We start from the raw sequence: 288,358 nt of genomic DNA, 5'->3' as shown, positions 1-288,358 counted from the left end.
GGGAGAGATGCATGACTGGAGGAAGGCTAATGTTAGTCCAGTCTTCAAAAAGGGCAAGAAGGAGGACCCAGAAAACTACTGGCCAGCCTCACCGCCATCCCTGGAAAGGTGATAGAACAGATAATTCTGGAGGTCATCACCAAGCATGCAGAAGAAAAGAAGGTCATCAGGAGTTGTCAGCATGAATACATCAAGGGGAAATCATGCTTGACCATTCTGATAGCCTCCTGTGATGGCGTGGCAGGACGGGTTGATGAGGGGAGACCAGTGGCTGTTGTCTACCTTGACTTCAGCAAGGCTTTTGACAACACTGTCCTACAACATCCTCGTAGATAAGCTCAGGAAATGCGGGTTAGATGAATAGACAGACCTCTACTTTACATGCCTTTGGAAACTTCAAATAAATTTCTGAGTCCATGAGGCAAGGCTGAAAACACACTCAGCAACTCAACATGCAAGAAGCTACAAGATACACACAGTATCTACTTCTATGTGTATAAACTTTTGTTTCTACCACTGCTTCCTATCTGATGAGTTAGGAGGGAATTTCTTACTCTTAATCTTCCTCAGCTGATGTCCATGAGGAAGCACAGCCTCTGAAGCTGCTGTGCTAGAAACAGATATGCTGTACTGTCAGCAGATTACAGGACGGGAGTTTTTTTGTTTGTCAGTTCCAAGTCCCTTCCGGCTACAAGAGGAGGTGACAGCAATAACTAGGAAAGGAAGGAAGATTAATGGTGCGTATAGCACAGTAGAAATAAGAAATAATCATACTCTGCAGAAAGGAGCTTTCCAGAGGGAATGGCTCAAGACAGGAGGATGTAGGAGCCAGTAACATCTGTAACCAGTCATTTAGCCAGCCCATGCAACTGCCTGATAAACTTCATGCAAACCCCTGATAATAGTTATCTTCTGACTCAAATGCCACACAGAGCATGGGGTTCATGATCAACGTCTGGCAGGCACAGGGTCCATGTTACCAAGCAACACAACTTCTTTTGCAGACCCATATTTCTACTTTGATTCATTTCCATTTATTTTCTACAATTTATACATTAGCAATTGAAAGGAACAGGTACAATATACATCAATAAAGCATCTGTTAACTCTCCAATGTTCATTAAGATTCAGATGAGTCCTGGACACAGAGAAATTAATATTTAATTCACATTAACTCTTTCACAAATAAAACCTTTCACAAAGAAACTTTGTTGCCTAGGGTAAGATTCAGTTCACTAGTTCTTGTGGACTGTGTAGATGCTTTGTAGAATTTTATTGTCTACATAGCATCCTACCCTTTGCTCACAGAGATACACATAACATGGAGACAAGGACATTAGGAAGGGAGGTCAGATGCCGAAGGCAATAAAGGAGCTATGATAAATGAAAATACTGTCACTTCATTGTACCAGGTGCTAACAGGAGAACAACTTTATCAATGGGATTTGATGAAAGATGATGAAACTTACAGGAGAGCTTCTAATTCAGTAGACAACTGCATTAAGCGTTACTTATCTTCCCAAGTAACCTTCTGTGAAAAAGCATAAGCTTCAGAAAGACTATATGTGGTTGCTTAGTTAGTTAAATAATGTTCTGGACACCTGAGTCCAAGATGGTGAATTACATGTCTGTGCCAATGAGTTCTTAGGTGCTGCTCAGCAACTTTCCTAACAAAGATTTGTGTGAGTACTCACAGTTGTTTTAACATTTTCTGGTCATTCAGCATGATATTTGGTGATTAAGTTTCTAGACATTCCAACATCTTCTGTCTGCAGCTAAGAACAATGAATCTGTGTCCTGAAACAACAAATTTCTATAAAATAAAAGGGGGAAAACTGAAAGCAAATTGTCCCAGAAGTTAAGAAATGCCTGTAACAACTAATTGTCACTGCCATAACTCATGCCTTGAAGGGTAAAAGGAGAATAATGGAGGATGGCAATGTGGATTGGATGTGGGGCAAATAGTCATGGCACCTAGTGGGAGCTGAAGGTTAGGTCCTTTTCTATACTTTTCACCTCCTACCCCTCTCTTTGGTAAAATCTAGTGATGCATCGTGTAAGGTAGAAGACAACAGAGCTCCAGAAGGGAGAGAAAAGTGTGCCCTAAATACACCTTTACTGGGCTATGTGGATAGATGGTGAAGATGTAGTCCTGATGTTTGAGAGATCAGGAAGCACACTTGCAACAGCTTTTCAGCTCTGATCACAGGCCTAATGTCCAGAATGTGAAGAGGGACAACCATGTGACCTCACTTCCTGTGAAAACACAGCCACTCACGTAGGGTGTTGCCTCTATAACTCTAGATAAAATTTGGTTTGTGGAGGAGATCTTAATGGATGGAAATTGATGATTTTTTTTTTCCTGTAGCTGTAAAATCAACACTAAGGTTTGAAATACCCAGGGTCTGTGAAATTTTTACTGTTTATTTCAAAGAGCCCACTAGTTTTCCCCTCATTTCTGACTTTGAAACAAGATGTTTGACAATTTAAAAAAAAAAAGCAATCTGAAAATGTGCTAAAAATTTCCAAACAAAGTATATAACATTGCATATGTATGTAGGGGAAATATGCACCTGTGTGCTTTACATTTGCTTACAATAAACCTTCTTGAAAATGAACTCTCAGTGCAAAAATTTTTTTTTGCTCTGAGTTAAATACTTATCATCTCAACACCTCATTCTCTTATTTTGCTTCTGGTGGTATCTTTGATTAAATTCTTAGATTAATTTATAGTAATGACACAGAAAACCTGGCAGCCATAATCCCTTTAGTATTTCAATATGTTTATGAGGGCTGAAGGATGTTAAATGTGGCAGTTTAAATGCTAAGCTAAGTAATCAGTTCATTAGGAATTTGCTCAGTGTGTTTGTCATGTGCAGCTGAAGAATGCAAAACCATGATAATTCACCAGGCAGTTTAATGTATGAACAAGATAAACTCCCCAAAGATTGATTGACAACCCCTGGAATTTTGTTAGCAGAGATAAGCACATTCACACCTACCACCCATGGATAACTTATCCACTTACAAATGTGTTTGGCAGTCAGGTCTGATATGCACAACTCCATCTGCAAGATCCTGACCCAGGACAGCCTCAGCCAGCAAAGCCAGGCTTCAGGGAGTTGAGAAGGAATATGGAGAGCTGCATCCCACCCATGGAAATCTTTCTGTTGAGTGCTAATGTTAAAAAACAGCCATGACCATCGATAATTTAACAAAGCTAAGAGACAAATGAATCAAATTTCACTAAAGCCCCCATGCCAGTATTTTTTCTGACTGAATTTATACCTCTAAATATTTCTAACTCCTAAGATGTATGGAATATAGCAATTTAGGCATAGTTCAAATCCTTGGTTATGTGTCTGATCTGATAGTCTCCAGATGCACCATACACCCCCAATATGACAAATGTCCTTGCCTAGACAGCCAGCGAAATTTGCTTAGATCAGTTACAGTTTGAAGAAAATGGCTAAAAAAGGCTGAACCACCCCAGATTCGATCGCTTCCTGAGCATCTACCTCTTTCTTTCAGTAAAGGAACATACCTCTATCACAGTAATGAATTACAGACTTTTCCTGTCAGCGCCTGAGATATCTGTGAGGATAAACCTGAAGCAGGACCTCATCCTCCAGCACTCCATTAGCATTCACTCAGTTCCTTGCTAGCATCCCATTAAATGCAGATGCAAGTCATGAAACCCTGAGTCTTTCACTGATCAAAAATCTCTCGAGGCTCTGCTTCTGCAACAAAAATTAATGTAAGGAGAGAAAGGGGGGCAGAGGAGAAACAGCACAGCAAAACCCTGCATCATGGCTCGGCATGATAACCAAACCTGTGAAGGAAGGGTGCACTGTGGGGAGAGGGAGGGGAGAAGTGATTATGTGGCAGAGAATAATCTTCCTCCCCAGTATACCTCTGGGAAGGAGGAAGCAAGAAAACATGAGAATCCCGCCAGTACACACAATGACCCTTCAGAGCACCATGGGGAACCTACTGATGAAGAGCTGCTCTCTAATGCCTCCTGCCAACTCGGTATTTGCCAAATCCTATTTGCTTCTAATCACTTACAGACAGTTGCTTGGCCTGAGTCTGCTCACTCTTTTTCTGGTGCAAAGTTGGAAATAGGCTGCAGAAGCACTCTTGGTGCTGGTGTATGTTAAAGTAGGACTGTAACTATTCTTCATGATCCACAGAGAAATAAAAATGCTGAATGACCTGCCAGGCTTGGACAAGTCCTGGAGAAGAAAGCGGGTGGCAGGGTGGGCATGCGGACCTGCATGTTATTATAGGTGTTATCCTTACAGGAAGAGAGAGTGCACACTTAGGATATTCCCAGTAGGTGCTCTGGGAAAAAATGGTTAATCAGAGACACAATTACTTTTCTGACAGCTCAGGGAAGAGAAACTGCTTACTGAAGGCTATATTGACATTCATCTTGCTCCAGTTTCTTCCATAATTCTGCCCCATGAACAGTTACCCTTTGTTATTTATTCACTGACTTTTGCAGTATACTACAGACAAGGTCTGGCTGCCTGTCGGAGGCAACCCCAGTTTTCTGAAAGATACATTAGGACACAGCAAGCACAGAGAAGGAAGTCCTTTGCAGGTGCTAGTCACACAGACAAAGCACCAAGGAAAACTTAGCCTGGATCTGAGCAAAGTGTGCCAATCTCTGTAAGACCAGCTATTCATCATGTCCACCTTTCTTCAACTCTTAAGTTATGGCAATAAATAACGACAGGGAATTACTTTCTGACCCTCCCCTGCACACCTTCAGCAGCAGAAGACATCAGCTGAAGCACAGCAGCTGATTGCATTTCACATGCATAATGGTGGCTGTTATTATTGGCAAGAACAACAGTTGTTACAGTTCAACAAATGTGTCTTAATCATTTTCTGCTTATGTAACACACCATATACAAGTACTAATGCAATCAAGTGCACTCTAAATACTGACTGCAGAAATACTGCCTGCAGTCTCCTTTCACTCAATAAACTGTTACTGAATCTAAAGATCTGGATAAAAAGCACTCTGCAGAAAATGGGTGATTTGAGGGTACTGGTCTGATGTTTACATGTTTCATGGGTAAAGTGATCCTCAGTAACTATGGATTTAGACTCTAGTTTAAGAAAAGTGAAACAAAATTCCTCCTATGTCTCTGATCTCTTTTGCCACTGGGCCATCAGGATTACTTGCACTTATTACTGTCTTATTATTCTGAATTTAGAATCTCGTATGTAAGAGCAAATAAAGCCTGTATGCAGCAATAATCTCATTACTCTGGAGAAAAACAGAGAGGAAAAAACCAGCAGCTATGTCTGTAGATACAAAGATTTTGCTTCTCATGTTCGTAAATTAATTATGCCAGTACTCTCATTAGCACTGAAGAGAACAGCTACAGAGTGGTGTACAGCTGTACTGCTGAATTCCCTCATCCTTTCAAAAGGGTAGATTCATCTTGGCTACCTACTGAGAGAATCTTGTGGCCCCTGCTAACACCTGAGTGATCATCTGGGAGACTGTACAAGCCAAAGCCCCTCCAGGGCCCTTTCTAGCAATTCAACAGTATGAACAATTAGATCTGGGTGCCCAGGAACCTTTCCTGGCACTCTTTAAAATCCTGAACTATAGTAACCTCAGCGTTGCTGAACCAAATTTGCTTCATCTATAATGTTTTGGATTAGGGATTGCTAGCAAACTGAAAATAAAGGTTACTTTAAAGATAGATATTAGTATATAGCCATACATGTGCATCCAGTTTCCAGCTGGAATTAGATTGCTTCCTGAGAAACCATTCTTCTGCAGACCTAGAAGTAGCACTAAAAGATACACTCTTTCATCAGTGAACGTGTCATTTCCTTTTTCCTTAATGTGAAGCAGGAGAACAACAAACTCCCACAGATGGGAAAACAAGTAGTTCCTAAAGTGTCCCTGGAAAGTCATTTCTAACTTGGAACTATCTGGGGGGCTTAACAGTCCTTACTACAGCATTTTTCACGTTTACAAATTTTTGCCAGAAAAGCCTTGAAATGAAAATATCATTCATTCCTGACAAAAGGAAATATCACCTTGGCTTTTTGGTAGAAAATGGGGCACAGTTCAGGTAAAGTTTATAGAAGTGTTCCTATTGCCTGGTTCTCCTAATCAGGCTTTGGAGTAGAAGAGTTTTGTTTTTCTCTATTCTTGGTTCTGACTCTTCTCTGCATGAAGCCACTTAATTGAAAAACAAGGTATTTTTCTGTGAATTCTTTGGTGACTTGGACTGAGAAAATACCACACATCCATGTGTCAGGGGGCACTTCAAGTGATTTGCAACCAAGATTTTAGATTGAAAAAACCACTGTGCATGTCCCTACTGCTACCTTGAGCACAATAAAGAACTTTTTAACCTCTGAGACTACACAAGGCAAGTCTGGTTGGTTCCCTGCCAGCAACATGAGAGGCTTGCTCAGCTCCTCTAGCTAAGCTTTGGGACAATCACTGTCTTGCCATTGGTGAGCAAGTTTCTGCAGCTGCTGTTTCAAAGGTAGAAAAGAATAAGCTGCCCTGCATTGAACACTACAGAAAACTGAGCAAATGGGAGCAGGATCAGAACTGAGAACAGCAGGTATACCTTCTTGTCTTCTCCTTGCTCAAAGAAATGTTTAATGACATAGACAACCCCAGGGGCTGAGCCATACTTCTCCCTAAGCTCAGGTAGGTACTGTAAGGACAGTCCAGACATCCACTGTGCTCTTGACAAGTTGTTTTTTCTACATATTATAATGAATATTCCCAAGATTTTAGACTATTTTTTATGACAGGAAAATGAACAATTTTATTTCCTTGCTGCTGGGATCAAACAGCCAAATAACCTGTGGTTTTATGATACAAATACACCTAAATAAATTACTGTAGGATAAGGAAGACATTCAATACAAAGAAGGTCCTCAGAGGCACTCAGCACCATGACCTTGCCACATTAGAATTTGATAGTCAGAATTGCATTACACTCATGCCCTCTCAGCTTCTAGGGCTATTTTTACCCCTGTGCTGGGGTCTCATGGCTTTCTGTAACAGCATGTTATTGACAGATACCAGAAATAAGAAAAACAAAGATATCTTGCAATGAGGGATGTGGAGGTCCAAGAAGTGGATTATGTACAAATAAGTCTTTTTCAAAGTCTTGGGGGAGTCAGGATGTGTGTGACTGGCTTTATTTCCCTAAGAGGAAAGAAAGGTTTGGCTTTCACAAGTTTGGGAATTATGAATATAGATGTTTCTATAGCAGGAAACGCAGCACAGAAAATAGCAACATCCACAGAAATGCAGAGCAGTCCCTCGACGTTTAATCATGCATAGCAACAACACATACCATTATGACAGCCAATAAAGAATATAGTACCCAGATGAATGGGGGTATTTTAGAATTTGTATGTTAAATGTATTAACAGTACAGCCTGGACCACAGCCAGCATGTTAAGGGTCATAAAAGGGGAATTACTCTGCAGCTGATAATCACGAGGATGAACAACTTGGTGCATGGGGAATCAGATCTGGTTAGTGTCCTGATCATAAGCATTCTGGATCAAAAAAATTAACATTTGTAAAGAAGAAAATAGAGCCTTCTGAGCTGCCAGAACCTGAATTCTCCTATTTAATAAATGCTCTTAGACCTGTTTTGGTTACAAAACTGCGAGGGTACAACAGAAAAATAAAGAAGAATTGCATAAGTGACAGCTTAGCTGAATGAATCTAAACCTTTTGACTGAAGAGATGTCTGGTTTGTGAAAGGGAAACTTTATCTTGCATTGTCTTCAGCTAGCAGAAGGAAAAAGAAGCAGATGCAAGAATAGAAGAACTGTGAGAAGGGAGAAATAGTGGAAGTAACAGTAATTTAACAAAGTACTGGACAAATGAGCTGGAAAACATCCCATGTTCAAACACTGTAAGGAATAGTGTCCTGCATTCTCCTGCAGGAGTGGGCAGAGTGAAGGGCCAGAACCATTTTCTCTGCAAAACCCATCCTGAAGATGTGTGCTATGTGGCACCTCACTGTTTCAGGTGGCCAATGCCAACCAAGTGTGTTGGGCTGTATGCAGTGCTGCAGGCTAGAAATCCCTCTGAGTGATGATCCTGGTTTTTCTGGTGACTGAATCTGTGACAAACCATCTGCACATCATAGGCCTCATTTTCCCCACCTGTGAAAATTAGCAAACTCTTTCAGTTGTCAAATTGTCAGTGTTAAAATCAGTCAGCAAGAGTCAGAGCATAAAACCTTAGTCCTTGGATGAATAGTTTTTCACCTAGCTAATCTGTCCAATTTATCTGGAATTAGATATTTAATTATTAACTAAGATTGTAATATTTACACATTATTTTGGAAGACATCTTAATGACACCATCTTATAAGACTCAACACTGGTCTTTTTTTTTCCTAAGAAGCATGACTTTTATAAACCAGAAGACAGATAAAAGTTAATCATGGTGCTAGAAGGGATTCTGCATCCCTACCTTGTGAGCAGTATTCACAAGAGAATATGAAGATGGAAGAGAGTTCTGCCATCTGAGGTTTTGCCTGACATGGTTTGAAAATAGAGTTCAATTTTGAGATGACAATCTGGTATTCTGTATGTTTCTTTACAACCCAAACGTTGCAAAGAAGCTGAAATATTAAAAGTATTTACAGAGTTAAAATAAAAGCAGTCATAATAACTAGAAATATTGAAATACAAGCAAACTTGATCATCTAGAAATTTTGGTCTTTTGATATCTTTAAAGATTAATCTGAAATGCCTATTTCCATATTACCTGAAACTTGATTTTTCCATCATTTAAAAAAAGAGACAAAACACTAACTATTGGGATAACGTCTGCAGTTCTTTTTCTGCTTGACTATGAGTGCTGTACATGGCTGAGGTAGCAATTCAATTAGGAATCCAGAAAACAATGGTTTTTTACTATAGTTGCTCTTATTATGGCTCAACTTAAAAACTTCCAGGAAGATTGTGATGTCAGCATTAGGGTCCATCCAAACATCCCAAACATCTAATACATTCCTCTACATTAGATGCTTCTAATCTAAATAATCAAAATACTGTGAGGAAAACAGAAATATTTAGCTCACATTTTGAATGTGAAGAGCATGAAACATCAAGAGGAAACAACATGCCAAGGCTACTCAAGAACCCAGTGGCAGACTCAGGGATCAGATTTTGACTTTCTGAGAGCCTATTCAGTGCAGAAGCATCCTTGGCCTCTGTAGAGTTATGATATAAAGAACTTATTCTGTGTGATGGAAAAGGGAAAACAGAGGCTGTGTCTGTATGCTACTCCAGATCCAGGATTAGTTTCTTACAGTAATGAGATGGCTGAGTAATTCCACAGGATTTCACCAAGGTAATCAAGTCCAGACACTCAGCATCTTACATCCTTAAGACAGTGATGGAGCCAAAGCCTTTCCTGTTATCAATGCACATAGATAAACAGCAAGAAAGTAATTTGGAAAGTACCTTCTGCTTAGAGCTGCCACAATTCTTTCCTAAAGCATGCCCTGGCCAGAAGTGCATTTCAGACAGCAGGGGTATTAAAATCCTTCCTGGTAGGAAGTTGCCAATGATGCTGGTGTGTATATGCCCTTGGAGTGCCCAGGCTGTCAGCTGCACCAGCTGCTGCTTCATTCATTATACATGAGGAGTCACAGGCAGCGTGAAGCGCTGAAATTAATCCTGACAGAGTCATGAATAAAATGTAAATATATCTTGAGAAGGAAACATTTGCTAGAGAATTTTAAAAAAAGAGCAAGAAGGAGAGAGAGAAGACAAGAAAGAAAGAAAGAAAGAAAGAAAGAAAGAAAGAAAGAAAGAAAGAAAGAAAGAAAGAAAGAAAGAAAGAAAGAGAAACAGCAAAAAGAAAAAAAGACAAAAAAAAAAAAAGAGGAGAAAAGGGGGAAACGGATCAATTGTAGGAATGTAGAAGAATGAAGCAATACAGTCTGCAGGGTGAACACCTGGGTCTTGCCTCGGTTCATGCCAAGAGGAAGCAGGCTCCAGGACTGCTAGCACATCACGGTGTAGCAGTTGCCTGGGAATATAAACATAGCAGCTCAAAAAGCAAAGCAAACAAACAAACAAAAAAAACCAACCAATCAAAAAACCTTCAAACAAAATAGTGTCCACCCCGCCCTTAAAAAAAATGCAAAAACCAAAACAACAAACCCCAAACCAACAAAAAAGGGACTAGGGAGTTTTAAACCCAAATAAATTGTGGAACTTGCATTAAAGGCCACAGAATAAGGCTTGCTCTGTGTGTGATTTGGCAGAAGAGGGAAAAGCTGGCATCCACTTGGCTTTTAGCCATGTCTTCCTATTGTCTCAGTGCCTAGCTAAAAAGTGTTGCCAGCTTGGTTTGGAGCTTTAAGACAAGCTATCCCCTGTCTGTTTCTGGCTGCTACCTCCTTCAAGAGGCAGTGACTGCATGAGCTAGGTTGCAACCTCCTAGGTTGTTTGCCCAGTAAAACAGACCAATTAAATCACCTTTGGTAGAGCCATGTAATCCATGTGGGAGGCTGTTAGCTTCCTGAGAAGCCCAGACTACATTGCAAGCATTCACATGACTGTTCACGTTGCCTGGTAGCCATCAAGTTGCTTCACCTCACCTGGCCCCAGATTATCTGGTCTCACAATGCATCAAATGATATTAATCTGCTTTACTGGGGAATGAAGAATTATATGATTCTGGATACTTGATGAAACATTATTCTCCAGATGCAAAGACTGACTATAGCACTGATTTTTCCCAGCCTCCTTCTTCCCCTATGGTTGGAAAACTGCAGGTCAGATATTGCTCTCAGCTACACCCAGGCAATTCCAACCAATTTCAGGCGCAGGCAGGACAAAAGTCTGCATATGCAGGGCTCATTCTAACATCACCACAATTTGTATATGTATGTTCATGGAGGGCACAGGGGTGGCACACAGCAGCCACTCTGGCAGCAATAGTACCTACCCAGCAGGGTGCAAGAGGGAGAAATGAAGAATCATTTTCCCAGTGGAAACTACAGTGAGAATTTTAAGCAGGGAGAATGTAATTACCTGAAATGGAATCGTACATTATACCCATCACACCATTCCACATAAAAATTTAAAGCATGATTTGCAACTGAGGAAGCTGAGGTGAATTTCTGAGTTTCATTAATTTGGTTCCTCCTTTTTAGCACAGTGCTGCTGATGAGAGGCAGATTCACCTCCATGGAGAGACAGTGCCACTTTCTCTGTTCTCTTATCTGGAGGAAGAATTTGGGAGTTGTGTTGTGCCTTTGTCTGAAAGGACCTCAGCTACAGATCTTCCACCATAGTCTTTGTACTGCTTTCACTCCACACAGCAATTTTATCTATACCTTAATGGATGCATACATGTAACTAAACCACAGTTCCTAGCTCTACATGGCACTGGATACCTCAAAATCCCTAAGGCTCTTATCCTTTCAGTTAATCCCTCCTGAGGCACAGTGACAAGTTTAAAGCCAAGAACTGAGGCTCAGAAAAACTCAGAGTAGAATTCATCTCACCTAACTTGAGAAGTCAGAAATGTAGGTGTGTGCACCTAAGCTAGGAAACAAGGTTCTTCTGTAAGAGATATTAGACAAAAAGAAGGACTTACAGGGCTGAACTGTTCTCAGTGCCTGGTTTAGGATGGAATTGATCATTCCCTGGAAATGCCTGCTTGCTTTCTTTGTCTATAAGGAAAGATTAGATAAAAGCCCTGTTTTTTATACCTATGCAGTCTAAAAAGAAATCCATGGTAGAATAGGGAACTGAAAGCATATATCCTAACTCACATATAGATTTCTTGAGTGGAGAGCCAAGACCTTATTCCTGAAATAATTATAACAAAATCTTCAAAAATATAGTCCTGCTAGTAAAATTGGCTTCAGACCTTTACAGATGTTGTGTCCCAGGAGTGAATGGGTAATTCTGTGTCATTTCCCACCACATTTTCAAAGAAACAGTGGGACTTACAGTGTGCCTCTGAGGCAGAGGAACATCGCCTCTGAAGCTTCAGTCAACAAAGTTTGCATATTAAAAAGATAAGACTGAATCACAGAGAGCTTCCATCTGACTAAACATGGGAATTGAGCTAGATTGATGAGTGCCTACAGACTTTTGTGTCACTCTAGTAGTGCCCTCATATGGCAGAGGGAATTATTTTATCTGCAATACATATCTAATTATGAAATAAACAGACACAATAACATAACAGTAACCAAAACCTTGGCATTATTTGACTGTGGCACCAATGACTAAAGAAGGAAAACTGCCTACACACATCTTCAGTATTGTCCTTGTTTGAGACAGTTTAAAGGAGAATACTTGGCAACATTTTGGAATACCCATGACAAGCATGGAGAAGGAAAACTTAGGGGGAACAAACCTTCTAATACGCACAAGAAGGTAACTGGGAAGACACCGCCAGGCTCTTTATTGAGGAGCAGGATGGGACAACAAAAAAAAAAGAAGATTTTCATAAATAAATCAGGAGATGTTCAAGTCAGATACAACAGAAGACTTTTTCACAATGAGTACAGTCAAGCACTGAAGCAAGGTCCATCTTTGGAATTTTTCAAGACCTGACTAGATAAAGCTCTGATTAAGCTGATGCAAACTCACAGATGACTCCATTTTAAGCAGGAGGTTGGTCTAAAGACCTCCTGAGTTCCAAGTTCCCTTCCAAACCATATTATTCTGTGATAAAAATATTGTTTATGGATTGCTTCCCATCTGCTAACGAAGCACGTAAAGAGTAAATAAATGTAGTTCTTATTGAAACTTCACGTGGAATAGAGATCTACCAGAGTGGCCTTCTCAGTTCTCTATGAAAGGACAATGGAGAGTAGAAATTCACGTTATGTTTTGCAGTTTCTAGATCCTTAAGCCGTCCAAAGTTTTTCAACCAGAGTAATGAAGACTAGCTTGAGAAATCTCTGCAGCACATGAGAGACCAAAGAGGTGGCTGCTGTGATGATGAGGGTAATGGCTGTGAGTTTTTGTCCCTAGCGCCTCAAGCTGCAGACAGCACAGTTTATAGCAGAGGCATCTGCCCCTAACTTTCCACACAGAAAGCTAGCAGTTTACTGTGAAACAGCTTAGTCACCTTTACAAAGTGCTTTCAATAAAAGCACTTTATTTTCCCCCTACGAAACAATGCCCTATCTTGCAGTAAATACTAAAAGTCCACCAAAACAAAATAGTAATGAATTCCCTGAACATCCAGAATTTTAATTATTTTGGACCTACCCAGATATTGTGGGCTCCAAAAGTCACACAAGGTTTTCTTTGGTGACTTTTCCTCTAGTTCACAAAGGTCCCTGAAGGAAAGGAAATAATCTTTAATTATTCTTATGTGTATCACTTTGCTGTCATGGGAAATTACAGGAATCACTTGGCTGAAACAAGTTATGCCAGCATTTGATAGGGAGCTGGATTCCTCAACCCCAGTGTCACTGAGCCTGAGACCATGGGGTCTTTCACTCTTGCCAAGCCCAAACAAGCACAGACCTATCTTGTACCTGCAAAACAGCTACAAAAAGCTTTGAATCCATTACTCTCTAGAGATGGCTCTGCCTTCCTACTCCTTCCAGTTTCATTAAGCCTTTTTATACTGAGGTTTAAATCACCTGACTGGCCAGCAGGACTTCTGCAGGAAGTACAGAAGGCCCACTCACACTTCTTGGGTTTTTTTTTTTTGCCTGTTATAATTGGAAAAAAAGAGATCTACATTGTACTCTTTCTCAAGTTGTTCTTCTCTGCTTAAAAGAGGAGGAAAATTCCTATAGCAGAGAAAACACTGCAAACCCGAAGGACAAGTCATAAAGCCATTGAAATGGAAAATTAGAAAGCAGTATAAACAGCCTCTTTGGAGGAAAATAGGTCTTCCCTGCTATAGTGAGCATGAATAAACAATAAATGATCATGTCAATAAGGAAAACACTTGCTAGGGAAGGTCTTCCCTCTTCAATTACAAAGCTTCCATTCAGAGGCAGTGGTGCACAGACAGAGAATTAACCTTGATAGGCTCTCTGGATGCATTAATCTCCTATGAGATATATTGCTACCTTCTTTCCACCCCCAAAATTATGGGTAAGGTATCTTGTGTAATGATAAATATTTGATCCTGAGAGGTACAATAGTAGGAAAATTGATTTTACCTTTTCAAGACCACATAAAAGAGACTTGGAAGAGCAGGAGCTCTGTCTTGTCAACTTCTGTCTAAGATGCAGGGTGTCAACCAAGTTTGAAAACATGTCAACTCTTCAAACCACATTTCTTAGGAGCACCTGAAGTTCTTAAATTATTCAACTTTGGATAAGTGATCTGCCCATCTTAGAAGAGGTTTGAGAGTTCATACTTAAGCAATGCCCAACTGAACAAGATCAGCACATTAAAAAAATGGTTTAGCCTCTGTCACATTTCTTCATATTCCCAAATGGTACAAACTGGCAGAATTACTCTGGAGTTATGCTTGTTACACTTGAAATGACTGCAACTTTCAGCTTTTGGGAAAAAAATCTTAATTTTTTTTCTTCCTTGATTTTTGATTGTCAAGAATTAATATTTTTTTCAGAAAAAAATTACACAGAAAAGAAATTATTTCATTGGCTAAAAAGATTGCATTTTGAATCTCCTTTTTCTGACCAAAAAAAAAAAAAAAAAGAAAGTGGGAAAACTGAAATGTTTTAAAAGTCAGTGAATACTATCCATACAAGGGAATATTGTGAACAAATATCTCCAAAATAAAACAAAAGCACTAGGACTAAGTTTCACAAAAACCAAGCTAGATGTCAAGAACCTGGAAACTGTCTATTGTAAGGGGAGACTGAGAAGAAAAGAATGAAGAAATAATATTCAAGAAATCCTATGGATGATGATGGAATGAGCCAATAATATAATGCCATATATAATCTTAATTTGTTTATTTTAGAAACTCTTTCAGCCCAGCCAAATGCACAGCAGTATGCTCAGCAATGTGGGCCATGCATCCACAGGAAAACAAAGAAACAAAAACCTCCCACATCCTGGGAAACATCAGCTCATAAATAAGCCTCTGGACTATGTTGGATAAGAAACTCAGATTGGATCTCCTAAAATGGTTCATGTTGTTGAAGAATTGTGGGTAGTGCTGTTTGACCCCTGTTTATTAAAGGAAAATGATGGAATTTAGAAATTTAAAAAAATTAAATTTGTTTCTTCTCATTCAGACTCATTTCAATCTGCATTTCTGGGCAATTAGGCATTCTAGATCTCCTTACCGGGATATAGCATTATGTCATTAATTTTTTAGCTACATCAGTGAGTTTCATTTTTCAAAATGGCCCTGCTTTTAGTGAAGTCTAATGCTGTACTTAGGATTGATTCTATTTAACTTTGTGAAGGAAGTATTAATACTTTTGGCATTCTTCCCCATCAGCTTCTACCATCTCAGTAAATACTGAGAGAATTAGACACAATGCTCTTGTCAAGATTTAAGCTTAATGTGAAACAATTGTAGCTGGTGATTAATACAAGATTGACACTTTCTCTTTAGGCCATCTGCAACCTATGCTAGGGTAGACTCCTACTTCCTTTATCTAGCCATAAAATATATTCTCTTTTTTTTTTTTCAATGAAAGAAATCTGGGGTTCATGTATCTGACAGTTCCACTTGAGCAATGATAGATACAATTTACTCAGTCTGAAATATTATCAGCTGAGGGTGAAAAGTGTTAATTAACTATAAATTCTGGGAGAGAAATCCTTTTGGATTCTTTAGAAGCCTTGAGTGGATGGCCACAGGTTAGCTCCCATAAAACAGAGTTCCTCATCACCATCATCACCATCATTGTCTGAATTTCTTCAAAAGGAAGAATAAGTACATGGAATATAAGATATTTCTGAAGATAATAATGAAAAATACAGCTTGTGAGACAGAGCATGAGGTCAGGCTTAAGGCTGTAATGAAAAGAGGCAATTTTCTCTGCTCATTACATGTCTTTCATGAAAGGGGCTTTATTCTCTGTTCCCATTTTTCTATTTATTTTTTCTCTCCACTTAGAATGATTCTTAGTGTGGAAAGTGAAAATGCAAAACTTAATAATCCACAGCATTTTCTGGATCAGTGCAATGGCCTTTTCCACTGAATTTTTCCAGGGCTGAAATAGCTTGACTAGTCCCCCAGCTATTAATTTCCCTCCCCCACCCACAGAGCTTTACTGGGGTCTCAGAATTCCACCTATCTCCTTCTACTCTGCTCTTAGAAAGCAAATTTTCCTCAGAGAACTTAACTAGGTTACTGCAATGCCTCATCTGTCTTCTAATCTTTCAGGAGACCAGCTCAGTAGTCAGCAAAAATGAAGTACCATGCAATTAAATAAGGCTGTAACCACTCTATAGCTCAAAGAGATATGGCTATTCTCATGCAATTATATAAACTGGGTTTAATTGAGCCAGACTGATTTATAGTCACAGAAAGAATGGGAAAAAAGGTGTCCAGTTTCCCTTCCACCTCATGAGCACTGTCTGGAGTAGCTGGGATACTTGTCTGACTGAAAAAAGGACATGGGGTTTTATGTAGTTGTAGGTCTGACAAAACCTATAAACATCCAGAAATCCTGGACTAACAGTGACTGCATACTCAGGTTGATCAGCAAAGTCATCATAACAGATGCACAGCTCCTAAACTCTACAAGAAATCTCATACTTGAAATATACCATATTTCAATGATACTACCCTCATCCTGATGCATTTTGAAGAACTGAATAACTGATGAGTTGGACATTGCCTTCGGCCACAAAGAATGGTCCTCTGACCTGCCTTAGCAGCCCTAGAATGTAGTTTCACTCACCATGGAGGTAAGAACATAACTTTGGGGTAACTTCTGCAATTTCAGGACTTATTTTTCCACTCGAATTGGGATCAGATGTGAGAGCTTGTTCACACTTGAACACTACTTGGGGAACATACACCCATTCCTAAACACAGCAGCTTGGATCATAAATGACATCATAAACTTGACAAAGACAGCCAAATATTGCACTTTTTTACTTTCCAGAAGATGGTGAGAATTTGAAGGCAGAAGAATTACTTCAGTGGTTACATATCATTCCTTAGGTTCTCTGTGTAAGGAGAGAACTGCTTGTTAAATCTGTATATTTATTTATTAATAAAGAAACTTACATGAGCCTGAAATTGCTTCAGAGAAGTAGAGCTTAACAGATACATTATTTTCTTTGATGTAATCAGAATTTTGCTTTACATATTTATCAGAGACATTTTGCTGGAGCTGAAGTTCAGTATCTTTTTCTTCCTTCACTGCAACTCAGTAGATACCACAACCTCAACTATAACTGAGACACATCTAGAGCAGCATTTTTCCTGCACTAAAACATACTTATTACTAAATATTCAAAGATAAGGGACAGAAATCCTGGGTTGAGTGTGTTTTCTCTCATTAAGTGGGTTGGTTGCCTCAGCCTCCACACAATCTGTCCCCTAGAAGGACCAAGCAGATGAAATTGTGGTTGTCTTGCCTTTGAGAGGGCTTGGACATAGCTGCCAGGGGGAGAGCTGTGCAGTATCATTGGTGCCTCTCTCATGCTCCAAGGCTTCCAAGTTGGAGTGTTAGTTAAGTGAGATTCAGAACTCAAAGTCCTCCCCCTGCATGAAGTTTGGGGGGAGTGGAGCAATGAGGGAAGGAAGTGCAGGGATGCTAGTAAAACACAAATCCTTGACCCAGCCCAGGCTGTTCTTAGCAAGACAGCTATCAGCAGGTCCAGCTCTCTGGTACAAGGCAGGTTACTGGTCTGAGGTACTGCTGAGAGCTGCTGCTCCTTCCCATTAGTGCATGTAACCCTGTCAGGTCAGCCCCTCAGGGGGAGGCTGTGTGGGTTTGCCGCTGAATCATGAACTGGGTTCAAACCTGCTGCAGGTGGGGCAGTAGGAGGTTGGTCCCTCAAGGCAGGGAGCCATTGGGCTCTGCTGATCACCTTCGTATTGTTCACATGGGAAGCATGAAGAACAGAGTTCAAAAGTCCCTAAATTACTTGGCTTGTTGCAAGACATGGTATTTTCACTACTGCAGATGCTTCGACGCTCTCCTTTCACAGCCTGGAATAGCTCCTGCCTTGAGTCCAGCAGAGGCTGACATGAAGATGTCCATAGTACTGATCTCATTATGTACTTTAACTTTAAGGGAAATGGAGATAAGGCAGAAATAAATCTTAATCCATGTTGTGTCTACCTAACTGCAGGTCTTACAGAACATTTACATGTTGCTGCTTTCTCGGTGTGTGGAACCATGCACATTTACTCAGAGAGCACAGCAACTCTGTCTGTTTTGAGCACTAGTCCTTAACTAATAGTTTATCACTAGGGAGTTCTCTGTGCAATGAGAACACAGATGAGATGACGCTGGCAGTGACGCTGCTGTCACTCTATAAATGTGTATCTCTGTGACTTAGCTCAGGATGTAGCCCACTGTACTCAAAGACACATAAATAAAGATGCATATGCACAAATTAGTAAGTGATCCAGGCATTCCTTGGGGAATTTAATCTAAGTCTTACACATCATATAACTGAGATGGGAAGCAGATGCGTAATAATAGATCTGTATTGTAATACCATCTGCTCAGACCAAATCCCCATAACAAACTGTGTCTGTCCGCATGTCATGCATTTCTGCAGTTTCAGCCTTTCCGAGGCTCCTTCTCCAGGTTGAAAGAATAAACCCCTGTCATGTACAGCCAAATCAAAGCATTAGGCCATCGGCCATCTGTTGTTTATTTGTGAGGTTATCTTATTTCTGCTGAGCCTCAGCATCCTGGCAGACAGTGTAAACTCAACTTCTCTCTGTTCTCATAGCAAGACATTAAAGATGTCCTGTTACATCAATTCAGCCAAAATATCTAAATGAAGAAGGGAAATCTCAACGGTGCTTTTGTAATACAGACTTTTTATTTCAGTCAGACTAAAACAATTGATTAATTTTTAAATATCCTTATTGAGTCATAATGACTGTGAAAGGCACGATCCCCTCAGTTCTCAAAACAGCAGACAGGCTCTTTCATATCCTGCACAAACACACAGTACTTCAAACTGCTTAGAAATGTGTTTTCCTTTCTCCTGCTAATAAGAAAGGTTTAATGACAGAGGGTTTGATCACAGCATTTCACCCTTACCTGTTTGGGAGAGGGTAAGCAGCTGTACAGATCAAGGGGTTGTGGAGGTCTGTAGGTACTCATAATGTACACTGGGGAGCAAATACTCCTGAGAGCTGGTTCTGAACAACACATTGTACCCAACACCCACAACTGGCCAGCTAAGCTTAACCATTAACACCATCCTCTGTACAGTCATGAAGTTGATGGCCCCACATTTGCATTAGAAAATGATGCACTGCAGGCATTCAAGCTGGTCCTTCTGTTAGCTGAAGAAGGTAGGATGCTCCTTGGTTTCTGTGAAGTCATTTAATGGCAAGAATCTCCATAGCCCTAGGTTAGTTTGCTGATCAACAACTAGGAAGCAATTGGGATTAATAAGAATCAGGTTTTTATAGGTATCTTGTATATTATCACTGCAGGGATTAAAAATGTTTATAGTAGAAGAGATTTTTTTTCTTTTTTTTTAATTTCCCACAGATCAAAACAAGTAAATGTCTTGTTGTTTCTTTCTACTCATGCACCTAAATAAGCAGTATCACTCTAGCCACTATTAATAAAGCACTAGAAAATTTTCAGTGACAATAACTCAAGGCGGATGCTAAGGCTTGGCAAATTGCTACTCCTGAGCATTTCTTTGCTGGCACTACTCTTTGTGGAAGGGACTCCTCTGTGTTGTACATAGACCAGTTGCTCCAGTCAGCCCCACAGAATTCAGTGTAATGGGGCTGATTTATAACACTGCCAGACTTAGGCCATCTCCATTTCCTCTGTTTTCACTCCTCCCCTGCCCTCCACCGTTAGCAAGTTCGAAGCATGGGGATGCGGAGAGTGCAAGCATAGGGCCAGGTGTGCTGAGCAGCACTGCTGCAGCCCCAGGGTAAGCAGCTAATGCCAGCAACTCCTGACTGCTTAAACAAGATCGTCAGTACCAAAAAGAGTTTTCCCCATCAAACAGCTTCTGCTGCTACAAAATGCTAACTACCCACTAAGAAATCACTTCAACTGCTCTCCAGAGCTCTTAGTGCAAGGTCTAGCTTGTCAGGCACAGACCTGGTCTGCATATCTCCATCAAGCCCTTTGAGGCATGCATCCCTTTCTTGGGTCCACTGCAAAACCATCCCCATCCCTCTCTCTCTGAATCCATTGGAAAAGAAGTGCAAAGCACCATTTTCAAACACTTTTGACAGCATAGTTATTCAGCATGTGTCTGACTGTCTAGGGTGAAGGTTTTCTTGATGATTGGCAGATAATTCACAGACATGTCTGTGGCCCATGGCCGTTGTTCTTAACTGAGGTGAGCCTGTTTTGCAGTGCTAACCTGGTAAGCTAACACTTTCCTCATGTTAGCAGAAGAATGGAGCTGTCCTATCAGGAGGACAGGCTGTATGGTCAGTTGTGGTTGTTATGAAAAGCAAAGCTGGAGTCTGGGGATGGGAAAGGAGCTCACATCCATTCTTGACCTGGAGCCTTTAATGGGTTCTAAAGCTAGCAGCTTCCTTAGCAATGTGTGGCTATGAAATGAAAGTCCATGGTTAACCCACAAATCACAACGTGGCAGTCACCATAACCCTGGATCTTGGTTCTTGCTGTTCAGCAGCTCACTGGATTGTCCTCCCTGCCTCTGTCTGTTGCAGAGCTGTCATTCCCAGACACTGAAAGTGGATTTGACCATATCATAAATATCCAATAACTACTATCCAAAAAGTAAATTGTTCATCGTGAAAATTAAGCCCTAGAAAGAACACTACTTTGGGCGTTGTAACTAAGAGTAGAAAATCCTCTACGACACAGGAAATTTTTCTCAAAAACCTGCAGAAAAGCTATCTCACCCATTCCCTCTTGCCTTTTACTGCCCTGTATTCTAATAGTGTTGCACAATGAGGATTGGAGGTTTCTGTAACTTTTGCAGCAGGGAACAAGGCAAATCAGGAGCAGTTCTGACACGTTGCCAGGAGTGGCTGCATGGCATGCCCTTTGCTTGGGAGCACAGTGTTTGCATCTCGTGATGTGATAGCAGTGTCACAATGTTGTGGCACTACAAATTGCTCTGCTCTCCTTACACATATTTTTATTATAGAGATGCCTTCACCTTTGCTGCCTGGTAAAATTGGATAGGAATCCCTCAAGTTGCCGAGAAAATAAAGGAAACGAAAGTAAAAGTGCTTCACTAAGGTTAGAGAAACTACACAAAAATGAGTAAGTGCAAGAAAGCCTGACATGGAGTCAAAAGTCACTTCTGTAGAAGACTGCTGAACATTTAGCATAGTGACTGTATAGAGAAAGTTGATTGCAGGAGGTAAATCACAGTAAACATAAAACAATATACTCTAAGTCAAGGTTATTTTAATTTTGTGTCCAGGTGACCAAAATTTTTTGACTTATTTGTAGTTAGATTTTATCTGAAAAAGGTTAATAATAAATCCAGTAACAAAAGCATCTGTGAAGATTTGGTAGTCAAGCAGCAATAAATAAAACAATTTTTTTAAGACCTAATGTTATTGTTTTGCATCCAAGAACAGAATAGAGTAAATATGGCTTTTGTTGAAACAATAGCAGAAGCAAAGCTGTGAAAACAGGAAATCATCTCTAAACTGCATGCCTCTCATTTCAGCTCTTTTGATTATGTGAAGCACAAAGCTTTTCTCATTCACAAATATCACAGCAACTGTATTTTGTAACTGCACTGCTCTTTTTTTTTTTTTTTTAAAGAAAACCATCTGACTTCTAAAGGATGATATGAGACTCAATAATACAGCAGGAATGCACCTATTTTCTTTGCCCATTTACTCGAGTATCTTCTTGTTGAAATTATGCCACTTCCTGATTTTTTTTTCTCTAGCAGAAGCAAACCATGTATGTAGTAAATACAAAGAAGATCATTTTTCTGCACATTAAAGCACTAATGTCCTAATTCTGAGTGGGTTTTGTCAGCGACTGAAGCATGGACCCAGACCGACAGGGAACCTGAACCATTTATTCAAAGGAGTGGGTTGGTTTTCTACACTTTTCTAAGGGACAGCATTTCCTTATATGGTGTGACCTAGCCCGTGTTGCCACATCAGCAGCACGCTTTCTCAATGTCCTTCTATGGGGTGGTCACTCGCTGTTCACCCGTCCGACAGCTCCCGGCAGGCTCCTCTCCATAGGCGGCTGCCCGGTGACACCTCCTGCCCCCAGGGCCCAGTGGAGGCAAGCCTCTCTGTGCCACCATGTGCTCCTTTGTGCTGCCATGTGCCTCTGCAGGCAGGTTTTACAGCTCACAACCCAATTATACCGTATAATTCCCCATAATTCCCCCTTTTTTGTTTTATACAAATAAGAATTATGACAGTGATTGAACAGATAGAACTTTGAGGAACAATCTGAAGTTGTCTAATTACCATCACTCAAGAGTCTGCAGTGGCTCGGAGGTCCTGTTTCACAGTGAGAATTTGGAAAGTTTCCTAGGCAAGACTTTCAAGTTTACTTTGAAAGAGGGTCCAGCTTTTTTAAGATGAAATTACCAAGTCAAAATGACTTGATTGTATTTTTAGAGCAGAAACACCTGGGTCTCATGGTATAACCTCCAGTCAGCCAGGGCTAGGGCTTGGCCAGAGCCTTAAGCCTTGACTGAGAGGGTTTCCCTAAAATACTTATACAGTTGCTTAAAAACTTTATTAATATCATTCTGAATGCGATTGAAAAATTAAAAAACATATAAACTTCTTTCCAGTCTTTTGCGGGGGGCACACTCCATTCCTGCACTCCCCCTTTTCTGTTCTAACAATATGTAACACAAACATCTTTCAACTTACTAAATTCAGGAAAATGTGTAACATAACATGCCATTTTCTTACTATGAACAGTAAAATAATACATCTGATACAACAATAAAGGTGCACCAAGTAAAGACAAGCAAGGTAATATTATTAACTGCTTAAATACTTTGTTGTTTCACAGAATATATATAAATCTAGGTCTTGGAAAATTACAGTTATATTTATGTGAACTCTCTAAGAGGTTTTAAAAGGTAACAAGCTTAATTCTTGCTTAAAAAAATAGCTTACAAATTTTAATTATTATCTATCACAAAAAGCAATTAGAACAATGCAGGGGGGTCACAAGGTGGTGTGGTAAAAAAGCAGTCTTTGAGATTCTATGGACTAGCTGCAGGAATGACATACTTAGCTTGCAGCCATTCTCGCACAAGCTGGTGCAAAATGCTGAATGCTGCAGCCCCCTCTCCCCACATCCCTGAGGAAGGGGCCATGGGTCCACTTAGTCCTTTTTTCTAGCACAGTATCAGCTCCCGAGAGTCTGCAAGGAACGGGAGCCTTGGCTGGAAGAGCATGGCCCCTGCCGGCTCGCATGAGCCCCTGCCATGTGCCTCTGCAGGCAGGTTTTAGAGCTCACAACCCAATTCTATCTTATAATCCCCCATAGGGTCTTAAACCTTTCAACCATGTTGTCTCCTTAGTTATCCATATGCATACTAGACTTTGAGAGTTTTTCTAGTTTTTCAGGATCAGGGTACATACCAAGAGTTATAGTAGTACTTGCCTAAATTGGAGTCCAAAGCTTTGATGTTAAAATGCTAGTGAAAATGCTTGAAATTTTCATCATAATTAACTCACTCTGACGTGAAATGTGAGTTGGTTTTGTAGGCTTAAATTATCCATGAATTTCAGAAACAGGTTAGCAATAATTAAGATGCCAGACCATTCTCCCAGCAGTCAGAGGAGCAATATGAGATTTGTGACATGTCAACTGAGGTTCTAAGATGGGCTATCATTTGAGTTAAAAATTAAGGCAACTTTCCATTACTGCTGTGACTGTAGATGAAAAAGATGAGATAGACCATCTGGTAAGAGAACATTTTAGAATGGAAGGAACTTGGGAAAGAAAAAACAGGTGGTGAACCTGCATGGTCATCTTGTGTAACAGACTCCCATTCTCTTTTTAAAACCTTCAAAGATCTGTCAATCACCTGTACCACAGATATTTTTAGAAGAATTTATGAGTGCAGTTGAAACACCCTGCCATTCATCAAGAAAAAAACACTGCTGACCATAGACTCTCATTTGAGTTAATAATAACGCTAATAAGTCTGAACAGCTTCTTTCATTCTCCAGCCCTTTGATCTTATCAAATGCATAAACCCTGTAAACTGCTTCAGCCTCCCGGGAGTAAATGAATGAAAAGCCATTTTGTGCTGTAAATTGTACCACAGATGCAGCCCCAGGTCTTCAGTAACAAAGCCAAAAAGACTGGAGCTAAGTGAACCATTCTGCCATCCTTCAGTTAAACACAAGCTCCAGTAATTGTTATGGCAGACAGCTACTAGGGAGAGAGTGTCTTGGCAGAGATTACTGGTAAAGGCAAGTTTTATCAAAACAGATGTCAAGTGTATTTGTAAGGCACCGGTTCCCAGGTGTGCTACTCATCTTTTGAAAGGATATCTGAGTAAAAGTGCAGGAAGAGAATCCCAGTTCAATAGGAGAGACTGGCTACCTTGGATAACTTTGAAGCAGGAATGGGGAAAACAGGATGTTTCCACAGTGCAGACAGACACATAAGCCTCAAAACCTCAGAAAGGCACTACATGCTTTTGGGGATTGATTTCCTTTCTTCTGATTGCAAGGATGTGGTTTTTTTCCTAAAAGTCAAACGTTGTCTCAAATAATAGCTTTCTTGGGCTCTTTGTCATTTAGAATTGTATAAAAATAAATAGAATGTGTCTCCAAAATTTTTACACTATGGAATATGCAAAGCAAAATATTTTTCTGGACAAAAAATCTAATCATTATGTAGCTATGTAACAATCTTGCCCATAGTCTTAACCGTCCACATACCATAATTCCCATTGGGAATGGGATAAACCAGAAAACAAAAATCAAAAAACCTAGGTGCATTATTCATTCACAAATACTGCAAATTAGGTCTGTTGTTTGCAGCAACTTGTTAATCATTCACATAGTTTTTTCACTCCTAATGAAAGTTTCCCCAATGTTAACAGCAGCTAAGTATTTGTTAAGGCTAACCTCTCACTATTCCTCTCACTATTCAGTGATCAAAAGAGGAAATCAGGTGACCATTTGCACAAATAAACCTTTGCAAATACCTAGAGGAACCTCAGACAAAAGAGAAGATGAAAGTTGTTACTTGATATTTTTTCAAGGAACACTTCTGGGGAGCAGACATCTCAAATACTGTCAGGATTTTATGATGAACATGCCAATGATGAAGTTTGGCTGTGAATAAGGACACAGAAAGAGGCACTCTCTCTGCCATGTTAAAACACAAGATTCTGCTGTCCTTATGCAACCCACTTCATAGGGCTAAATGTAACTAAATTAATTTTTAAAAGCCTAAATTTACAGCAAATATGGCTCAGAATATGTATATAAGCAAACTGGTCAATGATAATATTATTTGGGGGAAATCTTCCATATCTTACTAACAGAGTGTGAATGACCTAAAATAATCTAGCTTTGCACCTCTATCTTCTACACAGTTCTGTGTTATAACATTAAAAGTGCAGATCTATACTGCTCTTTTGCAATTCTGTGCAGCAGAGAAGGATGCTATGCTCTATATAAGTTATTTATATTGAGCCAATAAAGCTGATTTCATATTCTGGGCTCAATCAAAATATCAAAATATCCCTTAACAAAATACTGCTGGGACATTGGCATTTTCTGATAAGAAAACTTATAAAGACAAATCAGTGGTCAGAGCGAAAATAACATCCTCACTGATTTCCCTCTCTTAGTTTGGTGTCACATCTCTTAACAGTCAGATAGAAACCTTCATGGATTTCTTAGTGCCACAAAGACCATTAGGTATAAACAAAATATACATACTTATCTGTCCATAATCATGTTCAGAGATGTCTCTTTATGCATGGCAAAATCACTAGTGAAAGAAATGATACGTGATTTGCTTTTAAAGTCCATACCTGTCTGTTTAACAGCAAGGTGTCATCATCTTTCAGAGCTCAGAATAGAAAGCCTTTATTCAATCATGAGAACAAAATGTGAGCAGGTGAGGAAGGAGAAAGGAAGAAATTAATTTAATTAATTAATAAAAAAGGTAGCATTTGATATAGAGAAAAACCTAGTAGATACAGTCCTGTCCAGTGGTTGTTGTCTATGAGTTTGTTGTTTTTTTCCACCAAAGAACAAGAGCAACAAGGGTCAAGAGGGCTTTGGAAAGGGGCTTCTTCTACATGAGCAAAGCATTGGAAATACAAGAACTCCCTCACAGATTCCTCCTCAACACAGTTCCTCCTCTCATCCCATCTTTTCACTCTGTTTGCCTTCCTCAGCCTTCTTTTTGAGCTCTGAGCACGTTTCCCAGCCTGTTTCTGTCAATCACCATTGTCAGAACAGCAGCTGCACGGAAGTGTCCACAGAATTATTTTACACTGAAAAACCACCAGCTTAATGTATCTGAAATCTGCAGGAATGTTATTGGCAAGGAAATGCTGCCCAACTGCCTGCCTGCCTGCCTGCCTGCTATCCCATCTCCTAAGGCAGGTGGTTTGGTGGGACACTGATGAGCTTGCTACCTGGCTGCTGGTACAGTGAGAGCCAGCAGACCCAGAAGTCTTCCCCTCAGTTGAAATGAAAGTCATTTTAGGTTGGGTTTAATATTTGGGATATTTATATTTTGGCATGGTATTTGACCTGCAAGTATGACTGTCTTCTAGTTCTTTTTCTGGTTAAGGAAATGATGAAGAATGTGTGACTAAAAGGAGGGAATAGAGCACGTTACAATGTTGGGACAACTGCCAATTGAACCTACTCTGTGAGCCAATGGCACTGCTCAAGAGATGCTTTCCCCAAGCAACACACCCTATTGGAAGTTCTCCCTCTGACTACAGACCCGTGATCCACCTTACTAGATCCACTTTACCCTGTGAAACTGGAGTGTCCCATGGGAAGCATTAGTAGAGAAGGAGAACAAAACAGGAAACATCTCTCTGCCTGGAGAGTTTAACTGCAATCAGATTCAGTGACTACTGAGGAGCAGAACCGATGAAGGGAAGAGCTAATGAGCACATACAGCTTTAGTTACAGGTTAAATGGAGCATAACCTTTCCTGAATTATTTCTGGCTGCAGACTCCTGACAGCAAAATACTTTTCCTGGAGCAACTCCTTATATGTCTTTTACATTAGGGAAAAACCCCAAACCTACAAACTAGGAGTGGATAAATATCTCACACTTGGCATCTTTAGCCATGCTATGAAAGCATTCAAAAATCATGTAACAGAAAACCTCAGCTGCCCACCTCAGATCTCACTTCATGTCTTAGTGACACATTATTGGAACAGAGGTTTCCTCCTTCAGTGTTTTGTCATTAGAAAAATGTAAGTGTCCTGGGCAATTTTAAGTCTTCCATCCCAGACAGTTTCAGGGGAAATACCAAGCCTTTCAAACAACACTGATGAGGTTGAACATGAGCCCAAAGCTCTAATTCTTGTTTACATACTGAAACAGATCAACTCAACTCAAAAGTACAATATGTGGTTTGAGAAACAGTGCTCAAGACTGACCTTTGGCACATAAAGGTGTAAGCCTAGGGGAAAAAAACATCAGTTTTTGAAAAACAACAAGGATTAATACTTCGCATTCTGAATTAGAAAGAGGTTAATTTAAATTAAGTAAGTCCTGATTGGTTTCTAGGATTTTTTCTTTATTTTTTTTTTAATATTGATAAAAATCGTGAATGGATTTGGCTGGAAGGAAACAGCTGTACAAAAAAGGATTATAAGTTATATCTCATTTCTGAGAAAAGCTGGTTGGCTGGACATTTGGATGCATTTCTTTACTGAGAGGATGGTCAAACACGTGGAACAGGCATCCTAAAAATGTGGTCGATGCCCCAAGCCTGTCAGTGGTTAAGAGGTATTTGAACAATGCCCTTAACAATGTGTTTTAGTTTTTGGTCAGCCCTGAATTGGTCAGGTAGTTGGACCAGAAGATCGTTGTAAATCCCTTTTAAATGAAACAGCCTAGTCTGTTCTAACTTTTCTACTATCAGAGTGCTCACACATCAACTGCAGTGTCTTTTTCCCACTTCTGATTTCTCTAATGAGCAATGAAATAAAAGACAAAATCATTCTGAACACTTAGCTGAGAAAAAAAAAAGATGTGATTTAACCTCACAAAATGACACCACATGTGTAACTACTAACCATAAGAGTGCTGATCACTGGCATTAGAATTCATGTTGCTCTTTTCCTAAATAGACATTTACAGGCATTGTGCTAGCAGCTGAAGGGCGATCATTAGCAGCTCCTGAGACATGATTCACAGTCTTTTAAGTTTTCCCTTTTTGCACTTTTTTTTTTCTTGGCAGCTTACTGAGAAACACTGAATGTCAGAGCCAGAAAATGGATATCTGTAAAATGAGAACACAGGTCTGGGTCCACTTTGCCCACAGCCTGGCACAAAGCCCTGCACATAGTCATGGGGCCCTATTACTGTTCTTACTGATATAATGCTATACAGCTCAAAATAAAAGAATAATCTCTGCCTTAAATCATTCACAAGTTCTTGGTACTGGTCAATATCAACCCATGGAATTTCCAGCCATCATCAGCAAGTACTGAAAAAACAACCTAATGACATGAATATCTGGAGAAATGAAATACAGTAACTTAGTCTAAAAGGTGAATAAGTGGAAGTCTTTGTACTGCTTTTACTTCCTGCCTGCTTTTGGACAGAAGGCAGCACAAATTCACCCAATCCACCTCTGTTTCTACAAGCACACTCACAGCGCAGCAGAAGCCTGCAGCACTACTAACTTCATTACAGTGGTGCCAATTAAACCCACTTAAGCACTTCTGGAAACAAATAAATATTTCCAGTAAGTTTGCATAAGGGTACCATTTTACTGCTGGCAAAATAGATGTTCAAGCAGAAGAGATTCTTATTAGACAACAGCTTTATTTACAAGAAATGAAAAAGGACAGGGGGACTTTATTCACACAGACGAGACTGAAGGTAAAGAGTAATCCTTTCACCTCCAGATCCCCTTTGAAGGTGCCCCAAGAGAGAAAGGGTCACCTTGCTGGTGGATCAGAGTCTGTTTCTACTTCTCAGTTCCCAGGGGTGTGAAAATTTCCTGGGCACTTCCTGTTGCTTTCTTGAGTGTAAGAACATTACAGGTCAATGCTGAGAAATGCCTGAGATCAGGAGAGAGCTGCTACTCAGATGGACATCTTCACCTCTGCTGGCTTTCTTGATGAATTCTCCTCAAAATGCTCAAGTTCAACAATTTCCTTCTCCTTCTGGATTTTACCAAAAGTCCAACAATCAAATGTGAGAGACACACTGAAACCACTTATTGAAAAGAAATAAAATAAACCAACAATTTTGCAGAATTTCTATCTATTTTCTCCTCCATTGGTACTCCATCTAGTGCTTGGTGTAGTTGCTCTGAGTATCAATGTCAAGATGCCTTTGACGCAGTTGAGAGCTGAAATAAACTTATCTGAACTCCCTTTGCCCCTTTGAATTAGAAAAATTGGACAATTCCTGTCTACATAACACTAGAGTAATTTTTTGACACCCACATTTACCACTGATGTTAAAAACTGAGAAAGATGATGGGCAGAGATAAACAAATACTCTTTCATTAAAACACTGGAGTTATAGATTAATTTCAGGGTCTGATTTTTTTAGATGCTTTAGGAAGGTCAAGCCAGAAAGTTTTCACACTGTGAGACAATCAGAAAACATGATACCATCCCAGTTACAGCACCAGACTTTTTGACATAGATAAAAAGCTTCCACAAGCCTTTCAGAAGGCAATACCACTAAAAACACTATTTAGCTGGTCAGGGAAATTCCTGTTCCTAAAGTTTTGTGACCTGCCAGGACTTTGCAGTTAATCATTTATTTTTTGGAAACTTTCATGACCTAAAAGTGGGTAAGTTTATAGGAAAGTTTAGCAAGGGACAGCTGCAATCATAAAACCACTAATGTACACTAAGTTCTCATTCAAAAGTTATTACTCTGCGTTATTAATTATATAGTAACTTCTAAAACAATGTCTTAGTGAGAGAAAATGTAAGAGTATGTCAACTGCAGACATGTCTAGGTAGAAGGATGTGGGGGACGCAGGATGATGGACCAGATGGTGGAGCACCTTCTTGGTGTAAGAATTGCCACTTGAAACACATGGGCATTGACTGTGCAAAACTTGGGTAATGCAGCATAAATTTTAGAATTTAGGAAACTTCTGAAGAAGTCTAGGACTATTAAGTTTCCAAAATAGAGCACTCCAGAACATAAAAAGAAAGAAAAAAAAAAACCCCAAACCAAACCAAACAAAATCCCACCTCTATCTCAGCCAAAACCAGGACACCAAATAAGTAAAGGTGTAAAAGTTAGGATTTTTTTCCCCCTCAGAACTTTGCCAGCTCTCCTATCAAATCAGGAAAATGTCTCAAAGATTCAAATAATCAGCGTAGGTCCTTGTTTATTCAAAAAGATGGCACCACCTGACACTTCTGATACCATTTGCAGTGTAGTTCTCTACATGACACACCTGTCAATTTGATTTCTCCAGTTAAGGCATGGGAGGAATTCCTTAGAAGCATCTGACCTTTCTGATATTTATCTAAATTGAAAATCAAAATGCTTTGAGATTCACAAGCTGCTCACCCTAATCAGTTTTTCCTCTGCCAAGCCACATGAAACAGCCCCTGAGCCAGAAGGAGAGAGCACACAGACACACCACAGTGCTCCTATGATTTGAACAAATTCTCCTCTCTAGTTTGGACTCTGAGATGCTTTTTCCACTGCTACGTATAGAAGTGAAAACTGGTTTAAATAGCTTTTTAGGAGCTAGAGTCAGGATTCCTGGCTTCTTTCATGAGGGCCACATGACCTACAACAAAACACAAGCATCATTTTTCACTAAGATTTTGGTTGGATTCAGATGCTGATCTTGACCCGTACTGAAGTGTTTAAGTTCTCAAAAATGCGGAGGTTTTTCAACTCACTGAAATCAGTGACCAGTATCCTGATATTTGTAACTCAAAAACACAGATCCTTTCTATCTCACCTGAACTTCACAAAAATAAAAATACTGAAATTCCTTCCATTTAAGAAATATATATACCTATGCCTTTATGGTATTACATCTTTTTTGCCTGATGAGCAAAAATCAGTAAATTCTCCTTTCTCTGCTCAAAATATGTTGTGAACTGACTCAAATATTCCAGAATTGGTGCACAGATGGAAGAAGCTAGAGGACATGCAAGGCTTCTCCACTGCTTTTCTTGTTTTCCAAGAGCCAAGGGTCCACCACAGCCCTGCTTCTGGCACCACGCAGTTCCTGCTGTCTGGATCCAGTCAGAAGCTGCTGAAAGTGCCTCTGCAAAGTGAGAAAACTGTTTTTATACTGACACTGGATTAGTCCAAGACGAACCACTGAGGACAGTGCAGCAGCGGGATAAAGCTCTTACGCCTACAACTGTGGATTAGGTCTGGTAGGATAGTGCAAACCAGGGAAAGGAAAGGGACATGCATCAGAAAATGTGAGCATAAATCCCCATGCTTCGTGGAGAGCACTCTGCCACCCCCGCAGGCAAATGCAAGCATAGGTGACACTGCAGATGCTGCCTGGGTGAGGGAACTGGCTGGATGAACAGTTGCTTTGTGTGTGGGTGTAGTAGTAAAACCAGCAACAATAAGGCATTTTCAAAAATCACAATCTGTAACTGAGGGAAAAAAAAATCTAGTGGGTGATCCCATCCGAACTTCACTGGTGGCATAACTTTATCCATGGTACATATGGAAAGGTACCACTGCTACACTGGCTGGCCTGACAGAATCCTTTCCCCACTCCTGAACACAAGTACATATACAGATTTTTAGCCTGAATGGCTAGAGACTGAATGCCAGCTGTTGCTGAGTCCCTGTTGCCATTCTTTTTGTTCTTAGAGACAACTCAGTTTATTTACCTGTGAGTAACGCAATCGTTCCAAGCCCACACTGGCAAATCCTTACTATCCTATCTGTAGCTTACAGAAGGCTCTGATCCACAATGTCAATGCATAGATTTATAAGATTATGGTGATCTAGTTTGATCTGCTTTATCAATTGACTCTATAGGTCTGAATTTATCTATTTCAGCTCAGGAAACCATGGGTCACACTGTGTATGCATGCGTGAAGACACAAGCATGTGAAAGCATACACAGAGATCTGCTGTGATGCTGCATAGTGCTAGGATGTGAAATATCCCTGAAAAAAGAATGGAACCAGAGAGAAGATGAAGAGGAAATGAATAGGCAAAACATCTGTGTTCTGATGGCACAACAATAGCTACCTTAAGATGGGACCCTATTAGTCTGGTAAGAGTTAGGGCTCTTCAACCATGTAGCACCTCCTGATGGCATTCACCTTCTCTCAGTGCTATAACATCAGGGTTTCAGTCATAAACTATTTTCTACATTAACATGCTTGTGTCTTTGACTTGTTTCCAATCTTTCACTCTCCTTTTTTTCAATCAGTTCCTCCAATGCACCTTCAGAGGTACAAAGAAACAAAGAAAATACAAAACTATCTGTGGGAATTGTATTAATATTTTCATGTTTGGATCCCATCTGCTGTGCACAATTAGAACAGAAGTAGTTGTTGTATTTGCTCACATGTGTATGGAAAACTGATGTATGCATTCCATCATATGCAGAGGTTGAAGTGAATATTGTAACAGAGGGCCAGGGGATTTTAATAGCAACTGGGAGCTTCTTAGGGCATATTTGTGACTGGTATCTCAGCATACATGAGGAGAAATTAAAACCTGGTCTGTCAGAAGAAGGTGAGAATTCCCAAAACAAAGGCATCCAGACCTCTAATCAGGTTCAAGATTCTTGGTCCGCAGGCCAATATACATTTGGTCAACACTTGGCATGTTTCAGAAATTGGCATATAGTATGGTGTTTGGGGAGGGGGGAGCTTTGGGGAGTAAAGTTGTTTATTGATGAAATTTCTTATGGATTTTGTCATGTTGTTTTGTTTGCTTTTTGTTGATTTGGGGGTTGGTTTTGTTTTATTTGTGTGTTCTTGCTATTTCTTCCCCTCTGTCCCCCCCAAAACACCCCAGTTAGGTATGTCTTGCAAGCACTCTGAGGCTGGTTCTGTATACAGTGGTCTCTCATTTCCAGACCTTCCTTTGCCACAGAGCAGGAAGAACAGGTGTCTATATTTTCAGTGGGTGTTATTTCTGAAAACATCCATGACTGGCTTGCCTTCTTGCTCATCCAGATGTTTCTCTCTCACTTGCTATTAAGGGGTATATTAGTGTTAGGCAATGATTTCAGACTATATCCCCTTTGAAGAGATTATTTAAGTACCAGCACTCCTTATATGGATCCTTTTATCATTGCAGAGAGCTGTGAAAATTTAGAGCTTTAGCTTTTGGGATGGTATCAATTCTTCTGTCCAACCTGGTTGACCCAGTCAACATAGTGAGGAATGTCACCTTTCAGTTCCTGTTCCCTGATAACAGAGGGCCACCACTGCCTAAATACTTTCAGGGTGTATTTCATCCATATTTCCAGCTGGAGATCTTAGATCCTGCAAGGGGCATGATACTAGCTTTAATGAGAGATTGACCTGATCTAATCTATTATATAATTTTTAAAAATCTATATTCCTCATCATATTAAATGTCTTAATATAAATATAATTAATAAAAATAATTATATAATTTATATTTACTATATAACATGAAATACAAAATAATTTAAAGTATAAAAATTCCATATAGTTAGATACAATGAAATACAATATACTGATGTATAGTATGTAAATGATTATATAAATTATATTAGTATTTAAATATTAATAATTTTCTGCCATCTATGCAGCCATTTGTTCCAAATTATTTAACTTAGTTATCTGCTTTGAATGACAAGGCCCAATCCAGAATCACTCTTCTGGACACAAATCTTTATTTGTGCCTGAGTTTTCATTGAGTTTTTGTTTTCTTTTTGTGTTACTTCATAATTATAACTGCTTCATAATTGGTACTAGTTATAATTGCTTTAAAATTCTGTGTTCCTTAATTTTCTGATGAATTTGCAGAATATCCACCATTCATGCCAATTGTAAAAGCTGCATATTAGTGTTGTCACAGGGAAATAAAACCAGATTCTCTCAGAGAAAAATCGTGTCCACAGCTTATGTACCAGTCTACCCAAAACACAGCTGCATTGTATAAACAGCAATCCATTCACACCCCTGGGAAAATCAGATCACAAATAAAACTACCACAACAGACCAAAATCTACATCTGAATGACATACATCCCAGTGAAACAAACAATAACAATCATCATCATCATTATTATTAATAGGCATTGCCTGGCAAATTCTTTGCAAACTGAGTCGAATGTTTCTCTGTTAGCTCACTCCTTCTGCAAATGATCCTGACAAAATCCCCTTGACAATCCTAATGTGCATAAGACATTGATGGAAAATACTGAGTTATGAGCTCTTACATGCTGAACCAGCTGTCTGGAAAATGTATCTTGGGGACAGTAACAATTTGAAATGCACTGTGAGATCCTTTATCATAAATTGCCTGCCTGCAGAATCATTCTGCATGTCAAAGAAGGACATAAAAGTGAAGTACAGGAATGGACAACAGAATGGCCAGTAGCTGAGCCAAAGAAAGAAGACCAATTTCTTTAGCCTGACCACAGGGATCAGTGGGAAAAAATGGCAAGCTAGCTCCTTGTACCCCAAATATTCTTCTGATCATGGGTAATGGAGGTGAATGCTTTTATTTTGGAACAGTAAACTTTTTCTTCACAAGGATGTGGAAAAGTCTAATATTCAGATGGGATCACTACGGGTAAAAACAGGGCAGATCCATGTATTGAATTTGGACCAAGTACAAACCAGGAACACAGAGAAGGCAAAATCCACAGCAAACCACCACATTTGGCATAAAGCATGGTTAGTAGGCAGGGTCTGGAAGCAGGGATGGAAAATCCAGTTCAAAAATTAAGACGGAAAGAGGGTGAAAAAGCAAGAAGTATGGGAATCCCCGTAAAAGTGAGGAAAATAAATTTTGAAGAGCTGGAGCAAGGCCAGTGTATGATTTCAAAAACAGGGATTCAAAAAGCAGGGATTTGGCGATAAGGACCAGGAGTAAAGTTGTGCAGGACAGGGTGGACACAGGGCAGCCATAAATACGCATAATATGTCTATACTGTAAAAACTGTGCAATGATAAAGCACTCAGAGAGGGAGTCGGGGCTAGAATGTAGCAAATAAGATCTGTGTCAGAGGCTGTACAACAAAAGACATAATGTGAGGTTCCCTTCCCTTCTGCTCAGACCCAGAGGCCAGCCCTGCCACAGGACTAATCAGAGGCACAGCCTCCTGGGAGACTGACTGCAGTCAAGGCATTCACAAACACTTGATTGCCAAGGTAGAGCTGTGTTAAAATGAAGGCAATCAAATCGTGACTTTCCAAATTATTAAGCCTGGTAATACCATGGTGATACTTCATCATGCAAACAAAAAACCAAGGTTTGGATAATCAGTGTTCAGCCCATCTGTAATTTGATGAGATTGTGAGTAGGAGTGCCTCTAAAAGGCGTGGGTGTTCTATTCATGAAAGCAAGCAAACTTCAGGTATTTTTCTCCCAAAATCTTCAAAATACAAAATGCAAATCAGAATCCTGCAAGACCAGAAAAGGCTTCTTAATATTTTTTAACTTTTTGTGTTTTTACCCAGGTTGTGAAAATTGCAAAGTCTTTTGTTTCTCCTAATATGGCATCAGACATGCAAATAAAAGGACGGCGACTTAAAAAAAAACCCCAAACCATATCAAGTAAACATGTCAATAAAATGCCTGAGTCCAGATTTAAATTACCTAGAAGTTCATGAGTGCTTCAGTTTGGGTCCCTTGTTTATACAACTCTAACTTTCAGAGGAATTGCTTGGCAGGGATCTAACTCAAGTAACTCTAATTTGAATTAATCTAGTGCCCAATATGTTTTGGATGCTTTGAACATTGCCTTTCAACATTTATACTACTGTAAACTTATATCAAGGCAGAAGAGAGGAGACAGTACACTTGTTCCCAAAAACTAAAAAAAAAAAAAAACATTGTAAAAGAGTCTAAAACTGCTCTGGTGGGGCATGAAATCTGAACTTGTACTTGGGGCCAGAGAAATAAAGCCTTTCCTCTGCTACTTCTTCTGTCACCCGCTTGCAGCACAATTGTTTTTGTCACTGAATCATGTGAAACCTCAGACTGAAGGGAAGTGGAAAATTAATGGATCAGACAATCATTTGGATTTATCCTTTGTAATTTCAAGTAATGTTAACATGTTTTGCTTTTAAAACGGATGCTTCAGAAGCCTCTTGCAAAGGCTTTCTGCAGTTCGCTCTTTACATGTTCATGCTGGATGGTGGAACACATTGGAAAGAAGGGGAATAGATAGACTGTGAGCGGTAAGAGGGGAATGGTCTCAGTCACTGCACATGACACACTGCAATGATGATTGTAATCCCATTATTCTTGACCAGAGGGTATCAGGTTCATTGGTGCCTTTTCTCCTACAATCCATTTCTTCTGAAGAAGAAAGGGAAATAGGGTCTTCAATCAAGGAGAATGTGTTTGGGGGATTTTTTTTTTCTTCTCCCAAAATATCCTTTCCATGTGAATTTTTTTTTTTTATTGAGAACAAGAACCCTTTTTTGTTTTTTTAAAGTTATGAATAGCAAATAGCTTTCCTCTCTCATTTTTCACCTGTAAGTACTTCTATGTCTTTTCAGGTAATAGAAGTCCTCCCTTATGAGCTGCATTCACCACCTGGCTCCTCTGCCCTTTGCCAAGGACATCAGTGATGAACTATAACATGCCTGCAAGACAAGGACTTGAAGCTGGAAGGTGAGTTTCACAGAGGGTGTTCGGAGCACACAGCAGATTGGCAACATAATCTAAGCATCTCTGAAGAGACAAAGAGGAAGAATTCAAAAACTAAATGTCTGCGTTTCAGATAAAGGTTTTTAAGCTCAAAAGGATTTTATACTTTCCAAAAAGAGAAAACTCTGACTTTTTTTTTTCCAACAAGATCTCACAATTACCTTCTGCTTGCTCTGGGAAAACTTAGGCAAGTACAATGCTGTGCCTACTGGCACATTACCCTGATTCGCTCTCAGGGTAGAAAGGGAGCTGGTGACCCTGACTGCCAGTGAAGTACTACAATAAAAGCCCTAGTGCAGATATAGTCGGAAAAACATAAGGTGATTTATGGGTGTGTAAATTATTTCTCCTGATGAAATGGAATAATGCATACTGATATGACCACTTTTGTTCTAGCAATAACTGTATTCACACTGCAGGGGTTTTGCCAATTTAATGATCTCAGCATAGTTAAAAAGCAACACTTCCCCCTGTCAACAAGACAAAGTCCACATATATAAGGCAACATTTTCTACAGAAAATGGGAGGGAAAAAAAAGAAAATATGTGCAATTTTTTTTTGTGAAAAACTCAGTAATTAATATAGGTAGTTCACTCAGTCTTTCTCCTCCATTTCCCCAATGACTTAATTCCTGGACTGCAAGTTCAAGTAACATCAGACCAAACTTTTATTGCCAATGCTGAAGCTAAATCTAATACTACGAAATTTACCTAGACTGCGGGTGCAGTTTTAAACGAAGTAATTGTTATTTAAGGTATGCACTTGAAATGTGCTTGAAATCCCATTCTTTTTGGCTATCACTCAAAAATTGAGATAGTTTGGCGCAAATTTATACACATATGACAGATTAATTTTGCAAGTAGCATCATGACAATGGAGTTGTACAGTCCCCAATGTATTGGTCACCTCTACACTAGGAGAGATAACAAATTGGATCATCTTCAAAGCAAGGATTTGTCTCTGTTGACAACACTTCTTTACCAAGGTGTAATTTTCCATGTGCCAGGGTATTCATGTGAACGTTTTTCGTGATATCTATTACATCACAGATTGATACTGCATTTGAGAATGAGGGTTTTCTAGGACTTGTGAATACCATGCTTCCATCAAGGGCAGGATGACACGTCACAAGACAGCTTGGACTTTTACAACAGATGGGCCTGAGCAGACTGCAAATTCTGTAGGTTACCAAGACTCGTAAAGACTGCAGAGTACAAGGACTATGTTGGGTCATAACCCCTTTTTATACATTTTCCAGATTTATTATAACCCTGCTGTAAACATATCTCAAACCTTCTAGCAAATCTCCACTCTGCCTTAGGCTGAAGACATTCTACAGCCTCTGACCTGTAGGAAGTCATGCTTGATAAAACCACCCAGAGTTGGTTTAGGGGGATTTGTTTGGTTGGCTGTTACCTTCAGTAAATTTGATAAGCTTCCACAAGTTTAGTGAGATGGAACCACTTCTGTGGTAGCCTGTTAACCCCTTGATCCTGTGATGTTCCCCCTGTTCCCTCCCTAGCCTTGGCCACTCCCTTGGTTTCTCCCTATTTGCTCCTGCACCCCAACCCCACCCAGGGACCGCCTTTGGGCTCCTGACAAAACCACCCCACACCCAGACCACGAGTTCTCTCTACCTCCGAACATTGTGGGGATGAGATGTGATTAAAGCCATCTCAAACCCTCAGGAGATCCTTCTCTACCTCCTTTACCACCACTGCGTTGTAACGCTGCTGGCTGCCGGAGCCAGATCGTGGGGCTGTCCCAAATGGACTCCGGGATGTGACTGGGCACACGGCCCTAGGAAACCCCCACTGTGCTCACAGGGAGCTGCAGACTGCTAGGCAGAGTCCAGCGCTTACAACACATTTCCTTTTTGGCATAACGTTCACCATACCTTTTCCTTTCTTCCTCTTTAACCCAGTATGAACTGATGGGAAGAAAGGTCAAGGCAAGCTGAAATATTTCAGCATTATTGCAAAAGGCCCAAAATAGAGCAGGCATATGTAAGCTCCTGAGCAGTCCAGGGTTCAGCAACAGAGAATCATTCCCCACTATATATATATTTTCATGTTTACCAAGTTTTCACATGATAAAGTCTTTCTCTCATTTGCATCAGGATGACACTGAACTGGTAGGATCTGGTGTTGTGAAATACTAAGGACACACTGATTTGTTGTGGAACTTCGAAATATCTGGCAAAGTCTGAGTGCTGAATGACAACTACTGTGTGGAGGTACAGCACTATTGGCAGCATAATGTTTTAGAGGCAACAGTAATTCAAAATTCACAGTGTCTGCTCTTGTGGAACGTACTAGTCCCAAGGTACTACTGTATAACCATGGTGCCTTGGCCAACAGCCCCCTTGCCGATAAAACAGCTTTTATACATCCTCTGTATATATGCATGAACCACTGTAGAGTACATCAGAGCACTTTTGCCTGCACAGTCCCTGCAGGATTCTGCTTTCTCCTACCCTGCTTCAAAGCAAAAGCAGTCTCAGAGAAGATGATAGAGACACACTAGAGAAAATCTTGGCATACGCTGCAAAAAGGTGAGCCTTCATCCTGTCCTTCCCTGGGATGGAACATGCTGATTTGAAAAGGGCTTTGGGGAATCCTTTCTGAAAGAAGATTGTGGGGTAAAAACCTAATCTATTTCCTTCTATAATTTAGTTATTAAATTCTCTTCTTTTAAATGCCAAGGACTTTCTTCTTGAGACACATACTCGTGCACAGTTACTTAAATATGGTAAAAAAAAAATGTAGAACTTAAGAAAGCTGTAACAATTTAGGCTCAAACAGTTCAGGTTCAAAACCTTAGGTGTTGTGTGAAGGACAAAACAGCTTTTGTGGTGCTTGTTGACTCCTACAGATGAAAAACTAGTCCTACCAGTTTCAAACTTCTCCTTTCACCAGCATTTGTTGCCCTCACGTAAGACTTCTCATCTAGATTTTTAATTCAGAGTTCAACACAGTGCCATATTCAATTGGCCTGTTTACTGCAGTGCTAGGAATACTGATTTACCTGGCTTAAGTGCCTTTGGATACTTAGCAGGTCAAGTGCAAACAGTGGACAACCAAGAGGAAAGCAAAGCATCTGTCTAAATCAAGGAAGAACCTTCCAGCCGCATGCTGGAGTAAAACCAAATAATTTATAACTCTAATGGCTCCCAGAGCCCTTCTCTCCTTCTGGTGGTCTATATTCACTGGCCTCTTTTATGTCGTTTAGGTTCAAAAACAGTCCACAAAAGCTTGTCTGGGCTGATAAATCTCCTTGAGAGAAACCAAATTTCTTTAACTGACTAATTTAAAATATATTATCAGAGTTATTCACTGCACTAACACAGGACTGTGAGCTGTGTTTAATGTTATTTTTCTGTATTCTCTGCAGCAATCAGCTTTTTGTGTAACTTGGACACAAAGATTTTCCTCCGCACAATTTCATTTGGGGAATACCAAGCATCAAGTTTGTGTCAGCCCTGACTTGTTAAAAGAAGTCCATCACATTGCAGATATGACACACCTGAACTGGAAAAATACTTGGATACTGCTGTCAAGAACAGTGGTTTTTTTCAGCCTGGTTATCATATCACATGAGTGTAAATCTTGGATAATGTTTGGAGAACTCTTTCCAGGCAGAGTTATAAACAAACCAAACTCCTAAATTTGAGGCTTGGCAAGAGCCAGTCATCCCTCTCCCCTGAGAAACATTAATTCATCATCCCTGCAGACAGTCTACCCATGAAGTGATCTATAATAAATATCATCCATTGCTGTTTCCATCACAGTCATCAAGGTCCCACTCTGCTATACATTGTGCAAAGGATGACACCAGTGGTGCCCCTATTTTCAGGTAAATGTTGATCTACTCACACAGCTAAATCCCACTAGGAGTCACACTGCTAGCTTAGCAGCCTGCTCATCAAGGCTGTTCACTGAAGTTTGATAAAGACAGACAGCCTGGAGAAATCCAGCATCAAGCCTTTGTACTTAGGTAACCCTACCAAGGCCAGCCCAATCCAATGGGGGTTTTTTTATTATTTTTAAGAAATCCTAGGGACCACATTAGTGAGCTGTAATAGGAGTGGAAAACCCTAAGGCAGAGGACCCTCAATATCTGTAATGCCAGCTCTCATGCTCCGTCTCCCTTTGCAGTGTTGCCATGTTCAAAGTGCTTGCCACCAGCGTTTGAGCAGAAGAGACTGCAGCAGTATTTTTCATACGTGCAATAATGCGTTTGTTATATCCACAACACTTGCCCTGGCACTGCCAAAGAAATTCTCAAATGATTCAATTTGGACATCTGAAAGAAAGAAAGAAAGGCCTTTTTTTTTTTTTAAGCTAAGTAGTTCTCTAAGTAGTATGAATGTACCTGTGGTGGGACAATCCATGTGATAAAAGGTTTAATCACAGAGACCAGGCATTCACAGTTGGATTTCAATTAAAGTGTGTGTTATTTATACCTTTTAATTCCTTGCCTCCAGCCGTATGCACTGACTACTTGATCATTGATGTAATAAAAGAAGATGCACATGAAAAGGGATATGGATGAGAACAAGCTAGTTATTACCCATGGTGTTATTCATTGCTTAGTGTGTCGCAAAAGTCTCCATTAACTCAAGGTCACTCCTCCCTCTTCAACCAGTCCATTCTACCTCACTTCTGTAAGTAACTGACAACCTCATTTGTAAACACTGACAACCATATGGTGTTAAGACTTCACTAAGCTTGAGAAACATGTGTTTTATGGCTGTTATTACGTGTATGAAGCTGGCAGCTGGGGCTTGCAGCCAGGCACAAAGGCCTGCTTGGTGATGGCAGGAATGAATGTGAGCCACCCGTGGTGAAGGTTTTTTGGTCAAAGAGGAATCAGACAAAAAGAAGAATTAGGAGTTCCTGGGAATGCTGGAGAAGCCAAAAGTGAAGTTCACCTGATATTAGGTTATCGCAGCTTGGATCCTTATGCTTGTTATGCTCCTGATCATCATCAATATATCAGCATTTCCTGGCTTCAAAGAAGATTTGAGTAGTTGCAGAATAAAGTAGCATTGATCTTTAGAGGCCAGAAGCTAATTACACTGAGGGTCCGTATTTCCTACTACACTCAGATCCTCATGTCCTCACTCAGACAGAGAATGGGCATCTTACTTAGTTTAGGAGAAAGTAAATTAATCTCTGCTCAAAGAGGTGGTGCAATGCTGGGACTATAATTTTAACAAAAGGACTCCTGAATTTTTACTCAACCAAAAACCTCTGAAAGTTGTTGTGGAGTTTTATTTCAGGAAGTCTAAAATAAGGGCTTCAGGGGCTTGAATGGCAAAACCACACAAACAGAGAATAATAAATTGAGCTAACAGAAAAACAGAAAATTGTTATCATTCCAAGATGCTTTATTATTAGCTTTTTGGTTTGGTTTTGTTGTTTCTTGGGTTTTTTTCTGAGCTGTGGAGAAAGGGAACAGATTCCTAAGCATTCACTCAAAACTATAAAGGCTGAAATGTATTTTTTTTTAGTGGCAAATGAGATTTGTAACATAGTCTATTTTCTCCTGGGGCTGGGAGAAGAATAAGTAGTTTGATATATATTTGTAAGAATGGAATACAGTCCAGAAAGAGTCCAGGTTTTAGATGGAAGCATTCCAGCAAACAGTCTGAACAGACAACAGTAAAAATTAAAAGATGCATATTATGGTGGGGTTCAGCACACCTGCTTTCCAATCTGACTACAACATGTATGTGCAAAGCAGTGTGTGTTAAAAGGGAAAAACAGCAAGAAGGTGACAATACTAAGCTGATAATCACAGTTTTGGAAGTAGTAGTTAAGACACCGTTCTCAAGCTCATCCTTTCTTGACGTAACACGACATGAGAAGTAGTGGGTATGCTCAGGTGAAGAGGTTATCCAGGGAAACACAGCATCTTAAACAGATTCCCTAGTAATCCAGTGATTTTTCAGCTAAACCCGTGTCTATGTAACAGACATGAGCCACTACAGCTCAGAGCCCCAAGGAAGATTTGGGCTCACATGTGTAAGACCAAGTACAAGGTAATAAAGTGTCTGTAGGGCTTTCTGCATGGAACTGCAGATAGGCATAAACCATGGTAAGACTTCTGGTCAAACTGATTTTGGAAAAAGATACAAAAGCAAATACTTTCTTAATCCCAAGCAGGAAAAGAACTTTATACATCCTCTGAATTGAGGGGGGTTTTCATTACAAAAACCCCTCATTTAAAACCTAAAAGGAAAATATCTGTGGAAAATGAATATTTTCCCTGTTTTGAATTTTGCAAGGAAAGCACCGATCTAACTTGGTATTTGATTTTCAAATTTGATAAACATTTTATCTACATTGAGACTTCCCCTGGAAACCAGTATATTGTGAAAAGTCTTAAGGATCAGTCCAGCTATTCCAGTATTTGATATTCGGCTTGAAAGCTGTTTCTTCCAGGAGTTGTAATATATGCTATATATATAATAAATATATAAAATAGTATATTATAAGGCCCTTGGACAAGGAGACCATGGTATAGTCCCCAAAGGTTTATTACTGTCTTAGTCTGTCCTGCAAAGTATTATTGAGTATTCCTGAGGAAACATGTGTCTGGTGGCCTCTGACTAGATATTTCTATTCTCTATATTTCACCAATTTCTTGGTGAAATTGCTTCTATTTGCACCTCAGAGAGTGGAATGATCCTTGATCTTGAATGGGTTCATGCATCCCAGGAAGTGAGATAGTGATCCACAGTGCAAATACAACTTGGGATTTTAATTCAAGTCCACTCCCATGTGGCAGCAGGACACATATTCCTGTCTGAGAGCTTTCTCAACTGACACTGAAGTTTCAGGTTCTGGTTCTCCTTTCCTTAACACCGCCAGTGCAAGTTAGTGTGAAAAGGCTGTTGCCAAATCAATGTGTGATAGCATTATAGCATTGTAAATTCTGATTTGCAGATTGATAAATGATGAGAAGTAGAAGAGTAGAGAAATAAAGCCTGATTCCGTAGAGAGAAATGTGCAAATTTTTACTGACTTTTAACCTGAGCATACATATACATATATATATATATATATATATATATATGCAATTACTTTTGTTTCTATGCAAAAATATTTAATTGGCTCAGGCATGTTTTCCTTTCTCTAACATACCACAAAAAACATGCAGTGAGAAACCCTCATGAACTTTTGGAGACTTTAGATAATGAGAAATTAAAGAATACATGTTTGTCTTCAGTAAGTTTGATGATACCCCACCCCACAGATAGTTGTCCGTTTCTTAACACTCATTAAAATAAAAATCTATTTTTCATTTTTAAAAATCTAATTTAAGCTTAGAAAACTCAGCTTTTGTTTTTCTAATAGTCAAACTCTCTGTTCTCGATGCCTTTCTTCAAATTCTTCAAATTAGCAATTATGTTCTTTGCCCTTTAATACTATTCACATTTATTTTGTCATAAATCCTTATGGAGGTGTCTTTAGCTAAAAAAATAAGACAGGAACACAAAAAAGATGCAGTCTCTTTTTGCATTTTTTGTTCATATTCATCCCCAAGAAAGTGGGAACCCAGAATTCAACAAAGATTACCCTAAAGCTTGGGGAGTAATAGGACCATCTACATTCAGAAAAGGAGCTTGGGGCTTTGAATCATCATCCTTTGCTCAATTTGTTTTTCAAAGCAACTCATCACACCTCTCATGGCAGAAGCAGTCCTACAGGAGTCCCCAGTTTCCAGCTCTTGGCTGCCCAAACAATGTTCATGGTGTAACTACAATAGGACTGCAGACTAGTTTTGTTCCCTACATTAACAAGTGTGTGCTGCTTTTACACCTTTCTTTTCATGCAGCTTGACCTATCCACAATTGCAGTTTTAGCCCCCAGTATACCTCTGTTTTCCACAATCCACCCATGGTCTCAGGTCAGTGTCAAGGTTCTTGACAGAAAATTCTACACAAGATTTGTAACACTTATAGCCTGTAGCAAAGAATCATATTTTGGCTTTTGACAAAGGATGTTCCTTTTACTCAGGATCAACTCCTTTTGACCCCATGACTTATTCTGTGTTAGGACACTAGAATAGATTAGTTAGAATATGCAAGCTCAAGAACCTTCTATCCAGGTCGTAGACTTCTGCCAGAGACAATACATCATAGATATTTATCTTTAATGTGCCTGACATGTCACTGCATGTCACTTTGGATGGACTTCATCTTTAATAAATGTAGAATACAACATCTCGGTGAGAGAAAAAAGCCATCAAGCTTTGATAGGCACAAGTGATCTACTACTTGCTTATTTCAGAGAGAACATCCTTTATCAAGATACACACCATGAACAAGTACATCTCATAGGAGGGAGTCCAAAACAGTCTTTTGTGTCAGCTTGGTCATACAGGTTTCCAGTTTCCCTGAACTGGTTGTTTCTATTTAGGGCAGATCAGGCAAGTATGGTGACATGCTAAGCCCCCTTTGCCTGGGAGCAGTGATAGTATAAGTGGATTTCCTTCTCTGTGGTTTTCAGGAGCATATAGGTAGAGAAAATTTTAATTTTAACTTTTCTGTATGACACTCCTAGAGTTTTATTCTAAGGTGACTTGGAAGAAGAAGAATGCAACATGCAGAAGTGTTTCCCAAGGTTGTGAGTCTCCCATTCTTTTCTCACACAGTAAAAGAGAACTGTTGTCACAATTCACCTGCCTGTTGTGCTCATTTCCGACATATTTATGGACTATGACTCTGCCAGGGGGAAAGAGAAGCTAAAACCATTCTTGCTTAAATTCTATTTTCCTATCATGGCATCATGTTAAACAACCTCAGCTCAATAGTCTCTGTTTTTTCCTAATGAAGTTCCTGATTTCTTTATACTTCAAGCTGATAAGAGAACCAGCAGAGGTGAGGAATAACAACATTTCTTCGCCCTGTTCTTGCATGTAGAGATTTCTGCTTCCCCCCTCTCTCCACCCCTCCCCCCCCCAAAAAAAAAAAAAAAAAAAAAAGACAAAAATCACCCATATTTCCCTTATTCAAAAATGAGCTCATTACCAACCATGCCAGCCTGAGTAAGGGAACACTTGAGGTAAGGGAATGCCACATACACCATATGGTACACGTCTTGCTGCAGCAGTTTCCAAGCGTACGGTACAGATTGTACAGTTGTCCTCATAAAGCTTAGCCAGAAAAGCACATTTTTTCTATTTAACAGCAAATGCTATTTCCTCCAAGAAGAAACTGTTTCCTTGGCTTTGGAAACTAAAAACATTCCTGAAATCATTATGAGGTGAGATGAAAACAGGATCAAAGGAAAATAAGTGGCACATACTGCCAGGAGCAATTTCCAATAAAATTTGTACCAACTTCCCTGGGAAGGAGAGGGCTGGGGACAGAAATCTTGTTCTCTCTACATCTGCCTTACACGTTCATTTAGGAACTTCTGTGAGCAGAAACTGGGCAAAGCTTGTTGAATGTATAGAGGTAGAACAGTCAACTAGATCTTAATGTTGGAAGGAAAAGTCCATGGATTTATGGATCCTTTGAAAAACAGGCATGAGAGAACAGTCCTGTGAAAATAATGGACTTTGTTGCTCACTGAACAGCATTCAATTAATCACCTGAGGAATGGAGAGAAATACAATCATCCCTAACTATTTTGTTAGGATGTTTGTGCATTGCATAATTAGAGTGGTATGTTTGGCACCTTTCCTAAAAAATCTGTGTCCTTTACTGTCAACAGCGGGCATGAGAATGTGTTTCTTTATGTAGGGTTAGTTTATCTACTATCACACTCCTCTAAAAAAAAACTGGAGGGTACATTGGACTGAAACCTTTAATGCTTTTTTCGAAGTACTGAATTCCCCCAGCCACCAACACGTCCTATTACCACTGATAACAGTGCCAATTACCCCAAAACAGATTAAATTATGCTGTATGTTTTTTGTTCCTGAAAATAAAATTTGAAAAAACAAATTGATCTCTCTTACAGATTGATGAAACCACCAGGTCATTATCAAGTACTTGCACATTCATGCTAAGAGAGTTCTGCTGGTAATGTACAACTTCATAATCACATGGAATATGCAGCGGCTCAGAGCTGAATGTTCAGTCTGAGAATCAAACAGGTGCCCTTGTCCTCCCCCTCACTGAAGTAGCCAGAAATTCACTTTTGTTCCATTTCTATTGTTGGTTTATATTTCAGAACTTCAAAAAAGGAACTACGATCTGTAGTGGAGGGCTGGATCTTAGATCACAGACATAAAAGACAGAAGAAACCATCTTTTTGACAAGTGCAAATAAAGTGTCCTAATAAGAGATTAGTCAGATATTAAGCTTCTCTCACTTGATGTCAGTGAAAATACCGTGGGTTAACACTTGACAAGAAAGCAAGAATTTTATGGTTGGTAAATAGTCAGCACATCCACTGTTTTTACATAAAATTGGGACTGATCAGTATTTTCTGAATTCAAGTCTCAGGTATATTATTTTTGTCTCATACTTTTAGTGTATCCCTGCTTTGGCTTTCCTTCTCCTCTACAGGTTGATTACTTTTTGTTTATAAATATATTTACATAATATTTTTAACCAGATCATAGTCATCTGTGCAAACAGCAAGTAGGAAGGTTATAAAATGATAAAGCTCCAATTTCTGCAACTTTCAATTACTGAAACAAGATTATGTGAATACCACGGTGAAAACACAATGCAACATTTGAGAAATGCTGTGTAGAACATTTGAGCATCTCTACGGAACACATCAACTTTCTCTGGATATTCCAGAGCCCTGACAACCTTCTGTGACCTTAGAAATATCAGTGGACACTCCGAGGTTACTTCAGAGGACAATTTCCCTGGAAAAAGAAGGCAGATCCTATGGAATATTTCAGGTTTACACTAAGGCATACTAACAAATTTAAAATTAGAAACACAGTGGAGACATGGAGAATCAGTTAGGGAAGACCATTTCATTTCAAGAACTTGTGATGTAATGGAATGAACAAGAGTAGGCTACCAAAAGGGGGAAGTTCAAAGTGTTACTGCAGTGTCAGCAGGATGTGCAGTACAGATTCTAGGAGGATGGGGAGAAGAGAGCGGTTGGGATTGGGGATCAGGACTGGGGTACTTTAGGCCTATATTTAGACACAACTATCATCAAAAGATCAAAACATGCACTAGAAAGACAACAGCAAAAGAGGACAGGATTTACTGTCAGATCTCTTTGCGTTCCCAGTCTACTTAGGCATTCATGCTGGGCATCTCAGTGGTTTTTTCCACCAGATACTCATATTCTGAAAAGTCCCTCAATAGGAGAAACCAAATCAAAGAAAATCCTTTTCAATCTGTGCATTGAGCCTGATACCCTCCCCTGCTGACAGCAACAATAGTTTTGATGTGGGAACTTCTGAAACATTCCCTCCCAGTAGCCAGGATATGCCAGCCCCTAACATTAGCTTCCCCATACACACACATATCAGCAGACTCTCAAGGAACTTCTCTTACCTTGAATGGTAAGAGCTCCTCTGATGCATCTAATTTGCACCAAAAATTCTCTTATTTCAGAGCAGGTTAAAAAAAAAAACCCCAAACAACAATACAAAAATAGGACAAGAAAATGGCTAAACCACCCCACCCCCCCAAAAAAAAAACAAACAAAAAAACCCCAAACCAAAAACCAATCAACAAAACCCCACAGAGTAAACAGAAAATTATTCCTGTTCATTATAAAGAGATGACGTCTCTTCTTTTAAAGAAAGTAGTTTCAGGAACTATGCTCTCGAAACCAAGAAGGTTATTGCTAGTAAGGACAGATAAATAACACAGTAAGAGTTCTGATTAAACTGCATGTGGCCATAGCAACATCACTGTTTCATATTTTTATTCAATGAAGATTTTAAAAAAAAGTAAAAGTGGAGAATTAAGCATTAACACAGCTAGTTATCATTAACATAAAAGCCTGCTAAAAGGACTATTGTCACACTTCAATGTAATCTCTTTCCAGAGGAGTGGCACCTGTCACTTACCACTGGGCAGGATGACTGAACAAACAGAACTCAACTAAAAAAATATTGAATAGGCACAGCCTCAATCTGTTCTGTGGTGTGGAGGGGTCTTTTCCATAATGAAAGCATCAGTGACTACCCCCAGGTCACACACAGAAAAGACATAATGACATTAGCGTGGGGAGAAGCTGGGCTGATATTCTCTGCAGCCCCCAGGATGATGACAGTGGAGTCCCCCAGGAGCAACAAGGGACCACATTGCCAAATGATCCATTCCTGGGCCCGACGCAAAAGTCACTTCAATGCCAAGAACTGTCCGGGAGCCTGGGTTCTTGATGTTTAGCATTACAGCTTTGCTCTGTACAACAGCTGCATTGCATAAAAAGGAAGAGGACTCAACATCCAAGAAGTTTCTTATGGACCTATGTGCAAATAATGGTGTTCACACCCAGAGCAATGAAGGCTTATTGACTTTTCTGGACTTATCTTCCTGCATCTGGGGCAGTCCCTGGCATTCTGCCACACTGCATTTCCAGGGGTTTTTTTGTGACAGCCTCTTGTTTCCTAACATTTCAGGGGGTCGATCATGTCTGCCTATCCCATTCCTAAAGGTTTCCTTTATCATTCTGTGTCACTCCTTTCTTTCCCTTTCATCACCTACTCTGTCTTGGAAGAAATAATGTAAAGGTGAAGAGGGACAAGAACTATGATCACAGAATCACAGAGCAGTTGAAAGTGGAAGGGAGCTCTTGTGGTCAGCCTGTCCAACCCCCTGCTCAAGCAGGACCACCCAAGCCAGCTACTCAGGATCATTTCCAGGTGAGTTTTCAACATCTCCAAGGATGGAGACACCACAGCCTCTCTGGGTAGCTTGTTTCTGTGCTTGGTTACGCTCAGAGTGAAAAAGTGTTTCCAGATGTTCTGAAGTAGCCTCCTCTGTTTTTGTTTGTGTCTGTTACCTCGTATCTTGTCCCTGGCACCACTGAAAAGAGCCTGGCCTTGCATTAAAGGAAGCCAGAACCAGGTATAAATGTCTTTCCATTTAGTTGATAAACATGATTGAAGTTGGATCATACTAAACAGAGGTATGAGACCATGTTCTCTGCCCTTTTCTTGTTTCACTTGTTTTTTTTAAATTCAGGAGGGTTCTACTGCTTGGTACAGTCTTAGCAGGATGGGAGTATTCATGAGCTTGGATATTTAATGCAAAGTAAAACTGTCCTGTTTTAAATAGAACCCTTGTAACTAAAACTGTGGCATTGTTTGTGGGCTACCAACTTTAACTCAGGAAAGAAATCTGAGCTAGTAAACTTATTGTTTCAGTCCACTTAAACTTTTAGGAAAACTACCTCCAGTAATGTTGATGATCACCACTATTTTGGATAAAGCAGCTGTGCATACGTCTATGTGTGTACACACAGCAGCAGTAACTGTGAGAGTGAGGCATGCTATCACACTCCTGGGACTTGCTTCTTAGCAATTTACTTAGGGTTTTTGCCAGCAATGAAAAAAGAAATAATATTCCACCAACACCAAACTCAGGAGTTTCAAATAAGTAAATAAAAGTGGAGCATTGAAATTGCTCTAAAAGAAATCCCCAAAGTACCCAATGTTGGAGACCGCAGGGTTAGCTTCAGAGAATACCTAAGGAAAGCCATTTGACCTCTGCCCTCATGCTGAGAAATGACCGTCTAGCAGGTGTGGGGAAAGCCTGCATCATGCAGAAATCTGCTTGTTTGGGACCTAGCACATCCCACTCCTTTAACAAATGCTGATGGTCATGCACTGTACAGCTCATTTCGGGTACATTAACAGCGTTTAAAAGCAGGAGACTTTTTGCCCAGCAACATCCACATGGAGCTGTTTTGAAGAGATTCCCCCACGATAACATCACAGAAGAAATACCAGTCAGAGGCATGTCAGGATGCAAAACTGACATACCCCTCAACTAGAAGGAAAACCACCCACTGAAATCCATCCCCAGCAGCCAGGGCCCAGATGGCCCGTGGGTGGCAGGCAGCCAGGCTGGCCTGAGAGCTGGCTGGCTCAGCAGCTGCACATCACCTGCAGGATCCACGCCACTTTCTTTGGCAGCAGACAGAGAACCAACAAAACAATCACGTGTGTCACTTACAGCTCTTTGTTAAGAGCCACAGCATTACCTGCTGAAAGCTGGCCAAACTTTTCCCAAGTTTTCCATGAGACTGGCACATCCTCTGATTAGTCTACGGCTGTTTGGACACTGTGAAACACCTGTTCTGGTCCAGAATGGAGGTGCTCCCACACCACTCTAAAATCCAGACAGTCCCTGTGCAGGGACTTGCCTGCTGTCATCATTCCCTTCATGCTGCTCAGGCATGCTGTGCTCCTGAAGAGCGGGAGTTGTGGTATGGAGTCACCTGTATCTATTTCTGCACTCCATTTAACACAGTGGTAGGTCCTCCCTCATTATTTTTGGCTGAAAAACTCCACTGTGTGTGCAATTGGCAGTGTTCATGAAGCATGTGCAAAACCCATGTCTTCCCCACACGCAGAGCTTTCTGTGCTGTCCATTCAGAAAGGGCACAGAGAAGAAAGGTGAGGTAGAGCAAGGTAAAGACACAATCAGTCCTTGGATGTTATGGGAACATAGAAATATGGTTGCTTTCACAGGGACTCAGTGCTACACGAGGAAAAAAACACTCCTTCTGTGAAGGGATGTGAGAAAGCAAATTGTTTGCTACAGTGCACCCATAACTCTCAGAAACTGCAGAGCTATGTAAGTAGGGTAGAGGAATCCAGATATACAGTGACAGATGAGGCCACCTCAAAGCTTTTGAGAAATGCAGTGAGAATTTCACTTTTCCAAGGATGAAAACCTAAGCCACTAACAGGGATACATAACTCCAGCTATGGAAAGAAATAAGATAAAGATAACAGACAGAAAAAGAGGAGAGATCAAGAGAGTCGAATTTGTTGTTTGCAAGGGAGAAGAATGGTGGCTGTATTTCTGTAGCACAAGCCCTTTCTGAGGCTCAGTTTTTCAGGCTCCTAAGCACAGTCAAAACAGCACAGAGAATCACAAGCTGGTCTCTTGCCCCCAGTTGCTTTGCTGGCAAATGCCCACTTTGCCTGATCCTAACGTCAGCCTTGAGAATTTTGCTGGCTAGCACCACCAAAACCCGCAGCACAAAATAATAGCATGTGGGCATAAACAGGTGCCACATTACTAAGCAGAGAAACAATGTCCAGAAACCTGGGATTAGTCTGTTCTCTGCAAAAAGCAAACAAATTAACTTACGGCTAAGCAGGTGGCAGTGACAAGTAGGAAGGACCCATTAGTGACCGAGGCTGGCACTCAACCTTCATACAGCCTCACACTGTGTGTCCCTAGGAGGATGTTAGGAGCAAGGAGCTCCTGTCTTGCTAAGATGCTTCCCGTAGAAACTAGTAAGTTCACAGAGCTCAGAAAGCAATTCTGTGCTTCAATCAAGTCACAAAAAACTATGCTAACTCCAGATGCAGCATTAGTGTTTGTAAGCATATTCCTACCGACAGGTAGTCTGCATTGAAATGTGCCAACAAATTCCTTGTGCTCAGCCAGAAGTGACGTGATGCAGATAATCAAGGCAAAAGAGGACCATTAAAGACAAGCACATGCATCTGTCAAATAACAATAAAAGCCCTAGTAGCTAGAAGTTTGTGCAGCATTTGCTTTACTTAGTAGCAAAATGGTTTTCCAAGACAGGAGCAGAATAAGATAATGTTTTTTGTGAGGTTTTTTTTGTTTAGATTTTTTCTTCTTCTTTCTCCCTCTCCACCTAGAGATGGTCTAAATAGTCAAAATTGATTACCCCCAATCCACACCTTCATTTCCACAAACATACATACATATTCAGGCTAATGAGGCTAAGTTGTGTGCTTTGGACTTGGAAAAAAAAAAATAAATTCCAATACATTCCTCATCCATCTCCCGCTGCTCACTGGACAGGAGATGTGTGTGTAGAAATTTCATGCTGTCTTATAAGTTGGCTAAACAAGCCCAAAAAAGCTTCTAATGTTAAAGAAACAGAACCCGTGAAGAAGGTTCCAAAATTAATTAATACCATTCATGGTGAACAAAACTTTATGCCACAGAATTTTGTTTGTTCTAAGTAGTACTGCAATGCAACAGAAAGCCACACTGATATGGTTATTACTCCCAGACAAACACTTCCCCTTTTTAAGGACGTATCACTTCAGATCTTGTCTGCACTGCTATTCTGCTAGAGAACATTAGACTCCAGATTTGTCAAATACAGAACTTTTGATAACATTAGTTTCAGTTTTAGTTATGGAAAGAAAAGACTCAATCTTCCTACAGAGACATGGATGTGACAATCAATCATCTGAAGTGTGATTACACAGCTACAGATGTGTAGATAATAGGTTCTAGCTAGTTAATTTCGTTCCCCCAAAGTGTTTCTGATTTGGAATGAGATTTTTCAAGCTGAAATAGGTTTTTTTGGGGGCAGGGATTTCAACGAAAAAAAAAAAAGAAAGGAGACAGCCTTGAATATTCCATTAAATGCAATACGATTTTTTTTCCTCATAAAGTATGGGTTTCAAGGTCTTTGCAAACATGCCAGTTTTTAAAGGGACAGGTGTCACTTCAAGTAGAACATACTGAAACCTTCTCTAACATTTCAATGTGACAGCTTCCAGCCAATTCCATGCTATCCACCAGATAAGGTAAATTTTCCTCCACAGCTGGACAGGCTGTTTGTTCCTTTGGGGAGAGGCTAGTCATAAAACAGAGCAGCAAATCTCTCCACTTATTCTGTTGAAAGACACAGAGAGGGGGAAAAAAACCCAACCCAGAGCCCTTTAGTTACCTGCCAGTTCAGACTGTCATTTACCCAAGGCAGGAGACCTGGTCTCTTGCTCTTCCTGACTCAGACACCTTACTAGAAAAGGGGCTCTTGCTGGTAATGCTCACTCACTTGCTCTTTTCCAGCCTGGACATCTGTCCATTTTTAATGGTGCATATGCAGTAAAAACAACCATAAGCAAACATCAGAGCAGCCAGGAGATTACAGTGAATTGCCTGAAGATGGGAAACAGGAGTCCATGTTCCTGCTCTACGTCAGAGGGAACAAGGCTTTGAAGGTTGTCTATATTACTCCAACTGAACACTCAAGTCTGGTTGTCTCACTTCTCCTCATGGGAGCAAGAGGAAAATTTCTGAAACTGCAAAATTTCTCTGCAGGGCAAGAAGGTATCTAGCCCAGTAATAGTGCTGCTGCCTTTTGCCCTGGCCCTTACCTCTGAAGGCCACCTTTAAAGTTAATACAGTTTCTCCTTTCTGACAGAAGTCACTCTGACCTGCAGTGAAATCACACTGTAGAGGTTTATCTAGCAGAAAACTCCTTTTCTGTAGACTCTGACTCACTTCTGTAATCAGTGTTCACAACCTCAGGGAAACACACATATCAGAAAAACCTCAGAAAACACTTATCACCTCCTCGCCTTTTGAACGCAAGATGAGGGGACAATGTATGATTTAGCTCAAATTATCTGCTCTAGTGAGATTTGGGAATTGCTGTCAGCAAGTAGGATACCTGCTGGGACTTGGGGAAAGGAAAGACTTATTTAACGATTGTTGAGCCATAATCGAAGGTTTAGGTTTACTCGAATGAGGTTTAACAGGAGGCTTAGGACATTTTATCTATCCTTTAAGCCTGTACTCCTTTCCTTGTTCCTTTGTGAAATGAAACCAATCTGTTACATGATTTACCAAGCTAAAAAAACAAATGCATCATTACCAAATTAGGAGGGAATTAATTATCTTCCTCAAAGCAGAAACTGGAGGAACGATTTATATTCCAGATCTGCAGTGCTAAGCTTCCCAAAACAGTGCATGTTTAACATGCATGTTAAACTAAGTTTAGTTTAACATGCATGTTAAACTAAGTACTTGTCATAGCACCTTTTTAATACTGTTGCTAATGGGAAAGTGCAATGCACGAGAAGGACTTATAATTCACAGCCATGACCATTTAAAATAATAAACATTCTCTAGGACATGTTTGTTTCTTCACATTAAGTAGTTTTCAAAAAAAATTACTGACTTAAGGTATTTTTATAGAGATAATTCTAAACCTATACTGCCTCCGCTGCAATCCATTTGTCAGAAAAAAAACCAACAAAAACCCAAAAAAATTCCACCCAAAACCCCAAAAAACTTCCCACCATAATGAAAAATATAAAGATATTTCACTGCAATTCTCTGTTGCTTTATCACAATTCCCGAATTCAGATGAAGGTCTCTGTTTATAGATTAATACTATAAAAGGATGACATATAAGACTATTGCCTTTAGACTGACTCTTTTTTTCTTCTTGGTCTTTGTCACAAAACATGAATCCAGGTGACAAAAACAGATGGAGAATTTAACTGTCTTAGTCACAGTTATTTCTGGCTACAAATAATGCAACCACAGTATGAAATCTTTTGCGGCACATTTTACAGAGCTTAAATCCCTTCTCAGCCAGAAGAATAGAGCAGATAGTGTCTCTTGTGTCTGTCTTGTGCTTGTCATGTAGTCACTTAAAAAGGATTTACTCTTTGCTTACCATGGTATAGGCAGGGTAGCATAAGACAATGTAAAGGAAACACCTGCTGCAGGAAACAAAAGCACCTGCTGGAATGCAATGCTTCAAGGAAGGCTCAGGTCCCAACAAACTGCAGGCAACTGAAAGAACAAGGCAACCATTGCAAGGGAGGCAGCAGCACATTGCATTGGTGATGGCATCTCCCTAGGGCTTTCCTGCCCTGTGAGTTAGTGGTTACAATGGTCATCTGTGCTCGTGTTTCTGAGGAGCAAAGTGAGGGAGAAATCCTGGCCGTGTGCTCACCTTGCTTTCCTTCTCTCCTGTGGTTGTGGAGACATAGACCTCCTGCAATGTGAGAGCTCTTATTTTCCTGACTTGGTGTTTTGGGAAAGCCCTGCTTCCCTGGTTCTGCAGCCAGTAAGTGACATGGGGTATTCACCTGCAACATGGCTCGAATCTTCTCCAGATTCAATGGTCCCATAGGTAATAAGCTTTTCTTTTCACTGTGAACTGACTTGTAACTGCAGGTTTCTTGTTTAAGAGAAAGTCAGAAACATAAAAATTACCTATAATTTCAGGGAAAACATGACTTTTGATTCCTTGCACTACAGTTTGTAACAATGCTACACAGATCTGCTATCCAATGTATGGATCTCGGCTCAGTTTCAAAGCCATGGTGACTTTGTGTGCCACAATTCTGTAAAAAAATTGCAGTTGCCTATTCATCAGGCTTTGCAGTTTCATATCACAGCAGTGAAAGCTCTACACTCAGGTCACCTTGTCTCTTTTGGGTAGAGAAAATCATACCCAGAGTCTATAGTCTGTGAAAGAAAGTTCCACGTTTCTAAATTTTTGTTGTGCACAGAAAAAAAACCAACCAAACAAACCAAGGGTTTTGATGTTTTAAAGTTTCTGCAGCTGCTTCCTATGGCTAGACTTCTTGCTACCCACATTAACATCTCCCTTTCTGGTCCCTCTACAAACATTTCACGGAAGTGGTGAGAAATTACTTTTTCTCATTTCCATTAGGAACAGAAGCAGATTTCAAACTTGAAAATTATCTTGCTGGTCAAGTATCCAATGTTCCAACTGATATGTGGAAAACTGTCCAATTCACTTGGTTGGCTTACAACAAGCCTTCATCCCTTCTTCCAAATGATACGGTCACAGCTGGATTTCCTACTTCTTTATCTTGGAAACTTTGTTGAACTGAATGAGATTCCCTTCAAACAGCAGAAAATACTGATAGAAATAGAGGAAGAAATCTAGGTAATATGCAGTTATTGCCACAACAAAAGAAGTTGACTAAAATGCTACCAGAGCACAGTGTTTCTTTCAGAAACAATAAATCAAGACTCATAAGTGAAAGTGATTACTTTTTCAGTATAGCTTAGAAGACTGCCTAGCACAATAATTTAAGAATTTTTACTGCTCGTTTGGTTTACCGCTTGGCTATAAATCCTGTTTAGACAGCCCTAGAAGGATTGCTGCAAACCTCAGAAGCACAGGGAGTTCAGAACTAAATACCTTCAAACACAGGAAGGTTGGAAACTTCAGTGTCTGCCACCCCTGGAAGCTTAATCCACAAGGGGCATTTCAGATGTGTTCTTTATGTCTTAACCTATTAGTTTCCCAGAGGTTTATTAAAAAGGTACAAGGTCAGCCAGGGCCTAAATATCCATTAATTACCAACGTTGGATTTATAGAATTTCAGGAGCTGTGTAGCATGTAAGTCTGGCATGTGTCATTATTGAAATTCAGTTGAGGTCTAGGTTGAAATCTAAACCAAGAGAGTTAAATGCATAAATTGAAAAATCAATCAATCTCAGTTGGATAATTTGCAACTGATGCTTTACACTGATCCTTTGCTACGGGTGGCATCCTCAGCATATGGTCTAAGAAAATAGGAGGTTAAAAGAGGTGGAAAAAACCACAGATTTGTATTAGCTTGTGGTAAGTCAAGGAATTTTGTATTCATTTACCATAACAGTACCAGAAAGCAGTGATGTGCTAGGATCTGGTTTCTTTTATCCTAAATTCATCTGTTAAAAATAAAAATATTTTCATAAATTGAGAAAAAAATCCCAAATCCAAATATCTCTATACACTCATTGTCTCTATAAATAATAGTGATAACAACACAAAAGCTTAAAAAAAGCCAAGCAAATAATTTCCTAAATTATCATCTAGAGAGTTCAAGGAACATAATCAAATAAAGAAGGGTATCATCATAGCACAGATAGATACAATGGGAAATACATGATGTCTTAGAGAGGGAATCAGTTAGTCACTGGTCCATTTCTGTGTCTGTGGTACTAAAACAGTCCCAGGGACAAATTGTTTCACAGTGAAAAAACTACGTAATTTAAAGGGAAATGGCCATAGTGTAGAGCTACACGGTGCCTGAGCTGTAGGTAAAGGTTTCAGAAGAAATTCATATGGAATTGCTTTTCCCAAGTGAAACCAGTGGGGCAAAAATAAGGTAAGGATGCAAAGTTAAAATAGAGATGAAGAGCTTTTGCACACTGAATGACCCCCGTGTTTTCCATCCACAGTGACAGTCATGGCCAGCAGTACCTTTGATCTCATTTTTGAGGCCTGTAATTTAGACATTCACATATTATCTTGTCATCTGGCGACCTGTGTGGATGAATGAAAAGACTTAGACAGTTCTGAGACGTAATTCATCATGCTTACCATTGATATCTACCTTACTAAGTGGTTCATCTACTGTAGCTGAGCACAGCTGCACCATGAAAGTGTATTTCTCCTCACCAGTCCTAAAGGATTGCGCATGGAACACGCCTATACAGGCCTCTAACCCCCAGATATTTGTCTAGGTTTAAGGACAAGCCACAATTAGTACATGTGTTGGCAGGTGTGAGTCACTGGGCATCGCATGTGCCTGATGCACCCACAGCACAGGAGCAAAGAGCTGAGACCTATGCTGATGCTCTGTGAGCTCAGATGAAGTTTATTCCTAAAATTATACCTGTGGACAAAGGGGAAAGAATACAAGCAGGACCAAAAAATCCACATCAGATGACATCGATTTAAGATAAAATTATTTTCACCGATTTCAGTGAGGGCAGAATTTGGCATTTGGGAGAATGTCTGAAAATCCCACAGCCAAAGTACTTTTTCCAAAATGAAAAAAGGTTGTTAAGAACCAGCTATTGCAGACCTGAGGCATTTACATAGCAGATGAATTTTCAAAGTAATTTTATACCAATAAATCCTACTGTGGGATCATTAAAAAAAAAAAAAAAGCAAACAAAAAACAACCTACAAAACACCAGAGCACTCAGCACTGCATCTGCACTCAATATGCTGAGCATATTTGAAAAAATCTGACCTTAACTTATTACCTCTAGTAGGCTCAATATGTATTTTTTGAAGGAAATGTGCTTGGTGTCATGTTAGAGAGAAAAGTAACAGGGGAGAAAAGTGTAATCACAGTAATTTGAAACTGGGTATCTAGTATGCCAAAATACACTGATTATTCTTCCGTGTTATTCCCTACTTGGTCTCAGGCTGTGCTTGTGCCAGAAACAGGCATCAAAACTGTGATTTTTGTTTTGATAGAATCTGTATTAGAGACAGAACAGAATTAAAAATAAATTGTTAAAATACATATGACACTCCTCATGAAGGGCTATGAAAGACCTTAGAGCCTCAAATTAGCAGGGGAGGATGGAAGAAGAAAAAAATATTTTTAGATTTGGAAAGTGATGTACAGGTTAGAAAGATATGACTTTTGTGGTTGAGAAAAATCTGTTCAGGTATGTCTTTTAAATTGAGAAGAGCCCAATGCAAAAAAAATCCTGTTCAAAATTTTCTCCTATATTTCTTACACTACTCCTTTTGCTTAGGGAAGAATTAAAGTATTTTAATTTGTTTTTCTACCTGTTATGTTTCAGGCTTTTATTTCATCTTTCTTGTCTTGATCAACAGGGCTAGGCAAATGAGTCCCTCTCTCTGCAGAAATCCATTTCGTGTTATGGGTTTCCTGAACAAACAGGTAAACTGATGCTCAATTCTAGCTCTCAGAATACTTAAATAACAATTTTTAAAAGTATATTTTAAATACCTAGAGAAAAAAAACCTAAACAACAAAACACCCCACAAAAACCAAGAGGTTAAAAAAAAACAACAACAAACTCCACAAAATCCTGCACAATCTTGTTTTGAGAAACTGTCTTAATTAATTTTGACATGCACAAACAGTAAATAGTATCAAATAGTCCTTTATCCAGCTGCCCAGGGACCATGGACACATGAACACACGGGAGCACAAGGATTCTGGAATCATGTGGTTAGGAAAGAATTATTATTATTTTTTTTTTTTAAATGGTCCACAGTACTTCAGAAACTGGAGAAGGGACCCTAAAAACAGGTAGTGCTACAAAAGGTAGTTTCTGCCACATTAAGCTCTCTCATCTGATGTCCAGAGTGATAATTTCTGAATGCTTATGGTGAACAAGACTTAGTATTACCTACTGTTTCTTCACAGCCACCTAACAGACTCCTCAGCTCTACAAAAGAGAGGTGGTTTTATTTGAAACCTTTCCCCATATGAGATGTGCAAGAAAGAGCAGAGAATTCAGACATTTGTTTGTTCTCCCACAGAGGGGAAGCAGGGTCCATCCGCCACAGAGCTTTTCTGATGTGTCTTTCTGGCCCGAATGCAGCCCTGCCAGGTGGGACCACAGAGCCCACTGCAACTGGGTGGACAAAACTCCACCATGCCAGGATTTGCAAAATCTACTACCAGAAAAAATTACAGCAAATCTCTACATATATATATAATTTATATCTGTGTGTGTATATAGATATACATATATATATGTAAAATCTTTGCTAGGAAGTATCAGCACAAAGGCTGATATGGCACAGTTGCCCTTCTTTCAGTCTCCTGGTCATGCATAATGGACAGATATGGTGAATAACAGCCAAAAAAAAAAAAATAGAAATGGTATAAATTAAACTATATAGATTCAGGTGATACAAAATGAGACTGTTAATGGCATCCCTCTGAAGGAAGCTATCATTTGAAGGAGAGGCCCTGCTTGGCCATGGATGTCATTATCTTGACAAATGGGGTGGATGATTTTACTTGAAGAGAAATGAGGGCAGATACTTTTAAAATTACAGCAGTAATTCTAAAGCTGAATGGCAGTTTAAGGCTTCTTCCTCACTTGCAGCATATAATTGAGGCACTATCGTTACCTCATTACCCGAACATACTGTTGTAAGCTTTGAAAATGGCCTCTAAAGGGCCACTGACACCGCTTGAAGAGTTTCAAGAAAACATTGTATTTAGGGACAAATATAATTATTCATCACATGTTTTCTTACTCAAATGAAAGGGCCACATTGCAAGCCACAGGCAGCAGACAGCAAGAGCAGCCTGAACGAAAATGCACAAAGTGAGAGCTGTGAAAACACTATGAAAATTTGGTCCTGGTTATTTAATAATGCAGGGAGCCTTCCCAAGCATTCTAACGGCAAATTTAAAAACTATTTCTGGATGTATATCCAGGGTGGAAGATAAATTCTGAAATGAGGGCCCTTGAATTGTACACCAGGAGACAGGCAAGCAACCCAAAGTTTGGAAGAAGTCTTGTAGATTCCGTGGTAGACACAGTCACTACTGGCACTCTCTCAGGTAGCTGGGCTGGCAACCTGAATACATGATTCCTGCTGGAGAAGCCCAGGACTCCCCAGGACCATGTACCAAGCAGAACCAAGACACAATATCATATACCTATGCTGCAGCACCACTAACCCTAGCCCTATTCCAGGCTTTGGGTCTCACTTGATAGCACGAGTTATATTATCTCTTCCTCATCTCCAGTATTACTCGTGCCATTTGTTGAGTTTTGGTCAGCTCTTGCAATTTTCCACAGTCTACAATCATACAAAATTGAGGACAGGAACCTTAGTAGTCTGAAGAAAACCACACAGCTCTTGCACCGATACTGGAAGCACATGCATGAGTTTTGTGTGCTCCTATCAGTGCCACTCCAGAACAGGTGGGTTTTTTTGCTTTATATGAACGGGCTTACAACAACTTGCAACTGCCTATTGAAGAGAGAGCCTCCTCCCCTTCCTCTTCTAGGTGTCTCCTGCTTCCCATGCTGTCCATCTGGAATAGCTCCTCCTGGCCAGGTGCAGTCATGAAATGATGCTTCTCAGCCCACTTAATTGTCCTCAAGTGACAGATGGGATTTGACTATAGCTGGTAAGCCATAAGTACATGAAGCAGATGAGCAGTTAATTAGCAATGCTAGTGTTTCTGTGCAAATACCTATAGAAACTACACATCAAAAGATAGCCTTATCAAGCCAGTTAGACCATCCTCTCTCTTCTAACACATTTCTTATCTCATGCAGCACATTAAAAGGTTTGAGTTCCCCTGCGCCCAATAAGTTACTTTTAAAAGCTGAAAGTTTCTATCAACTTTCCTTAGGAGACTGTTTCATAGTCTGATGAATCTTGCTGTCAATAAATCTTTTCTTTCTATTCAGCCTAAAGATAGTTCTTGAAATATTGAGCAGGAAATAAAAAAAAAAGACAGAAAAAAATCTGATAACTCCGTAGAGTTTCTAAAAAGAGTACTGTGCCTTCATGTTTCCTAGGACACATTGGCACTTCTGTAAATGGTTGTATTAGAAAAAGAATCAGTGTAGTTTTCTCTTGGGGGCAAGTTTCATTTAATTCTACCACATTACAAAAATCTAGATATTCTGGTCATTAAAATAAAAAAAATAAAAGAAAAAAGATAAAAATAGGGTATAGGGTAGTATTGAATGGGGTGATCCAAGGAAGAAAGGCAATGCAGTCAGCATTTCTTATATTGCAGGTCAAAATGCAATGGTCAATGTCTATGAGTCTATCCAAGCATGGAGTCTCACAACTTAAATTCATTTATTTACTATTCGAAACACTCTGAACAAACTGGAGAATTTGTCTAAACAATTCCCTCCTGCACTCAGCTATTTCATAAAATAACTCAGGATTTCCTTAGGTTTTCAGAGTACCTTGGCAACACCTGAATAAATGTTTTAAAAATTTAGCCTGAGAAAAATTACTCCAAGAAGTTACTGGGAATAAAGACATAATATATAATTTATAGCACATTTAATATATTTTTTCTGTATGCCTGTACCAGCCTTCTGATGTTCTTATGTGCTGAATCTTGAGAAGTCTGTCTGTGGTTTATCACAAAGGAAATTTAACAAAACAATGGCACACCAGCCGAGAAAGAAATAAACTCTTCTGACAACAGTTATCTTTTTGCTAGTTCTTTAGTCTCCCCTATCCTTTTTTTTTTTCTTGGTTTAGAGCCTTCCCTCTATTCTTGTCCGTCCAAAAGCTCTCCTCTGAAGGATCTTCCACCAGCATAAGCAAAAGCTTCCTTGGTAATGCAAGGCAGGTACCAGTGAATAATTCAGCCCATATGAAACTCAGGTCAGCCAGATGCTAAATGCACACCAAAAATCCTGAATTAAATCAACAAAAGTTATAGAAAACATACCTGTTTATTGGTCAGATGTTTACTTGAAAGAGTTTCCCCCTATTTGCCACACCCTCTAACTTGTTACAGGGATTGAGCACTGTATGCAAGAGCTCAGACTCCTGCACAGTCAGAAAGTACAGCCTTCCAAGAGACCTCTTGTCTATACACTCAGATGTTGTCATTATTAAACGTCTAGAAGAAGTTTCACAAGAGAGAAAGAATACTCCTTCTCCTCTTTCCATTTTGAGATCCACAACACAATTTAAACCTTTTTTTTCAAGAAGTAGATTAATGCCTACCTCTTCCAGCTGCTAGAGCTCAGCAGCAGCTTCCTCATGCTCACACCAGCACAGCCAGCCACTGCAACTATTGAAGAAGCCCAAGTGTAGAGAGAACAATTTTCACCTAACTAGGAGTGAAACACTATAAAAGCTATCTGAATTATTTGAGCCAGAGACCATGATTATATCAGCATCATTTCAGAATCCAGAGTGCTAATAACTTAGTCATCTCAGCAGTGAAACTTTGCATCCTGGTAGAAGATCACTGCTTCTGCCCACATGTGCAAGCACTGAGTAATTTGCACGTCTTTGCATGCTGCTGAAATACAGCTGTGGACTCAGCCAAATATGGACTGTGGACTTAGCCATCCTTCTGTGCCATGAGGACTGTAGGAATCAGTATCCTGAATCAAATCAGTCAGAACAAGTCTGAATTGTGTCACATCTATGGTATATCCAGCCCACTATCTTGTCTCTGCTAGTAGTTAATAGGGAAAACAATCAAAAAAATTAGAAGCAATGCAAGCCTTTGGTGATAATTTCCCAGAATACTCTCTTTCAGCTTCTTAGCTGCTTGTGGCCCACCTAACATTGTTAGTTGAAGATAATGTCTTTGCATGTAAAAAACCACCATGTTTTTCACTTGTTTAGATCTCCAAATGGTCTATAGACCAAAGCAAGCTATTAGAAAACCCTGAATCCTGCAGAAAAGGGTTTCACAGCTTTTCATAATCCCAAAATAAGAAATTCTTCATTATTTTTTGTTCTGGACCAGTGACTTGCCTATTTAATTTGTTGTCCTCTAAGACTTGTATTGGAAGAGATAAGGAACAAAAATATTTTTCATGGCCTTAGATATCTTTATCATATCAAGCTAGAGTAAATTCCTTCCAAGCTGCAGTACTCAATCATTCTTTGTTTAAAAGCTTATCCATCCATCCATCCATCCATCCGTTCATCCTGCCCTTCCCTGCACTTTTTTCAATTCCTCTTCCAGGGCCAGAACTGTGTAACATCACTGATGAGAGCACTGAAGTCTCTTAACAGCTGAAGCTGCACCCAAATGTGCTGCTGTAGGCAGCCAATTGTGCTGGTGGATCTCTGTTAGTATCTATCACTACAGGCAATGGCAAATTTACTGTCTGCTGTACCTACAGAGCAGTACCACTTTGTACCAAACAGAAAATCTCACACAGCACTTTCCAGGGATGCTCAGTAGTCTTACAGGGACTAGACCCGTAAACTTTAATTTCTCGAGCTAAAATGTACAGGAAGACATCTCACCAAATAAGGAGATGTTTGCGGCATCAGCTAAAATCTCTTCCTTCTGCTATTCTGCTTCATTATACAGTAAAATAAATAAAATCATGAATGAATCATCACCTAAAAAGTCTCAGGAAATCACAAATCACATGTTTATTGATGACATAGTGAGTAAACCATCTATATTTAATAACTACTGCTCTTCTTACTTCTCTTATGGATTATGTGTGCTAATCACACTGGGGGTTCTTGAATATTTATTATTGTTTTTGTCTCTGCTGTAGTCATATATTAGAAGCTTCCACATCAAGAAGAACAAGTAAACATGCTGCTGCTGCCTGTATTATGAGGGGAGTTAGAGTGGGACATTAAAATGAAGTTTTTCACAGGCAGTGCATCTTCATTCAACTGAATGTCATGGGAGATGAGGCATGTCCAAATAATTATGGGAATTATCAGCACAGCTAACAGACACGGAAGACCGTCATCCTGTTTTGGGTAATTGAGGTTTGGATAGCTGAGACTGGACTGTAGTCTATAGTAGGAGGGACTAGTAGCAATTCAGGCAAACTGCACCAAATGTGAAATGGGTGATCAGCAGCTGCAGTGCAGAACTTTATTGGGTTTGATGGCAGATTTTTTGTTTGTTTGTCAGTGTAGGCTTAAAGGTTGTCCTGTGAAAGCGATAAGAAAAACTTTGATCAAAAGACTTAAGATTTTTTTTTCTGAGTTTACGTAAGTAACTATAAATCTTGTAAAGTATAAATTCTACTTTTTGGGTTTTTTTTCATATGAACCATTTATGAGCAGTTTGCATTTTTCCTCTGTGAATAACTAGATCAATGATCTTAGGTCAGCTGAGCTTTCTGATTGTGCTAAATTGACCATTTTCACTACCAGAGGCTGAGGTTATGTTTACCTGCACAATGAGGGCAGAGAGGTGAGAAGTTCTCTGGTTCTTCATCTGAAAACTAAAGGAATAAGTCAGTCATGAGCTGACGTAAATTACATCCTCCAGAACTTCAGCTGAAATAAGAAGTCCTAAAAATCAGGAGGCCAAATAAATCTTAGGTGTAGCATAATAAAAGCAGAAATTTTGTATATGTAACATGAATAAAAGGTTTCAATCCATCACTGGAGTAAAATAATTATATCTTTTGAATTTCTCCTAGTGTGGATTTCATCAGTAATTCAGTATGCTTATTCATGATAATAAGTAAAATAAACATGAGGAAGAGTGGGTTTGCCTGGATGTATGTTTGGATGGCTTCTAGCATCCCAAGCAAGATAGAAAGCTTAATATAGCCTTTTTTTTTTTTTTTTTTTTTTTTGCAATTCCAGTCACTGGTATATCCATATCCCTCCCAAATGACTATTAAATAAACATAGCAAAAATAAGAGGGAAGATAATGCATGTGATGACAATTTTGTTCAACTCTGTTAAAGCATGTAAAAATTGCACAAAAGGGTTCAGTGGCTCCTACTTTAGCTAAGGCTTGCTATTTGAGTACTGTTTTCATAATAGTCTTGCTGAAATGAAAAGCCTAAATTAAGTTCTCCAGTGGGCTTACTCGTGTAGGCACAGCTCACTCTTGCTGCACAGCTCTGGGATTTGATCTGTTTTCCACTCCACTGGTGTAGCACTACCTCACCGTTGCCTCAGCCTCAGCAGGATGAGGAAACGCAACCAACAACTCTGCTATAGACACTGTGCGTGATCTCAGACCAGTTAAACCAAAATCCACGTGCCAATTTTCTCACTTATGGAATAGTAACACTACCCCAATTTACATGGAAAGCACCAAGGATCAGTTCATTACTATTTGCTCAGAGTCCTGAGTGGAAGATGGGCTAAAAGTAAAGGGAGTGTTTACTGCAGTGTCAGCATGCCAACATACAGTCTCCAAAAGCTCTGCACTCTAGGAAGATTTTGATATAAACTATCAGGAGCCCCTCATTCCCCTTTGCCGTGGCTGAGAGTGATGAATCACGTGTTAATGATAGTACCTGACACATTTAAAAGTGGAGTAGTTGCAGGTTCACTTTTACACATAAGAGAATATGAACCACGAACCACCCACACCACTTTCAGTATGAAGGACATCGAGCTGCTGCACATGACCCCTCTATCACAGGAAACTTTCTTACATTTCTCAGCTGCTTCTTTTACTTTTCATCTATCACAGAGCATTGACAGTGAACTCCTTCTTAATTCATTGATGATCACTTGTGTCCCCTCTCACCCACCATTGCTTCTGTACAGATAATATTTCAGAGGTTAATTTGGAATTGTGATGGTCTGTTTTGCCTTGGTACAAGCCTCCCACTCAAATACCATGTGTTCCTTGCCATTTTACATTCATATTAACTGTCTTGTGAACCTTAAAGTAAATTCAGCATTTTTACAGCCTGTTTTATTCGGAGAAGCCATTGTACTATCTGCTCCCTTTGTGAATAACCATCCACAAATAACAGACCTACCCGGGCAAGAAGACAAAAAAATGAGAAAGGAGAAAAAAAAATTCTACAAAGAGAAGTGGTGTTATTGCTGTATAGCTATCAGCAATCCTAAAAATGTTAAGAAGGCATAATTTTATCAGAAATTGAGTGAAAATTTTGACTTATTTAGATTACACTGTCTCATTATAATTTAAAGAATATCTGCTTTCCAGAAAATATAAGAAGATATTTTCTGTAAAAATAGCACAAAATGCCACATTAAAGCTTTAAACATGATATAAAGTTCAATTTCATTTAGAAACAAAACTCATAAACATTCCAGCCAAAAATATTTTAAAAGACAGAAAAAATTAAGACGTTGAATAATACACACACCCCCTCCCACAACATACTCGGGAAGCTAATTTGTATAAAACCTATTCCCTAATGAGAAGAAGTTTGTAAAATCGTGGAATGGTTTGGGTTGGAAGGGACCTTAGAGATCACCTAGTTCCAAGACCCCTGCCATGGACAAGACCGTTCCACTAGACCAGGTTGTTCAAAGCCCCATCCAAACTGGTCTTGAACACTTCCAGAGATGAGGCATCCACTACTTCTCTGGATAACCTGTTACACTGCCTTACCACGCTAACAGGGAAGAATTTTTTCTTGATATCGAATCTAAACCTGTCCCCTGTCAGTTTGAAGCCATTCCCCCTTGTCCTGTCACTACATGGCCTAGTAAAAAGTCCCTCTCCATCTTTCTTGTAGACTCCCTTAAGGTATTGAAAGACCACAGCCATGTCATCATGAAACTCTCTTTCCAGGCTGAACAATCCCAGTTCTCTCAACCTTTCCCTATAGGAGATGTGATCCATCCTCTAATCAACTTGATGGCCTTCCTGTGGAGGCTCTCCAACAGGTCCACGTCCTTCATGTGCTGGAGACCCTAGAGCTGGATGCAGCACTGTAGGTGGGGTCTCAGCAGAGGGGAGCAGAGGGGCAGGATGCAGCCCAGGACACATTTGACTTTCTGGGCTATGAGTGAACATGGCTGGATCATATCCAGCCTCTCATCCACCAGCACCCCCAAGTCCTTCTCAGCAGGGCTGCCTTTAATTTGTTCATCCCCCAGCCTGGATTGATACTGGTGGTTGATCCAATCCACGTGCAGCACCTTGCATTTGATCCTGTTAAACCTCATGAGATCCCATGGGCCCACTTCTCGAGCTTGTCCAGATCCCAGGCTGACTGCGAATTCTTCACCAGCTCTCATTAAATTCTGTGTCTCCTTTTGTCAACACAGGTACTCCCCTGAGTGTTTTCTTCATCTTCACTAGTCTATAAACACTTCGTAACTGTCAGTACTGTTAGGCTTAAGTCAGGTCTCTGACATCTGTTACCATTATCTCCTGTTACAAAGGCAGAAGTGAAAAGCAAAGTTTATGCCTATGACCAAGAATGCATATATGTATAATGTGCATGTACACGTTATACATATATGTTTAATTACTTGAAAAATGGAATTAAAAGGGATCAAAAAGAATTAAAAATACATTTTCTGAGCTGACTTGCCATTTTTTAGTTAAACAGGAAGAAGGTCCTTTGTTTCAGTTGGACTCATTTCACCTTTCCAAAAACATTTATTGAATCTGAAGCAGAAATATAATTATCCGAGGATTTAACTGCAAATCACCATTTCCATTTTAGAAGTGACCTAATGTATAATGTACAAAACTGGAAAACCTTTCCAAAATTAAGCAAACTGAAAGTTATTTTCCCTTTTTTCTTTGCAGTCAACTGTGGGCTTTTTCAAACCTCAGTAAGTCCTGCACAGACTGTTTCTTGCAGGCTTACTTTGTCTTTAAGACCAAAGCCTTATTTGCAAGGTTATGCTTCCTTCCTCATTTTTTTCCCGAATATAAATGAAAATATTTTAATACACATATATGTCAAAAGGGCTGGTACTGCCATTTCTTTCCCCTGTGAGATGCCAGGATTTAGTGGATATCAATATTAAAATGCACTTACTGTGATACAGTTTATATTTTATTTTTATTAATTTTTAATGGTGGTTAGAAGTATAAATTCTAAAAAAAAATGTTTCTTATGATTTAATTCTTTATTTTTTTATCTTATCTCAGGGCACTGCTGCCTCTCTGAATGACTAATACACCTGAAAGCATGGACATTGGAATATCACACTAGTCAAACAGTGTCAGAAAATTAATGGAAATCCCAGTGAACAACGTCAGTTAATGTCACCCAAAGCTCAGCATTTATCAACAAAATTATAAGGAATCAACTTTCACCTGAGTATCAATTTACAAAGGCCTACCAGTAAGCTCAAATATCCTTTTCTTGTGTGAGGTAAATGTGATTTTACTTGGTGCCATATAAGCAACAATATCTGTTCCAAATTCAACAATATCTGTTCTATGACATGATCAAACAAAAAGACCTGTGTTGGCAAGGTAAATGTTTTTTTCTTGTTCCTGGTAAGACTACAGAAACAAAAACAGAAACCAAATTTTTTTAAGAAAAGGATGCTACAATAGAAGGACCACAAAATACGTTACAAAATAAATTTCTAGCTACAGGAAAGATTGTTTTGAAACAAAGTGGAAATTATTCTGAGAATGACAGTCTAAGATCCCATATTCTTTCCAAACAGCTCTCAGATAATGTTTTGTTTAAATGTTGGAAAGGTTTTGAAAATATAATGAGTGGAAGGAATGGAAGCAAAGGTCCAAAACTGTGTTCTTTTGTTCTTAAATGTGTTTCCCACCCTATGACTAAAGTCTCTGCAAACATAGCATAATCCACTTGGGGCAGGAACACACCCCGGCTTCCCTTCTTGAAATACTGTGGCTGAAGAAACAGCTTTCTGAAAATAGACCTGATTTGCTGCAGAAATGAAGTCTCAAAGTGCAATTTGCCTTTTACCTGGGCTAGCAAGATGAGACATATTTAGGATGAACAGCTGGCTGCAGAGTTCATTTTTGCTCTTCCCGTACTTGTCAATGTAAAGAAAAGAGGAATGATTGTGAGAAATGTGAGTGCAACTACATCATGCACTAAACTTGGGAGGCTTTTTATTTCAGATTTCCTAAAACATACTTGATTTCTATAACAGGGCTTTTGTGGAATACTGTACTTTTAACATATGCATTGAGCTCACCAGCATTTCAGGATAAAACAACACCTGCTATTAAAAAAAAAAAACAAACTGAAAGCAATTCCTTAAGATGAACATGATTAGACTAACATAAAATAAGCAAAAAACCTCGGTAAGAAATAGAGAGAGCACAGCCTAACAAAGACCTTGTTCTCAGGTCTTTCTCCACTGTGTGGTAAGATGGTGGTGTATGGACTGCTATATCTGTGCATGCAAAGTCTACCCCAACTAGGTCTCAGTTTCAGTTCGGTCACTACATGATCTCTCTGGGATTTAATGCTAACTACAGCACCATGGGAGTAGCAGGATATGTCAAATGAGAGGACAAGATCAATGAGCTGTGCTGGAAAGAACTGCAGCAGCTGTTACTTGGCCTGAGGGCATTATTTATTTTTAAATGTCAATCCTATAGTTGAGATAAAATGTGGCATAACTTTGATTTTTCTATTATGCGGTAGGACATTGACGTCAGATAGAAGTCACCAGTGCACAGAAATTCACCATGTCCTATCTCAGCCTTCTTGCAGGAGGATGGATTTCTTCCTTTTCTTGGCACAGTAGTGAGGTTTCCCAAGACACAGACCCACAAGGTCATCACAGACCTTTGTTTTGCTGCTCATAGCATTAGGCAAGTAAAAAGTTGTAAAAGAGTTAAATAAAAAACACTAAGATGGGCATGAAATACAGCCATTAGACATCCAGCACAGAAGGGAAAGAGCTCAGCCCATCAGTTGCCCTCTCTCTGGAAAAGAGATCATAAGAAGATGGACCTGGCACATTTTAGAGACTCTCGCACATTGACTTGAAAGCTTGTTGCTAGGTTCTACTAAGAATGGAGTAGTTATAAGTATTAGCTGATGATAAGAAACTCTTTGTGTTCAGTCCTGAAGAAAAATAAAAGAAATAGCTTCTTCACTCAGCTCACTGATCCAGGGAGGTGAAAGAAAGATGGAAACAACAGAAACAAATGCACAAAGGGCTTGAGCACATTTTCTAATGTTCACCAAAAGGCTAAAACAGGTTAGATGTGAAAAAGAAAACAACCTGAAGTGGCTGAGAGAGGTATCAGCCATGTACAGTGTGACCAAAGACACACACCATAAGTCTGTCTTTAGCCTAGCCTGGTACTCTGGCTCGGTGGCAAAAAGAGTTGTACAAATAACTAAATAGACAGAAATACCTTCTTAGCTGTAACACAGCTGATCTTTCTTTCTCTCTTCCCCCTCATCCTACCCAAATTTCTCAAATTTTTCTCCAAATGTTTGTCTCTTCGCCCTCAGGGTATTTGCCCTCATGCATCCATCAAGCTGGTCTTCAGCTGCTCTGCTCTGACTCTGTCAGTAGGACCAGTTCTCCTCAGTTCCCATGAAACTACTGTCACCCAATCCTGGATCAGAAGGAAACAATTATTAATTAATGCCCCTGAAACTTCTCCAGTCAGGGTAGGGTGATGGGAGACCATGGACAGGAGAAAGCTCATTCTCTGTGACACTCCAGGCCACACAGTATAACCGTGAAGTCCATGAACAACCTTCCCCCTCATCTCAAGAAGGTATCACTGTCAAAATGCGTCTGTGAAGCGGTGAACAGAAGATGTAGCTGTGCTAATAAGGAAAGGTCACACTGTCCTTCCAAAGTGGGTGTCAACTGAAGCATTCATAGCTCAGTGGCCTACTTGGCCATGTGAAATGGGACTAGAAAATACTCGCATATCTAACAGAGGAATTTTTCAATTGTCAGGGATAAATACAGGCTATTTTGATTATAGGTAGCTTTCAAAAAAAAAAAAAAAAAAAAAAAACCCAAGCCAGAAAAAAAAAACAAAAACCCTTATCCTCTTCTCCATGAGAGTTTCTGGGAGCAAACTCATTTTCCCATTTTTCTACTGAACATTTACAGAGGAGATAAGTTATCTGACCTGACAACAGGGAGAAAGTGCAGTCAATAGTTTGGAGAGCAAGTAATCAATGTTGTACCCTTATTTAAAAACCAATATACACTAAATATCTGCCAGCAGCAATGATAACATTCACTTACACTGAAGATAACTCATACAAAATGCCAACTAGTTCTCCATTTCGGAAATCAACAAAATGGTCTCAGTCCAGATAATTTATTTTCTATCAATACAGTTTGGCCTTATTCTTTCTTGGTTTAGTATACTTGTTTCACATGCAGAGCTTTCTGAGTATCACATGTGTTTCCCTATTCACAGGAATATTCACAAAGGGAAGGAGATAAAATGTCTACTGAAATGATTGGGAAGGAGACAGACATTTGTTGTCGGCTACTTTTAAACCAGACAGGGAATGCTGAACAAGCCATGACAGGCACTTTTTTGCTCTTGACTTTTCCTTTTGCCATTTGACTGCTCATTGTTTCCATTCTTTACTGGAAGGGCAGATACGTTTTTTTAACGGCTGTTAACAGAGACATCTAATATAAATCCTGGTACAGTCAGTTCTTCCTTTCTAGCACCCATACAGGTGCTTCTCTCTCACTGATATCACAGCCTATCCATCCTGCCACTGGAGCAGAGGATGTGGCATGCTTAACATATCCTCTTTTCCTTTCCAGTTCTTAGTTTTTATCTTTAGGCTGTAACAAAAGGAGGATTACTCATTCTGACTGACATGTATACTGAAGCTTTTCTGAGGAGCTTAGACATGACAAAAGAATGGCTAAGGGCTCTTGGTAACTGGTGCCATTTTGAGCCCCCTTGCTCCTCAGCCTGTTAAAGCAAATTGATCCTCTAAAGGCAGAAGATGAAGAATTCCTTACTTCTTCACCGTTACATTTATTTCCTCCAATATCAAAGGTGCCTGATCACCACAATCCATGTGACTCGATTACATTTAGGTTTTCCATAGTCTTTCATTCTCCCAACTAGATCAGCTCAAACTCTACAGTACTAACTGGACAACTGCAGCAATTTGTTTCAGTCCTGCACATAAAGGCCTATGTACCACCCTGACCTACGTCTTCTGGCTCCAGGCAGAGAGTCGCACTGGTGATTTTCTGCACCAGTGCCACACACGTGTTTTCCAGGGATTTTCAGTGCAACATTAGCTCTATTAAAATAGACAAGATGCCTTCAGCCATCATGTACTTTCTGCTGATATTATCCTTAATCCAGCTTCTGTTCAGCTCAGAACCTGCCTTGCTATGCACTGAGATGAACCAGCCCTACCTCTTACCTTCTGACCAACCATTGTCCAGGACCCTGGATTTACTGCTATTCCAGCACCTTCTCCTTATCTCACCTCATTCCATTACCCCACAGTGGCAGCAGATCTGCCGAAGGATTAGAGACCTGTTCCTTCCTAAAGTGTGATTAGCAGAAGCCTCCTAAATGCTCCATTGTACTGCTTGTACTATTGCTGCAACCATCCCCTCCTAACTGCTGTTATTTAGCTGCCATATCCTCTCAGCACGTAAGTTTTTCATAGCTGGAGAAATTATTTCAAGGGCAGGCTCTCAGAGGCCTTGATATCTCACAGCACTTGTTGCCAAGATACCCCTAGAATAATCCCATTTGGTCAAATAAATTGACTTCCCAGTTAAGGCTTGGCAGACAAAAGTTTTCTGGTCCCTTGAGTCAAAATGGAAATGTACAGTTTCCGTGTCCCAAACCAAAGGTATGCAAGCCTTTTAATGGGCCAGGAATGTTTAATTCCAGTGCAACTCACAGATTTGCTTGTCATTTAGCAAAAGGGGATTTTACAATCAAGTTCCATATGAATTATTTTCAGTTTTCATAGAAAATGCATGAACTGGAAAGAAATAATAAAATTTATCTTCCAGAAGGAATGTAAGATGAGGTGTACTGGAAATTTTGTCCCTAAAGTTTTATAGTCAGGAAATTGTAAGACCGACTATTTCCTAATCAAGTGTCTGTCTGTTTAAAATATTTTTTCCTGCGAAAAACAAAAACGTTTATACTGGAAAACTCCCACTCAAATCTGCCTTCTATGTAGGTCAGTAGTGATTCTGCATGGGACCAGACCCTGACAGCACATCTTTTCCCTTTCTCCCATGTTTTCAAATCAGCAATTTTTTAACTGAAGAGATGTTTTCTGACTTTTACTGCTGCTGCTCATTTTATATGCTGAAGTTGCTATCCTGGATTTGTCACCAATGTTTTTCCATAAAGATGAGAATGTCATCAGACACCCATATCATGGGTAAGACAAAGAAAATGACATGAAGACAGAAAAATTGGAAACAATATCATGTAAATATTCTGAAGCAAAGTGACAATCACTGAACCAAGGGATGCAGAAATACTTCTAAATGAGGTGATCTTTTCCCAATTTTCCATGTAACATCACTGCGGGCCTTCTGATGACATATTTATGTATGTTAATTTCATGGCAAGGTTTGTCAGTCACCCACGCAGGAGGTAGTTTGAGTTCCTAGAACCAGAAGTATCACTTACAGGCTTTCCTCTCTCTGTGCATCCTGGGTGGAGCTGGGCTGGGCACAGAGTAACAGCTGGCCCTTCACTGCAACACTGCATCACGCTGATTTGTGATTTGTGAGGTTTGTTGTTATTTCGGTGCACTCAGATGAAACCCTGTCTTTTGTCACAAGTTTCAGTTGATAAGTGGAAGCTGTTCAGCCCCTTGCAAGCACATGCAGCCTCTGGACACTGACAGAGTAAATCCCAGCCCCTTGGTGAGATCCTTAGGTACTACAGTCAAATTCTAAACGGTAAAAACAAAGAGGAAAAAGGCAATACAGCAATGGCCTTTTTGGTGTTGGGCAGTATATTCCAGAGTCATCTGGACTGGTTTGAAGGAGCCACAGATGTCTTCCTTCAAAAAGAGCGTTAATGCTTTTCAGTCCAGCACCTAGAGGGCAATTAGCCTCTCCATGAAAACAAACCCGTGACAGCACACTTGGACAAACACAAAGAAAGTAAGGCTGAGTGCTCAAGCCAGAAAAAAAAGACTGAGTACACACTTGGAACAAATTACTCCTCTTCTCCCACAGGTGATCTTTGTAGGTCAAGGCAGAAATGCATTAGCAATGCAAAATGGGATTTGGGAGTGAACAAGCACTGTCATCCTCCCCTCCCTCCCCTCTGTGAGGGTGGGTAGCAAATTCAGCCTTAAGAGTTTTCAGTCCACAACCCCTCAGCAGGGAGTTAAGTCACTTGAAGAATATTCCCGCCTACTACCAGTTAAACCTTGATAATTTTGAATCAGCCTCCCATTTTGTATTTATGCCCCCAAGTACAAAAAAAAAAAAAAAAAAAAGTGGGGGGAGGGGGCGGATCAGATGGGTCTCTAATCATTACATTGCAAACTTGAGCCAGTGGTCAGATTCCTCTGCAAAGAGGGGGAGCAGAAGCACTCTGACTAGGATTGCCAGGGAGCTGTCAGCTCAGGTCCACCTTAGCAGCAGGCAGAGAAGAGGCTACTGGGCAAGGCTACACGTGCCATTTGTACCTCCCATTGGGAAAAAATGGGCAGTAATGGCCCTATTGTAAATTTAAACAAGAAGCACTAAAGCTGTGAAGTGCAGCATAGGGCAGAGAGGACAGCAGTGAACAGGGGCTCTGAGGCTGGGTCACATTTCTCAACCTTTATGGTGCACCAAGGGGTGCCAGCCTGCCTGCCTGCCAGTGCCCTGTACAGTCAGACACTGGGGCACACCCGGTCCAGATTCACCCTAAAGAAACCAGAGCTGTGCTGGGGAGAGCAGGACAGACACTGCCTCTGATCCAAGAGGTGATACAGATCTTTGCTGGGTATCATGGGTTAAAATAGCTTGGTTCAGCATTAATTTTTTGCTACCTGTCTCCTGGCATTGCTTATTTTTTGCACCCCCTCTCTCCCCAAGAATTTCAGGGAAGCTCTGGAGCTCTTCTTCTTGCTGCTGCAACCCGGCAGCTCCGAGCAGAACGCACACGAGAAGCACTCTGTTATGCTCAAGTGGTGATCTGTGGGCAATGCAAACTCACCACAGACACAGAGTAAGCTGTAAACAAGGAGACTGCAACCAGCCTGAAATACGGCAAGAGTGAAAGTAATTATTTGTCTGTCTTTCTTCTCACCACAAGCCAAAACTTCCCTTAGTACAGTGGCTGTATACAGCAAGTTCCAATAGGAAATTGATCCCCTGTATGGCAATGTTTCCACTTTCTGGAGGAACAGAAAATCCACATGACAACTGTGTTGCATCTGCTGGACATACCCATGATGAACATTATATTATAAAGTTAAGAGGTGTCAATTTAATTAGCTGTGACTTTATAGACTGAAGTGATGCTTACTGTTTCCCTGCCTCCTCATAATAAGAGTTTTTCTGTCATAGTAATTCCAAAGATGGAGTAGGTAAAATAAACCTTATTCTTCTTAATATCTCTATGGCACTGCCCCAAAAATACTAGATCAGGTAGTCTGAAAAGACAAAAAATTTTCTTGCTTTAAATCAATATTATTTGGCTCTTTTGTGGATGTAGGAGTTACCCAGTTTAAGAACCCTACCTTGCATACACTACCACAGCTGACCATTTTACATTTCCAGTTACTAATCTACCATACTGGGACTTGTTGACTTCACTGCCAATTTCTTTTACTGCATTAGTTCCTTTCTTTTATTCAGTCATGCACCTGCTTTGTCTCCCAAACGTGTGCATATGTCCATTCAAATCAGAGACTCAGTTTCCATTTTGATATATCTTGTGCTGTGCTGCCACTTAGATGCTTCCCCCACCCCAATCTCAGCACATTTAATCTTGCTGAGAGCATATATGTCTGCTGACGTCAGACAGACATGACATAGCATATACCTGTTTGTGTACCCCATCCCCCACATGCCCACCTTACCACTTCTGGATGTCCATCACCAGTGGCATTGCCTTACCAAGAACAACAGCCTCTGTGGCAGCAGACACTGAAGTGGGTGCCCACTGCCCCTCCACACCCCTCACTCCCTTCCCTTCTCTAGCTGTTCCTATGCCTTCCATTTCTTCACATGACATTTTCCAAGATCCTCACACTTTTCCTCTCTGGTTTTACATACAGCAGAGTTGATCTGTCCAGCGAAGTTCTTCCTTAGCTTTGCAGGATTTACTAATTCCTCAGAAAGCTGAAATTAGTTTCACAGCTTTACTCTATTCCTCAAGTCTTCCTTTATTAGAAACCAAATTATTATCCTTTCTTTTAAACAACTTTCCATCACTGTTTAAAAACTATCATAAAAAATTCCTATTGACTCTTAAAAAAATATTCTCTTTGAAGTGCCTTTTCATACCATGAGAAGCAGAAACCAGACTGAGATCCATTACTCTACATGAACAATCTTATCTAAGCTAGAATGAAAAGGGAGATAAAGTTATACATTTCTCCAATGCTTTAGGATGTACAACTGAGATATTTTTTGCCATCAGAGGTAACTGTCTATAAAATGTTTTGGGTACATACTATATATAGTTTATAACTATATAGTTTATACATACATATGAAAAAATCTTGCACTTACCTTAGAGAAGTAACATTTATCCCAGGTTTGGTAAAATAGACTCAGACAGGCACTTAGACCTTCTTTCTATTCCATGCATCCTTTTTTCAAAAGAAGATAGAATCAGAAAAATCCCAGTTGATCTCTAGCAAACCAAAATGCAGACAAGATTTTTTTGTCAGATGCAGCCTGATTCAGTGAAGTCCAAGTGTGTGAATCCCTGAGACTCTTTGTTCAGTAATATCCAAAGCACAAAAAAAGCAAAGGAAAAAAAAAAGAAAAAGGAAAAGAATAAAAAAAAGTGAACAACTTGTTCTTTTCCTGTGTCGTTTAAAAAACCCAGTCTTGGAGGACTAAGCAGCCTGCAGGCTTTTTGAGCATTCTCATCCTAGTGCATCCCAAGGTAACACATGCATTTCAGTATTGCAAGTCTTCAAGTTCATACAAGCAAGCCCAGCTCCTGTGTATGTGAGTGTGTGTTGGGGTAGGGGGCTGAGTTGTACCGCGGGGGGAAGAGAGGCAGGGTGATACACACACTCACAGTCACGCAGAGATGGAAGAAGGAAAAACAGCAAAGTGGAGTGATCTCACAAAGTGCTCTAGATGGCAGAGCCTGCACAGCTTGTAAGACAAGCAATGTGCACACACACCAAAAAAAAAAAAAAAAAAAAAAAAAAGGGAGAGAGGGAAAAAAAAAGATAGAGAGTGAAAAACCCGAGAGAACTAGCAGGCAGCTTCAGGAATTTCTTCTTACCTCTTCTGACGATGCAACATACAGCAAGTGCTTTGTGCTGCATAGGAATCCGTGCAGGCACGACTCAGTCAGACCCCTCACTTCTGAAATAAACAAATATGTAGCAAAGGAAAGGGAAGAAAACCAGAAACCAGATGAAACGGGTACAAAAAGAAGCTAATAATAAACAAGTAAGAGTATCAGGGAGGAGTCTTAAGTGGGCAGGAGGCAAATAGTTGGTATAGAAAGAGGCATCCAAACTCCTGGTCCTAACAGATTGGCTCTGTAATTATGTGGCAAAGCACTGCCCTCTAAGCCATTGCGTAATAATAGAAACCTAAGCTGTGTAGACACAGCCTGAAATGCTAAATCCTCAGGAGCAACACTCAACATTTGTCAGTAGAAAGCCTGTCGGTTCTCTGGGGGCGGAGGAAGAGGAGGGAAAAGAGAAGGGGAGAGAAATTTTACTGCAAAATGCATAAGCTGCAGTTGCAAAGAGCTCTCAGGTGGTGCCGATGCTTGAAATGTTACAGTGGAAGTCATATATATCTGTATCTATATAGGAAAAGATAGATAAAAACAATATGTGGTGCTTAGGGACACAGTTTAGTGGTGCATTTGGCAGTGCTGTGTTAACGATTGGGTTTGATGATCTCAAAAATCTTTTCTGACTTAAACCATTCTATGATTCTAATAGCACTGTCAGCTCCATTCATGCTATTTAATACTGGAAACAATTTTCCCTTGCTGTGTTTTAGAAACTTAAATGACAAGGAGAAGAACATGTGCAGAGGTTGTCCATGTTAAATATTATTATTTCTAATGCTGATGGCAAGACAATAGTAGTAGTTGTCCCTTTGCACTGAACAGTATTGCAATGTCTAAATAAAACCTGAGCTGAGCTAAAAGAACTCAGAAGGATTGATCAGCCTTTGTCATTTATCAGTGGGTTCCTCTCTCCAGCCCTCCTGACACAGAGACACTAATTTTCTTCTGTGTCTCTTGGCCGAAGAGGCTCCTAGACAGAGCCAGGGAAAAGATGAGCACTGGCTACAAAAGAGGAGGTAAAAATCCAGCTTCTTCCACTTACTACACACCAGTATCAATACATCAACAGAATGAACAACTAATTATGCACATGGAAGGAGTAGAAAAAAAAAACCAACACCAAAAAACTCACAAAAACAAACCAAGAAAGTAATATCATTTTGCAATGGAAATTTACCTGAAAACTGTGGCCCTGGGTCACACCTACGGTCCGTCTAATCCAGTGTCCTGTGTCTGGACAGTGATCAGCACTACACACCTCTGAGGAATCTGAATGAATTTTTGAAGCCTGGGCTAGACAGCCTGGACTAACCTGTTCATGGGCAGAGCTTCTCCTTAATCCCTGTTCTTTAAAGATTAGTTAATGCACTGAGGCATGAGCAGTGGAACAGTCTGCTTCTGCACATCCAGATTAAACATGTAAGGTCTGATTCTGAGGGCCTTTGTAGCTGGCGTAAAGTACACCTCTTTTAAGGCACTCAAGATCTAAAGAGTAAAAATCTTCTGATGCTTTGTAAACATCCCAGTGTGAAAAAAGGCCAAGAGTTCAGAAAGAGCTGTAGTATTTCAGTCTGAAGGGTAAGAACTATATTTTTATAGCCTCGTCTAGCCTAGTTACTCTCCTCATTTATTCCTTACTCCTGGTGTAAACATCTGATGTACTTCAAGAGGCTATCCAGTGCAGGCAGAAGAACCAGGTCGCCCAAATAATGTGCAGGTATCAGGTTTGGCCCCTAGAAAGTCAGACCAGACTGAACTGAAATGTTTGAAGATATTTTTGTGAATGACTGCACAGAGGAATACCTGGGGGTTTTTTGGAGGGGCAGATTCTGCTGCAAACTTGAGATTCCTTACTGTTACCAGTCTCACTCCTTTGACCTGTGCCTGCTGCACTCCCAGTGACTCTCTCTCTGTATCCCTAAGGCGCAGGCTGCAGACATCGTACACATGGGACCCACTGTGGTTAAACAGATGGGGAAGGACTGCAGAGAGAGCAGTTGCCTATTTTTCAGCCTATTCATCTTTCCTTGGCTCTATGTGGAATAGTGCTGAAGGGGTCTTCTTGGGAGGAAGGCCAAGAGTTACCACAGTCAGTAATCTTACTGGGCACTGAAGGAAGTGGCCTGGCAAAGGAAGACTTGAGAAGATGTAAGATGCCAAACTAGGTGTTAAAATATTAAAAAATTACTTCATGTATAGATGAATGAAACCTGAACTTAGAAAGCTAAATTTAAAGACAACTCCTGGGAATCCTGGGCCAAGCATATTGGCTAGAAAATCAAATCAAAGCTCTAATCATGTCAGTGCCTTATAAAATAAATGTCAGTGCATGACAGACAGAGATGTCTATCTTTTAATGACATCAGGAATTAATACTAGACTCTGAGACTAGTGTTTCAGAGTCTGATTTGAAAGCAAAATATTGCTTGCAATGACAATTCATTAATGCACTCCAAAAATCTTCCAAAAATCTTTCACCAGCTACAGTTTTGACTGTGAAAACTCCCAAAGTGTGAGGCCAGGGTGCTTTCCAGCTTTCTGTGATGCCCTTCAGAATCTTATCAGAATTCCCTGGCATTTGCCCCTCAGCTTCTCCTCTTCACTAACCATCCCTGGTATTTATATATTGCTTTGCTCCCAAGTAAGGAGCTTCTCAGTGAATCAACAGCATTCTTTCTTGGTCCTCCTAGCAGGTTACCACTTCCACTTATCTCTTTTGCTCAGGTCTCCCCTCTCTCCAGTCCTGCCCTAGCTCCCAGTCAGCCAGCGAGGGTGTTTGAGCTATATCTGCTCTTATTTCCACCTCCACAGAAATCCCATCAGACCCAAAGAGAAGTCTCATTCTGTCTAGGTTGTGATCATCTCACAGAAAGAACTGGAAAGAACCGTCATGAAAAGAACTGTCAAGGTTCAATTTTTAATTCTTGGCTTAGATATAGAAAATACATGAGAGACCAGGAGTACAGATGGCTAACTTTTGCTCCATGAATCTTCCTGAGCAGCTGAAGCTTTCAGTGATGCAGGAAATCCCGTGCCCCAACAGAATGCATAATTTTTCTAAGAAGAGAGATGCATAAAACTCATAAAATCCTTGAAATCCCATTCATACAAGTTTCCTTGTGAAGTGGCGATCACCAAAAGACCTAGCTTGAGAAAGAATTTTGTAACAGAAACCTTCTCCTTTGGCATACAGTGCCACATACAACATCGAAACCTAAGAAAACTGAACTAGGATAGCAAAGTGAGACAAAAATAAAATTGAGATGTTTTTGTGACTTCCAGGACAACTTCACCTGCTACAAACACCATTGTCCTTTCCAAGTCTAGCAGACAACACACTGGAGCCTTTGGCCATCTGATTGACAATACAATTTAGCATGTGCTTGTAGACATTGGTGATTCCCATTTCCTGCCCACTCTCTTCCAAACTGAAGTAGTCAGCACTGGTCCACATGAGTGTTTAATCAATGGCTGCCAATCAGTTACATTGATTGAAAGAAAGTCTAAAAATCCTTTTGTCTGTGGCCCTACTGATGAAAACAGTTGTCAGGAGCTGAAGCCACCAGCTTTCAAACATTGGAGGTTTGGGGAAGGATTATATATTTCTTCGGTGCTGTACAGCTCAGCTCTTTACAAATCATTGAATATCTGTTTACACATGTATATGCCAGTTAAAAATCTCCTTCTCACACCCTCCACCCACACATCCCTCTGCTTTTAAAAGCAGCTCCAGCCAACAGACAAATGGAATGTGATTTCTTTCATTTTCTTGCATCTTAGCAAGGGGAAAACTTAATCCAAATTTCTAGACCCAGAGATCCAACAGAGACCACATGCTGTTTCACAGTACAGTGGAAGGAAAAGGGTTTTGAGGGTATTGATGAGACAACAACATCACAGAAGGTCCCTTTTGCAATACACTGTTATAAAAAGCATAGACCAATATCACAACAAAAATATGAGGATGAACTTCATTAAAATATTTCAACAACCCCACAACAACCCTTCTCTGCCCATCTTGCAGCTAAATGCAGAAGGGTTTCCAAATACCAGGACAAAGTTGTTTCAGGTCATAGAATAAATTATACATTCATAATCTACTCCATTCTAAGCATTCATCGCATCTGGAATAACCAGGATACTTATGCTAATCTTAAGAGGACCTACTGTAACTTTTAGATGCTCTGAAAGAAGGTCAGTATAATATTTTTATCCCAGGGTTATTATTCTTCCCAGGTTCTCGCTTTACAAGCAGGAAAATCCTTGTACTTCTGTTTTGCATAATCACATGTCCAGCTCAGTGAGTAAAATTTAATGCCCTTTGATTGATAGGTTAAGACCAGAAGGGATCATTATGGCCATCTCATTTGACCTTCTGCATAACCTCAGTTACAGAAATCCTCTCTGTGGCTCCTGCATCTATCATCATAATACTGGGTGTTGCAAAAAAAATCTTTTATAAAGGCAGTCACTTGATTTAAAGATTTCAAGGGATGGTGTATTCATTCCCCACTCTCTTCATATCTTTAACTGCTGCTATTGTTAAAAAATGTCCACATATCATTTTGTTACTCAAAAGGCTCTGATATGTCATCAAGACTTTAAAGTGATAATTGTGAATTACACCTGGATATCTCCCGTTCAGAAAACTCAGAATTAGGAATAGCAGAAGTTTCTCCCAGCCAAGTGGACTGCTTCCACTGGGGGCAAATGAGTGCTATTTGAGACCAGTGTAATCTAGTCACTCAACAAACAAATAAACAAACAAACAAATAAACTTATTTAGTGGACATCTGTTTTAGCACAGTGTTCATCAGAATAAAGAGACTGCCTTGGCAATGCTCTCCCAATTATCTTAATTTGATGAAAAGTATAGCATTAGCTTCTACACTATACCTGGAGGCAGCAGAACTCTGCCACCTGCCCATCAGGAAGCAGGATCTCATCCTGGTGGGTTTGCAACCTCTGGCATCGATTCACTCTGTGCAGAATGCTCCCAGTCACCACTGAAATCCAGAGGGGCAGCAGATGCTCAGTGCAATAAAGGCATGGCACAAGAGGAGTGTGAATATGAGTCTTCATTCTATATTTTGACCCTTTCCACACAGAATAAAAGATGCCAATGGTTTTCATTATTGAAAGAGGATATGTGCACTTGCCATGCAGCAGGGGGCCCCTCTTTGGAGAGGATTCTGTTAGGCTGTGGTCATCTGTTACAATTCCACAGGCAGTAGGAGCAATGTAAGGGACGTCAAGCTCTCCACTGCCCCGGCTGGGATTTGCTGCAGTAACTCCCCTGCCAATCTCATGTTTGCACCAGCTGAGTCACTTGTCTTTGTGCCCTGTTACAAGCTACAGATCTTAGTTTGCTTTCTAATTGACACTTAAAAAGCAGTTTGGAGGAAGAGAAGGTTGTTCGGCATTTTGTAACATTTAAGGAGAGAGGAATCATAAGAGACTGGGGACAGGTAACCTTCAGACAGGATTTGTCAGCCAGGGATAATGTTGTGAAACCAGTCTTATGCTAATCATGCGAGAAGACTCTAGCATACAATGCACAAGAGTCCATGTCTAGGACAAGGTCGACTGCTTAAGCTGTTTAGGAATCATTCTAGTCCTTTCAAAACTGCATGTCTCAGCCATGGAACCGAATGGTTACAATTTTGTAACTAAATTAAGAGTTCATGGAGGAGGTGAGAATCTTTCGGGCAAATTCTTGTTTTGTATCAAAACTACAGTCATCACTGTATATACAAGTCAGTATTTGCTAATGGTTGTCACATTATAGCAGGGAGGTGTCAAAGGAATGAATCCATCAATAACCTCAATGATCTACCTTGCAAAATTCTTCCCAGCCACAAAGCACTTAGTTTCTGTGGTCAAAATTATCTGAAAGCTATTAAGTTTGCCAAGGATGGAGCAGATGCTTAAAAGGAGCAATCCCAGATGTCTGAAATGAGTAAGTAACACAGGGCTTGCAGTACACAGAGCAAAATAAATAATATAAGGTCATGTTTTCCTTAATGAAGCTTAAGCATGATGCAAAATGTGGGGTTTGTATTCCTAAAATAAATTTTACATTACTTCAACAAAATATTTTGGGTAGAAAAGAAGAAAAGCCATGAAGGAGGCATGAGCTTGGGATATTACTTGGAACGTGAGTATTATCAAATTTTGATGCAGAAAGGAACAGGAAACAGGAATGGGTTTGAAAGCCTCAGAGGAAATGCCACCCCTTTGAATGCAATGTACAACTTCTGCCTGCTCTGCTAGGCCCCAGCTTGGGGGAAGATGGGCTCCTTACTGCTCCCTCTTCCTGAGCCTGATGTCAATAAAGTGTGGGCATGTAGAAAGGAGGCTCAACAACTTCTTCCTGGCTCTTGTCTGAGACCTCGGAAGCCTCCATAGGATGTGCATGAGTGAGGTACCTGCTCTCATTCTTAACCCAGATGGGCACACCCAAAGAGAGGAGGAAGAGGAAATTTTGTGGTACTGCAGAGTAACCGTGTCAGGATAACAAGTGATTTGGATTTCTCTCTCAGCCTCTGTTCCTATTTAATTCTATCAGAGGAAAAGAAGGAAGGAGAAAATTAGCCCATATCTTCTTCCTTATTTACTTCATAAAGTTAAGAGATAATGACAGCTGTCTTAAGAAAGCATCAGTGAAAGCAAGACCTAAGTCAAACCACGTAAATTTAAGCTGATATCAGAAAGAAGCACAGCAAGAACTCCTTGGCTGTGAGGAGCAACAGGGTACACAGAGTAATTTCAGAGGTTTTGGGTTATCTCAAGCATAGTATGAAGAAAGCATTTTAAGAACAACCTGAATACAGAGTATTTTTACAAGGTTTTCACTGTTCTCTCTGGTCTCAGCTTTGAAAGAGAAGTGGGATCTGACCTTCAGTCAGACCTTGCATGTCCAGGGCATCTGAGAGTGTCTTCCCTGTTCTGTTATTCTGCTTTAGAGACACTGGAGTGATGCCTTTTCCTGGTCTTAAAATCAAGAGTCAAACATGGTGTCATGGTTTAGCACAGTTAAAGAAGGCTCCATCAGCCAGGGAAGTGATTCTCTTGCAAAGAGGTGCTTACAGCTTCCTCTATGACCTGACAGAACCTATCAACTGGCTAGTTTGAATATTGGCAACTTTTTAAGGCACTTAAGAAGCTTAATATGCCTCTGCGGTCCACATTTAAGAATGAGCAAACCCCAGGAAAGCTCTCTCTTGCTTCCGGCCTTGTGATAGGTAACTGGGGGGCTCGCGCAGCCCAGTGGGGCTCAGCCCAGGCCATCCTGGAGCTGTGTTGCCCTCTTCCACCCGCAGCCCCTCAGTGCGGACCAGCCCCGCAGCCCTGCTCCGTGCAGGCAGCGCAGCCCGGCTCTCCCCGCCTCCAGTGCGGCCGAAATTCATCTGAGGCCGCTGCCCGGCAAAGAGCATGTGACCAACAGTGATAAGCGAATTCCAGCTGCAGGGCTGGGTGAGATGAACCCTTTTAGTGCTGTAAGTTTCCTCCAGAACAGATGAAGCCTGCGGACATCAATCCTCTCCCGAGTCAGAGGAGGAGGAAAGGTGGAGGCAAGTGAAGAAAACACCATAGAGACACCAAAGTCAGTAAAGAAGGAAGAGCTGAAACCCTGAGGGAGGAGAAAGAGGAGGTGCTTCAAGGGTAGAAGCTGAAATTCTGTTGTAAAGCTATGGTGATGGACTATGATATATCAGAGTACCCGTTGTAATTTCATGAAAGCATGGGGGGGGTGGAGCATTCAAATTGCAATTGTGAGCAGAAGTATCTGTGCTGAAACAAGCAAATGACTGTAATTGTGAGCAAAAGTACCTGTGCTGAAATGAGCAAAAGTTGAAGTAGCTGTAATTTGATGAGAAGCTCGGACAGAAAGAGGTGAAAGTGATGAAGACCCTTGCTCCCAGGGGAGGAGGAGGGCCTCTGTTCCTGGAGCTGAAGATGCTCCTAGAGATAGGTGAAGAGAACCTTTGTTTCTGAGCAGCTCATCCTTAAAATGGTACCCCAGTATCTCAAGATTGGACCCTCAAAAGCAGTTGTGGGGAAAGCTGTAAGTCAAGGGCAGGGACTTTCACATGTGAGCAGAGAACCAACCCAGGCTGCTGTCTTGCTGTGACCTTGAAGCCGTGAAAGAACTGTTTCTTGTGGAGATGTCTCCATAGCATGAGCAAGAGAGACTCCTCTCCCTAAGTGAAGTGAACAAGGTTATTATAGAAGTGGTAATCTGAAAATCTCAAGGGTTGTCTTTTTACATTGTCACTGGGAGAAGGGAGAAAGGTGGGGGGAGGAGAAGTGTTCTGAAGGTTTAGTCTGACTTTTTCTTTCTTTTAGGTCTGTTAATAAACTTCTTTATATTCTTTTACGTTTTGTGCCAGCTTTGCTTTCTCCTAATTCTTATCTCACAGAAGGAAAATAAGTAATGGATATTTTGAACCAAACCACTACACTCAATTGGTGTTTCTGCCTGGTTTACAAACTGAACCCACTGCACATGGTTAAAAGGGGAAAAAGGAATTTTACCTTGGTATTTATTTTAAGGATCTTTAGGTGCACCACGTCCAGGTGGAATGCACCCAAATACACACCACAATGCACACCCCAAAAGATCTGGTATAACATTATAGGTCTTACTAATTAGCATATCTATCAAAGATTCCCCAATGAGAGGCTTGAATGAGCCCGCTCCCCAAGGAACCTCCCCCTGGATGGTTCTATCTTTGTTTACAGAATGTGTTCTGGAGGGGACCTTGGGGTCTGGGGCACACTAATCCCTACCTACGAAGCTTCTAAAATGTTTAGTCTTCTATCTGAACAAACAAGTCCAAGAATGTAGGCAAAAAGCACTAAGAATACAGAATTGTAAAAAGGTATAACAGGAGTGTAAAAGAAAAGGCAAAAAATCATCATGGCATCAGGAGAAAACAGAACATGTAAGCAATAAACATACATGGAGGAAAACTTCTCTCATGTATAAAAAGCTTGAGCATCTATTGCAAGGCATGTGTGATCCAGCTCAGTATTTTAACACCCAATGCAAAAACTTTGGGAATTCAATTTTTGCAGTAAGTTTCCTTTATAGGGGTTGGACAATCTTTGCATCAGCTGCTACTTCTCTTCGCCAGCCTCCTGAACCTCTGTGTTCACAGAGATTACACATGGAAGAAAATCTGTACTTCCTAGAGAATCATAGTATGAGTAAGATGGACTTCATTTCTGTATTCCCTTATAAAATGTCAAATATTCATAGCTATGTCAAATTAAATGAGTTTCTTGTACTGCTATTCTTTTCACCTCATTGGGTCCTCCTCATGTGATATCTGTCCTGCCATTACATGATCTACCCCAAGAGACTTCACCTTTATCTAACATTATTCAATGCAATCTCAGTTTCAGATCAGAATAAAGGAAAAAATACAAAATTCAGAAGGAATTGGATACCGATCAACCGCTGTGTCTTTATCACAGTTGTATTATAGGAGAGACAGAAAACGCCTTTGTCATTACAGGCATATGAAAGACATACAATAAGGCTTGGAATTTGGTTCACTACAGAGCAAATAAATACTCCCTAGAAGTTAAAAGGAAATTTTTCTGAAATAGATACAGAAATATTTAAGAAACCAGGCACATAAATGTCCAAACCAGAATAAGCAATTCTTGCTTTCTTTTTGACAGCTGCCCTGATTTCTGTACATAGGATTGAACATGAGGCCACCAAAGCAGAAGCCTGAAACACTCCCATGTTTCTCCTGTACCTGGAAATCACTGTCTCTGTAATTGGGCATAAAATGGGATATTTAGAATGCATTGACAATTACTGTACAGCTGGATGAAAAACTGTGGAGAGAGTAATGGTTTTCATAAGAATTAGGCAGATGAAAATATTAAAAATAGAGGATACTGAGAGAGAAAATGTAGCTGGGCATTATAAAATGAAATTTAGCGATGTATAAAGCCTTGATAAGTGTGAGAAAATATACAAATGCAGATGTAAATATATACACAGGGATGTATACCTGTTCTGAGACAGCTGTTCTGGAGAGCCACCTTAGAGACTTTGGGGTACTTCAAAGGCTGTGGTACTCCGCACATGATCAAGTACATTAAAAACAGAACCTTATTTGTCTACAGAACTTATAAACTAGATGGGTTGTCAGACAGATGAATAATGTGTGCTGACATAGAGATTTGGGCCCTTTGATCATAATTTTGGTCTGAACAGCCTCCCCAGCAGCAAAGCCTTCAGAGCTGTGGGATGTGGGATGACCCAAGATCCTTTGAGGGCCCTACGCCAGTCACCCCTGGAGTGCCCATTAAATTAATGGATATCTCTATCATTATACTCTGTACTGCTGTAACGTAACTTGAAATTTCTTTTCCTGGCCTAGGACCTGGCTACAGAAGCACTTACACCTGCTGCAAACTGATGCCATCAAGCTGACACCATCCTGCTTTATAAAGGGATAAAGACGAGGGCTGAAGGCACCCCAAAGTATCCCTTTCTCTAGATCTCACATATGCTCCCACACTGCAGCAATGTAGGAGGAGATGGTGCTGCAGGGAGGCAAGGGTACAAATTCCCCTGTGTGCTTACTCCCTGCATACTGCCTAACATCTTTGCAACCCATCCTAGGAGTTCAGTTCCTGGTTTGCAGTACAGAAAGAGAAGGAAATAGAGGTAGTTCTGCCACGTCGTCCCAGGGTTGCTGGGAAAAGACAGGGAACCTGACAGAATGAACATTAAAAAACAAAACAAAATAAAACAAAACAAAAACAAAGAAGCGATAAAGCCAAAAAAACCAAGTGTGGAGAGAGAACAGGCACCAAATGCATGAAACAAGAAAGCAGAGATTTAAAGGGAGCATCACAAAGGGTTTTGAGACTTACATGTGTATATGAACGGAATTTGAGTGAAAACAAGAGAGCAGAGAAAAAAATAAAGCTAAGAGAAGAACATGCGGAAACTCAAAAAGGGAATTGGTGAGCGAGCCAAAAGGGGCAGAATGAATTTATGGCTGTCTTCTCCCTTACTATTCTGGGCAGCAAATAAAATACAGGCTGGTGACTTCAGCATCACCAGGCAAGACACACAGTTTTGTGAGACATCATTGAAGTGTGCAAATTTTTTTGGAACGTTTTCCCAGAATCTCATACTAGTGTATCAACCATGATGTCTGTGAACCTGAGGTGAGTGCCACTAAACAAATAAACATAACAGAAACTCCCTGCTTCACACCAGCTAATAGAGATACCCACTACAATTGTAAAAGCTGTGAAACTGAAATGTTAATTTCTTTCATGCCAAAGGTTTCAAAACAAACAGACTCTTTAGTTAGGAGATTGTATTTTATAGAACCCAAAAATTACCCCTACAAAAATAATAAAAGCAAAGCCTTCCCTTGGTAATAAAATCATAACGTTTCCTGACTGTCTGATGAGAATGTATTTAGGGAAGCCTGATGTGCAATCACACACCTACTTATTTCTGTTCTCACGTGGTATGTGTAACTGCTTTTCTTTAATGTATGCAGGCAGAAGAAAGGGGCATTTATATACATATATATGTTCCAATTTTGGCGGCACACTCCTTTTGCTCAAACACACCATTGCTTAAAGAGAGGATAGAATAGCAAAAATAGAGGCAGATATTAAAGAGAATGCAGCATTCAGTGCTAGGATCCAGGGCACAGCCCTTCCCTTCCCACACCAGCATTTGTGTGGGGGCTCAGTGGTGGATCCAAGTCCAGCTCCCATCACTGGCTGCACAAGAGTATGACACACAGGCAGACACCAAAAAGCAGCTGTGTCACTCTCAATTAATATTTCTGTCTGGGAACAAGATTTGTTCATTTACAGAAGGACCATGGCTCAGCCACAAGATGTAAGCCAGGGAACAAACAGTAAGAGCAAAACCATGACTTGGCACAAAATCTGGTCATAGGACATGAAACATACCATCAATTTAAATAATTAATTAAGACTTCCACTCAATTCTGGGACCATCCAGTTACTTAAATTGGAAATGCCTTTGTTGGTGCTTGTGTTTACCCTTATGCATCCACATGACATTTGGAGTCTTGCTGAGGCAGGCCAAGAGTGAATTATGCAATAGAAAACACCCTTTTTCCTGGATAAAGGGGACACCCATGCAAAGCTGATGATTTAGGGAACTGATGTTACCGCTGCCCCTAACAGGCAGACACCAAAGCTGCTCAGGCCAGGCAAAAAAGCCCACTAAGCACTCAGCTGCACTGCCAGGCATGCAAATGTCCATGCAACTTTGATCTGAGTTGTCAAACCATTGACATTTCACGGACCAAAGCCCTTCAAATCACACAGAAATGTACTTTGCCTTCCTCAGTGGATTTTGGATCAGACCTTACTGAACACATAAAGCTGGCCATTTACTTTGATGTTTGATAAATTTCCTTCTCTTTGAGGTGTGTATTTTAATAATTTAACTAAATAGGCACATGTACTGCCAAGTACATTCTTTTTATGCAGCAGGAAAGCACTCCTGGTGCTGAAAAGGAACACATTTGCTGTGAACCTCATTTATCTACTCTCACACAAGGTACAGCTTTCTTCAGGTGCAGTACAAGGGCTGAGACAGTTAACTACAAAGCTAACCCAACTAGAGACACAAGGTGCTTTCCAGAAAAACAGCTTCACTCTCTACCTCTTCCCAATTTATTTATTTAAAATTAATTGGTATCTTTTTGTTTCTGATTTTCAGTCGGAGAGATAGTCTTAACCTAAAATTTAAACGTAAATCTCAACTTGGCTACCTGTTTTTAATCCTGATGTGAAATCAGTGGTTCCATCAAAGCAGGTTTTGAAAACTATGCAAGACCAAGTTATGAGGCAAGAAGGAATGATATTGATATGCAGAGACCCTCAGAAAGTAGTTTTCTTTACTTTCACCCAGAAAGGAGAAACCAATCAGGGGTAAAAATGGTACAGAGGTTTGATCTCTTCTCAAACATACTTAGGCTGTCTGAACCTGAAATTTTGATGAAAATTCAAAATAGCCTTTTTTTTCTATTAGAGAGAGTTTCATATTGAAAATAGACCTCTTTTAAAATATTATTTCTACTGATTTTCATAAGAAAGGTATCAGTTCAGTATATGTTTCCAACCATACTACTGTTTTCTCAAGATGGATTAAGTCACAAGGTGTCCAAAAGCAAAACTGTGAAAATTAAATTGACCAAATTAAATCCCATTTAACTCTGCAATTGCCAATTCTAGTTCAGTGTTATCCCTAAACACCTAAATCAAGCCTCAAAGTAGCACTGAAAACTAAGTCAAGGTCTCAAGTGTACTGAAGTTCACCTGAAATATACGCAAGCTGTGCCGTAATTTCAGCTGAATGCTTGTAAACACAAGCTGCTATCTCTGACGGCAGAAAAAAACACCTAATTGTTGAAAATTGTTTAAGAAAACTGGAAGCACAAGTATTTATTAACTAGGTTCAGAGCGTGAATGAGGGAAGTTCCTTTGGTGGGAAGTAATTAAACTGAAATTGAGGTCAAATACAACCCGTAAAAACAGCATTTTGTTAGTTTGCTATCAATGAGTGGGGTGAATACACTTCAAAAAGACCAATAAACATATAATGATTAAGATTCAAGCTTCTCCTTTCTACTATTAACTTCAGCTAACAGCCTGAGTTCCTGATCAGGAGAAACATCACCGGTGCAACACTGTGAATGCATGTAGATCAGGCTACTTTTTTATGCTCTAGGGTCTGGCTGAGGTTTCAGAGAACATCCATGACAGGATTAGACTTGAAAAGGCTTCATTTTTATAGAAAAGAAAAGGTATAATACACACAAAACCTTTAAAAACTTTAGCTAGTCCTCCCCCATATTAATCTTCATCAACTCTGTGCACATCACACAACTTCTGCAATAATGGCAGAAGTTATTTCCTAAAACTGTTGTCAAAGGTATCTTAAAGAAAAGCAGGCAATTTGGAGGCATATAAGATTGAGTCTGAATGTACTGTTTATATTAGAGAAGATGGTCCCAAAGGGAAGATATATTCAGCTGAAGGTTGGATGTCCAGGTTGCAGAGCCTAGTTGTCAGATTCAGGAGGCTGCTGCAAGTCAAAGTTTCCTCAAGAACCTGACACAAAGTCTTTATCAAAGGCAGGAAAGGTGACATTGTTCAGCTTACATTCCCCCTTTGGAAACTACTGTTGCTTATCACTTCAGCTGTGAAGTGACTGCACTTCAATGCAGCAGATGTATGAAACCTGACAGAATAAATGTGGCAGGGTATGTACACAGCCTGTGTGCTGTGCTCTTGATGCAGTCTCCTGAAAGGAAACATTTTCAGCTCTATCACTGCAGTAATTTGAAGCTCTTCTGGATGATGCCCTGATAAATACCCCACAGAGAAACTCTGCATTGAGTAGGAATGGACAGAGTCTCTCCAGCTCCAGCTTCTAGGTCCAGTCAAATAAGAAAGAGTAAGATCAAAATTGCTAAAGTTTAGGCCCTTCAACCATGGTAAAACACCACACAGAGCAAAACTGATATTATTCTAGTATTCAAGACCTGTGCAGAGACTAGTCTAGGGGGCATGAACCAACCAGAGAGCACCTACATAAATATCTCAACCAGCTCTAAAAAAGACGCAAAAAGTGGTAGTAAAGGTCTTATTGTCTCCCCTATATGATTTCTTGTCTTTATAAAGAAGTGAATGACAGAAGCCACTGTGGTAAGGAAGGTTCTGTGAAATAACTTCTTGGGTATTCCCTCTGTGGTGAGTGACTTCTTTCTCCCATTTATTTTGTGAAATAAACTGTGCACTTACTTGAGTGGGGAAGAATAAGGCAGTCTAGGCCAAATGTACATTTTCTGCCTGTAAAGATGATTATAAGGAGATTAATAAATATGGATTTTCTTCACAGGTCTGCCTACCTGTATCATAGAGAGTTTTGTCTTAGAGTGGGGTTATAAAAAGGGTAGCCATCCATTCCCTAAAGATTCAATTCACCTTTCTGCAGAGATTCAGGAAGCTGACTCTGTCTTACTTATGCCTGCTCTTGATGTCTTAGCAAATCAGTGACCCTTTGCTAGCTGTTTGCAAAAGGATGCACATCACACTTGAAAGGTACATACTACAGGAAATTTTCCAATGTGCAATTGTCTCTTGAGCTGCTCTGGTCAATTTTGCAAAGAGAATTGCAATTATATTAGAAAATCTCTATATGGAGCATCTATAATTTATTTAAAAAGTATTTTCCTTCATGAAAACAAAAAGTTACTATTCTTCATTGTTTAAGAAGCAAAGAATGTCACAGTTAAATCGTGTTTTCATTACATTTTCTGAGACTGTACGAGTTTAGTAGGATCTAGAGCATATATTTTCTTAGACCTTATATTCAAGTTTTGTTGTCATTCCAAATATACCTCTATTACATTGATAGAAAAATATGTTCTCTATTGCCAAGCATTGTTTGGTAGATGAAGTGTCTGTTCTATTTGTAGAAGTAACTGAGAGCATTAAAAAGCACACTTGCTCTTATAGTCAGCCTTACTTCAGGTCAGAGCAAGGAAAAATATTCACAGCAAGACCTCAGTCCACTTTTTTCCGCCCTTGATGAGCATATTGCACTGTAATAAACAACAGACCAAACCTTGATTAACTGAATGTTGCCTGCCTCCCACATAAAGGGTGCAGACGCACTTTGTAACTTGCTCCAGGTTGTCTTCCAGGGTGTTGGCAGAGGATCTTCTCACTTTGCTTGCTTTGCCTTCATGGCTGGAAAAGTGGGATCCCTTTAATGGGCAGCTCCATGCTGCACAGTGCCACATACCCAGAAACGCTGCTGGATACAAAGCCAGGCTGGGCTGCAGAGGAGTCAGGACTGCCCACTCCATGGCAGGCATTAATAACCCTTTCATTTACCACTGCACATTTAATTGGAAAGATTATATCCAAACCTCTCTCCATCATTCCCAAAGGGAGAGGTGCGGGCAGGGCCCAGTGACCTTAGCCACGCCATGTGTGTTGGCATTAGGAGCCTGGCACCTCGCAGCACCAGCTTGGGCAGATACGTGAGCCCTCTGCCAAGGGGTGTCTGTGCCAGAGACACAAGGACCAGCACAACCCTTGGAGTCTGCTTCTATGAGTGGGCCTATCTAAACTGCACCTGGGCAAAAAGCAGTGATGAACACACATCCACAGCTCCCCCTTCATTCTCTAAGCCTTGCTTCACCCGGGTCTGGGAAGACTCATGATGGATTAACCCCCAGTTTGCGAGAGAGAAAATTCAGAACTTAGGTTTCCATGAGAGACAAGAAGGGGAGCATCATTCTTCTCTGAAATGTGCTGGTACCATGTAAGCAATGTAAGCGTGATAGCCCCTTTAAAATATCAGGACAACTGCCCAACCATTTCAGTTTTAACTCATTATAACAGTGACAAGGCTGCCCAGAATGAAAGATCAAAACTCTGTAGAATTAGGTTGTGTGAGTGTTTGGCCTAAGGCAGCTGGGTAGTTTAAAAAGCTGTTGAGGACTGATGGACTGTTGACCACCGCTGAAAGAGTATTGAACTGAATTAAGCTCAAGTTCAGCTCCTCTTCCGAGAGCAGGCAAACTCCTGCCCCCCCAGAAATTGACTTTTACTATAAAGTGACAAGCAGTGCCAGAGGTGCTCTGCCCTTCTAGCTTGAAAAATCTGGGGCTTGCAGTATGCACCTTTCAAAAAAGAGAGGAAAATAAGAAACAATAAACCAATCCCTTTCAGAGAAAACTGGTGATATAACATGGTGATCTCACGAGCCTCTCTTGACATTTCCTCAAATTTTAGAAGTCATTTATTGGTAGAGCAGAAAATTAAAAGAGGAAAGAAACATGCAATCTGAATTACAAAAAGGAAAAAAAAAACCCTTCAGGATAAGGAAAAAAATATCTTAAGCATAAGGGGAAAGAAATGTCTTAAGGAAAGGGAGCTTTAAAGATAACACTCTTTCATCTTTCCATCCTACTTTTTCCCTCTCCCTATTCTGTCCCAGATAACTTAGCCGATTGGTCAATTAAATCAAGCAGACAGATAGAGGCCTTGGAAGTAAAAAGAAACTACTAATGCCACAAAAACAAGCAACTGGAAGGAAGAGCCTTTATTTTTTTCCTTAGATGAGAGTTAGTTAGCTGGGAAGTGCTACCTCACTAAGTGCACACTTTTAAATGCCCCATCACAGGAAAAACATTAACTGGAATTTGCTCCTCTCCAGGGATTCCAGTCAAACAATTCCCACACACTGCACTGCCATGTACAAGGATCTGGTGTGCACACCAATAAACTATTTGTTTCTGCTTTCTGGAAATATGCCTGTGTATTACAAAAAGCTTCTCAGCAGGAAACATAAATCTATGCATTGTAAAGATGAATGTATAAGATGAAAACCATCTGTTCAAGATTCAGGACCCTAGGTACAATTAGATATTTGATCTGAATCACCAAAATTCTGCTTCAGTTTGTGTGACAGCAAATCAGGTGTGCATGAGTTGGGTTTTCTCAGAGATTAAAGTGAAAAGGACATAAAATATGATTTAATAACCCTAGTAAAGAACTTCTGCAGAAATCAAAAAATCATGAATTTATAATGCATTTTTTAACCAAGGGATACATGCTTGCTTTAAACATTTAACTAGAACAAGTTCCAGGCAAAAACTCTGAGGAAAACAGAGGACTGATATTCATGAGGATTGATATCCTGAAAATAAGTGTTTCTCTGTTTCTTCTCAAAACTGTCCTTTGCTTTTGTCGTCAGAGCAGCAACTCTCACCTCAAAAGCACTGCAGTACTCAGAGAGACAGACAAAGCTAGGTGTCTGCCCCATCTGCAGGGGTAGTAGGCTTTTCCTTGGGGGAGAAGAGCAGGTACCACTTCACAGAAGTCGCTGCAGACATGAATGTGATACTGAATCACTGGGTGTCCCTCTTCTTTCTTTCCTACTACTTTTATTTCTTATTATTTTTATGTTTAATAAGCATAAATAAGAACTGTTGGTCTGTTTATATTTCAGCATCAAGAACAGACTTCATGTGCAGGTTTTTGAGAAGAATCATAACCTTAGAAGTTGAACAGGATGTTGACGGGCTTTAGGATTCAAAACATCATAATGGAAGTTGAGCTCTGCCATCCTCCACCCCACACTTAGATGAGTGATTGCCCCTTAAAGCAGCCAACAGGCTGCAGAAGACTCCAACCCATCAGCAATGGGTCCTACATTTCAGAGTCTACCTAAGACAAACAAATAAATAAAGCCATTTCCTTCATCAAAGAAAGTGATAGCTATGGATCAAGAAACTAATTAATATATGTTGATGTAAACTTTCTTTGCGTATTGGCATAATATTTTCAGCTATTTGCTGTTCTTGAATGTGGCTTTGCTCTTCTCTCCACAAGTCCATGATTTACACAAGGAGATCTGATGATGCTTCATGGAATCAGGGAGTAACACGAAATCAGGTCACACAGACACAGACCAAGATCATGAAGTGTCTGGTACGATCATGTCCACGGGGCACTTCAGTAGCACAGTATTGCTCAGTTCAGCAGCAAACTGTAATAAGCAGTAAATTACAGAAATCATGAGGTTTGAAAAACAAGATAATTAAGAAAAATAATTGATGGATACAGGAAAAAAGCAAGACCTTATTTTGATTACTTGTCTTCACACATACTCAATTTCATTGAAGATGTCTCTGCTTGTTGGGGTGGGGTTGGATTAGATGACCTTTAAAGGTCCCTTCCAACCCAAACTATTCTGTGATTCTCTGACATGTTTTCAGAGGATATATCTTTGGGCAGGGGAGATATTTACAGAGGCTGGTGAGAGCCTGATTTCCAGCCCCTTCTTTCCACCATGTGTGAAAGAACTTCATTGTGTTCACTTCACTCTGTGCTGCAGAGATGGATACATAAATCTCATTCATATTTTTGGCAAGTAACCTGCACTGTGTTAAACCAATTTGATGGTTTAGCCTGCAATTGAGAAGCCTGTGTAAAAACTTATTTTCTGTTCAGCTTTTACACAGTGGCTTTAGTCACAATTTATGTCTTTCTGTCAACAAACAGTCATTAATTTCTTGCGGTTACAGTCAATACCTGATGTCATTCTTCCCTCTTTATGTTTGTGCTTGACATTCCCTTATTCTATTCATGGCTTTTTTGCTGCTTGTGCAGCAATTTAGAGGAACATTAAAAATAACAAGAATTTTAAAACAGAAACATGAAAATGAAATTGAGACAGAATTCTTTAATAAACTCTAAAGAAGAGGCAAAAAAGGGGCAGGTATCTGAAAACAATGTCTCTGCAAGAATCGTGCACCTGCCCAGCTGGCAGATAGTAGGTCAGGTTCTTTCCAATGTGAACCTTCACATGGGGGCATCCTCCATTCAGGAAATTGTGTAGCTGTTTCAGTTTTTTCTGAGCCATTTAGTTAGGAGGAAGAGAAATATTTCTCTCACACTGGTGATGCAGAAACCACAAAGCAATGGAAGAAAGGTTTCCCCATTCTCCAGATTGATGGATTAGTCCAAAAATTTCACTAAACAATGAGAAATCTTTGAAACTATTTGCTTACAGAGAAATTTCAAGATAATTAATATGTAATTTGATTGAAAAAAACCCCAAATAACAAACTTTTCTAATTCACTTTCAGCCATTTTAAATAACTTCTCCAAACACAAAATTTCATAATGGATATTCAAAACCTTTCAGGTGGCACGTTGTGAGAAAAGTGACCTTTTATTACATTTTGAGATAATCTTCCTCACTAAGGAAATGGTGCTGGGCAAGGAAAAGCTTTGGGGTGACAAACCACTGTGTGAGATATGTACTGCAGGGCTTTTCTGGGGGAAGCTCAGATGAAGGTGATGTGAACCGAGAGAAAACTGAGTGCTGAAAATGATGTGAGGTGGCAGAAAACTTCAACACCTGACAAGTTTATGAAAAAGGACTCAAGATGCTTGGAAGTCCACTAAGAAGGAAAACAATATGTCAAGAAATTAAATGGGAAATAAAATCAATCCACTGACAGAAGTTTAGATTTCAAACAAACTGACCATTGTAGAATTTAAAAAGAAAAAAATAGGGTTTTGCATTCAAGGCACAATTGAATACATAGCTGCTGTTCAAATCTTGAACACCTTATCTGTAACTTCTGCATATTAATTTTTGTTGCAAAACCACACATCCTTGATTTGCATTCTGTGGCATAACTTGTTGCTTGGTTAAGGTATCCATTAAATAAATATCGAATTATCACAAGTAATAGGCTAGTGTTGTCTGCATACTTCTAACAAGCATATTTGACAACAGCTTTAAAACTTTAATTGAACAGAGAATAGCTATAAAGTTCCCCGAATAATTTTTGTTTTGTTTTGTTTCTAGGGAAAATATTTCTAAGCAGAAGTAAAATGAATAAGTGTTTTCAATTCCTTTAATACTGGAGAGTTTCAGTTCTCTGGAAGATCTTTCTAGAATGTAATTCATAATTTAATTTAGAAGCCTAAATGAAATAGTAAAAACTGGTACTTTCATCCAGAGTGATCTTTGTAAAGTTTCTGCTCTTTCACTAGAATAATTTTTACATTTCACTGCTACTACCAGACAGACACCTCTGCACAGAGGAGCAAAAGGGTTCAACATTGCACAGGTTTGCTTCAATAAGCAAAATGTGCAAGGACACACATGGAGTTAGTTGAGAGGGCACAAGGTATCCTCAGCGAGCTCAAGCTCTGAAAAAATAATGCTTACTCTTTTTGATTCTTTGTTATACCTGTATCTATTCTACTTAACCATCCTTTACGTATAAAGAAGCTCTCTGAAATAATATCTGGAGAAATAATAAAATCAGTTTTTCTCTGAAATGTCTGATATAAGACTACACAAAGAAATGAGCACTAAAAAGACAGAAATTACATGTTTACATCAGTACTGGTTTTAAGGTAAACCTCTTCAACATTGAGACAGTTTGAAGTTTATTTAATTATATAATAATAGTTTAATCCTGTTTTTATTTGAAAGTGACTATACCAATGTCTGAATATAGCTGTGTGAGCTGTAAGATAAGCTGAGCCTGGAAATATATTTAGCATGTTTAATATTCTGCTGAAATTTCCATTATCCACTTGCTCCTTTTTTTCCTGCCTTGAAACCTCTTGGTTTCAAGAGTGGTTGCCATCCTTTCCTATTCCATCCAGGATCCTTCTGGAGGCTGAAGGCAGAGAAGAATGAATGTGCCCAAGGACCCAGGAGATCACTCAACAGAGGGCAGGGATAGTTTCAGGAGGGCAGGCAGCAGGGAGAAAAGAGTTCTCCAAAAATTGAGGTGAGATGAGATGCCATGGAGATCTAGACAACAAGCCTGCAGGGGGATAGATGTGCTAAGAAGTAGAGGGGACAACTGGGAGGAGGAGAAGGTGCTCAGATACTGTAGAGCACTGAGAATGCTGTGGGAAGAGAAGAAAAAAGCTTCTCTCTGTTCCTAAAGAAGAAACCTGATGGTCTGGTGATGGTAAGGCACTGTGACATCAGCATTTCATGAAACCTGCAGGATTTTCCAAACAATCAACATTTCATACAAGAGTACTGAATAAATTGAAATAATTTCCTAAATGAAATTGAGTTTCTAACAGTTTTTCCATGATTATTTCATCCAATGAATAAATAACATTTGCAGGGAACTGGAGGGATAGAGGTCATAGCATCTTGCCACAAGTCTCACTGCAGTAGGTTCAGACAGTTCCAGACAGTCTCCGGACTTGTGCTGATGATCTCTGACACAGCAGAGAATATGTTAGACAAATCACTCTGCAGACACCAAGGTCAGTGAAGGAGAAGAAGGAGGTTCTCCAGGCACTGGAGCAGAGATTCCCCTGCAGTCCCTGGTGAAACAGACTGTCCCTCTGCAGCCTGTGGAGGTCCACAAGGGAGCAGGGACCCATCTGCAGGCCAGGGAGCAGGTGAATGCCCAAAAGCAGGTTGTGACCACATGGGAAGCCCATGTTGGAGGAGTCTCCTGGCAGGGACCTGCAACCCCAATGAGACAGGAGCCCACTTTGTGAAGAACTGTAGCCCACGAGAAGGACTCACTCTGGGGAAGTTTGTGGAGAATGGTCTCCCATGGGAGGGACCCCACGCTGGATCAGGGGAAGGACTCCTAGCCCCGAGGAGAAAAGCAGCAGCAGAAACAACGTGCAATGAACTGACAGAAATTCCCATTCCCAGTCTCCCTGTACCGCTGGAGGGAGGAGGTAGAGAATTGGAAATAAAGTTAAGCCTGAGAAGAAATGAGGGATAGGGAAAGGTATTTTAAGATTTTTTTTTTTACTTCTCATTACAAATCACAACTAGAGAATGATAAATTCAAGTAATTTCTTTAAGTGGAGTCTGTTTTGCCCGTGACTCTAATTGGTGAGTGACCTCCCCCTATCCCTACTTCAAATTTGTTATATTTTCTCTCCCCTGTCCAGTTGAGGAGGGGAATAATAGAGTGGCTTTGGTGGGCACCTGCCATCCAGGCAGGGTCAAACCATCAGACAGGATCTGGTCCTTCAGAATGGAGAAAGGTGCAAATAGCTTTGCTTCAGACCATAAGTCTTATGGCAGCTTACAGAGAAGATCTGCTCTTGGCCATTGGCTTATGTGCATTGTGTAGGAACAGGATGAAAACTGAATTTCTTGATTATGTTTATAGACAAATTCAACAAGGCTGTTTAGATTTTTTTTATGTTGTACTTCACAGCACTAAAAAAAAAAAAAATTATTTGAAATTTTGACTTTTTGCCCTGCGGTCAGGGAGAAAATAACTGTTGATGCTAGAATATCTCCAGGGATGAGAAATGCAGTTGTCCCAGCTGTTCTGCTCCACAGATCTCTCTATGTGCTATTTGTTCGCACCAAATACAGCTTTGGTAATATCTTCTGCAACAGAAGTGGTCCCTAGCTGAACAGTGCCAGGACTGCTTGTAGGTGACATTTAGGGAATCAGGAAGAGCAATTGGTAAAGTCACTAGAGAGAGTGCACAGGGAAAGAGCAGGGTTGCTCCTCTCCAGCAGGACACTCACCTCTTTCGTGATGAATTGAGCAGCACAAAGCAGGTGATCCCAAGGCTGGGAAAGGACAATGAAATATTCACAAAGGATGAAAGGCAAGGAAATTAATTAGCAATGAAATTTTAGAGAAGTCACAAGGTCAGATGGTGAGACTTCATGCACACGATAATTAGCAGAAGGAAGCATAAATATTTCTCAGTCGTACTTGCTCTCTTCTCATTCCTCTTTGTTACCTCTGTCCTACCATTCTGAGTTTCAACCAACACCCACAGTAACAGTCCAAATATACTGCACATATTGCAAAAGATGATAAAACAGGAAACAATTATGCATATGATGAAAAAACCCTATTTTTCTATCCCTACTAAGCCTCTAAAACTGGCTAACACACCTATAACTCTGTGACTGCTGTATGTAAACTTCTTCCAACTAAGCCTAACTAGTAGGCGTGGTTCTCAAGTCATGTCTTTCAGAAACAGGACAAGGATACCAAGACTTTTTAAAAACACTGTGTTATTTTAAAGCATTTTTCTCAATAGAAGGAAGCAATTGACCACTTTATTTAATATCTTTGTTAGACTATGTTGCATGTCTTAGGAATTTCTCCAGAGCAAAAGGGAGATGGCAACAGCCTAACCACTCAAGTGTGGGCTAATCAGGTTGGGACATTAAGCTCTTCCTATTAAATCATTCTACTTTTCTTTGGAAGATTGTGTGCGCTGAAACAAAGTGTCAGAATGGAGCTGCCAATTAGCCAAGTTCCCAGGGGAGTCCTGGGAACTTGTCTGTGTTGCAGGGACTCTGTGGGTGTGTTATCTAATAGATGTCTTTGAGAAAAAATCATAAAAGATGACATTAGAGTTGGAGGCAGTACTGAAAGCGTCTTTCTTAGCTCATGATTGCTTACAGGGTGATGAAGGGCATCTAACCTTTGCATAAGGCCTGGTTCTGCAGAGATGCAGGAGGCCAGCTTGACAAACTGAGCACGCACAGGTTCAGCTAGAGAAGAAAAGCTGCGGTAGGTTTTGTTATGTGGTAGGTGTAACTTCTGCCAAGTTATTCAGGATAGCCAAGAACAAAATTGACTCAAGAGCAGCGAGGGAATATGGCAAAGATGCATCCTTTTACAAACACGACATACATATGAAATTATATTTAGGCAAACATCTGACTAAAGTCACTGGCATTTAATCTTGAATTCAGGAGTACTGTGTATTTAGGGGGAACTGTGCTGTTGATATGAACCACCAGTGATTTATCTCCCAGAGGGTCCCAAGGATATTTGAAAGGGTCAGGACAAATCCCAGCACTTTACTGGTAGGCAGTTCACTGAAGACTTTGTCTCAAAGGCACTCCTTGGAGTAACCTAACTGTTGCTTCAAGCATATCAGGGCTAAACCACATCAAGAGCTGAGGCCATGGTTTCCTCCCTGCTGTCCCTCTACTCTCTCCACAGCCCTGCTGCGACCAGAAGTATGTCACCAGGGAACAACTGGTGTCCTATAGGAGTGGGAGAAATAAACTGGAGAATTTTGTACACAGACATTAGCACCAACCAAGACCCCATGTGTATGCATCTCCAGAATGAACAATTACAGCTTGGGAAGGGGTCAGTAGGGATACACTCAAAAAGTTAAAAAATAAGGGCAATGCTTTTATAAAGCAACCACAGTAATTTCAATGCAGCAATGGAGTGATCAGTGCCAGGTCTCTGGTGGACAGAGAGCAGGAAATGAAAATCACTGGGAGAGACTCAGCGATTAGATAAAGCCACATTTCTAGATCAAACCTTTAAGATCCCTCAGTTACAGGAGAAAAAGAAGAAATAGAACGTAAAAGAAATTTGGTTCAGCTCTACTCTTATGGAGGGTAATATCAGACATGAAAATTACTGAATGTGTAGGAAGAATCTTTAGTTGTATGGAAATTAAAAATGAGATGATAAATTGTTCAGAATGTAGATGGTTAAAGATATGACCCATCATTTTCCATATCTTAATTTGCACACAAAAATTGCTTAAGAGTTATTTTGCCTGATCTGATTTATAATAAATGCAAAAAATAGTCAATTGTAATGACTAAATGGAAGAAAACAGTTTTGTTTCATAAGCCTGTTACAGCTCTGTGAAGAAAAAAAATAGTTGATTGAAAACAAAAAACCCAAGCAGATGGAAAACACACAGAAGGAGACTAAAAGTTGAAATACAATTCTGGTTCAAGAACAAATGAGTATAAGCCAGCATAGGTTTACTTAAAAAGAAATTTAGAAGTCTTACAACCAATGGAGATGTGATGATCTGGGACAGTCTTCCAGTAAAAATAATAAGAGTGAGAATCCATCCCACTTTCAGATGGAACACAATAGGTTTCTGAAAGAGTTGAAATGTTTCGATAGCTGCAGCAAAATTGTTTTGTTTGCTCAGGAAATCAGGTGGTTTCCCCTCCAACATTTTTATAGCCAAGCTGGCAGGCAGTGTTAAATGAAGAGAGGTGTCAGGCCCTTTCAAGAGCTGCAGCAGGACATACATGCCACACAAGGAGCCACATCTCTCCTGCATTTCACTATTGCATACATTTTGTGCCTCTGACACCCTGAGTGACCCATCTATCTGTTGTCTAGAGAGTGTTGGTACGGAGTTGCTCAGCACACTGAACCATCCCCTTTTGAAGCAAGAGAGGGAGCAGGCACATGGCATCTCTCCTTCAAACTCATCTCATTCAAAATTGAGGAAAGAAGAAAAAAACCTAAAGAAGCACACCCCACCGTTCCCGTCTCCCTTCCATTTTGTGATTTCTTTCCCCTTTTTTTCCTTTCTGACTGCAAAAAAAGGGTCTGTTTTCTCAGTGAAGGCTTTAATTTCTAACTATGTTTTTTATATTTAAAATAAGAAAAGTGTTTTATATTCTGGGAATTAAAGAAAGCAGAATGCCTGGCATTTATGGGCCAGTCTTCTGCACTCTTGTAGCTTGGCAGTAATTGTAAAGAAATCACACATACTGTGACAAACTGAAATTATCTCCAGGTTGTTCATCTGTCAAACAAGTTGATTCCCATCTCATCTGCTTTCTGAATGAGATATGAAAATGAGTCTGCTACATTACCTCTGCTGTCAAAGGAGAGGATGGATTCAATCCCCTTTAAAGTGACAGTGAACTTTTTTCTGTCTCTGTCTGAAGAGTTTGACTTTACCTACAGGGAATTAACCTTATACCAAAGTACACAAGGAGATAAGTCCAAAAGATTTTCAAAGTTGGTCCTTTGGGCCCAAAGTAAAATTTCATTTAGCTCATGTCTGCCTTCTTGAAGTTTTCTGGTTCGATTGATTGTGAAAGATGTCTGATTGACAACACTGTTTGGGGAGAGACAAGGTCCCAGAACACCTTAAGCACTTGTTTTAACCATGAAATTAGAATTCAGCAGATTGCACAATGAAGGAGGACAGAGATGCCAATGTTCTTGGGGAGAAGGAAGAGTTAGGAACCAGCTGTGACAAAGACCTCTTGAAAAAGTGAATACAAAGCCATCACTATCCAGCATGAGACTGATGAACTGAATATGAGGTAAACTCCATTTCTTTGCTCTATACCAAACTTTTACTCAGTCTTTGTTTTTACGTATTTTCTTATTCAGCTATCAAAGCTCCTGTCAGCTCATCACCCTCCTCCCAAAATCTCTAATACCTTTCAGAAGCAGTGAAGCATCCAGATCAGCTTAACACAAACTTGAACCTACCAGAGTCTGCCATTTCCATTGTGTCTGCCATGACACCTTTCCTGTCCCTTCATTCTTTCCATCTCTTACATGTTCCATATTCATCTTGTGGTTCTGCAAACTGGGACCTATCAGGGCAGGGATCTCCCTGTCTTCCTAAGATGCCATATTCATACATACAGCAGAGCAGATATGCAGAAAATCATTCCTCCAGCAGTGAATTCATAGTGATAACTTTGTGAGGGTGCCTGTTGGGCAGAGATCAAAACTCTGGTGATGTTGGAGATAGATAAAATAATGCTCTGTCTGAATAATCATAAACCTTTGTGGTGGGGCAGCAGCCAGAGGCAACAGACCAGAGAGCAGCATAGAGATTCCTATGCTAAAAGAACCAGAAAGTGAGAAAGTCATAAACACAGAGCCATCAGGTAGTTTGAGTAAAAACCTGTTCATTAAACACATTTACTTACTGTCGAGCCCTGTGACACCACTTTCTCTCTCCCTCCTGCCATAGGAGTGGAATTAGAAGAAAGAAACAGAGAGCATGAGTGCTGCACTTACTGAGGCCGAAATACATTTGGGAGACAGTTTTCTGGGTAACAGCCCTGTTCCCTGAATTATTTTTGCATTTTTAACTATTGTTCAGTAAAATAAGGGAATTCAGACTACAATTCAGGACACTTCAGGAGTTTTATCTCCACAGTACCCATCCACATTCCTATTTTACCTCAAATCCTATATCTCTCATCAGCTCAGGCCTTAAGATCCTTGCTCAGTGAGTGAAAGACTACAGTGATTTTTGTGTTCAGTGTGGGGAAGGTATTTTAGGTATGGCAGAACAGGCCCTTTAGGGCCATGGTCAGAGGACCATTGAAATTTCAAGATCTAAAATGGCTTCAGTGGGAGACACACGCGGAAAGATTCAGCTCTTGCAAAGTGGGTGCAGATCTGGATGTGTGAAGGGACCAAGGGCTTGGCATCTTGGAAGCCTTAGTCCTACAGACCAGTAGACACTAATAGGGAACCTTCTAGGTCACACTGGTGATCTTACATGTCCAAGTCTCTTTCTTAATCGGATTTGATGCTGTTTTCAGAGGTATTTAGGCAGCACATCAGGACGGGTGCTCTGAAATAATGAAATTTACTTTGAAAATATTTTATTTTGAAAAATGTACTGCAAGTACAACTGTTATTGTGCTCTCTCATCCTCCTTCCCATTCCGCAGCCTTTCAAACACCCAGGCAAATACAGAGTCTTTGCAATGCACCTGGAGGACATCTACCCTTTCCAAGTATGCTAAAATAATCTAATATTAATGTGACACAGAGGTTGCAAGAACCAAGTCAGGATCCATAGCAATGTTCACTTAAAAAAAAAAAAAAAAAAAGCACAGAGATTCAGCAAGAGTTTCCTAGGACCTGCTGCTGCATGATTTGCTGGTGAATAACAATGTACCACAAGGTCCCGATGGAGGACAGACATCCTCAATTAGCAAGGTTAAAATCCCCAGTACCCTCTTGCTTCTTCAAAAAGAAAGCCAGTAGCAGCACTTCCCTTGGCACCTGTGGGGTCAGGATCAAATCTGTTGCCATCACGGTGGCTCTTATATGACTTCCTTCTTTTAATTTTTGCTGCAGATGTAAAGAAGATGTCTCAGATCTCCCAAATCATTTCCACATTTACACATATCTATGGGACCTCTGGTCTGCACAATGGTCCTATTTCAGCATCTGACATGGATCTGTGTCCTGAATCCATCTGTCAGTCTCCGCAGCCCAAGCATCAAAGATTGCAGTCAGGTAAACTCCAGCCAAGAAAAATTATTCAAGAGTAGTTTCCAATATGATAGGAATCTCCCTCACATTATGACATTGATAAAAGCTTGGAAGATTTCCTGATTTCAGTGAAATGACAGTAGTAACGCTCAGCACAGGAAAGATTAGCAATTGAAGAAAATTTCCATCACCCTGTAATGCTTTCATCTACTTTACTATTTCCAGATTAAAAGATTTAATTCGCAATAGAACCTGTTCTTAGAACATGGTTGGACTAGATGATCTTTGGGCACTTTCCCAGCTTAAAATATTCTATGGTTCTATGTCATGTCATTTCAGAAACATACATTAGCCAATTTAACAGCTTAATTTCCTAAAACCCCAAAAGACAGCTTTAATTTCCTCAGCTTGATTTTAAAACTGAGAAAATTTCTGTTATAAGCTGGGCAAAAAAAAAGTGGAAACAAAGCTTACAACCCTATCAAAGGGACAAATCCATAGTCCTCAGGCCAAAATCCTTACTACCATCACAGTGCCAGCTTAGTTTGAGAACAGAGCTCTGTTTTTTCCTGCACATACAAACAAGGATCAGCCCATCTGCTCCTTAGGAAGAGAGATCAGTTGAATGATTTTACCTTCTGAGACAGAAAACAGGCAATAAGGTACATGGAAATTACACAGGAATTATGAGGTGACATTTTCAAAAATCCTTAGTAATGGTTTGAGCTTACTTTCACTGAAAGTATGATTCTGTAAGTATTTCAATGGAAGGGGAACTGTAACCATGTCAAAACCATCAAAATTTTGTTCCCTCTGCAAATGCTTAGATTTGAATATTTATTTACAGGAACACTTCATAGATTTTCAGTGTCACAAGGTTTTTTAAATCAACCTTTTGCAGAGGTTGATTTAATATTTCCCCAGAAACAGGTTTTCCGAGAGTTTTGCTGCAGCTCTGATTCCCTGGTTTGCCAAGGTGCTCCAGCACACCCAGAAACCACTTCTTCCTTTCTTACTTCAAATACAGATTTCAATAAACACTTTATCATGTGTTTACATAGTACATAATGGACGACTAACAAGCCTTCACCTAGAGGAACCTGTAGTTTCAAAGACCCAGCAAAATGCTAATTAAACTGGAATGCACCACTTCCTTCCACAGTAAGGCTCTGCAGTAGATCCTTGTATGTGTCCATTATGGTCATAAAAAAGATAAAGAAACACCCTGGTGTTCAGAGCACTCATCAACTAAAAACAGATTAAAACATCAATGTTATAACAGAAAATGAAGGAACCACAAACATTTAGGTCCTTGGGCTCCAAAATATTTAATTTGAAAAAACCAAGACAATACCTCTGCAGTAATGTTATATTGCTATGTTTACTGTCTTCTTTGTCTCTCCAGCAACAACTTTTCCTATAACTATAGATCTCAAATTACTCATGTACTCATGTTTAGCTGTAGCATAAGCAAAATTTCCTTTATGAATTGAATACTTATGTTCATACGGTAAATTCTTTCATTGAAAACCTTGTTCAGGTTTTATCAGTTCATGGACATTCTAGAAAGATAAGCTGACTTGGGCATCTTAAGTAATTAAACGTCTTGTTTAAAATCTCTACTGTTAAGTGGAAATAATGATACTGAATATAATAGTGGTTATGCTGGCTTTAGGTGGGAGAAAAGGTACAGATTTGGAAGTGTGAGCATCTAGAAGAACTGTATTCACTAAGGAATCCTTCCATTGCTTATCGTGCATTGATAATTTAAGATTTTATTTTAAAGAGTTTACTAGTCAATTAGCATTTGTTTGTTTACAATTTTTTAAAGAAAAGTATCCTAAAATTGTAAACAAACTGTAATTAACCTTGTACCATAAATATGATCAAACACATGACTGAGAATAATAGCACAGCTCAGTCCCTTAAGAACCATTTGTTACACTGAGCTACTGACAGTGAAATATACAGAAAATATTTAACTGCTCCCAATCTGAAAAGACACTTAAACAGCAAAAGAGATAATTGGACCCTATAATTTCCAAATGCCAAGCTCTACACCAGTGCACATCCCAGTCCTCTGCATTCAACCCTATATATCAGAAATCTGCATTTTCTTCACATGATTGCAGAGTATAAGATATAATGGATATTTATAGTGAGAACTGAATATGGAAACTGTAGGCACCATTTCAATCCAATATGAAAATGAATACAGAATTTAGGGTACTGAACTCATTTTTGTAATGATCATTTGTACAAAAATCTCTGTAAAACTGGCAACGCACAAAAACTGTGGGCTGCCATAACAAGATTGTCAGAAAGTTTAAGACACAGAGCTGAAATGCGACGCAATGTGAAAAACTGACTGCAGCAAATGAATCTGATATAGAGGTTGCCATAGGGGCTTCTCTGTGCTTTAAAAAGCTCCTTCAAGTCCAGTGTCAAGAGAAGATGGCAAGCAGGACTCGTTTCCTCCCGGGGATGAGCTTAAGGACAGAGCCCGGAGCAAAATTTGAACTCTCCCAGAGTGGCTCCCATCCAAGCACTGCTGCTCTGCTCATTGCCCATAAATTGCCAGGGACTGGCCCAGGGGTGACGGAGGGTGGGTAAAGCAGAGGCAATGACAGAAGAGCTCTTCTTGCATTTAGTCCCCAGCTGACAGCGTTGAACTTAAGGAACAATGAAAATATTTTCCTAAGGTAACAAATTGCTACACAGGTCAATACCAAGCTAAACAAAACTAAAGAGCTGAGATATTTCTTTACTTAATGTAAACCCAAGAGATTTGTTTATGTTTTTTGTGTAATGACACACTGAGCAGAGTAATGAACAGTATGAATGTGCACATCTCTAATTTACATAATTGGCAGCAAAATAGTTAAGACTTGGTACCAGAAAATAACATTTGGTAAAGCATGCCAGATGACTTAGAAAGCAGGTACTGTCACCAGGGCTATAACTTGACTTTTTCCTGTGCAATACGTATTAATGAGGAACAATGGGCTGGAGCTTTTGCTAAAAGAACGTCTCAAAGAATAAAAAAAGAAAATGTTTTAAAATAATGACAGTTTCAGGTTCTTATGTGTCTCAACACAGAGTAGGCTTACCTCTTACAATTAAGGTCAAATGCATGTACAACTTTACTCATGTTGCCTGATTTCTGAGCAAACACATTCAGAAGGGAAATCCAACACTAAGCCATTAGGTGTATTTTAATTGGAAGCAGAATTTGCAAAATATGGCTCCTGTCCTCCGCATCTTATAATTCCCATGTAAAAAAATATATAGAAATGTTTTACAAATATTTTAATAGAGTACAACCATATCTAATTCTATGAATAATTTAAGGATCTAGTTATTCTGAATTAACTATTCCAGGCAATGAATATCATACGACAAAATAATTGTTTCAGGAAGGTGCAATTTAAAAAGCTACACCAAGAAAAAGCAAAACACAATATTAAGAATAAGATTAAGAATGAAAGTAGAGAGAGATTTCAGTAATACCCAAGGCTTTCAAAACATACCAGAAGTAAAACTGTTCCTTTTGAACCCGCAAGGGTTGAGGGGAACAGAATTATAGTCTATGTACCCTATAGAAACAGATACAAATCATATAGGCATATAGGCACAAAGCCATGCAATCCCATCATCATGCGACAGATTAGTGGTCACAAGAAGTCCAGGTTCAATGCTTTACTGGTTTTTTTCTTCCCTGCCCAGGGAGAAATAATTTTCATACTGATGTGTCTATTTTTGGATGCTTATAATTTATGGTGTGTAACAAAAAATCCCTCTTTCTGCTCAGACTTTGGACAAGATTTCTGAAGAAATATGTTTGTGGAGAGAAAATCAGATTCTGGAAAGATTAACATCGTTTAGCAACCTTTGAGCAGATAACTCCCCCACCTCAATCAGTGATTAGCACTCTGTCTGCAAATGCTGAATGCAGAAAAATCCCTTGTGACCATCAGCACACTTCCAAGGGGCCAAGAAACACCTCTAAATAAAACATCTACCACAGGAGAGGAGCATGCATTTTCCAGACAAATAGCCCGCAGTAGATGACAAATAGTAACTGTTTGCTTATTTCCATCATGCCACCACTTGCAAATGTGAAACTCAGTAATGTAGTTGTTCAGTGTTTTGAATACAGCTGCTCATAACTAGGTATCACAAGGCAAATATGCTTTTGTTTGCTATGTACAGCACAACTGACTCTAATTTTCAGTTTCATGAAGGGCACCACTGATTTACTGGAACATATAATATGTTTCAGAGAGGTTTAATCCAACTCGTAATAATTTCTAAAAGTAATTTTACTTGACTGTGGAAATACCACTTCAGAAACTATTTTTCACTGAACTCTTCTGTTCCTTCTTCCCTTTTTGTTCCCCAAGAGCAGAAAAGGTTAATGACAGCAACTTTGGTAGATGATCATTTTCCTTTTCTTAAAGTAGTATCTTTGGAAGTGATTCAGCTGCAATTACTGTCTCTCTTCTGAGCCCTGTCTGCAGAATAGTTTTACATTTTATCTCACAAAAAGCACGAAATAACTAAATAGTTCTGGGGGCAGGGACTGGACCAGAACTCAAACTTCCCCTACTGCCCACTAGTCTGTAGTTACTAGACTTCATGCACTGCCATAACCAATGAAGCACAATGAGCAAGGAGTGGAGCAAGTCTCTGAAAAATAAGGGGAGTCATTAGCAGATACAGTGGAAGCAGGAAGATCCTGTTAGAGCTATCTCAAATCAAACAAAAAAAATTGAGCAGACTTTTGCTTCCTAGGCAAAAAGCCTCGCCAGTGACTGATAATACGTAAGAAAGGTAGACACTGGCACCTCATCCAGCATTTGTATTTTAGATAAAGATAGGGAAAACTTAATGCTCTGAAATAATTTTGTTGGGCTTTTCATTTTGGGGACATTCAGATGGACAGTAGTGCCTTAACTCCAGAGCAGCAAGAGAAAGCAAGAGCTGACTAAGCACCAGCCCTTCAATGCTACAGCCTGTCCAGATCTCACACAACTCCTTTCCTCCCACAGCAACTGAGACTCCTCCAGGACACGTACCATCACTCACTGCTGTGTTCTGCTTTTAGGCATTAAGTATGTCACTGGTTCCACTTCTTACAGGTCCGTGGCAAAACCCACCTCTCAGGCTGCAGGTCCTTGTTGACAATGAGAATTCAATTGTTATCATGGTACAAGAACCCTCAAAGAAAACCTGTTCACGCTCACCTGAGAAATCAGGGACGCTAGTCAGTCCAGTGTTGTTGCAGACTGGATGTTACAGAGGTATAATAATAGCCACATAAAATTTGAAAGCATTTATTAGCATTAGAGTTCACATGGAAAAAGCATTGATCTGATAATCTTTTGACCTGTGATATTCTAGCAATGCTTTTTGATCTAAAAGATTTTCCACTGTGGCCTTAAAGTGTATTTCATGCTCAGAATGGCCAGGGTAGGTTTTTTTTGCTTTGGGCCTTCTGTGTACTTTCAGGAAATAACCAAGGAATAGGACAGAGAACAGAGAGAAATCAAACCACAGATGTTCACAGCTATGGGGTCTATAAAAGTACTTATGACACAGGTGACAAACAAGGCTGTATGTGAGGACATTGATCAGTTTGGCTTGTTGGTTCAACCCTTTCTTCAGATAAATCCAACGTAGGTGAAAGGTACCAAACTAAAGAAGCAGGGATTTTAATTATCTGAGGAAACTACCATATGAATAGCTGTAGAGTGCACCTCTTTCATGCTGCCTAGTTCTACTTGCTGACAAGTTAAGTGTACAAGATGGGGAATACTTGGGGAGAGATGAGACACACATGAGCAGAATCTCAGTAGGTATAAATCTGTACTGCTCCTTTCAAACTAAAGAAAGTGCTATGGTCATTTCGATGAAAAGTACTAATGAAAGAGAAAATTATATGGAATTTTTCAGGGTTTGTAATGCATTCTTAAAAACTCAGCCATTGTTCTATTGATGGCTGCTCTTTCTGAATAGATTTTTCCTTTGCCCTCAGAGAAAAGGAAGAGTCCAAATTGCCTTTCCATCTAACAGCTCCTAAGGAGGTGTTGAAACAGGAAAACTACATAAGTAAGGAAATGAGCTGCAGCTTTTCTCTGTCTCTGTTAGGCACAAAATTTGGACTAATTCAGTCCTGACAGGGAATATAAGACTATTGCACCTCAGATAAGGAGTCTTGTGTCTTTGTCTAAAAGCTGAAGAATCTCCAGACAAGGTCAGCTCCCTGACAGTGTAGAAGTACTTTCCACACTGGAAAGAAAAATATCAGAAGAGACAAAGAACAGACAGGGCATTTCAAAGAGATACCTTCCAAAAGTACTGTTCTGTAAGCATGTTATAACTAGAAGGAAAAGAAAGAAAGGAAAAAAGATGGTGGACAGTGAAATAAATGCCGTGAGACACATTTCTGGGACATGCTCAGTGTCTGCAGACCAATTCCCAGTGCCTATAACCATCAGCTGCGTAGTAATTTGCCACCATTTCTTTGTCCTGTGGTATCCTCCAAAAACGCTCAGATGAAAATCTTATAGAGTTCTTATAGAGTGCCTAGTTCAAAGAAGAGTCTCTCATGTTTAGTGCTCCAATTCTATACAAAAGAAGTACAGAATAGTCTTGACTACAACTGCTGTATCAAGAGATGTATGTTTCCATTTCTTAAATTTTAATGACCTTCTAGGTCAGTGCTTGTAGAAGAACATGGCAAACTTCTGTTTTAAATCTTCTACCTGATCATTTTGTCAGGTTTCCTCTGCTTCTTCAACTGTGAGTATGGAACTTTTACTCATTATTTCTCATATTTTCCCTGTCATTTGTGATTATATAGGCCTAAATCTCAGTTACTTCTCTTGTGACCTAAGCACCCTTTTACAACCTAATTTATGTTATGCAGTATTCAAAACGTTGGAAGAGAGTTACAGCACAATGGAATAATAGAATGCATCACAGAATAATGACATATTCTATTTTATTCTCTATTCCCTTTCCAATCATTCCCATTTTTCTAGTTGCCTTTTCAACTCATGTTGAGTATTAAGACATTCTGTAGCATACTTTGGCAGAAGTCCTGTATTTGTTTCCTGGTTTTGTATAACTGTAGAAGTGGAATTACCTCCAGCCTCACTCTCCTCACTCACTTTTACTTCTAACACATTTTTAATTATTTTATTATTAAAAATCCGAAAAATATCCAATTATTATCATATCACTGTTAATTTTTTTGTGGAAACAGTCTATGAATTTGTTGAGTAGTGCTGATTCCAGCACCTCCAGAGATCCAGATGATGTTAGAAACTCCTCTCAGCTATAAAACCTGACCATGTTCCAGCCCACATAAGTCATGTCTGACCAGATCACCCACATCTCTGACTCCTTCTGAGAACTAAAATATATGTCTGTAAGACATGGCCTCCATATACAATATATATGGCGGTTCTTTCCCAATAGGTCATGTTCATTCATATATGTGCTTCTAGGTTAGCAGTTATGACCTGTATATATGGCAAAAACTTATCAATTTAGATCAGACCCATGGGCCTTTTGAAAAAAGGATTCCTTTTGCTTCATATCCAGTTCTCAGATAACAGAACAAATTTAAATTATAAAATATGTAGGGCCACTAATACTTTACATTTCTGAATAGGGTATTACTAAAAAGCAAGTCCAGAAAGTAAAATAATCTTAGATGTATCTATAGCACCCTTTATTTCCCAGTTTTTGGACAGTCTTACAATGACCATACCTGCCATACACTCTCATTACTCATGGAATAAAGCACGCTTTATCTTGAATGAGAAAATCACAGCCTTGGCTTTAATACCAGGCATCTTTATGCTCTTGGCTTTTTATCAGGAGGAACAGGAAGCACTTCCCTATGATTTTCTGAACTTTTGTTTGACCCAATTTATTACCTGGACTTTCTCTTCAGGAAAAGGTAACAAACTTGAGGTGTCTGTCTGATACTCAAACTCAACAGTCCTTGCTCATACTGGCAAGAAGAGAGATTCAAAGCGTCTTTCACTGAAGCACATGTGGAATCCAGTAAATTTACATATGGAAAGAAAACAATGTGAGTGTTCTGTTCATCATTGAAAAGCTGAGGTATAGAACTGTACCACATAGGCAAATTTACAGCACCCAACAATTAAGAGAAGAGCTTATTAAGACCTATTATTCCTTCCTCCACAATTGCTCACAGCACTTGCTCTGCTTCAGGGAAGTCACATCACAGACACTAAGCATCACCAAATATTTTCCACACTCAAAAGATATACTTTAAAGGTATAAATTATGATTAGGCAACTGTTTCCCATAGAAAGTGAGTGAGATTTGGTATTCTTTCTCCCTGTTCACTTTTAAAATTTCACAATGAGTATTTGTTTATGAAAAGAGATACATCACCTAAGACCTTGATTTACCTCCTTCCTAGAGCTGAAATTCAATGAGAGACTGCATCTCTGTGCAAAAGACACATCAAAACTCAGAAATCTTTCCAGCTTTGTGAAAATCAGTGCTTTGCCAGCACTATTAATTGCATTGTATACATGCTTGTATTTTATGATTCAGCTACAGTTCTTTCCAGCTTCATAAATGACAGTAAGGAAGTACCTTTCCTTGAACTGTCTGTGTCAGCAATTTAAGAGGAAGGGTAGTTTTGTTGCATTGGAGTCAGGAAATAGCAGGTCTCTAAACACTACCAAAAGCTCTCATAAGATTTGTCTCCAATATTCCTTCCATGTGCTGACCAGCTTCTCAATCTCTTTGCCTCCATATTCATCAACTGTTTTATCTGTGTCAGTAAGCTAATCCTCATGTTCTCAAATGACAAGCACTAGATTCCCAAGCGTTGCTATGACAGAACTAACTTCTTAGAAGACACAAAATGCCAGTTGACATTAGGGCATATTTGCCGTTTTATACTGAAACAAAGACAGCCTGCAGAAAAAAGCAGGCACCACTTCCTAGCTGCTATTTGCAAAGAGGTAGCAGAGCCTGAAATGATGATTAGTTCTTTACTGTAGCTTTAGATGGTACAGAAACTTGTCTTTTAAAAATGAACCATACTGTTCTCCCTATAGCTTCCAAGTAAGTATGGAGCATGTGGGAAAAACACCCCCACTCCCAACATTGACAAGGAAAGCTGTGCTATTTTGTGGTCTCTTGTATGACAAGAATTAATTTTATGACTTTACTAGCACAGCTTAATAATCAATATTATCTTTACATGCTAAAAAATAGCTCCTTTTCCTTGCCATTCTTTGTCCATCCCCCTTTTCCCTATTTTTGCTCCCTCCAATAGGCTTTCCAGAGACAAGACTTTTATATCAGAAACTACGTAGCAGTAATAACAGAGTTCATAATTTACAATCTCACGAAATTATTTTAGCCAGTAGGATTTTTTAGTAACATATAGTTCTGGGCACTTCAATATCCTTACAATATTTAGAAACAGGAGATTTTAACTACCTGCTTGACAAGGACATTTTCTTTCATGTTTTATGAGGTGAATAATTAAAATTTTAAGTACATATTATAGGTGAAATTAATTGTATCAGTCAATAGTCTACCATCAATACAAGTGCAGGCCATATGATATAAGTCACTGAGAGATTCCTTGGTGTAATAATTTGCTGGCACTGTAGGAAACCTGTCACAGGGGCAGAGAGCCCAGGAGAGCAGAAGATCCCAGGCTGTTGGTGCTGGATGGCAATTTGCTGCTGATCTTCTTTCCTGCAGCACCACTCTCTGAGCGCAGCCAGGCTCTTGAAGGCTGATCCCAAGCAAGGGGTGGCTCCATCTAGCAATGGAGGGGGACTTTGCTACTCACAGGGTGAGTTCTGTAAAGAAAGGCAACCCCTGCAACTGGTTGAACTGTGCTCACTTGTCCCAAGTGTCACCATGCAGGTGTGGCACCCCAAAGAAGGATGTTACCTGGACAAGCAGGTCTTCAAGACCTGTTATGATTCTGTTCATCCAGTTCTGTTAACGTTTCATTTTCTCACTCTTCTGGGGCTTTAAAGGACATTCAGGATTCCTCCAGTGGTGTTTCTTGCACCATTTTATTCTTCATTAGAGCAATATTTTATCCTATCAGAACTGATCAAAATTCTCATGCATTGTAATCTAGAAATTCACTCACTGTAGAGAGGGTTTGCACAAGGAGAAAAATGGCTTTGATGTCAGTCAATCACTTTGTAAACCAATCTCTCCTGCATCAAGCATTGCTGTTTAGCTGCTATTGTTCCTGTCCTGCCGATCTTTGGCAAGTTCTGTCTGTGTGTGTTTAGCTGCTACTTATGAATCATGTTAAGTATAAGAGAGGTGCAGGAAGCATCTGTGGAGTGAAGAATAGATGATAATAAAGTATGAGAAACTAGTGAAAGCAATCAATAGCTGTCAGCCCAATAATGATGCCCTTCTACAGTCTCCCTCCAGGCATTTGCCCACTATGACACTGTGGATGCAAAAAGCATGGTGACTGTCTAATACACATATTCTTTTAGCAGCTCACCATCGGCCATGCAATAAGGTAATTTTATCATTTACTCAATCCCGTCTTGCACAACAGACATGGAGAGGCACACGTATGAAGCTACATTTGGCAAAAATCAGTCAGGAAACTCAGATTTTTCTGAAAGGAGAATCCCTGTATTTATCTTATTTCTTTTGCTTGTCAATTTCCTGGCATGCAATTCTTGCCAGTAAAAACTACACTTTGATTAAACACTGCTTTCTACTGTAAACCTAAAGTCTTTCTTCTCAGAACCACTACCTGAACATCATTAATTTAAAAAAATAATAATTTCTCCTTGCCATTGGCAGCATTAATACTTTAAATAGAAGTACCATATGCTCCCATAACAAAACTGTTATTTTTTGACTGACCTCCAATTCCTTGAATACAGACTTTTAAATCCAGTATCTTGATGCTACCCTCAGAACATGTTGATTTCATTATCTAGGCATGGCATAAACCTGTGTAATGAAGTCAGGATCCATTTCTTTTTAATGGATACAATGTTCCTGAGAAGGGCAGGCAATTTCCAAATCTGTGTGTGGCATCTACAAGACCAAAATATTTTCCAGAACAACAGGGGTCCTTCTTATATTTCTGAAATTCTGAAATTGGCTGACCTGTTTGGTTGGTGGGGTTTTTTGGTTGTTTTGGGTTACTTTCCCCTTTGAAATCTATACATAAACAAACAGCTTAAGTGTAAATTTGTCCCTGTGGAAACAGAATAAAGAGCTGTTGGGGACATGGCAGACAAATCTATTTTCATTTGTGAGCTCTATATCAGCTTGTGAAAATTTGTTTGAGCAGCATATTCTCCATTGTAATATTCAGATTTTTAAGCTCCAGTGTCCACAAAAACTGCATGCCCCAGAATTTGAACATGATATGTTTTAAGAAGACAAGTTTAGGTATGATAAAAATAATTAGCTATCTCAGAGGTGCATGAGGAATTGTGATTTCAGCAAGTAAGTTTGAAAATCCGAGGGGGATTCATTACGAAACCCAACTGAGCAGCTCACTGGTAGTAATGAAATGAGCAATATTTTAATTATGATCACAGGAAAGGCATCAAGTCAGGACTGATCTACATCTTGGCAACAACTGGGTGATGCAGAAGAGGCTGAATGGACTTGGCAGATTGGATCAGCAGACTAGCTGGGAACCAAGGATTGCCACTGCAAGGTTGCTGCAGGCTCACAGCACTATGCTGACAATTCAAGCAGATCTAAAAGGGGTTGCTGCTCAGATTTGAAGAGCTGAGGCAAAGCAGCAGATGCTGATGGGCTACTCTTAGATAAGTCTTAGGACTGAGCTTACTTAACAAAACTTTCATGACACCTGTCCACACGATACCTGGCTCTAATACTGTTATTAACTATTCAGAGGCAGAAGCAGTACATTTCCTGAACAGATGAGACAGAAGTCCATTATGAAGTGCTGGCTTCTGCTTTTAGCAATAGTTATGAAGTTGCAGCTGTTTTCAAGAAAAGCTTTTCCATTTGGGAGAAACGCCGCTGCAGCAGAATCAACTTTCTCTGGTCTCAATGCAAGAGACCCTCTCAGTTCAGTCTCAAAATTCTGTGGCACTCAAGCAAATAGAGTGGCAAGACATTTTCTGTAGTGAAGCAGACACTAAAAGATAAGGATAGAGAAAGAAAGAAAAAATAGTGTGTTGATAATGAAAACTATTCAAAGTGATCCATATGTGTATCTGTGACATCTTAGAAGAGACACTTCAAGCCTCTTTTGCGGGTGATTATCAGTAAGCATGACGATGCTTTGTACTGACATGTCGCACTGAAAGTCATCTTAGGTTTGCATACACCATCTCAAGTTCCTCCTGCAGTGTCATCTAGAGAAGTTATTTTTACTTACTCATCTGAAAGAAAATACATCTTTAGCTCTTATGGTACAATACAGAATCTGTAGTACTATAGAGGAACTAATCGGGTATCATTTGTAGGATCCCACTAAAATAGTTCAGATAGGAGAGAGAGGAAAATAAATCAAACTAAGAATGAGCAGGTCATAGTTGCAACTGATCAGCTCAAGCCCCATCACTTGTTATTCCATCAATCAGACAATGTGTAAATGTAGACACATGTTCTAAGAGAAAGCACAAAAATAAGCAATGAGGTATATGTAACCAAAATGCAACTTAGAATGTAATGATACTTTAAATCATCTCCAACATGCGCATTGCCAATTTAAAATGTGGTTTGAAAGTGCTGAAGACAGAAAACAGGAAAGAAATTTGCTTGAACATTCAGACCTAGAATACAGGACCTCTTGTCTAGGTCCAAATTCAAGACCCCTAACTACTGTGGCCTCTACATTTCAAGAGCAGTTTGAAGATATGGTATCTGGGTCGAAGCTGTCTTGGCCAGAGAAAGCACTGGGATAGCTTGTAGTGGGTGGACAAACCAGATGATCCACAAGGTCTTAACATTAGGTTTTTTCTGTGTTGAGAGTACCTCCTAAGCTCATTCCACAGCTGTTTAGGAAGGCAAGTTATTAACTCTGGAGAATCAAGAGTAAGCATACAGGTCCATGTTTCCTCAATAGCCCACAGGCCCCCAGGGAGCACCACAGGGGGATTAGCAGGTACAGTCATAGTCAAATACCCAGCTGCAGGAGATGAAGAACAGCTTTTCTTGATCATGTTTTTCTGTTTCGCTTTGTTCCTTCATATGATCTGGTCTTCTTCAGAATAAGAATTATCACGTGACTACAAGAAAAGGAAATTTGACTATTAATTCCATCTTGGCAAGACCATAACCTGCCAGCTCTTGAGCTGATCCACAGGCACCCTGTACAATTTATTACCATGACACTACCTGAAGGATTGCAGAATGCCAGCTGTCATGGCTCATTTTGCAGCATCTAACTCAGCACATAAAGGCTTCCTGCAATGTTCCTGAAAGCTAGGGGAGATAACAGTAACTTAATAAAGCACAGCTCTATGAGATGTTGCTCTCTGTATAATATACAGTTGGCAGTCAAATATGTTCTATTCTAGGCATCCAGTCGCTAAGGAACTAAAACTGCAATAACTTTTCCCAAAGCATTGGCAAGAAGGTCCCATTTTCACCTGTGGGCTCAGGAATCATTGGCAGTCAGGATACCTAGTAGCTCTGGTGAGCACAAGAGTTTCCAGAAGGGTTCAATACAATGCTTAGGACTTCTAAATTTAAAAAAAAAAAAAAAAAAAAAAAAAAATTCAAGTGTCCCATAATATTGCAAAAGGACCTTTTCTGCTTTAGGACATAACACCTAACACAAGTGAAGGATTGTAAAGTAAAACCCCAGAAAAGTGGTCTGATAACCTTAAAAATCAGGTAAGACAGCTACTGGTACTTGATCTACTACTGGTACTGAGTCATACTTGAGCAGGAGATATATTGTTGGATAAAGCATCAGGTTAGTCTGATGGCATAGCTTGAAATAAAGCAGTTTGGACAAATGCTCTTGTAAGTGATCAGCAAGAATTGAGTGCCCCTGTTGGGATGTTGGGTGAGAACTTACCGGAACATTCTGTGTACAAATTTCCCTCTTTTACAGAAAGCAGATATTCCTTGAAAACATAACTGTTAACCTTTTAAATTTTTAATGTCTCTAATTATATCCATGGCATGTATTTTCCTAAGTTGGCACTAAAATAAACCAGAAAAACCTTGCATCAAAAACCACAGCTACTTCTTATCTGTAGAGTCTGAGAACTTGTTTGCTCATACTCAAGGTCCAAAACTATACTCAGGGTCCAGCAGAGTGTTGTGTGGCTCCTTGCAATGCCTCTTTACTACAGATATAATGCCTAGCAGTTTGCCTACTCACCAAAAGCATACTGAGCTTGTCACTGCACCATCCCAGCAGAAACAGAACCTGGGTTTAGGTGTTTAATACATCGATGAGTGGGGGAATAGATCGTGCTCATTCGCATTAGACTGAGCTCATGTTTTCTGCATTTCCTTGACTGAAATAATTCACACTATTAATGAAAATGTAGCTGGAATAGAACTGGGTTTGGAGCTACTGGAAAGTACATTTATTTCCTCTTGAAGAGACAGTTTCTGAAGATACTGTGGCCTTTGTCTGGAAGCATAAACGAAGATCATTCAAGTGGTTATTGCTAAAAGAAGTGTAAATATACAACAGATGTTCCCACCAACGGTCACCACACTGCTCATGTAGCAGTGTTTTCCAGAGCTCTTCTCTGGCAGAAAAAAAAAAAGGCACTTAACAGTACTGTTTTTGTAGTTCTGATGGTGTGAAAGGCAAGGTTTATAGTCAGTTGGACTCTTGTTGTTAATTTATTTTGATTTTCTTTTCTAGCTACAGCTTCTGATTTAATAAAAGCAAAAATCCTTTCAGAGACGAAAGCCATTCTTTAGGTAGAACACCTTTTAACTAGCCCATTCATCTCTGCCCATTTGCACCCAGATTTTTCAAAGTGGGTGAGATGTTCACCATCACACTTCAGCTGTTACTCCTGTCTCTGTGCTCCATTTCTTACCTGTACTCCTGCTGTTTACCTCTTGAGACAGGTACTGATCTTCTTTGCCAGACTACAACTCCTAACTTCCTTCACTGCTACACAATCTCTCTGGGAAAGTTTTTTGTTGACTTCAGAGTGACTGGTGGTCCTGGCCAACCTCAACTTATTCTGGTCTTTCCAGATACTCCAACCTCCCCATAGACTTTTGAAGGGTTCTTTTGCAATAATTTTAACCGAATTCAGCCAAGCAGCAAGTGATACACACTTCTGGAGAACCAAACCATTTCTCTCATTACCTGTCTGACAAGTGCTGTGCAGTGTCAGAGGGCTGCAGTCCTTTCTGGCAGGATTCATGCATGGTTCATTCAGCCCCTGCTTCCCTCCAGAACTTGTCAGTTCAGGGCCATTAGAAGTCCTGGACCAATTGTGAGAAGTTCCATCATTCAAAACGAAGGTCACTCATCTCTGACAGTCAGCAATTCTCCATGCTCCACTCCCCCGCAACAATGCACAGAAGCAACTATCATTTGGCTAATGGAGACAGTCTAAATTCCCCTGGTATTTCTACCCCTTTAAGACTTAGATTTATTTATAGTAAAATGACTCTTCATCTTAAATCATTTGTCTATATTTTTAATTGTTATATTTGGGAAGTAGTTACTTTTTCTATGCAACTTTTTTTGAAAGAACACTTTAGCATAAAATTACTGAATACTCAAGATTTTTATGGGAACTAGTATGGGAAACTTTTTAATAAACGTTTCTGTGCAGTAACTCTTATTCTGAATGCTTCTAACAGAAAACTCCAAATATCCATGAAGAAAGTAAAAAGGATTACTTTCTTAGCAATTTAAAATCTTTGTCATTTTTGTCTTTCCCAGTGTCAAAGGAGTCTTGAAAGATATTTTAAGTAAATTATATTATAATCTATAACAAGGCCATGCTATTCCACTGTTTTCACCCTTTTCAGACCAGAGGCTTTTCTTACCTGTGCACATGCACTTTTCTAAGCTTGATTTCTCTATATGTCAGGTACAAAAAAAAAAAAAAGCAAAATGTCAATATATATATATATGCATTCTGAGAGGATACTGAATATAGAAATTGCAGTTTCTTCCAACCCAATCAGAAGCCTGAATAAAGAAACAAAGATGGAGTCATGAGCTTCTACCTTCTGGCATGGGTATTTATCACACAGTACACTCCCTGCTTCTATCTCTCGAAAATATACCATACTTCTAGGTGAAACACTGCTCGCACTGATCACTTTATTCCTCATATCTTCCAGGCAACACACTGTTTATCCCTTGTACCTTACCACAACAACACAACAAAGCCCAGTTGTGTTTGGCTCATGATCTACAGCAGAGTCCAGAGCCCTCCTTGCTGCCTCCTGGCTAGTTCCCCCTTCCCACACTGCTGGTTTAACAAAAAAAAAAGATCTTTTGAAGTTTCATGGTTTGGTTTGCCTTTTTTCCCCCCCAAGTATACTCATCCACCCACACAAGCCCATAACTTCTACTGTAAAAATTAGTTTTCTCAAAGACTTTAGCCGCATTTTGTAAAAAATTCCTTCCTTCCAGAACTGTAATTTTCTTATTCTAGCTGTCTTGACAGGAAGCCATGTCTTAGTCTGTCTCCAGCGTTCCTCAGCCTCCTTTCCCTTCTCTTAAAGACCTACTTGTCATATCTACTTGCCCTTTAGCTTCCCCTGCCACCCAGCTTTCCTAAGCATAATCACATTCCCATGAAGATAAGGGAAGGAGACATATTCACATTGTGCTGCCTCTCTCTGGGTGCCGATGACTCTGAGAGTGCTGCTAATTGCAGCCAGCTGCACACATCCCTCCTTGCCCTCTAACCTGTGACAGTGTGCTGTCACATCTTCTCACACACTGCCTGATCCACTGACAGGGAAGTGGCTCGAGGCACCTGACAGTCTCACTGTCCCCCTGTCTGCACAGGATTAAGTTCTGGCTGGTGGGTATTCAGTGACCAGGCACCATCCCTAGTAATGTGAAACCCCCCAAGGCTCCCAAACCATCCTGCTCCTTACAGAGCTTGCAAAAGCTTTACATAATCTGCTTACCAAACATTGTCTGCAAAGGGCTTTTGGGAGCTGAGAGTAGAAGTATTTTAAAAGGATCATCAAATAAGAAGTTATTGGCTTTAAAAGAATAAGCCTATCCTGTTGCTCAGCTTCATCCTGCTATCTTCCTTGACTGCTCTGCAGGAAAGCTATTTAAACTGCACTTAGCACATAATATAGTTACACTTATTTTGTAGTGGACACATACCATGTTCTGTAATATTAAACTTACCACAAGCCATTTTTTCCTAAAGTGAACATCATAGGAGGGAATTGCAACTTTCTTCAGACCCCATTCATCATTTATACCAAAAAGGACCATATGGTCTCATGCAGTAAACTGTTAGTGCTTTCTGCTCTCACTGGTTCCTAATTCAGCACCTAAGCCTGCAGAAAAGATGATCATGACATGGCATGTATTGGCCAGCATAACCTAAACAGCTTTTTTTTTCTTCTGCCTGCAATAGATGTGGCTGTGAACTCTGCCCATGGCAAAAACCCTCTTTGGTGAAGACCCACACCATTGAAGGGAACTGCTCTGTGAAAGGCCTGATGGACATCTGATGTGTGGAATAAAGATTTTCAATGATCAAAATCAGAAGACCAGGCTGGAAGGGATGAAAACATGTGCTGTGGTCCTTGATTGTTCCTAGCAGACAGATAATTCTACTATCTAGAGACAAGGGTGTTATTGTGCCCTCAGGACCAAATAGACTGATGCACTTTAACCTGAACAACATCCATTAAAGTCAATGGGACATCAGTTTGAGGAGAATAGGAGTAGGTGGAAGAAAATCCAGCAAGGGGGATGATTTTTGTTCTGGCTGAGAAAATGAGAGACTTGGATAAGCTGTGGCAGGGGAGGTGAAAGTAGAAAGGTTATGGTAACACTTCATCTAGATCACTGGGAAACAAAATAGACTTGAACAACTTTTTCTTTTCTCCACAGGAGAGTGTTTGAGGGTGGCAAGGTGCAGAAGCAGAGAAGCTAAAGTTTACAACCAGAACTATACTGACAAAGTTCTTGTCTTGGGGTGACTTTATGATGTGTATCACATATTGCTGCCCTATGCCCAGGAATTAATTTTGTGCCTTTCTATGCCTTTAAACTGAGCCTGAGAGGGGGAAGGAAAACCTGAGCAAAATTTCTTCAAAGCAGTTTGCAACTTGTACAAGGTCACACAGAGATAGAGGCTTTTTTTTCAACTGCGGCAGGAGAGAGAGGAAGAACCTGGCTTGCTGCTTTCCAGTCAGCTTTTGGCCAGTTTTTTCAGCTTCTTTTTCTCTGGAGAGACACTGAGAGTTGAACTTTTTTCCTTCCCTGGAATTTCAGATTTTCTCCCTTTTCTGCTGGACTGCTTCAACCTCAGAGCACATTGGGAGGACTTTCCACTGAGCACAGAGGGCCTGGCCCTGGGCTAAGCCCCAGCTCCAAGGAGACCAAAGGGAGGACTCCAACACTTTCCCAGGTTTTTTCTCCACAGCAAGAGATTTTTATTATTTAGCATTATTTTCCTTTTCCCGTGTGTTTGTTAAATAAATAGTTTTTATCTCTTTCACTTTCCTTCGAGGAAAATTTATTTTTTCCCAAACCTGGTGGGGGAGGGGTGGTTTGTAACCTGCCTTCTCTCAGAGGATATATTTCTAAATTTGGCCAAACCAGCACAGTTCTATACTAATCTGAACAAAAATAAAGAATAGGGGTATAACTTTTGTGGAATCAATACAGCAGGAAAACTCTTACCCTTTTAGAGTACAGAAGGAAAAGGACACTGAATCACAAGAGGAATACGCAGAAGAAAAGCAATACTTTTTGCCATTTATGCATTTAGAAGATGAAATTCTCTACCTCAAGATATCATAAATACCTTACACTTGACAATTTTCTGGGAAGGATTAGAGTCCCATGTACAAAGAATACCCTTCATTCAAGTATAATGTTCCACATATTTACATAGAGTCTTGATATTAGGATGTATAGATCCTAATATGTATAGATCCTTGATATATCTATACCTCTACATCAGATATCTATATATATATTTGTTAACATGAATTTTGGAAGAATATCAGGCTTAGTTCCTCAGAAAATCAGCTAACCACTCATCTAAGGAAAAGGATATTTTCTAACGGCCACAGCTATTTTTTATTTTAAATTACTTCCACAATAAAATGCATTAAGGAATATTTTCAATGCTTGTTGAGTTTTCACTCGATAACTGAAAGGGCTCAGAAACTAGAATTTATCTAGGTATGCAAGTACAGGGGAGCAGTAAAACTTGAAAAACTCTTTTAAAGAAGTTCACAAATTTTTCACTTAAGTATAAAGCTGCTCCCCGTTTTGTAAAAAGATGTATTTAATCAGAGCTATTTAAAGTCCTCAATATGTAAACTTCTTGATATAGAAATACAAAATGACACCATTATGTAGGAAGAAATAAAATGTAACATTTAAAAGAAAATATTATAAAACAAGTCAGCTGCAACAGTGAAGAGCAACCTGCATCTTTACTTGATCCCCCCATTTATCATACCATTGGTAGGGCAGAAGTGCATGGACAGTGAACAGTGAAGGTACAAAAGACCCAGAAGTCCAATAAAGGGAGGCTACTTCAAATAAATGAGAATCAGTTCTGAACAATTCCTGTGGAAAGCCCCAATAGCATTAAAAAATAAATTTAAAAAAAATTTATAATTGTTCTGATTTCAGCCAGGACAGGGTTAATTTCTTGGTATTGCCAGAAGGCTGTGGCCAAGACCCTAATATTATTTGATACCACCTCATGTCATTGCCAGTGTAGGGAAATGGAACCCATCCATGCTGGCTTATTATTGAGGGCTTTCTGTGCAAATCGTTTCTTTCTCCTATACCTTTTGTTATTAATAGTGTTGCTGTTACTGTTCATTTTCTTATCTCTTTGCTGTTTCCAGTAAATTGTTTTATCTCAACCAATGGGTGATCTTTGCCTCCAGTCCTCAACTCCATACCACTGCAGCAGAAAGGGGCAGGGGAAAAACGGGGGAGTGAGAGACACAGAGGCAGTGTGGTATTGAAGAGTCTGAGTGGGGACACTGAGTTAGGGAATACCATTCCTAAACCATGACACTGATCCATTTTATAATATTTAGTAGCAACAAGTTTTTGGTTTAGACTTCCATTAGACAGAGGAAGAAAAATCAATAGAGAGAGTATAGAGTGGCAGACCCTGTAAGTTTTCTAATTGAAGTAAGAGATATTGCAACTAACCACAGGTATTTTTAACTGACTTCATTTCAGCCATCTTTGGTCTCATTTAACTTATAAAACCACATTGTATAGTTACTAAAAATGTACACAGAGTGATTTCCAAGACATAGGAACAAATATTTAAACAAGCAGAGCTGTTTACTCAGAACCAAAAGCCAAATATCACACCCAAGAGTAACTGGTACATTTCCACAGAAGAAAAGTTAAAAACATGCTGGTGAATATTGCACAAGAGAAAGGATTGCATTTGTTTGGCACACCATCTCCTACAAGGACACACTAGAGCAGTGTCATCTGGTTTTGCCTGTGCCCTACCAGTTCTGTATCAAAATTATGGACTTTTATCCTTTCACTGGCTTTTCCTACCACCAAAACCACACTACAGTGTTTGTCAGTAGTCAAAGTTTCAAGTTCCTTTCCCCCTTCTTCCTCCCCAGGATCATATGAGTAGAATGCTTTCAAAACTATTTTCAAATTAGTTACTCTGTTCATTAGAAAAGGAACTCTCTTGTAATGGAATAATCAGGGGCTGTGTTTTGCATAACGGTGGCCTCTCTCAATATGCAGAACGTGCACAAATGATTAGTTGCTGGAAGCACCAGTACCTGCTGCACTGCTGTGCACACAACTACTTTTTCCCTCCAGCTGCCAATGCAGCCCTCATGCCAATACATTTCATCAAACCCTAACCCAGTAAATTACATAATATTCATAATATCTAGCAGAGCCTGATGTGTCAGTGGCAACTCACAAAATGCATGAGACACCAGCAACGTGTAATTTGTCATTAATGGACACAGCTTGATAGCATTCATGGCCAGCTTAAGGAACTTAGAGCAAATTCATTCACACAAATGTGACAATCAAGGAAGGCAATCTCTTCTGTGCCAAGTGAGGAATAAAAAGACTATTTAAATATGAATTCCTATGAATGAATATAGGTTTGGCTTAGCTCTGAAGAATAAAAACCTGTTTATTCACTGAAAAGAATTAATCAAGAGAGGCAGTTTCTTCAAAATGGCATTTATTTGACATGCCCATACAATGAACCGGAGAAAATATTTTCAGAACAGAGAGAAGCTCATTCCTTTTACCCTGACAATGCTGTTCGAAAAATTCAGTAACCAACTCTTGTCATGATAGTTGGTATCTTAGTTCCCTCATCCTTAATAAAAATAGCATAATAATACATACAACAGAGTAATATCTCAAGTCTGAAAATGTGCTCAGTTATTGCCACTATGAGGTTCCTGAAACAGAAAGGCTCATTTCTGCATTTAACACTTTGGGACCCATTCATGATCTTGAAAAGACTGTAGATCATCGCTGCTGCTGGACCTGTTCCCACAGAGAAAGAGAGTATTTTTTCAAGATATATTTCAGATTAAGACCATCTGGTAACAGCAAACCACTCAGCACTGCTAAATTCCTTCCTTTAAAAGTATTAACATGTTTTTTTCTGTTTTACATATATCTTTTCTCCAAACACCACTACTTATTTTTGGGATGATTTAAGCTTGAAAACTAAATTAGTTCTAATGCATTTTGTCATTTTGATACATCATTAAATGTAACAGGGTTGTCTTTGATCAGTGAAGAGAGCCTCCAAGTAGCATAATCATCCCATTCCTGTGTCTTCTTCCAGGTAGCAAATCATATCTTAGAGGTTGCATGTAAGAAACTCTGGTAAGAAACACTGGTAATATTGAAAATGCAAACATATTTGCAGAGTCCAAGATACACACAGCCTTTCATTTTATACAGGGAATTGCGAAGAAGAGGTTCAATAAGGCTCAGGAAATTTACCCAAACATGCATAAATTGCTGAATTACTGCAAAAAATCCTGCATCTATTTTGGAGGCACCAGTCACTGGTCTGCTTTAGGTTAAAGGTGTGAGGCAGTAAAGTGACGACAGCCCATCTGCAAATAGTAGTTCCTAAGTTACATGGTTGCAGGCTGATTCAAAGTGTGATTAAGACAAGCCTTCTAATTTACATTACTGTGACTAGCAGATTGATATGTTGGCCACATGGGTGCCCAAATCTGGAAAGCAGTGTTAAATTTATTCTTAAATAACCCACCAGTGCAATGGTGATTGAAGAAGCATCACTAAAAAGCAGAATGGAAGAGATGGGAAACAGTCTCCGGTGTAAACAGCAACCAGTACAATACTTCAAACATGACAGCTGATTTTTTACACATAAATATCTAGGCACAATAAAGTTGAGGATACAATGAATACAAAATTTTGTATTGCATGAGGTCTTACAAAGAAGGTACCAATTTCTAAGTATTCCAATACCTATGAAAAAGTTTACTCATACCGTTGCCTTATGAATTCTCAACTCATCTCTTTGTTCATCTGCAAAATCCTACCTGCAATTCACAGTTTACCTTTCAGTTCAATGTCTTGTTAATCACTCAGGAAACAGTTACCAAATATCCAGCAAGTAAAAAGGCTTACAGGCAAAAAGAGGCCAAAAATAGTAATATAAAGACTTCTTTAATTCCTACATGTAAGTTACCGGTCAATATACTGACATAGAATCAGACACAGATTTGGAAATTTGACTGAACAGGAATTCACCTGCAGCAAGTATGTCTACAACTAATACTTCAGTGAATTGTGCTCCACGAGGCAGTGGTAGACATACTAAACAACTAACCCTATGTCCTTCTTTCTCCTGAGCCTGTTTCCTCAATTTCCTATGGACATCCATTACAAGGATGACAGTGAATATGCTTTCTGTCACTGAAAACTGAGAAGTTTATATATATCTGCAGCCTACTTGAAAAAGTTTATGCTATGCTATTCTTTAAGGATTAAGTTCTAATTATGTGTCTAGTTATATAAGTGGAAATCACACAAAACTTCTCTTGGCTGCTACTTACTCTCAGTATTACATTTCAGGGTCTTACTGTGAAGGCTGTGAAGGACTGGGAAGAAGGATTAACCAGTTTTGTCCCTGACTGTTGCCATTTTACTCCATAACCTTGTGCATTTTTCCTAACCCTTGCAAACCTCACATCTCCTCCTAAAATTAGTATAATAAGAAAATTAAAAAGAAGAAAAGGTAAATTTAATGATGCTTGGAAGCCACTTTGAAGTTCTCCAGTGGAAAAGGTTTTAATGCAAATTTCTACAATGAAAACATTCAGTGCAACTAGACCAAAAGTTTCCAAATCACACAATTATCCAGTAGAAAAGAGGAAAAAATATCTTAGCAAGAAGACCTAAGGTATTGCCATGCATAGAGCACAGCATGAGGTGACTTCAGAGGTTCACCTCAGTTTCCTGTTCTGTAGTCCAGTTCAGGCCAGAGCTACCAGACTCAGCTCAGATCACAGTAACAAGGACATTGACTTGTCAGGTGCTACCACTTCTCCAAGTTATCTCAAAAGGTCTCTTTGCCTGAATCAACATGACAACTTTTTTAATTACACAGGCAACTGAGGACAAAACCATAGAAGTCTTTCCCTTGCAACAAAGAGATTGAGTACTCAACCTCTTGGAAGCAAGGGAAACAAAAGGAAATTAACCCAGTTAAATTGTTTACTTGGGAGGGGGAGCTGGGAGGGGATTCCATCTTCTGAGCCCAAACCATTTTGATAATGTAAACTTGTAGAAAGTGCCCAGAATATTGGGGTGAAGGACAGGAGTCCAGGGGACATCCTGATGCAAAAGAATAGCTAGAGAGAATGTTTCTGTAAAATAGAAAATGGATCTATACCGAGCAATAAACTGGAGAGTTTGGCATAAAGAGCAGGAAATGTTAAGGAGTGTGATAAACTCTTTTCTTTTACTTTTCCCTTGATTAAGTCTGACTTTTAATGCATAAAAAAAGGAGCAGAAATTTATTTCCCTTTTTAGCTCCTTTACTCTTTGATCCATCCATGTTCCGTCTGCCTAAATACTCTATGAACATTAATTAATTAATATACTAGCTTCACCTAATGAGCTAATTTCAGTTTTCAGAGAGATTTAGGAAAAATATTACCACCAGAAGCCTTGTAAGCTGTTTTGGTAACAGCAGTCACTAAGAATGCGGTAAAAAATGTGGCATGTAACTTTTTTCCCCTCTCCAAAGCTCACGTAATCTTAAAAGGAAAAAACCCCAACACTGTTCTGCAAAACCAGCTGACAGAAATACAACCCCCTTTAGCCAGGGAAGCAGTGTTACAGTACAAAGCCTTTGTGCAAACACTCTATATTGCCTTTACCACATTTTTCCTTCCACTGTCCTCCTATGTCTTCCTTAAATTATTCTGATATCCCACCTTTCAATCCTTAGGAATGATACTTATGTGAAAAGTGACAGTAACAACAATATGGACATCTCACAAGGAATCACAGCTTCTCAGCAGGGGACAGGTTTTTCAAAGAGCACAAGAAAATTGGGGAGAAGTCAACAGCAAACTCCTGTCAGTACTGCAGTTTGAGCTGTAAAGTAGGTTTTCTCTTGTTGCTAGTTCCCAGCAGAGTCACTTCACCGCCTCCCCTCATCCCTGAGTTGTAGGGCTTTATTGAAAAAGTTAACAAACAAGACTAGTATTTTTCAGTATTTTTTGAACTTCTGTCTCTGACAGCTTGTATTTCACACCGGTCCAACCCTACCATTTCATTTACAATGTCCTAATGTCCTTACCCTGGAGGTTTAGCAGTATCAGCTGGAAGGTTCTTCAAGCTCCTTCTAGACAATTTTATTCATTTAGAAAACAAAGCACGTCCAGTTGCGAATATTGGCTTCTCTTGACCATTTCACTTACATATGCATAGTGATCACGGTTCAAAAAGAGGATATTTCTTCACGGGAGGCTGGGTACAGGTCATCATGAGACCTCTAACCCTGCATCACCACTCAGAATCCAAGGGGACTGGTATGACACAGGAATTACAGGCAGTGCAAGGGTTGAACAAGTACAAGAAAAGCTTGTTGAAAAATGGATGGTTCTTTTAGTGCAGCAGTTGTCTTCCCCGCAAGAGCTAAGGAGACAGAGGTGGCTTTAGGTCACCTTTTCAATTCCTCCATCTTTGACTAGCATAAGAACAGGCAGTTTTCCAAACCAGATTAAAGAGGCTATACATAAAACTCTGCTAAATTTTAGCTTGGGTTCAGTAGTCATGGAATCAATTGCTGACTATACCCCAAGTAGAAGCCAAAAAACCTCTCATCTGAATCCAAATTTCCCTGAAGCTTAAAGGTGCTTAGATCCAGCTTTCTGGGTCACTTCCAATGCTCAGCTCCTTTGTTTATCTTCTATAGGCTATTAAGTCTCTGTTAGACAAGGAATTTAGAACAGCAAGTAACAGCACAATCTTTCCTGGAGTACTGTGTGTAATGGCCATGTCATCCAAGTAAGACACCTCTGAACTAGAAGAAAGTCAGAATGGTGATCAAAATGGGCAACTGCTTAGGAAAAAAAATATCATCCAGAAAAAATAGAAAATACTTGGATTGGGAAACTAGTGAAAAAAATGAAAGTGTTTCTAGAACAGGATCCTCACTGAAGAAAAAGGCCTGGGAGCATCCAGTCTCCCTGTCTCACAGGCTTTGGACAAAGGAAGTTGAAAGGTGGAAAAAGAGAAAGGAGCATCAGTCATGCATTGTGAAATCAGGCTGGGGATCTCACTGCCAACATGCTAAGATTCACACTGTATTCAAAGGGGAAATTTAGCATAGAAAAAATTACCCAACATTATAAAAGTTGATTTTTAAAGGAAATGTGTAAGGAAGAAGAGAAAAACAATTGCAAAATTTGAAATCTGTTGCTTTCAGGCTAAAGTTGGTTTCTAAACATTCAGGAAAGCACAAGATTATATCACATCTCCATAGTTTCTGGGAACTTTCCCAAAATTCTTGGTGCTTCCCAGCATCAGAGCAGATACATTGGAACACCTGGATGCTACACTCCACATACTGAAAATCTGCAACTGATCAGAGAGACCAGGCAAAAGAAGAAATGTCTTCCAACATAAGTTTAGAAACTTGCAGGGTGTTGCAGTATAAGCATGTTTTTGTTAAACTTGCAGGCTTTGTGCTCATTTTCTTGCATCTTGCAGTGTTATTTCCTTTTACACTGACAGCTGCCTGTATGGAACAGTTTACACAGCCACAGAAAAAGCTTGGCATCTTAACATGCCCAGAAAGTCCTGCACACAACTGCTCATGACTGAACTGTCATACGTCAGGTAGCAATTAGAAACTGAATGAAGTGGAAGCAGAGCCTTTACAGACAGTACTTCCCAACCTAAGGCAGAGATGCTGTCAAATCTCCCTGGAAAGAGAAGCCCTGCACAACTGGAGACATCTCCTGAGGAACACCTGGCCAAAATCCAGCCAAGAGTTACACTTGTACAAACACTTGAGACACTGTGGAAGCATTGTTTTGCATCTTCTTAGTACTTACCTGACATATTCAGACACAAATTTACAACTACTTGGAAGCCTTTGCCCCCACATAGCTACCTCTGAACTGTTCAGGCAAATTTGCATTTACTCTTCTGACCTCAAGTCTCTTCCACTCACCTCTGTGTTCTACCAGACCTCTGTCACATATAAGATTGCTCTACCATTACCTCAGTGTTAGTGAGATACAAACTGAACAGGACAGGCATTTAAGACCCACATTAGCAGGTCAAAACTACTTTATAATGTTTTTTTCCCACTGAAACATTTTATGGTTTACGTACTTGAATGGTGCTTTTACACATTTGCATTACACTTTTTATAATATAATTAGCTATTCTTGTTATTTTTATTTCAAAATACTGGTACAAAAATTTACATAATTCTAAAAAAATTTCCTCACTAACCATGCTTTTTTTATTGTAAAGTGCTTCTTAATTTTTTTTTCCAAGATGCTGGTTTTGATTTCTTCCAGATAAGAGATGGTAACACATGACAGATACTAGCAAAAGGTTTTCATAGCAGCAACACCACAAATTTCTCCCACGCAATGACGCTGACTTTTTTTCCTAAAAATAATGAGCAGATGAGATCAGATTCATTTCTGGAATGGCCTCACCGGATTCATTGTGACCCTTACACTGAACCTGACTGAATTGCCTCTGGGTGTTGGATCCCTGGGCATTTCATCAAAACTGTGCTTGTGCAAAAACTTGCCAAGGAATGGACATAGGTGAAGTTTACAGATGCCCAAGACAACACTGGCATTTGAATAATTTCAGTTATATACCCCTCAACATAAGACCTTTTTGTCCACACTAATACAGTTTAGTTCTCCTTTGAAAATTCCCTAGATTATTTTGATTCCTCTGCCTAAACCATTCAATCTTCAATTTCAATGAATGGCCTCTTTCAGTCATGGGCCACCCTGGAAAAAAGGTTTTACTGTGTTTTTAATCAAAAGGCCAGTGGCTTTAGGTCCCTTTCATGAGCAGTACTCATTTAAAAAGATCCACCTGCAACTCAGCAGCACAGTAAAGAGAGATAGTGCAGACAAAGTGTCCTGGACATAGCTCATGGATTCCTCCTCATAGTTTATGTGCTTCTGAGCCTTCAGAGATTATAGCTACGAGATGTCCCAAAAATAGAGGTTAGAATAACCACTGTGCTGTTATACCTCAGGACATGTCGAGGGCATTAGCCCAGACAACACCAAGAATATTTTATTACAAATAACAACCAAGGAATTACCAGGATGTAGCACTTTTTCAACCACTTCTGACAATGTATTGGTTCCTAAACATCAGTGACATCAGATGAATACAGATACACAGAGAAGATTGTCATTCCCTCTTTTGTATTTTATTTCCTATAGCAAGGGCACTGGCAAACCATGTCTGCTACCACTACTTACTGCAGGCTCACTGGCAAACTGGGCAGGTGTAAGCGAGGGCAAGGTAACACAAAGAGGCAGTGTGTTCAGACTATCTCTTTCACCTAACATCTGTCACGGAGAGGGGAAGTGGTTTGTGTTTATTCAGCTAGAGATGAAGGTCAAAAGCACCACAAGGTGCTTCACATTTAGTGAAGAAGTATCTTCTCTCTTTCTTTTTTTTTAAAGACAATTCTCCTGCAGAAGGTAGAATGGCCCCTGGTCTCTGTGCGTCTTTGATAAGCATGAAAGATTTCTTTTCTCCTCCCTTTTCCTTCTGCAATGACAACTTTTGCAAATATTTTCCCATCCTACATACAGTGTCTGCTCCAACACTGTGCCTTCCAGATAAATGAGCTCTTCCTTCACATTAATCATCCCTAATGAGGCAGATATTCTTTCCATAAATTCGCTCCCTCCTTAGCACTTTTTGGATGTCGATATGGAGGCCTTTCATTGCAACCCCTTGGATAGAAGGGAGGCCATTCAGTCAGATCATGAATTTTATTTGATACTGTGTTTAATGTGACTCAGAAAGAAGAGTAGAAAGATGTCATAGTGCCCAGGGGGAGTAAAAGATTACTTTATGCTTTCAGGAATTGCAAGACCAAATCACATCTATTCTTGCTTTAGGACAGGTGCAATGAACTCAGTTGTAGTGTCATTGCACATCTTCCTTTAGAGGGGAAAAAAGGTTACTTCCCATCCCTTCACTATTTGTAGTCGTAAATACACTTTCGCACAAAGTTTACAAATGTAGGCATCCACCTTCTTCATTTATTATTTGGTATCATACACTTAACCTCCAGACCATAAATAAAGAGGGCTGGCAGCTCCCGAGCAGGTACTCTGCATGGCAACTCCCAAAAACTTGTGCCTGCTTAGGCGGGGCAGGAGGGAAGCAGGGAATGCAAGTCCTGTATGTGTGTGTGAATGGCCACACATCTTGTTGTCATCTCAACCAAAATTATGAGGAGAGTTTTGTCCTTGACCATCCTGCACCCGCAAATATCTGTGATCTCAAATAATCCTACCCAGCCAACATCCCACACAGATATGTTTAGCTTTCGTCTCTTTGTGATGCTGGACTTTTCAAGGTCCTTTATAAGAAAAAATAAAAAATTTTTAAAAACCACATTAATTTGAAATTTTGAGTGTTCTTAAGGAAAAAACCAGTCATAGAACCATTGAAAAACCTCCAAGATCATTAAGTCCAACCTTTGACCAAATAAGGCCCACTAAGCCATATCTCATTCATTTTTTGAACATTTCCAGGGACAGCAAATCCTTCACTTCCCTGGGGAGTGCGTTCCAATGTTTAACCACTCTTTCAATGAAGAATTTTTTCCTAATATCCAACCTGAATTCAACTGGCACAACTTGAGGACATTTCCCCTTGTCCTACCACTAGCTGCCTAGGAGAAGAAGCTGAACCCCATTTGTCACAATCTCCTTTCACGCAGTTGCAGACAGCACTAAGGTCTCCCCTAAGTTTCCTTTTTCCAGGCTAAACAACCCCAGATCCCTCATCCACTCCTCATAATACTTGGATTCCAAACTTTCAGCAGCTCAGATGTCCTTCTCCAGACATGCTCCATCACCTTAATTTCTTTATTGTTGTAAGGGGCCCAGAATTGGCACAGGACTCAAGGTGCAGACTCACCAGTGCTGAGGACAGAGGGACAATCACTGCCCTGGTCCTGCTGGCCACATTATTTTTGGTACAGGCCAGGATGCCATTGGCCTTCTTCATCACCTGGCCACAAGCAGGCTCATGTTCAGGCACTGTTGGCCAGCACCCTCAGGTCCTTTTCCACTGGGCAGTTTATTTAGTCCAATCTTCATGTTACTGAGGACCACCTCTTCATGTAGGTAATGTGCTGCTTTGAAACTCCTGAATCTGGCTCTGTAGGGTTTTAAGTAACTGGAGCTTTATTAAAGTTCTCCGATGCAAGCTTTTTCCTACACTAGAATCATGAATCTTAGGTCCACCTGGGAACAACTCCACTGACTTCAATAGTAAATCTGTCCCAGGTCTTCAGAAAAGAGCTTTCTGGTTTTATATTATAGCTATTCTTGGGGGACAGAGGGGAGGGAAGAGGGACCTACAGCTATGTATAGAAATTATTTTTTTTTCCCTAAGTCTCAAACCAATAGACACATCCACTTCAATAATTTAACAATTTTTTTCCACTTTCTTTTAAGTAGGATTTCTGAGCCCAAGTAACAAAATCCAGAAGAGATTCCTAACATTTTTGGAAGCTCTCAAAAGATGAGAAAATAGCCCTTGGAGACAATAACTTTGAAGGAGAAAAATCGAATGCTTTGTCTAACTTTCCACAGATCCTGATGTAACAACATATACAGATTGCCTCGCTCTGTGAAAGAAGAAAGTTAAATCTCCATCTGGAGTACCATGAAGTCTTTGGGAATTCTAATACCCTGGGGTTTACTAACCCCACTGACTTCAGGGTTAAGAAGTCCATAGAGCAAAAGAGTTTTCTTGCAAGGAACTCAACACAACAAAATCCACATCACAAATGACAGGCAGCCAACTGCATGAATGCAATCACCTTTTTGAATGCTGTTCCCGTGGAATTGGGATGTGATACAAACACACCTTTTGCAATCCACATTTAGTGCAAAATTTTGACCATATCCTCATGTGTGAGTTGACATGATTATCTGATACTTAGGCAGCTTTTAATGGAGGTGGATATTCAGAATGTAGGTTGGATTCTGCATATGAAAATGGCCAGGGAACCTCCATTATAATTTCCAAATGACACTATATATTGTAAATGTGTGAAATTCACACATATAAGGTGCTTTCTAGGAATTCCTTACACTAAGCCATCACCTCACTTTTAATAGAACAGGGCTTCTGTTCAAGTTTAGGCTTAAAATACTTTTGTAGTTTTAGATGTACCAGCAGATAGGCTACAAGACTGGGGAGATCTGCCTCCTGCACTCTGAGTCTGTATACAGCAGAGGCCACACTCCTAACCTTGAAGGGTGGAAGTATTTTCTATGCAGCTCAGATGTGGGGATTGCTATCCTTCCCTGCATGGTTTTTACCATAGCATGAAATTCTGATTTAGGTGGGTGTATGTGAAATGATAACTGAGTCTCTATTGTCTCTAAACATAGAGTCACTGCTACAGTAATTTAACCAGCAGTGCTTCCTGACAAATGGCTCACACTTCTACAGGAACATTTAGGAATTATTTCACTCTCAAAAAAATTAGGTTAATTAGACATCTGCTCTTCCCCCTGTTTATGCTGCTTTGTTGTTCTGCTTTCTCATACTTGCCCAAAGTATTGGCACACACAAATAATTTAACTTTCCTCTCTTGTTTTCTGCAATAACTTCCCTCCAGGTTCAGCCCTGCTTTGCTCATAGTCCAGTGCTCCTCCCTAATCCTTCTGCTTCATTTCTATCTTCCCTTTTCATCTGTAATAGTTCATCATCCATATATTTCTCTTGTCTCCACTCACCCAGGTAAGAAGCATGTCAGCAGTGTAGGGCACTGTGTAAATGTTACAGGGCTATATAAATGTTTTGAAATAAGTCCTTTGGGGGAAAAGAGGAAAATTTTTGTCTGCCTGAATTTAATAATAAGATCTTGCAAACAAGATGAGATAAATTTGTTTGAATTTATATCCTAATATTATGTCCTAAATTTATTCCCAGCACTGTCATCCTTTTAAAAGAGTACAATAACAGCAGATGAGCATGATTCCACCTCTTTTTTAACAGAAAATAATTCATCTTTCTTCTGTATCCATCTCAGCAGACATGAGCACAACCTTAGGCTCACTTAAGCTTTGTCATGGTAAGAGAAGATCAGAAAGCAGTGCTCCAAGGTAATTTTGTTTCAAAAACAAAGTGGAGGGACTACCCTACCCCAAGCTGAGCTTAGAAAAGAGCCTCCTTGAACTAAGAAAAATTTTGTGAAATCATTGAATGGTTTGGGTTGGAAGAGAACTTAAGGTCATCTATTTCCAACCCCCCTGTCATAGGCAGGGACACCTTCCGCTAGATGAGGCTGGTCACAGTCCCATCCAACCTGGCCTTGAACACTGCCAGGAATGGTACATCCAGAACTTCTCTGGGCAACCTGTTCCAGTAGTATGTAATCTAAACCCACACTCTTTCATAAAGCCATTACCACTTATCCTAGCACTACATGCTGCTGTGAAAAGTCCCTCTCCAGCTCTCCTGTAGTACTATTTACATACTGAAAGGTGTTATAAGGTGTCCCTGAAGCCTTCTGTTCTCCAGTAGGAAGAGTCCCAGCTCTCTCAGCCTGTTTTCCTATCAGATGTGCTTCAGCTGCCTGATCCTCTTTGTGGCCCTTCTCCGTACCCACTAAAACAGGTCTACATCCTTCTTATGTGGGATTCGAAACTTTACCTGGGGTATCACAAGGCTAGAGTAGGTGGGCAAAATAAATCTCCTACCTCAACCTGCTCATCACACTGCTTTTGATGCAGCCCAGGATACGGTTGGTTTTCTGTGCTGCAAGCACACGCTGATGGGCCATGCTGAGCTTCTCGTCAACCAACACCTCCAAGTATTCATCCTCAGGGCTACTCTCAATCCATTCTTCCCCAAGCCTGTATTCATGCTTGCGATTGCCCTGATCCATGTGCAGAACTTTGAAATATAACAAAACATTTTAATATTCTGGAATAATAATCACATAAAATAATAATAAGACAAATTTAATATGATAAGTAGGGGTCAAAGGCTAGGAAGTCTCTTGAAGTGTCACTAATGAAAGAGAAAGCCTTGTACTACAGCCTCATATTCCCCTCGATAAATTAATCTACCTTGCACACCCTCCTGCATACATGCTGCTCTGTGGATCAGCTAGCTTTGTTAGGAACCACAAAGCTAAAATATGGGAGAAAATTCCAATCACCTGTTCAGCATCCCCAGCATCTGACCATTTTCTCAAGCCTCACACAACAGTGATACAATGAAGATGCTACCAACAGAAGATCAAGGGTTCCCATATATTTTCTAGAAATGAAGCATGGGATGGAGGCAGACCACGTGCTTGAATTAGAAACCACCATCAGATGTTAATGTGAGGAAAAATTGAAAATTGTATGATAAAATGGGATATAAATTTCTAGGGAGGAAAATGCAGAAGTTTTCCGCCTGACAATTTACTCAGCAGCCTTTGTGAACTGAGGGGAAAACACTGGTTATTCTCTTTCACGTCTGGAGCTTGATTCAACTCTCTCGAAATGGTTCCTTGAATATATCCAGTTAACATGCATCTCAGCTGAACATGCTGACAGATGTGTTAAAAACAATCTCAAATCTCAGTGGACTGATAGTACTTGGGTACAAAGTACAAGTCTGCAAACAGTCAGCTGTTCTGGGCTCATTTAACCTTTTCCAGACTGAAAAGAATTGAAATACAGGGATGATGCATTCCCTGCTAGTACAGAAAATGCCAAAGTGTTTGAACAGGAATGCCAAAAGCTTCCGGGAGTTTTCTGAGAGTTCGCTGTCTGGGGTGCTATTCCTTATGGGAAAATGTGACAACAGACATTAGTCACTGCTGCAGATATTAACACAGCAAGCCAACACAGGATTGCACGCACTGATTCTTCCTTTCAGTGCAAACACCAAGCAAGCCTAAACAAAGACCAGAAGCACAGCATATCCCTTGGGGTAGGATTATGCTTTATTCTCAGGTTCTCTTTTGGAAGAATGACTCTCAGAGTTTTGCACAGTGCATTTGGTTTCTCAAAGGCATTCAGCAGAACATAAGTATACATGATTCTTTCACCTCTTAAAAACATTGACCACCTCTTAGCTATTATAACACTTCAGTTTCTGGCTTTGTTAATGGCAGCATGGAGGGCTCAGCATGAGAATACAGGGCTGTAGAGCTCCATTAAATAGGAGGATATCTCTTGAGGTACAGAGCTTAGATTGCCAGATGGATGTACAAGGGAAGACTATGGACATGAAAATCCAGAAATTCTGCAAGTCTGTTTGAAATTCCCCCTTTGGGAAATGACAGACACATCAGTAGTCTTACAGGGTTAGAGAAACAAAGGTGGATCACCAGAGGGAACACCGTGTATCATCACTCAGGTCTGCCTCAATTTTTTCCACTTAAACTAATAAAAATTGAAGGGAATCTGCAAAATTCAGATTATTTAGATCCACTGTTAGAGTACTGGGCAAACTGAGGAAAGGCTGTGACAGAAGTACATATAAATATTGAAGCAACTACCTAAGTAGGAGTATCAGTGAATTTCCCTACAAAGGAAGATAATGTGGCTTAGCATAGACTGGAGTAATGAACTATTATGACATTACTGTTTCGATATGCATCCTGAAAATACACAGTATCTCTATACCTCATCAGATAGAGATTTATCTTGGGTCTTCATAGGTAGTGGTATAATCTAGCAAGCTGATAATAAATAATATGGTGTATTAAACTGTAACAATGACTTAGTCTTTCTTTTGTTTCTAAAATGTGCACCCAAACTCAATCCACTGAAATCTCAACTTCACTTAAAAGCTGTCCTCATAAACCTGATTTCACCTAGATTCCAAGAAAATTCTGTACAAGTACAGCTCCTAATAGGCATCATATTAAGACATGAGATTGTGCTGCAGAGCACCTTCATGCGAAAAACCAGCAGTGTTCAGCAAGGAACCAAATAATGTCGATGACATATAGCTGGTTTATGTGAAATTGGAGAGCTGCAGAGCTGCGTGTAACTGTTTGCTGTTCATCAAAATCTGAAGTTCTTTTTCAGAAAGCCACATTCTCATGTTTGAACTGTGAAATCAGAAATCTCCTCCCAAGCACACTACAGAAGAGAGAATCCTTGCTGCAATCATACTAAGCATCGTATTGGACATGCATTCTTTATATCCTCACCTTTGTCCTGCCATGAGTCATATTTGGTTTTTTTCCCCAATGGAGATGCACATGAATAAACAACCCAGCTACTGGAACCTAGATCAGATATGGATATGGATATTGATATTGATATTGGCCAGAAAGACACCTCTTTCTTGTCCTATTGCTATGTTTTTCTATATTAGAGTGAGAATTTGAGTGTTTGCAAGAGGCAACAGAGGTGCTTCGTACAGAAAACTGCAAGCAAAGCTGGAAAGTTATCTGTTGCAATATTAACTGATACCTTTCTGATCAGGTGCAATGGGCAGAAACCCCAGAATATTTGTTTCTGTGATAAGGGAACATGGAGTACTGTCAAACTTGTAGTCCAGAAAGTGAGGAAAGGAACAATACTGAAGCTTGGCAGAGGACAAGGGAATGAAACTGAAGACTCCCTTATAAAAAGCTTTCCCCATGCACAAATCCTAGAGTTAGACAGCATAAAAAGACTTGGAGAAGGGAAGTCTTTAAATATAAAATAATTAATTCATTGGCCTGAGATATTTTGTGGAGGGTCTAACCTCTTACCTATACTATTGAAAAAGGAGGGGAAGAGGAAGGATCTTAAACTGTTTTCTGAAAAATATCACTTTCACTTAATAAAAATGAGTTCCAGGAAGAGGCTGGGAATAAGGCTATGATTTTTTACCTGCTAAATAATCAGGAACCTTGTAATTCACAAGAAAGGGTAATAGAAAAACCTTTTCTTATCACTCTCAATATTCTGTGATATTCTATTTTCTGACTTTGATAACAATACTGAAGTTGTTTGCTATGTCTGGAGTCATGTTTACTAGGGTCAAAAAGGAAAAGGATGCACAAGACTGAATAGTCCTCTTGCAGGACTACCAGAGCATATTTTATTTGTTGTGCATGTATACAAGAGTGAGCAAGTCTGCTGGTCTATCGTCAGTCTGGCTGGGCTGCTCACAGAGCTGCCAAAGAAAGATACATTAGAGGTTCCCTCCAGTCCCCAGTAGGCTGCCTTGTCTGGAGCTTGATTTAGCAAGATATGCATTGCTAGCTAGTTACAGTTAAGCAAACTGGCAGCATTGTAGGAATAGCTACAAGAGCTGAAGCATCCAAGAAGGTTACTTTGCATGAATTATGATTTTGGCCACCTTCAACTACATGCTGCCTTAGATGCTGCCTTCAGGACGGGTGTTTTGCACTTGGCAGTCCATCTGCCTCTCCAGCGATGGCCAAGCCCAATTTATCAAGTGCAGACAGAGAAATGGAAGATTTATGAGGACTGTGTAACCCCTTAATCAGTGTAATAGTGCTTTCTCAAAAGAGAATTACATGATAGATAAAATATATGGTGAGAGATTGACCTTGGCATTTCACCATGGCTAATGGCGCACAGTGAATTTGACAGAAAACAGATCTTGCCTGAAACAAACACCAAGCATAAGCCAGTGATGAGAGATGCCAGTCTCAGCCACTCTGAATAAGGAGCAGGCAGAAATGAGGCTGGATATAACAACAGAAGCAAAAGCCAAACGGGACCCAGTCCTTGGGCAAAGCAATGAATGCTTCAAACCTCAAAATGCATATTTAAAATGAAAGCAATGTAAAAGATTCACTGTGAAAGCAGGCAAAAACCTTTTCAAAAAAAAAGCTTTAACATGCACTGGTTGCTGTGGACAAGCAGCACTGGGTAAGTTCAGACTGTTTACTGAGCTTTTCACTTTGAGTATGAGAGAGAATATAAAGCTCATTAGGAGATGATGTCTCCAAAAACCCACACAATAACAGTGTATTTCTTAATGATGAGAGTTTGAAGAGATTATAACCCTTATCCCTTAGTACTAGTGCAGTCAAGGGCACTGAAGTAAGATGGTGAAGCCTTCCGTCTGGACTGCCTGCCATATGGAGGAAGTGTCTTGTCTCAGACAAGGGATCTAAAGATAAATCCCACTGAGCATCTTTATATCTCAAATAATTTACTTTCTGGACATCTTTCTCACATTTTACAAGTGAAGTCAGAGCAGAATAAATAAAAGAGCTGGATTCTTTTTCAGTCATGCCCAGGGACAGGAGAAAAAAGCAAAGGGCACAAACTGAAACACTGGAGGTTCCATATGAACATCAGGAAACTATTTCACTGTGAAAATGTCCAGGTAATAGTACAGGTTGACCAGAAATGTCATAGGGACTCCATCCCTGGAAATGTTCTAAAGCCCTCTGGACATGGTCCTGGGAAGTACACTGTAGGTGGCCCTATTTGAGCAGATGACCTCCAGAACAAATATCGGCTGCTTTGTGCAATTCCAACAAGTGGCAAAATGTTGGGTGAGAAGGTGTTATTTTCACAACCATATTCCAGAGTAATATTTTAGCTCCTTAGCTTTCGGACTTCCCTTAGCCCTTGGTGTTGGCTCATACCTGGGACACTTCATACAGCTGCTCTCAGAGTGAGTAACTCCAGACACAACTCTCTTACTTCCCACAAGTTACACTGGTCTGCAATGCCAGGTACTGGCATTCCTCCTGATTGGTATCAGCCAGAGATTGTATCCTCACCCATTACTCTGTCTCACTTCTTCCATCTTTAGTTTCTTCTTCCTTTAATCTTGCTACTCTTATTCCACATAATAGGGGAGAAAAACTCTTGTTCAGAAACACTAGCAGTGTTTCCACTGGGCAAATCGGGAAAATGAACAGGTTATTCCATGGTAGCTGGAATAAGATGTGGGTGAAATTGCTTACAATTATATTCTGCAAGGTGCTTGAGGGAGAAGACTGAAGAATTCTAATATTGTAAGCCAATACTGTGAAAGACATTTAATTTTGAAATAACATAGGAAGTCATCAGAACTGCAAGCTATCCATTGAAGATTTGCTGCAAGCCTTCAGCAGCCTGGTGGGAAAGGTATAAAGAAAGTGCACTTGGATGTAGAAAAGTGGGGGACTGAGCGATTGAACAACTGATTACTCAGATCGCCTTTTAGAGGAAAGCATGTTTTTCTACTACTCTACTTCTTCCTCAAAGCGTTAACTCTCTCACCTTCCCTTATAACTAAGGTCAATCTCTAAAGGTATCGCTATTTTAAGAATAATTTTGCCCGTGGCTAGCCTACTTTGGGAAGAGGACTAGGGAAAATTGCTCATTTGGCTGGCAAAAGAGAGTAGAGTCAACTAACCAGTATCCTCCTCCCTGCATGCATCTTTATTAGGCGAACCTAAAACTCCAAGAAGATGTCAAAATAGAAATTTACAGTACTAACTGACCTGAAAAAATGCCTCCCTACCTTGCTTCCTCATAAAATCCAAAGTTATTCCAGTTCAGTTTCCAACAATTGTTCACTGAACAGGGACATAAGTCATCCCAGGGGCAAGCAAAGGATCGGCTCTTTCAGACTGCTGCACGGCATGGGATTCTTTTGTACCAGCTCTGTTAGGAACATTCTACATATATGTGTGTGTGTGAAACACTATGGCAATTAGCATAATGAATGATGTCTCTTCCACCTGGATTTTGGAACTGAGAAAGCCCCCACAAGTTCTTATTTTATTTAAAAATTCACTTCAGTGCCTTGAGCCTACTCCCCACCACACTTACTCACCAGTCCCTAGAGAGTGTAAGTCACATAGGGGAACTGAGCTCACATTTAGTACACTAAGTCTTGTTTCCTTAAAAAGGCAAAAACTTGCAATTAACAAGTCAGTGTCACATGTTCAGCTGTAAAAGATAACCTCCTGTTAACAAGCTAATTAATCCATCTAACAATTTTTTTAGAAATTCCTAGAAAATGTAATAATGCTCCCCTGTTGCTGGGAGCTTGCAGCACTCTAGCTAAACACAGTAACTAGGCCCAGGCAGACAATACCAGCAACTTCATGAGCCCCTGCCACATGTCCTCAGCCACACCTACAACACAAGGCATAAACACAGAAACTTCACTGCACCCCTTGTGACCAGATGACTGCCCAGAAAAATTATTATTAAAAGTACTACTTATTGAGAGTCTGCTTTCCTGCAGCACTATCTGATTACTGCACTCCCAGACGCAGAAGTTACAGCCACACCTGAGATAAAGGTTCATTATATTCCTTGGCTCTGTTGGCTGCTGCTGAGAGCTGATTTCAGTGAAGCTGCTCAACTGACTCCTGCATGGAACTAAGCCTAATGAATTCCTGGAAAAATGTCAATGCCCCAGAACTTTATCCAAGCCTGAACATAAGCCTTATCCAATACTCCCAACAGCTGCAATTGATCTTTCCTTGTTTATTACCTGGTTGACCCACTATAAGCTATAATAAGACAGATTGGAAGTGCATAGGGTTGTTTTATAGCTTCTCTGTAGAATGTCTTAATTAGTATTCTTGATATGCTTCGAACACAAGTGATAAAAACATTGGCAGTATTTTGCCTTATGCAATATGATCATTCATGTTCTCATGTGGCTCCAAGAGGCATTATATGACTAAGTGTAGAAGAGGAGGAAGCACCTATGACAAAGAAGTTCCCTGATTCTATAAAATGAAACTGATAGAAGGTCAAAAAATCTTTCAACTCTTGTGAACTCCTGTGCACATCTTTGCAATATTGTCTTCTGTGTCCAACAAAAGCAACACATATATCTCAACCAGACAAATTACAACTCTTCTGTTTTAAACAGATATTGTTGTCATATGAGCTGTCACATGAGCCCTGCTATGGCCAAACCACCTCTTTTTTCTTTTCAGGAGCAAAGATTCACAGCAAGTAATAATGGTGCTGCCTCCATCACTTTTATCTCTCTAATTCTTTCTATTGTGACTTGACAGTGCTATTAATATTGACAATTTTCTGGTTTTGCCAGATGGTAGAAACTCAGTGTAGACTTCTTTTGCTTTTCTAAAGAATATACACGTAGTTCCACACATACCCTGACTTACTTTAATTAATGGTCTGTGTAGCCTTACCACGGCAGAAGAAAATCAGCATTGTCTAGGACTGTCCATCCTAGATTACTTCAGACAGCAATAATTTCAAATGAACTGTGCATAATATCCTGTCCATTGTTCTTCAGTAATACTTGATGACTAAAAAAATAACTCACAAAAACTATTGAGCAGCTTCATAACGAATTTTGCCTCAGTATACTCCAAAACGGCAACAATTTCTCCTGTATGATCAGAATGCACATGTGGGAAAAAGGAGAGGAAGAGGGATAAATATGACTGGGCATGAGTAAGAGAGATGCCAATCAGTGCACTTACCTGATCACAACACTCTGTCCTGTTGTCTCCTTAAGATCTTTTTCCATTTTGTTGACCTTGTTCCATTTTCTGGATATGAATAGGGCAATATATATGTGATTTGCCACCAAACTTCAAGTTGGACTGCCAGTGATTTGGAGACCAAAAACTGAAAATCCCAGGACTGGATCTGGGATAAACAGGGATCATGAGATTGTGGATGGACTTAATGTTTGGTTTGTGTGTCTTTGAATCAATAAAGCTGGGGTGTCTGCATGTCCATCTGGAAAGCACAATCTTGGTGCATTGGCAAGGAGGAGCAGGATCAGGCTGTGGTTGATTCAAGTGCTGGATGTGCTTGTGTGGGTGCTGATAAAGGCATCTACTCTCTGTCCGCATTGGCGTGTGCTTGGCAGTGACCGTATTGTGTGCTGGCTTTTCTCATTTTTGGAGTTCACAGTCAGCCTTGATATTGGATGAGTGTGCCAACAGGAACAGCAGCAAACAAGACCGGGGACAACCAGGCCCCCAAATCTTAAGTCACCCATATTTGATTTCACCTTACAAGGTCTTGCCACTCCTGCTTTTTTCATGCCAAATCAGTAATTACTATGGCACCCATTACTGCAGTGTAATGTAACAGTACCTGTGTACAGTTTCCTGCTTTATGCAGGACTTCCAATTCTGTTGCCCGTTTTCCCTTCCAGATTTAAGCAGCTCTCTAGGAGCTGACCCATTTCCTCATCTTAACTCCCAATGCTCCCCATTCTGGAAGGGTTTGTGTCAAGTATAGTGACTGACCTAAATGCACAGTGACTCATGCAGCACTGCACCTAAATGTTGGCAGAGGAGCTCTGAAGAGTGGAAGGCATAGCCAACCATGAAGTATCTGTACTAGGAAATAATAAAGATCATTAATTATCCAACCTCCGACTGATCAACACCTTGTCAACCAGACCACGGCACTAAGTACCATGTCCAGAGGTTTCTTGAACACCTCCAGAGATGATGGCACCACCTCTCTGGGCAGTCTGTTCCAATGCTTAACAACCCTTTTCCTGAAGAAATTCCTCCTGATGCTCAGTCTGAATCTCCCCTGGTACAGCTTGAGTTGAAAATAGGAACCTGAACCCTGAACCTGAATCCTATTGAAATTGAGCTAGCTCTGCATGTAGTCATCACATGTATCTTTGTATCTGTGGAATAATTAATCCAAAATCTAAAAATTTGACCATCAGAGGAAAGTTACCTGGACTTTATTTGCCAGTGGCTATAAATAATTCCGTTTGAGCTCAATGACTGCCAGTCAGTGCTTTGTCGGGAGAAGGACAGTGCAAGTCTTGCTGTTGCCCTTGCAATTAACTTCTGGAAACTGTTGTTGTCCAGCTACTTGCAACCACAAAACTTGCCTAGTTTACACTTTCCTCAGAGAATATATAAGCTCTGCAAAATCATTAGTTAATTACAGACATCAGTTTCAAAATTACAGGTATAAATCCTTGAGTTAACACCCTTGATCATTAAATCTGAAATAAGATTTTAAGAGTTTAATTTAGTTTTTGCCATTTCTCCTGTCATGTCTTTTCCTCCAGCTGTCTTCTCAAGCAGTGAAAGGAGGCCAAGAGACTTGACTCTTTACTTTTCCTTCTCCAACATGGTTTTACCTTATTGGGATTGTGACATTTAAATCCTAACAAGCCATCTTCAAAATAGAGCATAGAAACTTCTGCAATTATTATTTGCAAAACACTTCTTATACTGCAAGAACTTTGGGCACAAACAGTTTCATTGGGGGTTTTGGGTGACATTATAATAAAACCAATAAAGTATATCTTATATCCAAATTTAAAGTTTTCTTCAAACTTTTTGACTTCTCTCCATCTTTGACAAAGCTGAATGAAGAAGGCTGTAAAAATTGGCAATTTTTTCTATGTTTGTTTTTTCTTGCTACTTCCCAACATAAGATTCCTGTGCTAAATAGTTGCTTTTGTTGCTTTGTTTAGGCCAGTGTGTATTAGTTAGATAACTGGCTTTGGTTTTCTTCACTGCGTCACTTTGCTGTGAAGGTGTATGAATATTTCATTGCCACATTTTAATTGGAAAGCTCACTCTTGTCGATAAACACCACAGATTTAAAGCATTGAATATATTTAAAAGACTGCTGACAAAAATCTATATATTTAAGTCCTTGAAATGATTTTATGTTTAGCTCACCATTTGTGGTATCATGGTGATATCAGTGAAAGTGCTCCATGAGCATCAAGCACATGTCAGTCCTACAAATAGTTCTTTTCATTACTAGTGTTTCAGCAATGATATCACTATTTTAAAAATGGGAAAATATGGCAACAGAGCTACAAAAAAAAGCCAGCAGGAGACCTGGGTTTCAGTCCCAGAAATGCTGTCCAATTACATAATTTTTTTTCTTCCATCTCTTTCCCATTAGCTCTTCTAGTGCATTGCCTCAGTAAAGTACATGAACACTCATTTTTAGGAAGCAAGTGCTGGCATGCTGATAATAAGCCTCCTTTTACATTAAACTTTTAATTTGACAAAAGTGTTATTTAATGACTTCAACATTGAAATATGAGCAATTACCAGGACAAGCCTCTTATTTGAGGTACAGCAAACTATAAACAAAAATGCTTATACTATTGAACCTTAGCTACACTTAACTGAAAAAAAAGTAAGTTGCACAGCCAGCTAATCATAGAAATATATTCAATGCATCTATTATTTTAAACCTTTACTTATGTTAAAATGTCTTTTTTTTTTAATTTTATTAAGAGTTAGGTTTTCTTTATCTCCTACAAAATTGAAGAATTGAACTTGTCCACTCTTAGTCTGCTTTTCCTATTTCTTTCATGCTTGAAATAATTTCCTGCCATATTATGTTCATTTAAATGAGGAATGTAATGAGACAGTGATACTTCCCTTTGATATTTTTAATTATCTGCTTTGAAAGTAATTAAGCAGGGGGAAGTGAAGGTGGAAATCTTTGTCTTGTGAGACAGCAGACCAGGTAGAGTAGTTTCTGTTCTGCTTGCTGGAGTAAACTGTCTGCATGTTGAATTATCACCTCTGCACCCTGGATGCAATGCCCAGAGATGCAAAGACATCCATTCACACCCAATAAAATCTCAGGTAGAGAAACAAATCTCCACTAGCAGTGAATAAATGTGATTTTGTGTGAGGACAAAACACTGCTGTTCCTTCATCATTAACTATCACACTTCATGCCAGGGAAGGCGCAAAGATGAAGCTCAGGGTCAAGGTCACAGGGAATTGTCTCCTTTTTGGGCAGCAAAAGCCCACATCAGCCACAGTACTCAGGCTGCTGGCCCGTGCCTCTGAGCCAAGGTGTCACCCTTCTCCTGCCGGTCAGGTGAATGAGGATTCCCAGTGTCTCCGTCTTCACACTATAGGGAAGGAGAGTTGTGCTTGGTTTACAGCCAGGACAGTGCTCCTTGCACAGTCTCCATTGGGTACTCAGTGCCCCAGGAAAAAGTGGGTGCTGAGTTGGTGAGTCTTTGCCCCTACTCTGGAACTTGTCAGGAGTAAGAGAGAAGACTATAAGAGATAGGAGCAGTAGAAGGGGATTTGCCAGGATTGGTGGAAACACATGGCACTACACAAGTGTGTCAGTTTTCCTCTGTGATTGATGGGAAGAAAATGAGACCAGAAAATTATGAAAAGAAAACACTCACCTTGCTTTCATTCCCTGTATTGGATTCTTGGAAAGAGGACTGTAGTTTATTCTTCAGTGTTAGGAGCTCTTATTAAATATTTACACTCCAGAGGCACAGGGCCAAACTATCCACATTAACTCACAGGATTAGCAGAGCCAGAATCCAAAGGACTTTTTCACGTGGCAAATATCTTCATGCGGGCTGTTGTCTTTTAGTCCTGTTTTGTTGGTAATTTCACCTACCATTATATTGTCAATCACTGCCTTACTGAGCAACCTTTCACAGGTGAACATCTGAGCAGAAGAAACTTGTTGTGGATGGAAGTCATCACCCACATCCACAGAACAACACTTTCAAACTTCTCATGTAAAATGATGGGCACAATGCTGATAGTTGTATTTCAGGCCTTGACTGCCACAACAGACGTCTATGAAAACTCCAGCTCAGGGTATTGTAGCAGTGAAAAAGCACACAAAATATTAAGAAAACAGAGAGGAGCAGAGAAAGTTTTTCTTTCCACAATATGAATCTAAGGTTTAGCCATGTGTTGAGATTGTTTTTCAAGTTCTTTTGTCCCATAGGAACACTGGAACAATATCATCAAAGGCATTAGACAGCAGCTCCCTCATGAGGAAACCTTTACTATCCTGGGACTTTTTACTCTGGAAAAGAGACATTGAAAGGGAAATACATAACTGTCTATGAGAAGTGACACAGAGAGTGAGAAAGGGAAAGGTGTTTGCTGTCTCCACCAAAGCAAAAGTGAGAGGCATCCAATCGCACTTACGGCAGTCAGACTCAAAACGAGCAAAAGGCTTCACGTAACACACAGTGGAGTCCTGGCACTCCTTGCCAAAGCATGGTCATGTGGCTCCAAGGGGAAATTATAAAGTGTTTGGCAAAGAAATCTACTGAGGATTAATAAATATGCAGATATATCGTTTGTCTTAGGTCAGGAAGTCACTGACCTTAAACTTTGAGTTGTAGAGTGGAGGAGGAGGAATTGCAGATATTTTTATTCCTGTACTTGTTCTTCCCCAGGCTTCTACTTTTGGTCAATGTTTGAGCACGGATACTGTGCTAGGTTGATTTTTGCCCTGACCTAGATAAGTCTGCTCTGATGTTCTTAACCTTTCTTACAGATGCCAAATTACTAAAATCCTCATAATACTTTTGGCAGCACATTCTGCAATTTTAGGTGAAGATCTGCTGCCTCCCTGGCTGTGGGATTCTGCACACCAGGCATGGCTTGCTCCTGAGGCAATAGAAGTAAAGGGAAGGCAAAGACCAGGATACAAGTTGAAAGAAGACTGAGTCCTATAACTGGGATGTCAACCTAACATTTATGCCTGAATACAGCCTGGCTGGCTTTTGAGGTTTTTAATAGAGGAAAAAACAATTCATTTGAGGACTTGAGCTATCCATAGTCTTTCCTGCAACCAGTCCATCTCCTCATAGACATACATACAGTTTTAAGAAGTGACTCAAATATAAACAAACAGGTATCTTAGATGGTGAGGTAAAATTGGAAACAAATTTCTGTGCATGAGAACTCTGAATAGAACCTGTGCTTATGTAGGCTCTGAGAGAAGCTGCCACAACCAAGGAGCCTCTGATAGATTCATACAATTATGGAATGGTTTGGGTTGGAAAAGACCCTAAAGATTACCCAACCCCCCTGCCATGGGCAGGGACACCTTCTACTGCACCAGCTTGTTCAAAGTCTCATCCTCATAACCGGGCTTTGAACACTGCCAGTTATGAGGCATCTACAGGTTCTCTGGGCAACCTGTTCCTGAGTGTCACCACACTCACAGTAAAGAATTTCTTCCTTATATCGAATGTAAACCTGCCCTCTACTGTCTAAAGCCACTAACCCTTGTCCTCCCTCTGTAGGTCTCTTGTAGCCCCCTTAAGGTGCTGGGAGCTGATACAAGGTCACCCCAGAGCCTTCTCTTTTCCAGGCTGAACAATCCCATCTTTCTCAGCCTATCTTCATAGCAGAGGGGCTCCAGGCTCTGATCATCTTCTGGGCCCTTCTCTGGACTCACTTCAGCTGGTCCACAGAATCACAGAATGGGTAAGGTTGGAAAGCACCACAGCACCTGATCCAAGCTCTCTGCTCAAGCAGGGTCATCCTAGAGTACATCGCATGGGATTGCTTTCAGGCAGTTCTTGAATATCTCCAATATGATAGAATCTACAACCTCTCTGGGTAATCTGTTCTTCACATCCTCATGTTTTGAGCCCCAGAGCTGGACACAATAGTCCATTTGGGGTGTCACAAGAGTGGAGTAGAGGGGCAGAATCACTTCACTCAACATGCTGGTCACACTTCTTTTGATGTAACCCAGGATACAATTGGTTTTCTGGGCTGTGAGTGCACATTGCCAGGTCATGCTGAGCTTCTTATCCACCAACAGCCTCAAGTCCTTCTTCTCAGGGCTGCTCTGAATCCATCCTCCAGTCACCCTGTGTTTGTGCATGGGATTGCCCCGACCCTTGTGAAAGAGCTTGCACTTGGCCTTGTTGAATTTCATGAAGTTTGCACAGGCCCACCTCTCAAGCCTGTCAAGGTCTCTTCTCACATCTGTGTGTGAGTGTGACCTCACTCAGGGTTATTTCCAGATGGTCCTTGGCAGATGTACATAAGCACTAGGTTGATTACCTGTGCTGCTCCTTTCGTTACGAGCAAGAAAGGAAGGATGAATTCATCTCTCTCAAAATAGCTCAATCCATTCTCTGGAGCTTTTGACATTCCTCACAGCCAGCTAAAGTGGACTGTGGGAAACAGCTATGCTGATGAGACTTTTTACCATCTTAAATGACTAAGAGATTCATCATTAGGCATGTCCTGTCATTTTCACATTGTGAATTTTGAGATAAAGCATTGGTATGCAAGACTAAGGACTCCCAGACTTCATCTTCCCCTGGGTATTAATTCTCCACACACTTTCAAAGCCTGTTCTATCAGGCAGTGGGATCTGACCCTGGTCATGGCTAAATGCCTCCTCATGATGAGCAGAGATAGAAGCAAAAAGAAGTGAGCTTTTTCACAGCTTGCTGTGTCTGCATCCAATTCCCAGTGCACTGCTGCTATTATTTCTAAGTGGTCAAATTTTAATCTTGTTTTCCATAGCTTTAAACAGCAAATATATTTGAATACTGCATTATGATTACCTTAATTCAGCCCTGTAGTTTGACTTTTGCTATTTTATTTTAGTCTTCAAATAATGCTTTTAACTCATTTCTGTTTATTTGTGGATATCTCACAACATTGCTTCCTGCAGGATTATTTACTTTTATTTATTCATTTATTCAGTTATTTAGGGCATAACTTGGAAAATAATCTAACTATGACTAAATGCAGCTTTTTTCTTTTAGGTCCCCCACATCTCAGCCTGTGATTTCTTGCCAGCACTCTCAAATTGAAATGGATGGATGCTCACTTGAAATAAATCTGGAAGCACCAGGGGGTGGTAGGTTTGGGGACTCAGTGAGTAGCAATGCTCCCATTGAATTAGCACCAAACCATTGTTTCCAGGCAATGTTGAAAGTGCTATGTTGCCGAAGGTGCTTAAAAGAGTCAGCTTCTATTTTCATTTTTTTCTTAAGTGGAACTGGTTTATTTGCACTGTGTAGACTAGGAAAGGATGTGTACAGAGGTGCTGAACAGAATGAATTTATTGGGATGTTCTCTATTAGTAATAACACAGTAACAGTCATAAAATGCTTATATAATTTGATCGTAAACAGTATTAAGACAGCATAATGAATCATTTCAACACTGTGAAAGGTCAGAAGTAATCTTGCACCCTTTATCTTCACCCAGTTTATATCTGAGTTCAACACAGTATCATCTTTCCCCAGCTTCAGATGAAATTCTCACAGGAAGCTCTAAACAGGTGGTCTGGAAAAATATTCAGAGATGATCCCATTGCACGCAACTGGAAAGCTGGTAGGAAAAGAAATGAGGGATGTCAAAGTCCTTTGCTGTCTCCATTATTGTTAGTGTGGTAAATGTTACAGTGTAAACACTGTACGGTCTGCCAGCAGCCCTGGGAGCACTCCTTGGGTCCTGAGAAGTCTAACATTTTTTTTGGTTCAAAAGCAAGCTCTAGCAGCTAGGTGATAGCTAGGGCTGCAGCCAGGACCAGAGCATACTGTGATGGGTGTGGAGATGGTCTTCAGCTGGGGAAGAGGTATTCCAGCTCACTGGTCTTGTGCTCTGATTGATTTGACCCTCGGTGTGACAAAAATCCAGTGTGTCAGAAGCCAGCTCTTGTTAAGAGTGACAGAAACCCTTTAGGCAGAGAGTAGGCATCCTGCTGGTACCTGATTTTGTCTCTGTGTAGGAGCTAAGTTGATCTAGGACTCTCAGCACTTCGGAGGTCATCTCTGTTCTGTTGCATCTCTGAGCTTGCTCATAATGATTTCACCTGAAGAGATGCTTCTTTTTCACAGTAGGTAGCCCTGCTGCTCCAAGATGAAGAGGTTCCTGAGCTGTGTCTTTGCTCCTTGGCAAGACCCATTTAATGTTTTCCCACTTGTCTACTTTCCTGTGTTCTCTACTGCTCATATTTGTCTTGTTTTGATGTACCCTTGTTGACAACATGCTGCTTTGGGGAAACTGTCCAGTTTAGTGGTGAGAACAGAAACCTGGAATAGAATGGCACAGGTACAAATCTAGCTCTGGCAAGACCTTGTTCTTGGGTGAATCATTAAATGTCATTGTGCTATTTTTTTCCTTTCAAGTGTTAAAAGAAAATGACAAAGTCCTGACATAACTATTAGAGGTATTGTGAGGCTTATTACACCAAAGATTTTTAAAGTGCTCTGAGATTGGGAAGTGGAAAAAACATCCTAAAGAGTCAATTAGTGGTACCAATTTTGCTGTTTATCATTAGTATTAGTTAATAGTTAAAAATAGTATAGTATAAATTCACTGAGATATGTCAACTTCATTTACCAGCATTAAAGAACATTAGACATGTATCTAGCAGGAAGGTATCACAGTAAAAAATGTCCTTTCCAATGAAGCATTATATTATTCATGAAAGCAAGCTGCTGTTTGCCCCAAAAGGGCTGGGGTACTGCACTGTGTGTATGAGACCCTCACAAGGAATTACCAGATTCTGTATAAAGGTTAACAGCAGGCTCAACTAAGAATCTTTAATGTAAGGGAATTACATTATTCACACAAATTTATTATCAATAAAGCACATAGCACGATTTGTGTGAACTACTATTAGCTATGGGGTTTTTTTGGTTTTGATTTTTTTCATAAAATTTATACGATAACAATACTGGCCATACCTCTTCACATAAATGCTCTTGGGTAAAAAGCTGAGGTTAATGATATCAATCTTTGATTCAATCTGTTACATCCAATTCTTTATTTATGGAATGAAAAGAGGAACAAAATCAGTCAGAGGGAAAAATATTATAAATCTGATATTTTCTGAGGATTTAAATTTAGCCTTCCTCCTTAGAAGTAACTTTCAGGTTTATATTTTTCTTGTTTTTACTTGAATCTGTTTATAAATGCTTGAGATTTCAACAAGTATTTCATTTGATGCCAATAAACTTCTTAAAATTATATTATATAATTGATAGTAGGTCAGGTTACAGGTTGCACAGCTTTATAATAAAAAAGATTTTATTTTAGGTTATAGAGTTTGCAAAGCCTTTCCTATTATAACTACAGAAAGACACATTTGGAATTTTCTGAAGAATCGTACCGTTGAACTGCTTTGCTTCCAACAAGATCCATCCTGCTATTTCAGAAGCCTCCACAGAAGTCTCCATGAAACAGAGAGGAGATCGCTTAAAACCATACTCTATCCTTTTTTCTTCACACGGGGTTGACATTAGATGCCTGTAAAAATGTGCTATTCAACAGCATTTAGTAAGGAGTAGTACTTTCTTATTTGTTGCAAAGAGAGGTGATTAGACAGCCTTCTGCTACTGTGAGGGCCAGAACTGAATGTCCATATACAGCAAGCTAGTCCTTGAAAGGGAACTCGCTGTGCACAACACAAGCATGAGATTTACATATCATTCAAATACCCAGTTAAGCCTTATTTCTGCTGCAATAAATAATCCAAAAGCTTTGAAATGATGGACTAAAGAGTGATGAATTTCACCTGGAGTGAATGAAGAAATCAGGATCAGCTGAAGTCATATATATCTAGCAATACAGAATTGATCTTATCCTTTTCCACTGCATTCCTGAGCCTAACTATCCTCACTTCCATCTTTAGATGGTATTAACTCTTTCAAAATAAAGAGATGGAACAAACTTGGTTTCTCTTACTGCCTACATAAGAGTCCTCAGGGGTGTGGATCATTATGACTAATATATTGATTATCATTTTTAATCTTTCATGATAATCAATTACAAATCCTTTTGCTTCCCTTGTTAAAGGAGATATGCACATGCATCCCTTTGATGCAGACTTTCCTTTAATTGATTTTTTTATTAAATGTTGGATAGTCTGGAGAATAACCCCACAAACATAAATATCCTTTAAAGATTTGGTCTCCCTTAATCCATACAAATTACGTGAAGTGAGAATCTTTCTCCCAGTCCTGCACAACAGAGACAGGTTGATTTTAGTAACCTTAGCTTGTCATAGCTTTGAAGACTACTGCCTGCTGAAGAAAGGTGCTTTCCACAGGGCTGCCTACAACGTCCGTGCCAGCATCAAAAAGTGTTCACTACAATTATCGTCACTACAATGATTATCAAGAAAGAACAATTAATATGACAGCTTTTCAAAATGCTGCCCAATTTCCATAGGTTATATAAATACAGATAGTAGGAGCATATGCTGATAAATTGTCTCTGTTCAACACTAAGCATTAACTGAGTAGGTGCATATTTACTCTTTGCAGAAGCTACAAAGCGGAGTGGTGATTTTGTTTTAGACCACAATGAAGCAACAAGTCGTAATTTGTGTCTGGATACAAAAACAGAAGGTCAGAGCCCTGTCTGGTGCAAACAGGGCTCTTCTTCATTCCAGAGAAGCCACACAAGGGATCTAATCCCTGGTATCCTGTCCAGCATAGAGAAGCTGCATTTCATTAGTAAATTAAAGGAGGTTGGGTCTTAACTCCTGAGTTTAGTAGGTTTGTTTGTTTGTTTGCTTGTTTGTTTTTCTACAGATATCCATTAGTGATATTCTGTACTTGTAAGACTGTATTCACTTTCTGGAAATTCTGCATCCCAGGCACAATGTGCTCCAGGGTCTCACTCTAACCTGTGGCTATTTCAGACTGTAGACCAAAGTCATGTCTCAGCGGAGATTTTTGATGATTACGGATTCCAGTAGCAAACAACTGGCTTGAACTTTTTGACTTTATTTAAATACATTTTGGTAAAATAGCTAAACCTAAGGTATCTCAGTGGACAGGGTGAGTACACGAATAATGTTAGATGAGAAATAAAAAGGGAGTTGTTTTTCTTCTTTCAAATTCGTTTTACAAAACCAGCAGCAGATTAAAAGGAGTTGTTTTTTCTTCTTTCATATTTGTTCTTCAAAGGTGTTTTTTTCTCCTTTCAAATTATAACTTGTAACCCTTTGACTTACTGTCACAGAGATGTCTGCCATTCATTTGATGGAGAAGCCCAGATCAATGAATTTGACCTTGTCAGCAGCCTCTGGTAGGTTGGTCCTCCATCGAAGAGCAGATTTAAGCGAAAGAGATAGCTGGCTACCAGAGACAAATATCTGATCAGACTCAGCCATTAACTAAATGAATGGACTGGGAGAATCTGGGGTGACCTACCCAGATTTTTAGCAGTGCAAAAATACAGGAAAAAATACAGCCTACAACACATATTGTGAAACAGAACAGGAAGTCATCAGAGAGGGCTGGTTTCAGTATTGCCCTTAAACCTTTCCCCACTATCACCAGCTCTGCTAAAGCTGGTTTTCTACCTCAGGGAAGAAATTTTTTCTCATTCTAATAATGGCAATGGAAATGGAAAAATGACAAGAATAAATAGTGAATGCAAAAAAAAAAAGTGCAGGCCAAACCCAGTTATGGGAAAAGCAGTGCTATTTGAATCACATAACTGGATAGGCTTTCATGAAATATCAGCCTTCTTCCATCAGTAGAAACTCCAGAACGAAATGTTTGGCATTTGACTCCCTGATGCATGCATGTGTGCATGTGTGTGTGTGTCATGGAGAAAGAAAGGAGGAAAAATAATCCAACAAAACATTTATTTTTCAGGAATGCATATTTTCCTCTTCTTTGAAAAAGAGTTCCAATCTCTGTGAGCTCTGATAGAAAACACGTGTCAGCAGAGCTGGGATGAGGTTCCCCATCCAGCAGTCATCACTGGCACCCCCACAACCCCCTGCAGCACCCTTCACCCCATATCAGTAACATCTTTCTCATCTTCCTTCAAATGGCTCAGAGAGACAGGCACACACTAGACTCCAGGGTCCATTATGCAATAAAGAAGCACAGAGCCATGGATAGAAATCCAGCCTTTTTCTGAAATAAATTTGTTCATTTCTACTGTTGGTTCTTAGGAGCTTCAAAACTATTTCAAGGTGGCATAAGTCACTTCCTCAACTCTATTTGTCCTCTTGGCCTGACTGCCTAACTTTCCTGTTGTCTACATCTTGATTTTATCCCCAAAAAGTCTCTGATGCACTATCAGAAGTGAATGTCAGCTAGTTCTCAGCTTCACCTAAGGAGCCTGGCTTATTTTATTATTTTTGTTTTATGAGACCGGACACAGCTTATAACAAACCTCACTTTTTTTTTTTTTTTCTTTTGCTTTTCCTTTTGTAGCTTCTTTTTCTCTAAGTGAATTCATTGGCAGTTCAATGAGCCACTAGGCCACCCCAGAAAGAAAAGTGTCCTCTGCAGCTGGATCACCACCAGCAGGACTTTCCTCCTGGAGTCTTCCCCTGTTCTGCACTGACAGGTGAAATCTAGAGAGTCAGGAGCTTCCAAAGCACCATGAACTGAATGACAGGTATCACTGAAAGACCCTCTTACCCCTCAAAACCTTTTCCACTGCAAAATATAGCTGCTGTGACTGCACAGGGGCCTGGGAGGGAAGTAACTAAGAAGAAAAATTCTTACACCAACAAAACTTCTGTCTTTCTTGTCGACTCACTTCCCTTGGTTTCTGTTGTTCTTTGTTTTGTTTGCAATAAATATCAGTCATTTTAATACAAAATTTTGTCTGTATCTAGCCTCTTGTGGACTTCGTAGTGATGCTTGTAGCTCTATTACCTAAACAGCTTTGGAAACCTCATTCTATGGATCAATAGGATGTCAAAGTTTGACATGGTTGTGAGAAACACACAAATAATTTTAGATTTCCCCCCAAATTGCAGTGAGTGGGAGTGAGGAGTGCATGAAAACAACAGGCTGGTTTTTAAATTGATGACATTTTATCATTGCAAATGAAAGCTCTTCCACCCACAGTACTTAGTGGCCGATGACTTTTTTCCTAAATAAAGTCCCATATAAAGCCCTTTTTCTCCTAAATAAAAAAAGCCCAAACACAAATATTAACTAGGTGGAGAATGGATTGTGAGCAGCCCTGGGGAAAAGGACCTGGACTTCTCTGGGTAACCTGTTCTGGTGATGCTTAAGACCCTAGAAAGGAAACAAAACACTTTTGAGATAATATCAGTATAGGAGGTAATATAAGGACTGGTTGTTTTTGAAGGCCTCCAGGGGCAGATATGGAAAAATGCCCAAATGCCCACCCCTGTATGGGGTGAATACAGTTTTGTAAGTTTAGAAAATTAGCATAACTGACAAGAATTACCAATTAGAAGCATAGATGATGAAGTAATTCCTCCTTTTCGGTTCCACGTCAGGTTACTCAGAGAAGTGCACCATCCCTGGAAGAGTTTAAGGTCAGTCTGGATGGGGCTTCAAGAAATCTGGTCTAGTGGAAGTTGTCCCTGACTTTGGCACAGGGTTGGAACTGCATAATCTTTAGTGTCCCCTCCAACCCAAACCATTCAATGATTCTAAGACAGATGTTCTTCAACTAAAAAAAAGAACAATAAAGACAGATTCATTATTTAGAGGCTGGTACAGGACACAGAATTCAGATTCCTTCACTGGATATCACTTCAGCTAGTACTGGTGCAATACTTATAGCTTCAGGTAAGCAAAGGGAATTATGTACAGTTCAGACTCCAGGTCTTACTACCCTTTGTGATGAGGGTCATAATCTGCATGATGGTCTTCATCACATAGACTGGAATAAGTAAGAGATGTTAGTTAAGACTGGAATAAATGTGGATCTTGTTAGAAGAAATACCTTACCACTATCCATCTTGCCCTTTCTGAGGCTAACAAAAAGTTGCGACCATTAATTTTTACCATCTTAAGCACTGACGCAGTACCATGATGCCCGTGCTTTGCAATTTCCTCATCCATCTTCTCCTTTGGAATGTCCCTTGCCTGAAAACAACCTCATGCCCTCCTGAGGACCAGCACAACCAGCGACAGGATGCATTGACAAAGATGAAAAGGGAGAATTACTCTGTGCTTGGCTGTCTGGGTCTAGTGTTTTGGGTCAAACACTTCCCAGCTATTGGAAACATGATCAAAATGACAAAACACTCAGGAAATGTTGGTGTTATGGCTGACACTCCACATCCTGCCTGCCGCCACACAAATGCACACTGTCATTAGAGATGTGAACTTGGGAGCAAAAGCAGGGGTAAGGTATTTAGAATCTCCTGGCTTTTGTCAGTTTGCATCAAATCTTTTGTTTCACTGGCAATATTTAAATGAAATGTAGATTTATCTATTTTTGTGCTGAATTTCTTGCTGGTTCCTAAAGCAAAGTCAAACCATTCATGGAGGGTTGTGAAACATGCAATGCTTTCTCAGGAGACAGCCCATTCTCTCTAGGAATATCTTGTTTTGGCTCCTGAAAATGCATATTTTGAATCCACTTATACATGTATTTGTGTATTTTTTAAAAGCTTCCTTTTTGGTCTATTAAATACATTTTCTGGGTCAGGCTGTATCTTCATAGCCCCACTCTGCACCAATCAGGTAGGATCTCAAGTAGCATTTCATTCCTATATCCGTGTTTTCTAGCAATCTGTGATATCAAACATTCAGCTCTGAGATGTCACAGCAGGATTGAGTCAACATTTGTTTAAAGCCACTGGAAGTAGTTCTGACGATTAGTAGAAACAGCAAAAGAAATTCTGTCAGGCACACACAGAGCCAGCAAGCAGGAAGCATACAGTAAATTTGTCATGCAAGCGTGGTGAACTTTAAAGCATTTCCCACTGCGATAGCTCTGTCTTCTTTAGTTAAATTAGAGAGAATCAGCTTGACACTTTGATTAATATGAACATGAAGGGGCCTTAAAATAATTAGAAATTCTACACCTCTCTCCACCTCCTGCATTTGAGGTCCTCAGAGAACTTCAGGAACAGTCACTCATGTCTGGTAGTGATGCTGCTACCAGTTCATCCTCATTTTGGAGGTAGGATTGTTGAGACACAATGGATGTGGTGTGACCAAGGTTGCAGGAGCCTAGGAGAGATTCTCAGGGACTGAGGGATATATTACTAATTGGTTATTGCTCTTCAGACTCATTGCAAATGAATCCTTTTTTGTTTTTTTCCCAATATAGTTTTTAAATAGGACTCTTCACTTTAGGGACCAGAACATTCCTCCTTGTATCATTATTTGTCCAGATAATGTCAGAGAACTGTACCTCTTATCCATTTCCCTTCATCTGTTGAATGATAATTAAGTCACTTGGCTTTCCTCAAAAATTGCCTGTTGTTATCTCTGAAAAATTCGAGTCCATCACACCATCAGGATTCCATTTTTGCTTTTCTCCTTCATAAAGGCAAGGGTCTCATACAGTGTTGCCCTCACAAACAGAGCTGAGGACGGGGAAGGATGATATTGCATTGCCAAAATTCCCCTTCTCTGCAGCACTTCACAAGGCCACCGTGCCTTTTGTACTTTCTTCTGTGATACTTTCATAGCATGGGGTGCAGATGTCGTATTTATATAATGCCTGAGCAAGAGCTATAGTTGCCCTTCATAAAGGAAGAGGCAGAGGAAAAGACAGAGGAGGGGCAGGGCTGAAGGATCACAGTTCTTTCTATGAGGAAAGCAAACCTGGTTTGTCTTTCCATGCTGCACTGAAGATATAACTCTCACTATCCTCACGTAGTTTCTAGCCCAGCACTCAGCAGACACTCTTCCTTTCTTTTCCAGCGGTACCACTTCCAGCCAGGTGTGGGAAAGACAGAGGGATCTGCAGCAGAGGCACTAGCACCTCTGCACAGCCAGCTGCTGACCCTTATGAACAAGAGGGATAGAGCAGTGTCTGTTGGAAAGCCAGACCTCAAAAGGATTTGGGGAGGCTGTGAAGGCACAGCTGATGGCCTTAATTGCTCTGATGTCTGGCTCATAGGGTTGGGTTTTTTGCTCTGTGTTGTACCCTGGGACCACTGAAGTACCTGCTGGCAGCCATTTCCTACTCTGTGCCTGACAGAGAAGACAGGCTGCTCTTTTGTGGTGGCTTGGCTTTCATTCGTTCTAGGGTTTTTTGCTCTCCAAATCAAAAGTAAAACCTGTCTTATTCTTAAATAATTGCCTTATACTTCTCTTTTTGAATATCTTACTACAGACAGAAGAAATTTTTCAGGAATTGCTTAAAAGCATCCTGGCAGAGAAATACAGCTTTGTTTTGCTTTGCCCTCTTCAGACAAAGTGATTGCAGTTTTGTGTGTTGTACTTACAGATATAAATATATATACAGACCATGCTATAAAATTAAGATAGGGATTTGAGGCCTCATACTACTCACAGGTATCAGAATCCCTCATGATAATACCTGAGGAAGAAAAAAAAGTTTGACAGAAAGGGGAAAAAATGCATGGTTACAATATAGGTTAGCATCCTACATCTGCAAGTAATCCTACTGAACTCCAGAAGCATACTATTCAATAAGAGTGAGGAAATATGCCTTGAAAGAGTGGCAGAAGGGTGCAGACACACAAGACACAGAGCAGTCTGGAGTTGATCAATGAGTAGAAGCCATGAAATGGATCCCCAGAAAGAAAATATTTTGTTGGATGTTCTGTCACAATAAGTGATTTTAGTCTAAAGACTCTTGCTGTCCTTGTAAATAAGAGGTCAGTATTGGTGGTCAGAACTTTCGTTTACAGATATATCTCCTGTCTGTTGCACCAAGAAAAAGACAACCTGGTCACACAGCGACTAACTTGTTATCATTTTCCCAAGATGTTAACTTTAACCTGTGGAAGTGTTTTGGTAGCCTTGGGATCATGTCTCCTCTGCCTCAGGAAGAGATGTGATGACAGATAAAAGAGGAATGTACTACATACCTCACCAATATCTGTGTGAATTCCAGATCAGAAGGGAATAAGAATCTCAGGAGAATACCCACCAAACCTGAAGGTTGTATGTCCTGAGACAGACCCCCTACCTGCTGCCTCTTTACAATATCAGACGGAAGCTGCATCCTGACGTACAGGTGCAGGGGGGACAATGCTGTTTGCACTCCTTGCTCCAGCTTGCCACTTCATCAGACTGAACCAGCCCACAGTAATCCTGCCCAAAGAACCACCTTCTCCCATCTCCTCCTCCCTTAGTGGTGGGCTCAGAAAAAAATATTTTATGAGGCTTCATCCTCCGCACCGTCTGTAGGTTAATGCAGATAACCAGATATGCACATGGAGCTCAGCAATGCTGCTCATATGGATGCTCACAGGCAGGTGGTGTGGGAGACACCAATGCAGTGCTGTCCTGCAGTATCCAATGTGCACTCATTTTATTATTTATCTCTAAGATGAAGAAAAGTTCTCTCCCTGATTTCCTGTCCTCTCTCTCCCCGTCCATTCAACTCATCAATGTGTGCATTAGAAATAAATCCAAAAATGCTGTGCTCTTGTGCAGGCTTGAGTCATGCTCCTCATGCTCATCCAGCCATCCCTCAGGAGGAGGGTTTGTTGTGTAGGAGTGACAGCTGCCAAGTTTGCCAGTGTCACCAGGGTTACATGTTCAGTGACAACCTACCTTCTGAAGATAAGCAAGGTGGCTCACACCTTAGCCCGAGAGGGCCCAGAATCAGGGACGGACTCCAAAGCCCTGTGGCTTCTCACAGGACAGCACTGCTGGAGCTGGGATGTCCACTTCAGCATCTGTATTTTTCAGTACCCAGGATCACTATAAGCAAGCAGTCAGAGTGGCCAAGACTTCTGGCTTAATTTACTTCTTTCAATAAAGTACTTCAAATGCTACTGTAACGGAGCTTCCCTGCAGTTATTTAATTCCTTCTAAGGCAAATACTCTCACTGCTCATTTCGCCTCATTGCTGAATAGTATCCAGAGCTGTTACAAGTGCCTGAAAGGCATTTCCCCCTCTAAATAATTCAACACAGATCTTGTGCATGTGGTGTCTAGAAGGCTCACAGAAAGGGAATCCTATGCTTGTTATCTGTAGGACTTTTCACGCTTTTTCAAAACCTGTGTCTATAGATTTCTTCTGAAATCACTGCTATGGGCCAAAATGAGAAGACGCTATTAGTTTGCTCAGGGAGCCAGAGAAAAAGTGCTGATCTGTTGTTTATCTCACTTGCTGTCTGGATTTCAAACCTATATAAAAAGAAGTGGGGGTTTGCAGGACTGTTTCTAGTGGGGCTGAGAGCCATGCTGGCACAAGCTGGCATCAGAGCTGACCCTTCCAGGTGGCAGCTTCCAGCACTGCCTATGAACCATGGAGACCATATGGTTTTTTCTCACTCTGGTTTTTTTTTCCTAGAGTCATGCTCAAGTTCACCAGAGAAAGTCATTGCAGGGTTAGCTGATCTGCATCAGTGGATACTTTTTCAGGTCTGGAAAGTAGGTGTCCATCTGCAAGGCCATGCAATTATCAGTTTATGTATCAAGCTCAACTGCCAGTCCATGCATAAAGCTTGATGACTTATTTTCAGAGCAGTACATTGTCCAGATTCACTGCCTGGAAATCCCTGCTAGACTTTTCATTTCTTTACGTCTTTCAATCCTGTGCTTTTTTTGTCCATTTTTCTTCTTCTGTCTGGATCCTGTGATTCTGCAATTCATTAAGGCTACTTCTCCCATGGTATTGGTTCCTTTAGCAGCTTTTATCAGAGAAGTCTATGATTAACTTTTTTAGAATATCCTTTCTGAATTTTCTTCTTTCACCAAAACATAGGCAGCCTTCTAGTGGAAGGTCAAATATGATGGCAATGTTCAATGGCACAAAAAGTATAAAATTATTGAAAGGAAAAAAGAAAACAAAATGGAACCTTTCCATAAGAAATGCTTGTCTCTTAAAACACACTATACCACTGCTGTACACTAACTAGACAGGAAAAAAGAGGGAACCTTAGACCTTCATTCAAATGAAAATAACTCCTTTTTGGTGACAAAATTACATTTTCTCCTAAGTGTATGGTTTTGTTTTAAGCAGAAATAGAAGCAACAGTAAACATCTATCAAAAACAGTTTAATTAAAATGTTAAATACCCTTCCATAGAGAAATCTTCTTTTCCAGCAATAAAACCTCACTACAGAGTTAATTATTGAAAGTAATGTATTTGCTTCTCTATGTCTGTATATAAGAGATTAACATATTAATGGGAATGTAATTATGTTATAAAACTCCTTTTTTTATTTGCACTGGGTTTCAAGATGCAATGTTTCAATGTCATCTGATATTTGTCTTCCTTTATAACCTCAAATATGCAGGGCAAATCTTTTAATGATGATGATTATGATGGTAAAATAGGAGTTTTGAATATCACAAAAAGAAAATTTTCCTCTTCCTTCATTTTCTCTAAAGGTATAGAGTTCATCTTTTTGAATACTTAGAGTGTGTTTTCTTGTGATTCTTGCTCCATAAATATGTTTGCTGGCAAACCAGCTGAATAAGAGAATCTGAAGCTTTTTCCTTTCTCATTATAGGTGTAAATCTTATTCCTCCCTTTAACAGAGGGTGTGCTATGAGTTTTGTGGTCCCAATTCACACCACCCAAAATATTTGTCCACAGCACTGAAACCAGCCCATGCAACACATGCCTTATCACTCATGTTACAGCCCCCAAAACCCCTGGTTCCTGTTGATAGAATGACTTGGTGCTTAACCATGGTAATATCCCTGCAACACAGTGAGGGCTGGTGTGCAGCTTTCCCTGCTGCTGCATCTCTTCCATGATCAGACAGGAGAGTCAGTGGGCTGCCACCTCTGATCAGCACGGCGGTGCGGGCAAGATGTCCACATCACCAAAACATTCAGCTTGTGCTGGCAGTATGGTTCTGGTCTGTGGTCTCGTGCAGAAACCAGAGATCACTGCAAAACAGTGGTATCTCATCTCTGTGGAGGATCTGCTGCTGGTTGATGCTTGCCTGATGTAATGAACTGCTGGCTTGCCTCAAGGCAAAAAATTGATACTTTGAGGTATTTATTCTGTGTCCAGAAGTACTTGGCCTCAGTTGCTGCTGAGTTCTAGGCTCAGCTGGATCAAGGAGGTGAGCTGTCTCTGACAAAGGTAAATTAGTTTGTTTCCAAGAGAGACAGTGGTTCCCATTTCTGCATGTTGTGCAGGATTTGCAGGAATCTAGTGGAAGGTCTTGATCAGTCTCCATGCCAGGCCTTTGGAAATGACAGAAAGAGATATCCAGCTATTCCAAGGTGCAATTCCACAATACTGACCACATCCACAAGTTGTCGATGTCTCTGGATGGTCTTTGGTGGGAAGACTCTTAATATTCATACTTCCCAAACCATCTTACTCATATTTTATTGGATCCCTGGTGTCCAAGGGAAGAGAATATAACACTATTACTGAAAATTATTTGATAGTTATAATGACAGTAAATTTATCCATTAAAAATACCATATTTTCAGCTATCAACTGTTGAGTTGTATAACAGCATTTCCACTGAGAAAAAGCAGATGTAAAATTTCAAAAAGAATTATTAAGCTTCAGTGGTAATGTAAGAGCACAGGGAACTCTGTAACGTATGTCTGAATATTTTGGAGGAGAGATTCCTCTTCATTTTTAAAGAAATTCTAAGTTCAGTCTGTTCTAACAAAGTCCTGGTGTCTTTCTCTTTCCCTTCCTGTCCTAAACCTTTCTTTCTTTCTAAGTCTTCCAATTTTTTCTCTAGATCTGCAGAAATATATTCTCCCATAAAATTCTTGTCTCTGGTTGTAGATCCTGCTTTTCATGCCTGGCAAACCTATTAGGGTGTGCTATTCCTGCTAAGACAGAAGGATTGAACAAGAACAGTGTATTTGTCTTCAGTCCAAGTATGAAAGGGACTTGTTACTCTGTTCTGTGAAGGTGGATTTTCTTTTCTCTTACACTACGAAAATTTTTGGAGCCTAAATGCTTCAGGTGGAGAGGGTCAAATCCATTGGAACAAAATGCAGGAAGCCATAACATCTATGTGCAACATTTTTCTCTTCCACCCATCTCACCTGTCCTTCCAGTCTGGGTTTGATCCACTCATCCCATTCATTCCGAAATTATTTCTCTGTAATCATTCAAGACTTTCCATAAATATCAGCAGTGATTCTCATCCATGACCTCGCATTACTTCTGCATGCCTTCTGCTTCCCATTTCAGAAGGAGCTCTCTCATCTGTTTCAAATCCTTTCCTATGAAAAATCTTTTTTTTCTCTCTCTCTCCTGGGTGTCCCAGAGTAGCCCATTCATCTCCCACCAGATGAATTGATCTCCAAGTGAATAAAGAGCATGTTGGATGGACTCAGGAGCCACTTGTTTGCCACATGAGTGGGTCTGCATGCCTGGCAGGGGACAATATTGGATCAGAAGGACTGAGTGGTGCACATAAGGCTACAGCCCTTGGCAAGTAAACCTGAGCTTTCTGGGCAAACACATATTTTAAACACAGACCTTCATAAGTTATGGGAAATCCTGTCAAAGTGTCTAAAATTGGCTTTACACAGAATGAGAGCAGCAGATTAAATACCTAGAAGAAGGGGATCAGAGGGATGAGCAAGTGCATAACACATTGCTACATCACAGGGAACAAGCCATGGATTTGGGCAAAAGGCAAGCAGGAGGAAATCACAAGAAGCATATGCACCCTCTCAGTCAAAACTTCATCTCAGTCAATAGGAAAAACAGCTCCACTTACTCAAGACAACTTTGGAGCCAGTCCAAACCCTCCCAATTGTGAGTTTAGCAGGGCAAAGAAAAGACAGAAAATAGAAAATAGAATAGTGTGAAGGGACTGAAATGAAACAGGATGTGCAGTGCAAATGATTCCTTCTGGCCTTCTCCCTATCCCACAGTGGGAGAGAAGACTTGGAGGCAATTACTGTTTCCACTTTCCCATAATACAGATCTTTTCTTGTAATTTTATCTTCAAGGAAACTGGCTGCTCTAATCACCCTGTTGGGTACCATCATACTTCATTTCCCCTCACAGAAGTAGGAACACGGAAGCATTGCACCAGAACACTGATGGACAAAGGCTGCAGCAGCACTCAGCCTTCCCCAGACAATGATTGCTTCTCTTTTTTGCTCTCTTTTTTTTTTTGTTATTGTTGAGCATGCAAATGACTGGACACATCTCCCATCCTGCAGGGATCCTGGATCTGGCTCTCTCTTTCAGTTCTTTTAGGCCTTGTTTGCCCTACATAAGAAATTCCCTGGTATTGTTACCTTGCTTTGGTGGAGGAGAAGTTCATAGTGGGACAGAGATGCTGGGTAAGAAGAAGGCCCTGTATTTTGCTTCATTTTCAGCACTGCCTTTCCCAGGCTCTTTAACATTCGAGGCGCCCAAAATAACCTAAGTCACTGGAGCCCAGTCTTTTCTTTCGGTTGACTTTGCCTGAGACAGGAATTCATTAAGTGTGGAGAGAGTACAGCTAGGAGGTCCTAAGGAGGATGGAGACAGTCATGCAACTCTGAACTAAATTCGAATATCAGGTGGCTTTGGCATCATGCAAAAGTAGTCCATTAAACCTGTCAAACAGAAATATACATGAATTTTCAGGGGGTAGAGGGAGCCATTGGCAGTTCAGAAGAAGTCTTGCATTTCAAAATGAACTCTCTTCAGGAAAAATGATTGCTCCAAGATCTCCCTTGGGTGCAATAGCTTCTCATTTCTGTCTCCTAAAAACAGTCATATTAATAGAACTTGTCATGGAATCGAGCATTCAACCTTCCCCACTGAATTATCACATCTTTAATCTGCTTTATTAGTTTAATGGGGTTTTTTAATTAAAAAATATTTTTTAACTGTGTGTACACACAGCCTTTACATAGTTACATACATTTTTACTGTGTATTTTTTAGAAGCTTCTTGCTTTTGTGGAAGGTGTTCTATTTATTTGTACTTTTGACTGTGTGGTACAATCATGTTTTTTTTCTCATGGTGCCTTCTTTGAGCTACTTGAGACTCTTTGCGGCTTCTGGCCAGCCACCAAAGACCTGCTGGTCCTTGAAGCCATGCCAAATGATAGCTGCCTCTTAGATCTTAAGGATATGTTCTCTGCAGAGAAACAATTGGGCTCCTCCAAGATCCAGGTCTCACTGGGCATGTCTGCTTCCTCTGCCTTTCATGGGGTGTTTAGAGAACATGTGTCAGGTGGTGTCTGTGGGGGCCAGTCACAACTCCTCTCAAGGTTCACTTTCCTTCTCCCTCCATCTTCAAAGGACAAATCACCCACCCTTCAAATACCTTTCCACAAACTGTCCTGGGGAGCAGAGGGGGTGGCACCTGGGAAGTTCCCCTTCTTCTCCAAAAGACTTGTTTCTCTTCCCTCTGGTGCTACAGCCAAGAACATATCGTTCTGCATGGGCAAAAGTTCCTCTGGCAGCAAACGAAGCGATGACAATAAATACTTGCAAGGCCCTACAGTGAACAATTAGTATTCCAAACATGAAATTAATTTGTCCTGTGAATATAGGAACATCGTAATTTAGTTCACTTTTATTTTACTGTCAGATACAATTCATTTTCTACATGATTTTATGGTTGGATAGGATTCATTAGAAATTTTCCCCAAACTGCATCTATTAAGCGAAAGAGCGGGGGCAAGAACCTTTCTGTTCTTTTCACTGCAAATGTTGTGCTGTCTTTTCTCCTGCAAATGAGCCTTAACTCTAATCTATCCACACACAATGCTTTGCTCTGTAGCCTTAGATTTTTTTCTAAAGTTTCATTTTAGTTTTCACTGCTGAAGAAGATATTTCTCTAAAGATATTCAAATAAAAACTTTTAAAAAAAGAAAAAAAAAAAAAAAGAAAAAGACTAGCCAAGACTGCTCAGCTATGGGGTGAATAGACAGTCTTTCTTCTTTTACATCAGATTTTCAAAACTGGCCTTGAAGTTCGTTTTATTCTATTCTGTGCATTGTCCCTGTCTAAATACAGGGCAGTCCTTGAACAGAAAATGTGTGGAGACTTCATCTATTTTGGAGGAGCTATATAAGTGAGAAAGTACCAACAGTCAGACACCCCTCAAATGCTCAGCCATGATTTTGCTCAGCCAAATTCACTCCATATTGAGACAAACAGTAAGAGTGCATCACTCTTTTCTATGGGAAGAACAAGAAGTGTTGTGGAAGTGCATATTCCAGCCCCCTGCTCAGGTGAGGTGCCTCAGCAATGTGTCTTCATCATCAATCCCTCTTCAGCTACCATTCTCTGCCAGGAAAAAAAATCATCTCTTCGAACTGCATATTTGCTAATTCTCTTTCATGCACTGTTGTAATTTTTTGGGGTTTTTTTTCCTTTGTTTGCTTGCTTGCTTTAACTGTCAAAAAAGTCTTCTGTTAATAATATATTAGTAATTTGCTCTCCAATCTCTTGCCAGAAAAGGAAGAAAACATTCCACACACACAAGACACTGTGCCCAACAAATAAATAAATAAATGAAAAATGACTGCGTCAACCATTTCTGAAAGTCAATGTGCCTTAAAGGCATTTGAAATTCTTTATTGCTCCTCTGCCTGAGCCAGGCAGCCAGAAGTGCAGCCCTGGCTGGGGTCTGTGCTTAGTCTATGAGGGTTTGAGGGACAGGAGCAGGCAGGTACCAGTCCAGCAGTGGCGACAGGGACCCTCGCAGCAGGGACAGGGCTGGCTGTGGAGGGGCTGCTGCAGAGGTGTACACCCCCAGGGGTCTGCACTGGGCAGAGGTGGGGACTGAGCATCCCTGTTTAACAAGGAAGCATGATCCTGTGGTTAAAACAAAATGAGCTTTGTGCTCTGTGATGCAAGTCCTCTGTGACTTTGAGAAAGTCATGTCAGCCTGCAACCATAAATATTTATAGGTGTCCCAGATGTATTCAGGAGACTTAATGAATTGCAGCCAGGGGTGGGAGCAGTGGTGAAGGATGCTGCAAGCTGCATACCTCTGGGGTGTGTAGTGGGATTTCCTGATGATAAAGTAGGGCAGGAATGTGGTATGGCCATATTGGCTCTGACTGCAGCTGCCCAGCTCACTTCAAAGTCAGTGTCAGGTAGATGTCAAAATACCTTGAGGGATCTGAGCTTAGTATGACTCCTTTTTGAGTCCCACTTGGTGGTGATTTGATCTGTAAAAGTGTCACAGCAGATCTGACCTCTCTGGTACAGTCAGTCTATGACAAGGCTGATGACATGGAAACAGCCAGCACCAGAATCACCTGAGACTTGTTGGGAAGGTCTGTGAGCAGTCTACAATCCCTGGAGCTAACATTTATGTTGGAGTGTATTTTTAGCATATAAGGAGGAAAAAGAATGGAGATGTCAATAGGTTTAGGTGTACATGTCTGACCATGAGCTGCTTAGTTCACTTTTTGTGTATGTGTGTTCCCGGCAAGAAACTAGAGTAGTGCAAAATGCATGCTAAACTTCTTTTCTTCACTAACTCATTCAATTTCAGTGTCTTTCTCCAAAGTAAATGTTTGCTTATTTACAATCAAACATATAGAAATGAACTGTAGTTGGCAAGCAAAATGTTATTCTGCCTTACTTAGAGTCTCCCTATTCCAGAGAAAGTGAAGGACTTCAGTTACAGGGCACATGATAAGTAGAAAAACAAAAGAGGACGATTTCCCATTCTTCAGGAGAAGGCAAAAAGGACAACATTAATGCTGAGGATCCAAATGAGTCTTCATCTTTTCCACAGCCAAATGCTGGCACACTCCGTTCCTTTGCCTACTCTTGAAATTTTTTACAGATTTGACACAGTCTATAATTAGTGACTATCAACCCCACGGCCAAGGAAGTGCTTTCTTGGTCAACATCGTAGAGGCTAAAATAGAAATCTTGATAATTAAATGACATAAACCTCTTCTAGGAAGAGGTGATTTTTTCTGCTGGGTGTTCTGGGCCACTAAACTCCAAACAGAGAAATTCACTGAAAAAAAAAGAAAAAGAAAAATAAACCAATAAATAAATAAAACCAGATATGATCAGAGTTTCTCTTGTTCTGTTATTTTGGATGCTTTTTCAAAACCTGGACAATTTTCAGAGCATTTTCTGACAGACAAAGAACTATTTAGTCCTCTTACGTATATTTGACTGGACTGCTGCATTCAGATATTGTCATGTCATGACTTCAATTATATTTGAAGAGGATGAGGAGATTAAAAACTCACAGGTGTTCTCCTAGGTTTTTGTTTTTTTCGAGAGCGTGTTCATTCAGTTGGCCTTGCTTTTGGAACACTCAGGCAGCTATCACTGATCAGTGGACCAAATGTGTGCTCCATGGAAACATAGTGTGACTATGAAACTACTCTATGGCGTGACTAGAAATGAAAGAGTAAAGAGCAAAAAGGAAAATGACAGAGTAAAAGCAGAGTATTGAGATGTCCTCTGGTTCTTCCCCAGATGTAAGGGAAGGCCTCATCTGGAGCTGTGCTGGCGGAAGCTTTTCATAATAATTCTTTTCACTCTGTAATGACACATCTATAGCTACTGCAGTCTGAAAGCTCATCTGCTTGCTGCTATCAATAGCTAACCAGCTCTGTGGTGTTAATTCTATCACTGACAGCAGTTGCAAAAAAAACCCCCAAACCTGTGCTGCCTGCAGAAATGTGCAGTCTTACTGAGCCAGAAGACCAGAAAATGTATAAGGTTTTATTTATGGGTGGGTACAATTACAGATCCCAAGTATATTGGGTGGGGACATAAGTGTGACTTGAGCATTGGTAATCTGTCCTTTGGACAAAACCCTGAAGTTTACCAAGTGAGTAGGTATTTCAGCCTGCTACAGTCATGCCAGCCTTGCCTTCTGTTTTACCTATGGCAATCTAATTGTATGTACATAATGAATGAAAATGTCACTGTATTTATTCAGTCCATCTGCAACGCTTAGCTTACCTTTTTCTTTCTGTCTTTTAGAAAACTATTTTGACAACAATCTGTAGGAAAAGAGCATGATATTAGGATACTGAAGTTGATGCATAGTGAGAATGACCTGGAAAATTACAGGGAGGAGAATAGAGGAAGCTGCTGAAGTTGGACACTCATAGGAAATACTTGCCCTGGTGCTGGTCACTAATGGTTTTACAGAGCTTCAGTGTATGGGTGATGGGCAATGAGAAAGGCTTTTCCTGAACACCTGGAGAAAATATTTAAAGAAAAATACATCAAATTCACCAAAGCATGAGCTCAGTGATGAACCAAGGTGTTATTTAAGGGATTTGGGGCACTTTTTTGAGGTGTATTGGTGATTTTCAGCAACATGACTGGTTTTCTGTGTTTATGTTCAGGCATACATATAAGACAACTTTATGTTGGTTTATGCTTGGGTTTTAGTATACCTGTATGTATTTTGACATTTGTATGCTTTGACTTTGTTACCATACAGAAGAAAATGGACTAGACAAGGCCATTTCCATGAGCCATTTAATAAATCAGTGCAGCAAAGGTGGCCATTTTAATGACCAATTTGAGATACTGAGCCATGAGCTTAAGCACATTAGCTGTGTCTCATTATACATAAAACAAACACATCAACTTAAACACCTTGAGTGGTAAATATACACATTCATATATTATTAACCAACAGTGTGAAAATACAAAGCTCTTTGCAAAGCCCTGGAAAAGGAGGGAGGTGGAGCACTAAGGCAAGTTTTGTGTTGAAGAGGTTGTCAGTTTGCTGGGGTGTGATTACTTGGAACGAGGCAGGACTGTGAGTGCTCGGTGCTCAAGAAGTCCCACCAAGGAGGTGCAGACAATGGTAGGGAGCTGTAGAGGGTCAGCAGAAGCTGCAGAGCAGCAGGTGTAAAGGGACAAAACTGAGTCCACAATGCACTTTTCAAGCCAGGAATCATCCGCTGTTTTTCTTTGGATTTTAACATTCTGTTACAGTGGTCAGGCAGTGGTGTTTGTGCCTCCTACCCTCCCACGGAGCAGAGAGCATTTGCAGTATGTGACAGAAATGTATAATTATCCCCAGCTGCACCACCTAAAGATGGACATCAAATTAAATTTTCCATTAGAGACAGAAGCCTGTATTGTTCCCCGGAATGCTCCGTCCATGTTGCAATGAACACAACTTTGTGTCAGATCAGAAGTTACTTGCAAAGCTCAGAAAACACTCCTCTCAATGAGGCATTTTTTAACAGATGTTACAGAGTCCAGCAGGTTTTAGGGTTTTCTTCAGCATTTCAGTGAAATAAATAACACAGGTGTAACTTAACAAGAAAGCCTCTGTATTTTCTCCTGCTGCGTTTTGGTGTATGCTGCAATTCCTTTCTCTTTTACTCCTTATTCACATGGAAATTGTGTAACTTGAATTTTATCCTAACGTAAATAAAGGCTGAATCATTTGTGTTTCCACCTATGTTTTTCTTTGCAGATCAGTGCATAGAGCAGAATTGTTTAGGATCTAGATGTTCAACTCTATATAAAATATAGTAATTTTTTTTTCTCTTAGGAAAAATATCTTAAGTTTTGTAAAGATTCTACAAGGTTCTCAGGAATGCTCTTTTCTGATTTTCCGAAACTGACAAAACAGAGACAGATTTCAGTTTATTAATTTTAAATACTAATTTTGAAGGAAAAAAATCAAATTATTCTATTATTGTCATTACTAACACTGCCATTACCCACCATTGCAATGCTTCATGTCAAATTTTTCAAAATGTTCCAAGAAAGACATGTACTGTTTTGGCACAAAAAAAAAAAAAAAAACCAACCACAGAGTGACTGACTTCAGTAAGCCTTAAAATAATCCTGCAAATCAAGAATCTAATTGATCTAATTGTTGGTGGGGGGTACATAGGCATTTATCTGGAAGGTCTGGAGTTTTCTTTCTTTTTTTCATGACAAGTATAAAAGAAATTTTGCAAGATCATCCTCTCAACCCGGAATAAATAAACACGAGGCTGTAGAAAAGGGGTTGATGTCAAAATCTGGAAAGTTAATTTTTATTCTGAGTGACAGACTACTATGTTGCACGTAGGTCTAGTGTGAAGGGGTTCAGGGTGCCCCAGGTTTATCAGTTAGTCTTTTCCTAGCATTTGTGCCTCAGGTGAAATCACATCTCAGGTTAGCAAGGAAAGTACAGTACCTACAAGCACTGGTTTGTTTTATAGGAGAGATTGAAGTTGCATGGTTTAAAAATACTAATAACTCAGCTGAAGAATTTTCAAAATGTTAATCTTAAAAACATTCCTGTTTACAGAAGATTTAAGTAAAAAAGCAACCTTCATACATTTGTTTGTTTGAGAATCTGTGTTGTGTATACAGTGCAAACCATGTCATTCTCATTTGAGAGCTGCATATAAAGGCAGGTAGTAATAATTGTGTTTCTAATAACTGGAATCAGGCTCTGAAATACATGAAATAGCGAGACAGGGCAAAATTGAGGATTAAGGTGTCTTGTTGAGGACTGCATAACAAGGGTTCTTGAGTGCTTCGGAGGGGTGAAGTACTTTGGTAGGAGAGCGAGGTAGGTCACTGCAGCTCACACATGTTGCCTAGAACAAGGCATTTGCAAGACAGACAAAGGTGAAGAGTGACACTTTTTCACATTCTCAGACCAGCAAACAAACAAGCCATCTGTCATCCTCTCCCTCAGCTCTGGAACCCTCACCTGTCTTTCAGCGCCTGACCCAACAGAGATATCTCCTCACCCCAGCAGCCCAGCCAGCACCCTCACCCCTGCCTCCTCCCTCCTCAGCTCCAAGGCAGTGCCTACAGAATGTGCACACACACATCATCACTCCTCTGATCCCTTATTGTTTTTCTGTGGGTCAGCAGTAATGTCCCTACAAAATATGAAAGCAGAGCAACAATTTCATAATGGCTGTTGATAAAAACTAATGAACCATCCCAGGTACTCAGCCACAATAGGCACAGGATATCAATGAGCTACTTAATGCAATTGAATTGCTAGACGCTTAAAATGCATCCATTGGCATTCTGGCCCACACCCAGCCTGCCTAAACTAATTCCACTACCTACAGTTGTTACGCAGCCAGACATCATGTGAATGTTTTTGTATATTAGCCCTGTGTTTGTTTTTGATCAGCTTACATGGCGAAGAAAACCAAGACAGGATGTTTTGAGTCTGTTTACCCCGTTTTCATCTACTGCTAGTGGTACACTGAACTGATTGAAACTTGAACAAAGAGATTAGGCAAAGAAAGCAGGATGACATATGATTGTGCTATGATTTTGCCTTTCATAGCACATCTGAGATAATTGATCACCTTCCTCTCACAAATACCATGGAGAGTGAAGATGAGCCCTGGACTTAAGACATACAATCTAGAACTTAGGGAGGAAAGAAGTGGTTTTGTGGAAGTCCAGGGCAAATCATGGACATGAAGAAAAAACCAAGAGCATTTCAAAGAATCATCATGAGCACTGGGGTGTTTATTATCCATTTTCTGTCCAAGGGTGTTGATTTTTGCATCCATCATTATGTTATTATAGTGCCCTCTGTGGAAAATGAACAGGAACAGCAAAGCCACAAACAGACTGGAGACTATAGGTTTCCCTTTTTACTACCCAAGTAGAGTTTAGGATTGGGTTTGCAAACCTGCTATTCAATGGAAAGGGCCAATTAGATTGGAGACTGGAAATATTTTTTTACTGGGGCAAAAATAAATTTCATACAGAACTTCCAGTTTTTTTTTTTTTTAATTGCTTTTGCCAAGAGACATTTCTGAAGTAAACATACATTTTGTTTTAAAATGTTTCTGATAAATATCAACATAAAAGAATTTTGAAAATATAACTTGGTTTTCATCCTTCCTGTTCTTTTCAAAGAGAAGACAGTAAAATAAATAGTAGAAGTTATATTCTCTCCTTGTTTAATTCAATTGAAACCTTTCATTATGCTTTTTTTTTTTCCCCGTGGACAAAATGAAAAATGAGCTAATATGAGGAGAAGGTTTGAAAATTAGATTTACTTCCAGAGGCCAACATGATCTTCAGAGCATAGTTTGAATAAAGTCACTGCACCCTGATTTGATCTGTGTCTTCTTCTGGACTTGTGAATTGGAGCTACCACTGTTTTCCTCAGCAAGGTGGATGGGACATGAAGAAGGGTTTGTGTCATCCCTCCAGATGCAGTGCAAAGCAGTCATTTTTAATACACATCATTCAAATTACCTCTCTTCGCCCCCCAATCCCCTCTGCCCCTGTTGGTGATCAGTCTGGGGAGAATGGTGTAATGGTGTGTGTGGGTAAGACAGAGAGGGATTGCTGTGCTATGCTGGCAGAAATTGACTTTTTTTCAGGATGTGTGTCTGCGGCCCACAAGCTCCATCTGCTAGGAAGGGTTTTCCTCCCACTGAGAGTCCTGGGCCAGGGTACAGGCAGCTGAGGAGGCCTGTACCTTCTTCACTGCCAGCCTCATGGTAATTCCCAAAGCATCACCTGTCAAGGGATCTGTTACATGCTGCAGAGCTCTGGGACACATCCTGTTCTGCACTCCTATTCCATCTTTGTCACTACTTTGCAAACTGCTCCTGTTCCTTTTAAGCCTCTGTCATCATGGCATTAGGTCTTTGGATGCCCATTCCATCATAAGCAATTTATCTCCATCAGCTCCATGCTTGCCCATTCTTGCAATTCCTGCAAACTTTGTTCAGCTCTCCTTGAAGTCAAGAAAAATCAGTCCCTGAATAGCAGAGAGCTTTCAAGGGGATATTTTTTGATGTATTTGGAAAAATATTGAGGCTTGCGTGATCTTAGTGGTCTTTGAACAGCCATCAATCTCCCACTGGCCACACAACATAATCATTTCCCTGTGTGAAATGCTTAGCCTACCATTTGTGAGGTTTTGATCAATTGAAAGTGAAGAATTCACACTGAATTTTTAAGAAAATGAATGAAGAGTGAAGGGAGGCATGCAGCTGAGCAGCAGCTGATGGTAAGAGGGGCCACTGCCTTCCCTAGCGGCTGCAAAGTTCAAACACCTTTGAATTTATGCTTCTTGGACACTTAAAATTAAGACATAGCTACAAACTGATTAGGCAGCAGTCAAATTTCTCTTTAGAGGTCTAGGTCCTGAAGGACTTTTTGGTATTTTATTGAGGGAAAAAACACCCCATGTATTCAACACCAAGTATCTTTTCTGGCACCCACTTTGCTCAGGAAAGGACAAAACTTCGAACAGAAAAAGGGGATTTTTTTCTTTTTCCACAAAGAATAAAATAGTAAATTAAATATGAATCCAATTAAGATTTAAAAAAAAAATCATAAAAAAGTTAAGTTTGGATGCCAGCAATTTTAAAAAATGCCAAATATTTATTTTTAGTATATGTGAAGAGAAAATTCTCAACTTTTCATTTCATAAGGCTATTTTAAAAAATAGAAGAATGGTCTAAGAATGAAAGATTAAATAAAAAGGCTAAATAACTCCAAAAGGGGGAAAAAGAAAGCATAATTTTTTTTTCATAACATCATATTGAGTTCAAGAAAAATATCCATACTATGTTTTTATTTTACCTAGACAATATCTTCCCCTTTTATTTTTTTCCCCACTTCAAACATCAAAGGAATAAAAACCACACAAACACGATACTTGCTGCTTTTTTCCAGTAGGACCTCTCCTCCTGTTATTTGTCCTTGGAACTGTTCTTCCCACCATCATCAGGATTCTCTGCATCTCGTTTACCCAACTCTCTCAAAACACTTTCCTTATTGAATCTATTTAAACCATGTTGAAGAATCCTTCATGGTAACATCTCAGCACTGAAATCTAATCTAATCCATCAGCCAAGAGTAGTTGCTTTATAAACACTAATGGCCAGATGCTGTTACCCTTTCCTCAGACTGAAATCGATTGCACTACTCAATTCTGAATAAAGGTGTCAGAATCTGCCCCTCAACTCATCATATCTAATTCTTATAATCATTTCACAGCTGGGGAAACGGAGGTACTGTAACCTAAAGCTGATGAGGGTTGCATAGCAGTTCATCTGAAAATAAGAAACCAGAAGTCCAAGCTCACAGCCCCCAGTTCCCACCAGCCGCAGTCAAATCACTGCTCGAGGAATTGGCTTGTGTTCTAATGCATGCAATACATTCAGACTTGTGCCTTCAGTAATAAAGTCTTAACTGTGAAATAAAAGTCCACAACCATCATGTTTACTTGTGCTTGACTGAAGGTTGATAGCTGAATAGAAATTGCTTTCTTGAGATAGCAAAAAATAATAATAAAAAAAATTACAGTTGATCAGGTTTGCCCTCGCCCTGAGTTACAAGGAGAGCGAGGTTATAAACCAGATTTCAGGCTGTGCTGGGCTGTATCTCCTGCTCTAGATGGCCACAGGAAAAGGCATCATTCTAGGAAAATAATTTCAGTTTGTTTAAAAAGAAAAATAAATAGTAATGATAATGATGAAAGTAATTGATATTCAAAGGAGTCCTTGAGAAAATTTGATTTGAAGGAATATTGCTGGCATAGTTTCTGGGGCTTTCTCTTCAATTCAAATATAACAGCCATATAAGAAAATTAGTATTTCTATGTACATTTGCATTTGATCCAAATTCTTCTTTTTAAGTTGCTTGTTTCTCCCCTTATTCCCAACCTGTTGTTGCAAAATTACATCTGTGTGTTATAGAGGGAAGCAGAGGAAGTACACAGTGGTTCCAAACTTCATATGTTGCAGTTACATGATATCACACATTTAGGAAGTAAAAAAAAGAAAAACATGGAAAAGCAGATCAATTTTATTATCTCACTCTTTAGAGATAAATGAGATTCAGATAGCAGGAAGAGCTTGAATTTTCCCACTAGTTACAAAATACTCCTCTGATCCTGTACAGTTACATGCCTTTGCTCCTCACAAGAAGATGAGCTCTCAGCTGATGGTTGGAGATGCTTGTTAAAGAGAAGTCACAGCCTGGAGAATGGGATGGGTGGATGGGATGCTTGAACCACAATTCCCATTAGATAATTGTGATAGCATTTCAGAAAAGAAATGCCAGAGTGTGAAAAGCAAAACAACACACTGTCAGAAATCGTGAAATCGTGAAATCTAAGACCAACTAAAATAAAGAAGGCAACCTTAAACACAGGAGCAAAAAACCCTGATGAGACAAAGATGAAAAATATTGCCATAATCACATTAATGAGCATAATGTCTGCAGTGTTACTAAGAACATGGCTAGATAGCTGATTAAAAATAGAGAAAATGTCCTTTTCCCAGGTTTGAATATGCTGTGTATCAGCCAGTTTCAGCCAAAGGTCATAAAAGCTATAGTAGGATATTACCTGAATTTCAGCAACCATGCCCTCTTGAACAGTTGATTTTAAAAGTTCAAGGATAAGTGTCTTGGCAGCATGAATGCTGGTTTTTTTCATGTTGTCTCAGTTTGAGAAAAATTAGGAGGAAACATCCTGAGATGAATGTGTGTTCTAATGGAATGCAGGTTCCAGCAGCCCCTCCCACACAGGTTTGAAAGGAATTTCTTGGAGGAAAGTGAAAAAAAACCTGTTTATTTAACAAGCAGGCTGCACGCAGGCACAAGAAAAAAAAATTAATAATGTTAGATAATAAACCTTCTCGTTGTGAAGAAAGATCGTGGATTTTGTAGAGTACTGCTTGGCTTCTCCCAAGGTCCTCTGGAACCAGGGTGCGGCACCCCAGGGCCTCCCCCTCCTGGCGATGTTCTGGTGTTTCGGACTGGAGAAAAGCTGAACAGTTGCAGAAGAAGGAGAAGAAGCCACAGTCCTGGGAAATCTTCTTGCCTCAGCTAACAAACAAGAAGCTATCTAAAAAGCAAAGAATTTTTAACTCTCCATCTCTCTCCTGAGAAAAAGAGCCAGCACTGGGGAAAAAAAATGACGGAATTATCTGTGTTTTGAACACAGGCCACCAAAAGAATTCCACCAGTTTCCCCCCCTTTTCCCCCCCACTCCCCCGACCTAGCTTAAGGGTACAGGACTCATGTCTGGGCATAAAGCAGATGATAGGGAATACAGTATCGTACAGATACCCCAGGACACATGGTAGTTGGCTTCTGCCTGACGTGTTCAGAGATCATTCACCCTTCCTTTGCACATCCCTCTAAGGAGTACTAAAAGCCAGGAACAGACAGAGGCTCTCAATCTCATACTTTGGGGTACGAGTCTGGAGAACATTGGACAATTGCCTCATTGTGATGAAATGGCAGGGCTATTTTCTTTTGTTTGTGTCAATGGAATATTTTAAAGTATTAGAACCTGCTGGTGTTGAAATCTGCTTCTTTTTTTCTTTTTTCTGATTTGAGTCTGCTCACCTGTAAAAAAGAGACAGCTCTGTCAGGCCTGAACATAGGATTCCTAAATGGTATTTGGAAAAAGAAGAAAGAACAAGTGGGGGAAGTAAAGCATTTCAGAATATCTAGTACAGAGCCCACTGTAGCACATGGATACCTTTTTAAAAGCTTTTTTTTTCAGTTACAAATTGTTGCATTTAAAGACAAGAAGATACCATTTGACATTCTTGTCTAACTTCTCACAGCCAGATAATTTCAACTAGCAATACTTGCATCAAGTCTCGTTCAGAGAGAGAGGTTTTCTGGCCAGCTTTATGGAGGAAGCTTTTACTCAGTCTGTTCTTACCTCTATTTGTTACTACCCAGATGAGTCTAGGGAACATAATCTGTTGTGAGCAGTTATCACCATCAATAGGCTCAGTGTGTTACAGGAGACAGAACTATATAAAGGGTTATACTTAAACTATATTTAATAGAAGAAATGCCACCCTCTAGTAGAAAGTGTTCCATTGTTCATACATTCATAGACTCAATAATGCTGTAATTGCTATTCACTGCAAATCAGCTTCTTGAATTGAGTTAATAGCACAGCCGAACTCATGCTGCAGACAATTTTTCTGCAAGCATAGACACCACCACCCCATTAGGAATCACAGTTGAAATCTGGGCTTATACAGACAAACTAGAAGGGAAAAGGAGAGAGAGAGACAGAGAGAGAAGATATGGATCTGTAATTACAAGTGGCAGGACGTGGTTAAATTCACTGGGCAGCAATACCAGCAATACCAGCAGATATCTGCAGAACGTCTTGTCTGTAAACATTGTCTGAATTAATCACAAGGAGAGACAGTGCAATAATTGCATTTTATTAAAGCTGAACAAAAGACTATGTATGATACTGTTCTGAATAAATGAGCTAACTGTAATATGACCCACTTCCCTGAGGTCTCAACCATAGCCAAAATGTCTCATAAATTGTGCTGGAGAGAGGCAGATGATAGGGGAAGACCTGCAGAGCCACTACATAGAACTACCTAGGGAAATGGGTCTTGAGTGAGAACAATCCTTAAGCCAGCAGACCAGGTCCACTTCTTTCTTTTTTTTTTCTTTTGACTAGTCATTGAACAAATAATGTTCATTTGCTTACAGACGCAGCATCTTTTCTCTACAAATTGCCTTCAAGAAATAAAGCCTCCTGTCATGTCAATATTTTGTTATGAAAAGAAGTAAAATACTGCAAGAATTTGAGGAACCATTTTAATAGAAGATCAGAAAAGAATAAGTGCTCTTATATTTTGCATAAATGAGTTTAAGGCATGGGAAATTCTGTATGTGTGAATAAACAAAGACTAACAGATTTCCAAGACATTTCTTTTTCTAGAGATATGTCAAGAAAGTAGGGTATTAACTGAGAGGTTGGTTATACAGAGGATATATGACAGAAGTAGCTATAGATATATGCAGATATTGGCAGAGATATCAATATTCTGAGTGTGTACACCTGTCTATGTGTGAGTGTAATATACAGGAATGTACTGAGTTTTTGTCTGAAACCAGTTTAAAATCCGGTGCGTCTTGCTGAAATGTTTCTCTGTCTTGTTTCTCATATATCACCCAGGCTATTCAAGATCTGTGTCTCCACAAATCTCTACCAAAACCAGTCCTCGGAAACAGCAGCCTCTGACATTACTGTCAGTTTTCAGGCCTATTTCTTGTCAAGCCCGTTCCTTATACAACACCTGCATTTTGAACCCTTTTAAGGGCTGTAGAGCATTAGATTTAACATCTTATTTCTTCAGCAACACTTTACCTTATGAAACTCATAGCAGGCCAAAACTGTCAAAGTACAGCACTCTCTGCCTCTTATTGAAGGATGTGCCAAGCAAAGACTGAAGCCCATTAGGAAGAAAACACACTTTCTGTCATGTACACAGATAGTTTGGGTTGTAATCTATGCTGTGAAGCTCTGATCCAAGAGCTCTTGCTTGTTTTCAGTTAGTTGTTAAAAAGAAGCAGAAACCCTGTCTCATGCTGCACAGGTACACTGATACGTTTCAACCACAGGTATTTAGGGGTGCTCTTCTCTTTGGCATGTTATTTACAGCTGCTGTGTAAGTTTGCTGGGTTGTCTATATTTTACATATGTGAATAAATATTTAACTGCTCTGATTTCATCCAACTGACTGGCTTTTTCCTCTTCTAAACAACTGCGTACAAAGTGGCTTTTATCAACAGACTACACGGACCATATACCTTAATTAACACTGTGTATCAATCTACCCCACAGTGTTTTACAGAGACAGATAAGGTTTAGAGGTGCCACGAGATCCTTGCCAGGAAGCAGGCTATATGGATGCCAGGTATTAGTAATGTCCTCCTGACTCAGCCTTACTCATGTTAGAGCTCCAGCAGTAACAAAGATCCCGGCTTTCTGTGAAAGTGAGACTGATAACTGTACCGGTCAGCATAAATAAATATATGAAACAATATTAAGGGTCTGATTCACTTTCAGTGACATTGAACTAAATGAGAAATAAATAGGCTGATATTTATAGAACTGCCCAAGGGAATAAAGGCTTATGCAGTGGTAATAGGTTGCATGTATTCACTGACTCTTTTTTGAAGTTTTGTCTGAAATATTGTGCCATTATATTTCATTTGCATGTGTTGCTGTCTAGGCTGGTAAAGAGAGAGATAGAAAATACTGCAAGGTGCTCATGATGACTTTAAGGATACAGACTGTAAATGGATTAGGATATAAACAGTATGAAGAAAACCAAATCTGAGTTTATACACTCATAGCAATTCCAGCAGATTTGACTTGTGTAAGCAGCCAAAGCTCCATGCCACACCATTCCTTTCTTTCAAATGTCTCCTTGACAAGGATTCAGTGATCTTTTGCAGGGTGGTGCCCTCATTGCTCTGTATGGAACAAAATCTGACTGATGGTGACTTCTGTCACACCTAGCCATCACTGTAGCAAATTCAAGACTCAAGCCACAGCATTGAAATAAATTTGATCTGCCTCTTGCTGCAGAGAGATTGCACAAGAACATGTTGGGAGAATAAAGATATTCTGTACATGTAAGAGCTCAGAAAATTTCCAGGAGTGCTTGCCAGTATCACTCTATATGCTAAATTTGTACAAACACAGCAGTTAAGAAGTTGTACTCCAGTTAAAGTGTCGTTTGACAAGATGAACGCATTCTGCTGTCTCCTCTTATCTTGTGAATGCTTTATCTCTGGAGGAGAAGAGCAGATATTCTCTGTCTTTCAGAGCCAGCCCAGCTGTTTTGTTACAGTTTGCACTCAGAGTATGTCAGAACCCACGAGAAAATATGAGTCCCTTTCCTCTGAGGACAGAAGAGTGAGAAGGACCCCTCAGACTTCAGAGCTGAATTTAATGCAGGACAAATATTTTTTCAGTCATATATATTTCTAGTATTACCTAAGAGCAATGGAAACATGGCCTAGGCCTTACCGACACTTCCATGTTCACATATTGCTTTTCTCACAATTTTTCTTTTATTCAGTGCCCCAACATGCAGATGGACAACACAGCAGCTCTGGGAATTACCAGAGCCTTTTCCCAAATACAGTGATGAGGATTTTCAAACTTCAGGAACTGAATGAGGGAAACACCAAGTGTTTAACATCATTTGAATCCTAGAAAATCAATGTCACTGGAAGTGTGGGTTCTCAACAGGACCATCTAATGCTTACATAGCTGCAGATACTTAGTCTTCTGAAAAATAAGGCATTTTTTCTTCTCTAATATTTTGATTACATCCACCCTTCTATTTCTCACTCTCTTTTCATATCCCTAAAAAATTATCCATTGTGGATCTATGTGTTTTGACTTTCTTGGGATTGATATGAAATCAAATGAGACATTAAAGAAATCAAGAGAGAGCTCTGTCACTGTGTCAGTTACAGAGATATCTTCATAAATAATTTTCTGTAACAGCCCCAACAATAACTACAGTTATAATACTCTTCCTTCAGCAACTTTGTTTGAATTTAGTGTGTCTGAAAACATTGATCCTTGCTGTGAAGTTCTTACTTTCTAAAGTCTGAATTTTTAAAAAAGTAGTTAATCCAAATTGATTTTAATGGAAGTTAGTACTAAATCCTTTTGGGAGTCTGGACCCAAATGCCTGGGAAGAGTCAGTCCGTGTTCACTGAGCCTGAACAAATGTTCCACTTGTTCCTTTGTTTTTCTTTCTCCTTGATTCAGTATATTGGAAACTAATTCAAGGCTTTGCTAGTCCTATTACTAAGCAGCTCCTGGATAACAGCTGTTAACATTTTGAGGTACAAGAAGAAGCTTGGCACCTGAGGGGAAGTAGTGCAGGAGCAGCAGTGGCTTCATTCAGCATGCTCACACAGGAAGGAAACTGAAATTTTGCTAATAGGCTTCCAGACATGCAGGGTCAGCACCTGGAAAAGCACTCACTAGAAGGCAACCTTTGCAGTTCCCAAGGCCTGTAACGTACACATTGCAAAGAGAGTACATGCCAAGGGTGGATATGAGACAGGGAGTCCAAGAAAATCCAAACGTTCACATGACTACAAGAAAACTATTGTAATTTGCAGTTCCTTCCAGCTGCTAGCACTCCTTGGCACTCTCCAGACATCCACATGCACTGCTACTCTGTCAGAGTTTAGAGGAAGGGTACATTCGTGCTGGTGGAAAATGTGCCAGACTGGCAGATTCGACCTGTGAATCTTTGTCTGTGTCATCTCATTGTTCCTACCCTTGCGTGGTTGTATAAATTCCTCTACAAAGGCCTTATCCAAGATGATGATCTATATGTCTCTTTTCATGGACTCATAGCTTTTGGCAGATGACTGCAAATGTTTAGAAAAAATATCTCAGCCCAGAGACAAAGGACAAAATGCATTCGGTTGAGTAGTCCTTCCAGACTGATCAAGGCTGCTCTCTGGACTCTGCAGATAGAGTGGTCTTTTTTAAATTACCCATCCTTACACAACTGAAGCCATCAAGGAGCACCATGGTGCCAAAAGGTAGCCATTAAGCACATACGTTTTGTAAGATGGATACAGGGAGCAGTCTCTCCATAGCTTTATGTTCGTTACTCTGGGACATCGGACTGAAAGTCTTTTTGCTGTCATATTCTGATTTGTCAGCTTCATATTTTTCTAGTTGGTTTCTTGAAGTGGATAATTTGCTCTGCTACTACCAATTTTATGTAGAAACTCTAATAATTTAACTTTCTTTGTGCATGTGCTGGATAAGGATGAAGACACACCATGAATGACTTGTGACTTTTTCCCAAGAGATCAGATATCCTCTCATGTGAATGAAATGGTGTTTCCAAGGATGTTTAACACAGAGTCACTGAAAAATAACTTTGCTACTGAGTTTCTGAATGCTCTCTCTTCTGCTTTGATGTCACAGGAGATTTAGTTTGGGGTTGTGACATACTCATCTCACACACTTACATAGCCACATGGTCATGTCATTTTGAGTCAGGGACATAACAGAGAGTAGGATCAACTCCTTTCTGTGGTAGAAGACAGGGATAGATTTTTCTGGAAATAATCATGAAGCACAGTGCAGAATCAGCTCTTTGATTTTTGAGGCACAGATTACTGTCTTATTTCAAGTCTATATGGTCAGAAAAAGTATACATGAATGTGTCATCTTTGCATTAGACTTCTCTGCTCATTTGCTCCCTGTAATGTGCACCCAGTATCTGGGATTATCAAGGACAGGAGTGAGGAGGAGTGCTACAGGTCATTGCTTACTTAGGTGCTGTAGATAAAGAAAAAGCTCAGTGAAGCTACACTTACATGGAACCCATAGACCAAGAAAAGTAGGCCTGCTGTGTACAGTCAAGCCTACATTTTTATGATAACATCTTAATTCAGAAATGACCTATTGATCTCAAGAAAATTAATGACAAAGTAAGTTATTGATTTTGGTTTCAATCAATGGAAAACTTCCTTCTCCCTTTGAAGAAAAAGAAGTCCCATTCAATTTAAAAAAACTTCTAGAAAACACCAGACAAAATTGTCAAGTGTAATGGTAGAGGTACACTCTCATGCCAGGAGACAGGACTAAATCACTTCTTTCTTTGAAAATTAATTCATTTTTCAGCTGCAAAGCAAAACGAAAGGCAATGTAACACAACTCCACTGATTTCAGCAGCCCTTGAACTTGCCCTGAATTATAATTTTTTATATATAACTTTTTCATAAGGAGGACTACAATTAAAGCAGTAGCCTGTAATAAATCATTCCTGAGTGCCCATGTGTCTCCACCAGTTATTCCAAAGTGATGGTTTATTTTCTCACTTGCAATCTCTATACATGTTATCACATGACATCAATTACTTCTTTCACTTATGCACAGGATGAGAAGAAACAGGATTACATTGCAGGAAGGATGTCAGTCTCAGTATTAAGAAAGATTCTGAAATATATCATTTAAGAAAGATCCTAAACAAACTGCATAAGGAGAAAGAAGTGTCTGTATTGTATACTCAAACACTTAAAAAACAGTCTAGACAAACATCTGTCATGAACAATTTAAGTAGATATTAATTAATCCTCAGGAAAGTAAGATAAACTAAGGGACTTTCTGTTATCTTTTCCAGCTTTACTTTTTGTGTCTCTATAAATTTCCTTCCAAGATGACAAAATTAGCAATTTTAGTTGGCAGCTTTTTGACTTAAACCCAGTTTTTGGGGAAACTTACATTCACTAGTAGAGCTGATGGACTGTGCTCATTTACATAGTTTACTATTTTCATCTCCTACAGAAACAACAGAAGAAGGGAGCACTTATGTGGCATGACGAGTTAAGTCAGTGTTGTAACCTAACTAGAGCTTGGGTTACTCTGCTCTGACTGGACAGTTCCTGCTGTTGCAAGCATTCTGTCATGAGTTCTTACTCTACTTCTCTTTCACTGGTACAAAACAAACATTTTAATTCAGATGGAAGCAGATCACTCAAGTGGACCAAATAAATTGTAGGAGCTTTGGAATTAAAAAAAATCTGAATTAAAACCTTGAACTACGTCTCGCCTGTCCACATCTTGCAATAAATCCACAGCCAAAAATTTCTCACTTGCTGCTAGGCACTTAAAGAAAAGGCAGATATGTGACAAAGGATCACTGAAAAAAAAAAAAAAAAAGAGCATTCCTCATTCTTGCTTATCAAAATCTATTATCTTTTACTTAGCAATACTGTAGTGGATTTTTTTCATTAGCTTGCACCATAACTCAATGGCACATTAAAAAACATGAAAAGAAATTATTATGTTCATACAGTAGTAAATTAATTCCAACACCAGAAACAACTCTGGCAGAGAGTGCATGCAAAATGTACTCTCAAAAAACAACATATAGCACTTTCAGTAGGATGGATTTAGCTTATTTTATACCAGGCAGTTCAGGTAATAACTGAGGAGGAGAAAGAATAGTTTTTGAGGGCGCATGTATGAATTCTGCCTATAAGTATCAGAAACCTCTTCAACCATCTGAGGAATGGTTGGAGTCACATACCTGAGGAAGCTGTATGAGTCAAAGACAGCTCTGAATTTACCAGTCAGCAATCTTTCCCACAGAGCTGCAAGTCAATTGAACAATATTCTGGGTTATCACTGAGCTATGGGACCATTCACGTGTTTTCTGTCTGAGCCCAAGCTGAGATATCCCTGCAGGCTGAACATCTTCACTCTGGGTACATTCATTTAACCATTCAGTTCTCATTTTTACTCATGCAAGAAGAAAAAATATCTTATGCTATCACAGGTCTTATTCCAACACGCCCACACACACACACACATATATTTTATACCAAGAAAAACTCCAGTGTCTTTAATTAATATAAACATCCTTCAGTCATTCCTGTAGTGAAGGGAACTAGCTGTCCTCGCTGTAGAAATGAATGATGTTTAACTTATTTATTTGCATTGCAATGGCGTTTAGAGACTTCAGAAAAAAAAGTCAAGGTTTTATTTTGCTAGGCAATGTAGAGTTATTTAATAAAAGACAGCCCTTACAGCAAACAGCTCACAATCAATGAAGACAAGAGAGGTAAAAGATGGGAGAAAATACTCTTTTATCAAATTCCAGCTTTCAAATGCAATATCCATTTGGAGTCATCACCTGAATGAAATCTAAGATCTGAAAGGCTACTTTTATTACTTGTATCCATAAATATTTATGGCAATTTAACCTCAAAATTCCCATGTGCTCAGGACTTTCTGTGTGCATTTGGCACAAAGGGAATTCAGCATGCATATCTGAAGGCATAATGGTTTGAGTAATCAATTCTGTATTCCCTTCAAAGACCTAGAGCACCATTTAATTGAATCCTCTGCTTTGTATTAAAATGCTAGTAATGTATACAGGGACATATAGCAAGCACATCTTGCTAGAGGCTTGTCATGTCTGTTTTAAACAAGTCTATTGTATCCTCTGCTTTCTTCCAGGCTCTAAAATATCACCTGCCACTCCAGACTTGTGACAGCTGTGAGAGTCCTGATGAAATTTAAAAAAAAATTGCATATTATTTTGAAAGTTATGAAATGCTATATATTAGATGTAAATAAATTATGCTTGAGTCTTTCATTTTGCCTTCTGCTCCTTGACATATCACAGTTTATAGGCTCCAACTCTTGTAGTCCTTAAACTCAAGGACTAGAAATTTTCTCTTTATCCATAATGGCTGTGAAGTTTGTGTAATCCCGTGACTCCAGGAACTGAGACTCTCAAGTGAAAATGTAGATTATCAAGAAACTTAAAAGAAAATTGTCCTAACTGCATCATTTAGCAAGTTGCATCTGAATGGCTTCTTTACATTTTGTACATAGCTGTACAGTTATTATTTCATAGTTTTGTTTTAATTTTTCAAGACAGTTATTAATAACTGATCTTTCTTCTGCATTTGTTGTATAATTCAGATATTTTCAAAGAAAACCAGCTTGGACTAGTGAACCCTTTTAGACCTTTAATGGAACTGTAAACTCCCACTCACCAATCTATGTCATTATCTGTGCCAAAGTTGCTACATGTAATTGGCTGGGGCAGGATAGCTCATAAAACTGTTAGTCCTTGTTAATGTCTTGTTACCAGAACATTGTTTAAGTGAAGCCCTAGTTAATACACTCACTACGAGGGTTCTGTATCTTGCAGAAGCACAGCATGTTGCCAAATACACTGTATTCCCATTTCAGACAAAAAGGGAAAACAACTCTTTTCTTTATGAGCAATAGGCTAATGCCAGTAGAATAAAGAAAAGAAATCTCTCTCTAATCCTCATGGATCACTCTTTTGTTCTAGACACTCTTCTGTATACTTAGACACAAGGGTGAACAAAAATACAGTGAAATTTTCATGACTGATGGAATCCAGGAGTATTTCTATCAGTGAAGTTAGACAGATTCAGTGACAAAAGTAACCAAAGCAAAATTTTTCAATACATTGATATTCTCAATATGCGACATCAGTGGAAGTGTTGCTTAAATGCTGATTGTGTTACATGATTTAGAAATATAGAGTTAAAATCATTTATACAAGAAATATAGAAATTATAATTGTTTTAAAAACAGAATTCATAAACCAGAAATTTCCTACATTTTCAATTTTTTTTTCCTCAGAAGACACTGAAATGATAGAGTTTCACACAGACCAGACTATTCCATAAAACCTCTATTTGAAATGCTTTCATCTAAAATTTTCAGCTGAAATAGGATTACGCAAAATTTTCAGATGGCAAAATCAATTTCTCTAATCCAAATATACTGTTTAAAAATCCACAATTTTCCTTAAAAAGGAGAGAATTCATTAATAAAAACTCCTGATATCTTGAAAAAAATTACTCTAGACCACTAAAATGTATGATCTTAAATTCCATTTAACTGCAGTGTAAACAATTCATTATTCAGCAACACTGAGATTCAGGAGCACTTGGGGACACTCTAATTGGCTGCTGTGCTTATAGTGAGGTGGGGGAATATTTTTTAAAGAACCTAAATAAAATGGTCTAATCTGCTTAGAATATGAACCTTACTATTGAAAATCACTTCACCGTCTCTGGCAAAGTGACCAGTGGCTTTTCTGTGAGTTATCAAGTCTCCCAGGCCTCCTCATCTTTCAGGACCTGGGACTTCACTTGAGCTGTACCAGAGATAATGCCTGAAAGTCTATGACAGAGATGAAATATCTCATGAGTGCTAGAAGAAAAACATACACAGAACCACCAATTCATCATCCAATAAGTCTGCTGCTGTTCTTTACTAGTTTGGTTTTGCTGAATTGTATGGATTTTATTTCCAAAGAAATACATCAGCAGCAGTAATGGGAAAACATAACTGTTTCTTCCACTGGGAAAAACAGAAGTAAAGGAGACAGGAAAGGTAGGAAGCATGAACAGGTGGCAGTTTGAAACAGCACAGGAGAAAAGAACAGATTCTTATGCCTGCATTTCTCATATAAATTATTGACCCTCATAATTGGCTACCAATCAAAGACTTTATTCCACTATGGGAGGTAGAGACGCAGACTCATTTAGAGTGGGGCCTGGGCTGTTTTGTAAAACCTTACTAAGATGTCTTACTGTGAATGTCATTTTACTTCTGGTATCACCTCTTTTCTCTTCATCTACTTTGTGTTTGTTTTGACTTTTCAGACTGAGCTGTTTGCAGCAGGGACAGCCTATTTTTGTTCATATTTGCAGTTCACAACACAGGGAGTCCCCAGTTTTGATTGGGACAGCTCAGGCTCTGCAGAGGCATAAATAAAAGAATATAAAAGACAAATTTTTGCCTTTCTAAGTGTATGAAACAGTGTTAGTTTACACACACATACACATGAATGGTTCCACATCTGTTTGGTGCATATTACTACAGCTCAAAATGCTCTCAACTCTTTAAAGCAGAGACAACTTCTTAGCTGTTTGCTTGCACAACACTGAAGCTATTACAAGCCTGGTTTTTGATTTCTGTGACTGCATGCAGCTGGGCAGATAAAAACCAAAACCACAGAGTACAGCAAAGTACTGCCCATTTATTCCAGTGGAAGTGAAAGAGGAGAAATACGATGTTACACCCCCAGATCCCTTAACCTCTCAGCTCCAAGGAAGACCATCTTCTCCAGAAACTCTGCAACAAGAGTAACAAGGGGGGCAAGTGTGTAAGTATAGAGACAATATAGTTTTCTCACAAAAAATTTAACAGTCCTTCTGAGCCACCATACTCAGAACTTCAGGAAGGAACATGATTGATAATAAATGATGTCCATAAACCAAATGAATTTGCTACTTCAGTGGTTCCCACTGATTTACATTTGGAATCTCAGTGGAAGCTGGCAAGCCTGGCAGGTTGACAAAGTGCCACACTTTGTGAGGAGCAGCAGCCATGCTCACAGTGCCTACGGAAAGAAGAGCTGTCATGGTGATAAAATTATTAGTATACAGGGCAACAGAAGGGCACTCACTAGCCTGTTTGTAATCTTTTATGTAATTCCAGCTTGTGAAGGTTAAAGGCAACATGAGACACTAAAGCTTTGAAGACATCCGGTTCCCTTTCTTTCTCTGATCCTTATTCTTTGCTCTAATGAGGAGATCTTGGCAAAAAGCAGTGAGAAACAGGTCTACTGTAACCTCAGTAGGTCTGGTCATTTACAGAGGCTGCCACTCATTATAAAGGGAAATGACGAGGCATGACAGAAATTCAAAGGCAGCCTCCCAATTCCTTACCAAGGAGAGGTAGTGGCAAATGAATATACCCATTAGTACACTGTGCCTAACTTCATGCAGACCCAAGGCCTGTGAGTATCATGATGAACAATTTACTATATTTGTTAGTACAAAGTCTTTTTCCTTAGGAAAAAGTAAAAGTTCTTCACAAAGTGCATTAACTTAGATCTTAAAGTTGGGTGGGGTAAAGTGGGTGCCATGCATATTTTACTAGGCTTAGTCCTTTTAAAATGGGTTTACTTTCCAAGAAAATAGATTTCATTGCAGATATAAACATTTCCAGAACGATTCAAATATAATGAGAATTAAGATATTTCATGAAGTCCAAGCGAGTCTTCAGACAAGAATATTATTGAAATCCCTTTGGTGGGGAGGAACTCAGGTTCACAGCTCTGGCCAGCTTATGTGTCTTTCAGCAGTGTATTTTAATTATTTGGATTCATCTAGAGATTCACATCTTAGCTTCTAACCCTAAGGTACCATTTTGTCCAAAGGAAAGAAGCAGGCAATTATAGGACACAGTTATCTTGCTCAGAACAGAAATCTAAATTACATCAGACAAACCACACCTGTTGCTTTTTCCCATGGTCTCTAAAGGGATCTTGAGAGGAGTACCAAAAAATGGAGAAAGTCATAATAAAATCATTAGCTGACCTGCTGGAAAGAAGCTCTGTGGAGAAGGACCTGAAGGTCCTGATAATTCCTAGCTTATCAAGCAGAAGGCTCAGCTAGCATTTCAAGCTGCTATATTCGAATAATTAAATATATCACATTCATAAATAATTATCAGAGGATCAAGATCATAAGGTTTGATTAACAAGGATTTATCCAACACAAACTGGACAGAAATAATATTTATACACACCTTTACTCTTTCTCATCTCCAGCTTTCTTTTTCTCTTCTGAGCTGTGAATTGGTCTTCCAAGGAAAGACCTACAAACCCAGGAGATGATTAATTTTGTTTGAATCAGGTTTTACTTGCACAAAACAGTGCTAAGATTTGAACTCCCTGGTCATATACTGTTTCAATAAACATATTTTAATGGCAAAATAAACAGTTAAGAGAGTGTGACTGTCCTTCATTCTCTCTTAGGCATAGAAAAGGTCTCTGCCAATTTTTGTTCCTTCATTTGAGAAAATGTACAGGCTGCAGAGAATTCACAGGGGTGCAGTAAGTATGGTCAGAGGCTTAGAGATCATGTTCTGTGGGAAACACTGAGTTTCTCTGTCAAGCCAGAGACAAAAAGATTGAGGAGAGACCTGCTAGAAGTCTGGCACAGAGAGGAAACCAATAATATTTTTTCAATCATAGATAGATGACAAGTAAAGATCTCAGGCTGTAAAAATGGAGAGACAAATTAAACATTTAAAAAGTGATGGTAATCAACTGCTGAAATAAACAGATTGTCTGAAAAAGTCGTGGAACATCCACTGGCCCTTGAAGAATAGGCTGGACAAACATCTGTCAGGAGTCATTTAGACAGATTTTCTCCTGCCCATGGAGACATATCACACTTCTGAATGGCAACTTTATACTTTCAGCCATAAAAGAAGAATAATTTCTAGTTTCTTATGGCTGTTTTAAAAATTTTCCTACTCCAGATAACTGAGACGGGTGAGGCTTGCTGTTACAGTCACCAGTTTGGATAAAAAAAGTAAGACAACTCAAGGAAAGAGTTATTCTTGAGACTTCTTCAGTCAGCCCTATTTTAATTACCCTTGTTCTCATCCTATCATGGTCATGGCAGTGAGAAGCCCCCAGGAGCCAGACTGTGGAGCTCCTGAAACATCAGGCACTGCTCACACACGTACCCACAAGGGCACGGTCAATCTACTAGAACAGATTTAATTGAAAAGGGGCTTCATTGCCATCTTCCTCTGATTAAATTAGAAATGTGAAAACAAACGTGGATGTTGGGCCAAGTTTTAATTTCCACTGATAGTTTTGGTACTGCTTTCTTCCTAAAAGGTAGCCTTAGGAAGTTGGTAAAGAAGTTGTCTTTTAATATTGAAAAAGCAGGGAAATCGGCCATAATGCAAATAGGAATTGAGTATATTTAGTACTTTGGCTGTATTTGTACTTTCACTATAATGTTTTTCTACTGTTCTGATGCAGTAAGGAACTTAAGGTGAGTAATAATGAAGTGTAATTGCACTTTGCAACACTGCCCATACAAAGAGATCTTAAAGGAATCCCAGTGTAAATGAGAATCTTGGCAACAATAGCTAAACTGTGTTGGCTTAATTTTAATGTGGTTACTCATAAGCATTTTTATCTTTTAAAAAATGCAGGGGAATTTATAGCAAAAATAGAATTTTAAACTGTTCTTGGCAGTAGGGTAGAAACGGTGTTGAATGAAGAGTCCCTACACTGGAAGCCTCTGCTTCCTGGGATTTGCAGCCCACTGGTCATGATCTGTTTCTGAATCCTTTCCTGTCATCAAGGTCAGGCTGACAGGCCTGTAGTTCCTCAGATTCTCCTTCTGATCCTTCTTGTCAATGGGTATCATGCTGGCTAACCTCCAGTCATCTCGGATGTCCCTGGTAAGCCAGGCAAATGACAGAAAATGACTTGGTGAGTGCTTCCAGCAGCTTCCTCCATAGCCTTGGGTGGATCCCATCCAGCCCCATAGACTCATGAGTGTCTAATTGGCATAGCAAGTCACTGACCATTTCCCCTTGGAATATGGGGGCTTCATTCTGTTTCCCATCCTCTTTTCTAGCTCAAGGGGCAAAGAAGACATTAGGTACCTCTGCCTTTTCCTCACCCAGATTCACTGTTTCCTCCAACATCCAGATGGAAATTCTCCCTAGCCCTCCTTTCTTTGCTAATGTTTCTATCCTGATGGAAAAAAAAAGATAATTTACGCACTAGCCTCCACACAAATGAAAAGGTCTTTACTTGAAATCTGAAAATTCTAATTTAGTTTGATTTTTTTCTTATGCAGGTACATACCCACTAACTCAGTTGATTTCTGAATTTGGCCTCAGAGAATAAAGCTAACAAAAGCAGAGTAGAGCATTTACTGGCTAGCCCTAGAGAAAGTTCATCCCGGGAAGTCAAAAGAAACTCTAGTGCATCTGATTCACAGTGATTCTTGAAAGTGTTTTACAATCTAAAAAGCATAGGGGACATGTTCAAAGGCATAAACACGAATCAGGAACCAAGCTTTCATTAAGAGTCATCAAGAGTCTGACACCCAGCTACCATTTGTTCCTTTGAAAATCTCTTCCTGCATCAATTACACTTTCTTCCACTTCAGGGCTGCAGCACACAGCCAGAGTGGCATAAAATATCCTAAAGAAAATGAGCATCAGCCTGAGTGGGGAAAAGGAGAGCAAGCGGTGATCTACAGAGCTCACACAGCCAGAAAGCACCTAGCTGACTACGGTGCAGCCTGGGAAGCAGCAGGAGAAAGAAAGGGGCAGAAATGGAGGGAAGGTAACAAAGAGAAAACTGAACCACAAAGACTTTTTAGCTGAAGATGAGTAGTGAGTACCTAATGAGTGACAATGAGGAAGAGAAAAGAGATGCTGGTGGTGGAAAGAATGGATGGGTCATTACAAACGGCAGTATATTTTCTCCTCTGTCCAGATGCAGAGGGGAGTGAGAGAGAGGCTTTGGCTGGTGCTTGACATCCAGCCAAGGTCAATCCAGTGCCCCATGTAAAGCATTCTTCCCAACTTCAGCCCACCAACACTCTACTTTGTATCTCGACACCAAAACCATCCCTTTCTTTTTCCTTTCTTTTCATTTATTCTAATGTATTTTTTTGTGTTGCCGCTGCAGCACTGAAGACACAGTAATTGAGTGTCTTTTGTTTCACAAAGAATCTGGCATGACTTCCCATGGTGCCAGAGTCACTCTGTTAAGTGTGAAGGCCCCAGAAGGTGATGCCTTAAAAAATAAAACTGTATGTAGAAAGACAGAGAAAAGAAAATGAAGGTTCAGAGGAAGAGAGAAAAGAGGATGAAAAAGAGGAAGACTGGGATGATAAGAACAGAGGGAGGTGGAGGCTCATCACTGAATTTCCAGAGTCTGATGTTTTCTCTGTACTTCCATGCATAGAGCATTTAAATCACTTGCTCTTATTTGGCAATTCCAAAGCCATTTTAGGGTTACTGAATTCTAAGAAGAAAAAAAGATATTTTGTATAGATGCCACTTCAGGGAATTCTGTAGAAAGTCAAAAGGGCATCAAAATGCTGAGGCTGCAAGAAACAAACCAAACAACAAAGGTTTATTGCAAAGAAGGAGGAGCACATAAGGTGGATCTTTAAGAAGTAGAGGATTTCTGTTACTTAAAAATGGTTTTTCCAAAGGAAAACACCAACATATCAAAGGAATTTTTACCTAGGAATCCATATGCAGACTACAGACCCCCAAGCAATGTATTTTCTTTAACACTGATGTAAAATTACAATAATTCAGATAATCAATCAAATTAAAGCAACAAATCTCTCTGAACAAAAGGCTGGAAAAATAATTGTGTCTTTTTTTTTTTTTGGTGATATTTTCTCTTTCAATATAATGATTCCTTAATTGTATTTTACCACAATAGCCCATGCCAGTGATAGCATTCCAGCTGTGATCAGAATCCAGTACAAAGAATGAGGCAGACTACATATTTAGGCTAAGTCGAATATATGAAAGCAGAGGAAAGATAATCTCCCATTCTGTGTGTATAATATCTTTCCCTATATATATTATGGCTATGCTTGGAGAACTTTTATGATTTCATTTTCTTTGTATTTCTCCCACAAGAACTGCATCTTCAACCATCCTATGGGATTATCCTACCTTACAAAGGAAGGGGATCTAAATCAAGGCAGAATGGCAATACATTTCAACTGAGATTTGGGGGAGACAAAAGAAATCTGAGGGATTATATTGAATATGTTTTTCACAGGATTCAGAAATGTGTTGCTGAGATGTCAGGTAAGGAAGAGCTACTGAGTAACAGGAAGTCTGAGTCAAAAAGCAGCACTCATGCCATTGATGCTCAGACTGTGAGAAGAGAGGAATGAGATGAGGAGTGACCAATTCCAAACTTGTTATAGACATAGTAGAATGACTGTTCCTGTGAGCAAGACCTCAGAATGAAACCACCACTCCAACATGCATATAAAGTTGTTTTGCAGTCAAGGCAAAAAAAAAAAAAAGTAGAAATTAATGTCTAATGAGGGGAACAATTCCTATACTGCAGCAAAACGAAGTCTTCACTGAACGTTTTTTAATGTGTCCTTGTGGAGAAACAGTTGAATTCCACTCAGTATAATTCTTTCACAAGTGAAGGGATTTATGAGAGACCAGAAAGTTCAATAATGTAGGCAGGATAAAGAAAGGGTGAGGGCCATATCCTATTCAATAATATATCTGGAATGAATTGCTGAACTACCAGTCACAAGAGGGCATCTGAAAGGACTTTCCAAATTGTATGAGGGTTTTGAGGTAATAATACAGCTGGTTACTAGAGTAGGACCCTGTATCTCTTTCCTAACAATTAGAAGCAATAGAGTGTGTGATTAACTGGTGTTCAAAACTAGAATTCTTCATGTTCTATGTAACAGGGGATGACCACCTAACTGAAAGGTAGCAGTATGCTTCTGCAATATTTTAGGAAAAGCATTAATTCACTGTTCAGCCACTTATTCACTCAGATAGACTAAAGGCCTTTGTATGATCTTCTAGTGACAAGTAAAACTTAGATCATGTCTCAATACTTACAACAAATCTATAGGACACTACAGACTTTCTGGGGGTCTTATATCTGAAGTAGTTGAAACCACAAATTTTTATACAAAGCCATATATAATCTCCTTTCTTATTTAAAATCTTGGCTCAGTTCTCATCGAAGCTTCAAAAACAGATGGCAAAACTGAGTGGACTACTCAAACCATAGGCACTATGCTACAGAGAATAAAATCTCTTTTCATCTTTGTACTGTTGAAATATTTAAATAAATAATTAGTACAAATTCTCCTCTCTCTTCTTCACTCTATATTTAAGATTTCAGTGAAGTACATGCATTTTTTTGTTGTTTTTTCTAAACACATACTTGCACATAATCATTACAGATTTGAAGTAACTATTTATGCAAGGCAGAGGTCCAGCAGTATTTTAGACATAGTAGTAGCAAATTAAACCCACAGCAATACAGCAGTCCAGCCTACTGAGGTTATATGGTTCCAGGCATAAAAGCATTTTGGAAACTAGTATTACATTATAAATCATTTATGTGGGTACTTCCAACAATATGAAGAGTGGAAGGCAAGAAAGAGGGACATATTTCAGAAAGACTCTAATCTGGTTTTACATTAGAGGTACAAGAATAGAAAGCAAATAACCATCTATCTCAAACCCAGAAATGGTAGCACATTGTTTACCATGCTAGTAGAAATAAGTGTGACATGAAATTTGTTTTTCAAGCCTTGCTTTATTTATTTGTTTAGATTTTTATTTTAGTTATAGTAATACAGTCAAAAGATGCTTAATACTGTTAACACCTTTAAGTAAAGCTACTGCTGAAAAGGTCTGGGAATCTGAGACATTTCATGCAATAGAAGTTATTGATATACTTAGCTAAGAACACTTTTTCAGTTCTCTATGTATCCCAACATTTTTTAGTACCAATTAAACTATGTAATTTGCTGAAAATTTGCTGCATCCTTCAGGTTCTTCAGAAGCTGCTCATAGACAGCCTTTAACTACTCCAGAAATAAGAGTGACACAATGACTGGTGGGGTTTTCAAATGTATACAAACAGCTACTTCCCCAGACCAGCTCTGCTGGTTGATACAGCTCCTCCATCACACAAAGTGAACTGGTCAGGGCTGGAAGGGATCCCACTTCCTTAATTGAAGCTGGCAGCCATCACTGAAATCAGCCTTGATATAAGCCCCTCAGACCTCTTGGAACGAGTGGAACCAGCTGAGGGTACACACAGAAAGGTCCTCCATGCATGTGAATCCTGGACCCAAAATTCACCTGAACTTGTCTGATACCTTCTTAAGGAGGACTCCTACTCTTTTAGCCCATTGTTCAATTTCTCCTTTCCCCTCCAGCCTGGCTCCAATAGACTGAGATGCTATGGTGAGCCTAATCTTCCAACAAAACCTGATGTTTCTAAATGTCAAACTCAGCTGGAATGCATCTTCTGTGTAAACTCCATATTAGTACAAAAAAATGAGTTGTCTTCACCACTAAATGTCTGATCAGCAAAGGCTTCTCTTAGCTGAGTGACTGTAGTTCTTTCTGTTTTGGGGACTCATCATATGAGAGATATTTCATATGTCAATGTGACAGCAACCCCATAGCTAAGCCGATGAGATCTTGCTGCGGTGCCGTTGCTGGCTAGCACGCTGCCCCAAGCACTGGGCAATCTTCTGCCTGCCCCAAAAGGGAGGACGGGGGCTGATCACAGTGCAGGAGGGCAGGCGAAGCTCCTGTTGGGTTCTTCTTGCCCACCGATGGCAAAGATGTGCGAAGGAGGCAGGAAAGAAGCAGAGGAACTTCTTTGTGGGGGAGAGAGTTTATTGAAGAACACAGGAAAACTATGGAGAAGCTGAGAAAATGGGACTGGATTGGGGTTTTATACCCTATAGAGTGGGCATGGAAAACACCTGGTAATCTAAAATACCTCAGTTAGGGGGTGCCACAAAGATGGGGAAAAGGAATTGTAGCAAATGGGAGAAGACGTAGGCGGGGGGGAGTAGCAAGGGCCAATCAACTACCAAAGAACATAGAACTCTCTGGAAAGACAACCAAATATGAGAAATAAGGGGAGAGGAAAAGTGGCCAACGGTAAGGCACAGATCTACATATTTTTCACAGCCTTTTGGGTGCTCCCTTTGATTTCAAGGCTTTTGGGCTGTGGTGGCATAAAACCAATGGACCTTTTGGTCCACTTGATCCAGCTGACCCTGCGGTTGGCCATGGTTCAGCGCAACAAGATCTGTCAGCACCCCAGCGCTCAATGGAAGGTGGAATTTCTTGCACTTTTGCAGGACAGAAACGAATTTGAGTGGCTGGCTGGACATTGCCAACATAGGGAGAAAACAGCTGACTCAGAATAGCTGTCTCATCCAAAACTTTAAATAAGTATATCTCAAATATCCATTCTGTTGACTCAGACATAGACCTTCTCTGTATCTCACTTCTCATGTAGGGATGAGAAATCAGTCTCAAGCCAGATTTAAGACTGAGTTACATCTACAGCATCTTAAAATCTACTGCCCTTTTCCATTACTCACATGAAACATTTCAGATCCCACCTAGAGCTCCTGGGATCCAGTTAAGAGAGGGAGACCATTAGTCAACTAATTATGCTTAACAAGAAAGGGAGTGAGAGAGATTGAAGGTGCCCAGTGGCTTCATGGGTATTGCTGTGTGCCAAGTTCCTGACATTTTCATTGCTGCTCTTGACTTCACCTTTTCCTGGATATGCAAGTGTCCCATTCAGGATATGACCCAGCTAACATATGGGACACTTCATTAATATGTCTAATTTCATCAAGGTTATTTCAGACATTCCAAAGTGTTTGATTTGGGCTTACAGTTAAGACCCATTTCCAGCATCTGTTGATGGACATCTGAATACTTTATCCCCCTCCCTCCCACATGCACTCACTGAAGACAGAGAACAGTACTTGAAGCAAGCAAACAAGGAGGGTGGTTGATGGTGGTCGATTACTCTCAGCTGGAAGTGCACTCTGAAATAGCAGCACTGTCCAGTGCTGTATTTTTCTACACTCTGGTGTGAGACACTGACCTGGTTTCAATCATGCTGTCAGTCTTCTCTCACAGGACAACTTTTCATTTTCTCATCTCCATTGTGTGCCTCCCTGAGCATGAATAAGCAGAACCATGTGAGGCACTGTACACAGGATCCTAGCAGAGATGTGGCAGACTAATGCTTGCTGTTATTTACTGAACATATTTTCCCTGGTAGACATTTGGTGTTTCACAGTTGTACCACACCTATGTGATCATGAGTGACATGACATGATAGGACTGTGTCTAATTGTCGTGTATTTAACCTGTGATTCACTAGAACACTAAACAATTTTTTTGTTTCCTGACCTTTTCATGGAATGAAATATGACCTCTTTGTAGAAATCTAATTTCTTTTTTTCTGTACTGTGAATGAGTCTGCAACTTGAAGTCAAGTTCCATTTCCACTACTCCAGCCTTTCAGCTCACCCACTCTCTTTTTCATGATCCAGTTAATTTGAATACTGCTTAACTAATTAGCCAAATACAGTTAGCCAAAAGCAACTTTTGGGGTGACAGTCTCTGAGATTGGTACCAAGACAGATAGATCTCTGATGAGCTTTCTTCTAACCTTCCTCCAGCTTCATAGTTTTCTTGTGTGCATCTCATTCTGTTGCCTCCATTTTAACTAGTTCTTGCCAAGCTCAAGCCTTGGGTTAGGGTTAGGGTAAGGGTTAGGGTTAGCTTTAGGGTTAGCTTCAGGGTTAGGGTTAGGGTTTGGGTTAGGTTTAGGAGTAGGATTCCGTTTAGGGTTTTTTTTGGGTTAGGGTTTGGGTTAGTGTTTGCGTTACGTTTATGTTTAGTGTTGATGTTAGGTTTAATGTTGGATTTAAGTTTCGCATTGGTTTGCTTGTATTTAGGTTTAGGGTTTTTCTCTTCCAGTTTTCCTGTGTCTCCTTCTGAATGCTTTCTTTTCCTACAGATTTTCTTCAAATTTTTTTTCTTTCTTTAGAGATTCACTTTTTCTCAGAAAAATGAAACTAGTTTTATATATGGCAATCTAATTTTTTCCTACCTGATATTTTCTTCTTTTTCCATGTTTTAATTATTTTTAATTATCTTTTCTTTTAATAATTATTCTTAAATCTTTAGATACCATTAAGCCCAGATCAACTGTTGCAATTCCTGGGTCACTTTTATCCTCTTTCCTAAATTCATGCACCATATTTGCTATTCTTCAAGCATGTAGTGCTCTCTGAAGATGGTTAACTACTGTCTTACTTTTAAATCTTTCAGTACTTGGAAGGAAACATCATGTTTTGGGCATGCAGTGTTTCTATATTTCTATTAGAAATCCTTAAGTACCATTTGCAGGAAACCTAAGGCATTGTTTAGCCTGAATCTTAATATCCTTCCAAGTCCATTTGATATTGGTCCTGAAGTGATACCTGCTGATGGCTCTATTCTTTAATTTCACAGAAATGTTAGCTGCACATAGATAACTTTAAGCCATTCATGGAGTAGCAGCTTTGGAGTCTGACAAAAATGATGCCCTAAAGAAGCAATGGTTTTTCTTGGAATGTCATATGTAATATGGCAAAGCCACTTCTGAGGCATTTTATTTGGTTTTGATGGACTCCAACCACTACTTTGTCCCTTTGTGACTTTGTAGGAGTTGATGATTATAAAGACTAGCTGTTCAAATATTTCGTGATGTACTTTGCAGGGGGGTTATCAGATGTCCATACATTTCAACGTTCCCACCCGCTAGAGAAGTAAACATAGAGATTGCACTTCTAGAAGATTTGATAAAAATCAACTGAATCTGAATGCCTTTTAGAAGTGATTTGTAATTGGTTTTTTTCCCCTGACTTTTGTCATTTTATAATTTTTCCCTTCCATGCAGGTCCATCAAGGTTTTTTTGGATATTATGGATTGTATTTACCCTGCTGTCCTTGATAAGCTATGCCAGCTCTGAAGTGTGGGCACCTCTGGCCTCCACTACATCCTCCAGTAAGTCTGAATGACCTCTTTTCAGGTCACTGGAACCTAATTCCAGCTGGGTGGAAAAGACTTTTAGCCCAGATTTCCTCTAAAAGATTGAGAAATTCTTCCCTTCTTCTCCCAGGTTTTTTCCTTTAACTGCTACACTATTGCTATAATGTTCCCACTGGTGTCTTCATTGCAATAAACAGGCTAAGCAAAGAAAGAAGTAAGATCCATATGGTCTGAAAAGCATCAACAGACCTTTGCTGAACTTTGTGTCTGTGTTATTTATTATTATCATCTGGGAAGCCCTTTACTGCAAGAACTCTGGCTGTCTCAATAATTCTCTTGTATTTGTTCAACTTCAGAGTTCCATAAAAGACAGGAAAAGTAGTATATAAGCATGAAAGGAAAATATTTTCTTTAACTTTCTAGCTAATTATTTTTCCTAAAAATGTGGAAGTTTGAAGTTTCTGTACCTTCAAGGTTTTGTCAGCTTAGGAAAGCTGCAACAACACAGCTCTATTCTGATAGCTGTATAACTGTCTTTATAATCACTTGGCCAATATCATAGCCTGTCTCCCTTCCTGTCTTAGGTTACAATGTCAGTGTAACCAAAAGTATGTATTCTATTATCATCTTCACAAGCTGTTAAAGTATGTGGGACAGTGTTTGTTATCTCCTACCACAACTCATCCCTGATAACTCCCTCTGGAAACTATCTCTGTTTAATGGGCAATCAAGGACCCACCATATGACTCACAGAATTACATCAGTCCATTGTGAGATGCTCCGCCCAGGGGGAGGAGCCAAGCATTCCCACCCGGATATAATCCAGGGTTTGGAACAGCACAAGCAGTTCTTGCCTACTGGACTCCCAGAGGACAAGAGCACTGGACCATCAGGTGAAGACCAGATGCTTCAGCAGGACCACTTTGTCTGGACTGCTACCACCACCCTCACTAACAGGGTGTGATGTTGTATCGTGACTCTGTCAGTGTTCTTTTACTGTTGCATTCATTTTAATTTTCTTATTAAATTGTAATTCTGATTTGTAATCTCCCACTGGTTTGTTTTCAAACTAGTACACTTCCCTGCCTGCCTGCCTCACTCCCTGCCTCCCTCCCTCTCTGGAAGTGTTGTAAACAAAAGCAAGAAAAGGAGATGGGAAAATAAGCTTTAATTCAAAAGTAAAAGAAAAAAAGTACTACCATTTTATAGACTAAATTTCCCTGGTATCACTCACACTAGAATGACAATCTAAGCCAAACTGTAAATTCCTTTATTTACTTTCAAGGATTTTTATTGACTGTTGTGGGTATCCTTTTAACTTCATCCCACACCTGCTTGTTCTTTCTGAGCTTGGGATATAGCCCTGCTCAAACAGTAGGAAAAACTAGAGGCACCTGACACAGACCCCCACCCTTCAGCAGGGCTATTTTGAGGGAAAACAGATTTTATTTATGAGATTTTCTTTATTTACAAAGTAGCTATGTGTAAAACAAAACCAGTTGAAAGAGATAGCTGGAGGAAAATGTGAGTGCCCTCTCTTAACTGCTTGCTCAGCATTGCTGTGAGGCCTTTCCCTTGAACCAACAGCTCCTGTATTTCAGCCAAGGTGGTTTGAGAGCTGCCTTGGAAATCACGTTAAACCCGTGCAGGAGCTTCCTCTTGTCCTTGGGCAATCAAGGTCTCACTTACTGCTCTGCCCAGGAGGTTCTGGCAGCATTTGCATTCTCTTCAACCAAGAAGAAAATGTGACCGTAAGGATGCTATGTTTGCCTCACAGGACTTTCCTCCACCAACAAGAAACCAGATGAGCTGCTCACTTGGCTGAATGAGTAAGTTCCATTTAGATAAAAGTATAGGCAAGGAAATCCTGCAATAATATCAACACCCATGATCAGTAGTTAATAAATGCTGCAAACCATAACCAAAGATGTGCTAAGTGCCTGACTTTTGCTGTTTCTAGGAATATATTGGATCTCACATGCATCCATATGACTTTATTGATTCCAATGGTTTCAAAAGGATGCTACCAGAGAAGAGTCTGGTTTTGCGCCCATTATGTAAAAATATACTTATATGTGCCATTTATGTTTAAAGCTCTTCACAAAATGATACTGCAAATCCCTCTTTCAGTTACAGAAATAGAGGCACAAGAGTGATTTGCCCACAGTTGTGTAGGCAGTTAGTAGAAGAGCAGAGGGTTTGATACCCACAGCTTCAAACTTGGAGCACAGCACCTCACTGTATGAATCCTTCAGCCTCTTTTCATGTATGCACCTGCCTGTGGTTAATGAAATTACCTGCTTTTCATTTGCCAGTGTGCTGAGCTCTAGGAAGGGAAGCAGGAGGAATCAGCTCGTGTGTCAACTCTGAAATTTCAACGGTACAATCTATATACTGGTATTTGTGCATATTATAAATCTGTTATACAAACAGCATTAACTTTCATAATTTTTATTCTAAAAATTATACAACATACTGTCTTTCTGGATATATTTTAATCTGATCTAAAAATATCCTAAGTCTGCATGGAAGATACAGCCTGTCATAGATATAATGGTAAATAAACCTATAGAAGTTATTTTCCTGATATATTTATCTTTGTTTTCAAAGACATTTGGAGTTTAAGATTTTGAGTTTGGCCCCAGAATGATGTTACATCAGCTTGTGATGTCAGTTTCTGATTGACTGTGACACAATGTTTTGCCACTCGTGGCCCAGAACATCACATGTAATGTTTCACTCTTTTCCCTACTTTCTGCTCATTGGTTCCAAAATAATTAGAAAAAAATAATTGATCCTGTAAGAATTATGTTTTCATAATGGATGAGTAATCCTGCTAGATTACACTGTATTAGACTAGGTTATGCTGTATTGAAAATCAAATACATATGATCAGAATTTTGCCTAAAAATTCTTCTTCAATGAAAATTTTCCTTTTAACCAGATCTTTTATTGAGCTTCATCTGTTCTTGAATTTCTCTTCTGACATATACAAGCAACTCATATTTCATAAAACATTTTAGCTAAAAATTAGATCACCAGTTCTAAATGAAATACAAGGGATTGTATTTTCAGAAAACTTGTTTTTCACAGGATAACTAACCAGCATATATACTAAAAATGTATACAACTTTCAGATATTTAGAGGGAGGCAACACCAAAAGAAAAGTCTCTATTTCTTCAGTTTGCTTTGAAGGTTGAAATATATGTTTATGAGTCTTATTGTAACAGACAGTAAAAGAGAGGTTTTTATTCTCAGCATAGAAATCTCTGACTACTGATAGTAACTAAAACATAACCAGCACCCTCCCTTCACCACGAAAAACTGCCACTACCAAAAAACCTAATACCCAAATACAAAAAGAAAACCATACCAAAACAAAAAAATCACATGGTTGTTTTTTGTTTGAAATGTACAGGCTATAAAATGCTATTAACCATTCAATAACTTCTCTTGGATACCAATCTTCAACCAGCTTTTATTTACCAGGTCCTCTGCCTCTTTCTACGTGGCTGCAATGACACAGTTACGTCTAATGTCTCTTGTTTTCCATTCCTTGCAAGTTTTGCAAAGCTAATGCCTCCCATTTCTCCTCTCAGGTCTTTGTAGGTACCCACCCCTGTACAATTTCCATCACTGGAGATTTTAAAAACAGATCTTCTATAGCTGCAATTTCCAACCAATCATCTACAAGTATGTGCAGTGAGGTACAAATTAGCTTTCTGATAGTCTAATAACTGAATGAACATAAATGCTAATATTAAGCATGGGAGAAGGGCTTCTTCAGAAATGTGAACATATCTCAAGCTCAAACAACTTACTCTGTGATTTATAAAAGCTTTATTGTCAGGGCTTTATTGCTCGTATTTGACTTGCTTTTCCTTCATCTCTGAGTTGCGATGTGCTGTATCTGAAGCAGCTTAAAGCCACCAAATGAGACCTTCTGGAAGGCACGTTAAATTTTCCTGGGACCAGGATCAGAAATATCCTCCGTAAGATCAGCTCTGCAGTTCCAGAAAGGCTGGGTGAGTGTGTGAGCATTAAAATATGTAACAGAGTAGGGAGGAAAGAATAAGAAACTGAGGAGTTTTCTTGGAAAGAAAGTTCCATGCCCCAGTTACCCCATCGTGCCCAGTACGGGTTGCCAAAGCACGTCAGTGTGCTATATAGAGCCTGTACTGCTTGCACTTCACACATTAGGAGAGAGGCAATGAAACTCATTTCTGCTTAAGTACCTGTGGTGTTTGCAGGGCAGACTATAATCTACTTCTCACTCTGACAGTCTCTGAGACTTCTCTGACAGCTCTGAAAACAGATCTCACTCCTGGCATATTAGCAGAGCTGAAAGCAACAGTTAGATCTTGCCATTACCTACAGCTGATTTCATTGGAAAGCATCTTGTGTCATTCAGTCTTCGAACATGATTCAACTTGGACTTTCAGCCTCCCAGGAAAATGACTTGTTCTTATGTCTAGCACTAGCAAGTGTATGGTTCATAGGCTCACAAGAAAAATATAAGCGCTAAAAACATTTTATCGTGCGCTAACAAGTCCTGCACCTTACTGTCTAGTGTTCAATTACTGATGTGTTCTGTGAGAGCAACCATGTTGTCTCTCAGCATTCATTTTGCCCAGCTAGAAAATGCCCTTCTTTCTAGTGTCCCCTCACAAGTCATGCTTGTAATTATTTCAATCCTCCTTTCCCTGCAGCTGCTCTTGCTTCCACGTCTCCTGCCTTTACCCAACTGACTTTGCAGGTACACAGGCATGCATATATATATATATATATATATAAATTCCCCTCTCCCTGTTGAAAACATTTTCTGACATTTGGTGTTTCCATGCTCATATCTTATTGATTCTTGGCTGTAATTCAAAAAATTATTATCTACATACACATACATTACTCATTTTTAAAGGATGTTACTGAGTTTATTGAAGAATTTTCTGTTTGCTCCTTACATTTTACATTATTTGCTCATTTCAATTATTTCAGACCTGTTGATAGCACTTTTTTTCTTTCTGTTAAATTCTAGCCCTTTCCTCTGCTGATGATGCTGTTTAACCATGTATTATCTGCTCACATCATTAGTATACAAGATTATTACAAAACTACTAATTAATCAGTGGTCATGAGATCTGTTGCAAGGGAGTCTCACGACTCTGCCTCCAGCAGAATGCTTCCTCATCCAGCACAGCGTATTTTCACAGCAGAACATTGACTTAAATATGAGTTCCTAATGGCATGGTATCTTCCTTCAGTCAAATCTTCTGTGTGGTCACAGTAATTAAGACCTCTTAGATACCAAGTACCTCTTTGTAGCCTACAGCACACCAAGCACCACTTTCATAACAGGGTGAAAGATGTGGGCTGTGCAGCATCTCTCAGAAATACACCATTATTCAGTCTGTACCTGTAAGCATGGTGATATTCTCACTGGTTTGTATTTGCACACAGAAGGGTTGTGTCTGACGCAGCCTCCCCTCACCAGGCCTGATCCTGACCCCCACCCACAGGCTGACACCTTGGCTGGATCTCATCTCCAAGCAGGTGCCCAGTACCCAGGACTGTGGCTTCCCATGGCTGCCCAGAATTTCTAACTGGGGAGATGGAATAGGTTCTGGAGGGTGAGGTCCTGCCCTACCTCTCCAGGGGACCACCACACCTCTTGTCCTCAGGGAATTGCTGGTCCTCACAGTGTCCTAGCAAACGCTGGATTTAAATTGCAGCTCTTTGGTGTCAACTGCTTTGCCCATTTTTGTATCAACATGTGTTGTGTTCATCCATACATGTTTTCCATGGGTCTGATATTGCATAATCATTTTTATTGCCCACATTTCTGCATACCACTTAACCCAGGGTTAGGAACAGAATCATCTGCATTCCCACATACTACATTTCATGCCAGCTGGGATTTGGAGGTGAAAAATTGTGTTTTGTTGGAATGAAGTGTTTTAGCCATTTTATCTGTTCTATATTCATACACATATGAATCTGAATACCCTAACAGATTTTCCACTTAGTTTTTAGAGATACTACAAGCTATTTTGTTTGAAGATTTGCAGTAAAAGAACTGTGAAATCTAAGTAGGGAAGAAATAAGTGATTTAAAAACCAACAAACTGAAGTGTGCATTTAGGTCTGGATGCAAGTCTGGTAAAATATCACCATGGTTCATGTGCTGCTGCTGAAGGAGTTTGAATACTTTCAGTATGAGGCAGACAAGACATCTTGTTTATGGGGACTGGTATGGTGTCAAAGCTCCCATGTTGCTACAGCACCCAGATCTGTCCAGCACATAGCCACTGCACACAAACCTGAACATCATATGGTGACAACTAGACATATTTCCTATTTCTGAGGAAATAAAAATGGGGAAATTGTTTGACCTGGATTAAGTGGTCAACTCTGAGGCCAAATTCAAAGGTAAGGGTTTGAGACAGTCTGGATATAGGATATAAATTCATTCACATTGTATGTAGCAGGAATTGAAACCTCTTAAAATTGCATGACTGAACTGTAACATTATGTCCTGTCAGCTTTGCATTGTTCAAGTGGAAAAAAAGAAAGTTATATTATAGCTGGCCTTCACTATCTCAGAGATGGCTGAAAAATAGTCCTATTCATCTCTGGGGAAGCAGCAAAGAGAAAGTTACTTTTGAAACTATGAACCAGTGAGAGAAAGCTTTTGGATGTTTTAGTATCCAGATTCTCAACCCAAGCTGAAGACAGGGATGGGATTATAGCCAGGTCATAGATTAGAGAAACACCATTTCATTAGGCTGCTCCAGCCACAAAGGGAGGGATCTGGAGTCCAGTCCCACAGTAGTAAATATCACAAGGTGGGGGGAGAAGCTGCAATGGCAGGAATTGGGGATGCCCAGTCCATCTGTATTTTCATCTACCATGTATGTTGGCAAGGCAAGCAAGGAAAAAGAACTCTGCCTGTGTGTTATGTTCTTTCTCTGTTTCAGTTCTGCAGATCTGGCCAGTCAACATCCTTTGCAAGCGAGGATCTGTCTCAGGTTTGGTACTGGATTATTTCCTTTGAAGTGGGAGTTAAAAAAATACATGCATTTGGAAACATAAGCCAATAACCAATTACTAGCATGTTCAACAGCATTTTAGACTGCCACTTCAAATGCCATCCATTCATTACCCAGCAGAAGGAACACTGAAAAAAAACGAGAATGTTTTGTGGTTTTCTGACAGACTGAATGTATGACGCAAAGCCCTTTTTGCATGTCATACAGCAAAACTGAGGAAAGTTGGTGGATTTCAAGACAGAACACACCTGTTGCTCCAAAATTACCTTTTTTTTATATACCATATATTACATATGGTAACCTTGGCAAAAGCTAGTTAGCTGATGTGCAAGTAAATTTTTGTGGGCATGGAGTAGGACTAAGTTAAACCTCATCTCTACCTTGTTAAATAAAATAAAATGGGCAATTTGTCCCAGCAGATTGCTTTGTAGGGAAACAGGGAATCTATCCTGTTCTGTATGGCCATTGACTTCAGGGACACGCTCCAATCAGAAACCCAGTAGGCATCCTACCCTTTTCTCTGCCTGTCAGAGAGCAATGCCCTCCCAAAGAGGGGAAAATAAGCTTTAAGTGCCACTGATGGAGTCCCGAGTGGCACAGAGACACAGCTGCATCACAGCTCACATTACTAATTTCTCAGACATCTAAAGATGTGAGAGTCGAATCAAAGCCACTGCAGCACTGAATGCAGCAGCAGACAGTTTTAAAAAAAATGAAAGTGCTCATGCATTTGCTCACTTTTTTGCTTCTCAGTCACATTAATAACACCCTAGGCTTCTGCAATCCTATTTCTTTCCCCCTTGTTTTTATTTGCTTCTCCCTGCCCCTCCATATAGCCTACACATGTGTTTTGGGTACGGACTGTGGGCTGGTTACCCAATTAGGAACAGCAAAGCTAGCATTATGAAAATACAGTTAAAGTCTATGTCAGTGTCACCATTAAAGTACTACAGTAAATAAGATATTATGGCACTTTTTTTATGGACCTCTTTATCTTAAGTGTTTTTTTCCCTCCTCATGTTATCTACATCCCCCTAGGGAGAACAGTTACCTACTATGAAAGAATTTGCAAGGCTGTAGCTTTTATTATCATTTAAATTGTCAGGAACATTAAGACGTCATTAGTGACAATGGCAACAACTAACCAAAGCAGGAGGGAAGTAGTATGTTTCCATTATCTGTTTCTTTTCATTTAAATTTTCTGTGTGCCTTGAAATGAGGAAAAAACCTGTTCTCTTCTGTCTTGAAAACGTTTCACAACATTCATTCTTCAGCCTTACTCAAAGACTTATTTAAGGATGAAATTATGAAAATACTCCTTAATCCTATATTTGCTCATGTAAGTAAACCTCCTGAAATACGTGGAATAATAGAATTGTATAAAATTAATCTACTATCTATCTCTATTCAGAATGGAATATTAAGTGAATAATGTTATTACAGTTGAGTAAGTCAGTAGTAGGAAAAAATGTTTCTGATTTATTTTGCTATTTTTTCCTGCCTGAGCACTGGGCAGCCCATTCCTCAATTTTATTGTTTCTTGATGCAGAATACGACTGGTGAAAAACTCTTGAAAGCCAATTCTGCAGCTGTTTAACTTTACACTTTTTGAGTGGGTTGCTGACAACCTGTTAAGTTCAGCATCAGAATAAAACTTTGGAGTCCTAGTCTGGAGCTGCTGTTAAGTGACTCATTAAGAACATTTAACAGTCAGAATTTAGACTGTTCTTTAACATTGATTGTTATAAAGCATGATTTTTTTTTGTTTGTTTCAGCAAACACAAGTGCATTCCAAAGTCTACAACTCATAATAGCAAATACAAAATTGCTATCTGAATACATTTTATCTTGAGCAAACCCAACACTATTCACCTGTAGACCTTCCTCTGTAAATTTCCCCCAGATACAACTTTCTAGATATTGTAGTTCTTGTCCAGGAGAATGTTGTTAGAGAGCAAGAAAAGAGCAATGAATGACCTTATGCTCAAACTGCAAAGAAACATTTCGGTGATTCAAAGAAGAGACAGGTAAGCATCATCTCATCCAAAAGTTAATACGTAATTTTGGACTGAAATATTTTGCATCAGAGCAGTCTCACTCTTTATTTTTTACTTTTAAAGACTATGGTTTTTCTAAGTATGATTTTTCATTAAATTATTTGCCTAGCCAACAGAGTGGCAGAAAATATTGAGATTTTGAAGAAATGCAGAGTAATACACAAAGGAAAATTCCCATGTAAGCAGGCATAAATTATGATGGTTTCTAAATTATCTATCATCATTCAGAAAATATTTGACTGCTTCTCTGAAAACATTAGCACAATGCTCTGCCATTTTCATAAAGGCAAATCTAATGTTTGAAGTTGTAAGGAATTAAATGGGGAACAAAACAAAAAGTATTTCTGCACTGCTTTTTAAATCCATGGTATGCTCACATCTTGAACACAATCCAATTCAATCAATTTGGAAAACAGTTTGGTTTAGCTTTGAAGCCATGGTAAGGGTGATTAGAAATCAGAACAGATTTCATGTGCCTATAGCCTGCAGCTCCTCATCTTGGAAAAGGCAAGACTGAAGAAAGTCACCAAATAGGTCTACACAGTCTCAACTAGCAGACAAGAAGTAATTACAAGCTATTTTTAGTGTTAAAACTAGAGGTGCCCCAATGTTTTTATTAGGAAGAGCAACAAATAAAACTGCTTTTACACAACTTACAAATAAATTGCAGAACTCATTATTGCACGATATAGAGGTGAGCGAGAGTTTAAACATATTCAAGGCTTTTTCAGAAGGCTCCTGGGAAAAGATCTGCTGGTGTGGCAGTAAATGTGATGGAAGTGATACAACATCTAGCACTTAATTCTAAAGAAGGTGGCTGAGGGCACCAACGAAGAATCACCCTCTTTATTTCCTTCCATTTCTTACATTCATCCTATATATTTGCAGCTGATCCCTGTAGGAAGGAATATTTGGGGCTACATAGACTTTTGATGTGACAAAGAATACCACTTCATAGATCCTTAAGAAATGCAAGTAAATTTCTTGAACTTTTTTTGAGAGCCAAACTTAATGAATTTCATCACTATTAATATACTCGTTATTCTAATTTATTCTTATTCAATTTTGTCATCTCTATTATGATGACAGCAAAATAACAACTGATCAAAGTACTTCCTATTGGCAAGCTTTCCAAATACTGCACTTGTAAAAACAATAGTCTAAATTTCAGGAACAACCATAATCAACATTATGTTTAAAGCTGCTGATACAAAAGACTTAATAATTGCCACATATGTTTTTCAAGAGCTAAGTCTGGGAGCCATCAGTATAGATCATTACACAGAACATTTTTAATAACTTCAACTGTCTCTTCAGAGTGAGATTGTATTTTTTTAAGTGTTTGGGCTCTGGAAATGGGTAGATTTCCCTAGTTTGTGTGAGTGTAAATTTAAGCAATGGCTTGTGATATTTGCTTTCTGTTAGTACTTTTTATAAGGCAGATTGCTGAAACCAGTAACTTCTGCATACTCTAGTGTTCTATGAGATGTGCTTTGTCTATCTTTCTTCACTCAGTGCCTGTGAATCAGCTCTTTGGATGGAGCAAACAATACTTCATTGGTATCAGGGATGCTACAACACTTTACACCAGCTGAGAATCTGATCCTTCCAGGTAGGATTGGAGAAAGTGTAGAGAGCAGTTGTCCCTTATGCTTTTTTGATGAATTTCTGAAACACTAACATTGCTATTAACAGAATTTACAATAAGCTTGGTAAAGATGAACTGCAGTCACATCAGTTTCTCCCAGTGCTGACACAGCTCCTCCATGCAAACTTCATAGGCAGGGGCCAGGGAAGTGCAGGCATAAAACAATTATGCACTCTTCTGTTTTGAGCCGCTTCTGTTGCTGTCAAACTGTAAAGAAGCAAAGAAGATTGGAGGAATCTCATACAAGAAGATTTTAGCTAGCTTTTACTACAGGCTTTGTTTGTTCAAGTTTCTTTGGATAAAGGGTTTCTTTGAAACAGTTTAGATGAAACAAAAAGTTTCATGAAAGCTGGAATTCAAATCATCCATGTCATGCTCTGGTATGAGTATTTCAGCCCATGTACACCCTGCAATCTCTGGTTTCATAACAGATTCAAAGTCTATTGCACTTTTGCTACAGGGGTTTTATGGGCTTTTGTTGCTCTCCTATACATGAATTATTTTAAAGTCACAAAAACCAGTAAGAAAAAGATGCAAACCACTTCCTTCTTCATTCCTTGCTCCACATAAAAAACTCTCTAAAAAACCCCGACCCAAATTTCGTCCTTCCAGAATATCCAGACCATCAGGATCTGAAGTTTGGAAATCTGTCCATTTAAAATTTCTCCCAGTGGGAATTATTTTTGCCAAATGCAAAGAGCAGAGACAAAGCAAATCCTAACCAACTCCTGCTCTCTTCTAGTCCTGAAAAGCAAGGCTAAATAGTTGGAGCCGTCTTCTGGAACAATGGAAAATGTCAGACTCTCAGAGTTCCCTGAGAATTATTTACTGATATCTCTCATTTGAGGATTTCCAGTGCTTTCACATAGAATTAAACATTGTGGGAGCTAGGAGCAACCAAGAACTTTCTGAAGAAAACCTCAATGGTTAGGATTTATGGGCTGAATTTACAAAGGTCTCTAGTTACCTTGAAATGCTGGTAGGTGTCTGGCCAGAAGCAAGTAGCCACTCAACAAATCAGGGTGTACAAGAAACTCCTCACAGTGTGCCTGCATGTAAGTTAAAGACTAAAGTTAAAAATCTCTTTTTTACCTTGGTAACATCCTAATCTAATCTTCCCTATAACATAGGAATACTTTTCCCAGATGCTGAAGGAATTCCCCCTTTAAGGTACTAAGTACCCCTGCTTCCCACCACAGTCTCTTGTACAAGGGAGAGGAAAACTCCACAGGCTTCTCATGGGCAAATGCCAAATTGTGAAGGCAACTGGAACCAATGCAAGCTTTCCTGGAAGAAAAGAACAGAAGCATCTGGAAGCAGTTTTTATCTTACCTTTTGAGCCAAATACTGCCAAAATACAGTCCTCTTGCCGGACTGTTAATGCTTGCAAAATGACAGTCAGGGGTTTCAGTCAGTCCACAGGATTTCTGCCTTTCCCTTTTCTAATATTCTTGGGTTCTGCATTGTGAGAACTTGATCTAATAACTTCTTCTCAGATTTGTCCCTTTCTTTCTTCCAGACATCAGCATTAGATCCTGCTGTTCTCATCCTTGATTAAAAAGACAAGATTTTCTCTTCTGCAACTTTTTTCCTACCCTTTGAGCTGGTATAAGCAATGTGAGGAAGAGTAGAAGAAAGGGAAAATTTCAAATGCCTGCTGTAGAAAATACCACTAATCTCTGAAAATCCTTACCAGGCCTTATTCAAGACTAAATGTGTGTGAAGTGTTGAATACTCTAAGACCATAAAGGCTGTCCTTTGAAGAACTGCCTGGGTGCCCTGCAACTCCATGTATCTCAGGAGTTGGAGCACATGTCCAGCATTTCACCATCCTTTCTGGGAGAGGAATCCCAGGCATGATGCAGCAAGGGCACCCCTGTTTGCAGTTGCTGACTGGATGATTACAGTCTCAACAAATCTTTTCTTTTTTCCACTTGTTCCATCTAAATTATGAAAAGAAAGGGTATTTCAGACCCATTCCTTTGAAATGTGAGGCAGTACAAATAAAGTTGTGTCAAACAAGAAAAAGAAAGTAAGAGCCTACTGCACAAACTAGGAAAAAGGTACATGGACTGTTGAAAAATTTCTTAGATGTATTTTGGTTTCATAAAAATAAACTTTTAAAATGCATGCTTTCTAGGTTTTTCATACATAATTATTGCAATTCTATATTCAAAGTCCTCTTTTCACATTTTATAGGATTGGCACATTATGTATTATACATTACTGATGCAAACACACAAAGATTGTGAAGTCAAAGCAAACAATATTCTACAAAATACTGGTTAGGCTTTCCTATACAATTTTAACATGGAACACTTGGGTATATGAATTAGGGCATATTTCCAATTATATTTCTACTAATTATCCACAACTTTCCTTATCCAGTTTCTATCTTTTCTTCTTTGCTTTCCCTTACTACTTCTGCTTTCAATTTTTCCGTTTGTTTTCCTTGCATATATCTGATATTTACATCAGCTGTACCTTGCTTTAGTAGTCCATTTGGAACCATTGTCACCTTCTTCTTATCCTGCCTTTAACTTAGTCTTGCAAAGAATATACATATTTTCTTGTAGTCTGGAGCTAATCTATCCATGTAGTGGAAAATGAAAAAAAGCAGAGAAAAAAAACACCAAAGAGATAGATATGGTCTCTTGCATTTTTAGTCAAGCTGAAAATTATTTTAGTCAATTAAAAAAAAATTCAAAATCAAAAAGAAAGAGTTATTGGCAGTCTAGAGCAACTTCCAGGAAACTTATGTTTGAACGAAAATAGATTTGAAGATGGAAACTACCCAGAGGTATTAGTTTCAGAATTTTTGACCAGCATTTCATTTTTAAGACACTCAGCTCACATCTCAGATGGATTTGAATATAAGAAGCTGGAGATCATCAATCAGATTAAGATGTTTTGGAAGTGAATTTAAAACAGGATATTTTGTACATATCTATACTCCATTTAGACACATTAATAATACAGTCTCTTTGTCTTGGGAAAACGACTTCTCATTCTTTATATAAAGACTCCTAAGCTTCATAATACTGTGTTTTACTTCAAAGGTAAATCCTCCCACCCCTTTTGAATGAGGCTGATTTTGAGATCTAGACTGTGTTAATCCCTATCCATGCAATATATACAGATAGTATAAAGGCTGAACAGGTGCCAATATTAAGAAACATGCCCTCAGATGGGACGGTCTCAACCTACTGTGAGTAAAGGTCTTGCAACTGTTGTGAAAATTCTGTGGGTAAGCCAAATAAGTAGACTTTTAAAATTATGACTCAGTCTTTTTAAAGACACTATTTTCCAAGAGTGTGGTTTTTCTCTCTCTTTTAGGATCTAAATATTGCCACCCTCTGTTCATCCCTAAACTTACATAATCACATTGGAAGACTTCCCCATACTGTACATTGCCAGGAATCTCACTTCTTATCAGAGGAGGCCAGCACCACGTGGCTTAGAAGGGAAGATTTTCCACAGACTGTTGTCTGCTTAGTTTCTGTGAGGACTTTCTGCTGAAGAACAGAACAGAATTCTAACAGACTTCGTGATAAATTATTATCATCATCATCATTATTTGTTTGGCTAATATTAGTATCCAGAAGCTTGAAATCTGTACTTGAAGTTGCACAAGTTCAAAACAAACTCCTTGAAATGGTTAAGTATGTAGGAAAAAATTATGGAGAAAGAAGAATATTCCTACTTCATGGATGAGGAGTTTTATAAAAATTAATTCAGATTTCTAAGGGTTGTTTGACATCTAAAGACACAAATGAATCATTAAAATTCAAAGGTTCATCAAAGCCACTGAGATCTGCTTCATCTTTAGGCGTCTGCATAGATTATAACTACTATCTACAAGTTTGGGTTTGTCTCCCTCAGTATTACCCACCTAGAAATGAGTGTGTAGAAGAAGCTGTCTGCCTGGCTTCCTGTTATATGCTATAAGGACAGACAAGTACTTCACTGGCTGATTTAGACAGTACTGTACTGTTCAACATCAAATGACTCATGGTTTCCATTACCTACAGGGGTTTGTCAAACATAAAGTAATAGACCACACCTGTAGCTCACAAATTCCAAACCACTGACTTACCTCATAAAAAACAATCAGTAGCTTTCCTATGGACACAGTTACATTGTGATTCCATTCTGTAAGACAGGCAAAAAAATTGGTTATAGCAACTCAGACTCCAAGCTTTATAAATCAGCAAGAAATTTGTAGTGTCTAAGCTCATGTGGAGACAATAGAACAAAAAAAGCAGAGGCTGCACTGAGCTTTTAGCCACATGCAGGAAAAATTCCAGCAAAGCATTTGGCTTTAATCCCAGTACAATGTTGCAATGCATTTAGTTAGTGATTATAAATCTCAACTGTCACATGCTCTAGGCACAAGGGTTGGAGAGGCTACCAAACAATCTCTTCTGAACTTCATCTGTGATCCCTTGGAAAAAACATGTATTTTCCCATGGGTCATAATCAAAACTTAGTCTACATGCAGCGATTCATAACTCCTGCTTGGGTCTGGGTGTAGCTCCCAGCCCAGGCACTTAGGGTCTTGCTGAGGGTTGGCTGCTCAGCATCACAGCTTCCTCCAATAGCAACCTTACCAGGAGAAACAATGACTGATTTTATTGTCATTGATGATGAATGTTTATTTTCTGTAAAGAAGGAGACACTTCTTTTAACCTAAGTCAGTTGAAAAACAGGAACCACAATTGCAGTTGGAAGTGCAATGAAGCTGGAATTCTTCACCTGCATCATAGAAAAGCACCTGTGCTTATAGAAAACTTCAAGCATATCACTAATAACCAGGTTAAGACCATCTTAAAAGGAAGGTCACCACAGTTCTTATTGGACAGGGCAAATTACTCCAGTCCTTTATTCTTTCAGCTGTGATTTTGTGCACTGACCTTTGGAAAGTATGGTCAAATAGCCTTTAGCAGCAGTTGTAAAGCATAAGATCATTGCATGGACACTGATTTCATTAGGCAGCTCTGTATAAATTAGCATTACTTACTGGGGGATATGCAACTAATGGTACCATAAAGAAGTGAGGTCTGTTCGTTCTGTGTGCTATGCCTATAAGTGAAGCCTTCCTGCCCCTCTGCAGAGACACAGCTGCCCTTCTGTGCACTGCTGCAGATGTGAGATGTTACACAGACCCTGTGTGAAATGGTTTTTTTCCTAGGAGAGACCATGCAGACTGTGTGAGGGAGAGATTAGCAGCCGTGGGCTCTTATGAAGCTACTCAGATTGATCCCAAGGCCTCATTCACTATCAGATTTTGCACTATCAAGCAAAAGGAACCTCAGGTCAGATTTCACTCTGCCTAGTGTCTGAGCTCCTTCCAAGTAAAGCAGAGCAAGAAACAGTGAAGTCTCTTGCAAACTCCTAGGAGCCTCCAACATTTCTCCCTCATAAGGGAAATCTACCTGATGTTTTGTCCTTTAGCCTGTTTTTTCTTCTTTAAGAATATTAGGTTTGGGAAGGGTTTTGATTCTGGCAAGTGCCATTCTCACGATGGCCGCAATTATTGCAGCAGAAGGCTTGTTGGACACATCCTAAATATCTTAAGAGCTTAGATTTATCTGACTTTTTTCTAAGATTATTCCCCAGCTGGATCCCATCCACTAAGACTACCAGTGCTGTGCTGGTAAAAATGTCCTCTGCATAGCTGAGCTCCCACCATGTAAATATCACTAAACCTTTAAACACCCTGAAACTGCCCGCAGTTTCAAATGGATTAGCATTCAGGGTCACTTTTAGTTTTTATGGACCAGTTTGTTAATCTCCTATGAGAACAGTTAGCTCTGTCTGAAAATCAGGGAAGGAGGAAGAGAATGAAGGATTAACAATAAGAATAAAATTAATCAGATAGGAGCTTAGGTAATGAATTATAAACAATCTGCCAGTTGTGGCAACTGTAGAATTGTTACTTAAATTATGGAAGAGGAAAAAAACCACACTTCTGAAACAAGCATTAAAAATTCACATTTCAGCTGCAATCATGATACTCAAACTTGTCTAACTCCTTTAAGTCATCCTCTAAGTCTGTTCCCTTCTATATTTCAACAAAACAATAGGAACTAGCAGATGGGACAGTTGTATTCTGCTACATAGTTGCTTCCTTTGATTGCTTTTAAGAAGCTGATGGCTGTCAATCCCTGCAAAGAAAGTTTGAAAGGCTCAGGGGTGTGCTTTATTTTCATCAGCATTGGCTGGAAACATGCCCTTTATACCTTCTCCAGAGTCTTCAGAATCATCACTTGGAGCTTTGCTATCTGTACATATAAAAAGGACATCTCGAAAGGTAGCTTGACATATTTTTTGCTACTAAAGAAGGGACAATTTATATTCTCTGCTTTAATTCCCCAATGTCAAACTTGATCTATAATTTAAAGTAGTGTAATGGCAACAGAATGATCTTCCTTACATAGTTATATTTGTTTTCAGGAGGAACTTAAAAATACAGTGTGCTGTACTTGCTCTTCCTCTTTCAATTCAATTTTGCTGTGATGGTGAGAGATGGAGCAGGGTAGTCTCACAAAAAAACTGGGCAAGTACAAACTTCAGACTGTGAGTTCACTTAAACACCAAAATATGCCCAAGGGAGAAATCTCTCTTCTTCACCCTTCTGTGGATGGAGAAGCAGGAGCAGATGGGGTTGAAATTAGGACAAAGGACAAAGTGAACTGAATCCTCACCTGCATTTAGGTGAGAGGGTGACCAAGGAGCCTGGGCTCATCCCATTCTTCAGCTGCAGCATATGCTACTTTCTCCTTATCTCAATATTCTGTAGCTTGGCTTGATCTAGAATGGGCTTTCATCAGTGTCTCCTTTCATTTTCATGGGCTAGCTAAAGAAATGCGGCCCATATTATACTATTGTATGAAGGGAATTAAACCACTGTTCTTTAACTTACGTTTTATTTTGGAACTTATTTGCAAATTTCCATTTCAATCCTGTCTGAGACCCACAAAGTTGTCCAGAACTGGTAAGGTTTGCTTCCACTTTGGGGAGAAAAGACCAGTAGCTTGAATTAGTTTAGTCCAAGGCTTATCATTGACTTTTCAACAATGTTCGTTTCAGGTTCATTTTGAGAAGTGAGTAATATTTCAGATTTTCTTTGAGAGGTAGGCTCACCACATACTGTTAAGCAGTGTTCATGCATTATTACAGATATGTCTTAGCAAAATCAGTAAGTAGTCCTCTGTCATGCTAGAACAGTCTCAAGTATGGTTTCAGAGAGTCTGGTATTATCCTGCTGTCTCTAGTTCCTTTCATAGACCCAGTGATGGAATAGAGTGCACTTGCTAAATGTGCAGATGACATAAAGCTGAGGGGGCTGCAGCACTCTAGAAAATACTAACAGAATACAAAGTGGTCTTTGCAAAAACAAAAATCAGTCTGGAATTAAAAAGGTATCATTCAATAAACTCAAGTGCAAGATAGTCCTGCAAGTTAGGCAGGAGTACTTCACTTCAGACAGGACAGAGAACAACTGGCCAAGAGATAGTCTTGGGAGCACAGTGGGTCACAAACTGAATTTTAATCAATTGTGGCATATTATAGAAATTAAAAGTTCCCAAACTCTGATGTCACCATTAAGTGTATGAACAAGAAAATCATCTATGACGCTGAAAATAATCCTTCTATACATAAGATCTCATCTGGGATACTGGTTCTTATTTCAGGCTTCATATTTCAGGAAGAGTAGGGAACGTTTGGTCTGAGAAGAGTAATGAGATTCAGAAGGCCAGAGATCTAAACAATACAACCCAATCAGAAGAAACAAAAACTAAGAGAGAAAAATGAAGGGGAAAAGGAATTAATTATATCATATAAAAAAATTACAAAAACATAATGTGGAATACGAAATCATCCTGCAAGAAAAAAAGGAATAATCTGCCTGGGCACCTGGTGGATAGGACAGGAGGTAATTCATTAGTAACTAAGGGAAACTTTCTAACTGTAAGGTTAGTGAAGGACTGGAGAAGTTTCCCATAGGATGCAGTTCTATCTTTTCTTTTAATTTCTTGAAGAACAGATAAGAAAAATGCCTGACAGGGTTGCTTTGGGTATAGCTGATTCTGCCTTGGAGTTAAAGGATAAGTTAAGATGACCTCTTGAGATGGATTCCAGCTCCCTCTTAGCTCTAGTCTCTGTTCATTCTACCCTTTCTATGTACCTACAGCAGTACATCGGAAGGCAATTAAAACATTTAAAAAACACATTTTGTATTTTTTCCTCCTAAAACAAGCAAATTAATGATACTAATAAAAATGGTTTGCTCACTGCACTCCCTTAGTGTGCTCTAATTAAAACACTGAAATATTTGTGCTTCATATGGGAGCTCTGCTTACTGTTGAAATCCAGACTTGTGTAATCTGCTTTTTTCACAGCTAAATCTGCAGGCAGCAGTAGGAACAAGACTAGGTCCAATCTTCTTGAGACCAACAGCAAAGGAAATGAGAGCCCAGCCATTAGTTATCTTGGCATAAATAAGTATATATCTTTCCCAGACTAGCAAAAGTAAACATGGATACACAATACACCATCACAGCTATTAGTCTGCCTAGCCTTAGCTTGCCTTGCCCTTTACCAAGTGTACTAAGCACGTTAGTAAAAACTCATCTTCCCTGACATTTCCCAGTGCAGCTCTAGCAGGTAATGCCCATGTTAAATCGGATTCTTTCACCGGAAATGTCTGCTGGGTGCCTGAATTACAGCAGTCACGGAGTATCCCCAAGCCTGCTTGCTGGGACTCCAGCCCCCGCAGAGACTCAGGCAGCCCAAGCTGTTTGGCAGCTGAAAGCAGGTTTTGTCATCTCAGTTATGCAGCAACTGCTCCCACGTTGGCAGGATACCTCTCTGGCACACATGCATAGGCTTTTCCTGGTCATACTTGTACAAAGCTCCTGGGAAGGTGCCTAGATAGAGTCAGGTTATTAATGCAGAGCACAGGATTAAAACAGCATGAATGTCAGAGTAGCCCTCCTGATGCTTGTACAGTGAGGGACATCCCTAGGCAGAGGCAAAGCCTTGTTTTCTCTGCCCCAACACGTGCTCTCTTCTAGGGGCAATCCCTGGCTCCTTGCCTGCTCTCACAGCAGCTTCCTGCTGCTGGGTATCCTTGTGCACAAGCCTGCACTTGGTCTCTCTTAGTGAAGAACCTTCCCAGAAGATGTGCAGTTACACTGCCCGCATTGTGTCACCTCAGAGCAGGTGTTAGTGGCCTTGTTGTCAAAGCGAGAAGGAGAGGAGGGTCCCACATGTGGCTGAGCAATGAACAGTCCCAGTTCTGTGGTCAGCTCACAGGGTCCTGCTCCTGACTCACGAAGGCTCACCCTTTCAGTGCAGAGATTGTTTTGGTCTATTTACTGGGAGTAGCAGCAATAATCTTCCAGACAAAATGAAGCCAATAACTACAGTGTACTCAGAATAATGGGTACTCCCAGCACCTAGTGTGGGACCTTATCCCAGGAGTCTTCCTGAATGTCTTACAGTTAGATGCTCACATGTTTCCAGTAAACAAAACACCTTCCCAGACTTAGCCTACGGTTTTACTCTGTATCCAGTACACTGCCTGGAAAGAAAAACAAACCAAAAGATAGGATGCACAAATCTTTAAATCTGGACAGAAAAAGAGAAGAAATAAGAAGAGAATAAGGAGCTGTTAATTATTCCAGCCCTTCTGGCAGCCAAAAACCAGAATAAATGTAGGGAGGGCATGCCTCAGAATTCTTCTCTTTTATATGGAAATGTGGAATGTGCTGTTAAAACTAGATTAACTGCTCTGAATTAATAAAATACCAACCCTGAACATTTATTCAAAATTCAGGCCAAACTTCAAGCTGCTTTGAGGTTGACAAACAAAAACAAAGACTTGTATTACCTCCTGCTTACATTATTTTTTGGTTTTGATCAGCACAGAAATACTTCAGTGCCTTGTCTCTGTCTAAGCAAAATCCAGTCATGCTGGAATGCCTCCAGAAAATCTTCCCAAATCCATTCAAATGTTGCACTCTTGGGAGATCCAGGTAAATGGGATAAGCTTGCAGATTCTTTCACCTTTCAGAATCTTTCTTGTCTTCAGTAATTTTTCATTTTCTGAATATTTCTCTACTTCAGCACAGAGAGCAAATGCTAGGGATGTGACATACATACTAACCACTGGTGAAAGTAGGTTGAAGGAGAATGGATTTATCAATTAAGTTGCAAGGGGCATTAAGAGAAGAGAATTCCTTTTAGTCGGAGGAAGGAAGAAAGATTGTCCTTCCTTTCTGGACTTGAGTGTTCTAATATGATATAAACCACTCTAGACCACAGTGAATTATCAGCCTATAGGTATCTTATTTTCCCCTCTTTATTAGCTAGTGGTGTCTTTCTTGGTCTAAGAAGAGCAAAATATGTTCACAGTATTTCCATTTTCCAAAGAATATAAATACAATGTCTTATAGGGTAAGCCATCAGGTTATCTACTACCCACTTACAAAGACTTCTTTTGTAACAACTTTTCTAAATGCACTGTCCCATGGGAAAAGAAAGAAAACCTATCTTTAAAAGTCCCTTCCAGAACCAGCAGTAGGAAAAATGTATGTTTCTGCATATACACTGAGAGTGGGGGCATGGGATGTGAGAGAGCATATCCAAAGGAAGAAAATACAGAGATTTTTCTTTTTTATTTAAGTATAATACTTCTACTACACTAACATATACATTCCCCAACATGGGTCATAGTTAAAGCACTGTTTTGGATAAGAAATGATCATGTTTACTAATTTTAGTCCTTTAAAAATTTTCATTCATGGGATCTCTGAGATAAACTGAAAACCAAGGAATGAGAACTTAAATTAGTGACTTTTCTTTTTGAAATGAGACTTACAGTAGCTCACAAAAGTGATATTTGTTACAGTAACTGGCTATGGAGGAAGGTTTCTCACTGCAGCACGAGGAAACTGAAGTATTATCCATTGAGCCGCAGCTGACCTTCAATATTTTCATCAAAAGATACCAGGATAGAAACTAAAATATAAAATACCAGCTTACCATATATTTGTCTTGTGTAGCACAGAAGATGAATGTTCTATCTCGTGAGTGTTCAGGATTTCCAGCAATGAACAGCTTAGTCTCAGCTATTGTCGCACCCTCCACCCTTTTCTTTGACCCATCCAGACATCCTGATACTTCTGTTAATGGCCTGGGTCCTCTTGCATGCTGCCACCATAAGCAAGTCCATGAATGTTGTATGAATCAGCATCCATCTTATGCCGGCTACAATTAAAATGCAAGAGTGACAAAGTCTCAAAGGAATTTCCAATTGTAACTATTCTGAATATCCGTCACACCCCCTCCTTAGAGATCTCAGAGTCTTTGGGGACTATATAACTTTAATGTTTAATTGTAGAAATGAGGAATAGTGTTTTGCCCATGGTAATGCAGAATAACAGTTGGAGCTGGACTAGAACTCCAGTGTCTCACCATAATTTCTATTTTTAACCCTAAAATCACCTAATTTATATGGGGGGGAAAGAAAAGAAAAGAAAAGAAAAGAAAAGAAAAGAAAAGAAAAGAAAAGAAAAGACCACAAAAAACCCAAAAACCAAAAAACAAACAAACAAACAAACAACAAAAAAAATCTCAGAACATTTCAGATGGACCACACCAGCAACGGGGCTGAATCACTCCAGAGAGAATGATAGTAAAGAAGGTAGACAATGCTGTAGGTAATAGATTATTAGGTCTACCATAATGCCCAGTTTTGTCATCTTAATTTACAGAAAATGTTGTAATATCCTTAATAAAATGTGATAAGGGAGGCATGCAGATAGCTAATTCTGAAGCATGTGCCCCTAACAAGACAACAAAATGAGGAACTGTGGCATTCCACAGGTAACAAAAGGAAAGTAATATATGTGCTGATGGTCCACCCTGACCTGGGAAAGGTCTAAGGGGTAGTGCATGTAAAACTGGAGGACATTATATGCAACAGCTGGGAGGTGCAAGCTTGGCAGAATTGACAACCAAAGAATTACCAGGGCAGCCCTACCATAATTACTAATTAAATAAAAAATTATATAGTCAGAAAAAAACTGTGCTAGAGGGAGAAAAATAACCAGTGTTTTGCTTCTTTGGGGAGGGGATAATAGGAAGGTCATGCTGATGAGCGAGTGGAGAAAAAGGGAATGTAAAGTGAAGCCATTCCAAAGATTGGAGCTGGTGCACTTTGTTCAGGGTGTTCACCCCAATGCTGACCAGGGAGTGTCCAGAGGGCAAAGACCCTCTTGTCAGTTCACTCCTTTCCCTATTTCACAGCTGCCTGTGCACTGGAATTTGAAGGTATCCTGAAAGCAAAGGTAGATGCTGTGTATTTGAAAGCCAAGAGCATTGTACCAAAGAGGCTGCACTAAATCGATGAAAGGTTTGCCTGCCCTAAAAACACTGTGTAAAGTCACAAGCCTTTTAGAGCATGAAAGATGCCAGTAAATTGGAAAGGACTCAGAGAAATGCAACAACAAATGATTAGGAGACAGATGGACTCACAAAAAAAAAATTAAAAGAACTGAATAGGAGGATAAAAGGAGGTCATGCCAGGCAAAGACTGTAAATAACAAGGATAAAATAAATTATTTAAGACTGTAAAAGGAAATATAATCCACTGTCACAGTATAGTACTGAGCAGAGGAAAATTCAGTCAGCAAATCCGGAAAAAAAATGTTTCTTTTCTGGTCCAATAGGTTGAAGAATAGGTTCCCAAAGGATATGATGGATATTGTATGGCCTGAAGAAATTTAAACTTAGAATCACAAAAATCAAGAATAGATGTCAGCAGGGGTGGAAAATCAGACTTAAAATAGTAAGCAAATTATATGTGCTAAGACACTTTCCTATTTCTCTTTTTTACATCTTTATTGTGGCAACACATTGGGAAGATTGTGTATGTATGTTTTATTGTTATTATTATTTGGTATATGTGTTGAGAAGAACTTCCTTAACCTGCTAGCTAAATATTTATCAAGAAATTGTGTTTGCCTCAGAAACATTTGTATTGTAATGATACTATTTTCAATCTTTTGAAGTCTAAAATTGATCACAAATATTTTGAAGCTCAACCTGAATATGTTAGAAAGGTTAATGATTCATTTTCCTTGATTAGATGATCCCTTGCAATGCAAATATTAGCATGTAAGTATTTAAATTTCTGAATTTTTAAAAAATGTATGCATGTGGCTCTGAAATTTGCCTTTCATGTTTGTGTCAGTTGCAAAATAATCAGGTGGTAACACCACGGGAATACACAAGAGACCTGCACTTAATCTTAACAGAAATAAACTGAATAAATGTATTTATTCACAAAAACTTTCTCGAAGTGTTTGCCTTGCTCTGGTTTAATTACACAGCACTCTCATTCCTGTTGAACAATAAAGATTGCTGCAATTTTTCAATAGACATACAATGAACCAGGATATTCAGCACTGATTTGCGGGGGTATGCTGGGATAGACCCTCAGGACACAGATCAGGAAAACATTTAAATTCTTGCCTTTTCAAGGCAGCAAAAATTAAATATTTTCCAGAAATGAGAGCCACTTTCAATTCTTTTCTGAACAAAGGGCTTAGGACTGTCAATTGTTATGTGTGGCCAAATGGGCCCTGTGAAGGCTTGAATCCACGACCACACCAAATAGAATCACAGTATCAGTATCATAGAATGGTTTGGGTTAGAAGGGACGTTAAAAATCATCTAGTTTCCAACCAACCTGCCATGGGAAGGGACATTCTTCACCAGACCAGGTTGTTCAAAGCCCCATCCAAACTGGTCTTGAACACTTCCAGGGACGGGGCATCCACAGCTTCCCTGGGCAGCCTGTTCCAGTGCCCCACCATGATCATAGTAAAGAATTTCTTCCCTATAACTAATCTAAACCTACCCTCTTTCAGTTTAAAGCCATTCCCCCTTGTCTTATCAATCCATGCCATCGTAAAAGTCTTTCTCCAGCCCTCTTGCTGCCCTATTTAGGCACTGGAAGGTGCTGTAAGCTCTTTCTGGAGCCTTCTCTTCTCCAGTCTAAACAACATCAACTCCCTTATCCTCTCTTCACAGGATAAATGCTCCAACTCTCTGATTAACTCGGTGGTGTCCTCTGGACTTGCTCCAATAGGTCCATGTCCTTCTTATGTTGGGGACCCTAGAGCTGGATGCAGGACATGAGTGGAGTCTCACAAGAGCAGTGTAGAGGAGGAGAATCCCCTCCCTCACCTGCTGACCACACTGCTTTTGATGCAACCCAGGACAGTGTTGACTTTCTGGGCTGAGTGTACGTGGCTGCGTCATGTTGAGTTTTTCATCCACCAGCATCCCCAGGTCCTTCTCCATCAGGCTGCTCTCAATGTGTTCTCTACTCAGGTTGTATTTGTGCTTGGGATTTCCCCAAGTCACATGCAGGATCTTGGCCTTGTTGAATTTCATGAGGTTGACACAGGCCACCTCTCAAGATTATGAAGACCCCTCTTCACAGCATCCCTTCCCCTCAGCATGTTGACTGAATGACACAGCTTGGTGTCATCATCAAACTTGCTGAAGATGCACTCAATCCCGCTGTCCATATCACCAACTAAGATGTTAAACAGCAACAGTCCCAATACTGATCCCTGAGGAATGCCACTTATCACTGCTCTCCCACTCATCACTGCTCTCCGCTTGTGCATTGAGCTGTTGACCACAACTGTTTGAGTGTGACCATCCAGCCAGTTTCCTATCCACCAAATGGTCCATCCATCAAACCCATGTCTATCCACTTTAGAGACAAGTATGTTGTGTGACAGTGTCAAATGTTTTGGATTATGTCAGTTGCTCTTCCCTTATCCACCAGCACTGTAAGGCTACCATATTTGTAAGTTATGATTTGCCCTTGGTGAAGTTGTGTTGTCACCAATCACCTTCTATTTTACATATGTATTAGCTTAGTTTCCAGGAGGATCTGATCTAAGATTTTGCCAGTCTCAGAGGTGAGACTGACTTAATTCCTCAGGTCTTCCTCATTTCCCATTTTCAAAAATGCACATTGTGTTTCCACTTTTCTGGTCAGTGGGAACTTCACTGGACAGATCTCAAGTAAGATGAATAGTGGCTTAGCCACTCCTTCTGCCCATTCTCTCAGAACCCATGGATGAATCCCAGCAGGTCCCATGGACTTGTGCACCTTCAGATTCCTTAGATGGTCTCAAAACTGATCTTTACAGTAGGGAGCTCACTCTCACAGTCCCTGCCTTTAATTTCTGTGATTTGCGCGGAGTGTCTGGGGCACTTGCCAGTGAATACTGAGGTAAAAAAATCATAGAGAACCTCTCCATGTCCTGTATAATCAGGTCTCCTGTTTCCTTATGGACAGGGCCCACATTTCCCCTAGTTTTTATTTTATAACAGACATACCTATAGAAGCTTCTCTTGTTGCCTTTAACATCCTTGGTCAGATGAAATACTCTTAAGCATTTCTATTATTTTCCTGTCTAGAACAGATAGAATTAGATAGAATTTCTATTCTGATTCTTTCTAGATTTTCTACTCTATTACATAATTAGATATAATTACATAATAACCATGATAGCTGTTAAAACCTTCTTCATGGGAAAGCCACTTGAGGAAAGCTTTCCTGAGAAAGCAGAACAAGAGTTGCACTGCAGACTTTCTGCAAAATGTTTTGGGGGATAGTGGCAGGGGGTCATATCACACAGAACTGCTTCTCATCCTCATAAACCCAAAGAGCCTACCTGTAATTTCTCATCTGTGTCCCATAATTCAAAATAACCCAACCACTTTCCTAAATCAGGGGTGTTGCTGCACTGGACAGCAACACACTCAACAGTAAAGGAAAAAAAGAAACAGGAACCGTTTTCTGTAAGAACTTCAAATGTAAATTTATGCTGTCCCTACTACACCAGATAAAATGAGATGGACTGCCTGATCCCGGTCATTTAAACCAAAGATATTTTAAAAGGTAACTTTAAAATCTTATTTGAAATAATCATTTTCTCAACTTTGGCCTGGATTCCATTGTTCCATTGTCACCTCTAAAGTTATTATATCCCACATGGACAAGTGGTTCCACTGTTCTGGGGTCATATGTTTCATTTTAAGTGTAAAAGTGTGAAGCATATTACTAGGTGTGATATAAAAATTACTTGTCAGCATTAGCCTACCTGTTCCCTTAAACTACCCTGTTTAAAGTATATAACTTTCCACTTAGGCAGCAGAAAACCACATTCTGTTCTCATTTGCCTTAAGATAAAGTCAGAAAAACTCTGGCAACTTTAATATAGTTTCTACTGACTTCCAGCAGGGAAACTGAAGACAAAGTTTGGTCGTTGAGATTCACCTACTGTTTGCGTGCAAAGGATCTACTATCTCCATGATACTAAGGCAGAAAATAATTTGTAATATAAATAATACCAATAAATCAATAATGAGGTCTCTGTAGCTAGATTTGAGATACAGATCTTTCAATAATAGTACCTCAAACACTCACAGACTTAGATGAAGTGCCTCTTCATCATTGCTGGGGAAGGTAAGCTTAAAGATGTAAAATTGAAACTAAGTGGCCTGGTTTAATTTTCTGGTATTGCTGAATGTCCACAGTTAAGTCAATGAGACACAGGATTACACATCATCTCTAGAAATCATTCCAGATATTTAAATCCCTAATTCATATTGTTTCAAAATTTGGAATACATGTCTTCCCTGGAGATGTAGAAAGGATAGAAACCCCGAGCAAGGAAGTTGTATTTTGGGCATACCCTAATTAGCTGTATGTAAACTGTTGTGTTGACAGAGCCTTGAACATAGTACCTCAACAGGATTGCAAAGCCTGCAATTATGACAGACAGATATCACAAAATATCCACCTTTTGGGAGATTTAAAAATGTTCATGTGTCTGTGGACACCTTTTCAGGTGCAGTCTTTGCTTCCCTGCACATAGGGATGTTTCTCATTTGTGGGGACAGAATTTGGCCTGCAATCCCCTAAAATATCAAAGGCGGTCCATGCAGTTTTGGGAAGCTTTCCTTGATAATACCTAACGCAAAAACGATAAAAGAACATAAGCATAGAGAAAAAAGATTTGTTGAGCAATATACACCTGATTGGAGCTTGGAATTTTGGACAAATGTTTACTGCAGCTCTCCTTTTACCTGGTGCTGCTGCAGGAGCAGCCTTGAGACAATTGGATCAATTAGGCTGTTGGCTAAGTAAGAACTCTCATGCTGTCTCTCTTGCACTGAGCGATACGTTAACTGATTTTCAGAGTGTGAGACAAGCAACTCTGCAAAACCGAGCAGCAACTGATTATCTTCTATTAGTGCATGCACATGGATGTGAAGAATTTGAAGTTATGTGTCGTATGAATTTGTCGGATCACTCGAAATTAATTCATGAAAGTATATGGCAATTAGAGGATGGAATAGCTAAACTTGGAGAAGAAAGTGGATCTTTGTTGAACGATGTGTTCAATTGGTTTGACCTTACACCCTTATGGAGAAAACTTTTGAAGATAGGTTTGTATGTGTTGATTGTTGTTGTAATTCTTTTAGTATTTGTGCCATGTATACTTCACCTTGCTAGACGAGCCACGGACAAAGCTGTCAAGGAAGTGGTTTTGGTTCAAAGAGGAGGGGGAGATGTGGGAACCCAGAATACAGAGAATACTTCTCTGTCTGTTTTGAAGGGTTCTATCCCCCTGGACAACACTGGTTTTGACCTTCGTCCATGGAGAAAATTGCCTACCCTCTGGGAAGAATTAGAATCTACAATGGTGTGAATTAGGTGATAGAATATTATGTAAGATTGACACAGGGTGAAAAATTTAGAGGTTTTGGGTTTATTAATATAGTAAATAGATAAAAGCAACAAACATCAAGATAAAAGCAAGAAACATCAAAATGGAGGACTGTTGTTGTTCTCCAGACCTTCTTCTTCTTCTTCATATACTCCATATTCTGCGGTAGAAGTAGTCTGGGATGACTAGATAAAGAATTCCGCAGTTCCTGCCTGCGTGACCAGATGAATTATTAGACATTGGTAGAAAAGTGAAAATACCTTGCGTTTTAAGTTTTCATTGGATAATTTACCTTTCAGAAGGCTGTGCAATCTTGATAATTCAGCTTTTGCTGCATTCTCTGCTTCATGCTATGTCTGGGTCACGTCAGTGGCTTGTACTTTTCTGATAAGACTTAATAAACAACTTCAGAAGAGAAGGCCAAAAGTCCCGTTTGTCTCTGACTCCTGGCAAAGACCTTAAAAAGTCTCCCCCATCAGGGGAGACACAATTAAGGCATGGACCATGTCACATAGTGTCAGCTTGCTCAGTATAATCCACGAAGAGAGCCTCACCTTGGAAAATGGGAAGCTGGGAGCTGAACTCAGATGCCTTCAGTCATAGACCTGTACTTTACAAGTGGACAGCTTAGTTCTTTCCCTCTTTTATTTAGTCAATTATTTTGAACAGCTAGCTACTCTTTGCAAAGCTAGAAGTGGGAGTGGGTGATTTCAGCACTGCAAGGCTGAAAAGCCTGGAGCTTGGTATGCAGTGTGTTCTTTGTATGTGTGACTGTATACAAAGGCAGGGAAAAGAGAAATGTATTCTGCAGGAGCTGTTTAATGGCCAAAGCAACATAATGTTCAAACAGCACAAAACCTCAATTTTTTCTCAGTGTGCCATGATATTAGGGTAGGGAATTACTGACAAGGAAGAGAGCATCTGACTGAGCAATGAGCAGCAGTCTCTGCGTGAGTCTCACTAAAGCTAGGCTTCCAAAGACTGAGCAGTACCCATGTCATTCTCTTCAATCACAACTGTGACAGCTCTTCCCTTCATTGACTACTGTTAATGATGGCTGAGCAAGCTGGAGGGAGACAGTAGCTGAGTCAGAGCAAGCAGAAGACTGACCTTGTTTGAAATGGTAGTAGCAAAACTGGTGGTCACAGATGAAGGAATCTGAAAAAACAGTTATCTCCTTTAATAAGGCAATTGTTATATCCAGGAAGAGGTCTCCACAGCAGAAAATGGCACATACTTTTCTCAAGCCTCCTTCCATACCACCATAAACCTGAATTGTCCATCCCTTTCTTCTACTTGTGAACTAGCATGCATTCACTTGCACTTGCTGCTAATTTTTTATGGGTGGCAGAAAGAATTCTCCAAATATTCACCTTCTGAGACCCTGTAAGAGGATGAACCGATAGTTAGGGCACAGCCTCACTTATTCCCACACATTTGGGACATTAGCATAGTGCTGTTAAAGCCCTCCATACCGAGAAGTCAGATGGATGAACAGATGAGACCATCATGAAAAAGTGATCCACTGTCTACAGGTTGCTGGTCCTGAGTAGGATGTGTGAAACAATCAACAGGGTTAACTTTTTTCTCAGGCAGTAATGGATTAAGTTGCCTATCTAAAAGAGTCACATCAGCATGCCAAATAAAGAAAAGTCTTTGGATTATTAACTTATTTTAATCACTGAAAGATCCTTTTAATTTAAGAATTTCCATGGTCCATTGTCATCCTTTCTTCTCTGCATATCCAGGCATGTCTAGGGCTTGATCACTGAGGGAGAAGTTCATTTTCAGGAAGAGATCCTGTGCCCTGTGATTTTAGTTGTGAACTTGTAGCCCTGTTAGTTATCTGTAAAAACTTAATTGGTTGTTGTACTGCAGTCAGGAATAGCAAGAGGAAACTGTCTCTATGCAGCAACGTTTTGGTGGGATGGCAGGAAAAGCAACACAATTATGAACACCTGCATCTGGACTGCAGTTATAAGTGAAACTCTATTGCCTCCAGCTTTTCTGGGCTTTCGTTTTGCTGGTAACAGGGTAATTCCACATTTTACCAGCCCTATGTGTTCAGCACCTCCTTCTGTATTTCCTCATGGTTTGGCACTGAGCCACAAAAGTTGGAATCATCTCTGCTGCACAAAGATGGAGATGGAGGTTTGAGGAAGGCATAATCAAGCTGTGAAGTTCAGCCTCATATGGAGATCTGGATATCTTGGAAGTTCAGATGAAGTTCATTTATGTCTCTAAAATCTAAGGATAAAACCATAAACAAATACTATGCTTTGGAGGGGGGAAGGAGAAGCAGAGGGGAAATAATCTAAAAATCCCTTCCCTGTTAACGTGATTTTAAAATAAACTTCAAAAATAGCACTTGCTTACAAGGAAGGAGTAAAAGAAGACTCATTTTTCTGTACCTTTCAGAGCTAATGGACTAAGAGAAGTGACAGGCAGACTATAGTTTAGAAAGCTGTATTTTACTTGATATTTTATTTAAAATTTTTTTGAGTGTCAAATATCTATCTATAGAATGCCCTCTCATATAAGGACATGCCTGTCTGCCAGATAAAGCAGCATGAAGTACAGAGAAAAATGCTTTGAAGCCTTTTAGGAGAAAACAGTTCTACCTTAATGAAGTCCATTATGGGCCTCAGCTTTCAGTATGAGAAGGCACTTTCAAAACATGTCTAGCAATGAAAATGAGACTCTCTCATGAAGTGTAAAAGTTGTGACAAGCCAGGCACAGATGGAAATGACAAGGTTTTGCCTGCCACAGACAGTTCAGAAAACATCCCAAAGTGTACTGGAGCCACAAGGAGTTACTGGATTTCAATCAGGGCTCAGTGAAATCAATTGCAATTGGAAATGCATTAGCTGCACTGTGTATTTTCAACAAGGTAAGAAATACATGAGAATGCTTTTCTCTTGGCATTATCCCTTCAAATGTATGGCATGAAGCTACCTGACTGAGGCTGGAAATCTATTTTTATAGTTAGGATGGAGGTATAAGACTTAGGAAAACAGGTTTGCTTTCCAGCTCTACACTGCCCAATTCCTGCTTGAGTTTTTGTACATTTTTTTATACATGCTTCAGATCCCCCTCTGAAAAGTGAAACCAATGTTTATCTATTTATTTATGTGCTTGTTCCTGTATAGCATGGGTTTTCCTCATAGTACTATGGAAATTTGTCTTTACCTTGAGGTTTCCAGCTTAATAAAAGTGACAACAATAAACAAAGTGCGGTAATATTCTGAGTTAGTCAAGATGGTGCCTCCTGATGATGTTAATAGATCTGCTATTGCTTGAAAAATAAGGAAATCACTCTCATCTGAGAGTTTTACCTTTGGCATTCTGAATACACAATATTTGAAACTTGTTACGAATAAAGGAAAGCCAAGCTGACAGATTAAACATGACATCCATGAAACTGAATCTTTTGCCATCACTAGATTTCACAAGATTTTCAAACTAGCCATCACATCCATTATGCCCAAAATGTTTCCAGGTCCCAGAGGGACCAATAGGCAAAGAACTGAAATCCCCCTTTGAAAAACTTTCTGTCAGATGCAAAGAAGCAAAAGGCTGGCACTTTCTTACTTGGAATACCATACTGACAAGATTTTAAACACATAGTATGTTTTACAGATCTCAAGCAGGTTCAAACAACTAAACCCAAACTCTGGCCAGATTTTTCCATCATGATAGAAAAAGCAGTGTGAACCTGCCATGGAAGGGGAGGGTCCTCAGGTTTTTTACACCTGTCCAGTATAATTCTGCACAGATGCGTACTCTTTCCCACTGTAAAAATGTTATATGAACTTTCTAGTGGGCTCCTTTGCAGCTTCAATGAGTGTTTCGAGTTCTCTTCTACCATCACAAATTAACAATGCCTTGCTTCTAGAAAAATGAACTGTGCTATGTAAATCTTTAAAGTTCATACAACACTGACCACAGATACCAATTCACAAAGCAACTGTGACTTTTCTGTGGCAAAAATCCTAATTCAAGGGTTTCCCTGACAGCCCCTTCTGTGTCTGAAAACTGAAGGAAAATAAAAACACATCTTTCTAGCTGCTACAGTCTGGTCTCTTCTGTTTGTTCACAAACTCTAACACTGACAGTGTAAAGACTGACTGCTTTGGAATATTAGAATAGCAGACCTACTCTTCTGGAAATCCTTTACTTGGTAATTTATCTTTGTGCAGTCTTCTCAAGCAGAACTTAGCCTCATAATTTCTGCGAATTCTCTCCTTCCCTCTCCCGTATATTATCTTCATCTTGCAGACTTCTAAACCCAAGTAATTTTATTATTGATGAGCAGGATTTTTATAATGTTTGTTGAGAGATTTGATCTTAAGGATCATAAACTTAATGTCATAATTTTTTCAGCCAATACTGTTATGCAGGCCTCTCCAGTGTGAAACACAATTGCCTGAAGATGCCTTGCAGATTAGGGGTGAGAGAGAAGCTTGCAAGAGCATGAAAATTAATGTTATGCATAAATTTAATTACTTATTAAGACCCCAAGTTCAGCAGTTTATTTAAAATAGCCTTAGTTTCTCATAAAGTGCCAACAATATTTATCCAATTCTAAAAACTATAGAATGCTTATTCTGCAGACTACATGGCAGCACATTCCTGCAGCACAGAGCACAGAGACACCTGTCCAGAGGTGGGAGGAGAACTCTCCTCATCATGGCTCACGACCAGCCTGCAAGGCTTCCCTCCACAGCACCATTCCCACACCTTCAGTGGGAGATTTGAACGAAGACAAATGCCTGAACATATCTAAACTTATTTTCAGCCTCCCCACTTGACACTGAAAAGGTGATGAGGAATTTAATTGGGGCGGGAGAGGGTACATTTCCTGCAGAGTAATTTTTTCAGGCTACAGCACTTGTTTCCTCCACCCAGATCTCCTTGGCTGTCCTTGCACTTATCAGCGAGCTCTGAGGCAGAGCATTCTATTGAGTAGAAGTCCTCAGGTTTTTTTGGAGTAAGCATGCATACAAGCACTGACAAAATTTCCTCCTACTGAGACTCTAAATCCCCAAAGTTAAGAGGGCTAGGGAAAATATGTAGCCATCCAAATGTCATGAAATAATCCTCTCTAAGTGGTGCCCTGAGATGGGTTTCACTCACTAGAACTCTTCAGAGTGACAGAGGCATGGGGCTAGGGGACAAAAACCAAGGAGGGAGCACACAACTCAGGAGACAGAGAGTACCAGGGACTTTCTCCTGTACTTACTGTAAACAGTTTTTGTCATACATGAAATCCCTATTTGTGCTTGGTCTTTGCATATTAAGTGCTTTAAGTAATTAATTATGAGTTAATTATTTTTAAATTGAATGTTACAATTAACCCATCAGCCCAGGTACAAAAATCCAGTTCCATTATCAGTGTTTCCATTTGTTTAAAGTTTATTAATAGAGTTGCACCCTTCCCAGTTAAAATTTTCCCAGTTAAAAATCACAAACTTGCCCCTTTTCAAGCTACAAACCACTGGTACACCATAAGAGTTACCTTTCCTGTGTTTACTGTATACTTTTACAAGTGTTTTGAGGTGTGTTGGATGTATTTTAACACCTTTTGTAGGTGTTTCACTTGCATTTTGATTCCAAGGCCAAACCCCCCACCCAGTCTTAATAGCCAGCAGCTATTTTTAGCTACAGAGCCATTACTCTGCAGGCAAGTTCCATGGCAACCTGAATACCTGAATTTTAATGAAGGCATTGTATTCCCTTATCTCTAACTGATACCACCCCCCTTGACAACGATGAGCCATTGGTGGACAGAGATGATCCATCAAAGGGAAAGCACCAATCGCCTTGGACCGAAGGGGCGGGCTGTGGGCGGACTGGGGGCGGAGCAAAAACTATAAAAAGGACGAAGCAAAGAGGCGGGCCCTCTTCTCTCTTCCCCTCTTGCTCTCTCCAGACTAGCTGTGGGAGACATCGGTGCTGGGCATTAAAAGCCTTACCCCTTTTAAGGGGCTTTTAGTAATTTTTTAAAGTCAACCCAGCACTGCAAGTTCTTTTTCTCTACCTGAGGTCTAGTGCTGTCTCAGCCAGAAGATCTCATATCCCTGCGCTCCTGGGGCATACCATCTACCGAGCCATAGGATCCCAAATTTTAATATATTTTTTAATTTCTGTAATTTTTCAATTTTTCTGTTTTCAATAAATTAATCTTTTTAAGAGTTGTCTCATTTCTCACAGTTTTTGTTCCCATCTCTGTAAAAAATCTTCCAACACTATTCCAGCTAGTTTTGATCCCTCCAGAACCAAAACGTGACTTCATCCAGAACCAGGTGTTATGAAGCATGGATGCAGGCAGTTTGTGCCATTGCACTTCAGGCCAAAAAATGGCCTCTGGAGATTATATTTAACAGTAAAAATGTAGACTCTTAGTTCCGGCAAAATCAGTTTTTCTGGGATGGTAATGAAGGGACGAAAAATATTTTTACATCAGATTGTTTGAATTAAGCAAGTAGAGATAGAATTCATTTTTTCTCCATTGCTGTTATGTTTTATGGATGATCTCAGCTGATGGTGGATTTTCAGTTATATTTAGAAGATTTACTTTTATTGTGATAAAGGGATAATCTCACTTAGAGGCCTTCTCTGCATTCACTGCTCATTTTCTTTACACAGCAGCAGAAGAAAAACAGAGACTAAATATGCAAGAAAATTACAATAGTAGTAATAATGATAATAAAAACAACAATCCCTGAACAACCTGGGACAGGAGAGAGGTAAAATGCTTTGTATTTAGGTTTGGTCTTCACACTGGTAACAAACAAAACAAACAGGAAATGGAGCAGTTATGGAGTCACACGCCTCCATGTGCAACAGAGAGGAAGCCACTTTGAAATTTGAGTTAACCAGGAATTTATTATGTCAGGAAATATTAGATTTGAGTGTTCAATGTCAATCAATTTAATTTTTCCACGCACATTGGAAAACATGTCTTTCCCAGTGTGTAATATTTAATTAGACCTTCATGAGACTTTAAAGCAGGCTCCAAGGATTTTCATAACTCCATGTTCACATGCCAAATTTACATAAATGGAGACAAAGAGATTAACAAAGCAGGGAATGTAATGAAAAATTCTGCCATCTAAGACCTTAGGAGGAACAAAAGGGATAAGAGGAAAAGATACTTAAGAAAAAAATATGAAAAAAAGAGAACTAATAAAAGAAATGTGCATGAAAATATATTTGAAGAACCCTATCTTATGAATGCCTAACAAAAATAATAGCTCTTTTAATCTGATCTTGTTCTTCAAAGTGTAAAGGAAAGCTCACTATTGTAGTTTTAATAAAAGGAGGAAACTGAGGTATCAAATTTTGATTGACCCAATGAGGACAGAAAACATATTGTACCTCACTGCCTCGTCCTTCCTGTTGGCAAGTGGTTATCTCATCTATTCAGTTTTTCACAAAAATAAGTCCTAATTACCAACTTCTTTTGACACTGTCTCCAGAGGGGAGATCACTGTTAAAAATTGATCTCCAACCATTGGTATTCCTCTTTGTCTCCAACAAGGAACTTCCCTCAGGTCTACAGATCAGCTCACTTCTGGTGTACAGTTCATGCTACAATACATTAAACAGTTAGAGTCAAACTACCTCCACATTCCTCTCTCAGTCCCCATAAACAATTTTAGAACATGTTCTCACTCCCCTCTAAACACTAAAATCACCATGCCTGCATGGTTACTGTAGAGCATGGCATGATATTCCCATGTTTTCCCTGCCATATAGGAATTTTCCCTCCAGTTGAACAGAGATTTTCTATAGCTTTCCTAGCTCAGGAACAGCAAAGAAACTTGTTTCATTTGTCTCTCTCCTCCCACTGACTCCTGCTGGGATCAAGTATATCTAAAGCCAAATCCAGATATTAACAGAATGCTTTCACTAGGTTGAGTTCTTGAAAGCCATTTTATGCATCCCTTCAGGGTGCTCTCACCAACTGAGTCATCACTGAGGAAAAAGATGGGGGAAGTAAAGGGGAGAAACAAGCAGAGAGATGACAGAATGTATCGTAAAAGTAATTTTTTTTTTTTAATAGATTTGAGAGGTAATCATTTTCATTATGTACACCAGAGAACAGAGGCTGACTTCAGGAAATAAGGTGTAAAGCAATGAGTAAATAGTAGAGCTCAAGCAAGAAGAGAGTGAGAGATGGCATTTGAGCAGGACCATACTCTGGAGAGTCAGAAGGCAGAGTCTGAGTGTTTTGCTACTCTAAATATTCCACCAGATTCCTGTTCCTCTTATCCCTCTGTCTTAGTATCTCAGATATACCACAAAATTATGCCACTGAACAACAGGAAGAAATTCATAAAGAAGTGTTAAGGAACAATTAAGACGATTCTCACAGCAGCATGTTGCATTCCTGATATGGACCAAGACAAAAGCACCAACAAAAATGACACCAGTCAGGTGAGAGGCAATAAGAGCTGTGATGTTAATTAGGTTTAAAAGATTTGCAGTGATGCATCAAGAAAAAGCAATGTGATTTTAGGAATAATGACTGAAAAATAAAATGAAATTCTGTTGATGAGAAGGAAAAGGTGCCTAGAGACCTGCTCACTTAATTAAGATATACACAGTATGGAAGCACAGATCTTCTTTATATTGGTCAGGCCTTGATTAACAGCAGACAGTAGAGTGGGAAGTAGATGAAGATTTTATAACTTATGATTATAAAATCTCCTATTGCATGTCTTCACTGGCCTTACTGGTGGAGAACTATCAGGTCATCTTCCTCCCATGGGGGAAATGGACAACTAGCCCCTGCATTTACTCCTATTTTGTGAAGATACCAAAGAGCCACAGTGTTTATCAGTCTATCTGGCACTTGTCCCGCCAACAGGCGAATGGAAAAAAATAATAGGTAGGACAGAAGGAAGATCCATCTGAACATAAGGAAAACCTTTTGTACTGTAGGGGTAACTGAGCATTGCCATGGGTTTCTCAGAGAGATTGTAGTGTCCATCCCTGGAGATACTGAAAAGCCATCTGGACAAGGTCCTAAGGAGCCTGCTGTGGGTGGCCCTGCTTGAGCAGGAGGGGCTTACACAGATGACCTCCAAAGGTCTCTTCCAAGTTCAACCACCCTGCGATTCTGTGACTGTAGAAAAAAAGCATAGGGGGATTTTTGGTGTATCTACCAGCTTTTCTTACGTATCAGTTTGAGTTTGGACAAGCCATTTCATCCCTTAATGCTTCTCTTCCCTCATCTGCAAGTGGCATTTAATTATATCTGTTTCCCATGAACCACACTTCATCAGGAATCCACTCACATGCTGAAAACCTATGCACTGTTTATACCCTTAAGTGGAACACCAGTGATGCCCAGACTTTGTGGTTAGTTCAAGGAGCTGCGGTAAAGGGATACCTGGAAATCACAAGCATTAACACTGTAAAACACTCACCTTGTTCTTTTTGTAGGCTGGGGAATGCCACTATTAGCAACACTTTATGATTTCAGGACATTAAAATTTGTCTCATGTCATAATCCATACGCTTGGTTTGTTATTTTGTGTAGTTAAAATTTGAACATGCTTCCCTGCTGCAGATAATTAGTGATATGCACATGGGAGATGTTACAGCTCGTAGGACATTCTTTGCTGTGACAGTTGACAGTGATGGCAATGCAGTCTGTTCCAAAGAGGGAAAGAGGAACAGTGTCACCGGGAATTGATTTTTGCCTTCATTAAAGCCTCCTCTTATCCACTGTTTTCCCCTAAACCTACCTATTGCTCAGATTTGTTAGAAAGTATAAAATTAACTTTTTACTGGTTCAGTTTTATTGGGCAGGGGTTTAGGTATTTTAATATGCTCATCACTCAAGTTGAAGCCTTTGTGAAACCTAACTCTACATCCATCTTTTGATGTTGTCAGGGTAAACAGTATACAAGGAGTTTAATTCTGGATGCTGAAGGGTTACATATTCTAAAAGATGTGGGATACCAGTATTCATAATATTTGGTTTACACCAGACTATGAGGACAGTTAAATTAGAAGTTGAAGAACTAGTAGTCAATACATAGTGAGTGGTTTCAGTAATTCAGCGGAAAGGTAGAGTGAAGAGGTGATAAAGGTTTTTTGTGAAGATGATGATGATGATGGTGATGATTGATGATGCCATTGAGCTACTGATAATCTGCTACAGCCTTCCCATCTCCTTCCCAGACAAGGCCAATCTCCTTTTTTTTTTTCTTTCATTCTAAACTACCAAAACAACCTTCCCATTTAGATCTTTCTTGAAGAATAAGGTAGTCAACTTTCAACCTTCAAAATCAATTCATGAGACTTTGGTAGAACTGAAGGAGAGACAGAAGGTTTCATAGAGAACACTTTTTTTTATTTCAGATACTGGGCATGCCTTCATTTTCCAGCTTCTGGGAAGACAAACCACAAATCAAAATCCTTATGGACATTTATGAAATGTTCCATGTGCCAAGCAGTGAGTTGGACGTTGTTTTACTTTTGTAGGGCATGGAAGTTGACATTTGCATTTTATGTAAAGTGTTTATCTGGTATAAAAATGTTGCACACATTTAGCCAGAGGAAAATATTTTAATGGTCTATTTGCACGTATTTTATGCCCAGCCAATCAAGTCCACTTTATCACTATGTTCTACTTTGTCCGTTGGTGATCGCATTTGGGAACAAGTTAATAAACCTGATATGCCTGTCATGTGATTGATGACATCACGCTCAGTGTTTCCACCTGGAGAGCAAAACTATGAATCCCCAACTTACCACTTGGAAATCTGCATCCCTGATTTCAAAGGAAGGCTAACAAACACTGCCATGTCCAGTACCATTATCAGCATGATGGTAGGGACACAAAGAAGTCTTCCTCTTCCTCTTCCAAGCCTTCTAGATCTGTCACAGTTCTCAGACCTTGTAATATCCCATCTACTGTACTCTGAAAACTACTGGATCCTTCTGTCCTCACTGCTTGTCCCTAGAAGTCACAACAAGTTTGCCCTACTGTCAGTGTAATCCACTTTCCTGTTCATAAAAGGATTAACCCCAGTATTTGCAGGCAACATTATCCCTGAATTTTAGGTTTGGAATATTTGACCACTGATGTCCAGAGTCTTAACATAACATTATACTGCAGTAATGATGTCTTAGCTGTAGGTGCCACATATGCTCGATGACTTCACAGGAAGCATTTTCCTCTTCATTCTTTCCTTGGTTTTGTTGTCCAGTTTTATATGCGCACAAGGTTTTCTGGCTAATTTTTATTCCATCTCTAATTAAAACTACTGAAAAATATTTTCTTGTCACCTGCATACTAAAAACTGACTCAAAATACAGTACCTACTTGTAAAATTTTGTTTCCATATGCCATGAGGTCTTGGATAAATGACCAAAATCACATCACTCATTCTTATTATTCCAGTATAACTATGCATGGAACATGACTGAGAAAATGAGAAACTGCTGCCCTCTTAAGCTTCTCAAAGTACTAAACTAAAGAAATACCCTATCATACCTGAATATTACCCATGACATCCAGTGACACGATATAACTAAAAAAAAATAAAAGGAAAAAAAAGAAATTCAACTACTAGCAGAAGAGACGATACATTTTGTGTGTGTGTATTAATCACAAACTTACCCTCCAAAACTTCAGACTTAATTGCTAGAAGCAGTAAGAAAAACTTGATAAGAGTTATACTAGCTGTGTAGAATTCTTTTCCTTCTCAACAGGATTAGCTGAGCTGAGCATTGTACATGACACCATGGTACAGGATCAGTGCTAGCACTAGAAAATCAGCTCTCGGGCAGAGGCTTGACAAAGTGCGTGGCATGCACACAGTTTATGCTACAAGTACCGATTCAGGGGGTTCAGAGATTGACAGCAAGCTTTAGATAGGCATGCAGGCATAGACAGCATCACTGATTCAAACTGACATAGAAGTAATGCATTCATTTCCTTTCAAATCCAAGGTTCTCCTCACAGCTTCTACCTCTGGATGTAGCAAGATTACACGTTTCTCAAACCATTTTTTATATAAGATTTGAGAAGAGATTATTTTTTTCAGAGGAGAAAAGCCATATTGAGGAGCCTAAGACCTATTTTGGGGCAGGGCTACCATAAGGAGAGAGCAAGAGAAAAGGAAGAGAGGAAGAAAGGAGGTGTCAGAGACCACGAGGAGAAAAAGAGAAAACAAATATCAAGATGTACAAAAATTCATAGGGAGAGACTCATGATCATCCTTTTATTAAAAAAAAAAGTATCCTCAACATGTGGGCTTTTACTTTTGGGTGGACTCTGTCTTTCAAGGGAGTGAAGCCAAGAGGGAATTCAAGTGTTTTCACTGCAGTGGGATTTCTTCTCTCCTGGTCTGGGTAGAAGTATCATGTTCTGCAAAAGAGCATCTCATGAGCAAAAGCACAGATGATCATCTTGTGAACAGACTGTCATCCAGCCCATGTGCACGTGAAACTCCCAAAGTCACCAAGGTTGTGAAATGGAGAAATAACATTTGTTGTTATTGCAGGAGAGGGAGTGAGAAAAGGAGGGGAGAAGTCAAAAGTGAGAACAAACTTTGCCCTATTTCAAAGTCACACAGAAAGTCAACATCCCAATAATTTCAAAGGAAGCAAAACTCCCTGTCCTGAAATATGGGGAAAGAAGATATTTCCTGTTTCCTTTTGCCTTAAAATTTCCCTTTGAAACTGTTTCATACCAGCACCATCAAAACCTTGGCAAACACAGAGGCAGAGGACAGACATGAACCAGATTTATAATGAAGTGAGGTAGAAAACAGGTGAGGACAGCTTTTTCCCTAGCTCTTCCCAGCTTTGCAATGAAAGGTTTTCAGAGCTCTAATTATAAATCAAAGCTTAAGTTCTTCTGTGAATCACTGCTAGACGGAGCTGTAATTTTGCCCTTTAAAGCATTTTCTCAGCCAGGCAGCTGGATGGGGGAAGGGTGATTTTTCCATGTTTTATAAGGTGGGCAGAGAAGGACAGTCAGCTGCAGAGAATAAGGCAGCACAGCTGCCCCACATTAAAGAGCGGCACAAAAAAAGCTGGTGAATAGCTCAGCCAGGTGGATTTATTTTTCTCATCACCCAGCAGCTGTGGTAAAACACCGAAGGCAAAAATGTGTCACTGTGGAAACAAAACCAAAAACAAAACCAAAAACTGTGAGTCCAGTCCATGACACAAATGTTGTGTGGGGAAAGGTCACATACACGCATACCCGTAAGGAATCATTCACCTGACTCAGTCACTGAGTCGCTGGGGAGCATTAAGCACATTGCCTGGGTTTTTCTTAACTGTGCTTTTCAAGGCAGAAAGTATTGGAGATAGTAACAGGTCCTAGTACTGGGCTTCAGTGAAAATAAGATCCATGGAGGGTTATGAAAAATTCAGATATTTAAAGACTGAGAACAAAAATATTTTGCTACAGAGAAAAAGAAGAGGATAATCCACTCTCATTTAAAACAGGATGCAAAGAATTGCTTGAAAAAATCTCTCTGTGATACTATCCAGATGAATCCATCTCCTCTTTGAAGCTCAGTAACACCTGGGCATAACCTGTACAGTTACAGGGGCATTTTGTAAGCTTTTCCACTTATGTAGTTCCTCTGTGTTTATGGAGACCATTCATTGTGTTCCCATAATGCTCTTTTCCTCTGCACTCAGTTTTGCAAGGACCAAAGATCATCAATTATAGAACAATTACATCTTTAATGATATTGTGAACAAAGCTCTCATGACATTCATCTGTTTTTCTCTACCCTGCTTACCAGAAAATTCTCATCAGCATCTCTCTGTAAAGTGAGCAGACCTCACCCTGAGACTGGATTTCCCCATGCCCTAGACAGGGTGTCAGTCACGAACTTGCAAAAATTAAGAAAGAAGAAAAACAGTCCATATAAGACAATGAGCTAATTAAATTCCGTACTATTACATTTTACAGAGAATAAAATATTATTGATAGTAATTCATGTGTATAGCTCTGTATCAGCAATGATGGTTCGGATTCATATAAACATCAAGGGATGCTTCTGAGTTACCACATCTGAGAAGCCTTACGAGAAATAGAACAGTGATTGATGTCTCTGCTTTACCTGGTAATTTCACGCACATTAATGTTTTCTGTGCTTGCTTTCCTGGGCCTCACAAGCTCTCCTCATCACAGGAGCCTTGGAAAGAATTATCCCATAGGGACAGGTTTCTATTCTCAGTATGGTATAAATGCCTGTTCTCACAGCTGTGTCCAGCTGTAGGTAGCCTTTACTTACAGCAAAAAGAGACTAAAAAAAAAAAAAAATCTTTGTCTGCATCATTCATAAGGGCCTTTCAGGAAAATACTTAGAGAAAAAAAATAGAGAAAAAAAACCCCACTTTGCATTAGTACAACTCAAGGAGCCAAATGCATATATGAAAATCCCACTCAGTCCTGCTATGAGACAAGATTTAGCAGGCTTAACAATCTAGACTTTAATATGTCTCTCATTTGAAAATGATAATTTCATTCAAGGGGATAAGCTAATAAAAAAAAAGTTATAGAATTGATTAGACAGAGGGCAATGCATGCCCCTGATTTTGCAGGGCTTCTTTTTCTCAAAAAAAAAAAAAATTAATTTAATACCAGAGCCCTTATTTAGACTAAATTACAAAGAGAGGAAAATTAAAAATGTGATGCAACAGTTAGAGAAGCTAAACAGGAAAATTACTTGATGTGCAATGCATATTGAGTGTTCGTGTTTCCACTGTGAGGAGAGGAATCAGTCCTACAAGCAACAGAAAATCATGCAGCTCAGATGGCTTCAGGTGTTAGTTTCCAGCTGCTGCAGAAGTCTCTGATTTACTTAGTGGCATAAACCACATTTTTTTCCAACATATTAGGGTCTAATCAGTACCACTGGATCACAACAAATGACATCCCTCTGTGCTGGAGAATATAAACAAGTAGATTTCACAACAATTAGAGATTATAAAATAAATCTTAATGAAAATTTCTTCTGATCCATAGAAATTTAATTTTTTATGGATCATTTTTTAAATACATTGTTCACCCTAGCTACCTGCAGTTATTTAATACGTGGTTTATGTGCACTCTACCCTATGGAGAGTATGGCTTGTTGATATAGGATCTATTGACTTTGTAGATGTGTGTCTGTGTGTACTCCTATCACATGACACCTTAGAGTTTTAAGAGTGTAACACCTTTTAAAGCAGGGTGGAGTTGGGAGTAGAAATTTCTCCCCTGCTCCCTTCAGCTCTGCAGATTTCAAGGCATATCTCTGAAATGGAAACATCTATTTCACATTGTTTACTTTAAAGAGGAGTAATAAAATCCTAGATTCACATGACAATTTTTTTCTAAAAAAGTATAAAATCTCTTTATAATGATACAGTGTGTATTATGAGACTGTTGAGAGAGAGGCACATAGATCTGTATGGATGCATATACACAAGCACACACTTTTACAAATGCATCCACATATATACATAATGTAATGCAATGCTAATAGACAGTTATGTTTGTAATAGACATCAGGCAGTGTGATACTAATAGACCTCTATATTTAAAGTAAAGTGGGCAAATGCTTTTAAAATAAATTCATTTGAAGAAATAAAATGAACAACTTCTCTTCCTTTTGCAACACACCTAGTCAGTGCACAAGTGTGAATGTCCCCCACATGGTATTACTGAGGCCCCTACAGTTCTGTGGCTCACATGCATGAACACACAGACGCAGGGATGGCTTCAGTAATGTTAAGCTGACGGCAAGGAGTTGAGAAGGGTCCTTGCATAGAGTTCCACAGAAAGCAGTTTACTGCTACAACTTGTGAAGGGTTCTAGAGGCAAATGACCCCGAGCATGTGACAGCTCAGGCTTAAGTACAGGGGGTGGCTAACACCAGGAGCCAACCGGGGAAACGGCACTGGGGTACATTGCCATAACTGAACATGGCATTCTGGGGAGAGGCTTCTTTCCCTCACCATAACCGGTAAGTCTTTGGCACCAGAGACTGTCTTACCAAGAGCTCTCTCTGTCTCTTGTACCACAGGTCACTCGGCCACAACAATATGGGTATTAAATTTCAGTGGAATTTAAAAGAATTAATAAAAGCCTGCAGGAAAAATGGTGAGAATGAATCTGCAGTATACACCTACACTGTGAGTGCCTTTCTTTTCCTTGCCTTGCATGCTCTCCTCTCAACGCATTCCCTTGCTCTGCTCCCAGAGGTTCCCACAGCACTTTTTCTGTCTTGCAGCATGCAGCCCTCCAGGCAGCACACCCTTGCTGTACAAGATAGTGTAGGGCTACGATCTTCAAGAGAGCACCCAACAAGCTCTCCCCTGGGGCCAGACTCTGTAACTGTGTTAGGACACTCATACTGCCATCAGAGATGACATTCCTGTACAGCTTTGGCTTTGTTCAGAACGGGCATGCCCACGCTTACAGAGATGGCTCAGGGATTGCTGTAAGGGCACGGAAAGGAGCGGTGCTTTTAAACAGTCCCAGCAGAGGAGAAGAGTTGGTCTCACCCACTCCCTGTCTCCACATGCCCTGAAGGGATCCAGCTCTACCATCTCTTTCAGATTTTGCATGTTCTTCCCCAGCTTTCCAGCATACCAGAAAACTTCTTTTTCGTCTTCCCACATTTCTTACTTCTCAAGGAAACCTTCAATCCCACAAGATCTTTAGACCATGCCTGGTAGAATTTCAAAGACTTGCTGAAAATTTGAGATAATGAGCAGAAGCAGGAAGAATGACTGTGGAGATAGAGAGTGGGCCTGGAGGCAAGCTCATTTATGCAAATCCATTGCTAAATGTTCTCGCACAGCTGGGCTGAACTTGCCTGCATAAAATGTCCCAGCTGTAGATAAAACTGTATTTATGACCCAGCCTCAGAAAATAAAATAATATTTTTTTAAAGGACAATTAGAAGAGAATAATGATTTGAAGTCCATGCAGATGAATTTATCCTTTTCAATTGCCAGTTTGTTTTTCTGAGACAAATGGAAGACTCTTACAATACCAGCAATACATAATACATTTTCAATACATGAAAGCTTTATTTCTGAGACACAGTGAAGTCTCATACGTGTGTTGGGCCCTTGTGTCACATGTCAAAGCAGCTAGGAGCATCAATAGATGTAAAATGTTCTAATAGTAAGCAACAAATCTACCTAATATGTTTCAAAGTTATGATAGGTCTCCTGTCCTCAAATTCAAATTTTGGGGGTGTTGGCTTGTTTGCTTGTTTTGATTTTTCGCTAAGTGTACACCTGCTTTTTTTTTTAATGTATTATTCTCTAGGATTTGTAGAATCCATCAGATAAAACCAAACCAGACCCACAAAGACAAGCTGAACCTAAACTTAACCATGGGAAAAAAATCACTGGTTTTAGCAACAGATCCACACCTGCTATAAAAACACAAGCAAGTCCTGATGACCTTGCACCATTAAATGGAAACAAGTATATCACAAAAGCAAATCTCCAAAGTCCAAAGAAGCCACCAACTCTCAATTGAGTTTATGGTCACGACCCTCCTGTCAGACCAAACTCTTAGGCCATTTTCTGTTCGTCAGTGTTAGAAAACAACCATATAAGCAAACCATATAAGGGAAATGTATTCTCAAATAGATGCAAAACTACAGTTAGAATAGTTGACTCCTGGTCAAACTAGAGAGAATTCTTAAGCATTAAACCACAGGTATTTGGCCTGGCTTTGGTTTTATTTGTGATTTTAACTGACCAGAAAAAAGTTGATTTGGTTTGGGTTTTTTTTCAAAAGTGTAAAAAGCAAGCTGGACAAGATTGCAAGCTCTTTGGAAGACAGGACTGAAAATAAAGCATATTGAAAAAGTGGAAAGTCACTCTGAAATCCATAAGATGAAGTTCAGTAGGCACAAGCCCAAAGAAAACCAAGTGTACAAATGACTAACCTGACTGCATGGAGTAGAAGCAGTGAGTACAGCACACCACAAGCTGCATGTGCTAAAATTAGAAGGATGCTGTCGCAGAAAGGGAAGGTCTCACACCAGAACATATTACACAGGAGCACTGGGCAGAAGAAACCACAGTCATTATTCCAGTTCAGCTCGTGCTGATACCAAGGCAGTAAGTGATTACCTCTGGTTTTGGATGGCTTATACTGAGAAAAACAAAAAAAAACTACTATAAAGAATAAAGCATCAAGAAATATAAGAGGATGAACAGATGTAACCTACAGGGAAAGGCTGATGGATATGAAACTATTCAGGCTAAGAAAGAAAAGGCTAATAGGAGACATGGTAACAGCCTTCCATTTCACAACTGGTTTGTATAAAGAGGAAAATCAACAGCTCTTCTAGAGCCAGTAAGGAGAGAAAACGAAAGAGGAATTTGTAGGAATCTTATTTGGTTTAAAAATTCTGATTGTCCCAGTTAAATATAAAGAAAAATCCAAACCAGGCTGAGGCATGGGAATAGACTCTTTAAGGATTGCTGCAAGAGATATTTCCCTGGAGTTTTGTAAGAATAGATTGTACAAGTATCCAGTAGGTGTGTTCAAAGTGTATTTACCATGAAATAAAGAGGCATTTTGCTCTCTTGAAGTCTTTTCCCATTCTGTGTTTCAATGTTCACATGTATTTTGAAGATGAGTTCTAATGAAAAAAAATCAGCTTATGTATTTGTTACAAATTATTCATTGTTTTAAACAATGTATATTGGTCATCTCCTATACTACACAAATCCTTTGGAATTTTTTCTGTTCCCTGATAATTCAGTGTTTTCAGGTATTGTACATTACTTCTGCTAGAAATATATTTCTGTTATGTATTTGAAATTGTTTTTTTCTGAGAGCTGATCAAAGTGGAGAACAGTATTTTATGTTAATATTTCTATGAAGATTTTGAATTCTTACAGATTATAAGCATTCACATCAATTATTTGAAAGCTATCACAGATGTTTATCAAATTCTTATGTTTCTCATAAATATCTGATGCATTTTTAATGAAAAAATATCATTGTTATACTTTTCTTTGCAAATGGAAAGAAACGTCAATTGTACTCCATGTAAATATTATATTTCTCATGCAAATGTTCAACAAGAGCAGATACTACTTACTACAGGTATGGAAAAAGCTGAATGCTACTTTCTCCAGATGCTTCTAATCCATTTTTTCCATATTAAACCAGTTCTCTTCATATCAGAAACAAAAGCCAAAAAGAGTAGAAAGAGAAAAAAGCCATAAAAAATAGCACTGCCTGGAGGAATCAAGGTTTCCCTTACAGTTTTGTGATGTCCTTTTAGTAAGCTGTATTGTTATTTTAAAGCCAGCTCCAAGAGTGCACTACTTTTAGCACAAGGAAAAAAGTTCCTTCAAAAGGGCAACACACCTTTTTAACAGCACAGCTGCCTGTTGTGCTAGGAGAAAAACCAGGGTTTGCTGAGATAACTAGATCAACAGTAGGATGAATGTTAGTGTAGCTCAATCTGCCAGGGATTTCTCTTCTCTCAAGCCCAGATCTACACAGCTGTGCTAGCATAAGCCTGAGGTGCCGATTTGGCTTCAGACATTCTGCAGCAGGCACGTGACTCATGATCTGGAAATATCTATTTGTCTCAATATCCTCTAAAGGAAGCTGGGTATGACTGGATTGGAGTTACAGAGCAATCTTTTAGATGTACAAATGAAATTGCAATCTTTTCCCTGGTCTAAAATGGAATAGAAATTGCTGTCACTTTCTAAATATCAAACCTCACAAAATGACTGTAAAATCAGAACAAAGCCTGAAGGACTCTTAGAAATCTTACCAGTGGAGTTGTGTTTCTTGGTGAGAAGTGCAATCATTTACTTGATATAGTTAGAGTGAAATAAGAAATGACATAGATCCATAAAGGTATATGAATATTTATTTGCATAATTATAACTGATCCCCTAAAATAATAAAAGAAATAGTTTTCAAGAAAAATTCTGATTTCTCTTCTTTAAAAAAAAAGCAGAAAAAGTTCCAAAGCCAACAAAAGTACCTATAACAGTATGTCTGATGATGATGACGTCTGTGCTAATCAGTCCTCTCTAGCACTGCAAGATAGAGAACAAGATCATCCCACAGACTCTAAGCCCACCAGGGCACATCCATAGAGAGGCATCTCCCCACCACATACCAAACACATGGAAATGGCCCATTCCATTCAATTTTACTGCACAACATCTTAATCCAAACTCAGATGAAACCACCCTAGAACTCCTCAAGAAAACTACATTTCCTGATGAGTGATGTGAGCATTGCACGTGGCAGCGAGGTGCAGTGAGCTATTTAACACAGGACGCTTGGGCATGCTGAGAATTGATTTTTGCTAAAAGCAGCACAAAAGACCAGGTCAAATACAGCCCCGAAGAGCAGGGGAAAGCCACCACTCCACACCTTTGTACCCTTCATTCCTTGGGACTCTAAATGTTTTCTCCCTCAAAAGCCTGACCTGTCTGGTGTGCCTAGTGGCTCATGTGCTTTGAGATCTCTGTCAGAAATGTTTGACCCTGGGGATTTAGACCAGAAAGCCTGTCTATTTTGTGTAGCAGGTGAAACAGACTTATTTTGAAGCCTGGCCAATTTATCAAGTTGTTGTAATGGCAAGATTGTCACTTGCTGTTATCGATGTCACAGTTCAGAGCAAAGCTGGCCGTCAAGTTAACTGCAGGCAAATTCACTGGAACACCAGATGCAATATAAACAAATCCCACCACCCTACTAATTGAGGTATTGAAACGTACATGACTTCTGGATGAAAGATAAAAAAAATCATGAATTTCAGGCAGCTGAGCAAGAGAAAGTGAAGGAAATCGTGGCAAACTAGTTTTAGGCAAGTTTTGCTAGTTTTTACTGTCTCTATTGCATCTTGCTCAGAAAACATGACTTGTGACAAGAGACAGCAGCTCTACATCAGGTTGTGCCTTCCCCTTGCCTCACAGCACCTGTATGTCTCTGCAATACCACAGATGTCAATGAAGCTGCACCAGTGCAAGGGAGTGAAGGATCAGGCAAAGTAATTTCATCTCAACTTTGTTTTGATGCATTTAAGACTCAGACTTTTGAAGCTTTCATAATAAAAGTCGCATCATTTTAATCAACTTTCTGCATGTACAAAATAAAAGGTCAACTGTACAACTGTACAACTGTGCACAGTTAAGAGGGATACATTAATTTTGGAACCTGTTTTATATCTGAAGGAAATAGAGTGCTGTGAATACTTTATCTGTAAAGGATGTGATTGAATGGAAAATTAGCTCAAAATATCCCTGGTATTTTAAAATGTAAGTTAACCTGATATTTCATGTGTCAAAGAACACAGTTGCCTTACTGTTAGCTAATTCCAGTATTAGGCACTAGTTACTTGTTGGGAAGCATAGGATGCCTATTGCCTCCTGAGGAAGAAAATGTGCTTCCCAAAATGTCATGACTCTACTTCACTTTTCTCTGACCGAGATAATAAACATTATATAAATAATAAAATTATTTATATTACTTTATAAATAAATAAAAAAATTATTTTATTAATAAATAAAAAAGGCTAATGACATTTATCCATGTATGTTTTAAGGTGCTTTCAATTCCTTGAGTAGAAAGGCAAACCTTTGTTATTGCTGCAATGAACACAGATATTTGAGACCAGACAACTAGTGAGTTAAGCAGAGAATATTTCCCAGGTGAAGACGCAGAAAGAGCAACCCTCCCTCATGAAGGTCTCAAAATACTCCAGTCTACTGAAGCTTTGTTATAGAAAACTTAATAATACAGTATTGTTAGGATTGAATAACATATGCTTCCTTTTATGCTAGAGATAGCATTGAAAATGGTGAGGATATTCCTGAATTATATATATAATTTTCCAGGAAGATAGGGGAGCAGAGCTACACCTGATGGAAGTGCTAGACATGTTGCTTACTGCAGCTTTACAATGCCAGATCCTAATGAGTAGAGAAATAGATAATGACATGAAAAGGATATATTTAAATTCTTGTGAACCAGATGCATGCTTCAGAAAACGTAACCATGCCAAAAAAAGATATATAGATGGTCACAGTTTTTCAAATTAAAAAAAAAACAAAACAGCCCAACATTTCTGTGCTGGATTCAATATTAAGTCAGAATTGTTTCATTATCTTTGCTTTTTCCCATGCTTTCCTTTTTTACAAGTGCAACCTCTTAGGAAATAAAATAGTAATTTGCTGCTATGTATTTCTATATTTCTCTGGGCTACATTGTGTGAATTTTTTTTGAGAAAATCAGTAGGATTTGCCATCTCTACTTCTTTTTAAGCCATCATTTTTAAGGCAAATTTATGCCCAGAGGCCAGTTCGTTGAGCATTTTTCACCCATCACTCCTCTTGTTACCTGTCATCCACCCTTCCTCTTGACATTCTCAACTTTTATTTTTGTTTAACATCTGCGTCAGATTGTAAAGGCCATTACCATGTTGCTAGGCTCTAATCAGAAGAGACGTTGTCAAAATGAGGAAAAAAGTATCAGTTTCATCAAATCTGAGAAATCACAACCTGTTTTGCTGCGAAAACACCAGGGTTTTCTTGTACTAATACTTCTTCTCTTTCCTTGTCCATCTAGTGTAAGAGCAAGACTACAGCTTGGCAAAGACAAATCAGTCTGAACCCAAATTCAAAAATAAATAAAAAAATAAAATTCCTCATCAACGTACCTTTGCTACAGTTGAAATATTTTATTGACATTTTCATTAGTTTCTTATCTTCTTTCACATGTTGCTGCTTTCCATTAATTACAAATGCCACCCAGATTCATTGCAATGTGTGTTGTTCCCAGCCCCAGCTGATTCTGTAGGTGCTCATCTTTAGAAGAAACCCTTGTGAAGCATGAAAGGGGAACAAAAGGTTTGGATTCATCCTTGTTTGCCATCACTCGCTATAAAGCCCTGAGACTGGTTCACTCCCCTTAGCTATTTAAGGTGCGTGTGGTCATCCTGTCATGGAAATGTTTTTGACAATCCTTAGTTTACTTGCTAAGAAATCCATCTCCCACTCTCTCTAAACATTTCTGTACTGACTTTTTGTGCTTTTCTTTTTGTGGGCTGAAGTTATACTGTATTTGAAGAGCTAAGTCACAGCATTGTGGTCCTAGACTGTCAGGGCTCCCACCATTGGGACTAGAGAGCAAAATCCATCCCTCTGCCTGAAAGTGACTTACCCTTAACAGAAGTCAAAGATTAACAACCCTTTCTGGAGGCTTTCTTCCTGTTGCCAGCTTTCAGGTCATATCGAGAATTCATTTGTTTCAGGCTGCTGAAGATGCAATATTGTAGTGTGTGTCCACATACAGGCAAGGCAAGGAATTGTTTTTCCTCCCTACCTGATGGTGCAGTATTATTGTAGACTGCATGTTTTGCTCATATTTTTCAGTGCAGCCATCTCATGCTTTTTAGTAAAAGGAGAAATTTTATGGCTGTTTACAGCACTTGGGCTCTTAATCTCAAAAGAAGGCAAAAATTACTTATTCTATCATACACAAGAGTCCAGAAAGAATGCCTCAGTGAAGTAAATTGTAACATTTCAAAGGAAAATACTTCTGTATTGGATAAGTATGGTAACTAAAACACAGACAGAAAGATATCAACAAAAATGGAAAATGTTACATTCACTGTGACAAAACAGTAATCTCCACAGCTGTTTGAGTGTGGATCATGGGTTGAGAGAAGCTCATTCTTGGAGTTACTTTGTTAGAACCCCTCAAACCCAACAGCAACTGTACTTGTTAACACACTTGCTCTTTCTACAAGCAGAGGAGAACTGCAAAGTTTGGAGGAGTATTTGTTTCTTCCAAGCAGTTCCATCTTAAATTATAGAGAACACATGGGCAACACTAAGGCATTTGAGTTTGTAGCACAAGGGAGTACCAATTGCTAAGATTTCTCCCAGAAAATGTAGCTGCCAACTCCTTCTGGCAATAGAGGCCAAAGGAAAGGACAGGGACATATCCTTTCAAGCAGGCTGTTCACCCTCCAGTTGCTATTATCCTGAAGCACGTAAGGTAGTGCTGAGAGCTAATCTACATTTGGGTCAAGACTGACAACCAGTGAATGGACTGTGTGGTAGGGCCTCAAGATTACTGTGGGTGTCTACCATTCATTTTTCTAATTTAATGTACTTCCAGATAATGATTTCCAGATAAGATATTAAACAACATCCTAGTTGTAAAACTGAAGCTTTTTTCCCCCATCTTCAAATTTTAAATCCTGTTACGTATTTCAGAGGATTTTCTCTTTTTTCCCTCATTCTTAGTTGATTTTTATACATACAATATGGACAGCTTTCCATAAAACCTGAAAACTGTGTAGAGCTAGATTAATTTATCAGTCATATGAAGAAACTGACCCATTCCAAGAAGATTTCCTAACCATAATAGTCTCATAATACATTTTCATGTTGCTCTGGCAGAATGCTCAAAGGGTCTTCCTTTGTCATGAAACCATTAATAAAAAAATGGCTCCAAGAAAACTAGCCATGCATTGAAACTCATCTGATTCAAATCTATTTTTCTCACCCAAAAAGGTTTAATTTGGACCTTATACAGCAGTGAGGTACCATGCTCATACCTGTAACATGCTCCACTCTCCAAAGAAAAGAGCTGGCGAAGAGTCATTTAGGCAGGGCCAAAGGGCCAGGATCAGATCCAAATGCACAGGGACAGGGAAGAGAATGCAGGAAGAGATGTGAGGAAGACAGGAGTCCAAAAGAATTGAAGAGTCATTTCCTGAGTCAAACTGTTGGTAATATAAAAGGGGCAGCAGGGATTTCTGGAGGCAGCTTGGTACAGCAAATCATGCTAAATTTCCTGATGTCCTTCTAGCAGAGCCTGGACTCCCAAATGCTCAGGCCTCTACACCTTACATGACCAAGCTCATCACTCCTCCTTCAGGCAGGCTTTCCTTTTAACTATATCCTCATTGTACAAAGAGAGAATGCAAACCAGAATCTTGAGCTTTTCTTCTTTAAAATACGACAGCATGTTAAAAAGATCTCCTCAGAGAGCAGCATGCACTTACCTCTAGCCCTCAGGATTTGGTATTATGTCCTTTTCCCTGACATTGTGCTGCTAATCTGAGCAAACATGCCATGTTCCTTTCTATAACAGGACATGTGAACTACTTAGCACCAAGAAAGGCCTAAAACCATCAAAGTGTATGTGGCAGTGCAGGTGGCTGTAACCACCCTGACCCCGGAAGGTACAACTGTAACAACCTATGATGATCAGGCACCAATGTCTAACAATACACTCGTGGTCAGGGTGAGAACCCATCATCTCCCAGTTTAGTGATTTGTGTATTTCAAAATGATTGGTTAATGTTTTTCCCTCCCTGTTTTACATATTAAGCTGTAAATATTCATTTCCCTTAGCTAATTATGTATTAGTTCTAGAAAGTTCTGTGCTCCTCGACATCCTATTGGTTACTTCCCTTGTTCCCTCCTATGTGCTGTTCCCATTGGTTCCCTCAGCTTCAACCCCGCCTTCTTCCCTTTCTCCCATTGGCTGTATCCCTGATCCCTGCCTTTCCATCCCTCAATATAAAATCCCCAGAGGCTTGGATATTTTTGGCTCTTCATCCCTTGTCCCTTTACGTTAGTGAACCTACTCGTAGAACCTATATGGAGAGTCCTCTCTCTCCTTCTTTGCCTGCGTGCCTGACAGCTAGCCCAGGAGTAGCTCTGTTGAGTGAGGAGCTCACTCTCTACCCTTTTTGTGTGTGAAGCTGCCTGAATCAGAGCAGCCAGACCTCTGGGCTTCTTTAGTGTTTTCCTGGCTACTGGGCTCTCTAGTTTATGCTTTTCTATGTACATGGAGAAAGATTTTCAACCGGCAGTGGAACTGGTTTCTTCCAGTCTCTGCCCTGCTTCTCTCTTAGGATGGTACAGCAGCCAGCAGGGGGAAGCTTGACACAGGTGAAGCTCACTTCCCCTTTGTTTGTCCTTACTGCTCAGATAGTCCCTTTTTTTGAGCAAATAATGCTTTGTCATACTAATGCTATGTCTCTTTGGGTACATCTCCTGCATTATTAATATCATCAACTTGCAAAGAAAATTAACTGTAGAATTTGCCTCTGCATTTTGTGTTAATCCCCAATAAGCTCACACCTCCTGACCTTGTTAGCTTCAGCCTTGAGCATCTAAAATAAAATCCTGCCTAGCGGGCTACTTTGGCTGCGTGGTTAATCCAGGAGATCTCTCAGGTCAAAGGCTTAGATTTAGCTAGGGCACTACTGCAGCATGTCTGAAACACTTTGCCCAGGTAAAGAGCTTTGGAAATCTGCAAAAAAGGGTCAGAGGCTGACTTTATAGCATCATACTTCATCAGATTCTTCTCCAAGTGCCTCTAAGCAAAGATCTATTGCACACAGCAGCACTCCAGCCAGCCAGGCCCAGCAGGACAGTTACTCAAACAAGTGCTGGTGTCAGTAAAACTTGAGCTCACCTCAGGCTGAGTGTACTGATCTTCTATCCCCTTCTCATCTCAGCCTCCACACCCTTTCTACTCCTAAAAGGGACTCTTCTAGTGTCTAGGTTTGACATTTGATTTTCTTGTTAGAGTTTTTTTGTTTGTTTGGGATTTTTGGTGTTTCATTTTGATTTGGGAGGGTTTTTTGTAGTTTTGAGATTCTTTTTTCTTTCAAAATCCACTGACATTTATATTTAATTACCTTCCCCAGCAGATTGCTGTATCTGCTATATTTTCTACACAGCTACAGCTATACTAAAGACTTCCTCTCTTAAAGATGAAAGACTCAGAAACACCACCTTACACACACTGTTCCTCACTGGAAGAGTAGAAACAAGAAGCTTAGCAAACTTGAAATTTTCTTGCTTCAAAATTACTATCATTTTTAGGAGCTTACTATGAAAGCAACTAAATTCATTCATTATCCCTTACCTCAAATTTCTCATTTTATTGTTTTAGGTTTTTTCCACTGCTGTTAGTTGGAATAAGGCAATCATTCTGCTCCACTTCTAAATAACTAACTTTTGGCACTGTTATTCACCTTTTGTAGAAGGAGTAGGGATGCTATTTAATTCTCCACACCTGATAGAAATTAAATTTCTGTCAACAACAGTGGGGTTATGACTGGGCTGTTGTATTGTATTCTATTGTCTTTTTTTTTTTTTTTTAATTGATAAAATTCACTCATTGATGGAATCTCAGATTTAAACATTTGGGTGTTTGTCATCATTAAAGGCATACTCTCTCTTTTTCCCCATGTGCCTTAAGGAATTGTAAAGCAGAGAGTGCTGCTTCAGTGGAAGGAGCAGGTGAAAGAGGGAAGCAGCTATACAGTGTTAGGTAAAGTTTTTCCTGTAGAAGATTTGTCAAGCCACAACAGAGAACTGAGACAGACAGACAGCAAAACCACTGCAGAAGTTCCCTTTTGCAGCATATTCTGTCTTACAACAATTTAGTGATGATTGTTGGTAGTGAGTGGTCAAAGGTGTCCCAATCGTGAAAAGAAGGTAAGAAGATAACATCCCTGTGTATAAACATGCCCTACATTAGAAAACTTAGCATATTCACAAAATATGTGAGGGGAGTCCTCAATGACATTTAAAGGCAACAGATTTACAGTGGAAAAAATGGCATTATTTTCCAACATAGCAATCAGTAAAATTAATCTGCTTATTATGCAACTTGCAGTTTCACTGTGTTATTTCACTCAATGAGACAAAAAGCTTTGTAAATTTGAAGAAAGGATTTTTGCAGGCATATGCACAAGATTAGCATCTGCTGACTGTTATCCAGGAAAATATCTCAAAAGAAAATATCACCATTCTCAGGTTTCAGGATACAAGACTGTCTATCTTGGGAGGTCAAGGAGAATTCCCTTTATATTATTACAGAGTTAAACCATATTACTACAGTGGTTTATTTATGAACACAGGTTATATATTTCCTAAATGTGCAATGTTGATAAAATATACAAACGAAAAATAACCTCAAAGACCAAGCATTGTTTTAAAGACTATTTTCTGGGTTTTGTTGAACATTTGCCAATTTGTTGAGAAATGTCTGTATTTCACATTTTAGAGGCTTTTGTAACATTTCAGAACACTGACACAGAAACTGAAGATGTACTTTCTATATTTTGCTTTGACAAGTGAATGCTCACACACAGCTTTGGAGACAGGGTGACCACACAGTGACTCTCTCAGATAGGCTTCCTTAGTCTGTGTTTTCAGGAGTGTGCTCTTCTGCCTTTAAAACCCCTTTGTTTACCTCAAAATGTACCTGTGTATCTGTAGTAAAGATAACAGTGCAAGAACTAATCAAGGGCTTGGTATTTGTTTGTGATTAAAGGCATTAGGCTTTAGCCATAGTGTTCAGTTATCATTATTATTTAAAGATCATTATTTTATACTAATAAAGTATATCTTATTCAGAACTTCAAAGTAAACTGAGAAAAAGAAAAAAGCCAGTGGAAAAAACTCAAGAGGAACATGACCACTTTCTCCTTTTTCTTCCTGTAGCCTTCAGTCATCGCTCCCCTGTGTTTATTTCTGGTTTTGGCTATATCAGTATTTGTAACAATTTCCGTTCCATATCTTGTTTTCACAGGTGTTTGATACAGCTGGAAGCAGAACATATCAAGCAGTAAAGGCTAGCCAATCCACTAAAGGAAATCCTTTGCTCACTCTTAATTTTTCTTAGTAGGCATTTACCTGAGTAGAGAGGAGCAGAGGTCCTACCCTAATAACTGATGACCAGATGTACAGACAGCAGCATGTATCCAGACATAGCACTGCTGGTTCCTGAACTTAGTATCTTCTGCATCACATATTCCATACTTAATTACCCCAATGGCAGGTGGAAGCGTATCTCTAAGGAAGAATTCTCTTGCGCTTGATACGTCTGATTCCTAGTGGCAGGAGGCAGCTTTTAAAAAATTTATTTTCTCTTGGCTTCAAATAAAACTGTATTATAGCCACACTTCTGAAAGCTACACCTGTTTATAAGGCTTTTGGAACTATCAAAATGTTCTGATGCTGTAAAATTATTTTGATTTGATGATGCTGAAATATTTCATTGAATTATATCAAAATATTTTATTCTGTTAATGTGAAAACATTGTAGCGTAATCTTTAATCTTCAGTGCAGTAGGCTATTTAAAATCTCATATTAATCCAATACAAAAAATTAATATGTGTATAACAAAAACCAATTAATCAAAATGGTGTAGTCAAAATGATATGTTTTTACTTCAGCAAAACAAAATGTTTTGACATAACAGAAATAAAACAAGACAGCTGAAGTGATTTGTTTCAGCCCCTTTTCAATGAAAATTTCATCAAAATTGACATATTCTCCCAGAACACTTTGACGCCGATGAAACAACATGTCACAATGAAACACGGTCCTATTTACACTGGTTTTGTTTGCCTTAATTTTAGGAAAAGGGAAAAAAAACCATGAAAACAGCTGGTTGCAATGACACTGCAGATTTTTCAGGCATACTTTTACAGGTTCCTGGAGGTGCTAGCAATTAACGTATTTCTGTCCACTTACATCTTTAATTCTGTTTCCAAAAATAACCCAATAAAATTCCTAGTTTGTTCCTTAGGTGAAGATGACTAAAAAGATTTGTCATTCCCCATTCTTTTCTACAGTGAAAGCTCAGGAATAGCTGTAAGCATTTAATGACATCTCTCTCTTCTTGTCTTCTTTATTTTGTGATTGGGGGCGATTTTGCCTCCTGCACACTTAGCCCTCACCCACCTTCTCCTCATTTCCACAGTACAAAAGCTTGGGCAAGCTTCCTTTTACTTTCTCCTTGAGTATTCATAGGTCTAATTAAGTTAAATTCAGCTTGTCTGATTTGAGAAATCTTATCAGGAATACTTAACCTGTGCAAATAATATGCATAGACTGAAGTATTCCTCCTGAATGCTAATTAACTATCATACAAGACTTCATGCATAATCAAATTTCCAAATGCACCAGAAGCCTTATGGGGAAAGAAAATAAAAATAAAACAAAGAATAAAAGAAATGCTTTAGAAAAAACAACAAACGAAAATCCTTTGCTGGCAATTCAGAGCAGCCCAATAACCCCAAGCACATTTCCTGATTCATGCTGTGACACCACCTTCTAATTTTAACTGGGAGAAGATGGATCTTAGCCATTCCTCCACTTGGGCTGCAGACACTGCAAGATGGTAAAGAAGGAATTAAAAAAGCTAGGAGAGTCATTTGGCCTTCTTCATATTCTGCAACAATATTTTCAAACTGAATTTTGAAGAAAGTAATTAATTTTGTTTAGCTCTTCTTAGTGACGACATTCACATCTATGTCTTCACTTCAGTGTTTTCTGTTTTTTTCTTCTAGAACTTCTTACCTTAGATTGCAAATGTCTCAGGCCACAGCTCTGCCTTTGTGCAGACTAGTTCTCCTGATGATCGGAGAGTAGTCCAAGCAACCTGACACAGACCCAAGAAGGAGGCTGTTATGAACCTGAAGATCACAAAGAAGATCTGCTGGACTTGTCCACCTGGATGGCCTGCAGGGACTCTCTTATGCTAGCAGTGTGATTGATCTTTCTGAACCTAAATATATATGATGCACATGTCAAATCTGAGCCCCTTGCCTAGGTCCTGCCCTCAGTCAAAAAACCAGAAAGGGTAGGAATCCATCCAGCCTGTTTCTGGCATCTGCATTTGGGGGAGATGACCTGAGCCTTTTTCTCTCCAGTGATTGCACAGGAGCTCAGTGCAATCAATAGACATTCATGGTGTTAATGCCTGAAATCAAGTGAGATGATTTCCTTACCAGGTTTACTAGCTGGTCCTTGCTGTGTCATAGGATAACAACTGCACCCACAGTAGGACCAGGCCTGAGTCTGCCAGGGTGCTCTGTATCCCTATGCCTGAGGTGTCCTTTGAAACCAGGGTAAGAGATGTGCATATAAAACAGTTTCTGCCCACTGGACTAAGGCCAGACATGCAATCAGGAAGTTGGTGGTACAGTGTAACTGTCCTTTTAGGTCCCAAGAGACTTCCATATCCCAATGCATGAAAACCTGGAGCACTAAGAGCTACAAATAACTTCATTCAATGTGCCTAGAATACTCAGAGTCCTATTCCTACACGTGTTTCTCATTATTGTCCAATTTCTTTCACTAAGCAGGTCAGTTCTTCCTCTCCCTTAACACACCATCTAATTCTAGTGACTCTACCATAAGAATTTAATTTGAGAATCTTTTGCTGGTATCAAACTTAATTTTTCCCTCCCACAGTTTTCAACTATTTCTTCTTATCCCTTCATCTTCTGTTACAGTGAATTAGTTCTTCCTTTCCATCTTTTATTGCTTTATTTCCATCTCCGTTGCTACTCTGAATGGATCAGGCTATGATCAAATGCTTTTCACCTTCCAATCTTGTCATAATTTCTTTTCTCTAAATTGGTGTTTTCTTCAGTTTTTTACAAACTATTTCTTTTGTCTCAAGCTCAGCATGGAAAAAAATGGACAGTTTTGCAAGGCTGCACAGAAGGTCACTGGTATCTCCACAGCTTTGTGTGAGATCCTGTAAAATCTATAATACAAACTACATAGCCCAGCTTGACACTCCTGTGTTTGCTTGTGTCCTCCCCTATTCTCAGGCACACAGCAACCAGTTCTCTTTTTTTATCTTCTCAAATCAACAAAAATTTAATTTATTGTAGACTGTGGGAGCTCAGGACTTCTGAACAATGAATCAATATGATTTTGCAGAAGACATTTATTGTTTACACTACACTCTACTTATGCATTTTGCAACTACTGAACAGATGATCACACATTACTTGATTGGTCCCTCTATTTTGTCCACGCGTTCTGCATGCACTTTTCTGAAAACATGATTGGTTCTAATCCAGGGCGGCACAGTTCTTCTTTATCTATTTCTCGCTGTCTTGGTATTCTGCTTCTCAGCTTTTTTTTCCCCAATTTAGCACAGTTTACATTTCCATAACCTTGATGAATTCCTGAGGGCTCTGATAAGAACAGCTAAAGATGGTTTGGCTGGGGCACACTGTCAGGGTTCACATACTTTACAGTAGTAGACCTACATTGTTATAGTCTCAGGTATCCATTGCAGGATAGGAGAAAAGGACATGCTAAGTTCTATATTTGTGTAACTTCTGCTTTTGTTTTGTTCTGCTAAAAAATGGTATGTTCAGTATGTTTGGTCAAAGTCCTAAAAATTATGGTAGGAAAATGGGGAGAGAAGACTCACATTGCATCATGAGGAGGGAGCAGATGCATTTTTGTTTAGTTCTCATTGCCATAAGCATTTCTATTTTCAGACATTAAAAAAAAAATCCTTCCTTTTGTTTTCTGTTCTGACTTTAACTCAGTGAATATTTTAATATCTACTGCTGTTAATCATGGAAAAAAAGTACAGTTATGTGTAATGTGTAAAGATAAAATAGTTTACTATGCATGAACACCAGTATATTAACTGGATAAAACATACAGAAGAAGCTGACTGATAGAAACACTGATAGGGAGGATTTGACTGATGACCCTATGTGTGTGACTAATACATGAATGTATTACATGGATGCCAGGGTAGGACAGATGGATGAGATAAATCAACAGGCAGATGGATTGATGAATGTAGTATAGCTGTATTGAGGGGAAAGTCAGGTTAAAGGAATATCAGAGAGAAAGAATGAGTGCAAGTATACTTGTGGAATTTCTTCTTTCAGAATGTACCCTGATGGATCTCTTTGGGAATCAGCTGGTTAAATGCAACTCCTTCTTTGCAGTGAAATTGTGTTCACTACACAGAGGTGCAAGGAAGATGAGAATAACCTTTGAACAGAGTGAATCCTAATTTAGAGCTGAAAGCACAGAGAGGTATTAATGAGAGGAACAGTAGGACAAGATTAAATCTTAGCAGAAGATGTAGTCTGGCTTTAAACAAAGAAAAATATAGAATAATTTTGCAGGTAAAAATAGAATCTTTTGGGTTTTTTGAGTTGGTTTTTTTTTTTCTTCTAATGAAACCTAAGATTTTGATGTAGCCTTCATTTAGCCTCTGTTTTCCTTAAGCCCACTCACACTCTTTAAATGTCTGAATTTTACATTTTGGACCTCAGTGACATGGAAGCTTAGCAAGAATTGGGCCTTCCATGTACAAAAGTGATGCAGTGATCTGCAGTACACTGACAGCAATATGATGGCGTGTGGTTACTTCCCATGACATTACCATTTGCAGCTGACAATTTCCATTTACAGTACTAGATAGCTCAAGAAGCTCAAATTTAAACAGCTTCTCCTTCAAGCTTCTGCTTTAAATCTCCCCAGGGAGGTAGTACTTGTAATAGTACTTATTAATTCATCCCATTTTGGTTTTCAATAGGCATTTGTACAATGTTTTGTGCATGCACACTGTACAAATATTTGTGGGACTTTAGCCTCCTAGGTAACACATCCTAAGCATGTCATACTCGAGTAAGCCATGTGAAATAACCACTCCTCAGGACTAGCAGCCTTCCCTACATAGGGCCCTGCTAGCAGCTCTAATGCAATCCACCATCTCATTTATGCAACAGATAAGGCACAGCCTCAGTGTTTAGTAGGCAGCTACTCAGTATGAGCACAGCTTCTCAGAAAAGATCAAAGTAACTGATACAAGCACTCAACAGATTTTCACATACTTTAATTCAAAAATTATTCTACTGAAGTGCATGTCTTCTGACCAGTATTCACCAGAAAAATTATGTGTTTTGAGTTGCCAAGGCAATTCACAACAACAAAAGTTAGAGTATAATATTCTTTCTACTTATATAAGGAAGACCTTTGAGAGAAAAAATAAGCGATGGTAGAAATAGCATTTTGCGGCTGACTTTGCTGAGTTTATACTCACAGTCACATTGTTACTGAGGCTATTAATTTCTGCATCATTTTAAAATCTGATTGGTTGTGAGAAGCAACACTGCAGAAATGAATACTTTCCATTATGTGTTCTCAGTATGTCTCCTGAGTCATTTCTGATTTGCTTGCTGGAAACATTACATTGTCAACAGTTCAGAGAAAGCCAGCTGCATTATCTTTTTGTCTTCTGAGCAATGCAACATCAGCAGTGACCAGCTGATTTCAGATTCTTCTCTACTTTTTACTGCAATAGTGAGGTGGTACACTTTCCAAAAATTTGGCAAGGTGGCAAGGTTACATTTCTGCCAGGCTGAAGAAATTAATTTTGAGGTGTAAACCAAAATATAGAGTTCACTGAGAAAGGATCCAGAAAAAAGGCCAATTTTCTTTTTTCTTTTTGCATTCCATAGTCTCAGGTTTTGGCTTTAACCACATAGAACTTGGGTGGGGAGAGGGGGGGCGGGTGGGGCAGGGAAGAGAGAGAGAAAAGAAAGATAATTGTTTTCTAAATTTTCTAAAGTTATATATTAAATGTAATTTTTCTGATGACAAGGGATGTTTCAGAGATATTTCTGACAACAGATATAATTTTTTTCTTCTTCTTTGTTGAACAGCTACAACAAAGCTCTCAGCCTTGGCATCAACTCCTCTATTGAAAATGTCCTGTTCTTCTCAAAAAGAAGCCTTCCTCTTACAAATCCCCAGCACCATTTCTCTTGCTTGCTTCTGTCCTGCCATGAAAGGACTTTCCATCCTGGAGGAATATCTGGGTTCTCCTATTTCCATATATTTTTCTCAGATAGCCATTTACTTCCAGTCATACTTGGCAATTCGTATGAGTATATCTGTTAACCAGAACGTAGCCCACATATACCAAGCTCATTTCTCAGTTACCAATGAAGAGTTACTGGATATTAGCAATTCCCCCTACATGGCTTATCTTGAACAGTGTGACTAAAATATTAATGAAAATGCTCAAAATGCTTCTTTTACCTTGAGTCTCTCATGCCACACAGCTGAACTAATTTTCCCTGCTGTTATGGTCTTCCTTTTCGGTAGAGAAAGCTTTCCACCATTTATTACATAATTTATTATGTGTTAATCTTAAACCTAAAGAAATATTTATGATATGTTTTGTCTTCCCTCACAATCTTTACTTTTTTGAGTTCAATAAAGAATCAGTATTCTCTTCAGAGATCAAAAAAACACATACACAGACACTCAAACATATATAAACAGTAGTAGAAAAATTACCAAATCAAAGATCCAATTCCTCTTATTTCAAAGACTACTACTTATGAATAAATATGCAGATAATTTCTAATTTTTCAGTCTCCTTGAAAATGCTGCTGCCTGCCTAGCCTGGATTAATTGGCATATGGCTGTGATTCTGGTGCCGTCCAATTGATTGTTGAGGTTGGCAGAAGCAACAGTGGCACCTGGTCAGCCTATGGTTTTAAAAATGAATGAGTGCCAGAATAATTATGCTTTGTTGTACCTGCTAATTTCTGCTAGAAAATATCTTAATAAATTGATTGCATGTTTCAAGCAAACCTCTAATGAGAGGATTATTTACAAAGGCCACACAGAAGTTGTTATTAAAAAGCAGTCAGAAAGAGAAAGGAACAATGGCAGGAGGGCTCCGTGGGGAAACTTTAATGGTGGGGAGTTTAGGATTTGGTTTGTGTTATCTTGCTGACATTCTAATTAGAAACTCTTTCTCCCGTTTCATTACTGTCACACACTCTATCTGAATTAGCTTTCACACTTGATTAAGGAGAAAGTAATTTTTTTTAACGTGCCAGGATGAGTCAGTGCCAATCTCTTTGCTTTTGTCTCTCAAGCCTGAACCTGCAAAATCCTGGTGTTCCGATCAGGGTTCTGCTGATGTTGGATTTAAAAGTGCCATGTGGGAGATTTTCCTGGGACACCTGCAAGCAGCAGGGTCCAACAGAGTAGCTGGTCCTATGGCTTGTCAAAAGGACCCTGTAATCCGGCAGGGAATGGAGGTGTTAACCAGACCTCTGCAGACATGGAGCTGACCCTGTTAGCTGATATAAGATGTTGATAGTAGGGAGAAGCCAAGTAATTTATTCAGCCCAATCCTGTTTTAAATGTTGAAAATTTTAAAATGTAACTGAAATAAACTTTCTGTTACACAAAAATGGTGTATTGTACCATAGTACCCCCTCTCCCCAGTCCTTCCCCTCCCTAATTAGTAAATAGGTTTTAAAAACAAACAAGACATTAGGAATCTGGAGAATCTGAGGTGTGAAAAAAAGGATTAAAAACCCTGAGTATGTGTAATTAGTTATAATTAATTAGCATATGTTTGCACAGAAGCTAGTAAACCCAAGTGCTATGCAATTGCTGCAGTTCTGGGGAAGGATGTCTAAATGATTGGGAAGGCTGGGTTTAGGATAGATGTACCGGCATCTAAAGAATGTAAAATCCAACGTGAAGAAGAAGCATGCAGGATATGAGTAATGTTCCTGGTAGAAAACAGCAGAAGGTCTGGAGCCTGAAACCCTCATGGATGCCAAGCAGGCTCAAAGCTGCTTCCCTGGGCAGTGCTCTCACTTCTTTCCCCTTCAATATTGCAGCCAGATGGACAATGGCTGGTAGTTTACCTTGGGTCTGAATGCAAAATAGATAGAAAGGATTTTCAGAATTGTTCTCTATTAGTTTTTGTAGGACTCAATACAGAAAATCTTCCAAAATGGTTTTGCTTTTGCTTCAGAACTCATTAAAAATAAACACATGACCAAACCCAGAAGGTTTTAACTGAAAATGGTGTGTCAAAATCACATGGGAACTGCAGATTAGTTGTGGGTTGTTTGTACCTGTGCACAAGGTTTATAGGTTGGTACATCTGCTCTGGCAAGACACCAGGGTGAGCAACCAACACCTCTTTTCTCTAAGGAAGGAGACTGCTGAGCACCACAGGAAAGATGCACTACCACCAGTCCCCATTCAAAAGGCTGGAAGTGACGCTGAGGTACACAGATAAACCCTGGGCCATGACAACTGTCCGGTACAGATTTAGTCAGTTTGTGTTAGGATATCTCCCTAGGGAAATGGTAAGAAGACATTATCTGAATCACTTCAAAATAATCTGGGGTTAAGTGCTCTCTCTGTCACCACAAAAATCACTCTCAATCCAGTTCGTTTATTGTTATCCACTTCAAAGGTGGTGTCATGTTGTTTGAGATGTGGAAAAAAAAAAAAAAAAGTATTAAACCCATAAAGCAAAGGGGAAGAAGTCGCTCTTGCTGTGTGCAGTAAGACTACACAGCAAAACTCATCCTGTGTAACACCTTTCAAAACGACTTTTATAAAAATATTTGGAATTAAAGATTGAGAGACAGCAGTGAATATAACATATAGGTTACTTTAAACCAGGCTGTAAAGTGAAAGATCAACACAGTTTTCACTTAATGAGTCTCACAAGAGACTTGAAAAATGAAAAAGAAGAAACAAGCATGATGAGACACATTCCTAGCAGAGATGCAAAACATCATCAAGAGACAGGTATGTGAAGCAAGACAGAACCTTCTATGAGGTAGTAAGAATTACAGAGGAGCTCACATTGAGAGCAGCCAGCCGGAAACAGTGACAGAAGCCACAGTGAAAACAGAGAGAAGACCAGGAGGGTGGCTGCAGCAGATCTCTGGAGGACACTTTTGTATTGGGATTATCAACAGATAATGGTGCTTCTTCCTGAGCCCAGGTTCCTTCTGGGCTATGTAGACAAACTTTTCAGTTACTCAGATCAAAAGTGGGATCAAAATCATCCATAGTCTTTTAGCAGCTGCTTGAAAAAAATTCTGGTGGACAATATCTGGATGTATCAGAGTCTTGGCAAAAAATCAAACCAGAAGTTGAACTAAATGGAGGAACCTGGCTCCTTTGATTCAGCCTTTCCCTCCAGTATACCTGTGAGCATATATCTCTGTTATTTTTCTACTGTTCTGTTCTTGTTTTTCTTTAAGGGGAAAACAAGTTTTACTCCAGGGCAAATATTACTCCCACTTGTACTAGTTCTCTTCTCACTAAGAGCACTCTTTACCACCAGCCTATAAATCCTCAGAAGATCTCACTGTAACAATCTTTATATCTGGCAGTTTTCTTGTAAAATGCACAGGGTTCTGGTAACTAATATAGTAGAAAATTATCATCATCGTTACATTTCTTAGTGTTATGGTATGTTAAACTACTGATGTACTGATTCAAGAATAATGCCCTCAGCACATGGGCCAATGCTGAGGCACTCTTTGATTTAAGGAAAAGCTGACTCTACCAAGGATCTGCAGTACCATATCATAAGCTATAATCTTAACTCATTTTAGAATCTATCTACTTTTTTCTTGTGATATCTAGGGACGTTTTATGATACCAGATCTGTAGCAGTTTTTCAAATAAGCATGCACTCTAACACGCTGCACATAAAGCTCTATGCAATCCTACCAACCGCCATACAACCATCCTTCCTCCCAAAGCTGGAATACATTACAGGATATTAAGGCAAATCATTGCAAGTCCAAACCCTTGCCTGACACTCCAACTGAAAATCCGTTTAGTGGTCAGTGCAGTTTGCTGAACACTGATATAATCTGCTAGTCATGAAAAATGTTATTTTGATTTCTGCAGAGTTTCATTCCAAGCCAGAAGTTTCTCAGTAGTTTCAGGAACACAGGGAAAGTAATGAATTAATCTGCACTTTAAATGAAAAAGGTTTGGCTATCTGGGACTAGATTTCTTGCTGGAAAAAGCATGGCCCAGCTGTTTTCTGAGTACTGAACAGAAACATAGTTCTGACAGAACACTGATTCCTGCCTAACAGATAGCAAATGAACTGGCAGAGTCATGAAATGGAATGGGAAATGCAAGTATGCCTCTCTAGGCACATTATCTCTGTTAGAAGTAGTAGAAATAAAAGTTTGCACATTTCCAAGTTCTCAGGTAGTACTGATATTCTCAAACTTCACCTGGAATTTTTCCATTCTAAATGATCACGTGAAACAACTTTCCACCATCCTCCTAAAATGGAAGTTGGCCGCAGTAAGGCATTTATTTGTGACAGACATTAATCTCTTCTTTTTTCTTTTTTTCTTTTTTTTTTTTTTTTTTAAAGAGCCCTTCATATTCTAGGAAATTCTTCTGGCTATCTCTGCCAAGCCCTGTAGAAGCAGATTGTGAGCACCAATGCTAGTGGCTTGGTTTGGAGACCTCTGAGAGAATCAGCAGTCACCACATCCAGTTCACTGAGCTCTATTCAGGCATAGTGAGTGGTTTCCTGCATGAGCACAAAGCCCCTGGTAATGTTGCACCACCACACAGCTTCTTGCCTTCTTCCAGCATGTGAGTGTCATGCCCCTCTTCACTTGGTGGGTTTAGGGGAAGGTTGTTTGATTTACTCTGGGCAGTGCACAGGAGAAACAACAGAATTCTCAGGAAGTTCAGTAAGGAAGTTTTACTTGCAAACTTTATAACAGAAAGGTAGAATGAGGTACCTGGCAAATTTTAAAATGTAGCAATTTTGGTTAGACTGTAACAATATAAAAGCACAAAAATAACAAAGCAAAGAAAATGTAGAAAAGAAAGGAAAGGAAGAAAATGAAGCAGGAATAAGAGTAGAAAGGCATATAGTCACCACCCTTGGATCCAGTGATGAAACTTGATTATTGGAATTTCCATTGGTAAAAGTGATGATTGCAGTCTTCATCCATCAGGTGTGGGGGAAGCCCACAAAACAAAAAATCCAGTGGCTTAATAGACATTCAGGATAGGTGGGAGCACCCAGGTATCTTCACTGGGATGGGAAGTTTTACACTGAGAGATACAATAATGTGGATCATGAGATACCTTGAGACTCTTCGACACGGTCTAAGACCTGGCAGTTGCCTATCACTTCAGTGTAGTTGAGTTAATTATGGCCCATTAGAAGGGATAAATACCTTCAGGCTTTCACAAGAATGTCCCAGTACTTCCCTGGAGGGGTGTATTCACAGCTGAGCCACTTGTGTAAGGACATTGGCAGGATAAAAACCACCATCCCACCTCTTCTGTTATCGGGCTCAGCACCCCCTCTGCACCACCTACCACCTGGGCAGTTACTGCAAGTAGAAATTGTTTGAATCATTAATCATTAACATTCCAATCTCTCACAGCATGTCACTGGTAACATTGCACATCCCTAGGATTTAGACAGAGTGCTCCTTTTAAAGAAGTTAGCTGATTAAAGGAGGCTGCTGAGTAGTGTGGAAACACAGTTTAGGGCACTTCATCAAGGACAGTGCAAAGCTGTGTACTGAACCCAGATCTGTTGGATTAGATCAGTCTCCCAACAGGTGCTGTTACCTCCTTGCAGCTGTAAAAAACACCAAAATAAGACACAGGTTCCATTTCCCCTCTCCCCAGGCCCCACCTAGCATGAGATTAGCCATTTGGTTATGTTTAGAAATACTAAAAAAATACTAGGAGAGGAACAGGGGATGTAGCAGAGGAATAGGGTCATGATCAATGGCACAAAGTCTAGCTGGAGGACAGTAATATTCAGTACAACCCAGGGTTCGTTACTGAGTCTGATCCTGTTTAACATCGACATTAATGGTTTGGAGGATGGGGCAGAGTGTACCCTCAGCAAGTTTGCTAATGATGCGAAATTACATCCCAAGCCTCTCCAAGCAGATGAGAAATTGCCCAATATTCCCTCCAGTAAGGTCTCCATCAGCCAGAGGCTTTATCAGAATTTTAAGTCCCTCTTTCCAACTGCTGATCAAGGTAAAACTTCCTATTACACTGAGTATAGAGAAGTTATGTATCAGGGTTGTGATTCATCAAGTCTTTATTGATCCAGCCCACACAGTTTAGTTCTTAGAAAGAGAGAAAAGTAGCATAAAGCCTAAATTCCATAATCTTCATTGGGGCAGATATAGTCCTTGTGGAGAAGTCACAGTCGGTACAAAGAATTATATTTTTTATATGCTTCTATGAATAGAAATGACTGATTAGAATTATAAGTATTCCATGCTCCAAACCCCAAAATTAGATTTGTTAGATTATTTTTTTTTAAAAGACAATTCAAGCATTCCCCAAGCAAACACCTTTATTGGGTGATACAGTCCATTATGCCTCATTCTCTCATCTTTTGGTATAAATCATTGCAGGTCTGCAGTTTATTTCAATTTTCTTCTTGCATCCAGCCACTACTGTTTTATTTGCCCCCTTGCTATAGGCTGGGAAGCTTTAGATATTTCCCTTTAAATTCAAAACTAGCAAATGGACTCAACTAATGACCGTCTCTTCTTCAGTACAGACTTTACCAGCCAATCTTAATTCCTGCTGGGTACATATATATTATAGGTTGTGATATGTTTTCAATCCCAACTATAATAATGTGTTTGTAAGTGGTCTGCATATTTCTTTGTTAAATAAAGATGGATGCACACTTGCAAATATAGGCACAGACACCTGGATGTGGATGTGTTAACATTCCTTAGAGCTTACATATACACACACCTGTCCAAGAAGGGGTGTATTTGCCTACAAAGTCTGGGTTACCAAAGTGACAAAGAGTTTGAGGTTGCCTTTGGTTGTACTCCTGTTTAAAGTACCTCAGAATTCTGCTCCATGGTCCTTTAAGTATCTGATCCTTTTGTGATTTTTCAAGGTAGGCATTCAAAGGTTCAACAGGGAGCAATAGGTGTTTTGCGCAAGGATTATTTATTCAAATGCACACATACAGAGCACAATGATGTGTGTGTGTGTCCACACACCTGCACAAACATGTGAATGCTACTCTGTGTGTATAACAGCAACCATGTAACAACTCAGTCTTTTAGCTGGAATCTTGGAAGCTCTGTAGGATAATGAATACATTTTATTTCAACATAATTTATTTTCCCCATTTTAATGGTAAAAGTTGTGACTTAAGGAGCACATAGTAAAATAGAGACAGGCCTTTAAATACTGATCAAAACTCCAACACTAAAGCTGTATGTGACTCTACAGCACAGCTAGATAGACTAATATGTAAAATGATCGATAATTACAGTTGCAGATTTACATTAGCATAGAGGGAACACACAGAAGTCCTGGAATTTAAACACTCTGACAGCCAATTTTTTAAAGTTGTTTACTTGCTGTAGTGTCACCACATCCCAATTGCCGTGGCTGCCTGTATGGAGATACCATTGGACCATTTAGGAACAGTTTTCTTCTGGCTGTTTATTCTCTTTCTATTCATCCATATTAAAAGTTATTCCTTTAGGGACACCTGCAACTTCTCTCTTCTGTGATAATGCATGGGCTTGTGTGGTTTTGAGAGCTATTTATGTAATATTTCCATTAACAAGCTGTAATTAAACCATCTAATTAAAAAAGCAGTAATCTATTTAACAGGGGGTTTATTTTTTTAAAGAAAGCCTAACCAAAATGTGATTAACTTTCTCTGCTAGATGAGCATTATGGTTTTTCATAAAGCTCTTAATTACTCAACCCAAAATGTCAAATAAATTAAATTAAAGACATAATTTTATTTTTCTGAAAAGAAAAATAAAATAATAACACGGACTAGAGTAAAAAGCTGTTCCAAAATATCAATTAATATAGTGGAGATTGTTTTTAATGTGTTGTGCATTTCAGCCTAGACAAAAGCTGATTAGTGATGTAAAATATAGTGAATAAAATCTGGTAGTTATTAGACAAATATATAGCTAATTGTACTTTTTATTCCCAAGATATGCCTACTGTTTGAGAACAGGAACAATCCATTGGGACCACAGCAGTGGTACCCCTCAACCCAGCAACTTGCTCCCAGTTGGGTTGAGGCAAGAAACTATCCTGGGATAGCACAGAGGCCTGGACATTTCCCTCCGTCCCCTTGTGTTTCTGCAGCAATTACCTTTGTTGGATCAGGATGTTAGATTGTACATTTTGCCTGTTAGATTTAGTGTCCGTTTACAGCTCTGTTGTCTGCAAATCTTTCTAATCCCATTTTGAGCCTGCTGATGCTGTCTGCCTCTGCAGCCTTCTGGGCCAGCAACATCCAAAGGTTCCCTATCCACTGTGTGAAAAGCTGCTTTCTTTACATGTTTTGAGCAGCTATCTTATTAGTTTTTATCAAGTGCTCTTTAGTTCCATTCTTGCAGGATTTATTGGATAACAATTCTGCATTCACTTTATCTGTGATCTGTATCTTTTCATGACCTTACTGGAAATCTTCATTTTATCTTGCTGTATTTTAGCTGCCAGTTACTTTTCCTAAACATGATCATTCTCATCAACATTTCCCAGGACCATAATCAGTCCCCACTCACTCACTTTCTAAGACAAATGTTTCTGACAGCAAAAGTAAGTCAGCAAAAATGGGCTGCAATTTCCGAGAATGAAATTATGTCTTCTTCTCTGGCTGAAAAACAAATAAACTTGGACTCTACTGAGATACTTGGGAACCTCTTTGAAGAGGTCAACAGGAATCCTCTGCCTTGTGGAAAATGTATGTGACACCTGCCTAAATCAGAGTAGCCATGCTCAGTCCTGATGTGATGGAGTCCAGTGTTTAAATTTGCACAGGACCTCCTGCTCCCTGAATGCTCAAGGGGCTCCTTGGGTGGCACTCTCTCAAAAGGACCAGGCACACACTGGGACTGTGGGTGCTTCAATTAAGATGGAGCATTTTAGCTGCTGCAAGCCACAGGCACAAGAGCTGAAATCCACTGGACCCTCCTGAGTTTCTTAAGTTTGCCCCTGCTCTTATACAAAGGTAGCATGATGGAGAAGGAGGGATCAGCCTACTCTGGATGCAAATGACAAGAAAAGGAGAAAAAATGAAGAAAGAGAAGATATCAAGAAGGGATTTGTGGAAGCAAAACACAACCCTGTTGTTCATGCACATTTGTGGACCTGCTTGGTTTGCACCTGTATCTTTTGCCATGCTAGGGTTTGTCTCACTGCCAAGCCCAACAAGAACAAACAGATTAGGCCAAAAGAGGGTGTTGTTGTTTAGTTTGAACACAGAGCAGCGATATGTGAAATGAATTTCTGTATACTTAATCTTAGCCAAATGAGGCTGTCAGATGTTTGTTTCTCCAATCTGAATCAGCACTTTATACCAAGAGGAAAATGTTCCCTGGGTGTAAAGCACAAGTGAGTGAAACGAAAAACCATGGACTCCAATATTTATCATTTGCTTTCTCATTAGGATTCCTTGTTCAAAAGCCAGAACAGGCTGCCTGTGGCTCCTCCATCTCTATAAGCTGCCTTTCTCCCTTGTTGCTCTTCCCACAGGCAGTAGTTAAAAGCAGCCATTTGAGGTTGTCATGTTGGAGTGCTCCAATGAGTAAAAGAGTAGGAGGGGGTGAGAGGGTTGCCCTGTGACATGCACCCAAACTTCCAGGAGCTCTTGCTCATGCCTCACCCTGGGAACAGGAAGGTGGGCTGAAGGTGAAACCACCAGCTCCCCAGTGATTTCAGTTGTCTTAGGCTGACCTGCAAGGGTCTGAAAGCATCTCTGTCTTGTGAGCAGGACCCACCTGTCTTGTGAGCAGGACCCACCAAAGCAAACAGGACAGCTTATGTTTAGCTACGGTTCAAACTGAGGAAGTCAGGGATCAAGTAGGGATACTGAGCTTTTAATTACAGGAATTTGGTATTGAGAATGCAAAAGCAAATCTTGACAGATCCTTGTTCTCAGTTACAGCACAGCAGCACCTGTTTAACAGGACTGATCCATTCACCTGTATGTAAAACCTTGGGCATAAAGCCACATTTGCCCAGTATGAGCTTACTGGCACTAAGGGAATGACAGAATAATTTGTAGTTCAGCCTGGAGTTTGATCCATGTTGTTCCCTTCAGAGACAGTCCTTCTGCAAATCTCCCACTCACAGGGATCCCAGATCTTTCGTATGAATTGAACAGGGAAAGACTGATCCAAAATTTCATAACTATACACTTGGAGCATTTACTTGCCCCTCTAGATAGTCATATCTGGTGTTGTCATTGTTTAATCCCAGCTGGCAACTAAGCACCATACAGCCACTCGCTTCCGCCTGGTGGGATAGGGCAAGAATCAGAAAAAATGAATGGAAATTATCTTAATCCAGTTTTCTAGGATATCTCAGGCTTTAAAAAAGCCCAGTCTAGGCTAGAAAATCATAATACAAGATCATCAGCTAGTTTGAATGTTTCTAGATATCCCAAAGCCGAAAGTCCTGGTGCCTGCTCATGTTGGAGATGGGCTCATGCAGCTCATGTACTGAAGAAGCCACTCTCCAAAACTGCTTTCAGAAGCAGCTCCCTGCTGTGTTACTAACCTTGTCCAAGCCCCAGCACAAGATGCTCATGTTTAGTGAGGCAACACTCCCTTTGGCAACACTGGGAGCTTCTTAATAGACAGTGGCCTATTTCTCACCTTGTGATGGTCTCCCACTGTTGACTTCAATTAATTTATTGTGGTTTGAACTGATGGGATATGATGTGAGGTCAGAACTATTTTCCTACAAGGACATTTAGGCACAGCACAATGAAAGAAGGAGGCTAAACCAGGAAACAACTTTACAACAATAAAAACATTGCACAAGAACGTATTACCTGATGAAGATGTGGAATATCCAACAGTGGAGCCTTTTAAGCATGGATTAGATAAGAATTTGACATGTGTAGGATAGACACATGAGATCCTGCATCAGGGAAGGAGGAACTGTATGCCTTCCTGAGGTCTTTTCCAGCCCTGTTTTCTGTGATTACTCAGTTCACGTCAACTATATTTAACTAAGATAACAATCTTGGCAGTAAGTCAAATGTCATTTTTTACTTAGCTCTCCCTAATTCTTCCTGCACTGTTTCCTGGGCCTAAATCACACAGACATGTTTACCAACCTGATTAATTAAATTCTTTCTGGGATCCCAAGGAGATATCACTTTAAGAACGAGCAATGCAATGTTTGATTTTCACTCTATTAAACTTTTTTGGGGTTAGGCAATTGGGGGGGGGGGTCGGGTTTTTTGTTTGGTTTGCTGTTGTTGTTGTATCAGTCAATGAAAATATGTCAACAGACTCTCACATCAAAGGGAATATCAAGGGGGAAAATGCCCCTGCTGCCAGCTGGTTGTTTCCAAAGCTTATTTACATACTCTGTATGTGTGTGCTTGGGGGAAAGAGAAATGGCAAGGAAGAAAGTTTTATATGGGAAGCAAAAGCTACACAAATGTAGAGAAAAGATGAGAAATAAAGAAGCTTTTTATCCTACCACAAAAAGTCAAAAATCTTCATCGAAAGCAGAAGTGAATTTGTAGATGGTAATTATATCACTGTATTGCTTAACGTAAATTCTTCTTTTTAAGATATACTGTTATTACTCTTATTAAGTGCATAGGAAACAGGAAATGAAACAGGTCATATGTGGAAATGGAAGTGGATTTGTTAATTTGATTTCATAATGAAAAAAAAATACAAAATTGCAAAAGGTGAGAGGGAAGGGGAGGGGAGGGCAGGCCAGAGGAGGAACTTGCAACAGGGAAAAAATCCGCAGCTGTGGAGAAAAACAGCCTTGTGATTTGTAGGGGGTATTTTTCTTCTTTTTCTTCCTTAAGTCTCTATTTTTTTATGTTGTTAGGATATGATAGCTTCTTACATTAGTAGAGCATAATGTATAGTAACCCTATTATACACAGCTTCATTACTTTACAGCACAATATTCTTTTTAAAGACAGATTTTAAGCTAACTTATTAAATGCATGTGTTGTAGTTGGCATTATCTCTTCAAAGGAAATTAAACCCTATATCTGAATTTCAACCACTTCTTTGCAAAAAGATAAAAATCAATCCAATTCTACTTCTAGAAACACTGGACAAATCCAAATGCATGTTGTCATTGCAGATTTAAGCTTAAAGCTAACTGAAAGCTCTTGATGTGAAATGGTAAGAACCAGCATTTTGTTTCCATCAGGTTTTGAGGAACAAGACATTTGTGCACAATGATATGTTTTTAATACCACCTAAAACCTTGACAGAAAAATGCACTGAATGCAGAGGGTTCTGTTTGCCTGGCAAAAGGGATGAGGGGAAGAAAAGCAAGAGTAAAAAACAAGGACTCTTTCTGGGAAGAAAGGGGGAGAGACTGTCAAGCCTGCATAGTGGCTCAGTTTTCTGAAAAGTGCTTCTTTTGCAAAGCACTAGATGCATAACACCAGGGAGAGTACACAAAGATGCAGGAATCAGAGCAGCATCTTTCTCCTTTTTATTTTCTCTGAGCTGCCACAATAAAGTTTTATCTCTGGACTCCACTAAATGAAAAATCCATTTCCTCTCAGATTAATGACACAGAAAACACTTTGGTTGGAACCTAAAACCTAAATAGGACTTTGTTCCAGCTGAACTCAGGAAGAATAATCACAACAACAGCATCAAAGGTAATAACATCCTGAACATATTGATGCTGTTGTCTATGTGGGATTTGCGTTAGTGATTCTGCTCCCATTGCTATTCTGGGATGTGGGGCACTGCAAAGAATGACAAAAGTGCCTTTATTTGGTTATGTTGGAGGTACTACATCTTTCATAAGCAGATGATGTCTAGAGCAAGGAAGCTTTTAGGGTAAGAATGACTCTTCTGCGGTGTCTGCACAGGGTCTGTCACAGTGGGTCCAAAGCCGAATGAGATTGCTTGGAGCTATAGGAATACTGCACAGAGCGATACGTAGGATGTGTGAGTGACACCCACGGCGTTCTTCAAATGCAGATTGATCACTAAGTTTCATTAGTGTTAGTGGTTGCGACCTACAGAGAATAATTTATACCCCCAATCCAAATGTCTCTTGTTTCAGTCACCAAAAAATAATAAAGTAAAGATCTGAGGTAAAATGCAGTAGCAAGTATGTGACCTACGTGTGTTTTCTATCACAAACTGCTTGAGATTTTCCACACAAAATGACAGTTGTCTTGGCAGATGACAAATTCTTAATGCTGACAAAGTCTGGTACACCAAAAGTGGAAAATAAAAATACTTGCCTGGCTTCAAAGCTAACCACATCATATCACAATATTTCTCCTGGGTCTATAGCTGAACAATATGTTCTGTATTCAGCTAGCCTAGAAAGAGTCCTGTGTTTGAACCTGGGTATTGTCATAGATGAGAAACATGAGGCCAATAATCACTTTACTTAATAAAAGACATGGTTGGTGGCAGAGGATCAGTATATTCTTTTCCATTACCTGTTTAAGGAGAGTCCCACACATATTGTCATGAAACATATTTTACTCAGCTGAATAGAGAGAAGTGGTAAAGAATGTCCATTGAAAGCATTCCTTGTAATCTTAAGGAAGTAAGGCAAGATAACAAAACCTACACCCTTACCAAAACAACACCACAGTTAAGCATATTTGGCTTGCAGCAGTATGCTATTTTGCACTTTGAATTATTTTTAAAGAAGATCTCCTGCTTAGGGTGAGCCTGAGTTGATAAGTTAATGGTCATTTCCCATTTATAGCATGGGAATAACAACACTGTGACACATTTTTCTCAGAAAATTGCTGTGTATCTTTGACAGCTTAAAGGTCCAGGAGGGATGTATTTTCCACAGCTGGCCAAAACATCTGAAAAGTGTCAGTTCTTTAGAAGGTCCTGTTACCTTTAGTAAACATGAGATATGCTCTGAAAAGACTAGGACTTTATCTGATTTTTCTATTGCAATGAAGATGAAGTGTCTCCCTACATGTAAACTGATCCGTCAGGCTCACATTTTAATGATAGACATAAATGTGTCTCTAAAGATTTTCTTTCACAAGAATTACGTAGGGAGTCTCCCTGAAAGTTAGTTAAATGAGACTGTTATAAATCTGGAACACAAGCATCTCCCTGCATAAATTTACAAGCACTGATTCCAAAAGGTTAACAATATGGCAGATGGATATGATGATGTGTGAACTCAGAAAATTCAAGGTTTGGTTCCAAAAGCAGTTAAAAGTCTGAGCATTTCCTCAGTCCTCAAGCAGGCTGCCTTGACTGACGCAAACCACCTGCTGCTTCAGTTCAAGACAAAAATAGTCCAAGAACAGCACTTATGTGTCTTTTGCTCTGCTTCTGCTCTTCGTTTCATTGAGAATCCAAAAGTATAGAAGTAGAGGTAAAAAAATGCACCAGCATGACCTATCCCATTTAAACAAATAAATATCATCCCCTGGAAGAAGTTGGAGTAGTGTCCAGTTCTCAGTTATGGTCAAATGTTTTCAGTGCTCATTTTATGCTGAGATTCCTCCACTTGGAGGAATATTTTTGCAATACCAGGAAAAATATATTTTCTATCTTCTCTGTGCAAAAGCTGTTCCTGCATCCTTAAGCATCTGATTTCATGCTGTGCAACTTTTATTCCTGTGGATGCCTTCCTTTCATGTGGACAGCCTGAAGCAAGTGCAGAGAAATGGAAAAACCTCAAACTAAAAATAAAAATATAAATTTTTTCTCATATTTCTATCCTTTTTGTGTATTATACTGCTGAGACTTTATTTACTCATCAGGAAGAACAAGGATGATCTCCCATGACCTTGGGTAAGTAACTACTGAAAATATGTGTACACAGCATAAAGTAGAGCTATTCAGGTGCCAAGCTAGGTCTGACTAAATGGAAATGAATGGTGTAACTATACCCTGAACATCTATTGATCATGGTCTCTGGTGGTGCATGAAACTGAATGAGATTAGTACCTCAGGCCCCATGCAGAAGGGAAGTTACCCATGAATAGAGCTAACCTTCCTCAGGCTGATTCACCTCTTGCATGGAACAGGTTTGCCAATACAGGTAAGGTTTTCTACTTTAAAAATGCCAAACATCTTACTACTCCTCCTCAGCATGGTGCTGTGTCTCCCTCTGATGGCATCTGGACCACAATTCCAGGCTGATGAACATGATAAAATCTTGTGTAACAGAGGGTGTCTTTTTAGCTCAGCTAATGAATTTATTTAGGTCAGAGGTCCCAGGTTTAAAACCTTCTGTTTCATCAAAATGTGATTTTCTCTTTAGCCTTCTAATGAATCAAGTCATAGGGACAATTTTTCAGACCTGAGCAGTTCTCAGCCACAACTGAACTCAATTCATATTTGCAAAACCACAAGAACAGAGTCACAGAGGAGAGATTTAACAACCAGTACTTGTTAGAAAAGCTGTAAGGACTTTAGCTATTTCCAAGTGAATTAACGTCAGGCTACTCTGAACATTCAGTTTGTGTGAAGGCTGTAAAACAGCTTGTCTTGGGTGACTGTATGATACTGTATTTCCTATTGTCTGCCCTATGCCAGACATGAATCCTGTGCCTTTCTGTGTGTTTAAGCTGGGTCCGAGAGAAAGGGAGAAAAAAAAAAAAGAGCAGTTTTGTGTTCAAGGACACAGATACACACTCCCTTGCATTCGTGCTGCTGGGGAGCAGAGAAAGCACCTTCCTGCTTTTTCCCAGCTCTTGGCTCTCTGCAGCAGGGAAGAGAGTGGCATCCTCCTGTTTTTTAGCTAGTTTTTTTTTTTTTTTGTTAGTTAAAGCACGGAGCCCTTTTGTTTCTTCTTTTTCTCTTCTAGACTGTTCAGCAGCACCAGAACATCATCCAGGAGACCCTACACACTGGCCTGGAGGGGCCCATGCCGAACCCCAGCTCCAGAGAGGAGACAGAGCCACCCACAAAGGACTCTCAAATCTACACAGGTTCTCTCCACAGCAAGAGGTTTTATTATTTAGCATTACTCTTCTTCTGTGCCTGTGTGCACTCTGCTTGTTAAATAAGTAGGTTTTTTTCACTTCCCTCCAAGGAAAATTCTTTCCAAACCTGGTGAGGGAGGGGTGGTTGTACCTTGAGGATGTTCATTTCAGATGTTCCTCCAAATTTCTCTCAAACTGGAACACAGCTACAGGGATCTGTAATTTCTCTAAGTTTCTCAGGACTTGCCAGTAGACTTGAAGTTCGAAACACTTCCTAGCTGTCTACAGCTTGTGACTGGCACCCTGAAGACTCTGAGGAGGCTTTGTAGCCACCACGTGCTGCTTTACTGTCCTTCACAAGCTGCATCCTACTGAGTGACTTAGCTTTGAACCCCCAGTCACAAATAATTGCAAAATATTTGTCCCACACTAGCAATTACAGGAACTCTCTAACAATATTTTTCAGCCTATTACTTTATTTAAAATGCTAGTAATTGCACTCTCTCTTTTAGCTGAGTCCAGCCTGGTTAAGGACTGTTGAACCAGGTAAGTTTATTAGGAAAAATAACCTGTGTGTATTTGATGGTGACTGGAAGATTTCAAAATAAAGTGAGAAGCTTTGCAAGAAGGGTCAGCTTAAGGTCCATTTAAATATTCTTCCATTGTTAATACTTCATATCAGAACAAGATAGAAAATTCCCACTAGTAATTCAGTACTCAACTCAGTACTCACTAGTCACTGAGTGGGTTTGTGCTGAAAAGAAAAAGGGTGCTGAGGACCAGATTCCTTTCTTCCCCTTACATAAGCAACAATGATCTGTTTATGTAGGGTTAAAAATGCTGTCTTCTCATTGTATTCCAGCACAGCATTTTAGCAAAATGCTCAAAGCATTAAGAACAGTAAAATGGTAAAAATCCTCCTGTGATGAAAGCACGCAGTGATCTAGGGTCTGGGGATAAGGATGGAGCAAACATTTCTTGTTACGAGACTCATCATCTGTACGGCCTGGAAAAATAAAAATAAAAAACCTGTAGCAAAAATGTGATTAAAGCCAGCAGCACTGCCATTGATTTCAGTAAAGTCACGCTGATTTTTAGTGGTTTAGGGTGTTACGCTGAGCTTCAGAAAGAACAGCAACATCTTAGACTGACTGCCTCTAGGTTTGAAACCTTTCCATCATCTTTGAATCCATTTTATTTCTCAAAAACAAAACAACTAAAAAGAAATGCTATAACACAAAAGACTGCTATTAGTAAGAGGAGATTGGAATGCTAGAAATGCCTCTGCAGGAGCCAAGACTAGTGCCTGTTGATTCTGCTGCGGGCATCGATACAGAAATTCACATGAAACTGTCTAATCAGAAATAAATGCTCTTTTTGCAGGGCATTCTTTTTGTTTCTTTAAGCCATGTGTTCATGGAAGGGTGACTGCATGGTAGTAATGATTAAATCCAGAGGGAGTTCTTCATTTTTGTGTCCGTCCAAATTTCATAGAGAAGTTGGAGACTCCTTTTCAAAGTTCACATGCAGGGATTACTGCAAGCATGTGAAAATCTATTTTTCTTTGATGCTTTACACAGACCCCATAGAATTAGTTCATTAATAAACTTATTGAAAAGAACTCAAGTGGGTTATATTTTCATATTTTGCAGGTGGCATAAGCTTATTTTGCCTCTAATGTGAGGTAAAACCTCAACCTATTTATGAACCTCTCTTCAGTGAGAGCAGAGCCAGGCTGCAGCTAACAAGCCTTGTTGTGGATCTGTGGATCTGGGGCATGCCTAGCACATTTTTCAGAGTGGGGTCCTGGCCAATCAAAGCATGGGCAGATCAAGCCAGTGTCTGCCTGCAGAATACCATAGTCATCCATTTCATTCATCATACCCATTACTATGTGGATTCCAGATTGGATTCAGCTACTGCTATTTTTACCTGCTATCAGCTGAGCCCTGTGATTAGAAGCTCACATCAGCCTAACCCACTCTGTTCCTGGCAAAGGGCACTGGTCTCTACACAACACTGGAGGCATCTTGAGATGGAATTTGTTCCAATTGAAGTAAGATTTATCACTTGGTTTGAGATCTCTCTAAACAAGTCTGTGAGTTTCTAATGGGAGAAACTGTTTAACTGGCAAAGGTTAGCTCAGTGGGTCCTCACCTAAGGCAGTGGGGTTCAATGCTCCAGGGATAGTAACCAAGACCTGGATTCCCCTCTTGGCTGGGCTACCAGTTTGGATGCTTCTCTAGAGATATCTGAGACTGAGTTAATGATGGCAGTATTTGCCTGAGACTGCCATTGGCAGGTTTAACTTCCGAATGACTTTATGATGATCAGACACTGATATTTGGGAATACAGGGCATGGAAAGTATAACAGACAGAGGTAATGAACTCATCCTGGCAGGGCAACTGTAAAATTCATTTATGTCTTCCAGTCATTTGCTCTGAAAAAGAAAAAAACACAGGGAGTCTTATGTAGGATATGACTGAAGTTTTTTTTTCCTTGCATGTTATCTTTAGCCAGACTAGCAATACCTATCTGGTTAACATTCTGCATAGAAAGCCAAAGTATACATATCAACAAAAAGAAATACTATGAGAGTCAGAGAACCTTGTCAGTTGGGATCAGCCAGTTTAGTTTGCTCAGTGTAAAGGAAAAGTTCTGAAAGTCTTACAGTAGGTGGCTTGTGAGGCATAATACAGCCAAAGAAAGGGGACTGGTCTGCACCAGATTCTAAGACTGAATTAAAAATGGGATCCTTGGGGAAAATTCTGGCTAGGGCTTTCAGACAGGAAAACATGGGTAATTCGACTGCCCAACTAGAGCTCAAGCTGTTGTGCTTATAACACACCAGATCCTCTGATTTTTAGTGGGAACAGTTTACACCCGCATCTGAGGAGAATATGTGTCCCCAGTGGAGATCATGGGAGTTCACCATTCCCTCAGAGCCATCATATTAAAATTCATCCTGTTGCTTTTCCTGCTCTCATTCATGCACATGCACAAAAATATGTTTTAAGCAATGCACACAACTACCTCAGCTTTTGGAAAAAAGCTGTATGATAACACGGGTAGAAATGGCCTCTGACAAAGGCTGCCTTTAACAGCACAGCTGCTAAGAAGAATTGCTCTGTGCACAGGGGCCATTAAGCCACGAGAAGGTGTCCACAGGAGTAGGACTGTGCAGACTTACACATTTGGAAAGAGAAATATGCACAAGCTGTCTTAGAGGGAAAAGAAAAGTGTGCGAGGGAAATATATTGGGAAAACTTACTATTGGTCCTCCAGGCTGCATAGCCCAGGGACTAGGGTTGCTGTAGCGTAAAATGGCATTGCCGCTTTCACAGGTAATGATTTAGATAATCTCCAATCCGGATATAAACCCTTGAGTTACTGTGTATTGTCACAGTGTCAGTGCCTTAACCAGTCCTCCCACTCGTGCTTTATAGATTGTACAAGAACAGGATTGCATCGGTCTGTTTCAAACCTCTAAGCAGTTAATCTAACTGAGGGGTTTAGGGTTTTAGCAGGTCCTTCTAATAGCTGCTGTGCTAGTGTGCAGTTAACCTTTATTGCCGTGAGGGCCCTATTAAAAATGAGCTATATTCAGTCCCTTTCAGGAAAGAAAGATTATGCTTCCAGATGTGTTGATACACTTGACATATGCCCTGTGATTGCAGGGGCTCTCAGGCACCAAAAGAGTGCTGTTTTTACAAAGCTGCAATTTTTGTTTACACAATATATATACATGCTTGTCATGGTAATTTGTGCAT

This window comes from Coloeus monedula (genome assembly GCF_965178545.1).
Source record: "Coloeus monedula genome assembly, chromosome: 2".
In the NCBI taxonomy this organism is placed as follows: domain Eukaryota; kingdom Metazoa; phylum Chordata; class Aves; order Passeriformes; family Corvidae; genus Coloeus; species Coloeus monedula.
This window is presented reverse-complemented; position numbering follows the sequence as displayed.